Source organism: Typopeltis vanoorti, chromosome 13 (assembly GCF_054136105.1).
Source record: "Typopeltis vanoorti isolate ZY-2024b chromosome 13, IOZ_Tvanoo_1.0, whole genome shotgun sequence".
Taxonomy (NCBI): Eukaryota; Metazoa; Arthropoda; class Arachnida; order Uropygi; family Thelyphonidae; genus Typopeltis; species Typopeltis vanoorti.
The window spans coordinates 33,919,844-34,208,201 of record NC_143561.1 but is presented as its reverse complement, the minus strand read 5'-3'; the positions used below and the strand labels follow the sequence as shown (position 1 = coordinate 34,208,201).

The 288,358-nt window shown below is 36.4% G+C and overlaps 2 protein-coding genes across 2 annotated transcripts in view; one reads left to right on the top strand and one right to left on the bottom strand.

Moving 5' to 3' along the window:
• The window catches only part of LOC150100043 (ATP-dependent translocase ABCB1-like), a 181,493-nt gene extending 60,690 nt beyond the window's left edge, over positions 1-120,803 (top strand). The window contains exons 5-7 of the mRNA XM_090403202.1: positions 21,410-21,604; positions 66,720-66,926; positions 120,600-120,803. Of these exons, the coding sequence (XP_090259328.1) occupies positions 21,410-21,604; positions 66,720-66,926; positions 120,600-120,803 (606 nt within the window). The remainder of the gene's footprint in view (positions 1-21,409; positions 21,605-66,719; positions 66,927-120,599) is intronic.
• A 4,639-nt stretch (positions 120,804-125,442) lies between these two features.
• On the bottom strand, positions 125,443-273,501 carry LOC150100042 (uncharacterized). The gene is made up of 7 exons (XM_090402714.1): positions 273,083-273,501; positions 174,960-175,212; positions 166,484-166,554; positions 158,238-158,437; positions 143,284-143,391; positions 133,836-133,986; positions 125,443-127,369 (listed from the first exon to the last, which is right to left on the bottom strand). Exons 1-7 carry the CDS (start codon positions 273,372-273,374, stop codon positions 127,212-127,214), a joined length of 1,233 nt encoding a protein of 410 aa, XP_090258840.1. The 5' UTR covers positions 273,375-273,501; the 3' UTR covers positions 125,443-127,211.
• Positions 273,502-288,358: the final 14,857 nt, after the last annotated feature.

Sequence of the window (288,358 nt, the reverse complement as noted above, 5' to 3'; positions counted from 1 at the left end):
ATGATAGTACATTAGAGGCAGTCTGGTGTGAAATAGTAACCAACACAACCAAATATACAGTTGGATGCTGCTATAGGCCAGGGAGTACAGGGGATGATATTGAATTCATGCATCAGTAAATTAGTGCATGAGTGCAGGGTTAGTATTATTATGGGGGATTTTAATTATGGAGATATCAATTGGAAGGAGGAAATATCACGTGGCAAAAAGGAAATGGAATTCATACATCTACTACGAGATAATTACTTGAAACAGCACATAACTGAAGGGACACATGGTGTGTGTTGGACCTGGTTATTGGTTCCGAAGTTATATGCATAAATAAAGTGTCCTTGTTACCTCCAATTGGTGAAAGCGATCATGTGGTATTGACTTGGGAGGTTGCAAAATCTGTGGATTTTTCTGTTAATAGGGAGTATATATGGAACTACAGGTTAGGCAATTATAACAAGCTTCGGAGTGAGCTTGCAGCCATCCTATGGCAGAACATATTGCAGGGGAAAGATGTTAGCAGTGCATTGGATAAAATCAGCAGGCATCTGAGGAAAGCAATATCAGATTGTGTCCCCATGGTCAGGAAGTCAAACAAGGCAAGCGTTAGATGGATGAACAGTAGTATCAAGCTTGATCTGCAAAAAAAACAAAATGTTATGGAGAATTTAAAAGGAGAAAGGCGATCTACTAGTACACTCATGAGCAGTACAAGGCTCAAGCTAGGAAGATTACCAGCATAGTAAGAAAAGCTAAATCAGATTATGAGAAGACCTTAGCCAAGGAGATCAAGGGTAATCCCAAAGAGTTCTTCTGCTATGTGGCAAGTATTAGGAAGAATGACTTCAGAAGGATAACTTTAGTGAGTGGTGATGGTATTCAATTGACAAATTCAGATGTAATAGTAGAGTTACTGAGTGATAAATTTTCAAAAGTCTATCGCCCAAGTGAGGATATCTCTGTACCTGTAGCAATAACTAATGTGAGAATTGAAGTTAAGAAATCAGAGGTACTACGTATATTGCAAAAAAATAAATGCAAACACTGCTGTATGTTTGGATGGAATATCAGCTCGGTTGTTGCATGAATGTGCAAAGGAATTGTCAACACCTCTTACTTGGTTATTTAACTTAAATTTGAACTCTGGTATGGTCACTAAGGAGTAGAAGGAAGTCAAAGTTGTTTCTTTGCATAAAGGTGGCTCTAAAACTGCGGTAGTTAATTACAGACCAATCATCATCTCGGGAGTGGTGGTAAAAGTACTGGAAAAGTTGATAAAGACAAAATTCAAGAATGAGTGGATCAGGATATGATACTCTATAGGGGCCAACATGGTTTTGTTAAAGGTTGATCCTGCGTTAACAATTTATTAGCTTTTTATAATAGAATGACATCTGAGTTGGACAAAGGAAATGGCTACACAGTGGTACTTCTGGATTTTGCTAAGGCTTTTGACAGGATACCCCATTGAACACTGTTATGCAAATTGGAGCAGATGGGAATGGATATTAAATTGGTGATATGGATAGGAGAATGGCTCAGGGAGAGATACCAGAAAGGGGGTGTATGGAGGAGCAGAGTCCAGGATGAGTTAGGTGACCAGTGATGTGCCTTAGGGCTTTGTGCTTGGGCCATTGTTTAATTTGTACATAAATGATATAGGAAATGGATTAAAGGGAGATATTCATTTGTTTGCTGATGATGCAAAGCTGGGTAGCGCAATAAAAAATCTAGCTGGTGTTGACAGTTTGCAGGATGATTTAAATAAGCTGGTAAAATGTAATGGATGTCAGTTCAGTGTGGAAAAGTCTAAAGTTATGCATTTTGGAATTGGTGTGAGAATGTTGGACCTGGTTATTGGTTCAGAGGTTATATGCATAAGTAAGGTGTCCTCGTTACCTCCAGTTGGTGAAAGCGATCATGTGGTATTGACTTGGGAGGTTGCAAAATCTGTGGATTTTTCTATTAAGAAGGGGTATGTACGGAACTACAGGTTAGGCAATTATAACAAGCTTCGGAGTGAGCTTGCAGCCATCCCATGGCAGAACATATTGCAAGGGAAAGATGTTAGCAGTGCTTGGGATAAAATCAGCAGGTATCTGAGGAAAGCAATATCAGATTGTGTCCCCATGGTCAGGAGGTCAAACAAGGCAGGCATTAGATGGATGAGTAGTAGTATCAAGCTAGAACTGCAAAAAAAGAAAATGTTACAGAGAATTTACAAGGAGAAAGGCAATCAGGACACCCATGAGCAGTACAAGGCTCAAGCTAGGAAGGTTACCAGCATAGTAAGAAAAGCTAAATCAGATTATGAGAAGACCTTAGCCAAAGAGATCAAGGGTAATCCCAAAGAGTTCTTCCGCTATGTGGCAAGTAAGAGGAAGAATGACTTCGGAAGGATAACCTTAGTGGGTGCTGATGGTATTGAGGTGACAAAATCAGATGTAATAGTCGAGTTACTGAGTGATCACTTTTCAAAAGTCTATCACCCAAGTGAGGATATCTCTATACCTATAGCAATACCTAATGTAAGAATTGAAGCTAAAGAATCAGAGGTATTAAATATATTGCAAAACTTAAATGCAAACACTGCGGTAGGCTTAGATGGAATATCAGCTCGGGTGTTGCGTGAATGTGCAAATGAATTGTCAACCCCTCTTACCTGGATATTTAATTTAAGTTTGAACTCTGGTATGGTCCCTAGGGAGTGGAAGTTAGGCAAAGTGGTTCCTTTGCATAAGGGTGGCTCTAAAAGCGGTATTGAATTACAGACCAATCACCATCTCAAGAGTAGTGGTAAAAGTATTGGAAAAGTTGGTTAAAGACAAAATTCAAGAATGTGTGGATCAGGATATGATACTCTATAGAGGCCAACATGGTTTTGTTAAAGGTAGATCCTGCCTTAGCAATCTATTAATTATTCATAATAGGATAACATCCGAGTTGGACAAAGGAACTGCTACACAGTGGTACTTCTGGATTTTGCTAAGGCTTTTGACAGGATACCCCATAGAACACTGTTATGCAAATTGGAGCAGATGGGAATGGATATTAAATTGGTGATATGGATAGGAGAATGGCTCAGGGAGAGATACCATAAGGTGGTGTATGGAAGGGCCGAGTCCAGAATGAGGCAGGTGACCAGTGGTGTGCCTCAGGGCTCTGTGCTTGGGCCAATGTTGTTTAATTTGTATATAAATGATATAGGAAACGGCTTAAAGGGAGATATTCAGTTTGCTGATGATGCAAAGTTGTGTAGTGCAATAATAAATCAAGCTGATGTTGAAAGTTTGCAGGAGGATTTAAATAAGCTGGTAAAATGGGCAAAAGAAAATGGATGTCAGTTCAATGTGGAAAAGTGTAAAGTCATGCATTTTGGGATTAAAAGATTACCAGCTGTGCACTGCATCAATGGAAAGGTACTCCAAGAGATTGATGAGGCTAGGGACTTAGGGGTATTGGTAGATAGGGAGATGAAGTTCAGACGACACATTGCTAAGGTGTCCAAGATTGCACATAGGATTACTTGGTTGTTGAGGAACACACTGACATCCAAGATAAAGAGGTTATTATTCCCCTTTATAAAGCATTGATACTTCCACATTTGGATTACTGTGCTCAGGTCTGGTCACCTGGATTCCTTGGAGATGAGGAGGCTGTGGAGAGGGTTCAGAGAAGAGTGACCAAGTTGGTGAGTGATATAAAAAATGCTCCCTACATTGATAGATTGAGAGCTTGTGGATTGCAGAGATTGGTTGATAGGCGAAGAAGAGGGGATATGATAGAAACATTCAAATTACTAAAAGGTTTTTATAGGATTGATGCAGGGGAAATGTTTCAGCTGTGTGATGGTGATGGAAGAACAAGAGGTCATCTGTGGAAATTAAAGAAGAGTGTGGTTAACAAAGGTGTCAGAATAAGGTTTTTTGCCTGGAGGGTGGTGAATGAGTGGAATTCATTGCCTGACTTAGTTGTGAGCTCTTGGTCTGTAAATGAATTCAAGAAGAGATATGACAGATATTGTTTTGCTAGTTTGGATCTCCCACGATGAGTCTACTGACTCCATGGAGATACCCATAATAATAATAATAATAATAATTAAAAGATTACCAGCTGTGTACTACATTGATGGAACAGTACTCCAAGAGATTGATGAGGCTAATGACTTACGGGTGTTGGTAGATAGGGAGATGAAGTTCAGAGGACACATTGCTATGGTGTCCAAGATTCCACATAGGATTACTTGGTTGTTGAGGAACACACTGACATCCAGAGATAGAAAGGTTATTATTCCCCTTTATAAAGCATTGATACTTCCACATTTGGATTACTGTGCTCAAGTCTAGTCACCTGGATTCCTTGGAGATGAGGAGGTTGTGGAGAGGGTTCAGAGGAGAGTGACTAAGTTGTTGAGTGATGTAAAAATTGCACCCTACATTGATAGAGTGAGAGCTTGTGGATTGCAGAGGTTGGTTGGTAGGCAGAGAAGAGGGGTTATGATAGAAACATTTAAATTATTAAAAGATTTTTATAAGATTAATGCAGGGAAAATGTTTCAGCTGTGTGATAGAGATGGAAGAACAAGAGGTCATCCTTGGAAATTAAGGAAATGTGTGGTTAACAAGGGTGTGAGAATGAGGTGTTTCACCTGGTGGGTGGTGAATGAGTGGAATGCATTGCCTGACTCAGTTGTGAGTTCTTCGTCTGTAAATGAATTCAAGAAGAGAGATTTGATAGATATTGTTTTTCTAGTTTGGGTCTCCCACGATGAGTCTACTGACTCCATGGAGATTTTTTTTAAAAAATATTTATTGTTACTAAAATATTTATACATACAATAAACATCTTGTGTGACATTGCACCTTGTAATTTTACAGAGTTCAGCACTAAGTGCTGCAATTCCTACATTATATTTCAATTAAAAATTTTAATAATACTTTTTTGCTTTTATATTATGTATTTACTACACATGTTCTTCTAATATTAACAACGAAGATTATACAGAATTTTTTGTATAATTTTTAATTTATTTTATTTTATTTTATTTTATTTTTTTTAAAGTTTGAGAAAGAGTGATTATACATACAAATTTCTGCATTTGCTTATAAGGATTACTTGTAGATGAGTGAGGCAAATTAATCCCACCTACTTCGAAGATTGGGTTAGCTTTTATGAAGAGAGTGGGATTTAGCCTTCACTATTTGTGTTGTTGCTACTGTTTATGTATGGGATCTAGGCATTGGATGCTAGTGATTTGTGATGTGTATATTAGTGTTAATGGTTTCTTAACTTTGTTGGTATATTTTCCAGAGTTCGTTTTTTAATGTTCTGTAGTTATCGACATGTTTTAACTTTCTTGGTAGGTTGTTGAGTTGCGTGGATATCTGTTGTGATCTCACAAAAGAATCGCATGAGTTGTTGAAGGTTGTGGGGATGTACAGAGTTGTTGTAAGTCGTGTTATACGATATGTGTTTCTGTTGTTTCGATAGGAGATGTTGATGTAATTCCTTGTTAATGTCATGCAGTGTTTCAGGTTTTTAATGCTCAGAATTATGTGTATCGCCATGTGCTTGTCGGATATTGGTTGTTGCATGTAAGGTGTCCAGATCACTGTTGACACGATTTTCCTGTTTAATGTTTCTAATTTTGTTAGGTGGCTGTTTGATGTATTTGCATAGACTGTTATTCTGTATCTGAGTAGGGATTGCAGATACCGTGATACAGGAATTTTTTTATGTTGGGTGGAATAATGTCTTTAACTTTGAAGAGTTTTGCTGAGATGATCCGGAGTGTGTAGGTATTCTATATGTTTTGTCCATTTAAGGGGTGGGAATCTATATAGAGACCGAGGTATTTTGCATGTGTTACAGGTTTGATTTCGAAACATTGGCAGGTATTTTTGTTGTTAATGCAGCGGTATGTGTGACAATGTATCGATAGTGATGCAGGGCGTATGATTCTTGGGTTGTGTATTATCAACATCTGTGTTTTGGTGCCATTGATTAGAATTGCATTTTAATGGAAGTATGTTGTGATTTCGTTTAGGTCTTGTTGTGCTTTGCAGAGAGCTGTGTTAATGTCTGTGTGGATTGCTAGTAGTGCAGTGTCATCTGTGTATTGAAGTATTTGACTTCTTATGGATATGTTATGAACGTCGTTAATGTATATGTTGAATAGAGTGGGTGATAATATGGTACCTCGAGGTACACTGTGTTTTACTTGTATACTTCAACTGTGACATGTACCTATTTTTGTTACTTGGGTTCTGTTTGAGAGGTAGTTCTTGAACCATGTATGCAGTGTTCCTCTTATACCTATTGAGTATAGTTTGGTGAGTAGTATGTCATGTTCAAGTGTGTCAAATGCTTTGGTTAGATCAAGTATAAGGACGGTGTACTTGTTTTTGTCGAGAGCTTTGTTTATTGTGTCGGCGATGTCTTCTAATAAAGTAATGGTGCTTTTTTGTTTTCTGAAAGCCATATTGGTTTTGTGAGATGATGTTGTACTTCTGGTAGTGTAGCTATTGGTCTGTAGTTCTGAGTATCGTTTCTTTTGCCGTGTTTGTATATTGGCGTTATTACTGCACTTTTTAGTTGTTGTGGAATAATGACTGTGTCAAATATTATGTTCACGAGTTTCAAAAGTATTGGATTTATTTGTTCAAAGTGTGTTATAAGGTCTGTGAGTCTTATTTTGTCTATTCCTGGAGTGGTCTTTGGTTTTAGTTTTAGGATTGCTTCTTTCAGTTCCTGTTTTGTTATGGGTGGAAAATACATCGTTTGTTGTTGACTTTGTGTCGATAGTTTTTTGTTGATCGTTGGTAGTTTGTCTTTTTTGAGTTGTGTGATGTTGTTTGTGAAAGCATGGTTGAATATGTCTGCTAGTTCCTCTTGGTTTGTGTCCTGACCGAAGCTTTTTGCAATAAAATCTTGATGTAGATGGCATACATTGGCAAATTAGCACAATTACAGGTTTAATTATCTTAACTATGGGGAAATAGGTCAGGAAGAGGAATGGTTACAAGAAGGGAAGGAAATGGAATTTATGCAGCTGCTGAGAGATGATTACCTGAGGTAACATGTAATGGAGAGGAGACAAGCTTCAAGAGTGTTGGGTCTGGTCATAGCATCAGCAAACTTAACAGTAACCAAGATAGCTATGCAGCCTCTGTTTGGAGAAAGTGATCATGTGGTCTTAACCTGGGATATTTATTACCAGACATGCTGAATTTTGTGTTAACAGGTGATTTATGTGGAATTACAAAGCGGGCAAGGGAATATATGACAAATGTAATTTAATACAATTTCTCTAGATTAGAGAAAGGTTGTTGGAAGTTTTTTTCACTTGGTTATACTATAAATTTGTCCGCACGGTTAGCCTAGTGGCTTTGCGCTTCGCAACCATATGCCTGGGGAAGGAGTGTCCTAGGTTCGATTCCCGTCCACGACGTGAGGAGCTTAAGGATCTTCCTCAGCCATAGCCAAGTTAGCCGGTCTTGGGTGTGGGCCGCAGGGTTTTTTCCGCCAGTTTGTCTGAGGTTTTTCATCCTGCAAGCAGGCAAACCGGCCCCGTGAACACACAGGTTACAGTCATAAATACTTACGGCAAGGAAGGCAACGGGAAACCACCTTGCTCATAATCATCTCTCCCTAGAATGGTAGCATATAGCTACCCTCCCGCGGCCATATGGCAGATGGGAACCAGAAGAAGATACTATAAATTAACGATACCAAGAAATTATATGCTTGTTTTCATCCTTTATCATTTTGAACTCAATACAGGTCAAAACCGGTTTGGGTAGTAACTTTTCCCATAATGCATAGCATTATACATGTCCACAAAGAGATGTGCTTTGCATTATGGGATACTAAGGCAAGTGATGTGAAGTCATACCACCTTTACCACGAGTTGTCCCAGTCCTGAAAATACTTCAGGCTCAAACTTTGTTTGCTTACACTTGGATAAAGAATTAAACCAAGTATATAATTTCTTGGTATCTTTAATTTATAGTGTAACCAAGCGAAAAAACCTCCAACAACCTTTATGTAATCTAGAGTAATTTAATAATAAAGTGTGACACCTTTTGGCAACTGGTATAAGAAAATATGACTTCTGCATTACTTCAACCTTGGTATCACTTCTGGGTCTGACTCTCACTGAAGGGACCTCAGTAAGTGTCAAAACTGGTCTGGGTAGCGATCCTTCCCATAATGCACAGCATTATACATGTACAAAAGGAGATGTGCTTTGCATTATGGAATATTAAGGCCAGTGATGTGAAGTAATATCACCTTTACCACGAGTTTCCCCAGGTGCTTCAGGTGCAAACTTTGTTTGCTTGTACTTATGTAAAGAATTAAACCAAGTATATAATATCAGTTACAGAAGCTTACGTGGTAAAATGTGTTGGCCTATGCGAAAGTGTAACATACGATGATGATGATATAATTTCTTGGTATCTTTAATTTATTGTAATTTAATACGAAGTGGAACATTCATGACAATTACACACCAGAATCCAAACAGTGAACATAAATGTTTGTTCAGTGCCGAAGAAGACAAAGCCAGTTCCATCAGCAGGAAAGGTCATGGCACTGGTGTTTTGGGATGCTAAAGGCATTTTGTTTATTAATTATCTTGAAAAGAATAAAACAATAACCGGTGAATATATTCCAATCTTTTAACCAGACTAGACAAAAAAATTTGTGAGAAAAGACCCAGTTTGCAGAAGAAAAAAATCATCTCTCATTAGAACAATGCACCTGCCCACAAAGTTGTCTTGGCAACGAGAAAATTAAGGGATCTGCACTATGAATTGTTGGAACATCCCCTGATTTGGCTCCCTCTGACTTCTGTCTCTTCTCAAAACGAAAACTCTTACTCGTTGGTCAGCGTTTTTCTTCAAATCAAGAGATGATTGCAGCTATAGAGGGGTATTTTGTAGATCATGCTGAGAACCACTACAGGGATGGGATAATGGTGCTATAGCATCGCTGGAATAAATGTGTTAGTCTTAAGAGAGATTATGTTGAAAGATAAAAATAATTTTGAAATTATAAATTTGTTTCTTCATTGTTAGGCCAAGAACTTTTCAGACTACCCTCATATTTTAGACCAGAGCATATTGTGGTTTCTTTTTTGTTCCACATTTTTCAAGGGCCGATTTCTTGGATTTCCAACGATGATATATAACTGGTCTACTTTGTCTAAAATACGAAAGGTGACAGTCACAAGCAACTTACAGGGGGGAGATATTGAATTCATGCATCAGCAAATTAGTGCACTGTTAGTAATTATTATGGGGGATTTTAATTATGGAGATATCAATTGGAAGCAGGAAATATCACTTAGCAAAAAGGAAAGGGAGTTCATACATCTTCTGTGAGATAATTACTTGAAACAGCACATAACTGAAGGGACACATGGTGTGAGAGTGTTGGACCTGGTTATTGGTTCAGAAGTTATATGCATAAGTAAGGTGTCCTCGTTACCTCAAATTGGTGAAAGCAATCATGTGGTATTGACTTGGGAGGTTGAAAATCTGTGGATTTTTCTGTTAAGAGGGAGTATATACGGAACTACAGATTAGGCAATCATAACAAGCTTTGGAGTGAGTTTGCAACCATCCCATGGCAGAACATATTGCACGGGAAAGATGTTAGCAGTGCATGGGATAAAATCTGCAGGTATCGGAGGAAATAAATATCAGATTGTGTCAGGAAGTCAAACAAGTCAGGCGTTAGATGGATGAGCACTAGTACCAAGCTTGATCTGCAAATAAAGAAAATGTTATGGAGAATTTACATGGAGAAAAGCGATCAATACACCCATGACACCCATGAGCAGTACAAGGCTCAAGCTAGGAAGATTACCAGCATAGTAAGAAAAGCTAAATCAGATTATGAGAAGACCTTAGCCAAAGAGATCAAGGGTAATCCCAAAGAGTTCTTTTGCTATGTGGCAAGTAAAAGGAAGAATGACTTCGGAACGATAACTTTAGTGGATGCTGATGGTATTGAGGTGACAAAATCAGATGTAATAGTCGAGTTACTGAGTGATCATTTTTCAAAAGTCTATCACCCAAGTGAGGATATCTCTGTACCTGTAGCAATAACTAATGTGAGAATTGAAGCTAAGAAATCAGAGGTATTTAATATATTGCAAAATTTAAATGCAAACACTGCTGTAGGCTTAGATGGAATATCAGCTCGGGTGTTGCGTGAATGTGCAAATGAATTGTCAACCCCTCTTACTTGGATATTTAATTTAAGTTTGAACTCTGGTATGGACCCTAGAGAGTGGAAGTTAGGCAAAGTGGTTCCTTTGCATAAGGGTGGCTCTAAAACTGCGGTAGTTAATTACAGCCCAATCACCATCCCAGGAGTAGTGGTAAAAGTATTGAAAAAATTGGTTAACGACAAAATTCAAGAATGGGTGGATCAGGATACGATACTCTATAGAGGCCAACATGGTTTTGTTAAAGGTAGATCCTGCCTTAGCAGGCAAACTTTTCATAATAAAATGACATCTGAGTTGGACAAAGGAACTGGCTACACAGTGGTACTTCTGGATTTTGCTAAGGCTTTTGACAGGATACCCCATGGAACACTGTTAAACAAATTGGAGCAGATGGGAATGGATATTAAATTGGTGATATAGATAGGAGAATGGCTCAGGGAGAGATACCATAAGGTGGTGTATGGAAGGGCCGAGTCCAGAATGAGGCAGGTGACCAGTGGTGTGCCTCAGGGCTCTGTGCTTGGGCCAATGTTGTTTAATTTGTGTATAAATGATATAGGAAACAGCTTAAAGGGAGATATTCAGTTGTTTGCTGATGATGCAAAGTTGTGTAGTGCAATAAAAAATCAAGCGGATGTTGAAAGTTTGCAGGAGGATTTAAATAAGCTGGTAAAATGGGCAAAAGAAAATGGATGTCAGTTCAATGTGGAAAAGTGTAAAGTCATGCATTTTGGGATTAAAAGATTACCAGCTGTGTACTACATCGATGGAAAGGTACTCCAAGAGATTGATGAGGCTAGGGACTTAGGGGTATTGGTAGATAGGGAGATGAAGTTCAGAGGACACATTGCTAAGGTGTCCAAGATTGCATGTAGGATTACTTGGTTGTTGAGGAACACACTGACATCCAGAGATAAAGAGGTTATTATTCCCCTTTATAAAGCATTGATACTTCCACATTTGGATTACTGTGCTCAGGTCTGGTCACCTGGATTCCTTGGAGATGAGGAGGCTGTGGAGAGGGTTCAGAGAAGAGTGACCAAGTTGGTGAGTGATATAAAAAATGCTCCCTACATTGATAGATTGAGAGCTTGTGGATTGCAGAGATTGGTTGATAGGCGAAGAAGAGGGGATATGATAGAAACATTCAAATTACTAAAAGGTTTTTATAGGCTTGATGCAGGGGAAATGTTTCAGCTGTGTGATAGTGATGGAAGAACAAGAGGTCATCTCTGGAAATTAAAGAAGAGTGTGGTTAACAAGGGTATCAGAATTTTGCCTGTAGGGCAGTGAATGAGTGGAATTCATTGCCTGACTTAGTTGTGAGCTCTTCTTTTGTAAATGATTTCAAGAAGAGATATGACAGATATTGTTTTGCTAGTTTGGGTCTCCCGCGATGAGTCTACTGACTCCATGGAAATACCCGTAATAATAATAATAATAACTTGGCAGATACCAGGAAGAGCAAGGGGGAAACTTTTATCTTTAGAAGATGGGAACTATGATGGTAGCTTTTTTGATTGGAATAAATGTAACCACTAGATTGTATATGTAATGTGTATATTCCACTAGATTGTATATGTAATATGTATATTCCACTAGATTGTATATGTAATATGTATATTCCACTAGATTGTATATGTATATTCCACTAGATTGGAATAAATGAACCACTAATTATTTTTAACAATTATTTCTGAGATGCCATAAATGTATGGGATATGGACTCTACATTCTGTTTCCTTGTTATTTGAGCTAGAAATATAGGAATCCAAAAGATGCTGTGTGGTGAACTCTGAGAAGCCATTGGTTGCATATATTATTATTAGATAATTAAAGGTTCTTGCAGTAATTGTTGTGGCATAGAGCATATGATGTGAGCACATCATAATAAAGTTTTGATCATTCCAATCTTCTGAGAGGGATGGTGAGCTGATTGCTGTTTAATATAGCATTCAGTGAAGGTAAACAGAAGAAATTTCTTCATCTGACAGTGGGGTGGAGGAATAGAATGTCTAAGAAGGATAATCTGTTTTCTTTTTCTGTTTCAATAGTAAAATTAATTCATGGATGCAGATTGTTTATGCTTACTAGAATGGCAGGTAACATATCTTTGTTGTGGGGTTCAGATCGCAAAAATGTCATCTATATAATATACCCAAACTGAAGGCTGAGGGTATTTGGGTGACAAAAGGAAGTCTTCTAAATGTGTTTGACTAAATGTTGAAGTCAAACACATTTAGAAGACTTCCTTATCACAAGATATAATTTCACTATATCTTGTGAAAAGGCTTGTGAGTCTAGAAGTACGTAGTGAACAGTGATTCAGTATTGAAACTTACCATTAAATTGTTAGGCTGTATGGAAATATTTTTGTTTTATCCAGAAAATCAGCAGAATTTTTTATGAAAGCATGGAAATTACCAATATGAGCTTTTAATAAATGTGCAGAAAACTTTGTTATGTGATATGCTCAAGAATCCATACAGTTAGCAATTAGACAAAGAGGGATGCCTTCCTTGTGGATATTTGGAAGACCATAGAAATGAGGGTGTTCTAGCAAAGTAAGTTTTAAGTTTGTCAACAGTATTTCCATCAAGGCTCATGACTTCGTCTAACAATGAGTTTAAATTTCATTTGACTGTTGGTGTGTGTGTGGGGGGGGGGGGGTCATGATCCATTTCTTGGTATGTTCATCTGTTCGCATAGTAAAAGAGATATTTTTCATTTGTAATTTACAGTGTTCATAACTGCTGTGCTTTACCTTTGCCAGCTTTTGTAATAATGAGATGACTGTTTCACCTTAAATTATTATTATCATTATTATTATTATTAAGATTGTAAAGCTTTAATTTCTGCTAATGAGATGTTATAGGAAAAACCTTTGATTTCACTGCTACAGGGGCCAACCATAAAAATTGTGTAAGAGTGTAGTTAGCAAGGGTGTTAGGACTAGTTTCTTGTTTGGATAATGATGAATGGATTGTCCGAGGTGGTTGTGAATGCTTCATCAGTGAATCAGTTTAAGGAGAGGTATGATAGGTATGGTGTGGTATGAATAATTGGTCTTCTGCAAATTCCACATACAAACTTTGAGGGGAGGTAGAGAACATCAAATTCAACCATATTCACATAGGAAAGCATGACCGTAAACGCCACCCAAAAGTGATAGGTGGCGCTGTTTGCCAGCACTCCAGATGAGCAATGGGGCTTCCTCATTCAAGCTTTTGACGTCGTACAAAGAACAAGCATCATTTTACGAACACTGAGATGGTAGATATGCACTTCGTTTACCATATTATGTATCCAACTACTATTAAACAGTTATGCCTAATAAAGTTCTTTACACTACTTACTGCCTTGTGTTATTTCTGTATCTTTGTGTTCCCTGCTAGTACCTTCTGGTGGCTTTTCCAGTCATGCTTTCTTATGTGAATATGTTGATTTTGATGTTCTCTACCTCCCCTCAAAGTTTGTACGTGGAATTTTGAACCACCCTGTATATATATATATATATATATATATATACAGGGTGTTTGGGATAAATTTGACATATTTATAATTAATTATATTTTTCCGTAAGTTACATGTATTAACACACACTTCTCTTCATTTAAAAGTTTGGACCCTTCTTCATTCATATACAAGATGTCAGAAAGGATGGATAGCTGGAACCCACCTGAATCATGGAAGAGAATAACTTGTATCATGATGATTCGTGCCCGCCATCAAAATAAGGATATTACGACTGCTGCCCAATGCTCCCTGAATACAGTAAAAACAATCAGGCATGAACTAGAGACTTGCAATGGTGACTACGAGGATGTAGCAAGAAGAAAGATCCCTAGCAGACGATCTGATTGAGTTCGTACAGCAGATTTCCTCGCAAATCTGCAGGAACAGGTGTTGAAGAACCCTGGCATTGGAATTCGGGCTTTGTTCGTGGAGTTGCTAACTGTAGTCAAGCCCTGGATAACAAGGGTAGCCAATGGTAGGCCGTATGTATGGCAGCAGGATTCGGCCCCTTGCCACACCTCTGGGAAAAGTCAAAAATGGTTGTCTGAAAATTTCTACGACTTCACCAGTCCAAATGTTTGGCCTCCAAACTCCCCAGACCTTAACCCTATGGATTCTTTTGTATGGGGCGCAGTTGAAAAAGACACCAATCGCACTTCCAGTAATACAAAAGCCCAGTTAATGGATAAAATTAAAACAGTTTTTGCGGCCCTTCCCAGGGAGACTGTAGCATCAGCTTGTTCGAGGTTCCGAAGCAGAATTGAAGCTGTGATCGATGCTAATGGTGGTTATTTTGAGTAAATCTTGTTGATAGTATTGTAATTAACTCTGCCTGTAATGTTTTTTTGTCAATTCATTAAATTTAATAGATACAAAGAAGATTTTCTTTTTCCTTACGAAACTGTCAAATTTATCCCGAACACCCTGTATATATATCTGTATACTATGTTACAACAAATAGCAGCTTATTGTAGTAAGCTACATAAATTCTAAAAGTAATTAACCTCCCTAGCCTTATTAATTACTTTAACTAAAACTAATAATTAATTACACCAGCCAATCAGAATTTTTTATGCTTATTTTTGCAAACATCTAGTTTTTACACCTAATGTTAAGTCTTGATACTTTATATTGCTGTATTCATTCAATGATTTTACCTATGGTGTTATTATTATTAACTTCAGACCTCTATCAGGAATCAAAAAGACTCATTATGGGAGATCTACATTTCATACAAAGAAATAATTTAGCCATATCTTAAACCCATTCACAGTTTCTGAATTCACCACACTTTTAGACAGTGCATTCCATTCTGTATGCATACATTCCAATCCTCACTCCCGTGTCATCCATTTATATACTGCTTCCAGTGATGACCTCTCGTTCTACCCTTGTGTTTTTTTTATCTTTCTTTCTATGAAAGAAAATTCAAGAAGCATGTGAGACATTCATAAAACAACCAAATTTAAACAAAAATGGTCTAAAAATCTATCAGTTTTTTTAGACAATAAATTACAACTTAGGTATCAATGTATAGCCTTAGATTGCCTAGAGCACCGCACTGTACAGGTGACACTGATCTCTATAACAATATTAAGAAAAATTAACATTGGATAAATCCAATATAACAATAAAAATAACTTCAAAAAGAATAAAAGCCAACAGGAGATCCTAATGCCTTATTTTTAATATATATAAAAAGGAATTTATGCTAAATACCATTGGTCAAACCACTGAATGAATAGAGTAATATTTAGTATCATGACTCAATGTTAGGTGTAAGAACAAGATTTAGAAAAAAAGACTGTTCTGATTGGCTCATGTAATTAATTATTTATTACTTATTAAACTTAATTTGAAGTTTTTGGTAAATTTTATGTTATGAATTATTTTATTAAATCCTTTTTTCCCCTTACTCAACACCTGCTTAGTCTCGCCAAGAGGTGAGACCAGGCAGGTTAAGTAGTTTAGATTTGATATAGCTTACTTACTATGGTATTTTGCTAGTTGTTGTAATGTATATATTTCTGAAGTTGACAATAATGGGCTGACAATTATGGGGTGCTTCAGGGTCAAAGCTGTATAACTGAGAGGAGACCTCCACATAGCCTTTAAAGGAATGCGGAGAGCTAAACAGGGCTTCTGACCTAATGTCCAGTCCTCACCTTCTCGTGGTGCACCCTGTTAGGTATCTACCTGGATACTGAATGAACAAGGATGGGCTGGCAATTTGGGATTTAGCCGACCAAATTGTATTCATATTGGCTTAAACCAAAATATAAAATGATGGTACAACATGACAGAATTTCATGCCAGCTGGGGCATCACCCAGTCAAACAAGGTCAGGAAACCAAGGCAAACAGCGAAAAGTCAGCTGCTGGAACAAATCCTAAAACACATCCCCAACTCAACATCACCAGAATTCAAGATTGGTACTATCAACATAAGAAGCCTGAATGGCAAAGAAATGGCAGGTGAGGAACTGGATAAGTACCAGATCGACGTAATAGGGGTGACTGAAACAAAAAAGACAAAAACTGGTGAGATCTTTCTGAGCAATAAATACAAAATGTGATATTCAGGCAATGACAATCAAGGAAAAGAATGGCCATAGTATTCAATGCTAATTGCGAGGCTAATCTTCTTGAACGGCAGGTAGTCTCAAGTAGAGTGATGTGGGCAAATATCAGAATGGGGAACTGGACAGTGAGACTTATTTGTGCTTATGGTCCCACAGAAGGTTCAATTATAGTAGAAGTGGAGGAATTTTTTGAGGCTTTAGACAAAGCAACTGACAAAATGAAAAAGGAAAAGTTGGTCCTTGTTGGGGATCTAAATAGCAGAGTAGGAAATGATTGCCAGACATCCAAAAATATTTTGGGAAAATTTGGAGAAAAGGGCAAAGCTAATAATAATGGCAAATACCTGTTGGATTTCTGCTCAGGACATGGACTGGTTATTACCAACATAATGTTCCAACATAACCATCCCCATAACACCATCCCCTCAATGAGTTTTGATAGACTTTGTATTTCTTAGGAAGCACCTCCCATGATGAGTCTTTTGACTCCATGGAGGCCTGAATAATAAGAATAATAAAAATGTGCACAAATTCACATGAAGAAAAGAGGCAAGGAATAAGGTGAGACACCTTTTGGCAACTCGTATAGGTAAATATGACTTCTCCATTGCTTCCACCTTGGTATCACCACCTCTGGGTCTGACTCCCACTGACGAGACCTCAATAAAGGTCGAAACCAGTCCTTAATGCATAACATTATACATGTCTGCAAGGAAATGTGCTTTGCATTATGGGAGATACTAAGACAAGGAGTGATGAGAGAGCTTGGTCCACCTTTACCATCAGTTCCCTCAGTCCTGAAGATACTTCAGGTGCAAACTTTGTTTGCTTACACTTGGATAAAGGATTAAACTAGATTTACTATAAGAAAAGCCTCATTGTTATTGTTCATAGGGTGGTTTTCTCCCTCGTGCAGGATACCTGAATGTACAGAGGATTTGAAATTGGAAGTGGTCACTGTTTAGTTTTGAGCAGGACAAAATTGAATTTCATATTGAAACAAAGAACATGTAAGAAAGTTTTAAATTGTATAAAAGTTGAGCATCTCTCGGATGTGAACTGTAGACTAAAATACACAAACATTATTCAAGAAAAAATGAAAAAGTTTGAGAACAGGTACCAACCCTTGGAGATTGAGTGGCAAATCCTGAAGAAAACATTGATTGATTCAGCCAGAAAGGCATGTGGTGAGGTTGTCTGCAAGGATAGAAGAATCAAAACTCCATGGTGGACATAGGAAGTTAAAGACGGAGTGAAGGAAAAGAAGAAAGCATATCAAAAGTTCCTGGTGAATAAGTCAGCTAATCCTCTTAGAAAATACAGAGACAAATGTAAGAAAGCTAAACATTGTGCAGAACTAGCTAAACAAAAGTCATGGGAAGACTTTGGTAAGAAAATAAATATCAAGAAGGTGGCAATATATTGTGGTTGTTAAAGAAGCTCAGAAATGTAGAAAGAGTGCAGTAAAAACAGGAATTAGAGATGATAAAGATGACATGAAAATTGGAGAAAAAGATATCTTTGAAGTATGGAGTAATTACTATGAAAAACTTTCATTTAGCTATCACTGCTAAATGAAACAAGCAGTGATAGCACAGTGGTAAAAAACACTCAACAGGCATGCATTCAGGAATACATATCCATACTTGAAGTAGAAAGAGCCATGAAAAGCCTGAAATGTGAAAAGCCAGTAGGAGTAGATGATATTTGACCAGAAATGCTGAAGTATGGTGGTATAAAAGGCTTACAGTGGCTGCTGCACTGTATAGTTCAGAAAGCCTGGACAGAGGGACGATTCCCGATGATTGGAGTAGAGCTCTCATAGTACTCATATATAAACAGGGAAATAAAACTAAATGTGAGAATTACAATAGTATTTCCCCTACTGAGTGTTCCTGGTAAGATTTATACAAATATACTTGAGAAACAGTGCTGAAAAGGATTGTGGAAGAGAAGCTTGGTGAAGAACAAGCTGGATTCAGGATAAATAGAGGCTGTCAGGATCAGATCTTTACTTTATGACAAATAATTAAGAAATCATGGGAATATAACAGAGATCTGTATTTAAGTTTTGTAGATCTTGAAAAACCATATGACAAGGTGCAAGAGAGAAGTATTCAATATGCTACAGTTATATGGTGTAGATGGGGTGTTATATCAAGCAATACTTTGTCTTTATTCGAGTTTTAAGTCAGCAGTTAGAATTGAAGGAAGTACAGGAAGATGGTTTAATCTTAAATCTGGTGTGAGACATTATGTACATTATCCCCTCTGTTATTCATTATCTATATGGCCGACATTATGAAGGAAAGTGGTATTAAACCTGATATCAAAATTGGATATGTTAATGTCAGCTCTTTGCTTTATGCAAATGATGTTATACTTGTAAATAAATCCACTACAAGTCTGCAAGATTCCCTGACGAAATTGAGTAGCTGTTGTAATAGATATGGTATGAAGGTCAGCAATAACAAGACAAAGACAATGAAAATAGGCAGAAGCATCGAAAATGTCAACTGCGTTGTGAATTGGAGAACCTATAGAACAAGTGAAACATTTCAGCTACTTATGCATGATTTTTAGTGAAGATTGTAAATTAAATATGGAAATAGACAACAAAATCAACAAAGCTGGTTTGGTAGGAGTCAACTGAATAAATTTATATGGAATAAGAGAGAAATTAGTCAAAACACTAAATTAGCTGTATACAAGACAGTGTTCAAACCAGTCTTAACTTATGAATCTGAGAGCTGGGTTAGAAATAAAACACTTGACCAAAGACTAAAGACTGCAGTTGAAAGTTTATTTTTCACTAGGTTAGACTATAATAAATTTAGTTTAATCCTTTATCCCAGTGAGAGCAAACAAAGTTTGCACCTGAAAATATCTTCAGATATTTTCAGGTACAAACTTTGTTTGCTTTCACTGGGATAAAGGATTAAACTAAATTTACTAAAGACTGCAGATATGAGATTTCTGAAAAAGTTTAATATGATATTGTCAATGGCAATATCATATTAAAAATGAGGATATTAGGAAAGAAATTGGCATTGTTAGCATCCAGAAATGTACTAGCAGAGCTAATCTCAGGTAGTATAGTCACTTAAACAGAATGGGAGAGGAAAGATTAGCAAAACAACTGCCAGGTTGGCAGAAAAAAAGACCCAGAGGACCATTGAAGATATAGATGGATTGATACAGTAAAAAAGTGCCGTAGAAGATAGAAATATAAGATCTGATAATGTTGGAGTCTTGATAGTTAACAGACTGATTTGGAGGAAAATTGTAGATAGGAAGTTAGTATTGATGTAAATTTTTCATGTAGTACTATCATATCCTGTACACCCATTGAGGGTATATGTCAGTAATTTGATGATGTTGACATTAATGTAAAGGTTTAAACATAATAGAATTTTTATATTATTTAATTTCTTTTTATCCCATACAGAAGTTAACTTCATAAATCTAGTATAATGAGTGCTGTTCACCATTTAATTTCACTGAACATGTAACTTACTTCATGCAGTAAGTTACATGTTATAGTATGCCCACAGATACAAGACCCTTCGACACTTCTGCACATGTCAAAAGAAGGAGAATCCATCCCAATAATAGGATAATCAATCCGTATTGTGAGATAAGTGTTTATTATTACACGTCAGAAAATTAACTTCTAATTTATGATCATTGTAGTTTTTAAAGTGGTAACTATTTTGCTTGCATAACAGTTGGAAAATTTTATGTATAAAGCACAAGATTTCACGTGTTGGTAACCAATTCGTACATCGCCTTATTTCTTTCTCCCCTTCAACATGAATTATCTTTTCTTGGCAGCTCTCACTTCTGTGATTGGACTTTAATAGATAAGTTATTATTATTATTATTATTATTATTATCCCAAGACCTCATGGAGTCAAAGACTCATCTGGGAGGTCCATTTATTACACACACAGCTCATCATACCCTGCCTTGAACTCATTCAAACTCCTTGCAGACACCACACTCTCAGGCAAGCCATTCCAATCATTTACAACTCTGCATAGAAAAAACCTGCCTCTCACTCCCCTACTCACGCCATCTTTATACAGTTTCCACGAATGACCTCTGGTTCTCCCCCGATCTCCCACTATTTTCTGATTATTGTAATAGAACTTCTCCAGCATTGATCCTATAACAACCCCTTACCAACTTGTGGGTCTCTATCATATCTCCCCTATTTCTCCTATCCACTGGACTCTGCAAATTACATCTTCTCAATCTTTCATCATACTCGACATTCCAGAGGTCAGAAACTCCCTATGGCAATCGCCTTTGGACCCTTTCCAACATCTCTTCATCCTTCTGAAAACCAGGTGACAATTCTGGGCACAATAGTTCATGTGTGGCCTAATCAAAGCCTTATACAATGGAACAAAAATCTCCCTACTTCTACATGTCTGTGTCCTCCGCATCATTCCCAGAAGCCTTTGTGTTGTCTTCACAATTTTGGCTATGTGTCCCCTAAATTTCAGTATGTCAGATCCCTTATTTCCAGATCTCTTATTTCTTCCACCTCCAACAATATATCCTCACCAAGCATAAATTCTGCATCCCATCTTTGTTTACCAAATTTTAAAACCTTACATTTTGCAACATTGAACTCACATCCCCCATTTCTGTGCCCAATCACTCAATTTATTCAAGTCTTCTTGTAAGGCCACAACATCTTACTCTCCTGTCTAATTCAGCAACCAGTATGTGTAGAATGAAGTCCTATTTTGTTATCTTGAACCACTGTTAAAAGGAGAAAAAAATGTATTTTGGAAAATTGAATTTTTTTTGACTTATTTAATTCAAGATTATATATGCACACACACACACACACACACGTATCTAATATTCAAGTTTCCTTGCACCAGTTAAAGTAGGTAAACACTTTCATTTGTTAACTAGCCAGTCTTATTTATTAGTATATACCAGAAAATAACAGCAATGATGAGCCCACTAGTGATAAATAGCTTAATAGAGTATGTGTGTGTGTAATAAGGTGAGAATGACTTAGTTTTATCGTGGGAGATTACATATTGAAATTTCTCTTACAGACTATTAATGGAAGCATATCATTTCGTAAAGTTTATTTCAATTATCCAACTCGTCCTGAAGTCAGTATCCTAAAATGCTTGAATCTTTCTGTGAAGAGTGGTGAAAAAGTTGCCTTGGTAGGAAGTAGTGGATGTGGCAAGACTACATGTATACAAATATTGCAGAGATTTTATGATGTTCTTAATGGAGAAGTGGTAAGTTATTTATATCATGTGATTACTTTTTTGTAAGGATTGCCATTGAACAAACATGAATGAAAACAAAGTATTTTGTAACAAATCAGTTAGCAGTTTATGCTGTTTGGAGGAGTAGTTTATGAATAATCCCTCCAGTATCAATATGCAAAAATCTTCTCATCCACTTAATTAAATGTCTCTATCTTATCCCCTATCTTCTTCCTGTCTACCCTGCACTGCAGTTTATATTCCCTCTACCTCCAAACATTCCAAAGATAAATCCTTAGTTACTTGTGTCTTGATCACTTTACAGATTTTCCTCATTATCACAGAAACCAGGTTACCAAATATGTGCATCATAGTCAGAATGTTGTCCACTAAAGACCCTATATAGTACACTGATGATGCCTTACACACTTTTTTTGCATTTTCTTGTTAGTGTCCTCCTTATCAGCAATGCAATATTCTGTGATCTTTATGACTTGCAGTATAATCTCCTGAACTTCACGTCAGCATCAACTACCACTCCTCATATGCAAAATATCATCCTTCTCATGAAATGCAGCAGTACAGTATATTACATTTCAGTACTCCAGAATTAAAATCTCACATTTAGTCCTTTCCTATCCTACTTATCCATCCATCCTAGGACCGGTTGGGTCCCCCCCCCCCCAATGAAGAGGAATATGACTAATTAGTGCAGCAAGATCATCACTCCTTTCTGCATCCCCTAAGAGCAGTATTTCTGACTGTAATCCATGTGTGTGTGTTTATGGGGATGGTTTGCCTGTTCTGGGGGACAAAAAACCCAAGTTTTTGGGAGAAAAAACCCTTCTACTTCCGTATGAGACTATCTAACTCACCTTTATTGAAAGAGACCAGATAAAGATTCCTCATGTCTTAGACAGGAATCGAACCTGGGGTCTCTCACATTTAGGAGTAACCCTTAAAATAACAATACCACTGATCTGTCCAATTTACGGCCTATTTAAATCTTCCCAAGTCAGATGAAGTAAACTGCACTCCTCACAACTACTCCCATGCTATTTGCATCACCTGCAAACATTTGAAATATCCCCCCCATTTCTGACCATATGCAACAGCGATTGCCAAAGAACCAGACTCTGCTCTCCTCCATACATAACATCTCATTTAATCTGCCTTCCAGCTGTCTATCAAATGTCTACAAAAAAAAAAGTCCCAAAACTCTCCTTCAGAAACAAGCTGGATTCAGGCCAAATAGAGGCTGTCAGGATCATATCTTCACTTTACCACAAATAGTTGAGAAATCATGCAATATAACAAAGATCAATATTTAAGTTTTGTAGATCTGGAAAAGGCATATAACAAGGTGCCAAGAGAGAAGCTATTCAGTACGCTAGAGTTATATGGTGTCAATGGGGCATTGTATCATGCAATACTTAGTTTGCATGATACAATGCCCCATTGACACCATATTATTTACAGATTTAAAGGAGGTATAGGAAGGTGGTTTAATGTTAAATCTGGTGTTGTCTGACAAGGATGCACATTATCCCCTCTGTTATTCATTGTCTATATGGATCATATTATGAAGGAAAGTAGTATTAAACCTGATATCAAAATTGGAGATGTTAATATCAGCTCTTTGCTTTATGTGGATGATGTTATACTTCTAAATAAATCCACTACAAGTCTGCAAATTTCCTGACTAAATCGAGTAGCTGTTGTAATAGATATGGTATGAAGGTCAGCAATAAAACGACAAAGGCAATGAAAAAATCAACTGTATTGTGAATAGAGAACCTGTGGAACCAAGTAAACATTTCAACTACTTAGGCACGATTTTTAGTGAAGATGGTAAATTAAATATGGAAATAGACAACAGAATCAACAAAGCTGGTATGGTAGGAAGTCAATTGAATAAATTCATGTAGAATAAGAGAGATATTAGTCGGAACATGAAATTAGCTGTATACAAGACAGTGTTCAAACCAGTTTTAATTTATGGATCTGAGACCTGGGTCAGAACTAAAACACTTGATCAAAGACTGGAGACTGCAGATATGAGAGTCCTGAGAAAGATTAGGGGCACAAACAGATGGTATCAATGGCAATATCATATTAAAAAAAGAGGATATTAGGAAAGAACTTGATATTGTCAGCATCCAGGAATACATTAGTAGGGCTAATCTCAGGTGGTATGGTCACTTAAACAGAATGGGCAAGGAAAGATTAGCAAAACAAGTGTTTTCTGCCAGGTTGGCAGGAAAACGACCCAGAGGAAGACCAAGATATAGGTGGATTAATATGGTAAAAAGTGCCTTAGACATTTGAAATATGAGATCTGATAATGTTGGAATCTTGACAAGTAACAGACTGATTTGGAAGAAAATTGTAGATAGGAAGTTAGTAAGTTAGTAGTGATGTAAATTTTTCATGGTAGTACTCATATCCTGTACACCCCTTGAGGATACATGGCAGGAATTTGATGATGATGATGATGACTCTCCTTGATTCAGTATATTCATCATTTTATTATGGAACACAAGTAAATGATAAGGTGCATCATCTGAGTCTATGCTGACAACCATAGAGAACACTGCATCGGTCAGTTCAGTCGTGTTGCTTTTTTCATAATCTATTTTGCCGATATCTTAATCACATTTTTGTGTGCATATAAGATATTGGCAAAACAGATTATGATAAAAGCACAAGATGAACTGACTGATGCGGTGTCAGTTTTCACAGTGTGAATGCACAGCACTGAGGAATAAAATTACTCCTTTAATAATTCTATTATTTCATCTATCACAGGTACGTCATCATCAAAAGTACAATGCAAGACTGTAACATGTTGACAACAAAGAAAGCAAGAATACTTATAGCCCAGGATATTAGGGTGTTGTCCAGTAATTTTAATTCACTGGACATGACAGGCCATTTTAAATGGCCTAATGGCCAAGTAACTTACCTTGTTTGAAGCCTTATTAATGATCTGTAAGACAGACAATCCTTCTGCAAATGGCAAGTGTTCTTCTGGCCAGTTTGGCTGCTTTGTGGGAGGAAAACCCTGCCATCTTTGTATCAGACTGGCTAACTCATTTGAAAAGCCCTTATAGAGATTCTTTGCATCCTAGATGGGATTCAAACCAAGGTCTTTTTCATCCAAAGGATATCATTGAAAGTTTGGCTGCTTTGTGGGAGGAAAACCCTGCCATCTTTGTATCAGACTGGCTAACTCACCTTCATTTGAAAAGCCCTTATAGAGATTCTTTGCATCCTAGATGGGATTCAAACTAAGGTCTTTTTCATCCAAAGGATATCATTGAAACTCGCTGAACTATGATGCTCATACCACCCAAACTTTAATAAATTGTTGTTATTATTCTTATTGAGGTAAATCCATGGAGTCAGAAGACTCATTGTCTTGAGTCTACACTGATATTAAGGAGAGGTGTGACAAAATACATGTCACACCTCTCCTTAAACTCATTCACTCTTAGGATACTCATTTCAATCCATTCATCATTCACCACTCTCCAAATAAATAAAAAAATTTGTATATCCATATTAACTACACTTTTACACAATTTCTGGGGTGATCCCTAGTTCTCTCTGTATTGAAAATTTTCATTTGTATCAAATTTATAGAATTTCCTTAATAACTTATAAGTTTCTATCATGTTCCCTCTTTTCTGCCTGTCAACTAAATTTCCAACCTACACACCTTCAATACATCCTCATAGGGAGCATACCACAGACATATCCTTGGTCACTTGTTTCTAGATCCTCTTCACCACCACATCATGCTCAGGACACCGCCATGACCAAATCTGTGTACAGCAGTCACGATAAAGAAATATCATAGCCTTATGAAGACTTATAATAACTTCCCTATCTCTATTTGTCAATGTGCTCTTCAACATCCAAGGAATCCTTTGAGCTATTTGCCAGCTTTTACAATATGTCTTCTGAACTTCAGTTCTCTGTCCACCTTCACCACCCAGATCTTTAGCCTCATTAGTTTCCTGCAATCCAGTTCCATCATCATAATACACAGTTATGTAATCTTTTCATTCCAAAGTATACCTTACACCTTGCCACATTAAATTGATAATCTTCACCCACACTGGCAATTTATTAAAATCATATCTAGTCACCTTTTTTAACTGTTGCCTTTCCCAGTTTTGCAATATCAGAAAGCAGCTGAATATTTCCCCTCAAATCATTCCTTTATATTATTTTATCCTCTATATCATTTCCAATAAAGATGAGGACCTAAGAAAAGTGAATTCAAACCTTCTTGAGAGAGTGCTGATATAGAATTTACAATTAGTCCCTAACTAGGAATTCTGAACCCTAGATGTCAGAAACAACAACAAACTGATGTTTAAGCTACCATAGTGTGGATGGAAGTGTCATGAACCTCAGTTGGACTGCAGAATCTAATCCTCTGGCTACATATTAACATGTAGCTGAGATGTGTTGTTTGTAGCTTCTTGGAGAAAAAGTCCAAATCTGCTATTTCCAATTATAGATCAATCTATATTGGGCTGGAATAATATACAAGATTGGGTTGACAGACAAATAATTTTCTATGATGGCTAGTATGAGTTTCTGAAGTTACATCTTGCTTAAGCAATCTACTTACATTTTATTGTTATTATTATTACATTGACCTCCATGGAGTCAGAGACTATTGTGGGAGGTATACACTATCACACTCAAAGCTAATCGAACCATACATTAAACTGATTTAGTGGGTCTGCATTCATAACACACTCAGGCAAGGCGTTCCACTCACCAGCCACTCTTCATGCCTGCTCCTCGTGCCATTGCTCACATAGAGATGTGTGAGGAAGGAGGCTCACACATCTCTATGTGAGCAAGTCAAGATGCTATTCCAGGGATGGCTTCTTGTTCTACCTCCCCCCTCCATTCTATTAAAAATTTCTTCCATGTTAACCTGGTAACAGCTCTTGATCAACTTACAGGTCTCAATCATATCTCCTGCCTCCTTCTGTTCATGATGCTTTACAAATTACACTCTTCCGAAGACCAGTTACTAACTTTGTGAATTTTCTCTGGAACCTTTTTAACATTTCCTCATCACCATAAAAAGCTGGAGACCAAATCTGTGCACAATAATCCATATGAGGCCCGAGTTGGATCAAGGACTTACACAATAGAACCATAACCTCTATTGCTCCATGTGAAGTTCCCCTGCATCATTGCCATTTATCCAATGTGATGACTTCACAACTTGTGAAATGTGGTTCTTGTCCACTACCACTCCTAGATCTCTCATCTCGTCTACATTCTTTAAAGTTTTTCCACCAAGTGTGTACTTTTCATTTCATCGTTGCTTGCCAAATCTCAAAACCTTACACTTTGCAACATTGAACTTATAGTTCAACTTACCTGCCCAGTCATACAATATATTCAAATACTCCTGTATGGACATATAATATCTGCTTAACTGCTTTGTTCTCCCCAATTTTGCATCATCTGCAAAAAGTTGCATATCACCAGTTAAACCCATCCCAATATCATTAATATATAAATTGAACAAGAGTAGCCCCAATACAGATCCCTGCAAGTTGGATCAGTGACTGGCTGTCAGACTGCCAGTCGCTGATCCAACACAATAACCTCTTATCCAATCCCATCCATTTCGATTTAAAATCTCATCGTTTGGCAGTCAATCAAAAACTTTTTACAGAATCTAAGTATGACACTCTCTTTATTATTATTATTATTATTATTACCCCAAGACCTCATGGAGTCAAAGACTCATCTGGCTGGTCCTTTTATCACATGCACAGCTCATCATCATCATACTGTGTCTTAAACACACTCAAACTCCTTGCAGACACCACACTCTCAGGCAAGGCATTCCAATCATTTTCAACATTGCACGAAAAAACCTGCCTCTCACTCCCCTACTCACAGCCTCTTTATAGAGTTTCAGGGATGACCTCTGGTTCTCCCCTATCTCCCACTATTTTCTGTAGAACTTCTCCAGCATTGATCTTATAACAACCTCTTACCAACTTGTAAGGGGTTGTTATAGGATGTCTCTATCGTATCTCCCTCTTCCTCCTGTCCACCAGACTCTGCAAATTACATCTTCCCAATCTTTCCTCATACTCGACATTCCAGAGGTTAGAAACTACCTTAGTCAGTTGCCTTTGGACCCTTTCCAATATTTCTTTGTCCTACTGAAAACCAGGTGACCAAATCTGGGCACAATAGTCCATGTGTGGCCTAATCAAAGCCTTATACAACGGAACAAGAAACTCACTATTTCTACACGTCAGTGTCCTCTGCATCATTCCCAGACGCCTTTGTGTTGTCTTCACAATTTTGGCTATGTGTCACCTAAATTTCAGATCCTTATCAAGTATCACCCCCTGATCTTTTATTTACATCACCTCCAACAATATATCCTCACCAAGCATAAATTCAGAATCCCATCTTTGTTTTCCAAATTTTAAAACCTCACATTTTGCAACATCGAACTCGCAACCCCGTTTCTGTACCCAATAACTCAATTTATTCAAGTCTTCTTGTAAGGCCACAACATCTTCACTACTCTTCATGGTCCATCCCTACTTTGCATGATCTGCAAACAACTGAATATCTCCATCCAAATCTTCACCAATATCATTAACATACAAGTTAAACAGTAAAGGCCCTAAAACAGACCCCTTCAGCACTCCATTAGTGACTTAACTTTTCCTAGATATCGGTCCCCCATACACAACTTGTTGATACCTATCAGATAGCCAGTCTGTAATCCAATGCACTAATCTAATATCCAACCCCATCTGCTCTAGTTTGACTGTCAACTTATCATGAGGTACTCTATCAAAAGTCTTTCCAAAATCCAAGTATATTACTGAGTATCCTTCACCTCTATCCAAAGAAGTAGTCACTTTATTGTAATAAGTAAGTAGATTACTAAAACATGATCCCCCTTAGTAAAATCCATGCTATCCATCAAAGATAATACCATTGTTGTCAACCCAATTCTGGATCCTAGTTCTCACAAGCTTCTCAAACAACTTTACCACAACACCTGACACACAGATAGGCCTATAGTTTGATGCTTGAGTTCGGTCACCTCCTTTATGAAGTGGCACAATCTTGCTCTCCTTCCACTCCTTTGGAACTTGACTGAGTGCAAGACTCGTATTAAAAAAATATGTCAAGGCAGGTGTCAACACCTGACACACAGATAGGCCTATAGTTTGATGCTTGAGTTCGATCACCTCCTTTATGAAGTGGCACAATCTTGCTCTCCTTCCACTCCTTTGGAACTTGACCGAGTGCAAAACTCATATTAAAAAAATATGTCAAGGCAGGTGTCAACTACCTGACACATTCCTTCAGAATACACGGTAATATATTATCAATCCCACAGCCTTATTAACATCTAGTTTATTCAACTCCCCATACACCTCTTGCTCACTTAGAGTCAGTCTCTCCTTCCCATCATGAACTGCTCTCAATCTCTCCATGAAGTCACATTCACAAGATTGAAACTTTTATGAATAGGCCTATAGTTTGATGCTTGAGTTCGATCACCTCCTTTATGAAGTGGCACAATCTTGCTCTCCTTCCACTCCTTTGGAACTTGACCGAGTGCAAAACTCATATTAAAAAAATATGTCAAGGCAGGTGTCAACTACCTGACACATTCCTTCAGAATACACGGTAATATATTATCAATCCCACAGCCTTATTAACATCTAGTTTATTCAACTCCCCATACACCTCTTGCTCACTTAGAGTCAGTCTCTCCTTCCCATCATGAACTGCTCTCAATCTCTCCATGAAGTCACATTCACAAGATTGAAACTTTTATGAATTGCTCATTAAGTATCTCTACCACACATTCCGCAACAGCTTTATACCATTTTCTCCAATCAGTGTCATCCTTCCATAATCATTCTTTCTTTTGCTGGCTACATATCGAAAGAACTCCTTAGGATTCATTTTCGCTTCATTAGCTAACTGCTGCTCATACCTCTCTTTAGCTACCCTCACCAACCAAGTCACCATCCTTGCCTGGTCTTCGCAAACCTCATGTTACTGGTTATTTCCACTTCTCTTATGCTGCCTCCACAATGCCCTTTTTCTCTGTATCACATGCTTAATTTCTTTACTCATCCAACTCTCGCCTACCTTATTTAACCTTCTCACCTTTGGGATACATTTGGTCATTGCATCCACTAGATAGTTTTTGAAAATCCCCCAAGCTGCATTGATCTCTTTTCCAGCTAACTCCTCATCCCATGCTACACCCGCAAGCTATCTCCCGAAGTCTTCATAATCCCCCCCCCCCCCTTGTAGTTCCACATATACCTTTTTCTCACAGAGGTACTCACACTGCTGGCAACCACCCAGGTAATCACTTCATGGTCACTCTCACCAATTGGTGGATGATTTGACACCTCATTTATAATTACATCCTCTGATGAGATGACCAAATCCAAGACCCTCAATCCTTGTGTACCCTCTGTTACATACTGCCTGAGGTGGTTATCCCTCAAAAACTCAAGAACTCAATTTTCTTTACTTCGAGTTGCTGTCTCATCATTCCAGTCTATATTGCCATAATTAAAATTGCCCATAATGATCACCCTTTTCTTATTTGCTTGGCTAATTTGATTATACATTTCATTATCACCACCATCCACATTACCTAGTCTATAACAACTTCCAACCAAGTATTTGATTCCATTCACCTCTATCTCACACCATACTGCCTCAAAACCACTGGCACTACTTCCCTCTTGCATGTCTACTTTGTATGGACATAACTCTTTCTCTGTCATCAATAGCACTCCACCCTCCATTTTTATCCCTTCTATCCTCACGAAACACATCATACCCTTCCAACTGTATTCCTGTCAGGATGTCGTCCTCTTCCAACCATGTCTCACTTATTCCGACAATCTTTGGGTGAACAGAACAATTAATGCAACCATTTCATCTGCCTAGCATATGTATACAAACACAACAGCTCATTTCTGGATCTGCAGCTAGTTCCATTGATACCACTCACTCAATGTGATATCTCCATGCTCGATAGGGGCCATTTCCCTTTCTACTTATTAATTTTAGAACCCTTTTCAATTCCATCTGTTTTCTCTTGATCCCAGGTCATCCCATTTCTTTTCTGCCTACAAATGCTCTCACCTCCTCTGAGGAGCATCCACCTTTCTCATGCTGTGTACCCCTGTCCACCTTGGGCCTCCCCATTTCACTGCTCCTCTTGCACACCCATTCTCTCATTTTCTATACTCATACCACTCACTTCATCATTCATAACCACCTCTTCAATCTCTCCTGTCTTACTCTCCTGCAATTCCACATCACATCCCACTTGATCTGATTCATTCTCTCTACTCACTTCTCTATTTTCCAGCAGCAGTCTCTCCATGTGACTCACTTCCACATATTATTAAACTGTACTACCGTCTCCTCAATCATTTCTGCCAGCATATCATTCATAACCCTTGCTCTTTGCCTCATCTCACCACAGTCATACCTAGGCAACATGCTGACTACCCTTCCTGTCACACTATTCTCTTTTATCCTTCTAAGCAGCCTCCTGATATCCATTCTGAAGTCTCTTTGTTCTCTGTCAAATCATTCGTACCTATTAAAACCATCAACTCCTTTGCTTGCTCCCTCCTCATATCCAGTGCCTCAATCACTCTACTCATTTTTCTGCCTGGAAAACATACCTTGTGCATCCTATTATCCAGCACACCTTTAATAATGGAGTTGCTATACAATGCCACTCGCACATCTTTCATTAACTCTTTCATGCCATCATCATTTCTTTTAATAGTTTTTACCTGAATTTTCTAAATTTGATTTCACATCCATTTTAGCCCTTGCCTCATCCAATCCAATTCAACTTCCGAATCTCGCATCACATTCTCTCTGTCATTCAATCTTTCTAATTTTCTAACTCTCGACCCCCTCTTCTCACTTTCACTCTCATTCATCCTTCTGTGTTTCTGTACTTTCGGTCCAACATGTGTCCAACTTTCGCTATCATTCATTCTTTCGATTTTTTCCACTTTCGATTCCTGCATCACGCCATTTCTGGTTTCATTCGTTCTCTCAATTTCGTTTCCTTCTGCCACTCTCACCTCACTTTCATCCTTTTTAACATCCATTATGGTTTTTAAATCACTTGTTTTCTTTATTACTGCTTTTTTAACATTTTTTTGCCTCTCTTTCACACCGTCCTTCTCTTTCAAAAGTGCACTCATTTTCCCCGTGAAATTCTCACTACTAACACTTTCTGTCATCAGTTTCAAATTAGCATTCATCAATTCCTCATTCAGGTCACACTTCACCCACATCCTCCTTCCATCCACCCTAAACATCCACAAATCATTTATGTAATCGAAAGAATACATATAGCACTCCTCACACTTAATGAAACGACTGAAGTCTAAGTTATGTCATGGAATGACAAAGCCGTCCCCATGTTTCCTCTGCTGTCTAAAATAATGAATTCACAATTAAGTTTAGGCAAAATAAAATCCCCCAGACTAATAATAATGGTAGCACACAACTTTTACAGCAGCTCTTACTCAAACAAATACTCATATATACTTAATTATTCCAAGAATAACTTATCTCAATCCGGAGCTCTTCTTACACATGTCCACCACGCTTGACTAATGAGACTTATCCAAACATTTGTCACCTTGGTGATTGTGTAGACTTTCAACCAAAAAAATCAGTTATAAAGAGAAATACATTTGTTATTTTATATTTGTATTTTATATTTGTAATGACCAAATAAACCCAATGTATTTCTCTTTATAATTATATTTTCTCTTCACAAGAGTGGTGTGAAAAAGATTTTTTTTTTCCTAAGTTGGTACATCTTTCATAAGCATCCTTGTGAAATTGCAAATCATTCTATCACATAGTTTGTTTTATACAGCTGTCTGATATAAAAGTGTTGTCTGTATCCCTTGAAATGGATAAAATTGAATATCGTGCAGTTATAAAGTTCTTTGTAAAAGAAGGTTTAATGCCAAAAGAAATTCATTCAAAGTTCATAAAAGTTTATGGGCACTCTTCTACTTCATTTTCAACAATTAAGCAATGGGCTGCTCAGTTTAAATATGGATGTACCAGGCCTTGAAGATGATCCACCTCAAGGACGTCAAAAAAAGTATAACAACACCAGAAATCCATTATCGATCAAGTATACGATATGGTCTTGGATGACCAGCGAGTCAAAATGTGTGAAATTTCTGAGACTACAGGCATTTCAAAAGAACGTGTAGGATATATTTTGCATGAAGAATTATAAATGAAAAAGCTTTGCACAAGATGAGTGCCTTGCTTGCTCACAGCAGATCAATGGGTGCCTCGCATGAAAATCTCTGAACAGTGCTTGGAGCATTTTAACAAAATAAAACTGATTTTGTGCATCGATTTATTACTATGGATGAGACTTGGATTCACCATTACACACCAGAATCCAAACAGCAGTGAAAACAGTGGACAGAAGCCAGTTTTTCAGCACCAAAGAAGACAAAGTTGATTCCATCAGCAGGAAAGGTCATGGCATCAGTGTTTTTTGATGGTAAAGGCATTTTGTTTATTAATTATCTTGAACAGGGTAAAACAATAACCGGGGAATATTATTCCGATCTTTTAACCAGACTAGATGAAAAAATTTGCGAGAAAAGACCCAGTTTGCAGAAGAAAAAAATCATCTTTCATCAGGATAATGCACCTGCCCACAAAGATGTTTTGGCAATGGGAAAATTAAGAGATCTACACTATGAATTGTTGGAACATCCACCCAGTTTCTCAGATTTGGCTCCCTCTGACTTCTTTCTTTTCCCAAATCTAAAACTCTTCCTCGCTGGTCAGCGTTTTTTTTTCAAATCAAGAGGTGATTGCAGCTGTATAGGAGTATTTTGCAGATCTTACTGAGAACCACTACAGGGATAAGATAATGGTGCTGGAACATCGCTGGAATAAATGTATTAGTGTTATGGGAGATTATGTTGAAAAATAAAAATAATTTTGAAATTATAAATTCGTTTTTTCATTTTTAGACCAAGAAATTTTCAGACCCCTCTCTTATTATTAAGTAAGGTGGTAAAACATGATCTCCCTTTAACAAATCCATCCCAACAATCACATAGAATGCTGCTATCAATCCATTTCTGTACACTAATCTCTGTTATACCTTAACCACAACTTCAAATATACAGATTAACCTACAATTTGTAGCTACAGCCTTATCACCACTTTTATTCTGTGGAATGATTTTACCTCCTTCTTTCCACTCTCTTTGGAGCTGTGCTGTTGTAAGACTTATTAAACAAGCTACCAATGCTACTGCCAATTCTCTGGAACATTCCCTTAAGACAGGTAGTGATATATCATCAAATCCTATTGCCTTATTGACATCAAGTTTATTTATTTCCTCATATACCTCCTGTTTATTGACAGTTAAGCCATCCTCTCCTATTTCCTCTACACTTGAGTTTCTCGTGATTTCACCCTGATGAGAATAAAACTGTTTAATGAGGGAGTATTTATTAATTATTATCAATCTCATTTGTTATGAGATTTTCTCTATAACAATTATTTCTATTTCCAAGTATATGCACAAGGGTTCAATTCCGATTGGACTGACTGAAATTTTCAATTGAAATGACTTTTAACTGTTTCTTTCAGAATCCAAAAAAATCACTGACTCAAGACCAAATGCAAAATATACACATTTAATAAAACAATGTATGCACTTCAAATAAAATTACACAACTAACTACAAAATTAACTGGATCCAAGGCATTTTAAAATAAACTTCCACTTTAGAGATTACCCATTCTCTGACTCATTCTATTACTGGTTTGTTTAACATATACTTGTTACTAGACTAAACACCTTGTTTACACAATAACAAAATGTTCATAGTCAGTTTCTTTGTTAAAGCCTTTTTCCGAAGATATAAGATTCTCTTCTTCTTTTTACGAAAGGAAACTGTGAGCAAGAGGGTGAGGAGTGGTTTCTTTGCATGGAGGGTGGTTGAACCGTGGAATGCATTGCCTGATGGAGTGGTGAGAGCGAGAATGGTCAATGAGTTCAAGGAATGGTATGATAGACTTTGTGTTTCTTAGGGGGGAGACCTCCCCTCGATGAGTCTTGATAGACTTTGTGTTTTTTAGGAAGGGCCTCCTATGATGAGTCTTTTGACTCCACGGAGGCCTGAATAATAATAATAATAATAATTTTCCATAGGATCCTTTCTCATCACCCTTATGTAGCACACATTATTCCTCCTGACTCTGAAGTATACATATTCTGAATTCATCGAAGTATAAGTACTCTTACCTCATGCAGTTCAATTTTGTTAATTTTTGTACCAGCAAAAAAGGTTTCTTCTATTGCTTTATCTAAGTTGCTAAATTCCGTCTCCTTTTCCAGTAGAAATAATAGATAGATCTGGCATCCTCAAGACAGATGAAATTTTCAAATCAGCGTTTCCTCGAATATTCCTATAGAACATCAGTTGCAATATTTTCTTTTATTTACCAATACTTATTTACAGTCTTAACTCCTTCACTTTAAAGGCTCACAGTTCTATGATTCCTTTTTTTGGAATCTTCTATTAATATTCCTCCCACTGTCACATAACTAAATAAACTTTGTAAGAACAAAATTCCTCCATCTGCATTCTCGAACTTCCATTAGCTCTCCCTTGTTTTTCCACCTTTACTTCGACACTGAACATTCTCTCATTGTTTCATTACCTGGATACTGAACACGCTCTCTGTCAGTTGTCAATCACCCATCAAACTCCTTGGCAAGCATGTGCACTCCATGAAAGTGGCAAGCAAGAAATTAGGTATAATGGCTGATGTGTCATCTCCGTTAGCATTACAAGAATGTCTTTACAAAACACAGCACTTAATAATTTTAAACCACAATAAAATTTCTGAAAGTAATACAACTATCCAAATCCAGTAAGTACATAAAATGTTTTAAATGCTTGACATTTCATTTTGACAAAATAACATCAATAACAGGCACATCGCAAGTGCCAACAATATTTATTATGAAAGCAAAACTAATAATGTACTAACATAAACAATTTGTAAAAATATTCATAATTTTAAATTATGAATATTATGACTGTTTTTACAAAACAATCTTATAAATTTTCACTGTATAACTCAATTATGTCTTCTGGAGTAGTTACTATTTTACCATTTTCATCCATTAACATCATCTTACCATAATCATTCTTACTTCTACTTACCACATATCTAAAAAAACTTTCTAGAGCTTTTCTTTGTCTGATTTGCCAATTTCCGCTCATACTGCACTTTTGTTGTTCTTACTAAATGAGTCACAATCCCAGCTTATTCTTTATACTCTTCATGTAACTGATTATTACCATTATTCATCTTGTACTGCCTCCAAAGTGCCTTTTCTTCTTCTTCTTCTTCCAGATTTCATGCTTAAGCCCCCCCCCCCCTCATTCATCCATTTTACATCTACCTTATTCAACCTTTTATCTTATTTTATTTATTTGCCACATATCTGAAAACTCTCCAAGGTTTCTTTCCACCTGATTTGATAATGTTGGCTCATACTGTAGTTTTTCTGTTCTTACCAACTACCTGAGTCGCCTTCCTGGCTTGTTCTTTATACTCCTTATACAATTGATTGCTACCACTCATCTTGGTTGCTACTACTAATCTTGTGCTGCCTCCATAATATCCTCTTCTTCCAAATATCATGCTTTATCCTTTCAGTTTTTTGATAGCCTTCAATATTCAATCTTTTGACTTTCAGAATACAGTCACACATCGATGTTGTTAAATATCTTTTGGTTAAATATTCAAAATTAAGTGGATATTGAATGCCACCTCTTATTTCAGTAATTGCATTTGTGCACCTTTTGGCAAATCGTACAGTAAAGAAATAAGCTCTGACTACTGAAACTTTAGTATTACATCTAGGTCTATCTACTCACTGATGAGACCTCAAAAAAGGTCGAAACCGGTCTGGGTAGTGATCTTCTCTCATAATGTAGAACAGTAATACATCTCCTAGGAGCTGTGTTTTACATTATGGGAAAATACTAAAGACAGTGATTGGATCTTACTCCACCTTTACTACGAGTTGCCCTGGCATTGCACTACCAGGTGTTGGCTTACGCTTGGACTCACTGAACTTTATATAGTTTTCTATATTCGGCATAAAACTCTTAGTTTAGATTTCCTATCTTTGAGTTTCTTATTCGGTAAGAAATAATGTGGTATTCAGTATCCACTTAATTTTGAATATTTTACTTCGCTGAAGTGAAGCCTTATTTCTTATTTTAGTAATCTTTTGGTTAATTTTTAAAGGTACCTGTGGCATAACTATAAAATGAGAAAATTACACAATGACCACATTAATATACTTTAATGAAACTTTAGATATTTCATACTGAAATTAACAATATATCATCAATTTGGAAAAACAACAAGCAAATCAAAGAAAGGAATACAAGGAATGTACAATATTCAGTGCCAATTAAAAATGGTAAATATAATAACTATGGTAAAGCTGGCCTTTCTGATCATGCCCTGAACACTTGACATAGAATTGAATGAAAAAGCACCTGTTGTTTACATCACACCAAAATATGGTATAAATGTGAATTTAAGGAGGCCTGTGAGATTCTTATCAACCACCCTAATCTTAACAATAATGATGTTCCAAAAATCCCAAGAATATAGAATTCACATATTCTATCCACTTAACCTTTCTGTCTAAGAGTTAATTATAAATAGGACCATAGGTAACACAGGATCTTAAATCTAATATAACAATTGTCATGGTAAATTAGGACATCACTTTTACTGTAATAAAACTATCTGTATTAAAGATTGTTACTTTGATGTTGTCTTAAATAGAATATAGCTTTGATGTAGTTATTATTATTATTATTATTATTATTCAGGCCTCCATGGAGTCAAAAGACTCATCGTGGGAGGTCCTTCCTAAGAACATAAAGTCTGTCAAGACTCATCGAGGGGAGGTCCCCCCCCTAAGAAACATAAAGTCTATCATACCACTCCTTAAACTCATTGACCGTTCTCGCCCTCACCACTCTACCAGGCAATGCATTCCACGGCTCACCCACCCTCCATGCAAAGAAACCACTCCTCACCCTCTTGCTCACAGTTTCCTTTCATAACTTCCAGGGATGGCCTCTTGTCATCACTCCTTCCCGCTGTTCAACCAAGCGAAAGAACTCCCCAGTGTCAACCCTGTAACCACCTCTCAACAGTTTAAAAGTCTCAATCATATCACCACTCCTTCTTCTATCTGCCAAACTCTGCAGTCCACATTCCCTCAGCCGATTCTCATAACTATCCTTGTACAGTCCTGAAACCATCTTTGTCATCCATCTTTGTATCCTTTCCACAGTTAATTTATCCCCTTCAAATCCTGGGAACCAAATCTGAGAACAATAATCCAAGTGTGGTCTGATCAGAGACTTATACAACAGAATAATAACCCTCTTATCTCTGCAGGTCAGTGTCCTTCTCATAATAGCAGCAATCCTCTGTGTTACCTTCACCACCTTTGCAATATGTCCCCTAAACTTCAGGTTTCTATCAATCATCAACCCCAGATCTCTTGTTTCCCCTACTTCCTCCAGTATAACTCCTCCCATAGAGTATGCAGCATCCCATCGATGTTTCCCAAACCTCAAGACCTTACATTTTGCTGCATTAAACTGACACCCCATTCATTTGCCCATCTATCTAGCTTATTCAAATCCTCTTGCAGGGCTACCACATCTGCACTATTACTAATAATCCTTCCCAGCTTCGCATCATCCGCAAACAACTGAATATCCCCTTGCAATCCACTGGCAATGTCATTGATATAAAGGTTAAACAATATAAGTCTTAGTACTAAGCCCTGTGGGACCCCACTTGTAACCCTCTGTCTCCTGGAAACTGCTGCACCATACACAACTCTCTGATACCTATCAGACAGCCAATCCTGAATCCAGTTGACCAATCTGACATCCAGACCCATGTGCTGCAACTTAAATATCAGCTTATCATGTGGCACCCTGTCAAATGCCTTTGCCAAGTCTAAGAAAATTGCAGTATATGCCTTTCCCTCATCTAATGTTCTTGTAACTTTATTATAAAAGGCTAGCATATTGCTAAAACAAGAGCGTCCTTTCACAAATCCAAGTTGACTCTCACAGATAACATTACCCTCATCTGCCCAATGCTGTATACGGTCCCTCACCACTTTCTCCAAGATCTTAACAACTACTGACGACACACAGACTGGTCTATAATTAGACACTTCCAGTCTGTTACCACCCTTATGCAATTGCACTATCTTACCTTCCTTCCATTCCCTGGGCACCTTTGCCGAAGCCAGACTTTCATTGAAAAGCCAGGGTAAAGGCACTGTCAGTTCCCCAGCACATTCTCTCAAAACATGTGGTGAAATACCATCCAGTCCCAAAGCTTTATTGACATCCAGAGTTCTCAGTATCTGAAACACACTCTCCTCCTGTACCTCTAAACCTCGAACCAGTCCTATCCCTCTAGCATTAAAACTGACTCCTCCAGGATGAAATACTCCAATAAAGTGGTCATTGAACAATTCCACTATCTCCTCTGCATCAGCCACTCTATTCCCATTTTTATACCACAATATCATTCTTCCACAGTCATTTCTCCTCCTACTAGCCACATATCTAAAAAATTCCCTAGGATTTTCTTTGGATCTTAGAACCAATCTCCTCTCATATTCCAGTTTCGCTTTCCTTACCACACTAGTCACTCTTCTGGCCTGTGTCTTATATTCATCATGCATCCTCTCTTCATCTGTCTCCTTATATCTCTTCCATAGCCTCTTTTTCACATGCAATTCCTGTTTAATATTGTTTGTCATCCACTTTACTCCAAATTGTGTCCTCTTCTTCACTCGTGGTATACAACTTACCATTGCTGCTAACAAATATTCTTTCACAATTTCCCACACACCAACGATATCCCGGCCTTCCAATTCCTCCCTCCATGAAACTCCCCGAAGTTGACGTCTAAGACTATTATAATCACCTGCATTATAATTCCACATAAGTTCCCGTCTCTTTGATACTCCTGCATGTCTGTTCATTTTCCAAGTCAAAACAGGCCAGAGGAGTGACTAGTGTGGTAAGGAAAGCGAAACTGGAATATGAGAGGAGATTGGCCCTAAGATCCAAAGAAAATCCTAGGGAATTTTTTAGATATGTGGCCAGTAGGAGGAGAAATGACTGTGGAAGAATGATATTACAGGATAAAAATGGTCACTCTCTTTAACTGGTGGGAGAGATGTCATCTCAGTTGTTATCAACTCTTCTAATGCTGTAACCAAATCCAAAACTCTTGAACCTCTTGTTCCCTCTGTTACATGTTGCCTAAGACATTTGTCCCTCAAGAATTCTAGAAATTTCATTCCACTATTGCTACATGCATCTTCCTCTCTCCAATTTATATTACTGTAGTTAAAATCTCCCATAATAATCATTCTTCTTGCACTTGCCAAACTTAGCTGTCTAAACATCTCTTGGTCTCCATCCTCCGTGCTCCTAGTTCTGTAGCAACACCCCACTAAATATCCCGTCTTGCCTACCTCCACCTCACACCATATGCTCTCAAAATCATTTGTCTCACTTCCTTCCAAAGCCTCCACTCTTAGAGGACATAGGTCATCACTTATCGTAAGCAGTACCCCACCACCACGCTTTCCCCTCCTATCCTGACGAAAAATGCTATACCCTGTGACGTCTATTTGGCTGCTTCTGTCAACCGCTTCTGTCAACCATGTCTCAGTGATCCCAATAATTTTTATCCAGGCTGATGCTATCTGTGCCACCAATTCCTCTCCCTTACGATTTTAAAGAAAAAGCTATTAACTTCTTCCACCTTAAACCAAAATTCTGGTATTGCTATATTGATGATATTTTCCTCATCTGGGAAGATGGTGTCAACAACCTCAATTTGTTTTTAGACCACCTAAACAAGTGTCATGAAAAAATCTCTTTTACCTTCAAACTGGAATCAGATGACTGCCTCCTCTTTTTAGACCTGAAACTTACCAGATGTGCTGAGAGTATTAAAATCTCAATTTTTAGAAAGCCTACTCATACTGATAGATACCTTCATGCTTCCTCCCATCACTATCCCCCACAAAAATGTAGTATTATTTCCACCTTAGCTCACCGAGCCAAATCATTACTTACAGAAGAAACAGAAATTGAAAATGAACTCCTTTTTCTTAAAAAAACTTTTATTAATAATGGTTTCTCTCCTAAGAAAATTTGAATATTTCTTTCCCCCAGTCACTCAACTACTCCTGAAAATCCCTCTTCCCCCAGAGCCTTCATCTCTTTACATCAGCTCTCTTTCACCAAAACTGGCAAAAATTCTCAAGAGGTTTAAGTTCAAAACTTGCTTCACTACACTTCCAAAACTTCGTTCATTACTTAGCAAACATAAACAGAAACATCTTCCTACTCAGTTTCCAGGAGTGTACAAGATTTTGTGTGATTGTGGAAAGCCATACTATGGCCAGACTGCTAATCCATCCTTCTACGTTTGGAAGAACACCATAGAGATATCTCCTATAACAGGACTAGAGCCAGTGCTCTCTGTAGCCACGTTCACTTTTCAGTTAACTCAGACGAAGGCTGCCAACACATTGTGAACTGGACTCAAACTTCTAACATCCATGTGTGCTATGATGAACTCGAGAGAAAGATTGTTGAATCTAGAGAAATTTCTCTAGATTCCTCTCATATCAACAACAGCTTAAGTTTCAATCTCTCTGATGCACACATGTTGCCTCTGTTCAGTATTGGTGCACTCACGACAGCACGTAGTATATGTTTGTTTGGAACTCAAGCTCGCATTTTGTTTTCAAACATGCTACTGTCTTTTTGTACTTGTTCTGTTATTACAATTTTAAGTCTCTGTAATTCTTTATATATTTCTTTGATTGTGATACCTGAAGATGTTGATCAATTCAACGAAACTAGTGTACTAGTAGTATCTTTTTAAATATTTCATGTCATCTTTTTATCTCTTAGTATCAGTCATTAAAGCTTTCTTCATGTATATATATATATATATATATATATATATATATATATATATATATATATATATATATATATATATTGTTGAAATTAGGATTTACTCGGGATGTATACATTTATAAAAATAAATTTAACTGACTAGAACCCGAGAAAGTATAACAAAAACCTTTAATACATCACAACTAGTTTCATCGGTGATCCGACTTCTTCAGGTGAGAAATAAAAACATAAGACATAAAATAACACGGTAAAAAATGAACTTTACAGCTTAATAAAAAGCAGAATAATAACAGTCATATTTGAATAGGTGACCGCGTGCTACCGTTGGCATGAGTAGAATGTGTGCGACAGCTAATTTTTGAGCGCCAGTACTGGATTACTGCGCTATGGGAATCGGGTAAATTGTAGCTAAGATTATTGTTTAAATGTGAAGGGTCCAGAACTATTTCTTTTGATTCGATGATTCTTCTTTCGAATTCATCCTTGCAAATATATAAATTAGTAGTGCGTTCCCAATCAACTTGATGTGGCTGTTCTTCAAGGTTAGAGTTTGCCGAGAAAAGGACATGACTGGAAAGGGCGCTCGCTCGTGCTCTACTGTAGGAGATGTCACGTCTATGTTCCTCAAGACGAAGTGAAACAGATTTGTCTGTCTGGCCAAAATAAGGTCGACCACAGTTGCACAAAACTTTATAAACACCAGGAAAATGCAGATGGTTGTGTTTTGGTTTTGGTCGACTCAGAAAAGAACGAAGTTTTGGCAGCGTAGTATAGTCGGTCTTTATGTTGAATTTTTTCAGAATCTTAGCTAGTTTTGGGGTAAGAGTGCTGATAAAAGGCAACTGTATATGAGTGATTGGGTTGGAGTCATCTTCTTGTCGAGGATGTTGGCGTGGTCTCAAGCGTTTAGTGATGTTACGAGACGAATATCCATTATTTAAGAAGGTGTTTTTCAGGAAGTTAAGCTCTGTTTGAAGGTCTTCTTCTGTGGAAATGAGACATCTTGCTCGATGGGCGAGGGTGGAGATGATGCCCAGTTTCTGAGGTGGGAAGTGATGAGAAGAACCATGTAAATATCTATCAGTGTGGGTGGTTTTTCGAAAAATTGAAAATTTAAGACAGTCAGGAAATCTACTGATCTTTAGATCCAAGAAGGGGAGAAAAAGGGCCTTAACTTCGTTCCTTCTCCGACCTTCATTCCTAAAGAACTCTTTCTTACGAAAGTTGAGAAGGCAGCTGGACAATTACCAAAACAAACTGCGAATCTACTTAGGATCGAAGCCATCTTTACCATTAACAACAGTCGTCGTCCTACAGATAATCTATCGCCGACAGAAAGGAAAGCAATACACCAACTTCGTAACAACAATGACATTATTATCCTACCTGCTGATAAAGGGAATGCAACTGTAATCTTAGACAAAGCTGACTACCGTTGTAAGATGAACAACTTGTTAAGTTCTAATACGTATTCTATGCTAGAAAGTGATCCCACAAGAGAACTTCAAAACCGTACAAACAATCTTCTGAAATCAACTTCTGAACTTCCTAGACATACAAGACTATCTCTCCGCTCTCTCCATCCCCTCATTCCTCGGTTGTACGGCTTGCCTAAGATCCATAAGGTTGACACCCCTTTAAGACCTATTGTGGAAGGGATTGACTCACCTACATACAATCTGTCTAAATATCTTGCAGCTTCTTTAAAACATTTAGTTGGCAATTCTTCTTCCTTCATCAAAAACTCTGAAGATTTCATCTCAAAAATAAAAAATTTGAATCTTTTAGACTCGGACAGAATGGTGAGTTTTGACATCGTATCTTTGTTTACGAATGTTCCTACAGATGAAGTTCTGAGTCTTCTTAAGGACAAGGTTTCTAAAAAAGTGTTCGCTCTTCTAACTCACTGCATCAATTCCGGCTATTTCTGCTACGAAGAGAAAATATACAAACAAACTAGCGGTTTAGCTATGGGCAGCCCTCTATCTCCAGTCTTAGCTAATTTTTTTCTAGAAGATTTTGAAGAGAAAGCTATTTCCTCAGCTACTTTGAAACCTAAACTGTGGTTACGTTACATCGATGACGTCTTCCTTATTTGGGGACATAGTTTAGAGGAACTGCAAAACTTCCTAAACCATTTAAATAACCAACATCAAAACATTAAATTCACATCTGAACTAGAGGTTAACGGCGTTCTCCCCTTCTTGGATCTAAAGATCAGTAGATTTCCTGACTGTCTTAAATTTTCAATTTTTCGAAAAACCACCCACACTGATAGATATTTACATGGTTCTTCTCATCACTTCCCACCTCAGAAACTGGGCATCATCTCCACCCTCGCCCATCGAGCAAGATGTCTCATTTCCACAGAAGAAGACCTTCAAACAGAGCTTAACTTCCTGAAAAACACCTTCTTAAATAATGGATATTCGTCTCGTAACATCACTAAACGCTTGAGACCACGCCAACATCCTCGACAAGAAGATGACTCCAACCCAATCACTCATATACAGTTGCCTTTTATCAGCACTCTTACCCCAAAACTAGCTAAGATTCTGAAAAAATTCAACATAAAGACCGACTATACTACGCTGCCAAAACTTCGTTCTTTTCTGAGTCGACCAAAACCAAAACACAACCATCTGCATTTTCCTGGTGTTTATAAAGTTTTGTGCAACTGTGGTCGACCTTATTTTGGCCAGACAGACAAATCTGTTTCACTTCGTCTTGAGGAACATAGACGTGACATCTCCTACAGTAGAGCACGAGCGAGCGCCCTTTCCAGTCATGTCCTTTTCTCGGCAAACTCTAACCTTGAAGAACAGCCACATCAAGTTGATTGGGAACGCACTACTAATTTATATATTTGCAAGGATGAATTCGAAAGAAGAATCATCGAATCAAAAGAAATAGTTCTGGACCCTTCACATTTAAACAATAATCTTAGCTACAATTTACCCGATTCCCATAGCGCAGTAATCCAGTACTGGCGCTCAAAAATTAGCTGTCGCACACATTCTACTCATGCCAACGGTAGCACGCGGTCACCTATTCAAATATGACTGTTATTATTCTGCTTTTTATTAAGCTGTAAAGTTCATTTTTTACCGTGTTATTTTATGTCTTATGTTTTTATTTCTCACCTGAAGAAGTCGGATCACCGATGAAACTAGTTGTGATGTATTAAAGGTTTTTGTTATACTTTCTCGGGTTCTAGTCAGTTAAATTTATTTTTATAAATATATATATATATATATATATATGGTGTTGGAGGTGGGCGGTAGATGGCGTTGATTCGTAGTAGAGGTAAGGTGTAGAGACAGTTGAAGATGTCCTCCCGCGATGAGTCTTCAGACTCCTTGGAGGTATCAGGAATAATAATAATAATAATAATAATATGTATACTGCAGATGATGACCTTAGTATGAAGGTCGAAATGTCAGGAAATTAAAATAATTATTTCTAACATGGTTGTACAGTCCATAATTTGTCTAAAATGAAATAAAAAATAGTGTTAATATTATTTATTAATATTAATTTCTAACATGCAGCAACTTAATGTGTCGTTTATGTTCCTTTTTTCTGACAGAAATTGTGCATCCTGTTTCACCTATATAGGACAAATTACAGTTCTTGTGAAGAATTTTGTTGATAGTATTTTGGCTATAGCCATTTTTTACAAAGGTATTGCTGATAACTTTTAATTTATCTTTAAGTACTTGTTCATTGGAAGCAAATCTTCAAAGCCCTGTTTTTTAGTGTATTATTATTATTATTATTATTACGTGACACCTCCAGGGAGTCCAAAGACTCATCGAGGGAGAGCACCTACTTCACAACTCTCCGTCTCCACCACTCAAATCCACCAACAATAATGAACTGCAACTACTATCATCATCATCTACACCAATGCCAACGCAACAATAGAACATGAAAAATCATAACAAGTGAATCAAGATTTTCCAGAAAAGTTCTGTATGCTTATATGAGGAACAATCAAATCAACTTTGATAATTAGCTGGCCTGGATGGCCCATGTGATTAATATATCTGCTCTCCAACCAACAGGTCACAGGTTCAAACCTAGCCATGGATGTCTGTGATGGCTTTCAGTCGAGAGATTTCATTGCCTAATATGACACAGTTTTCTTGCTTACTGGAGACCTGAAGTGGCTCAAAAATTCTGTTTGATCTCTAGAACAGAGTTTCTAGGCCATATAAAAAATAAATACAATATATATAAAAAATAATTAAAATCCTTAGTCCACCCAAAGCATAAAAGCACATTAAGAATAAGAAGGCTAAAATAGCATGTTGTACTACCCACCAAGGGTACATTCTAGAAAGGATAAAGATAACAAATGCAGACAGGTAATCAATGTGATATTTACTTCATGATACAGTTTTTGCAACCCCCCCCCCCCCCAAGTAATTTCATGAATGCTATTTAAACCCTGAAAACTTTTAAATTTTCAGGGTTTATTTCAATGTATTTTAAAGTGAGTAAATGCCTCATCTAAATAGCTCACCCATGCTTTACAACTTTTTGTGGGTGGGAGTCACATTAAAAAATAAATAAATTTTGAAAATAAAAACTTTTTACCAGGATCTATTATATCCATACAAAGTAAGATGACTTTTGTTAGTTCTTTTTGCACATTTTGCTAAGATATCCTCTTCATATATTTACAAAAAATCATTCTCAAGTGATATATAAAATTTATACTTTTCAGATGATCAGTAATTATTTGGACTTTCCATCCCATGTCTCTGTTTGGATTATGTACTATATTAGCACACGCACACATATATCGGTTAATTCGTTTTTTTCTGCTACTGTATGAGCTTTCATTAGAGCAGATGCATTGATCTTATCAACACATTTGTGCTTTATTTTACACCAACTTTTTCTTCATCCCCTTGCCCTCAATTCACTTGTATTCAACTTGTGCTCGGCACACTCGCTCTGCTCACCATCCATCAGGTCCTTTACAATGATTGTAATTAAGATATTTCCAATTTGTAAGGACATAAACATGCTGCACCTCTGGATGCAGTAGGGACAAAAACTTCAATTTCCTGATTATTTTCCAGGATTGTCAAATTCCAATCACCATCTTGTTCAGCCCAACAATCAAGTAGCTCATGGCTCCAACTAAGATCATAGAAGTTGTCCATCTGACCTGTGTACACTGTAACACAAACAAAACGCTGACTAACCAAACACGATCTGACATGCCTCTCGTAATGATGACATGCCTCTCGTATTAATGACACCTAGTTTTTGTTTTGGGTGGTGGTAAGAGTTTCTGTGTGTATATTGACCAGTATGTGTTGGTTTCTGGTAAACAGTGAAAGAAAGACTGCCCGAAGGAAGATGTGTGTATCTAAAAACAAAGGTGCTTTCTGCTTTTCAATCTCAATTGTGAACTGTATGTGTGTGTGTTGTTTGTTTAGGTGTTGAGGAAAGTATCTAATGTCTGGCAGCCATGGGGTCAGATAGTGAAAACATTGTCAACATATCTAAGCCAGACTTTGGGTTTTAAAGAAAAGGAATCTAGAGCACATTGCTCAAAATATTCCATTTTTAAAAGTTAGCAATTGGGGTGGATAATGGTGAGCCCACTGCTGTGCTTTCTTTTTGTAGGTAGAAAGTGTTTTGCCACACAAAATAGCCAAACTGTAGTACATGTGCAAAGATCGCTGTGATATTGGGAGGGAATTTGTTCTTAATAGAAGAATTGTATCATTGGTTAGGACATTTGTGAAGAGGGCACAAACATCAAAACTGTCTAATAAATCATCTTTTTTTCCAGTGTGATGTCTTTGATTTTGTTTACAGTGTTATGTTTTTAAAAACACACAACACTTTGTAAATAATAAATAAAATAAAATAAAATAAAAGACAAGCTTCATTCCACAGCATACTGTATTAAGAGTAAATACTGTGCTGTGCCAGACCAGACTTTTGAGGTTTCATGTATTTGATGTAATATTGATGTTTATACATTCTTTTTTCCATGGAATGGCCTTGTTTGTCCAAAGTATGTTAGATTACATTCACACGGTATCTGGTAAACGCCAGCTAATGATAGAGGTGCCAGTTTATCTTTTTGTAGATGGCAACAGGTGAGAAATTTTGTTGATTGGAAAATATGGGGGAACGAGATGATACTTCTTCAAAATTCTACCAATCGATCCCGATATGCCAGAAATATAAGAGTTTGGAATCCTGTGGTCTGTTGAAGAATCCTGAGGTGTTGAAACATAGGAGTCAATTGTTGAAACATTCAAATCTGCTGGATTTGATTAGGGTTGAAATCATTAAATTCCATTAATCCTCAGGATTCTTCAATAGACCGCAGGGTTTGAATTCCTTATATTTCTGGCATCTCAGAACCGATTAGTAGAATTTTGAAGAAGCATCATCTCATTCCCACATATTTTCAAATCAACAAAATTTCTCACCTGTTGCAATCTACAAAAGACAAACTGGCACCTCTATCATTAGCTGGCTTTTATCAGATACCGTGTGAATGTAATCTAACATACTTTGGACAAACAAGGCCATTCCATGGAAAAAAGAATGTATAAACATCAATATTATATCGAATACATGAAACCTCAAAAGTCTGGTCTGGCACAACATAGTATTGACACTAAACACAACATCCAGTGGGATAAAGCTCATCTTCTCCATAGATGCAAGTTTAAATATCACTGCCTTTTCAAAGAAAGTTGCAAAGCTCTTTTACATCGGCCAAATCTGAATCACAACAATTGTCTCTCTCTCTCTCTCTCTCTCTCTCTCTCTCTCTCTCTCTCTCCCCCAAAAGTTGGGAGATTCTTATCTTATGTAACTATCAAAAAATAGTTTTTAAGAATAAATGTAATAATATTATTTATTAATATTAATTTCTAGCATGCAGCAACAGTTTTTAATTGGTAATCCACCGACTGTTATGTACTTTGAAATTGTTATGTACATTATTTGTTATGTACCTTCCTTTCAATTGCTTGTTGTCTACACTGATAATATACTGTTAATTTTAGTACGAAATATCTGTACTTTTATTTCATTACAGTTAATTACTGTGGTTATCATGTAATTTATTATTTATAGTTATGCCACAGGTACTTTTAAAGATTTAATATTATTTATTAATATTAATCAGTAGCACATGACAACTGTTTTTAATTGGTAAATCGATTGTTGTATGTACCTTGTATTCTTGTTCTTTGATTGTTGTTTTTGTATTATAATTTTCATTATGAAATTATTATTATTATTATTATTATTGTTATTAACATCTGACCTCCATGGAGTCAGAAACTCATCATGGGAGGTATACACTATTCAACAGTGCTCATCCAACCATGCTTTAAACTGATTCACTGTGTCTACTTTCACAACACACTTAGGCACACACATTCTTGGGGCAGCTCATGCACAGGCACTGCTGAACTGCATCACCCCGAATTTTTCTCAATATATAAATATATTTATTAATTTATTTATATTTGCTTGTAATATTTAATTTTATCATCAACAATCCTATAAAATTCTCTTATTTTTTATAAAAAATAATAAAAATCCATCTTGTAGCACTTAGGAGGGCGAAGGACACTAGCAGCACTGTGTTTATCACAGTGTCATGTTGTTATGCGTGCAAGCATATGCATGTCATATGCTTGCATGCGCGCTATTAGCGGAATGAGATGCGAGCTATTAGCGTGATGTGACGTTGTCTGTCGTGCAGTTCCACTGTTGTTTATATGCAGTTTGCGCAAGTAATAGAGTGTTCATAGTGCTTATTGTGTTTCCTCCGTCTCTTTAAATATTTGGACATTAAAGGATTTAATTGTAATGTCTAAAAATTGTAAAAATTTCTCAATCTGTCCTCGTTATTTTTAAGTAATTTTGAATTATACTAAACTGTATAATTTTATTGATAATAAATAATATTTTTTCATGTTTAATTTTTTTTTAATTTTTACCATAATTTTAATATTTTATTCAAACACGTATACACTGTACTTACAGTGTGTATGTATATTTCGAAAGTTGCAGCACCCCCATGATTTCAAGCCATGAGCTGAGTTGCCTGCATATTCTATTCATCCACCACTCTCCATGCAAAAACCCTTGTCCTCACTCCTCTGCCGACGCCCTCCTTATACAGTTTCCAGCGATGACCTCTTTGTTCTACCCCCCCTCCCCTCTCCCATTCTATGAAAAATCTCTTCCATGTCAACCTGATAAAACCCCTGACTGGCTCATATGTCTCAATCATATCCCTCTTCCTCCTATTCATGAGGCTTTGCAACTTACATTTTCTCAATCTGTCCTAGTATTCCACATTCCAAAGACCACTAACCACATAATAAATTTAGTTTAATCCTTTATCCAAGTGTAAGCAAATAAAGTTTGCACCTGACGTATCTTCAAGACTGAGGTAACTCATGGTAAAGGTGGACTAAGTGCTCATCACTTGTCTTAGTATCTGCTATAATGCAAAGCACATCTCCTTGCAGACATGTATAATGCTATGCATTAAGGGAAGAGCCACTACCCAGACTAGTTTCGACCTTTATTGAGGTCTCGTCAGTGGGAGCCAGACCCAGAGGTGGCAATACTAAGGTGGAAGTAATGGAGAAGTCATATTTACATATATGAGTTGCCAAAAGGTGCTCACCTTATTATTAAATAACTCTGGATTAGATAAAGATGTTGGAAGTTTTTTCCCACTTGGTTAGACTATAATAAATTTAGTTTAATCCTTTATCCGAGTGTAAGCAAGAGTTATCCAGAGTTATTTAATAATAAGGTCAGACACCTTTTGGCAACTCGTATAGGTAACTATGACTTCTCCATTTCTTCCACATTAGTATCACCAACCTCTGGGTCTGGCTCCCACTGTCGAGACCTCAATAAAGGTTGAAAGTGGTCAGGGTAGTGGCCCTTCCCTTAATGCATAGCATTATACATGTCTGCAAGGAGATGTACTTTGCATTATGGGAGATACTAAGACAAGTGATGAGATCTTAGTCCACCTTTACCATTAGTTGCCTCAGTCCTGAAGATACTTCAGGTGCAAACTTTGTTTGCTTACACTTGTATAAAGGATTAAACTAAATTTATTATAGTATAACCAAGTGGGAAAAAACTTCCAAACACTAACCACCTTTGTGAATCTTCTCTGGACTCTTTCAAACATATCCTTGTCACCATGAAAACCTGGTGACCAAATCTGTGCACAATAATCCATATGAGGCCTGATCAGGGCCTAATACAGTGGCATCATATCCTCACTACTTCTGCATGTCAGTGTCCTCCACATATTGTCATTATCCAATGTTATGTCTTCACAACATTTGCAATATTGCCCCTGAATTTCATGTCCTTGTCCACCACCACCACCACCATTCCCAGATCTCTCATTTCCTCTACCTCCTTTAAAGCTTCTCCACCAAGTGTATACTTTGCATCCCATTGTGGCTTACCAAATCTCAAAACTTTACACTTTGCAACATTGAACTGATAGTTCCACTTACCTACCCATTCATGTAATTTATTCAAGTCCTCTTGACTCAGCATTGCTCTCCCCAGTTTTGCATCATCTGCAAACAGCTGCATCCCACTAATTAAACCCATCCCACTATCATTAACATACAAATTAAACAACAATGGCCCCAAAACTAATCCCTGCAGCACACCATTAGTGACCTTTCTCTTTGAGGATACTGCACCCCATACAACTTCCTGATACTTATCCGACAGCCAGTCACTGATCCATCAGAAGTCTGTTATCCAATCCCATCTGTTTCAGTTATTTAAGAGTTTGTCGTGTGACAGTCTATCAAAAGCCTTTGCAAAATCCAAGTATACCACTTTATATGCATCTCCCCTGTCCAAGGTATTTGTCACCTTTTTATAGTACATAAATAAGTTAGTGATTCATGAACTCCCCCCCCCTTAACAAACTCATGCTCATATCCATATTGAATACTGCTATTATCAAATCATTTCTGTATCCTACCTCTTACCAATCTCTCCAGTATCTTCGCCACAACTCCAGATATATAGACCGATCTATAATTTGAAGCTACAGATTTATCACCACCTTTATGCAGTAGAACAATTTTATCCTCCTTCCACTCCCTTGGAACTTGTGATGTTGCAAGACTTTTATTAAACAGGCATGACACTGCTGCTGCCAATTCCCTGTAACATTCCCTTAAGATGCATGGTGATATGTCACCAAATCCTATCACCTTATTGACATCAAGTTTATTTATTTCCTCAAATACTTTCTCACTCACAGTTAAGCCATCCTCTACTATGTCCTCTACATTTAAGTTCCTCATGATTCCACCCTGATTGGGATGAAAGACTCTTATAAATTGATCACTGAATTCCTCAACAAAATCTTCTGCTGCAGTTACCATTCCATTACATTCATTCATTAACATCATCTTACCATAATCATTCTTTCTTCTACTTGCCACTTATCTAAAAAACTCTCTAGGGTCTTTTGCCTAATTTGCTAATTTCTGCTCATACTCTGCTTTTGTTTTCCTTACTAACTGAGTTACTCTCCTGGCTTATTCTTTGTACCCTTCATGTAACTGATTATTACCATTATCTGATTATTACTAGATCTTATACTTCCTCCAAAATACAGGTAACCCTCATATAATGCGGTACTTATACAACGCGGTTTCGATATAACGCATTCTACAAATTGTAGTAACCCTTTATCTTTTCATATGTTTTTCACTGAGTGACTTAAAAATCAAATTTTATCTTCGTTAAAGTTGTGTCTGCCTGTATCCCACATGTAATTATAAGTAGCAAATTTATATTAGGAGAAATACCCTTTAGCATGCATATATAGTGAAATGTATAGTCAAGTTAGCCAAGCAAATAAGAAAAGGGTGATCATTATGGGTGATTTTAATTATGGCAATATAGACTGGAATAAAGAGATAGCAACTGGAAGTAAAGAAAATGAGTATCTTGAGTTTTTGAGGGATAACTACCTCAGACAGTATGTAACAGAGGGCACACGAGGATTGAGGGTCTTGGATTTGGTCATCTCATCGGAGGATGTAATTATAAATGAGGTGTCAAATCATCCACCAATTGGTGAAAGTGACCATGAGGTGATTACCTAGGTGGTTGCCAGCAGTGCAAGGCCCCCTGTGAGGAAAGGGTATATGTGGAACTACAAGGGGGGGGGTGATTAGGAAGAGCTCAGGAGACAGCTTGCAGGTGTAACATGGAATGAGGAGTTAGCTGGAAAAGAGATCAATGCAGCTTGGTGGATTTTCAAAAACTATCTAGTAGCTGCAATGTCTAAATGTATTCCAAGGGTGAGAAGGTTAAATAAGGTAGGTGTGAGATGGATGAATAAAGAGATTAACCATACGATACAGAGAAAAGGGGCATTGTGGAGGCAGCATAAGAGAAGTGGAAGTAACCAATTTCACGAGGTCTACAAAGACCAGGCAAGAAGGGAGACTTGGTTTGTGAGAGTAGCTAAAGAGAGGTATGAACAGCAGTTAGCTAATGAAGCTAAAAAGAATCCTAGGGAGTTCTTTCGATATGTAGCCAGCAAAAGAAAGAATGATTATGGAAGGATGACATTGATTGGAGGAAATGGTATAAAGACAGATGTTGCAGGTGTGGTGGAGATGCTTAATGAGCAGTTCATAAAGGTCTTTCAGTCTTGTGAATGTGACTTTATGGAGAGATTGAGAGCAGTTGATGATGGGGAAGAGAGACAGACTGTAAGTGAGCAAGAGGTGTATGGGGAGTTGAGCAAACAAATTGTAAATAAGGCTGTGGGACTTGATAATATATCACCGCGTATTCTGAAGGTATGTGCCAGAGAGTTGACACCTGCCTTGACATATTTTTTTAATACGAGTTTTGCAGTTGGTCAAGTCCCTAAAGAGTGGAAGGAGGGCAAGATTGTGCCACTTCATAAAGGAGGTGATTGAACTCAAGCATCAAACTATAGGCCTATCTCTGTGTCAGGTGTTGTGGTTAAGTTGTTGGAGAAGCTTGTGAGAACTAGGATCCAGAGTTGGGTTGACAACAATGGTATAATCTTTGATGGACAGCATGGATTTGCTAAAGGGAGGTCATGTTTTAGTAATCTTCTTACTTATAACAATAAAGTGACTGCTTCCTTGGACAGAGGAGAAGTATACACTGTAATATACTTGGATTTCACAAAAGCTTTTGATAGAGTACCTCATGACAAGTTGACAGTCAAACTAGAGCAGATGGAGTTGGATATTAGATTAGTGCATTGGATTGGAGACTGGCTATCTGATAGGTATCAACAACTTGTGTATGGGGGGGTGCGATATCCAGAAAAAAAGTAAAGTGACTAGTGGAGTACCTCAGGGTCTGTTTTAGAGCCATTACTATTTAACTTATATATTAATGATATTGGCAAAGATTTGGATGGAGATATTCAGTTGTTTGCAGATGATGCAAAGTTGGGATGAACCATAAAGAGTAGTGAAGATGTTGTGGCTTTGCAAAAAGACTTGAATAAATTGAGTGATTGGGCACGGAAATGGGGATGTGAGTTCGATGTTGCAAAATGTAAGGTTTTAAAATTTGGAAATCAAAGATGGGATGCAGAATTTATGCTTGGTGAGAATATATTGTTGGAGGTAGAAGAAATAAGAGATCTGGGAGTGATAGTGGATAAGGATCTAAAATTTAGGGGATTCATCGCAAAAATTGTGAAGACAACACAAAGACTTCTGGGAATGATGCGGAGGACACTGACATGTAGAAGTAGGGAGATTCTTGTTCCATTGTATAAAGCTTTGATTATGCCACACATGGACTATTGTGCCCAGATTTGGTCACCGGGTTTTCAGAAGGATGAAGAGATGTTGGAAAGGGTCCAAAGGCGACTGACTAAGGTAGTTTCTGACCTCTGGAATGTTGAGTATGAGGAAAGATTGAGAAGATGTAATTTGCAGAGTCTGGTGAAGAGAAGGAAGAGGAGAGATATGATAGAGACCAACAAATTGGTAAGGGGTTGTTATAAGATCAATGGTGGAAAAGTTCTACAGAGAATAGTGGGAGATCAGGGGAGAACCAGAGGTCATCGCTGGAAACTGTATAAAGAGGGTGTGAGTTGGGGAGTGAGAGGCTGGTTTTTTTCGTGCAGAGTTGTGAATGATTGGAATGCCATGCCTGAGAGTGTATGGTGTCTGCAAGGAGTTTGAGTGTGTTTAAGACACGGTATGATGAGATGTGTGTGTGATAAAAGGACCTCCCAGATGAGTGTTTGACTCCATTAGGTCTTCGTTAATAATAATAATAATAATAATAATAATAATAATAAAACATTTAATGTTGAAAATTGTCCTTGTTTCTGCCAGGAAAGTGCATTAATAATCATAAGTGTGTTCATCTCAAGTTGAGCACTTTATTTTCTGGTGAGTTACATACAATATGTAATGCTTGCATTTTTGTGTAAAAAATGATTTTATAGTAATGGCCACAAACTGCAACGAAAGGGTAAAACCAACATTGAAAACGAAATTAATTTCTCTCGAAGAAAAATATTCAAAATCTTGGATCAGTTGAAAAATGGAGAAAAACCAGGAGTTTTTGCAGGGACTTTGAATTTAAATGAATCAACAATTCGAACAATCAAACAAAATGAACATAAAATCAGAGAAAGTGTTTATTGCTGGGTCAATGATAAGTGCAAAGTGCATTGTTCGTGTATGCGATATTCTAATGGAAAATGGAGAAATCTCTAATGATTTCGATAGAAGATTGCACCGCAAAAGAAAATTCCTATGAATGGAAATCTTATTAAACATAAAACTCTCAAAGTTTGTAAACATTTATAGTGCAGACCAGGTGTTCAATGCGGATGAATCCGGGTTATATTGGAAAAAAGTGCAAAAATGCACCTATATTTCGAAAAATGAAAGATCAGCTCCTGGATTTAAAGTTTCCAAAGATAGAATTATTCTACTGTTTTGTAGTAATGCATCAGGTGATTACATGACAAAACCAGTGTTTGTTAACCAACCCTCAAATCCTCGTGCCATGAAAGATTAAAATAGCACTATTTTATTTTGCCTAAAACATTTATGCATTATGTGCAATGAAGTTTAAGTACAATTTGTAATTTTTATACTTTTATACTATATGTTTGTTTCATGTTTATATGTTTTCTTAACTTACATGAATTACCTGAATTAAATAAAAATATTTTTTTTGTTGGATATGTCATTTGTTTATATAATTAGAAAAAAAACAATTTCGAAACATAACCTAGTTTTTCTATGTAATCTGAGACTCGCATAACGCGATTTATATAATGCAGCATTTCTGCGGAACCTAATATCTGCATTATACGAGGGTTACCTGTACTTTCTTTTTTTTTCCAGATTTCATGCTTATGCTCCATATTCCTTCATTTTACACCTAACTTATTCAGCCTTTGGAATATATTCACACATTGATGCTGTTATATATTTTTTGTCAGTCCCCATGCAGCATTTATTTCCTTACCACTCAACTTCTCATTCCGTGTTATGGATTCGAGCTGTCTCTGAAGTTTGTTATTATTTCACATATATCAATTCCTCACAAAGTTTGCATATGACTAGCCATTACGCAGGATCACTTCATGATCACTTTCACCAACTGGAGGAAGAAACCCCTCTCATTATTACTTCTTCTGATGAAATGATCAGATCTACAACTCTCGATCCTCACATGCCCTCCTTTATGTGCTGCCTGAGATAGTCATCTCTCAAGAACTAAAGAAATTCATTTTTTTTATTCCCAAATGCTATCTCTTCATTCCATCTATACTGCTATAAATAAAATCACCCATAATAATTACTCTTCCTTTGTTCACTAATCCAAGTTGCTTATATGTTTCTTCATTGCCACCCTCCATATTCCCAGGCAACATCTAACTAAATATGTCTTCCTCTCAACCTCCACGTTATACCACGCTGCCTCATAACCATTGCCACTATTTACCCCCTTTCATGTCTACCTTATTTGGAATCAATTTTCCTGCTATCATCACCCTTCATTTATTCACTAACCCAAGTTGCTTATACATTTCATCACCACCCTCCACATTTCCTGGTCTATATTAGCATCTGACTAAATATCTCTTCCTATCAATTACTTTCCACTGTACACCGTATTGACCCAAAACCATGCCAGTAATGTTGAAGTAGTTTTTCATAAAGTGGTATAAGATGGAGGCTGAACAAGAGGTCATCCCTGGAAGCTGTATAAGGAGAGTGTGAACAAGGAAGTGAGAAAAATGTTTTTTTTTTTTTTTGTTTTTTTTTGCATGGAGAGTTGTGAATGATTGGAATGCATTGCCTGATAGTGTGGTGTCTGCAGAGAATTTGAATGTATTTCAGGCACAGTGTAAACAAACAAAGTTTATTTATTAAGTATCTTCGTGACTAAGCTACTTTTTCATAGAAGCTAATGACTTTAATTAGCTTAACTAGGACATTAATTGTCCTAGTATCCTATAATGTAAAGCAGCATTTTCTAAACTGTGAGCTGTGCTCACAGTTTAGGAAGTGCTGCTTTACCCCCCCCCCCCAGAGCCATTAGTTTTGTTGAGGGGGGGGCCATGAAATAATGAAAATAAATTTAAATGTTTTTAGACTAAGTAGTTATTTTTTAAGGTGCTAAAATGCTTTTATTAGGTGCTAAAAATGTAATATTTCCATATTCGCTGTGTGTTTTGTATTGAATATAAATACAATAAACATTATAATAATATATGTCTGCATTATGTTTTTTTTTTCAATGGGGGCCGTGAAATATTTTAATTTTTCCAAAGGGGCCTTTACATCCATTCCATAACTTTGGGAAGCACTGATGTAAAGTATACATCTTTTCACACATGCATAATTCTATGATGTGAAAGCATATATACTTTACATCAGTGCTTCCCAAATTTATGGGCTTCAACCTACACTGGTTTCAACATTTTATTGAGATAAAGTGGAGGGCACTACTGAAGGGCCACAATGCCCAGATCAGTTTTTGGCCTTTCATTGATGAACCATAATAACAGGAATAGAAGTTGCTGGGTACAGCATTTTTCAGCAGGATAGGAAGGGAAAGCGTGGTGGTGGAGTACTGCTTATGATAAGTGACGACCTATGTCCTCTAAGAGTGAAGACTTTGGAAGGCAGTGACACTAATGATTTTGAAAGCATATGGTGTGAGGTAGAGGTGGGCACGACAGGATATTTAGTGGGGTGTTGCTACAGACCCAGGAGTACAGAGGGTGGGGACCAGGAAATGTTTAAACAGTTGAGTTTGGCAAGTGCAAGAAGAATGATTGTTATGGGAGATTTTAACTACAGTAGTATAAACTGGGGAGAGGAAGATGCATGTAGCAATAGGGGAATGGAAATTCTGGAATGGAAAGGGAGGCAATCGAATTTTGAGAATTCTTGAGGGACAAATGTCTTAGGCAACATGTAATAGAGGGAACAAGAGGTTCAAGAGTTTTGGATTTGGTTATAGCATCAGAAGAGTTGATAATAACTGAGATGACATCTCTCCCACCAGTTGGAGAGAGTGACCATATGGTTTTGACTTGGAAAATGAATAGACATGCAGGAGTATCAAAGAGATGGGAACGTATGTGGAATTATAAGGCAGGTGACTATAATAGTCTAAGACGTCAACTTGGGGAAGTTTCATGGAAGGAGGAATTGGAAGGCCGGAATATCATTAGTGCGTGGGAAATTATGAAAGAATATTTGTTAGCAGCAATGGTAAGTTATATACCACGAGTGAAGAAGAGGACACAATTTGAAGTAAAGTGGATGACAAACAATATTAAACAGGAATTGCATGTGAAAAAGAGGCTGTGGAAGAGATATAAGGAGACAGGAGAAGAGAAGATGCATGAAGAGTATAAGACACAGGCCAGAAGAGTGACTAGTATGGTAAGGAAGATGAAACTGGAATATGAGAGGAGATTGGCCCTAAGATCCAAAGAAAATCCTAGGGAATTTTTTAGATATGTTGCCAGTAGGAGGAGAAATGACTGTGAGAGCATGATATTGTGGGATAAAAATGGAAATAGAGCGACTGATGCAGAAGACATAGTGGAATTGTTTAATGAACACTTTATTGGAGTATTTCGTCCTGGAGTAGTCCATTTTAATGCTAGAGGGATAGGGCAGGTTCGAGGTTTAGAGGTAGAGGAGGAGAGTGTGTTTCAAATACTGAGTACTCTGGATTCAGGAAAGCTATGGGACTGAATGGTATTTCACCACTAGTTTTGAGAGAATGTGCTGGGGAACTGACAGTGCCTTTGACCTGGCATTTCAATGAAAGTCTGGCTGCTTGAAAGGTGCCCATTGAATGGAAGGAAGGTAAGATAGTGCCATTGCATAAGGGCAGTAGCAGACTGGAAGTGTCCAATTATAGACCAGTTTGTGTGTCATCAGTAGTTAGTAAGATCTTGGAGAAAGTAGTGAAGGACAGTATAGAGCATTGGGCAGATGAGAGTAATATTTGTGAGAGTCAGCATGGATTTGTGAAAGGGTGCTCTTGTTTTAGCTATATGCTAGCATTTTATGATAAAGTTACAAGAGCATTAAATGAGGGAAAGGCATATACTGCCATTTTCTTAGACTTAGGGTTAAAAGTGGGGTCTCACAGGGCTCAGTACTGGGGCCTATATTGTTTAACCTTTATATCAATGACATTGTCAGTGGATTGCAAGGGGATATTCAGTTGTTTGCAGATGATGTGAAGCTGGGAAGGATTATTAGTAATGGTGCAGCCCTGCAAGAGGATTTTGAATAAGCTAGATATGGGTAAATGAATGGGGGTATCAGTTTAATGCAGCAAAATGTAAGGTCTTGAGGTTTGGGAAACATCGATGGGATGCTGCATACTCTATGGGAGGAGTTATACTTGTGTAAGTAGGGAATACAAGAGAGATCTGGGGTCGATGATTGATAAAACCTGAAATTTAGGGGACATATTGCAAAGGTGGTGAAGGTAACACAGAGGATTCACTTCAACCTTGGTATCTCATTTGGTTATGGCTCCTAATGATGACATCTAATAATGTTCTTCCTTGGGCTTGATCTTGGGGAAGTAAAGCAGTTTCTGCTTGTGGTCTGTCACTGAGTAGTCAATGAGATTTAGTGATCTTAGATCATCCAGAGTTTTTTGAAAGGAACCCCCCCCCCCACCACAACTATTATTATTATTATTATTCAAGCCTCCATGGAGTTAAAAAGACTCATCGTGGGAGGTCCTTCCTAAGAAACACAAAGTCTATCAAGACTCATCGAGGGGAGGTCCCCCCCCCCCTAAGAAACACAAAGTCTGTCATACCACTCCTTAAACTCATTGACCGTTCTTGCTCTCACCACTCCATCAGGCAATGCATTCCATGGTTCAACCACCCTCCATGCAAAGAAACCACTCCTCGCCCTCTTGCTCACAGTTTCCTTTCGTAACTTCCAGGGATGGCCTCTTGTCATCACTCCTTCCCACTGTTCAACCAAGCGAAAGAACTCCCCATTGCCAATCCTGTAACCACCTCTCAACAGTTTAAAAGTCTCAATCATATCACCTCTCTTTCTTCTATCCATCAAACACTGCAGTCCACATTCCCTCAGCCGATCCTCATAACTATCCTTGTACAGTCCTGAAACCATCTTTGTCATCCATCTTTGTATCCTTTCCACAGTTAATTTATCCCCTTCAAATCCTGGGGACCAAATCTGAGAACAATAGTCCAAGTGTGGTCTGATCAGAGACTTATACAACGTTATGATAACCCTCTTATCTCTGCAGGTCGGTGTCCTTCTCATAATAGCAGCAATCCTCTGTGTTACCTTCACCACCTTTGCAATATGTCCCCTAAATTTCAGGTTTCTATCAAAATGTAAGGTCTTGAGGTTTGGGAAACATCGATGGGATGCTGCATACTCTATGGGAGGAGTTATACTTGTGTAAGTAGGGGAGACAAGAGAGATCTGGGGTCGATGATTGATAGAAACCTGAAATTTAGGGGACATATTGCAAAGGTGGTGAAGGTAACACAGAGGATTGCTGCAATAATGAGAACACTGACCTGCAGAGATAAAACAGTTTTCATTCCGTTGTATAAGACCCTGATCAGAACACACTTGGACTATTGTTCTCAGATTTGGTCCCCAGGATTTGAAGGGTATAAATTAACTGTGGAAAGGGTACAAAGGCAGATAACGAAGATCGTTTCAGAACTGTACAATGATAGTTATGAGGATCGGCTGAGGGAATGTGGACTGCAGTGTTTGATGGATAGAAGAAGGAGAGGTGATATGATTGAGACTTTTAAACTGTTGAGAGGTGGTTACAGGATTGGCAATGGGGAGTTCTTTCGCTTGGTTGAACAGTGGGAAGGAGTGATGACAAGAGGCCATCCCTGGAAGTTACGAAAGGAAACTGTGAGCAAGAGGGCGAGGAGTGGTTTCTTTGCATGGAGGGTGGTTGAACCATGGAATGCATTGCCTGATGGAGTGGTGAGAGCAAGAACGGTCAATGAGTTTAAGGAGTGGTATGACAGACTTTGTGTTTCTTAGGGGGGGGGAACCTCCCCTCGATGAGTCTTGATAGACTTTGTGTTTCATAGGAAGGACCTCCCACGATGAGTCTTTTTAACTCCATGGAGGCTTGAATAATAATAATAATAATAATAGTTGTGGTTGGGGGGGGGGGGTTCCTTTCAAAAAACTCTGGATGATCTAAGATCACTAAATCTCATTGACTACTCAGTGACAGACCACAAGCAGAAACTGCTTTACTTCCCCAAGATCAAGCCCAAGGAAGAACATTATTAGATGTCATCATTAGGAGCCATAACCAAATGAGATACCAAGGTTGAAGTGATTCTAAAATCATATATTTCATATGCACAAGTAGAAAAAATGTGCATCACCTTATTAAAATACTCTTTATTAGAGGTAATTGTAGAAAAGTTTTGCACTTGTTTATAAATTAAGGGGTTACCAAAAATTTATGTTTTGTTTAATTCTTTATTGAAGTGTAAGCAAGTGAAGCTTGCATGTGATGTATCTTTATAACTAGGCCACTTGTATATAGAAGCACACTTGGATAAAAGATTAAAGAAGAGCATACTTTTTTGGTAACATTAATTTAATCTATAATCAAGTGAAAAGATTTTCTATAGCTATCTGTAATAAATAGTATTTTAATAATAAAGTGATTCATGTTTTCTTTACTTGTACATGGGAAATATATGACTTCTGCATTATTTAACCTTGGTATCTCTTCTGGGTCTTCATCCTGGAAAGTAGAGCATTGCCTGTCACTGAGTGGAGCTGCCACTGAGTTTCTTATCCTATAAGAGTTTTTATCTTATCCTGGAAGAGTTTTTGGCCATGGTTGGCACTTCCAGACCACAGGTTATAGGTATTAGTGAAACATGGCTGACTGTAGATGGTATAACTAGTGGGATTGAATGTGATGGGTATAGTGTGTTCAGGAATGACAGAGAGAATAAAATGGGGGGAGGAGTATCGTTGATGATAGCTGATGAGCTCCAGCCAAGGAGAATAGAAGTTGAATTGCAGGATAGAGAAAAGAGCACATTTGAGGCCATTTGGTGTGAGATTGTGGCTAGCAGAACTAAATATACAATTGGGTGCTGCTATAGACCAGGTGATGGAAAAGATGGTGGTGACAGTATGCACAAGCAAATAGAAGAAATGGGTGGAAGGAGGGTGATTATTATGGGAGATTTCAACTATGGTCGCATTGATTGGAGTGAGGAGAGGACACACGGGAGGAAGGAACTGGATTTTATGCGGTTATTAAGGGATAACTATCTGCGACAGCATGTAATGGAAAATACTAGGGGTCAGAGAGTGCTTGACCTAGTAATTACATCTGAGGATTTGGTTGTAACAAATATGACCACATTGCCACCAATCGGTGAGAGTAATCATAGGGTCTTAACTTGGGAGGTGGCTAAAGGTGTAGAATTTTCAATTAAGACAGGGTACATGTGGAATTATCGGGCGGGAAAGTATGACAATCTTAGGAGTTTGATTGGTTCAGTGCCATGGCATGTACAACTGCAAGGACTAGAAGTTGATAGTGCATGGGAGGTAGTTAAGAAGTGCTTGCATGAAGCAATGGCTGACTGTATACCTAGAGTCCGAATAATAAATCAAGTAGGGGTTAAATGGATGAATAACACCATTAAGCTTGAGTTGCAAAAAAAGAAACAATTATGGAGGGAATTTAAGGAGAAGGGTGACCGGCAGGCACATGAACGGTATAAAGCGCAGGCCAGAAGGGTGACGAGTGTGGTAAGAAAAGCAAAAAAGGATTACGAAAGAACATTGGCCATGCAGGCTAAAGAGAATCCTAAACAGTTTTTTAGATATGTAGCAAGTAAAAGGAAAAATGTACATGGCAGATTGATTTTAAAGAATGCCGATGGTAGGGAGGTAACTGAATCAGTTGAGATAGTTGAGTTACTGAGTGAGCACTTTGCAAAAGTATATCATCCAGGTGGTGACATTGCAGAAACGAATAAACCAGTAGATTATACGGGAATTGTGGTTAATGAAGTGGAGGTGAGTAGTCTATTGCATAACCTCAATGTCAATACATCTGTGGGATTGGATGGTATACCAGCTCGTGTTGTACGAGAAGCAGCTAAAGAATTGTCAGTACCCTTGACCATTTTGTTTAATTTGAGTCTCGGGTCTGGGTTAGTCCCGAGCCGGTGGAAAGAGGGGAAAATAGTTCCACTGCATAAAGGTGGTTCCAAGACTGCTGTTGTAAATTACCAACCGATTAGCATATCAGGAATCATTGTCAAGGTCTTAGAGAAAATAGTCAAGAGGAAAATACAAGATTGGATAGAAGAAAATGGGATACTGTATCGGGGACAGCATGGTTTTGTGAAGGGTAGGTCATGCCTCAGTAACTTGCTCACGTATTATAACACAGTGACGGCTGAACTGGATAAGGGTAATGGGTTTACGGTGATTCTGCTGGACCTTGCCAAGGCCTTTGACAGGATTCCACATGGAATTCTAATCAGTAAATTGCAGCATATGGGAATGGACATGGGGTTGGTGAGATGGATAGGAGGGTGGTTGACGGAGAGATATCAGAGAGTGGTTTACTCGGGAGTGGAGTCCACAAGACGGCCTGTGACTAGTGGTGTGCCACAAGGATCTGTTCTTGGACCACTGATGTTTAATTTGTTCATAAATGATATAGGAAATGATCTGAGAGGAACAGTTCATTTGTTTGCGGATGATGCGAAGTTGGGTATGGCAATAGTGAATGCAGATGACGTCAAAATTTTGCAGGATGATTTGGATAGATTGGAGGTCTGGGCTAAGGAGAATGGATGTCAGTTTAATGTGGCAAAATGTAAGGTTATGCACTTTGGGGTGAAAAGATTGATGGCAGTTTACTGCATTGGTGGAACCGTGCTTCAGGAAATTGATGAGGCACGAGATTTAGGAGTGTTGGTAGATAAGGAATTGAAATTTAGGGGACACATTGCAAAAGTGACCAAAACAGCTCATCAAATCACTTGGTTGCTGAGGAATATGTTGACAAGCAGAGACAAGCAGGTTATTGTTCCTCTCTATCGAGCCTTGATAAGACCCCATCTAGACTACTGTGCTCAGATTTGGTCACCTAGGTTTCTTCTTGATGGGGAGGAGGTGGAGAGGATCCAGAGGCGAGTGACCAAGATGATAGCAGGTCTGTGGAATGAACCGTATGAGAACAGGTTGAGGATTTGTGGGTTGCAAAAATTGGTTGATAGGCGGAGGAGGGGAGATATGATTGAAACATTCAAATTACTGAAGGGTTTCTATAAAATTAATTCAGAAGATATTTTTGAGAACAGGGCTGGCTGTGGGAGGACTAGGGGACATCCATGGAAACTGGGCAAAAGTGTGGTTAGTAAAGGTGTTAGAGTTGGGTTCTTTACTTTTAGAGTAGTGAATGAGTGGAATGCGCTCCCTGAGTCTGTAGTGGATGCTGTGACAGTGAATGAGTTTAAGGCGAGGTATGATAGATACTGTATGAATGTCAAATAGTTGTGATGAATATGATTTGGGCCCTCCCTCGATAAGTCTAATGACTCCCTGGAGTTGCCCGTAATAATAGTAATAGTAATAATACTGATTCCAGTCAGGATTGATAAGTTTAGTAGCAACCCTTTGGAGAGAAAGAGAGAGAAGGTCTTACGTGAAGCGGCTAAAGAATTATCAGTGCCCTTGACCATCTTATTTATTCTGAGTCTCAAGTCTGGTTTAGTCCTGAAAGTGTGGAAAGAGGGGGAAAATAGTTCCACTGCATAAAGGAGGATCCAAGACTACTATTGCAAATTACTGACCGATCAGCATATCAGGAGTCGTTGTCAAAGGTCTTGGAGAAAGTAGTCGAGAGAAAAATACAGGAATGGATTGATGAAAATGAGGTACTGTATGGTGGACAGCATGGTTTTGTGAAGGGGTAGATCATGCCTCAGTAACCTGCTCAAGTTTTATAATACAGTGACGGCTGAACTGGATAAGGTTAATGGGTTTACAGTGATACTGCTGGACCTGGCTAAGGCCTTTGACAGGATACCACATGGAATTCTAATCCGTAAACTGCAACATATGGGAATGGATATAGGGTTAGTGAGATGGATAGGTGGGTCGTTGATGGAGAGATATCAGAGAGTAGTTTATTCAGGAGTAGAGTCCAAAAGACAGCCTCTGACTAGTGGTGTGCCACAGGGTTCTGTTCTTGGACCACTGCTGTTTAATTTGTTCATTAACGATATAGGGCAGGATCTAAGAGGAACAGTTCATTTGTTCACTGATGATGCAAAGTTGGGTAGGGCAATAGTGAATGCAGATATCAAAATCTTGCAGGATGATTTGGATAGATTGGAGGTCTGGGATAAGGAGAATGGATGTCAATTTAATCTGACAAAATGTAAGGTTATGCATTTTGGGATGAAAAGATTAGCAGCAGTATACCACATTGGTACTCCAGGAGATTTATGAGGCCAGGGACTTGGGAGTGTTGGTGGATAGGGAGATAAAGTTTATAGGGCACATCGCAAAAGTGGCTAAATCAGCTCATCGACTCACATGGTTGTTGAAAAATACTTTGACGAGCAGAGACAAGCAAGTTATTGTTCCTCTGTTCCTCCAAGCCTTGATAAGACCTCATCTCAACTACTGTGCCCAGATTTGGTCACCTAGGTTTCTTCTTGATGGGGAGGAGGTTGAGAGGATCCAGAGGTGAGTGACCAAGATGATAGCAGGTCTATGGAATGAACCCTATGAGAACAGGTTGAAGATTTGTGGGTTGCAGAAATTAGTTGGTAGGCAGAAAAGGGGAAATATGATTGAGACATTCAAATTGCTGAAGAGTTTCTATAGGATTAATTGAGAGGATATTTTTGAGATCAGGACTGGTAGTGGGAGAACTAGGGGACATCTATGGAAAATTTTAGAGTGGTAAATGAGTGGAATAAGCTGCCAGAGTCTATTGTGGGTGCTATGACAGTGAGTGAGTGAGTGAGTCAAAGGTAAGCTATGATAGATACTGTGAGAATGTCGAATAGTTGTGTGGACATGATGTTTAGGGCTTCCCTCGATGAGTCTAAGGACTCCCTGGAGTCGCCCACAATAATAATAATAATAATAAAGGATTAAGCAAGAATGTAATGTTGGCTACTTTGATTTATACTTTTACTTTTATAGTCTGTGGTTTAATAGACTGTAAAGACTTTTTAAACAAGTCCTTTATCAGTTTCATTATATTTCATGTTTTTTAGGATTACCATATAAAAATAAAGAAATAAATAAAACATTTTAGTTTAATAAATACTGAATTTTTTTCTCTCAATTTTAGCTTCTGGGCGATATAAATATTCAAGATATTACAACTTCCTGGCTGAGGTCCCATATTAGTATTGTATCTCAAGAGCCTGTGCTGTTTAACTGCAGTATAGCAGAAAATATAGCTTATGGAGATAACACCCGTGAGGTATCTATGACAGAAATCATTGAAGCTGCTCGTCTGGCCAATATACATGACTTTATCACTTCCCTCTCAGAAGTAACTAACTTTTTTCTTTTAGGAGTAAATATTTTATTCTGTATTTTAATTAAAAGTCTTCAAAACGTACTTGTTAAGAATGGCACATTTTTTTACAGAAAGTGTAGTATTAATTACTTCACATTACAGCAGCAGAATAACTTGGCATGAGGTTACTCAAAGGACACAATATTGATTATACATTCTTAACTTTGCATCTCCCTTAGTGAGTGCTCAGCCATCCCTTGCCTATTACTTGCCATATTGAATACTACAAATAATCCTCTTTCTCTCTCTCTCTCCCTCCCTGTATATATTTTATTTTTTTTTACCAGCTCTGAATCAGCATCATATCAGCAAAAATAACTATCTCAAAGTTTTGCAAGTTTGAACAGGTGCTGCTGTCATGCTCATTAATTCATATGCAGAATAGATTCTGACTTTTGAGGAGGATGCAAATGTGAAAGTAAATTGGATTAAGGCAAGTGACTGGCAAATATTACTTCTGGAATTCATATGTACTTATTGTACTGTCTACCTGTCTTGTTGGCTGAGTGATAACATCTTTCTTTTGCATTTTATTGGCCATGTGTATGTATATATATATATATATATGCGTGTGTGTGTGTGTGTGTGTGTGTGTGTGTGTGTGTGTGTGTGTGTGTGTGTGTGTGTGTGCGCGCGCCTTCAACCTCACTGTTGCATTATTTGGGAATATTCTTACATGGTAGATGGCCTTCATTGCCCAGTATGAAGCCACTATGCTGTATACCTAGGCAATTCCCAGCCTGGTTGGCTGAGTGGTTAGTAGGCTCACTCTCCAACCACCAGGCTATGGATTTTAATCCCACTGTGGGAATGAATGTTTGTGATTGGCTTTAAGTGAGAGATGAATTTCATTGCCTAGTATGAAAATCCTTGTCCTGTTTATTGGAGGCCTGAAGCAGCTTAAAAAAGTTCCATGTTTGGTGTCTGAAAAGCAGGGTTCAAGACTAAGTTAAAAAAATAAAAAATAACCCCCCCACACACATACACACACAATCTACCAATAATTGTCTGGACACTTTAGCAATTTACAACTGATACCAGTAGGAGAACCCTAATATTGGGTATGTACACCTTTGGCTTTGATCACCTCCTGCACCCTTTGAGAAAGGCTTTCCACCAATGTGTGGCAGTCCATGATGACACCTCGCTCGAAGTCATGGAGTTCACATCATGTTGTCATACCACCTGTATTCAACTGTTAAGATGAAATACTGCTTCCTACTATCTGTGCAAGAGTTTTTATGTTATTAACAAACCTGGAATGTTCTATAACTTCAAATAACAGGAGTGTTCTGGACAATTACTAGCAGAGAGTGTATATATATATATATATATATATACGTTGTATATGTATGTATAAAATTAATGAAAAAATCCTTGGCACACCTATGGTATGAATGAAGTAAAAGTTTTAAAAAAAAAAAACTTTCATGGGTGGAACCCACACAAAATCAGTTGAAGGCGAGTTAGCCAATCTCATATGGAGGTAGCAGGTTTTCACTCCCAGAAACTCGAGTTTTTCATCCTGCATGGAATCCACATAAAATCAGTTGAAGGTGAGTTAGCCAATCTCATATGGAGGTAGCAGGTTTTCACTCCCAGAAACTCGAGTTTTTCATCCTGTATACAGACAAGTCATCGAAAACATGACAAAAAAAAAAATACTAGTGGTGGAGGTGGGTAGTAGATTGCATTGACGTAGATGATAATTGTAGTGGTGGTTCAGCATGATTGGCAATCATGGTGGAGATAGAGAGTAGTAGAAGTAGGTGCCCTCCCTCGATGAGTCTTTGAACTCCTTGGAGATGTCACGTAATAATAATAATAATTATGAAGTCAATAACCTCTATGGTGACTGCAGAGTTTGATGAATAGAAGACAAAGGGAGGGAGGGATGTGATTGAGACATTTAAGCTGTTGAAGAGTTACTATCAGATTAACACTCAAGAGATTTTTTTGTATGTTTTATTTATTTATTTTTAACTAAGTAATTTAAGGAAATTACAATGTCAGTAAGATATACATTAAATTAAATTTTAATATACTTCAATATTTCAGCAACGTCACTTTGCCATTTTCAAGAAACTTAAGAACAAGACGCTGGCACAACAAACAGTAAATGAGGAAGAAGCAGGAAGCTATTATTATTATTATTATTATTATTAAACAAGACCTCATGGAGTCAAAGACTCATCTAGGAGGTCCTTTTATCTCACACACATCTCATCATACCGTGTCTTAAACATATTCAAACTCCTTGCAGACACCACACTCTCAGCAAGGCATTCCAATCACTCACAACTCTGCACGAAAAAAATCTGCCTCTCACTCCCCTACTCACATCCTCTTTATACAGTTTCCAGGGATGACCTCTAGTTCTCCCTTGATCTCCCACTATTCTCTGTAGAACTTCTCCACCATTGATCCTATAACAACCCCTTACCAACTTGTAGGTCTCTATCATATCTCCCCTCTTCCTTCTCTCCACTAGACTCTGCAAATTAGATCTTTTCAATCTTTCCTCATACTTGACATTCCAGAGGTCAGAAACTACCTTAGTCAGTCACTTTTGGACCCTTCAAAACATCTCTTCATCCTTCTGAAAACCAGGTGACCAAATCTGGGCACAATAGTCCATGTGTGGCCTAATCAAAGCCTTATACAATGGAACAAGAATCTCCCTGCTTCTACACATCAGTGTCCTCCACATCATTCCCAGCAAGTCTTTGTGTTGTCTTCACAATTTTGGCAATGTGTCCCCTAAATTTTAGATCCATATCCACTATCACCCCCAGATCTCTTATTTCCTCTACTTCCAACAATATATTCTCACCAAGCATAAATTCTGCATCCCATCTTTGTTTTCCAAATTTTAAAACCTTACATTTTGGAACATTGAATTCATATCTCCATTTGCTTGCCCACTCACTCAATTTATTCAAGTCTTCTTGCAAGGCCACAACATCTTCACTACTCTTTATGGTTCGTCCCAACTTTGCATCATCTGCAAACAACTGAATATCTCCATTCAAATCTTCGCCAATATCATTAATATACAAGTTAAATAGTAATGGCCCTAAAACAGACCCCTGAGGCACTCCACTAGTGACTTTCCTTTTCCTGGATATTGCACCCCCATACACAACTTGTTGATACCTATCAGATAGCCAGTCTCCAATCCAATGCACTAATTTAATATTCAACCCCATCTGCTCTAGTTCAACTGTCAACTTATCATGAGGTACTCTATCAAAAGCTTTTGCGAAATCCAAGTATATTACTGTGTATCCTTCTCCTCTGTCCAAGGAAGCAGTCACTTTATTGTAATAAGTAAGTAGATTACTAAAACACAACCTCCCTTTAGCAAATCCATGCTGTCCATTAAAGATTATACCATTGTTGTCAACCCAACTCTGGATCCTAGTTCTCACAAGCTTCTCCAACAACTTAACCACAGCACCTGACACACAGATAGGCCTATAGTTTGATGCTTGAGTTCGATCACCTCCTTTATGAAGTGGCACAATCTTGTCCTCCTTCCACTCTTTAGGGACTTGACCAAGTGCAAGACTCGTATTAAAAAAATATGTCAAGGCAGGTGTCAACTCTCTGGCACATTCCTTCAGAATATGCGGTGATATATTATCAAGTCACACAGCCTTATTTACATCTAGTTTATTCAACTCCCCAAACACCTCTTGCTCACTTACAGTCAGTCTCTCCTCCCCATCATCAACTGCCCTTAATCTCTCCATGAAGTCACATTCACAAGATTGAAAGATCTTTATGAACTGCTCATTAAGTATCTCCGCCACACATTCTGCAACAGGTGTCTTTATACCATTTCCTCCAATCAATGTTAATCATTAGCTAACTGCTGTTCATACCTCTCTATAGCTACTCTCTCACCAACCAGGTCACCCTCCTTGCATGGTCTTTGTAGACTTCATGAAATTGGTTACTTCCACTTCTCTTATGCTGCCTCCACAATGCCCTTTTTCTCTGTATTGCATGCTTAATCTCTTTATTCATCCATCTCACACCTACCTTATTTAACCTTCTCACCCATGGTATACATTTAGACATTGCATCTACAAAGTAGTTTTTGAAAATCCTCCAAGCTGCATTGATCTCTTTTCCAGCTAACTCCTCATTCCATGCTACACCTGCAAGCTGTCTCCTGAGCTCTTCATAATCACCTCCCAGTATAGTTCCACATATACCCTTTTTCACAGGGGTCCTTGCACTGCTGGAAACCACCCAGGTAATCACCTCATGGTCACTTTCACCAACTGGTGGATGATTTGACACCTCATTTATAATTACATCCTCCGATGAGATGACCAAATCCAAGACCCTTAATCCTCATGTGCCCTCTGTTACATACTGTCTGAGGTAGTTATCCCTCAAAAACTCAAGAAACTAATTTTCTTTATTTCCAGTTTCTATCTTCTCTTCATTCCAGTCTATATTGCCATAATTAAAATCACCCATAATGATCATCCTTTTCTTATTTGCTTGGCTTATTTGACTATACATTTCACTATCACCACCATCCAAATTACCAGGTCTATAACAACATCCCACCAAGTATTTGATTCTATTCACCTCTATCTCACACCATACTGCCTCAAAACCACTGACCCTATTTCCCTCTTGCATCTCTACCTTGTATGGACATAACTTTTTCTCTATCATCAACAGCACTCCCCCTCCCTTTTTACCCCTTCTATCCTCCCGAAACACATCATACCTTTCCATCTCTATTCCTGTTAGGATGTCGTCCTCATCTAACCATGTCTCACTTATTCCGACAATCTCTAGGTCCACAGACGCAATTAGTGCAGCCAATTCATCTGCCTTGTTTCTTATACTTCTAGCATTGGTATACAAACACAACAACTCATTTCTGGATCTACAGCTAGTTCCACTGATACCACTCACTCAATGTGATCTCCCCATGCTGGACTGGGGCCGTTTCCCTTTCTGCTTCTTCATTTTAGAACCCTTTGCAATTCCATCTGTTTCCTCTTGATCCCTGATCATCCCATTACTTTCCTGCCTACACATCTCACACATGCTCCAAGAGGAGCATCCACCTTTGAGCAGCCACCTTTCTCACGCTGTGTACCCCTGCCCACCCTAAGCCTCCCTGTTTCCCTGCTCCTCTTGCACACCCATTCTCTCATTTTCTATACTCATACCACTAACTTCCCCATTCATTTCCACTTCTTCAATCTCTTCTGTTTTACTCTCCTGCTCTTCCTCATCACTCCCCTCTCGATCTGATTTATTCTCTGTATTCACTTCTCTACTTTCCAGCAGCAGTCTCTCCAAGCGACTCACACCATAACCACTCAAATGCAGTCCATCGCTCCCATACAGCTTACTTCGTCCCTCAAACTCATTCCACACATTAACAAACTGTACTCCCATCTCCTGGCACATTTCAGCCCGAATATCATTCATAATCCTTGCTCTCCACCTCATTACACCACAATCATACCTAGGCAACACACTGACTACCCTTCCTGTCACACTATTCTCTTTTATCTTTCCAAGCAGTCTCCTGACATTCATTTTGACATGCTCTTTGTTCTCTCTGAAATCATTTGTACCAATTAATATAATTAACTCTTTTGCTCGCTTCCGCCTCATATTCAATGCCTCAATCACATGAAGTAATTTCATTACTGGGCAACTCGTATATAGATGCTGATGACTTTACATCACTTGCCATAGTATCCCACAATACAAAGCACATATCCTTATAGGCATGTATAATACTATGCATTATGGGAAGGGTCACTACCCAGACCGGTTTAGACCTTTATCGAGGTCTCATCAGTGAGAGCCAGACGCAGAAGCGATACCAAGGTTGAAGTAATGCAGAGGCTTGAAATTACTTCATGTGCAGACTTTGTTTGCTTACTTTCTTATATTCTTAGTTTAAACCTTTAAACTAAGAATATAATTTCTTGGCATCGTTAATTTATAGTAGAACCAAGTGAGAAACTTTCAACATCTATCTTTAATTTCTGCAAATGCTTCCTTGTCCTCTCCCAACTTTCCATATAAATGAAAAATTCCATCATTCAATATCTTATAACTCTCTTTCAAATGTTTATAGTTTACTATCATATTACCCTTCTTTCACCTTTCTGCAGTCCACACATTCTCATTCTGTCATAATAATTTACATTCCATAATTTACATTCCATAGCTTCTTTGTCCCCCATGAAATCCCATTGACCAAATCAGTGCATAGTCCAGGTTTAGTCATATTAAGCTTTGTAAAAAAGCTAAATGATTTCCTTATTATTATTTCTCCTAAAGTCCTGATGGTGTCCTCTAGCAGGCAATGTTGGTATTCTTGGGCAGAAGGTCTTCTGATGTAGGTTTCCCAAATTTGAGGAAATCTCATGCAGCCAAATTTGTTGAGGTTCGGATTGTTTCTTAGGGCAATTGGGAAACCTACATCAGAAGACCTTCAGCCCAATCGGCCAAGAATACCAACATTGCCCACTAGAGGGCACCATCAGGACTTTAGGAGAAACAATAGCTTCCTGCTTCTTCCTCATTTACTGTTTGTTGTGCCTGCGTGCACGTGTCTTGTTCTTAAGTTTCTTGAAAATGGCAACATGACATTGCCGAAATATTGAAGTATATTAAAATTTAATTTAATGTATATCTTAGTGATGTTGTTAATTTCCTTAAATTACTTAGTTAAAAATGCATAACCAATGCCTAAGCCTTTCCACGAGAATTTTTTGTATGGTAGTACAAGGGAAAGAAACAAGGACAAAGAACCATTCCTGAAAGTTGTAAAAGGGAGTAAGAAGTAAGATTTTTTCACGGAGTGGTAGGAGCATGGAATGCATTGTCTCAGAGTTGTGCACAGCGCATGAGTTTAATGAGTGGTTTGATAGACTTGGTATTGACTAGCTTTGAACTCCCACGATGGGTCCTGTGACTCCATGGAGGTCAAGAAAATAATAATATGTATGTATCGTGACGGTACTTCACACCCAAACTTTTTTCACTTACACTTGGGTAAAGAATTAAACAAGAACATAATTTCTTGGCAAGTGCAATTTACTTTCTACATATGCTTTGTACAGGTAGAAAGTAAATTTGCTGCATTAAACTGTATAACTCAGATTACTAATACAAAATTATACAAGTTTGAAACAAAATAATTATTTTAAGAAATTTCAGAATTTTAATAACTAGAAACGTTTATAAATTTTCTGCAGCCCCCTAGAGTACTGCGTCCCACCAGTTAAGAATCACTGCCTTAACACATTCACATCAGGAAGTGTTATGCACATTTATCATACCCACGGGACTTCTTGTTACTGTTTGTGTGTCACTTCTGCATTAGGTGGGTGGGCTCACTGACACAAAGTTTATATGGCATGTTATTGCAACTCCCACGTTAGAATTTTATTTGAAGTTAGCATTTATGATTTGTCTTAATGACATTGAAAATTTCAAATGCAATCAAACAAACACTTATTTCATATAATTGAAAATGTGGGCAAATATTTTTAGTTAGATACTATGTTTAGCTATACAACAAATGGTTTTGCTCGAGTCTGTGCAGCACAGTTTCTGTGGGAGGGGATGTGTTTCATTAGTTAGTGCTGCTTTTATCCCAGTTGTCTCTAATTGAACTATTTATTGACGAATATATTACACATATTGCAGATGTCTCTGTATTTTATTCAGTGATACAATAAAACTATTTGTTTTCTTGCATCTGCAGTATAGTGGCTGTTGGTGAAGGCATGTTGTTCACTGTATAGGGACAGCTGCTTCTAGTCTTCAGACAGTATACATGTAGGGAATAAAAATTTATCTATTCCTAACTGAAAATGAATCCTTCTATATTCTATAAGAAGCATGCATCTGATGAAAGCCAACAAACTAGAAACATATATGGGAAATCTAGTGATGAGTTTCCCGAGCCGTTGTCAAAAAGAAAACAAAAATGCATCTGATGAAGTTTGAATTTTTGAAGATGTAGTGAATAATTTAGATGATGATTTCAATTGGGTATTGTTTTTACAGAGCAGTTCCTCATTTTACAAGGAAGATATTTTGCAAAGTATGGTTCCTGAATTTTCAGTTTCAAACGAATCGAATCTGGTGAGTAACATGGCAATACCGTTTCAGGAGTATCGTAGAGAAGATTAGCTACCACTTGATGTGGAAAATCCATTTGCAGTGTACTCTGTATTTCTAACTGATGAACTAATAGAATTTATGGTAAGAGAAACTAACAGATTTGCAGATCAGCGCTTCTCTATGATTCAAGGTTGTGAAACTACAGTTAGACAAGTACATTCCAAGAATTAAATTTATTAAGAACAAAATTTTATGTGTATATTATACTGCCTTGTAAAATAAACACTAATCATTAGTAAATAAAAGTATTATCAAAAAATAAAGTGAAATATATCTCATCCAAGGACTCATCCCTTGATGAGTCCTTAGACTCCTTGGAGGTGTCACATAATAATAATAATATGATTACATTTTCATATATAAAAAAAGAAAGACACACATAATAAGCACAATAAATTGTACAAGATGAATTTTTCCTCCATCAACCTACATATATTCTTGCCAATCCTGCAAATCACCTGATCAGCATTATTATATCATAGGATAAGCCCTCCCTTTAGTTATTTACTGAGCTAGAACTATATACAGTTGATGTTTCTTATTGGTTAGTGAGATTTATATTTCGCAAACAAATTCCTTTCCATCTATTCATAAGTTGTTTTTTTTAAACTATGCCCATCATAAATGCAAATATGAAAATCTAGAGTTTATAGGATCACATATTCTTCACTCTACCTACAGATACTTATAACACAAACACGCATATGATATCACAGATGTAAATTATTAATAATCCATTTTACAGTACTGAAAGTATTTTTTATTTATGCCTATTCTTTCTCTTTCTTATATTTACTATTCTTTATATCTTTTATTAAATCAAGTATAGTAACTAATAATCAAATATATCATTCCCTTTAATTATTGTTTTTTAATATATTCTGAAAAGAACATTCCTTTTCACCTATCCCCCCCCCCCCCCACTCTCACTCCTTGCTATGCGGTCAAAGACAATCAAAGAAATCATCATGAAAAGCGACACGTCCAGTGACATGTAGGAACAAAATTATTATTATTATTATTATTATTCGTGACACCTCCAAAGAGTCTGAAGACTCATCGCAGGAGGACACCTACAACTGTCTCAACCACTACACTGAACCTCTACTACGAATCATCTCCGTCAACACCATCTACCGCCCACCTCTACCACTACCACAACTAGTATTTTTTGTCTGTAAATTGCGTGTGTTCTGAAGGGCCGATTTGTCTGTATGTGGGATGAAAAACCTGAGTTTCTGGGAGGAAAAACCCTGCTAGCTTCGTATGAGATCGGCTAACTCACCTTCAATTAAAATCGTCCAGATAAAGATTCCTCCCGCCGTGACGAGAATCGAACTTAGGCCTATTCCAACCGAAGGGCACAATGTACCGCTGTTCTTCCAGTTGCTACGGAGTCGCAAATTGCACGTAATTCTGCTGGTTAGATGGTTAGGGTCATTGTGAGAGTGACAATCGCCCTGACATGAACTTGTTACACTCATTCACTGTCTTAGCGCGTGCACACACACACACACACACACACACACACACTCTCAGGCAATGCATTCCAAACATCCAATCATCCATCATTCTTCATGCAAAAACATGCTCCATTTCCTCATCTCATTCTATGAAAAACCTCTTCTACATTAATCTGGAAATACCTCTGACCAACTTATATGTCTCAATCATATCCCACTCCACTTCTATACTGCTAGATTCTGCAAATTACATTTTCTCAATCTCTCTTCATAACCAAGGGGGTATACCCTTTATCCCATGTGTAACCTTTTCGATATACTTTGTGCTTTTGAAATCCACGTGACCAAATCTGTGCACACTGATCAAGGCCTTATGTAAAGGAGCCATTACCTCCTTACTTTTACATATCTGTGTCCTCCACATTATTGGCCAGATCAATTTGAAAGTACCAATTCTTGTGTGATCAGTTAGGTTAAGAAAAACTGAGCCTAATTAGTGCTTGGGAAGATCATCACCTAGGAATGTTGGATGCTGCTGATATAACAATTTCTGTTTAAGTGTCTCCATGGTACAAGTGGAAGAATGATGGAACATTACAAGCTTCGTTGGAAAAGACCCAAATTGAATTATCATCGTGATTAGAGAAATCTTTATATGAGTTTTTCAGTTCAAGGTGAGATAGCTGATCTCCATACAGAAACAGCAGGGTTTTGTTCCTTTAAACTCAGGTTTTGTACCCTGAGTGATGGTGGTAAGAAACTTGGAGTTTAGGGATCATATTGCTAAACTTATAAGAAAATCACAACGGATTATGGCAATGATGATGAGGAGGACTTTGACATATAAGAGACAAAGCAAGTATGGTTCCCTAATATAAGGCGTTGATTAGGCTGCATATGGACTACTGCGCACAGATTTGGTTGTCTGATTTTCAAGGGGATGAAGAGAAGGTTCAGAAAGTTGGTTTCTGGTTTAGGAAACATGAGGACAGATTGAGGGAATGCAACTCGCAGAGGCTTGTGAATAGATAGAGAGAGGATGTGACTGAAACGCATATGTTGGTGAAGGGTTGTTACCAGATTAATGTGAAGAAGATTTTTTCATAGAGTAGACAGAGGCAATGGAAGAGCAAGAGACCATCCCTGGAAGCTGTATAAGGAGGGAGTGAAGAGCAAGTTCTTTGCATGCAGAGTGGTTAGTGAGTACAATACATTTCCTGAAAGCATGGTAGAGTGCAGCATGTGTGAATAAGTTTAAGCCATGTTTTGATGCTCTTTGTACATGAGAGTGTAGACCTCCCACATTGAATCTTTAGAGCCATGGAAGTCTGATATTAATAGTAACAATAATAATATTGCTCACCACACAACAACCCAGTGATACCTATCAAACATACTCATACATAACAATAATCCAGTGTGCTAATATATTATCCAATCCCATTCATTTCAGTTTAATTGCCAGCTTGCCCTGTGGCAGTCTATCAAAGTTCTTTGCAAATTGTAAATATATCACTGTGTATGGATATCCCTTGTCTGATGCATTCGTCACCTATTATTATTATTATTATTATTATTATTCAGGCCTCCAAGGAGTCAAAAGACTCATCGAGGGAGGTCCTTTCTAAGACATAAAGTCTGTCAAGACTCATTGAGGGGAGGTCCCCCCCCTGAGAAACACAAAGTTTATCATACCACTCCTTAAACCCACTGACCGTTCTCGCTCCCACCACTCCATCAGGCAATGCATTCCACGGCTCAACCACCCTCCACACAAAGAAACCACTCCTTACCCTCTTGCTCACAGTTTCCTTTCGTAACTTCCAGGGATGGCCTCTTGTCATCACTCCTTCCCGCTGATCAACCAAGCAAAAGAGTTAGCCAGTGTCAACCCTGTAACCACCTCTCAACAGTTTAAAAGTCTCAATCATATCACCTCTCCTTCTTCTATCCACCAAACTCTGCAGTCCACATTCTCTCAGCCGATCCTCATAACTATCCTTGTACAGTCCTGAAACCATCTTTGTCATCCGTCTTTGTATCCTTTCCACAGTTAATTTATCCCCTTCAAATCCTGGGGACCAAATCTGAGAACAATAGTCCAAGTGTGGTCTGATCAGAGACTTATACAACGGAATGATAACCCTCTTATCTCTGCAGGTCAGTGTCCTTCTCATAATAGCAGCAATCCTCTGTGTTACCTTCACCACCTTTGCAATATGTCCCCTAAACTTCAGGTTTCTATCAATCATCAACCCCAGATCTCTTGTCTCCCCTACTTCCTCCAGTATAACTCCTCCCATAGAGTATGCAGCATCCCATCGATGTTTCCCAAACCTCAAGACCTTACATTTTGCTGCATTAAACTGACCCCCCATTCATTTGCCCATCTATCTAGCTTATTTAAATCCTCTTGCAGGGCTACCACATCTGCACTATTACTAATAATCCTTCCAAGCTTCGCATCATTCGCAAACAACTGAATATCCCCCTGCAATCCACTGGCTATGTCATTGATATAAAGGTTAAACAATATAGGTCCTAGTACTGAGCCCTGTGGGACCCCACTTGTAACCCTCTGCCTCCTGGAAACTGCTCCACCATACACAACTCTCTGATACCTATCAGACAGCCAATCCTGAATCCAGTTGACCAATCTGACATCCAGACCCATGTGCTGCAACTTAAATATCAGCTTATCATGTGGTACCCTGTCAAATGCCTTTGCCAAGTCTAAGAAAATTGCAGTATATGCCTTTCCCTCATCTAATGCTCTTGTAACTTTATTATAAAAGGCTAGCATATTGCTAAAACAAGAGCGTCCTTTCACAAATCCATGTTGATTCTCACAGATAACATTACCCTCATCTGCCCAATGCTGTACACGGTCCGTCACTACTTTCTCCAAGATCTTAACAACTACTGATGACACACAGACTGGCCTATAATTAGACACTTCCAGTCTGTTACCACCCTTATGCAATGGCACTATCTTACCTTCCTTCCATTCCCTGGGCACCTTTGCCAAGGCCAGACTTTCATTGAAAAGCCACGTTAAAGGTATTGTCAATTCCCTAGCACATTCTCTCAAAACTCGTGGTGAAATACCATCCAGTCCCACAGCTTTACTGACATCCAGAGTACTCAGTATCTGAAACACACTCTCCTCCTGTACCTCCAGACCTCGTACCAGTCCTATCCATCTAGCATTAAAACTGACTCCTCTAGGATGAAATACTCCAATAAAGTGTTCATTGAACAATTCCACTATGTCCTCTGCATCAGTCACTCTATTCCCATTTTTATCCCACAATATCATTCTTCCACAGTCATTTCTCCTCCTACTGGCCACATAGCTAAAAAATTCCCTAGGATTTTCTTTGGATCTTAGAGCCAATCTCCTCTCATATTCCAGTTTCGCTTTCCTTACCACACGAGTCACTCTTCTGGCCTGTGTCTTATATTCCTCATGCATCTCTTCACCTGTCTCCTTATATCTCTTCCATAGCCTCTTTTTCGCATGCAATTCCTGTTTAATATTGCTTGTCATCCACTTTACTCCAAATTGCGCCCTCTTCTTCACTCGTGGTATACAACTTACCATTGCTGATAACAAATATTCTTTCACAATTTCCCACGCACTGGTGATATCTCTGCCTTCCAATTCCTCCCTCCATGAAGGATTATTGTAACTAGGTGACAAATCCATGCTTGTACACGAAAGAGGAAGCTGCTGCTATCAACTCAATTCTGTGTCCTCACTAATGGTTCTCAGTTCTGAATCTGGGCCCTCAGTGTTTTATTCACAACTCTTTGATTGGCCTGTAATTCAGAGCCTCATTCTTATCGCTTCCTTCATGAATCAGAAAAAAATTGTCCTCTTTCTGATCCCCCACCCCTTGGAATTTGGCCTATTGTATGCTTCATGCTACATAAGTACATCAAGGCAGTTATTTCACTGCAACTCTCTCAAAACACATGATAATATATCATCACTCTACTTGTTTTATCAACATCAAGTTTACTCAGTTTCCCCATATTTTTTTATCTCACTCGTTATCATAAGTTTCTGTTTCTACTTTCCCTCTACACTCAAGCTGTACATGATGCCACATCATGAGGATGAAATACCTTTATGAACTGTTCATTTAATCTCTCAACTACATCCTCCTCAGGGGTTATCCTTCTACTAATTTTTCTGACCAATATTATCCTTCTATAATCATTCTTTCTTCTGCTGTCCAAATATCAAAAGAACTGTTTATCTGTTGTTTTTTTTTCCCTTGCTCACTGATTTCTGTTCATACTGTTATCCTTACCAATTAAATCACCTTCCTGACTTGCTCTTTGCACTCATGTGACTGATTATTATCTTTCATCTTATGCTGTCTCCATAATGCATTCTTCTTCTTCTTCCAGATAACCTCTTCATTCCTCTATTTTCATCTTATTTGTCTTCTTGAGCCTTGAAATTCATTTAGACATTGTTTCTGTTAAATACCCTATGTGGAAAAAAGTGGACACCAGTGCTGTTTAGGCAATACTGCATTTATTGCAAAATCAATAATTTGGCCACAATTACATTGTACACTCTTTTTGGCACACTTCCATTGAGATGCTGGTAATTAGTCGCAGGTATATTTTTCCATTCCTTCTGCAAAGCAGTGGTCAGTTCAAACACAGACTCATTCTAACCCAAATACAACATTCAAGTTCATCCCAAAGGACCTCTATAGAATTGAGGTTGGGGCATTGAGCTGGCCACTCCATATTCTGTGCACCCATATCCTCGAACCATGTCAAAATGGAGCATGCTTTATGGCACAGCATGTTATCATGCTGAAACAAGAATGGGCTGTCTCCATAAGACTGGTAAAGTGTAAGCAATGTGGCATTGTCTAGAATGTTCCAGTACTTTGTAACATTCATCACATTCACAGGCAATGCATTCCATTCACAAACCACTACATGTAAAGAACATGCTCCTCATTCCTGTGCTCATACCCTGCTTATATAGTTTCCAGGGATGGCTTCTAGTTTTACCATTATATGAAAACGTTTTCCCACATTAACCTGGTAACAACCTCTTAGCAAGTTATATCTCTCATATTCCCTCTATCTCTGCTGTTCATGAGACTTTGCAAATTGCATTCCCTGAATCTGTCTTCATTCCCCACATTCCAGACCAGATACCATCAAGACCGGAGTCAAGCTTTATCCTTTTTAATATATTCTTATTCTCCATGAAAACCTGGTGATTAAATCTGTGTATGGTATATTATCCATGTGGTGCCTTATGAAGACTGTATAAGTGGAACTATAATCGTTTCATGTCAAGGTCCTCTGCATAATAAATTTAGTTTAATCCTTTATCCAAGTGTGAGCAAACAAAGTTTGCGCCTGAAAGTATCTTCAGGACTGGGGTAAGGTGGTACAACACCAGAGCAACTCGTTGCAAAGGTGGAGCAAGCTACCAACATTTCTGTCTCAGTATCTCCTATATAATGCAAAACACATCTCCTTGCGGATATGTCTAATGTTATGCATTAAGGGAAGCGCCACTACCCAGACTAGTTTCGACCTTTATTGAGGTCTCTTCAGTGGGAGCCAGGCAGAAGCACTCGCAGGTCATCTCTACCTATAGGAGTTGCCAAATGGTGTGCCACCTTTTTTTATAAATTACTCTGGATTTAGAGAAAGATGTTGAAAGTTTATTTTTCACTTGGTTAGAGTATATAGCAGTTACCAAATGGTGTGCCACCCTTTTTTAATAAATTACTCTGGATTTAGAGAAAGATGTTGAAAGTTTATTTTTCACTTGGTTAGAGTATAATAAATTTAGTTTAATCCTTTATCCAAGTGTGAGCAAACAAAGTTTGCGCCTGAAAGTATCTTCAGGACTGGGGTAAGGTGGTACACACCAGGGCAACTCGTTGCAAAGGTGGAGCAAGCTACCAACATTTCTGTCTCAGTATCTCCTATAATGCAAAATACATCTCCTTGCGGATATGTCTAATGTTATGCATTAAGGGAAGGGCCACTACCCAGACTTGTTTCGACCTTTATTGAGGTGGGTGAGAGTAAAGAATAAACCCATCATCGGCCTATTGAAAAATAAAGGGGTCAGAGTGCCCCTGAAGAGAAGTAAAAGAGGGGTAAGGAAGTGACAGAGAGGTCAAGGTGGGGTGCTGGGGGGGGAAGAGGAGAGGAAGCGGAATAGGATGGAAAGGATGGGTGTGGAGGTGGGGGTAGAGAAAAAGAAGAAAAATAGGCCTCAGCTCATTATCCTCATCTTGCTAGCTTAAAGCTATCAAGTGATATTTCCTCACCCTCCTCAGAGATCTGCCTCAAGGAATCAAAAGGACCACGAAGGTAGCCCGTGCCCAGGTGACCCACCCCTTCAGGGCAGCCCGCCTCGAGTTGGCCTGCGCTGCCTGGGTTTTTCCTCTGAACTACCTCCGTGGGAGACCAGGAAACAAAACGGACCTCGGGGGGGGGGGGGGTGCAGAGATCAAGAAGATGACTCGGAGTGGAGCTGCTGCTGCAGATGGAGATCTTAAAGCAGCAGCAGGCAGAACTTGATGGTGTTGTTTCTGACAGTACACAGGATTGGAGGTGAACACCACTTGTTAAATTTGGTGTCACCCAGAGCCTCTCTCTCGAGATGTAAAAATCTCCTTAAGGAGCCATAGAACATGTAGAGGACGATCCGAGAGAGATCCAACAGACTGGGAGGATTAGCATAGTTGGAAAATTTTTTCCTAACCTTCCAGATGTGATATTTAAATTCATTGATGATAAATACTAGTAACTTCTGCCTGTTGTTGGCTGGTGGAGCGAACTGCAGGAAGATCACTTGCTCCTGCAGTAGGAGGGGGATGCAGAGCACGTCGCTTAGCCTCCTCCAGATGAAGATGGAAATGGGACACCCGTAGAAAGCGTGCTCTACAGTGTCCGGGCTCCGGCAGAAGCTACATAATTGGTTCCAGTTGTTGTTGAACCACCACTTATCCACATTGACTGGAAGGTGTCCATAGGCTATCCTCCAGGCCAGGTCCTTTCTCGACGGGTAGCCTCGATATTTAGAGAGGTGGCCGAAGAGGATGTTATTGTTGTTGATTCCTAGATCCGGAACTTCAGTATGAAGGATGTTAAGGAGATGATCATACCACATCTTGCTATTCCGGATCCCGGCAGTGTTGACACCCGACGAGTGGAGTTGTTGTACTAGCTGGCAAAGTCTATTGTAATCCTCTGGAACAATATCCACCTTGGGACCCTGGTGGGCTGGGATCCCAAAAAGGGGAAGCGTAAAGCCTAAGAAATACCGCACAGGATAGCTGCAGGGATGGTTGGTCTATAGTATCCTGCTAAGATGGAAGGCAGTATTGCTCAGGTATTTGATGTTAAGGACAGGGAGGCCAAAGCCCCCCAGCTTCTCCGGAAGTTGAAGGATCTTCATGTCAACCTCCTGGCGTAGACTGCCCCAGAAGAACTTCAAGGGTTTCCTGTAAAGCCGAAGTTCTTGATCTTCGCTGATGTTTGTTATATTCACGACGTGCAGGTACATAGGGCACAAGATGGTCTTGATGACAGTAGCCCTAGAGGAGAGCGACAGCTGTCCGTTTGTCCAGTCCTTGAGATGCTCGACTGTGGTGTTGATAAGTTGTTGAATGTCGAGCACGGGCTCCGCTGCAAATAGGACCCCCAGGATGGTGAGGGGGTCTCCTGTAGGGATGAGACCCGTGGGGATGTTGTTTAGGTCCCAGACTCCATACGTCTTGATCTTAGTTTTGTCGGGGTTGAGTGTTAACTCCGCATTTTTGAACCTCTCTAAGATGTTGAAGAAGCTTTGTATGGAGTCGTCCCTGAGGGTGCCCACCACGTCATCTGCATATGCAATTACTTTGGAGTCATCCGTGGTGAGTGGTAGTGGAATCCCTCTCACAGCACGTGAGCTGTTGACTGCCCATAGAAATGGCTCAAGGGCTAGTGCAAAGAGCAGCGAACTGAGGGGACACCCTTGTTTGACCCCTTTCTGGATGTTAATGGGGTCCGACAGGTGTCCATTGACGAGGAGGCAGGTGGAGCTGTTCATGTAGCTTCCTCTGATGATGGAAAGCAGTCCGCTGCTGACCTCGACTTTCTGCAGGATGTTAAACAGAAAGGAGTGCTGGACGCTGTCGAACGCCCGGTTGAGATCGATGGTCAACAGTGCCATTGAGTACATCTTAAGGTTGACCAGACGTAGCAGTTCTCGGATGAGGATGAGATTAAACTCCATTGATCGGCCAGGAACACCATACACTTGTGTGCTGTTGATGACATATCTCATCCCCAGCTTCAGTCTGTCATTGAGAACACGGGCGAGGATCTTGTAGTCCGTGTTCAACAGACTGATGGGCCTCCAGTTTTTGATGTTGGATGGATCCCTGTTGGCTTTGAGGATGAACACTGTATGGCATTCCACGAATTCTCGCGGCACGTTCCCTGTGTTGAGAAAGTTGTTGAATAGTGCCCACGAGAATGGGAAGGATGTAGTCCCAGGCTTCTCGATAGAGTTCTGTGCTTAGTCCGTCTGGCCCAGGCGCTTTCTTCGTACGGCACTGCTTGAAGGCTGATGTTATTTCGGCCACTGTAATTGGTGCATCGAATCCTGCTTGGATGTGCACAGGGAAGGGGTCAATATTCCAACAGGAGTAATCTTGGGGGGTACTGTTGTCCTGGTAGAGGGTGTTGTAGTACCCCCAGAAGGCCTTCAGGATGTCGGGTGTTGTGGTGTAAGTACACCCGCCTTCAGTGATGGTGGTGATGGTTCTCTCTTGTTGAAAATTGACATAGCGCCTGTTGTAGAAAGCAGCCGATTGCCTGTCTTCCAAGCAGAGGTGGAGTCGGATCTTGGTGTTCTTGTCTTCCACTTGCTTCTGTCTCTCCACTTCAATGTCGAGATTAATGTCACAGATGGCATTGTGACATGGAAAGCCTTGGCGTTGGCTGGCCACGAACCAGCTTCTTTCCTTGTATAGATCACGAAGCCATGATCTTCTGAGGAAGGCACGTTCTAGGCCCCATTTTATCATGTTTTCTTTGATGTTAAATTTTATTTGTGCCCACGCGTCCCAGTCCCAGCCAGCGGTGCTCCAAGTGGAGCACAGTTGGTTAAGCTTAGCCGAGAACAAGGACGGTAAGTCTGGTGGTAACTTCCAGGGGTCCGGACCAACTTCTACTGCTTCTAGTGGATGATACGTGAGCACAACCATTTTGTGGTCCGAGATGGTATAATTAATTTGAACGTGCCTTATGGCTTCGGATCTGGAGAGAAGGGAGGGTGACAGGTAGAACCGGTCGAGCCATGTGCCAATACCGTGGCCTGTCCATGTATAATCCCGACAGTAGGGGTCGTGAGCCCTCCAGATATCCGTCAGCTCTTGAGGTGAATTCCCAGTTGCCTGTAGCCAGAAGTGCCTGTATTGGGATTACCCCCCACTTTATCGTAGGCTGGGTCCGCCACGCAGTTAAAGTCCCCCATCAGAATGACGTGATGGGCGCCATATAAGTAAGTGTAAAGTGACTGGAAGAAAGTCAATCTTGATGTTGGACCTGCCGGGGCGTAGATGTTAATGTACCTGGTGGTACAGCCCCGGTACTTCCAGTCAATGGCGAGAACTCTCCCTTCTGTTATAGAAGGGTGAGTTTTATAGAAGGCTCCGAAAGTTTTTATAGAAGAAGTTTTTATAGAAGGGAGAGATGTTATAGAAGGCTCCGAGGAGGGGGGATAGCATAAGTACCCCGACCCCGGCGCTGTTTCTGTTGCCGAAGCTCCAAAACGATGTTACGGGGTACTTATGGCTTAGTTCCTGCATGTCCTTGTAATGGAAAAAGTGTGTTTCCTGCAGGAACAAAAGCCGGATGTTGAACGCTAGCATGAGCTTCCACACCTCCTCTTGTTTTGATGGTGAGCGGAGCCCTCTGATGTTGAGCGAGGCAACGCAAAAAGGGGGTGGCGGCATTATGATGTTTTATTGTTATACCCGGGCTAGGTCCTTGATTTGCAATTGCTTGACATATTTTATTAAGGCTTCAATTTGTGGGGGGGAGGTAGTATATCCTGCACCCTGCAGACCGGCTGCCAGTTCTGCATATGAGCTCGAGAGGACCTCGAACTCATGACGACTGTGCTTAATCTTGAAACTTGCTAATTTATTGTTCACTATTTGATGGTCTGGGTGGGGGGGGGGGGGGGTGGGGGGGGGGGGGGGTGGGGGGGGGGGGGGGTGGGGGGGGGGGGGGGTGGGGGGGGGGGGGGGTGGGGGGGGGGGGGGGTGGGGGGGGGGGGGGGTGGGGGGGGGGGGGGGTGGGGGGGGGGGGGGGTGGGGGGGGGGGGGGGTGGGGGGGGGGGGGGGTGGGGGGGGGGGGGGGTGGGGGGGGGGGGGGGTGGGGGGGGGGGGGGGTGGGGGGGGGGGGGGGTGGGGGGGGGGGGGGGTGGGGGGGGGGGGGGGTGGGGGGGGGGGGGGGTGGGGGGGGGGGGGGGTGGGGGGGGGGGGGGGTGGGGGGGGGGGGGGGTGGGGGGGGGGGGGGGTGGGGGGGGGGGGGGGTGGGGGGGGGGGGGGGTGGGGGGGGGGGGGGGTGGGGGGGGGGGGGGGTGGGGGGGGGGGGGGGTGGGGGGGGGGGGGGGTGGGGGGGGGGGGGGGTGGGGGGGGGGGGGGGTGGGGGGGGGGGGGGGTCTCACAGATAACATTACCCTCATCTGCCCAATGCTGTATACGGTCCGTCACTACTTTCTCCAAGATTTTAACAACTACTGATGACACACAGACTGGCCTATAATTAGACACTTCCAGTCTGTTACCACCCTTATGCAATGGCACTATCTTACCTTCCTTCCATTCCTTGGGTACCTTTGCCAAAGCCAGACTTTCATTTAAAAGCCACGTTAAAGGCACTGTCAATTCCCTAGCACATTCTCTCAAAACTCGTGGTGAAATACCATCCAGAGTACTCAGTATCTGAAACACACTCTCCTCCTGTACCTCCAGACCTCGAACTAGTCCTATCCCTCCAGCATTAAAACTGACTCTTGTAGGATGAAATACTCCAATAAAGTGTTCACTGAACAATTCCACTATGTCCTCTGCATCAATCGCTCTATTCCCATTTTTATCCCACAATATCATTCTTCCACAGTCATTTCTCCTCCTACTGGCCACATAGCTAAAAAATTCCCTAGGATTTTCTTTGGATCTTAGGGCCAATCTCCTCTCATATTCCAGTTTCGCTTTCCTTACCACACTAGTCACTCTTCTGGCCTGTGTCTTATATTCCTCATGCATCTCTTCACCTGTCTCCTTATATTTCTTCCATAGCCTCTTTTTCACATGCAATTCCTGTTTAATATTGTTTATCATCCACTTTACTCCAAATTGCGTCCTCTTCTTCACGCGTGGTATACAACTTACCATTGCTGATAACAAATATTCTTTCACAATTTCCCACGCACTAGTGATATCCCGGCCTTCCAATTCCTCCCTCCATGAAACTTCCTGAAGTTGACGTCTAAGACTATTATGATCACCTGCCTTATAATTTCACATAAGTTCCCGTCTCTTGGATACTCCTGCATGTCTATTCATTTTCCAAGTCAACGCCATATGGTCACTCTCTCCAACTGGTGGAGAGACGTCAACTCAGTTATTATCAACTCTTCTGATGCTATAACCAAATCTAAAACTCTTGAACCTCTTGTTCCCTCTGTTACATGTTGCCTAAGACATTTGTCCCTCAAGAATTCTAGAAATTCCATTCCCCTATTGCTACATGCATCTTCCTTTCTCCAATTTATACTACTGAAGTTAAAATCTCCCATAACAATCATTCTTCTTGCACTTGCCAAACTTAGCTGACTAAACATCTCCTGGTCCCCATCCTCTGTGCTCCTGGGTCTGTAGTAACACCCTACTAAATATCCCGTCTTGCCTACCTCCACCTCACACCATATGCTCTCAAAATCATTTGTCTCACTTCCTTCCAAAGCCTCCACTCTTAGAGGACATAGGTCATCACTTATCATAAGCAGTACCCCACCTCCACGTTTTCCCCTCCTATCCTGATGAAAAATGCTATACCCATCGACTTCTATTTCTGTTGTTATATCCCCTTCTGTCAACCACGTCTCAGTGATAGCAGCACCCAATTGTATATTTTGTTCTGCTAGCCACAATCTAACACCAAATGGCCTCAGATGTGCTCTTTTCTCTATCCTGCAATTCAACTTCTATTCACCTTGGCTGCAGCTCATCAGCTATCATCAACAATCCTCCTTCCCCCCCCCCCCCATTTTATTCTCCATATCATTCCTGAACACACTATACCCATCACATTCAATCCCACTAGCTATATCATCTACAGTCAGCTATGATTCACTAATACCAATAACCTGTGGTCTGGAAGTGCCAACCTTGGCCAAAAATTCCTCCTTCTTGTTCCTAATACTCCTAGCATTGGTGTACATGAATTTAAGACCCCCATTAGCCCAACCCTACCTTGATGCCTTATATTAACTATCCCATTCTGATTTGTTGTCCTTATTCTCTCGGGCATATTATATTCATTCATACATTCAACTGTCTCCCTAAGGTCAGTATATCTACTCCCCCCCCCCCTTAATAAATCTAGTTTCCCTGATTTTGCACATCCACTACATTCAGCAACACTTTCTCAAGTCTCCTTACACCGTAACCATTCAAATGCAAGCCATCCATCTTATATAGATCCTTTCGCCCATTGAACTCACTCCATACGTCCACAAATTCCACACCACTCGTCATACTTAAACCACGCATAAAGTCATTTGCAATTATGGCCTCCTTTTAAACATTTCACTGTCATACCGTGGCAAAAGACTAATCATTCTAACTCTCTCACTCTTTTCTTTTGCTACCTCAAACAATTCATTCAGGTCCTCTATCATTTCCATTTTATCTCCTTTCAAATCATTTGTACCTGCCACAACAATCATTTCTTTCACCCTTTCCTTTTGCTCTTTAATAGACTCAGTTACATCCTTTATGGTTGCACCAGGTTGGTACAATTTTGTCAAATCCTCTACTAACACACCTCGTACTAATGCGTCTCCATAAAGCACTCTATCCTTCATTTTGTTCATGTTCACATCATACGCCTATTTTTCCTGTCATACTTTTTATTATTGGCTGGTTCATTCAGTCGACTTTTGCTCATACGCCCTAGCTGCCGTTTTGCCCTTTGTATTGCACCACTCAACAACGCGATCTCACTCATTGCATCTATCTTATCTTTTTTATTCTCTGTAAAACTATTAATATGTTCTGAATTAATACTATCATTCACACTCTCACAGTTCTCTGGTACAACCTCGCCGTTTCTTGTCATATCACTATTTTCTTCATTCTGAAGTTTGACAAAAATATCACACTCACAACCCGAAATACACTTTAATTCCTCATTCTCCGTACATTTTCTACACACATTCACTGCTTTATTTTCATCTAACCACACTCCAACAGCACTTCACAAAGCGTACAATTTGCCGATAGTACACTGAATCATCTCCTTTATATTACCGTTCTTGAATAAAGATGGCAAACCATCATTACTGGCCGATCTAATATATCAATTATCATGTTAAATTAGGACATCACTTTTACTGTAATAAAACTATCTATATGAAAGAATGTTTCTCTAATGTTGTCGTAAATAGAATATAGCTCTAATGTAGTTAATTTATTTGATTTCATTTATTTATTGCAATTTTATTTATTTTCACTAGAAGTCAGGCCAGTAGAATAACCATTACTCAACTCATTGTCCCTTTTGCATACTATGTGAAATGTAATATAGCTTGTCTCTGTATATACATATACAGGGTGTTCAGGATAAATTTGACAGTTTCGTAAGGAAAAAGAAAATTTTCTTTGTATCTATTAAATTTAATGAATTGACAAAAAAACATTACAGGCAGAGTTAATTACAATACTATCAACAAGATTTACTCAAAATAACCACCATTAGCATCGATCACAGCTTCAATTCTGCTTCGGAACCTCGAACAAGCTGATGCTACAGTCTCCCTGGGAAGGGCCGCAAAAACTGTTTTAATTTTATCCATTAACTGGGCTTTTGTATTACTGGAAGTGCGATTGGTGTCTTTTTCAACTGCGCCCCATACAAAATAATCCATGGGGTTAAGGTCTGGGGAGTTTGGAGGCCAAACATTTGGACTGGTGAAGTCGTAGAAATTTTCAGACAACCATTTTTGACTTTTCCCAGAGGTGTGGCAAGGGGCCGAATCCTGCTGCCATACATACGGCCTACCATTGGCTACCCTTGTTATCCAGGGCTTGACTACAGTTAGCAACTCCACGAACAAAGCCCGAATTCCAATGCCAGGGTTCTTCAACACCTGTTCCTGCAGATTTGCGAGGAATTCTGCTGTACGAACGCAATCAGATCGTCTGCTAGGGATCTTTCTTCTTGCTACATCCTCGTAGTCACCATTGCAAGTCTCTAGTTCATGCCTGATTGTTTTTACTGTATTCAGGGAGCATTGGGCAGCAGTCGTAATATCCTTATTTTGATGGCGGGCACGAATCATCATGATACAAGTTATTCTCTTCCATGATTCAGGTGGGTTCCAGCTATCCATCCTTTCTGACATCTTGTATATGAATGAAGAAGGGTCCAAACTTTTAAATGAAGAGAAGTGTGTGTTAATACATGTAACTTACGGAAAAATATAATTAATTATAAATATGTCAAATTTATCCCGAACACCCTGTATGTGTACACTCCAGATGATGATGACCTAATATGAAGGTTGAAATGTTGGGAAATTAAAATAATTATTTATAACACGGTTGTAGAGTCCATAATTTGTGTAAAATGAACAATTCATAGCAAAAGCAATTTATTATTATTATTATACAGCGAACCGCCACTACCATAATCAACGCCAACAAAATCTACTGCCCACAACCAGTACTTTTTTGTCTGTAAATTGCATGTGTCCTCAAGGACGATTTGTCTGTATGCAGGATGAAATATGCTACCCACCCGAGTTTCCAGGAGAAAAAACAATGTTACCACCATACAAGATCCGCTAACTCACCTTCAATTGAAAAAAAAATTAATATAAAAAGTCTTCTTGTCATGACGAGAATCGAACTTAGGCCTTTTCCAATCGAAGAGCGATGTGCAACGGAACAATTTTAAAAAAAATTCACATTTGATGTCCGTAGATGCCGTATGGTCATTCCTGTACCTCACCAGGATTTGGGAGTGATGCCTTCTGTTAGAAGAAGAGGTAGGGTTGCAGATACTCTTTCCATACAAAGTTAGTAGGACAATCACAAATATCCATGCCCATGGCAAGATTTGAACCAGCAGCCTCTTGGATGGAGAGCAGATATGCTAGCCCAGGGTTTCTCAAACTTTTTCTACAACGGAACACTTCATAAATCCTGAGATGTTCACAGAACACCTTAGTTATTTTGTATTGTATTAATTAATAATTAATTGGTAATTTAGCTTATTTTCTTGTTAATTAATAATTGATAACTAATTATTAATTAACTATTAATTAAACATCACTTAAACCATCATTAAATTAATTTGTGCTAATTTTCATGGACATATCCCATTCTGATCACCAAAAATTTATAATATTATTATAAGTACTTACGAGTGAATGCAGACTTTTTCTCCTGTGTGCTTGTTTTGTAGGGTAGATAAATATAAATAAAATAAATGAATAAATCTAAGCATTAAGAAAAAACAATAATTTATTGTCAAATGTTAATTAGTAAAAATAAAACACATAAAAATAGTAAAACGAATATTGCAAATTAAGTTCTTAATGACTCTGATGTTTTGGGGTCTTTAAATTACAAATTGTTTTGATATCAGGCACAATATTAGAAAGTTGAATTCTCATATTTGGTGTAGCATTGAGTCTGTTCCTGGGCTTTGATTTGGTTGCAGCATAATAAGAAAATCCTGCCTCGCATAAATATATCATTGTAAAAGGAAGTAAAACAAGAATAGCTAGTTTTGACACACTGGGGTACTCTTCTGTTAAATTTGTTCAGAAATCATTTATTGGCAGTTCCTTGTATTTTTGTTTTAAATCAGAGTCACTAATTAAGTCAATTAGATTTTCATAGTCACTTTCCCTGAAGCCTGCTGGCTTAGCTGTCACTGTAAATGGATTCAGAACCCAAGAATTGTCCTCACTGGATTTCGGAAAATATTGCAAAAGGTTTGATTGCAAGTCATGCAAGTGTTCTAAAATTATGTTAGATACTTCTTCATTTACTTTAGAATTTATTTCAGTCAAAAATTCATGCAAGGTGGGAAAACAATCAAAATTATTCTGTTCGACTGTAGAAATCCAGAATGGCAACTTCCTATCAAAAGATGCAATTTTATCTCTTGTATTAAAAATTGTAATATTCTTTATTAGATATATGAAGAGCCAAAGGCTTCAAATAATTTATTAGGACACCTCATGGCAAAACTCGTTGAAGGGTTGTAAGTTCTGTTCGCTACAAACTTGATATTAACTAGGTCTGCCTACTCACTGATGAGACCTCAATAAAGGTTGAAACCGGTCTGGGTAGTGACCTCTCACAATGTCGAACAATAATACAGCTCCTAGGAGCTAAGTTCACATTATGGGTAAATATCAAGAATAGTGATTGGAGCTTGCTCCACCTTCGACACGAGTTGCCTCAGCTTGCACTACCTTTAGGGTCAGTTGCTGCAGTATCCAGGTATTTGCTTACGCTTGGAATCGCCGAACTTTATATAGTTTCTACTATATTCGGCATGAAACTCTTTGAGTTTCTTATTCGGCTAAGAAACTATATGGGATGTAATATCCCTTAACTTAAACTTGTAATATTCTTTCCTTGTAATGATAAGTGAATTTCATTGCACTTTGTAAAAATATCTGCCAGATAAGCAAGACTCATCAACCATGAAGAATTCCTTAATAATTCAATAAAATTTTGTCCTAAATTATGTGACATCAAGAAGACCATTAACTCACTACGAAGTTCAAAAAGCCTCAATAATGCTTTTCCTCTGGATAGCCATCTCACTTCAGTATGTAATAAAAGTGCATTATGTGCACTACCCATTTCATCTCACAAAATTTTAAATAATCTGGATTGAAGTGGTCGAGATTGTACATAGTTAATCATTTTTACGGCTTCATCCAAAATAGTTTTTAAATATGTAGGAATTCTTTTTGTTACTAGTGCTTGTCTATGCAAAACACAATGACTTTTGTGGCTCTTGTAGTTACTTGCAGGATAAGTGTTACAACTCTCTTCATCTTTCCTACCATTGCTTGAGCACCATCTGTACAAATATCAATACACTTCTCCCAACCGATTTCCTGTTTTGTAATATAATTATTAATACAGTTGAATATATCTTCTCCTGTAATTTTTTCTTGTAGATATTCGCACATGAGTAAATCTTCTTCAATACTTTTATCAAATATGTAACGAACACACACTAGTAATACAGCGAGTCCTGCGACATCTGTAGATTCACCCATTTGCAATGAGTATTCACTGCAAAGTCTAAGTCGATGAATTAGCTCTTTTTCTATGTCAGCAGAAAGATCTTTGATGCGGCGTGAAACAGTATCATTTGATAATTGTACTGCATCTATTTTTTTAGCAACCTGCTCGTTTAACACGCATGATACAATGTCTTTCACACAAGGCTTAATGAGCGTCTCACCAATTGTATGAGCTTCACCATGAAGTGCAATGCGGTAACTCACGCGAATAGACACCTCTGTTGCATCTTCAGTAGTAGCAATTGTAGCCATTTGAAGTTTAGATTTTTCTAGTGAGTCACGTCGTCTCTTAAAAAAATGTATATCTTTTCCTTTGTAATCAGTGTGTTTCGTTTCGAAGTGCCTACGAAGTTTAGCTGGAGCCAAAGAACTGTTTACTAGTATTTTATTACATAAAACACACATTGCATCAGGAGCATGTGTATTGCCAATACACGTAAATCCATAATTTAAATAACTTTCATTACTTCCGTTTTGGTGTGTTCTTAGATGACTCTTGTTCTTTAATATTAGCTTTTGAAGAAACCACAGTTTGCAATTCCATATCTTCTCCAATCATACGAGTAGACATGTCAGCAGAAGTACTTGCTCCTCCTTGTGTTAAAGTTCCTGTCTTTAAACAAGGATCCATGGGTATTTTTTCAATAATATTCAAATTCCAATATTTGTCAGAGCTATAATAAAACAAATAGAATTGTGTTGTAAAAGTAACTTTAGTATGAAAAACAATAAGATTATAAATAAGAAATGTCGAATAATATAAAAGTAAATTAATAATGCAAAATAGTAAAAAAAAGACTGCAACACACAAAAGTAAATATGAATTCTAACAATACTTGTAAGAAAAGTACTAAACCATATCAAATAATGTAAAAGCAATTGTAATAAGAATGATTTGATAAAATGTTCAGTAACAAAAATTAAACAGTTCGAAATAAATCAGATATTAATTATAAAATTAGTTAAAAGAGTAAGAAGAATTCTTTTTTTGAAAGCTGCCTTGCCTAGTTCCTATATATGGGAATAAAAAGGCGTTAGCTGATTTCTTTTTTTCTGAGGGTCCGGTCAAAACAAATTTACTCATAAATACTTTCAAAATTTTTTGAAGTTCATACATTAACATAAGTATTAATAATTAATTTTGGCATAATCGTAAATAGTATTAGTACACTTATGTATAGGGTGTGGCATGTTGACAAATATAAATTACATTTAAATTAGTTATCAATCACTAGACTAATGAAATCTTGTAGCATGTCGTAGTTTCTTCAGGCAAACATCATTAAATTAATTTGTGCTGATTTTCATTGACATATCCCATTCTGATCACCAAATATATTTATAATATTATTGTAAGTACTTACGAGTGAATGCAGATGTGTTTCTCCTGTGTGCTGGTAGTTTTCCCCTCCTTTTGTACATCCTGGAGATCTTCGTAGGCTTGAAGTGGATGACTCACTATCTGCTCCATCATAAACACCTTCAATAAGAGATTTCTTAATACCAAAATTAAACAAAGTGCCTTGTCTCTTATTCATATTAAAATTTAAATCTGTAGGTCTATTACTTTTAAAAATTCACGGCACTACGGTTTCGAAACTTTCACTCTACAATACAAACTTGTGAAGAAAGTATTCAGTATTACTAGATTGGAGAACCGGATACAGACTACCTTGGTCTTCAATTTCAGCGGAAAAATTTTCTTTATACTTCGTTGCTGATTGGTCACTAACATTTGCAGCACAGATGTTATTTCGTTCAGTTTTGAGAACACGGCGCCAATTGTTGTAATCGGCTTGCAGGCAATTTTTTATGATCGGTTCATAAATGGCGGTATTCTCTTTCCCGATTGTTGAAAGATTTCAATGTGTGAAAATTAATGATAATTCATGAATATTTCCATGTTTAAAAATATGCTGCTTGGTCACTAACATTTGCTACACAGATGTCATTTCCTTCAGTTTTGAGAACGGATATGACACCAATTGTTGTAATGGGCTTGCAGGCCATTTTTATGACCCGTCATAAACAGCGGCATTCCCTTTCCCAAACGTTGAAAGGTTTCGATGTGCGAAAATTAACGATACACAGATATTATTAGGTGTTTCTGGGTCTGAGTTTTTCGACATATTCACAAATATTATTCTCCTCAGAATATTTTTACTATAAAATATTTATTCATGAAAAATGCTTAGAAAACTAAAATGTCAAATTCCAGAACTTCTTGTGGAACACCTATTCACCTTCCGCGGAACACGGTTTGAGAAACCCTGTGCTAGCCACTCAGCCAACCAGGCCTTTATCAAATAAACCATTTCACATTTGACATCCATACATGCTGTATGGTCATTCCTGTACCTCACTGGGTTCTGGGAGTGATGCCTTCTGTTAGAATAAGAGGTAGGGTAACAGATGCCCTTTCCACACAATATTAGTAGGACAATCACAGGCATCTATGCCCATGGCTCGATTCAAACCGACAGCTTCTTGGCTGGAAAGAAGAAAACCCACTCGGCCAACCAGGATTTTATCACATAAACCATTTGTCGAATGAACAATTCACTGATAATTTTTTAATGAATTCTTTCGTAATTCATCAAAAGATGAATTTTATTGAAAATTGTTATATTATTATTATTATTATTATTATTATTATTAAACAAGACCTCATGGAGTCAAAGACTCATCTAGGAGGTCCTTTTATCTCACATACATCTCATCATACCGGGTCTTAAACACATTCAAACTCCTTGCAGACACCACACTCTCAGGCAAGGCATTCCAATCATTCACAACTCTACACGAAAAAAACCTGCCTCTCACTCCCCTACTCACACCCTCTTTATACTGTTTCCAGGGATGACCTCTGGTTCTCCCCTGATCTCTCACTATTCTCTGTAGAACTTCTCCACCATTGATCCTATAACAACCCTTTAATAACTTATAGGTCTCTATCATATCTCCCCTCTTCCTCCTGCCCACCAGACTCTGCAAGTTGCATCTTCTCAATCTTTCCTCATACTCGACATTCCAGAGGTCAGAAACTACCTTAGTCAGTCGCCTTTGGACCCTTTCCACCATCTCTTCATCCTTCTGAAAACCAGGTGACCAAATCTGGGCACAAAAGTCCATGTGTGGCTAATCAAAGCCTTATACAATGGAACAAGAATCTCCCAACTTCTACACGTCAGTGTCCTCCTCATCATTCCCAGAAGTCTTTGTGTTGTCTTCACAATTTTTGCGATGAATCTCCTAAATTTTAGATCCTTATCCACTATCACTCCCAGATCTCTTATTTCCTCTACCACCAACAATATATTCTCACCAAGCATAAATTCTGCATCCCATCTTTGATTTCCAAATTTTAAAACCTTACATTTTGCAACAATGAACTCACATCCCCATTTCCGTGCCCAATCACTCAATTTATTCAAGTCTTCTTGCAAGGCCACAACATCTTCACTACTCTTTACGGTTCATCCCAACTTTGCATCATCTGCAAACAACTGAATATCTCCATCCAAATCTTCGCCAATATCATTAATATACAAGTTAAATAGTAATGGCCCTAAAACCGATCCCTGAGGCACTCCACTAGTGACTTTCCTTTTCCTGGATATTGCACCCCCATACACAACTTGTTGATACCTATCAGATAGCCAGTCTCCAATCCAATGCACTAATCTAGTATCCAACCCCATCTGCTCTAGTTTGACTGTCAACTTATCATGAGGTACTCTATCAAAAGCTTTTGCGAAATCCAAGTATATTACTGTGTATCCTTCTCCTCTGTCCAAGGAAGCAGTCACTTTATTGTAATAAGTAAGTAGATTACTAAAACACAACCTCCCTTTAGCAAATCCATGCTGTCCATCAAAGATTATAACATTATTGTCAACCCAACTCTGGATCCTAGTTCTCACAAGCTTCTCCAACAACTTAACCACAACACCTGACACACAGATAGGCCTATAGTTTGATGCTTGAGTTCGATCACCTCCTTTATGAAGTGGCACAATCTTGCCCTCCTTCCACTCTTTAGGGACTTGACCAAGTGCAAGACTCGTATTAAAAAAATATGTCAAGGCTGGTGTCAACTCTCTGGCACATTCCTTCAGAATACGTGGTGATATATTATCAAGTCCCACAGCCTTATTTATATCTAGTTTACTCAACTCCCCAAACACCTCTTGCTCACTTACAGTCAGTCTCTCCTCCCCATCATCAACTGCTCTTAATCTCTCCATGAAGTCACATTCACAAGATTGAAAGATCTTTATGAACTGCTCATTAAGTATCTCCACCACACATTCTGCAACAGCTGTCTTTATACCATTTCCTCCAATCAGTGTCATCCTTCCATAATCATTCTTTCTTTTGCTGGCTACATATCGAAAGAACTCCTTAGGATTCTTTTTAGCTTCATTAGCTAACTGCTTTTCATACCTCTCTTTAGCTACTCTCACCAACCAAGTCACCCTCCTTGACTGGTCTTTGTAGACCTCATGAAATTGGTTACTTCCACTTCTCTTATGCTGCCTGCACAATGCCCTTTTTCTCTGTATTGCATGCTTAATCTCTTTATTCATCCATCTCACAACTACTTTATTTAACCTTCTCACCCGTGGTATACATTTAGACATTGCATCTACAAAGTAGTTTTTGAAAATCCTCCAAGCTTCATTGATCTCTTTTCCAGCTAACTCCTCATTCCATGCTACACCTGCAAGCTGTCTCCTGAGCTCTTCATAATCACCCCCCTTGTAGTTCCACATATACCCTTTTTTCACAGGGGTCCTTGCACTGCTGGCAACCACCCAAGTAATCACCTCATGGTCACTTTCACCAATTGGTGGATGATTTGATACCTCATTGATAATTACATCATCTGATGAGATGACCAAATCCAAGACCCTTAATCCTCTTGTGCCCTCTGTTACATACTTTCTGAGGTAGTTATCCCTCAAAAACTCAAGAAACTCATTTTCTTTACTTCCAGTTGCTATCTCTTCATTCCAGTCTATATTGCCATAATTAAAATCACCCATAATGATCACCCTTTCTTATTTGCTTGGCTTATTTGACTATACATTTCACTATCACCACCATCCACATTACCAGGTCTATAACAACATCCCACCAAGTATTTGATTCTATTCACCTCTATCTCACACCATACTGCCTCAAAACCACTGGCCCCATTTCCCTCTTGCACCTCTGCCTTGTATGGACATAACTCTTTCTCTATCATCAATAGCACTACCCCTTCTATCCTCACGAAACACATCATACCTTTCCATCTCTATTCCTGTCAGGATGTCATCCTCATCTAACCATGTCTCTTATTCCGACAATCTCTGGGTGCACAGATGCAATTAGTGCAACCATTTCATCTGCCTTGTTTCTTATACTTCTAGCATTGATATACAAACACAACAACTCATTTCTGGATCTACAGCTAGTTCCACTGATACCACTCACTCGATGTGATCTCTCCATGCTCGACTGGGGCCATTTCCCTTTCTGCTTCTTCATTTTAGATCCCTTTGCAATTCCATCTGTTTCCTTTTGATCCCTGATCATCCCATTACTTTCCTGCCTACACATGCTCTCACCTCCTCTTGGAGCATCCACCTTTCTCACGCTGTGTATCCCTGTCCACCCTGAGCCTCCCCGTTTCCCTGCTCCTCTTGCACACCCATTCTCTCATTTTCTATACTCATACCACTCACTTCCCTATTCATTTCCACTCCTTCAATCTCTCCAGTCTTACTCTCCTGCTCTTCCACATCACTCCCCTCTCGATCTGATTCATTCTCTCTATTCACTTCTCCACTTTCCAGCAGCAGTCTCTCCAAGCGACTCACACCATAACCACTCAAATGCAGTCCATCGCTCCCATACAGCTCACTTCGTCCCTCAAACTCATTCCACACATTAACAAACTGTACTCCCATCTCCTCACACATTTCAGCCAGAATATCATTCATAATCCTTGCTCTCTGCCTCATTACACCACAATCATACCTAGGCAACACACTGACTACCCTTCCTGTCACACTATTCTCTTTTATCTTTCCAAGCAGTCTCCTGACATTAATTTTGACATGCTCTTTGTTCTCTCTCAAATCATTTGTACCAATTAATACAATTAACTCTTTTGCTCGTTACCACCTCATATTCAATGCCTCAATCACTCTACTCATTTTACCACCTGGAAAACATACCTTGTGCATTTTATCCTCTAGCACACCTTTAATAATGGAGTCACCATACAACGCCACTCGCTCATCTTTTGTTAACTCTTTCATGCCATCATGATTTATTTTAATAGTTTTGACCTGAATTCTCTTAATTTCATTCCGCATCCATTTCATTTCTTGCTTCATCCAATCCAATTCACCTTCTGAACCTTGCGACTCATTCACTCTATCATTAAATCTTTCTAACTTTCTAACTCTCGACCCCCTCTTCTCACTTTTCCTCTCATTCATCCTTCTTTGTTTCCGTACTTTCGGTCCAACATATGTCCAACTTTCACTATCATTCTTCTCACTTTCACTCTCACATATCTTTCACTTTTACTGTCATTCATCTTTCTTTGGTTCAGTACTTTCGTTCCAACATGCATCCAACTTTCGTCATCAGTCATTCTTTTTTCGCTATAATTCATTCTTTCGATTTTTTTTACTTGCGATTTATGCATCACGCCATTTCTACTTTCATTCATTCTCTCAATTTCGTTTCTTTCTGCCTCACTTTCGTCCCTTTTAACATCTGTTACGGTTGTCAAATCTCTCTTTTTCTTTTTTCCTGATTTTTTAACATTTTTTCTCCTGTCTTCTCACCATCCTTCTCTTTCAAACGTGCACTCGCGACACAATCGGTACTAGCACTTTCTGTCATCAACTTCATATTCGCATTCATCAATTTCTCGTTCAGGTCACATTTCGCACACACCCTTCTTCCATCCACACTAAACATCCACAAATCATTTATGTAATCGAAGGAATACATATAACAGACCTCACACTTAACGAACCGACTGAAATCCAAATTAAAATCATGGAATGACAAATCCGCCGCCATTTTTTTTTTTTCTCTGCAGGTTACTAGGTCTAATATTAACGTTTTCGTATTTAGTTGAAGCAAGAAAAAAACCCCACACTAATAATATCGGTAGCGTACAACGTTTACAGCCGCTCTTACTTAAACAATTATGCATATATACTTAATTATTCCTAGTAAAACTTATCTGAATCAGGAGCTCTTCAAAACACGTCCGTAGCCAAGTGTTGTTTTCAATAAAATTATATACACAGAATTCTTTCGTAACTCATCAAAAGATGAATTCTATTGAAAACTGTTGTTTTTAAGTGTTCAGTAAGATACATATGTAATGTCTCCCAAGATGTAGAAAACATATGCAGGTTGTCATTGAGATGTTATAATTATTATTTTATTTTATTTATTTATCTTTCTTTCTTTCTTCATCCTCCTCTTCTACATTTTATGGTGTCAAATTTTTTTTTTTTTTTTCAACCACAACCTTCTCAGGTATAAGGTGGTTAGTCCAATGCCCCCCCCCCCCCCCAGCGTTTTCTTGGGGATGAAAAACCAAAGTTTCTGGGTGTAAAAAAACCCTACCTTCATGTGAGACTGAGTAACTCATCTTTCATTGAAAAGAGACCTGGGTTTGATTGACATCACATCACTGACGGCAATCAAACCCAGGTCTTTCCAACCAAAGGGCTTCGTCTATAATGACTGAGCTACAGAAGCGCTTATTTTTGTTTTTTACAATATTCTATAAACATGCCTACTACTTCATTGTGTAGAATAGTTTTTTTCTAGACAAAAGTTCATTCTACCTAATTGTTTTCAACAGCAACAATTATTAGATTGAAATCAAAACTGAGAAATTTTAATATAGATTTTAACTATAAAATTTCATCCAGCTAGAGTGAAATTATTAAATGTCATTTTGGAACTAAAACTAAATCACACAGACTTCTTGTGTGCTTTATAAATTCTGATATTTTCACGTATTCCACTTGGAGTGTTATTGCATGCTCTAACTGGAATATGTGAAAATTGGAACAGTTTGACAAATTTTTGTAAAAGGTTCAAATATCAAATCATCATCATATATAACTGGTGCATGTGTCTGTGGATGTCACATATTAATACTACTAGTACTACTAATAATAATGGAGCTTCTTTAATTCAGTTGGTATTAACAAAGCTCTTTAGTCAGAAACACCTGAGTTCGAATCCTATGTATGACACGAAGAATTTTTAGCAGTCCTCTTCAACTGATGGTGGATTATCCAGTCTCATATGGAGATGGTTGGGTTTTACTCCCATAAACTCAGGCATTTCATTCTGCAAACCAGTCCCCATGAACACCCATATCTATAGATATAAAACACTTACCACACATCTACATAACATATATTAAGGGAATATCATGCTATGCTTCAATTATATCACAAGTTCACAAGTTAAACTGCAAATCTTTTTGATAAATACACTTCACATGTCTTGTAATTCATTTTATGATGAACTGTTCATTCAATGATTTGTAGTTTTGGCAAATTGTGATTTTTCAATGAATTGTTGGTTTTCAACAAATAGCCTTTCGATAATTTGTATTTTTGATTAATTTCCATTCAATGAATTGCTTTTCTGAGAAACTCCTTTCTATTAATTGCTTTTTCGATTAACTGTTGTTCAAGTAATTGTTTTTTCAATAAATTGCCTTTCAGTAAATTGTCTTTTGATCAATTGTTTTCGGTGAATTTTCTGGATACCCAAGACAGTAATGACAAAAGTATGATTTTTAATTACAGTACATGAAATTGTTTAAATGAGGATACTATACAGATGAGAATTGAAATGGATGGAGGGATATAGACTTTCAAGAAGGATGGAAATGAACAAAACAGGTTGAAAAATACTGGTAACAGATGAATTATGCTTACTAAGGTTAGAGGTGAAATATAATAATATGTAGCTTTTAGCTATATGGCATCAATTAAAATACGATAAGATACCTAATAGGAAGTTATTATAAGCCTAGAACTGTAGAGGACAATAACTGTGATATGTTTAGTCAAATTGGGCAGGTAAGTCAAACTATCAGTTCGATGTGGAAAGGCTGTATTTGTTCGTCGCACATGTTGATTGGATTTTAACGGTACAGATGCGAACACAGATTGATAAGAAAATAATTATTTATTAACTTAAATGCTAATATTTCGCTGGTATTATATCTAGCATCTTCAGAGAATACAAACAAAGTTTGTTACTGTTATACCACAATCCGGTGTAACAGTGGGACTAGTATGAGTAATTGTAGTTTGCAACACAAAGACTAAAGTTCTAATTAGGCACCATCTAAGTTAAAAAAAAAAAAAGATATTAATTTGGGCTTAAAATGGTTGTCTCCCAAATCTTTGGTAGAACCTCAAGTATGGCTGTATAAATCTACCAAAGATTTGGGAGACAGTCATCCTAAGCCCAAATTAATATCTTTTTTTTTTTTTTTTTTTTTAACTTAGATGGCATCTAATTAGGACCTTAGTCTTTGTGTTGCACGCTACAATTACTCATACTAGTCCCACTGTTACACCGGATTGTGGTTATCTCGCTACTGTAACAAACTTTGTTTGTATGCTCTGAAGATGCTGGATATAATACCAGTGAAATATTAGCATTGAAGTTAATAAATAGTTATTTTCTTATCAATCTGTGTTTGCATCTATACCCTTAAAATCCAATCAACATATCAGTTCAATGTCACAGAGTGTAAGGTTTTGAAATTTGGTAAGTAACAATGGGTTGCAAAGTTTACACTTGGTGGAGAAACTTTAAAGGAGGTAGAGGAAATGAGAGATTTGGGAGTGATGGTGGACTAGGACCTGAAATTCAGGGGCCACATTGCGAAAGTTGTAAAGACATCACATTGGATAATGGCAATGATGTGGAGGACCATGATATGCAGAAATAAAGAGGTTACAGTGCCATGTATAAGGCCTTGATCAGGCCTGATATGAATTATTGTGCATAGATCTGTTCATCAGGTTTTCATGGTGACGAGGATATGTTGAAAAGGGACCAGAGAAGATTCACAAAGGTTGTCAGCAGTCTTTGGAATGTGGAGTATGAGGACAGATGGAGGGAATGTAAATTGCAAAGCTTCGTGAATAGGATTAAGAGGGGAGGGGATATGATTGAGACATATAAGATAGTCAAGGGTTGTTATCAGGTTGACATAGAAGAGATTTTTCATAGAATGAGAAGGTGTCGGATAGAACAAGAGGTCATTGCTGGACACTATATAAAAAGTGTGTGAGCAGAGGAGTGAGGAGAAGGTTCTTTGCATGGAGAGTGGCTGGTGAGTGGAATTACCTGAGTGTGTTGTGAATATAGACACATTGAATCATTTAAGGCATGTTGGATGAGCATTGTATACAATAATGTGTACCTCCCATGATGAGTCTCTGACTCCATGGAGGTTGGATGTTAATAATAATAATAATAATAATTGACCAGGCAATTTTGATAATGAAAATATGGATTGGAAGGAGAAAATAGTTTGAAGAAATTTCATACATCTTTCACAGTAAGATGTATGAAATATCTACATTTCTTTCAGGATAACTACCTTAACATGCAATTGAAGCAACACAAGATTTTATAGCACTGGATCTGGTTGTTTACTTTCTATCATCTGCTAAGATCAATCATAATGTACTAACCTGGGAGGCAAGCAATGCAAGAGAAGGTTTTAGTTCTTTAGGAATCTTTGTAGAACTGTAAGGTGGGTTATTATGGAAAGCTTACTAGTCACATCAACCTCCAGGATGATGAACTACAAGAACTTATAGAATGACCAGGTGCATAGAATGCATAAAATGCAGGCTAGATAGTGTGGCCATCATGATAAAGAAGGGGGGGGGGGGGGAGACTGCAATAGGAAAGTAGACTGACCAGTCAGGATAAAGAAAATCTAAGCGAGAAATTCTACTGTGTGGCAAGTAAAAGAAAGAATGATGACTCTGTGTGGATGACAGGTAGCAGAGGCATAGCTGGGGGGGTCCACCCCAGGTGGACCCCCCCAGCTATGCCTCTTTTATTTCCCTCGTTTATTTCCCTCGAGAGTGTATTTTAGAATTAACTTTTGCAGTTAATTCTAAAATACACTCTCGAGAACTCAGTTCCAAATATTGTAATACTATTGCGAATTTTCCTCACAATTGCTGAAGTGTCGCTAGTTGTGAGAGGAGGTTTTTCTAAATAAAACTGATTAACCATCTTACCGGCTATCCATCATAAATTTCAATGTAATATCAATGGTATTACAATTTTAATATGCACTTCACATCCATGGAAATGTGGACGTATATATACATCCTGGCAGGTAGCATGGCTAAGAATTACCCCTACATTACTATGAAATAGACTTTGCCAATGTCATCAACAATTTTGCTAAAAGAAAAGCAAGAAAAATGACATTTTAGAATGTTGAAATTAAAATTTTACTTCAAAAATAAACATAGTGTTTTCATTTATTTCCCTATACATCATTTTGACTCTCTGTAGTCTCTTTGGTGTGTATTGAGAGGAGTGGCAAACTCAGGGACTGCCCTGAGCAGCAAAAGCTCTAGCTACACCACTGAGTGGTGGCAACATAATCCCTATAAAGAATATAGTAGGGTTATTTAATAAGGTCCTTAGTGTTAGCGAGAGTGATATTGTGTAGAGCTCAAAAGTAAGGGGAATCTTAGAGGGACTAGAAGTGAATGACTGAAAATATATGAAGTTTTGAGTATTCTATTGTTAAGAAAGCCATGGAATTGGGTAATATGTTGCTGCACATTTACAGGAATTATGCAAAAAGTGAACCGTACACTTGATCTGGTAGTTTAATGAGAATTTTGCATTATGCAATGTCTCAAAGGAGTGGAAGGAAAGCAAAGTAGTGTCACTTCACAAGACTGGTGCTAAGACAATGGGTACCATTTAAGAACAGGATGCACAGTGCCGGCGCTAGGGGTCTTTGCCGCCCGCATGCAATTTCTATTTAAGCGCCCCTGTAACGATCTGGGCATGTGTGATTCTTTTACGATAATAAAAATTTAACTTATTTCAAATTTCTTAAATAAATGTTGACAGAACAGCCACACGTTGGTTTACTAAATGTAATGAACTGGGGTTGTTGACTAGGCAGGATAATCATTAAAAACCCGAATATCCAAAAAATTCTCAAAAGTTAAAGCAAATCTTGATAAAGCCACTTCACTTTAATCGTTGAATATAATGATACAGGGATTATAGCCTTCTCACCGACCCAAATCGCTAACAAAATTAAAATAAATTTTAATTAAAGTTAAAATTTATTTGAACTAAAGTTTAAATGTGAATATGTGAAGAAACTCAAGATAGATGAGAAAAAAAGAAAAGAATTCAGAAATAATTAGAACATTTACTATATAAGTATTCAAAAAAATACAATCTTTACAGAATAACAGAAAATAAATTAATTTACATAAATATGCTTGAAATTTTTTTAATTAAAATTTTAAGGTTCTTGATTTCATACTCACAAAATTAGAAATAATGGTCTTAACGTCTAATTCCGCACATATATTATTTTCAATAGCTATTAATGCCAAACTAACAAGCCTTTTTTGTGACATACTTGTTCTTAAGTAGGTTTTAATCAATTTTAACTTGGTAAAGGAACGTTCACCGCTCGCTACAATAATAGGTGATGTTAATAGTATTCTTAAAGCAATTGAAAAGTTAGGGAAAGATAAATTATTGGACACAATAAAATTAAGAAAGATAAATTATTGGATACAATAAAATAAAGAATATCGAAAGGGTTTTGAATGTTTAAATTATCCTTCCGAAAAATATCCCGGAAAGCACATAACTCATCATATAGTTCTATTGCATTTACGTCTTTATTGTCACCGTCCTTCAAAAGAATCTCAAAATCGTCACAATTTTTTCGTAAATCTACGTTATTAATTTGTAGTAATCTATACAAGAAATTGAAATTATCATAATGTTTTTAGTTGTTCAAAACTTTCTATTAACGAACGCATTGCAACGTCTAGAAGTGTATAAAACACATTCACACTTCACTCAGTTCTTTTGCGTTTTTAGAACTTTTTTAAAATTTGTATCTGATCGATACTCTTGTAAGAATATTTTTAAGTTTTCGATAGATTCTAAAGCAAGTGTAATGTTCATATTTTTGTCTTGAAGCATTTTACTCACAGGGTTTATTCTGTTAAGTAAATCATTATTATTATTATTATTATTATTATTATTCAGGTCTCTGTGGAGTCAAAAGACTTATCGTGGGAGGTCCTTCCTAAGAAACACAAAGTCTATCATACCACTCCTTAAATTCATTGACTGTTTTCGCTCTCACCACGCCATCAGGCAATGCACGGCTCACCCACCCTCCATGCAAAGAAATCACTCCTCACCCTCTTGCTCACAGTTTCCTTTCGTAACTTCCAGGGATGGCCTCTTGTCATCACTCCTTCCCACTGTTCAACCAAGCAAAAGAGTTAGCCAGTGTCAACCCTGTAACCACCTCTCAACAGTTTAAAAGACTCAATCATATCACCTCTCCTTCTTCAATCCACCAAACTCTGCAGTCCACATTCCCTCAGCCGATTCTCATAACTATCCATGTACAGTCCTGAAACTATCTTTGTCATCCGTCTTTGTATCCTTTCCACAGTTAATTTATCCCCTTCCAATCCTGGGGAACAAATCTGAGAACAATAGTCCAAGTGTGGTCTGATCAGAGACTTATACAACGGAATGATAACCCTCTTATCTCTGCAGGTCAGTATCCTTCTCATAATTGCAGCAATCCTCTGTGTTACCTTCACCACCTTGGCAATATGTCCCCTAAACTTCAGGTTTCTATCAATCATCAACCCCAGATCTCTTGTCTCCCCTACTTCCTCCAGTATAACTCCTCCCATAGAGTATGCAGCATCCCATCGATGTTTCCCAAACCTCAAGACCTTACATTTTGCTGCATTAAACTGACACCTCCATTCATTTGCCCATCTATCTAGCTTATTTAAATCCTCTTGCAGGGCTACCATATCTGCACTATTACTAATAATCCTTCCCAGGTTCGCATCATCCGCAAACAACTAAATATCCCCCTGCAATCCACTGGCTATGTCATTGATATAAAGGTTAAACAATATAGGTCCTAGTACTGAGCCCTGTGGGACCCCACTTGTAACCCTCTGCCTCCTGGAAACTGCTCCACCATACACAACTCTCTCTGATACCTATCAAACAGCCAATCCTGAATCCAGTTGACCAATCTGACATCCATACCCATGTGCTGCAACTTAAATATCATCTTATCATGTGGCACCCTGTCAAATGCCTTTGCTAAGTCTAAGAAAATTGCAGTATATGCCTTTCCCTCATCTAATGTTCTTGTAACTTTATTATAAAAGGCTACCATATTGCTAAAACAAGAGCGCCCTTTCACAAATCCATGTTGACTCTCACAGATAACATTACCCTCATCTGCCCAATGTTGTATACGGTCCCTCACTACTTTCTCCAAGATCTTAACAACTACTGGTGACACACACAGACTGGCCTATAATTAGACACTTCCAGTCTGTCCACCCTTATGCAATGGCACTATCTTACCTTCCTTCCATTCCCTGGGCACCTTTGCTGAAGCCAGAATTTCATTGAAAAGCCAGGTTAAAGGCACTGTCAGTTCCCTAGCACATTCTCTCAAAACTCGTGGTGGAATACCATTCAGTCCCACAGCTTTACTGACATCCAGAGTACTCAGTATCTGAAACATACTCTCCCCCTGTACCTCTAAACCTCGAACCAGTCCTATCCCTCTAGCATTAAAACTGACTCCTCTAGGATGAAATACTCCAATAAAGTGTTCATTGTAATAGATTTAGTTTAATCCTTTATCCCAGTGAGAGCAAACAAAGTTTGCGCCTGAAAATATCTTCTGAAATATATCGCCTGAAAATATCCACATAGGAAATGTGTTTTGCATTATGGGAGATACTGGGTTAGAAGTGCTTGGTAGCTTGCTCCACCTTTGCCACGAGTTGCCTTGGTGTTGCACTACTTACTGGATAAGATAGTACAACACTATATTTAGTCCTGAAGATATTTTCAGGCGCAAACTTTGTTTGCTCTCACTGGGATAAAGGATTAAACTAAATCTATTATAGTCTAACCTAGTGATAAATAAATTTTCAACATCTTTCTCTAAATCCAGAGTAATTTTTAAAAAAGGTGATAAACCTTTTGGCAACTCCCATAGGCACAGATGACTTGCTACTGCTTCTGCCTGGTATCTCCAGCTCTGGGCCTGGCTCCCACTGAAGAGACCTCAATAAAGGTCGAAACTAGTCTGGGTAGATGGCCAATCCCTTTAATGCATAACAGTATACATATCCACATAGGAAATGTGTTTTGCATTATGGGAGATACTGGGTTAGAAGTGCCTGGTAGCTTGCTCCACCTTTGCCACGAGTTGCCTTGGTGTTGCACTACTTACTGGATAAGATAGTACAACACTATATTTAGTCCTGAAGATATTTTCAGGCGCAAACTTTGTTTGCTCTCACTGGGATAAAGGATTAAACTAAATCTATTATATTATAGTCTAACCTAGTGATAAATAAATAAATTTTCAACATCTTTCTCTAAATCCAGAGTAATTTTTAAAAAAGGTGATAAACCTTTTGGCAACTCCCATAGGCACAGATGACTTGCTACTGCTTCTGCCTGGTATCTCCAGCTCTGGGCCTGGCTCCCACTGAAGAGACCTCAATAAAGGTCGAAACTAGTCTGGGTAGATGGCCAATCCCTTTAATGCATAACAGTATACATATCCACATAGGAAATGTGTTTTGCATTATGGGAGATACTGGGTTAGAAGTGCCTGGTAGCTTGCTCCACCTTTGCCACGAGTTGCCTTGGTGTTGCACTACTTACTGGATAAGATAGTACAACACTATATTTAGTCCTGAAGATATTTTCAGGCGCAAACTTTGTTTGCTCTCACTGGGATAAAGGATTAAACTAAATCTATTATAGTCTAACCTAGTGATAAATAAATTTTCAAAGTGTTCATTGAACAATTCCACTATGTCCTCTGCATCAGTCACTCTATTCCCATTTTTTATCCCACAATATCATTCTTCCACAGTCATTTCTCCTCCTACTGGCCATATATCTAAAAAATTCCCTAGGATTTTCTTTGGATCTTAGGGCCAATCTCCTCTCATATTCCAGTTTCACTTTCCTTACCACACTAGTCACTCTTCTGGCCTGTGTCTTATATTCTTCATGCATCTTCTCTTCACCTGTCTCCTTATATCTCTTCCATAAGACATGTTGCCTAATACATTTGTCCCTCAGGAATTCTAGAAATTCCATTCCCCTATTGCTACATGCATCTTCCTCTCTCTAATTTATACTACTGTAGTTAAAATCTCCCATAATAATCATTCTTCTTGCACTTGCCAAACTTAGCTGTCTAAACATCTCCTCTCCCCATCCTCTGTGCTCCTGGGTTTGTAGCAACACCCCACTAAATATCCTGTCTTGCCTACCTGTACCTCACATCATACGCTCTCAAAATCATTTGTCTCACTTCCTTCCAAGCCTCCACTCCTAGAGGACATAGGTCATCACTTATCATAAGCAGTACCCCAACACCATGCTTTCCCCTCCTATCCTGACGAAAAATGCTATACCCACCGACTTCTATTTCTGTTATTATATCGCCTTCTGTCAACCACGTCTCAGTGATCCCAATAATTTTTGGCCAGGCTGATGCTATCTGCACCACCAATTCCTCTCCCTTATTCCGGATACTCCTGGCATTAGTATAAAGCATATAAATGCTATTGTTTCTATACCCAGCATTATACCTTCTAGACTCCACTGGGCTCAGTGTTACCTGACATCGTCTCCCTTCTCCCAAGTATCCATTCCCACAAGAGGCCACCCCTGCTATCATCTTCCCTGGGACACACTGACTCGTTCAGAACAGCAATCTCTCCAGATGCCTACGTCCTTCCTCATTCAAATGTAAGCAGTCTCTTTCATACAATTCCTCTCTTTCCTCAAACACACTCCAAGCATCCACATATACCAGGCCTCTCTTGTCACACATTCTCGCTATTATGCCATTCAATATCACTGCTCTTCTGCTCAGCTCATCATTATCATACCTAGGCAACACGCACACTATTTTTCCTCTCTCTGTCTTCTTCCGTACAGCCTCAAGCAAAACTCTCATATCTCTTGCGGCCCATACATTACCACTCAAGTCATTTGTTCCTAGCATCACAATCATCTCCATCCTTTCACCTCTCTTAATTGCCATAGCCACCCTTTCTATTGTTCCTCCTGGCAAACACTCCTCACGCATCCTATCTTGAACACCATGGATCATTGAGTCGCCATACATTATACCTCTTACCATTCCCTCTCTCCTATTGTTTCCATTCTCTCCTCTTCTTTCAATCATGTCAAGTTATAAGAGAGCAAATAAATCTGTAGTCCTTTATTTTAGCACATAATGTTTGTGCTTCATGCTGAGTTAATTTATTAAAATTTTCATTATTTAAAATTTCAAAAAGTGCAAATTTCTACTAACCGATATTGTAGAGGGCGGATTGCATTAATTTTACTTTCCCATCGTGTTACTGATGGCGGTTTCAATGGTACATTTTTTACGATCTTTAAAAGGATTATACACATTTTTTTAAATGTTTATTTGGTGTATCCGGCCTTGTTTATTTTAATATTGATCATTTTAAGAATTGTTTGTTTTTATGATAAAAATTTTGTTTCTTAAAAATGAGCTTATAAACCATGCCCCAGTGGCGATGCCCCCTTCGTAGCAGCGCCCGCATGCACCGCATGCTCTGAATGCCTACTTCCGCCGGCCCTGAGGATGCATATCTGAAGTTGTGGTTAAGGTGTTGAAGAGACTCGTTAGGTTTATTATTCGATTCATAAGCATGGGAATCCATATGATAATCAGTATATACACATGTATCATGCTTTAGCAGTCCATTTGTATTTTATTAAAACATGATAAATGTTTTTTCATAAGGGAGAATCAAATATGGTGTGTTTTTGGAACACTTGAAAAGACAGATTGCTGCATATCAAGTTAAGGTGATGGATAATAAATTAATTGTTTGAAAGATTGAAGGAGGAGTAATGTCCCAGATAAAATAGAAAACTACTAATAGGTCTATTTGTTAATGATATTTAATGTAGGTTTAATTAGAAGATATTCGGATGTTTGTTGTGATACAGATTCTGGGACTGTTATAAAAAGTTATGTTCATATAAAGAGCAATGTGGCCCATTCCCTTCAGGAAATTTTAAATTGACTTGTTTTTTCTCAGGCAGATAAGTGAGGGGAGGGATCTGTCTTAAAACAGCTAAGATTTGTTATTTGAAGAGCAGAAGTCTAACACCGTGCATTCATCAACGGAACTGTTCTTTCTTACATGGATGAAATTCAGGATCTGTAGATGATTCTAACAGATATCTGAAGTTCAAAGGATACAATGCAGAAGATGTAACATAAAGACCATACAACATGTTGTAGTGATAAGGAAGACTCACAAACAGAACTGACCCATTGTATTACTGTAAAGGCTTTGATCAGATTACACCTGAAATATTGTGCACAAATTTAGTTAAATGGTTTAAATTGTGATCAAAAAAAAAAAAATCAGCTAACGCCTTTTTTATTCCCGTATTGGGGGTAGGCAAGGCCATTTAGCCCTATCTAACTTAAATTGTGATGAGAAACTGAAAATGAGAAATTACATATGCAGAGTGTGATAAGGAATCAATGTGCATTTTTAATAGGTAAAGGCGAGTAGAGACCAAGGAGCATACAGCAAGTACTTGTGTACTGAATGAAATTTGAATGAGAATTAAGGTATGCAAGCTGTGAATGCTGTGAATAGCACATATAGTTAGTACCATCCATTAGATTACCAGCAGCCAAGAAGCCTTGTGGGTTTTAGATAACTTTGTACTTTTATTTTATCCTTTATTTATCCTTTTTATGCTGTTTATTTATCCTTCAGTGCTGTTTTCCATTGTAGTGAGAAACACCACAATGAGAAACAGCATTAAAGATATTTTATTATTATTATTATTATTATTATTATTCCTGATACCTCCAAGGAGTCCGAAGACTCATCGCAGGAGGACACCAACAACTATCTCTACACCTAACCTCTACTACGAATCATCTCCATCATCTCCATCAACGCCATCTACCGCCCACCTCCAACACCACCACAACTAGTAATTTTTGTCTGTAAATTGCGTGTGTGCACTTTTGTGTGCACTTTTTTTCAAACTAAGAATACAAAGTCTAGTTAAAAATTATGTGTATTTGGGCTGTAAACCATGCCTGCCTCTTCTCAATATATGTAGGGTTTACAAAGACAAAACAAAGTGGAAAAAATATATGTATATATATTATATATATAACATTTTATACTTCAAGATATGAAGCGGTGGAATCAATGACAGACTATGTAATTAAGTCAACTCTTCCATTGGGCATGACTGACTCTTGTTCAACAGAGAGGCCGGTGTGTGCGGAATAAATACATATTTGCTGATTGCAACCAACACAGCAGCAACTTAAGAGATCTCAGTCCCATATTCATTTCTCTAAAAATGTTTGGTAAACAAAAAAGATACATAAATGCAAAGTTGATGTAAGCAAATATAATGAGGTTGACTTGATATATTTTTATACAGATCTAATGTTTTTTAATAATGTTACCTTCCTATATTATACTGCTTTCAATATCCACTGCATGCCACTGTAATATTTATCTTAGTAATATAAAGCATGAAACCCTAGTGGACTTCTAAAAATTTAAATCATAACTTTATTTACAAAATTCCATCAACCTGCTTCATGTCAATATTCTATGTATTATAAAGTCTTACCCTCCAGGCCTATCTCCACAACATTAGGGAACATAATATTATTACCAGCTCTATATGGATTCCAAGGATTCATCATGAGACTTCCCACTGTCACACACACACACACACACACACACACTGATCATCATACTGAGCCTTAAATGCATTCTGTCTCTACACTCACCACACTCTCAAAAAACCTACTCCTCACATTGCTCAAGCCTTTCTTATACAGCTTACCGGGATGGTCTCTTGTTCCACCCTTCCATGAAAAAAAACTCATTCACAGTGATTTAGTAATCTGTTTATATGTATCAATCATATCCCTTCTCTTCCTCCTCCTGCCTACTAGCAACTACCTTAGTCAATTGTCTATCTTGATCATTTGGTAAGCCAGGTAACCATGTCTATACACAATAGTTCATATGTGGCCTGATCGAAGCCTTACACAACAATTATTATTATTATTATTACATCAATTTATATGTCTCAGTCATATCCTCTTCCTATCCACCAGGCTCTGCATATTGCATTGCTTCAATCTGTCCTCATAATCAACATTCCTGAGACCAACAACCACCTTAGTCAATCATCTCCAGTCCTTTCCAGTATCTCTTTATCCTTTTATAAACCAGGTGACCAAATCTGTACAAAATAATCCATATATGGCCTCATCAAAGCCTTATATATGAGGGTGGTCTGAAAGGTTCTCGGCCTCGACCATAGATGGCAACACTATCGGCAAGATTTTTTTTTCTAAGTTGGTACATCTGTCATAAGCATCCATTTGAAATTACAAGTCATTCTATCAAGTAGTTTGTTTTATACAGCTGTCTAAAGCAAAAGTGTTGTCTGTATCCCTCGAAATGGATAAATTTGAGTATTGTGTGATTATAAAATTCTTTGTAAAAGAAGGTTTAATGCCAAAAGAAATTCATTCGAAGTTCATAAAAGTTTATGGGCACTCTTCTCCTTTGTTTTCGACAATTAAGAAATGGCCTGCTGAGTTTAAACGTGGCTGTACCAGCCTTGAAGATGATCCACCTGAATGACATCCAAAAAGTGTAACAACACCAGAAATCATTGATCAAGTGCACAATATGGTCTTGATCAATATTGTGCACTCGCCGGTCATATGACAATATGACCGGTGAGTCAAAGTGCGTGAAATTGCTGAGACTATAGGCATTTCAAAAGAATGTGTAGGATATATTTTGCATGAAGAATTGCATATGAAAAAGCTTTGCATAGGTGCCTTGCTTGCTCACAGCAGTTCAAAAACGCACTCGCATGAAAATCTTTGAACAGTGCTTGGAGCGTTTTAACAAGAATAAAACTGATTTTGTGTGTCGATTTATTATTATGGATGAGCAGTCAAAACAGTGGAGAGAAGCTTGTTGTTCAGAGCCAAAGAAGAAAAAGTCGGTTCCATCAGCAGGAAAGATCATAGCATCGGTGTTTTGGGATGCTAAAGGCATTTTGTTTATTAATTATCTTGAAAAGGGTAAAACAATTAATTACCCGAGAATATTATTCCAATCTTTTAACCAGACTAGATGAAAAAATCATCTTTCATCAGGACAGTGCACTTGCCCACAAAAGTGTTTTGGCAATGGGAAAATTAAGGGATCTGCACTATGACTTGTTGGAATATCCACCCTGTTCCCCAGGTTTGGCTCCCTCTGACTTCTATATCTTCCCAAAACTAACACTCTTCCTCGCTGGTCAGTGTTTTTCTTCAAATCAAAAGATGATTGCAGCTGTAGAGGGGTATTTTGCAGATCTTACTGAGAACCACTACAGGGATGGGATAATGGCGCTTGAGCATCGCTGGAATAAATGTATTAGTCTTAAGGGAGATTATGTTGAAAAATAAAAATCATTTTGAAATTATAAATTCATTTTTTCATTGTTAGGCTGAGAACGTTTCACACACCCTCATAAGTATTATTATTATTACATGGTCCTCTAATGGGCAGGTGATGTGCAATATACAGCCTCTCTCTATCAAGTCAACCTCACCTTCTTGTGGTGCGGCCTGTATACCTTACCTGGAATAACTTGCCAGAGTCCCTTCCACAGAAGGGACTCTGGCAAGTTATTCCTACTATAAAGGGATACCTTCCTAGTTGGAAGAAATGTCAACTAGACCACTAGGTGGTAGATGACTCTCATCACCTAGGGAAATACCACCATCCAACTTATTGGAGCACTGTTGAGGCCATGTGTTGGCAAGAACATTGGTCATTCTCTGTATGGATGTTATGTCCAAGAGTTTATCTGCACATCCTCACACTATCTTTTCATCCAACCATGAACAAACTAAGATGAATCTTAAAAACAATGGCAGTGACATTGTGAGAGAAAGAATACTCCCTCATTAACTAATTCCAATAAAAAATAGACAATGCAACCAATCACTATATACAAACTATGCCAGAATCTCCTTATTAAAAACTCCCTTTCACATCTACTTTACTAGCATCCATGATATTAACACCAACATAAATGACATTCACCATCACTTACAGTGTTGGTGAATGTTACTTGTTAGAGGTCTGGTCATCCAGACCAGACCTCTAACTCTCGACAGAAACTCAAATAGCACTACAACCACTACTTCCTCCTCCAGCGTCCATATTGCACACTTTGCAATTGCTCTCACTTCAAGGGTGGCACCTGTGCCTTTGTGAAATCAGATATTGTATGAAATAGAAAGTGGCTAATTTGGAATATCCTGCTTTTGGCCTTCTCTAGCTCAAGGGTTTCTTGCCTCATCTGTAATATTCATCTGCTGCATTTACCATTCTCAAAACTCCAATAACGACTCAGACTTCTACACATAACTCTCCATGAAAAACTCAAACATCTGCAATCCAACCATCCAAATAGTGGGATAATCTTCCTAGGCAACATCAACATCCATAATTCCAGTTGACTCCCCTTTTCTAACACTATCAACCAATCTGGATGAAAGGTGGAAATCGTTGCTGTAAGCAGTGACCTAACACAAATTGTACATCTACCTACACGAATTCCTGATAACTCCCTTCACTCTCCCAATATTCTGGATCTGTTTTTCACAAGTTTCCCTTCAGGATACACCATAGAAGTTACCTCTCTTCTTGGAAAGTCAGACCACAAGTGCAAGTCTTCTCTCTCACTGAAGCCATTCCTCCATCAACTCTTAATCTCATGTTCTTTGGTACCACAAAGGTGGCAAGTGAGACAATCTTCAGAATTTATACTCCTCCTTTTGTCTGATTATTGATTCTGCTCTTCCAACCTTAGCTACTCCAAACAAGTCACAGAAATTATCCTCACCAACATGAAGGCCTTGATCCCCCATTCCATCCCAAATCCTCATCCATATGCTTTCCAAGCCCTGGTTTAAGAGAAAGTGTATCAAAGTAGTTGAAGGAAAAAAAATCAGCTTATTACAGGTGGCTCCATCAAGAACTCTATCTATACTAAAGCACACAATAAATGCAAACAGTCATCAGGAGACTTAATCTGATTTTATAAAGACCAACAGCAGAAAACTTGTGTCCTATCTAAATGGAAGTTGTGCCTTCTGATCCCTTGCAAAGGCCAGTGGATACAGCTTCTGCTCACCTGCACTTCCACCTGTCTCTCATTTTAATAGTAGCATTGTTACTTTACCTAGGTCAGATCAAACTCCTGCATTGATGACCAAGAGAAATCACCTCTTACCATACCAGAATCTGAGCACCATATGCAGTGGTGTACCCAGAGTTTTTGCCGCCTGGGGCAGTCCCTGAATTTGCCGCTACTCTCAATACACACCAAAAATACTACAAAAAGTCAAAACGACGTATAGGAAAATAAATTAAAACAGTATGTTTATTTTTGAAGTAAAACTTTAATTTCAACATTCTAAAATGTTATTTTTCTTGCTTTTCTGTTAGGAAAATCGTTGATGACATTGTTGAAGTCTATTTCATAGTAATGTAGGTAATTCTTAACCAATTTTATTTAGAAAAACTCCTCTCATAACTAGCAACACTTACAGTAATTGTGAGGAAAATTCGCTGTAGTATTACAATAGTTGGAACTGAGTTCTCAAGACTGTATTTTAGGATTAACTGCAAAAGTTCAAAAAATGTTCAAAGTGCCCCCTCCCGCTAGCTACGCCTCTGACCATATGCCTCCTGTAGTTTTTTGACAAAAAAGTCATCAGAAAATTAGTAAATAACTTGAACACTAAAAAGTCTCCTGATCCTAATGGCATCTTTCTGATTGTTGTGAAACATTGTGCTCCAGAGCACAATGTTTCACAACAATTAGAAAGATGTGTATCTGTGTTATCTCTATAATCTATTATACATGTGGAAGCAATCACATATCCAGCCTGATTCAAAAAAAAAAAAAAAAAAAAAAAAAAAAAAAAATGGAAGATAGATGTCTACTGTCAAACTACTGACCAATCACCATCACCTCAGTGCTTTCCAAACTAATGGAGAAAGTCATCAACAGCTATCCATTATATAGACACCCACCAATTAATCAGTGACTAATTGGTGGGCTTCTATATAATAGAATGTTATATAGAATGGATTTTGCCATTCAAAATCCACAGTAGAGCTCTTAGTTTACATCATTCATCACTGGATATATATGCTATGGAAAGGTTCGGAGAAATTTGTGCTGTCCCTCTTTACATTTCCTGAGGTTTTGATTGTGTCTGGCATCGAGGCCGGATAAACAAACTGTGATCTTTTGGTCTACCTGTCATCTGCTGTAATTAGTTTGCCAGCTTCTCTCTTTTCTGGCCATTCACTGCTTGTCATGGTTGATAGCTTCTCTTTGAGCTACCAATGCAGGAGTAACTCAGAGCTCTATTCTATCACTCTCTTTTTCATGTACATAAATGTCCTATTCTCAGACTCTCACCTCTAATTCTATACATAGCTTGGAAGATTATTTGACATTGTCCAGATGAAAGCAGATCAGCTCATAGATAATCCTTCTCTTACAGATTCACTTCTACATCTGTCTCATAAACACAGTGTTTTGAGTGCTGGGTAGCTGCTCATTTGACAAACAATGCAGTGCCCAAACATCAAGAACGTCTACAGCTAGTGCCTTGATCTATGTACTATCCTTTAATAGCTCAAGGACAATCTGGTCACATTCAGTGCCACCAAAGCACAGTCTTGTCTCTTTTCTTGCAAAAGAGATCTCAGCTCACATTCCCTTATTCCCAGTGATACACAAATCACCAGACAAGATCAGATCTCTCTCTCTCTCTGTGTTTGGACTAACATTCTCTGCTTAGATTAACTCTCCCGACACAAATATATCACATCTCCCACATCCAAAAAACTAAGCATTCTCTTTCATTCACCATGTTATTTTACACCCAATCAACTCTTAACTATTTGTATTCAGGATTTGTGTATAGATACAAATCCTAAATACATCCTGTACAAGTCTGTTTGGGGTGTACATCTAAAATTTCTCTAAAAATTCTTGATGTCCAGAGGAGAGCAATTTGCCTTTTAGGTGATCCCTATCTTACAGATTCACTTCCAGCTCATCTTATAGATGTAATGTTTCAGCTCTCTGTCTATTCTATAGGTACTTCAATGGTCATTGCTCCACTGAGCTGGTAACCATCATTCTTCCATTTTCTGTTGTGCCTGTTAATACAAGAGTAGCAGCAGCTGCCCAGCACCCATTTACTATGCAATTTCAAACACACTCAACCTGCTTTTCCACTTCTTTTATTCCATCTACCTCTGTCCTCTGGAATAACTTTCCACAAGAATTATTTCCAAAAAAAATACAACCTGCAACTCTTCAAAAAATGTCAACGAACTTCTGAGTCCTCACCAAGTCCCTAGACACAGCAGTGGTATGCTTATAGATCCTTAGACCTCTTGTGTATAGGATCAATATAAAAATAAAAAAAAGTTCCATGGAGTCCATAAGGCTCATTGAAGGAGGCTCTAAACATCATGCCAAGCGCTATCCAGTATTCACACAATAATAATTGAGAAATCACTGTGTGTGTGTGTGTGTGTGTGTGTGTGTGTGTGTGTGTGTGTGTGTGTGTGTGTGTGTGTGTGTGTGTGTGAATAACTTATCGTTTTTGAGAGTTTATAATTATAAAGTGTCATTAATCAATTCTGAGGATATTTTATTATTTTCTTTTTAAAGACATTGGTTTACTCTTTTTGTCACAATCACTATGAAACCCTATCAATTGCTTCCCGAGTAAGAAGTATATTACTTCTCTCTCTCTCTCTCTGTACTATGATTACTAATTGCTGAGAAATGGACTGTTCAACTTCTTTTTTTCTATTTTTTCAGCATGTTCAAGAAGCATTAGAGAAAGCATGTGAAGGCAGAACATGCATCATTATTGCTCATAAGCTGTCTACAATCCAAAATGTAGCAAATATTATTGTCATCAAGAATGGAATTGTGGCAGAAAAAGGTTCCCATCAAGAGTTGTTAATTAAGAAAGGATATTACTATAAGCTGTATAACACTCAGTTTGCTCCAAAGGAGTGAGCAATATTGAAACTATTTTTACTATACTCAGAAATAAATATCAACTGAAAAGATATAGCAATAAGATAAAAATAAGATTTATATTTTACTTTCTTTATTATTTATTTACTACTATGTTGTTAAGAATAATAACTTTAATTTCCTGGCATTCAAACCTTCATATTGAGGTCACTGTCTGGGGCACACACACACACAAACATACACACACACACACACACACACACACACACACACACACACACACACACACACACACACACACACACACACACACACACACACACACAAGGGAGGGGGGTCTGGAAAGTTCTAATTACCTAGAACAAAAATGATATTAAAGCAACTGATTTAACCATAAGAAAGAAAAAGAACAAATTATTACAAATACAAATTTAATATTATTATTATTATTATTATTACATAACACCTCCAGGAAGTCCAAAGACTCATCGAGGGAGAGCACCTACTCTATAACTCTCCCTAACAGATAAGCTTAGGTGTTGATGGTTATTCGTGACTTATTTTTCACGGTATTAACAACACTTTTATCACAAAGATGTTTTATTAACGCTTATATTTCACTGATTTTCAACTCAGCATCATCAGATGTTCTTGTAAAAGTCTTCCTATGCATTTTGTTTAGCTAATTTTACACAGTGTTTAGCTTTCTTATATTTGTCTCTGTATTCTCTAAAAGGATTAGCTGACTTATTCACCAGGAACTTTTGATTTGCTTTCTTCTTTTCCTTTATTGCTGCTTTAACTTCCTGTTTCCACCATGGTGTACTGATTTTTCTATCCTTGCAGACAGCCTCACGACATGCCTTTCTGGCTGAATCGGTCAATATGTTCTTCTTTTCAGTATGAAATTCAATTTTATTGCTCAAGACGAAATGATCACTTCTAATTTCAAATTCTCTGTACACTCAAGTGTCCTGCACCAGTGAGAATATATCACTATCAACAATAACATTGTCAATGAGACAATGTCAATGTTATTGTTGATAGCCCTGAGCAGAAATCCAACAGGTATTTGCCATTGTTATTTGCTATTTAGATCTAAAATAAGGACCAACTTTTCATTGGGTACAAAATTATTAACAGGAAACTCACGTACAAAGATTGTTTAATAGTATAATTTTTGCCTGTGTGTCACAGGCATCTTCAGTACATATTAAGCTCAAATTAAACAATAACTGACAATACCAAAAAGCACCACCTAAGTAGCTGGTGTAAGATAACTAAAAAGGTCAATAAATTTCGTAACAAAAAAAAAAAAATGTATACAATAAAAAGTTAGGAAATATTAGCTGATTTATAAAGTACTATCTCCCATAAAGGGGATAGATGTAAGCCGTCAGATCTGTTTAAGTTAGGAGAATGAAGTAAAGTTTCACGTTTCTTTATAAAGGCGTTCCATGAGGAACCAACTTTTGTGAAGGACTCTTGTCTTTCTCCAATGAACTCTATGTCTAGTAAAGATGGCATGTTCTGCAAGTCCAGACTTTTCAGGTTTAAAGTATTCAATATAAGATTGGTGTTCTTCTAGCCGAATAGAAGCAGATCTTCCTGTTTGTCCGAAATAAGATAATCTACAAGAGCACGGAATCTGGTAGACACCTGGATAATTAAGATGTAGAAGCTTGTCCACATCGTTCTACTTGATATTGTCTGCCATTCAAGAAGATTTGTTATCTTACACCAGCTACTTAGGTGGCGCTTTTTGGAATTGTCAGTTATTGTTTAATTTGAGCTTAAAATGTACTGAAGATGCCTGTGACACACAGGCGAAAATTATACTATTAAATAATCTTTGTACGTGAGTTTTCCGTTAATAATTTTGTATCTATATGTCTACTCACGGTATACCTCTTTTAAAACTTACAGCTTTTCATTTTTCATTGTGTCAGTTACTTTCTCTAAAGCATCAAAAAATTCCTCCACTTTTACCTTAGTAGAACCTTCTGTGAGACCATAGACACAAATAATCTCATTGTCCAGTTTCATATTCTGATATTTGCCCACATCGTTCTACTTGATATTGTCTGCCATTCAAGAAGATTAGCCTCATAGTTAGTGCTGAATACTATAGCTACAGAACCTCCTTAGCTTAGTCAATGTGCCAGGGTCATATTGTGAATGTGCCTGAATCAAACTTTGGGTTATAGATTTGGCATTAGTGGTGGTATAATCAGCATTTAAAATAAGACTGGAGGTTTTTTAGTAACAAATTAAAACTAAGATCCTGGAGTGCTATAGTGATAATTATCATGACCTGTTAAAACAAAAAAATTATTAGAAACTTCTGAAATTTTAAATAATGCTCAAGTAATAACTATCTACCTGTGTGTTCTTTATGGGGGGGGGGGGATGACCTACCAACTGCTTGAGTGTCAACACTAATTTCTTGGCTACATGATAAATTAGGGCTGTCAATATAGGCCAAAGTAGCACATTGTGTTTGTGTATTTTAGGAGCCTGTACATTCTTATTGATTAAGCATAGTGTGGATGTAATTTATTAACAGTTTAAAAAAAAAATTTAATTTCACATTCGATGTCCGTAGACACTGTATTGTCACTCCCGTACCTCACTGGGTCTTCTGCGGGTCTTCTGCTAGAATAAGTGGTAGGGTTGCAGATGCCCTTTCCACACAAAGTTAATAGGACAATCACAAACATCCATGCCCATGACAGGATTCAAACCAAGAACCTCTTGGCTGGAGAGCAGACACGCTAACCACTTGGCCAACCAGGCCAGCTCTCTCTCAAACACAGTGACCAACTTAGAACAATGGTTTTATTTATCCAGTTGGATTATATTTAACAAGTTGATTTAACAGTTACATTACCTATATCTGCTTTAGTAATCACAGTATCCTGATTTGTTTTTAATGATTTTGCATGCTAATTTTGTTTTGATGAGATAGGTAATAGTTATTTCTTGATTATTTAAAATGTTAGAAGCTTCTAATATCTAAATAAATCCGCTACAAGTCTGCAAGATGCTCTGACTAAATTGAATAGCTGTTGTAATAGATATGGTATGAAGGTCAGCAATAAAAAGACAAAGACAATGAAAATAGGCAGAATCATTGAAAATGTCAACTGTGTTGTGAATGGAGAACCTGTGGAACAAGTAAAACATTTCAGCTACTTAGGCACAATTTTTACTGAAGATGGTAAACTAAATATAGAAATAGACAACAGAATCAGCAAAGCTGGTATCGTGGGAAGTCAATTGAATAAATTCATATGGAATAAGAAAGAAATTAGTCGGAACACTAAATTAGCTGTATACAAGACTGTGTTCAAACCAATTTTAACTTATGGATCTGAGAGCTGGGTCAGAAGTAAAACACTTGACCAAAGACTAGACACCACAGATATGAGAGCTGTGAGAAAGATTAGAGGAGTGAACAGATGGCATCAATGGCAATATCATATTAAAAATGAGGATATTAGGAAAGAACTTGACATTGTCAGCATCCAGGAATGCGTTAGCAGAGCTAATCTCAGATGGTATGGTCACTTAAATAGAATGGGAGAGGAAAGATTAGAAAAACAAGTGTTCTCTGCCAGGTTGGCAGGAAAACGACCCAGAGGAAGACCAAGATATAGGTGGATTGATACGGTACAAAGTGCCTTAGACGATAGAAATATAAGATCTGATAATGTTGGAGTCTTGACAAGTAACAGACTGATTTTGAGGAAAATTGTAGATAGGAAGTTAGTAATGATGTAATTTTTTCATGTAGTACTGTCATATCCTGTACACCCCTTGAGGGTACATGGCAGGAATTTGATGATGATGATGAAGCTTCTAATAATTTTTTTTTGTTCTAACAGGCCATGATTATTAGGACCATAGTACTCCAAGACCTTATCTTAATTTGTTAATAACAAACCTTAACTCTTATTTTAAATGCTGATTAGACCACCACTAATGTTGTATCTTTAAAAGTTAATAAGAATTTGTTCTTTGCCCATATAAAAACAAAACTGTAGCATTGTTTTTTTTTTTTCCCCTCTCTCCAGAGGTAAGTCAGGTCAGGAGAGTAACTGTTGGCCAAATTATTAATACTTTGACATATTTCAATTGTAATTTAAGTTGTTTCTCAGTATACATACATGAGTGTCTGGAGCACACACATATGACCTTAATATGAAGGTTGAAATATTGGGAAATGAAAGTTATTTTTCTTAACACGGTAGTGGTCACTATCTGATCTTGATAGTATTTAGCCTGCTGTTTGCAGGTAGCTATATATGCCACCATCTAGGGAAATGATTATGAGAAGGTGGTTTCCCGTTGCCTTCCTTGCCATACTCTATCCTATGACTGCAGCTTGTGTGTTCATGGATCCGGTTTGCCTGCTTGTAGGATGAAAAATCCCAGATAAACTGGTGGAAAAAACCCTGCTGTCCACGCCCAAGACCGGCCAACTTGGCTATGGCTGAGGAAGATCCTTAAGCTCCTCACGTCATCGGCAGGAATCGAACCTAGGACACTCCTTCCCCAGGCATATGGTTGCAAAGCCACTAGGCTAACCACATGGACAGTGGTCACTATAATTTTACCATAATTGAATACTGGATCACCGTGTAATATTAAGGTGGAAAAAGAAAGGACTGACACATAAAAGCAAATTTTAAGTGCTTTATTTAATTCATTGGGCATCATACATCTTTTCAAATGAAGGAATATTATACAATTCAAAGCATACAAAGGTTTCTACTGCTTGCAGTAGATATTCAAATGTTTGTATATTCAGGAATTATTTTAAAGAAAGTTTTTTATTTTATTTATTTGTTATTTTTTTTGCAAAAAAAAAAAAAAATAGTGTAAAATTTAACAATTATGTTCTTGTTAATTTATTAAAATAACACAAATACAATACTACAATAAATTAAAAAAACAAAAAAAAAAAAACACACCAAAACTTGGACTAGGCAATTCATTTAAAACATATATTAAATGATTTATGAACACGTCTTCCATGGGAAGAATGAAAATGTGAGTTTATATTTTTTCAAAAAAAAAAAAAAAATCATACATAACACATTTTGTATGTAATACATAGATGAAGTAAAATAAAGTAACTTAACAAAAAGATACAACATAGACAAAGCTTGCTGTTTAATTACAAGTGAATAGATTATATGGAAAAAAAAGCAAATATTTTTGGAACTTTGCAACCTTTCTATGCAGTTATGTTGTGTGTAAATAGCAAGCCAATTATTACAATCATCTACAAAGCACATCCAGAAACAACTAGGTACCAATTGTGCATGCCAACAACCCAACTTCCAGGGGGGTGGGGATGCACCTGCACAATGATGTTGCAGGAGTCAAGAAGTATATGATGGACATATTGTCTGTATCTATAAGTTTGCCATCATGTTATGAAATAAATAAGCAATATTCGCCTGGCAGAAATTTATTAAAAGGCTACTGAAGTGTATAGAAAAGATCATGAGTGAGGGAATAATGAAAAGATAGTGTAAGGATGTTGAGTGAAGGATGAATGTGCATGGAACTACATGGAACAATGCAAGCAAAGACAGGTGTTTACCGTGAGACCCTAAAAAAGTTGCTGCTATCTATTTGTTTTATGTTCTATGGATTTGTTTTAATTCATTACAATGCAAGACTGCTGAAATATGCCAAATGCTTTATAAAATTCAACTGGAAGGCCTTCAAACACCCACCTTCCATCTTTTTCTCCAACTTCATAAGTGATTTTAGCTGTTCAACAATCCTGTGGAGAATTGGGTAAAAACACTATCAGCAGACTATTTGACAAAGAGATACAAAAACTTGTGCCCTGATATGACAAATTCCTCAATATCAATGGTGGAAATGTAGCTGGACAGCATGTGCAAACTTGTGACAATAAAGTAATATTGAAAATATTATTTCATTCATTTACAACCAATTTTGAACTTAATTTCTGGATGTGCTTCATAATATGTAAGCAAAATATTCAATGTAATTGTTTAAAATAAATGCTAAGTATTCTAATGAATATTTAAATATATTTTTTGACAAGGGCACCCTTTTTTTTTTTTTTTTTTTTTTCAAAAGAGATACAAAAATAATGTTCAGAACTATCTAGTAAGCTTATTTCACTACTAAAAATATTCACTTTTATGCAAAATTACACAAGCAGTGATAAATAAAAGCCTTTAATTCTTCCAAGATGATCAATCTAATCATTTCTATTTTGTACAATCATTTGTTCTGTTTAAATTGGTGTAAAAATATAATTTGGTTTAAATTACCTAGTGAAGGCATTGATAGGTAGAGCCAATAAAATATGGCAGTAACTAGTTATAAAACATAATAACCAGAATTGTGGTAATATTTGGTACAGCTTGCATATATGTGTAGGAAGGGGATAGGTGATCATAACCATAATGAGAATAATCCTAAAATGAGTAATGCAGTATTAATAATAAGTGCAGATGCTCCACCTGGCATGTCTTGCATTTCTTGAATTATTCCAATAAACACTTGCTGTTTGGATGCAGCAAATTCTTCTACTGGAGGGAGGATAGGATCATCTATTGCAAAATAAGAATATTAAATATAACTGAATATCTTTTAAATTAATTCAACAGTTTTCTTGATTCTAGAAAAATTTTGATATTTAATGTACAGAAGCAGAATTTGCAATATTTGTTTTTATTTTGTAGATTATTATTATTTCCCAGACATGGAGTCAAAGACTCATCATGGGAAATCCCTCTATAACCACACAATACTTATCATACCTTTTTCTTCAACTATTCACCAACAATGCACTTGCCAGCAATCCATTCTACCCACTGATTGTGCTCCAAGCAAAAAAATCTAGTCCTAATACCCTTGCTAACATACTTTATACAATTTCCAGGTAGTGCCCTGGTGATTCTTTGTTTTCTCCTTTTCTGCTGTCTATTGAAAAAAAGTGTTTAGTGTCAATCCTATAAAACCATTTCAATAACTTAATTGTTTATATTATGCATCCTCTTTTTTCCTATTAATGAGTCTAAATCCTACAGACCTTCAATCTTTCTTCATAGGGAGAAATTCATAGACTTGCCACAATCCTCTTCACTTTTCTCTGGATTCTCTCCATTAATTCCTCATGGAATCCAGGCAACCAGATCTGCATGCAGTAGTTGAGATGTGGCCTTATTAAAGCTTTATAAAGGGGAATAATAACCTTCCTACTCCTGCTTGTTAGCATTATTCAACAACCACATAATCTGATGTGCTGTTTTGGCCACCTTTCAATATATCCTCTAAAACTTCAACTCCACTCCCTGTCCACAATCATCCTGCAGCTCATTTCGATCAATGTTGAACACAGCTTGTGATCTCTTCATTCCAAAGTGCATGGCCATGTTAAACTGGCAGCATTGTTCTCTGTTCATACTATCAGTTTATTTACAGTAGTGAACAAATTAATCCGAATGAGCTACATTTTCATCAAGTTTTTGATGTTTGTTTCAGTTCACAGTAATTTTGGTTTGGGCTTTGGTTCACTATTTTGTTGCATGTGTTGCAACAAAATTGTTGTTGCAGCCATGCAACAAAAGTTTTGTATGTTTTAACTGTCTCTACAATGTTTATTACTAGTTTTATGCATTTTTAATAGTGTAAACAAGTTGATATTCGTAGCGTTTTATTCATTCATTCATTCGATATAGATGAAGCCCTTTGGTCAGAAAGACCTGGGTTCGTTTCCTGTCCATGATGCGAGAAACCTTTATCTGGTCTCTTTCAACTAAAGGTGAGTTAGCTGGTCTCATATGGAAGTGGAGGGTTTTTTCACCTGGAAACTCGGGTTTTTTTGTCTCTCAGAACAGGCAAAAGAACCGGCCTTGTGACATACAGATCTACAGCCATAAAATACATACTTAATCCCTCATTAGGAGGGCTCAACCCATCCTAAGGGAAGGGGGAAACTTCATACAAAATAAATAAATGAATTTATTACTTCATTTCACTTGTTTTGAGTAATTCATTTATTAAAATGAATTACCCAAAACAACACCAATGAATGTGGTGTTGTTTTGGGTAATGTTAATGATTTTAAAGAGGTTTAGAGAGACAGGTAACATTTCTCCTGACAGAAAAAAAAAATGCAGGCAAAAAAAGATAAACTGCACTTACTCAAGATAGATCATTTATTAGTTGGGAAAAGCAAAATGGATCCAAGATTGCTTGCTGTAGACTAAATGAAGACTCTGTAGCTAATGGGATTAATGTTTCTGTCCACGAAGATTGTTGGAAGCAGGAAAGACTGTCCATGACTGATGAAAGCTATGTAGAAAAAGAGGCTCCAGTGGGCAAAAGTTTACAAAGATTGCCCACTCAACAAGCTCCTGTAAATGCCCAGCTAAAATGATGTTCTAGAGTTGTTTTATACATGATTATCCAGAATCACTTGTGCCTTTTGATAGTATGATGAAAAGTGACCAATATATAAAAATATTGGAGAAAAGAGTGGTACCATAGATCCAGAAAGACAAAGAACTCATCTTCTAACAGGAATTTGCTCCATGCCACACTTCAAAAAAGTGAAAGAGTTCCTCAAAATCACAACAATCAATTGCTTCAGTGACCAGGTTATTCTCCTGACATTAATCCAATAGAAAATTTGTGGACCATAGTGAAAAAAGTCTTGGAAAATTAAATTGTGATACAAAGGGTAACTTAGTACAATCCATTATAAAAGTATGATTTCAAATGCAGAAATAAGAAAAATGTGCTCTACATTGGTAAAGTCCTCTAATCGAATCAATGAACTTATTAGGAACAGATGAGCACATATAAATTATTAGGTAAAGTTGAAGTTTAATTTTTGTACTTATTTTCTTGCTAAATTTAAATTTTTCTTTAAAATGTAAGGGTTTGGATTAATTTGTTCACTACTATAAGTCATCCTGCAGGATCTCTACATCATCTTCATTGTCTATCACTCTTCCTTGCACTTTCAGCAGACAACTGAATATTTACTCTTAAATAATTAAATCCTTTTCAATATCCTTGATGTACAAATAAAAGAGCAACAGACCAAGTACCGAGCCCTGCAGTACATCATTTGTCATTACCAGGTATTGTCCACCTTGATTCTATTTGTGAAGACAGTTTCATCTTGTACAGACAGACGCAGAACATCCTTCATAGCAGAGAGATGTCACTAGTTCACAATGAACACTAGCCGAATTCTTCTATTATTGCAGAGAACAGATTCTGATTCAAGGTATTGTGTAAAATCTGGTATGCAAAGTCATTCAGCTCAGTTTATATTTAACAGTATAATTCACAACACAGTATAATAATAAAATAATATTTATTATATTTTTCTGTTTATAGAAAACCTACACATACAAGGAAATATTTGCACAAACAATCATGCCATTATCCAGCTCAACAATATGGTATCTTAAAAATACTAACTCACAGAGCCAGAACTATCTGTTCCAGTGACAAGGCTCTTACCATTGAACTCACTTGTGTCACACACTTTTTTAGCCAATGGCTATAACTCCTAAAGAATAGAAAAATACTAAATACTCCCTAAAAATCCCCTCTAACTGCCTAATACACAAGACTATAGCAAAATTGTTACCATTCCATATATTCAAGGCACATCTGAAAAGATATATTACATGCTTAATAAATATCAGCTCCACACCACATTTAAACCGTATGTCAAATTGGCAACTCTCATCCATGCACTTAAGGACAAGATCTCTCCTTTATCACATCCAGGAGTATATGATGTGCCCTGTTCTTATGACCTAGCTTACTATGACAGACAGGAAGAACTGTTGACATCTACCTCAGAGAATATAAAAAATAAATTCAGCACTATCGTTATGGCAAGTCAGAACTGGCAGACCATGCTTTGGATACCCTTCACACAGGATTAAATGGAAGAAAACAAAAGTGTTACACAGAAGTCATAACAGAGAAATTGTTTTTAGAATCAGCAGCAGTTTTAAAACATTCTCCAAACCTCAACAAGTATGATTGTTTAATTTATCAAAAATCTGGGAGACAGTCATTTTAAGATCAAATTAATACTTGTTTTCTCTCTCTCTCTCTCTCTCTTTATCCAACAATAGATGGTGCCATTAGGACTTTAGTTTCTTATGTTGTCCATTACAATTTGTTTAAATTAGTTCCACTGTTATACCAAACTGTTGCTGCTCATGTGCTGTAGCACTGTTTTTGTGCTCTGAAGATGCTGGATAAAATAATAATAACGATTATTATTATTATATATATTAATAATAATAATTATTATTATTATTTAGGCCTCCAAGGAGTCAAAAGACTTATCACGGGAGGTCCTTCCTACGAAACACAAGTCTATCAAGACTCATTGTGGGAGGTCCATCCTAGGAAACACAAAGTCCATTATTCCACTCCTTAAACTCATTGACTGTTCTTGCTCTCACCACTCTATCAGGCAATGCAAAGAAACCACTCCTCACTCTCGTGCTCACAGTTTCCTTTTGTAACTTCCAGGGATGGTCCCTTGTCATCACTCCTTCCCACTGTTCAACCAAGCAAACGAACTCCTCAGTGTCAACCCTGTAACCACCTCTCAACAGTTTAAAAGTCTCAATCATATCACCTCTCCTTCTTCTATCTACCAAACTCTGTCCGCATTCCCTCAGCTGATCCTCATAACTAACATTGTACAGTCCTGAAACCATCTTTGTTATCTGAAAGTTTATTTTTCACTTGGTTAGACTATAATAAATTTAGTTTAATCCTTTATCAAAGTGTGAGCAAACAAAGTTTGTGCCTGAAAGTATCTTCAGGACTGGGGTAAGGTGGTACAACACTGGGAAACTCGTTGCAAAGGTGGAGCAAGCTAACATCACTCCTATCTCAGTATCTTCCATAATGCAAAACACATCTCCTTGCGGATATATATGATCTTATGCATTAAGGGAATGATGCATTAAGGGGGATAGGAGTGATGTTAGTTTGCTCCACCTTTGCAACGAGTGGCCCGGTGTTGTACCACGTTATCCCAGTCCTGAAGATACTTTCAGGCGCAAACTTTGTTTGCTCACACTTGGATAAAGGATTAAACTAAATTTATTGTAGTCTAACCAAGTGAAAAATAAACTTTCAACATCTTTCTCTAAATCCAGAGTAATTTAATAAAAAGGTGGGACACCGTGGGGCAACTTCTATAGGTAGAGATGACCTTGCTAATGCTTCTGCCTGGTATCTCCACTTGGGCCTGGCTCCCACTGAAGAGACCTCAATAAAAGTTGAAACTAGTCTGGGTAATGGCCCTTCCCTTAATGCCTAACATCATACATATCCGCAAGGAGATGTGTTTTGCATTATGGGAGATACTGAGATAGGAGTAATGTTAGCTTGCTCCACCTTTGCAACGAGTTGCCCGGTGTTGTGCCACCTTACCCCAGTCGTGAAGATATTTTCAGGCGCAAACTTTGTTTGCTCATACTTAGATAAAGGATTAAACTAAATTTATTATCATCTTTGTTATCTGCCTTTGTACTCTTTCCACAGTTAATTTATCCCATTCAAATCCTGGGAGCCAAATCAGAGAACAATAGTCTAAGTGTGGTTTGATCAGGGTCTTATACAATGGAATGATAACTCTTTTATCTCCGCAGCTCAGCGTCCTCATTATTGCAGCAATCCTCTGTGTTACCTTCACCACCTTTGCAATATGTCCCCTGAATTTCAGGTTTCTATCAATCATCAATCCCAGATTTCTTGTCTTCTCCCCTACTTCCTCTAGTATAGCTCCTCCAATAGAGTATGCAGCATCCCATCGATGTGTCCCAAACTTCAAGACCTTACATTTTGCTGCATTAAACCGATACCCCATTCATTTGTCCATCTGGCTAGCTTATTCAAATCCTCTTGCAGGACTACCACATCTGCATCTATTACTAATAACCCTTCCCAGCTTCACATCATCTGCAAACAATTGAATATTCCCCTGTAATCCACTGATAATGTCATTGATATAAAGGTTAAACAATATAGGTCCCAGTACTGAGCTCTTTGTGACCCCACTTGTAACCCTCTGCCTCCTAGAAACTGCCCCACCATACACAACTCTCTGATACCTATCAGATAGCCAATCCTGAATCCAGTTGACCAACCTGACATTCAAACCCATGTGCTGCAACTTAAATATCAGCTTATCATGTGGCACCTGTCAAATACCTTCGCTAAATCCAAAAAATGACAGTATATGCTTTTCCCTCATCTACTGCTCTTGTAACTTATTATAAAAGGCTAGCATATTACTAAAACAAGAGTGCCCCTTCACAAATCCATGTTGACTCTCACAGATAACATTACCCTCATCTGCCCAATGTTGTATACAGTCACTAACTAATTTCTCCAAGATCTTAACAACTACTGATGACACATAAACTGGCCTATAATTAGACACTTCCAGTCTGCTGCTACCCTTATGCAATGGCACTATCTTACCCTCCTTCCATTCCCTGGGCACCTTTCCTGTAGCCAGACTTTCATTGAAAAGCCAGGTCAAAGAAGCTGTCCATTCTTTAGCACATTCTCTCAAAAAACTCGTGGTGAAATAATACCAGCAAAATATAAGCAAATAAGTTAAATACATATTAATTATTTTTCTATTATACTGTATTGTAAAGCATACCATTAGAATAGAAGCTATGAACTGACAACACAAGTCTTTCTACTCGTTTAATGTTATTTTCAGCATTGTTTAGGTCCTGAAATTAATTACTTTTCTTTAAAATGCAATACAATCTATGTACTTCTCATAATCAAATGGGAAGACAAAGCAAAATTTGGAGATCCAATTGTACACATCCATATATACAGTAAATGGTGATTTAAAAGCACCAGTTAAAAAGCATTTAAGTTGATGGGAATTAAAACTTAACATTAATTTATTATCATAATGTTAAAAATAGTATTGCAAATATTTAAAATTATATCAATGAATTTTCAACTTTTAAATAATAGAAGTGATAAATATACCATTTCCGGTGGCATTTGTACGTCCTGACAAATAAATGTGATAGAAAGGACCGTTCAAGTCCAGACCAAATTCTCCAGGAACTTTTAATGGAATTGTACATTTGCACCAAATTCTTTCTCCATCAACATCTGACTTGACATCTTCAAATGGCTGAAAGTGTTAAAACATTTTAATTTAACTTTTATTACACAATGGGCATATCATAAAACCTGGCTTTCATAATGTGATTTATGGAAGTTGGATTTCATATCATAAAGTCTTATCTTCAGAGTCAGATTAATAAGATCTCAATCAGTAATGTTGTTTGGGAAATAAGAGAAGGACAGCCAAAACTAGCTTTTGCATTTACTAAGTTAACTGTTATGAATCCAGGAAGACAGATCATTTGTTACCAAACTATTGTACTTAATTTGTAATATATAATAAATATGCTCATGTCATGCCTGCTTTAACAGATTCCATTCAATATGATTATGGTATATTCTGTCAGTAGCTTCATTGAGGAATAGCCAACCTTACATCTGCATTTTTGTCATAACAAATGAGATCCCCCACAGTTTACTGTATTACCTTGAAAGTATACAAGATAAGATAATGGACTAAAAAGTGCATCTGATTAGTCTTTTAAGATGCATTTTTGAATGGTTGCTGATCATTAAAGTGGCTTTTGGTTAACAGTTTGTAAGCATCTTTATAATGGTAATTTATTGGAATAACTATCTCTATTTTAACAACATTTTCTCTCTCTTTTTTTTATAGTGTAATGTGATCATTAATATAGTAATTAAATTTGGCAGAATAAATGCTGTAGCATATTTATTTCTACATTAATTAGATTTAAGGTTTTCAGGCTGCAAGTGTTTATTACATTACATTATTTTGAGGTGAATGCCTTTTAAAATCCAGTTACATTTGTCAAAGAGTAACAACCTTTGGATATGAAAATCAGATATGAAAAACAACTTTGAAACTACATAACAAAAACATGTTCAAAATCATAAACTTTAAAGCTCTTTCTCATTTCGTAAAATATAAAAGCTATATAATAACAGTAAAACTTAAAAATTAAAATAAAATCCAGGCTGCAAACTTCACATTTCCAGATAAGAAAGTAATTGTGTCTAGTATATAGGATATTAGCATAAAAGCCAAGACAAATACCTCTGAGCTATTTGCAAGCTCATTTAAGAAAGACAGGAACTCTGCCATAACTTGAATGGAGAATGAGAATTACTGTCTATAAAGATAGAAGATTATGACTCATCAGTTTCAGAAACAGCTGAAGAGCAAGTATGGAAGCCACAAGAAAGCAGCCTCCTCCCTTACATGCACACACATAACTCTCAGTCTTTAAGCCAATTCCTTGCACTAAGAAATATAAACAAGGAGTAGAGTACAGTAGGTGCACACTATAACAAATTCATAGAGACTACAGGAACCTTTTTCGTTATAGTGGCTGGTTTGCCATAGTGAATTTCATTTCACACAACATTTGAAGCTCTGGACAGGGATTTTCAGCACTTTGTTATAGTAAGTCAATTTGCTATATTGATAGTCAATTGTAGTTGATAGATCGAAGTATCATACAATAAATTGGCATGGGAAACAGACAATGAAGTTAATGTGGGGAACATCAGAAATTTAAATTAAAAAAAAATGGAGTTGGTAAAACGAACAAGGTATTAAGAGAAAACAAAAGTTTCCAAAGATCTTATGATTATCATGTTTTGATTAATGACTGGAAGTTCACTAGTGAAGTTATGAGCAGATGCTTAAGAGTCAAGCCTGAATAACTAGGAAGAGACCTCCACATGACCTTTGGAGAAATGCAGAGAACTGACCAGGGCTTCTGACCTGATGTCCAAACCTCACCTTCTCATGCTGTATCCTGTTGGGTACCTACCTGGATCCTGAATGAATGAATTTGTGCCGACATGAGATTTAGCCAGCCAAATTTTATTCTTATTGACTTAAACTATAATTCAAAATGATGGTACAACATGATGGAATTTTATACCAAGTGGAGCATCACCTGGTTAAACAAGACCCAGTTGTTGGCATCGGGGAACTAGGACAAACAGCAAAAAGTGAGCTACTGGAACCAACTCCACTCAATATCACCAGAGATCAAGATTGGCACCATCAACATAAGTAGCATCAATGGAAAAGAAATGGAACTGGATAAGTACCAGATCAACATAATGAGTGTAAGTTTTTTTACTTGATTATACTATAAAGATACCAAGAAATTATATGCTTGGTTTAATCCTTTATCCAAATGTAAGCTTGGATAAAGGATTAAACAAACAAGTTTGCACCTGAACTATTTTCAGGACTGGGGAACTGAAAATATAACTTCTGCATTACTTCAACCTTGGTATCACCTCTGGGTCTGCTCCCCCTGACAAGACCTCAATAAAGGTTGAAACCGGTCTGGGTAGTAACCCTTCCCATAGCATTATACATACATACCTGTAAAGATATGTGCTTTGCATTATGGGATATTAAGGCAAATGATCTAAAGTCATAAGCTTCTATATACGAGTTGTCCCAGTCTTGAAAATAGTTCAGGTGCAAACTTGTTTGCTTACACTTGGATAAAGGATTAAACCAAGTATATAATTTCTTGGTATCTTTAATTTATAATGGGTATTACTAAAACAAGGGAGACATAAACAGGTGAGATCTTTCTAAGCAACAAATACAAGATGTTATATTCAGGAAATAACAATCAGAGAAAAGGAGTAGCTATAATATTAAATACTAAGTAAAAGGATAATCTATTTGAATAGCAGACAATATCAAGTAGAGTGATGTGGGCTAATATCAAAATGGAGAACTGAACAATGAGACTTATTTGTGCTTACAATCCTATAGAAGATTTTATTAAATAAGAAATGGAGGAATTAGAGAAGGCAGCTGACACAACAAAAAAAGGAAAAGTTGGTCCTTGTTGGAGATCTAAACAGCAGAGTAGGAAAGGATTACCAGACATATAAGAATGTTTTGGGAAAATTTGGAGAAAAGAGCAATGTTAATAATAACAGTAAGCACCTGCTAGATTTCAGCTCAAGATATGGACTAGTTATTACTAACACCATGTTCTAACATAAAAATGTGCACAGATTCACATGGAAAGAAGAAGCAAGGAATAAGAACAGTCTTATTGACTAATGTTATTGTCGACAGTGATGTTTTCCCACTGGTTCAGGATGCAAGAGTATACAGAGGATTTAAAATAGGAAGTGATTACCATTTAGTGTTGAGCAGGATAAAATTAAACTTCATATTCAAAAGAAGGGTGTGTAAAAAAGTTTTGAAATGAATCCAAGTTGAACAGCTATCAGATGTGAACTGTAGCCTCAAATACACAGACATTGTCCAAGAAAAACTGAGAGTTTGAAAACACAAACCAAACCTTCGAGATTCAGGGGCAAACCCTAAAGAAAACTTTTATTGATTGATTCAGCAGGGAGGTAATCTGCAAGGATAGAAAAATCAATACTCCATGGTGGACTCAGGAAAAAGGAGAAAGTATATAAGAAAGTTCCTGGCAAAGCATTGTGTAAAATTAGCTAAACAAAAGGCATGGGAAGACGTTGGTAAGAACATAGAAATAAATATCAGGAAGGCTATTTCCAGCAGTTTATCAGCTATTGGTTTAAAAGTGGCAAAGATTATATTTCTGAAGTGATTTAAAAATCAAGACATGAGACATTATAATAATAAAGAATTGTGGAAGTCACGTAAATGTATTATTTATTTATTTATTTATTTCTGCAGAATTTTTGGCTATATTTCATAGTCAATTTTGATATGCTATAGTAAGATGAGATAAACATAAAAAACAGAACAAAAATTAAATTGAAAGTGCATATTATATGTGCTATTGACTGCAAGAGGATAATTCATTTTACATTAATAGATATCAAGGAATAAATTTTAAAAAATAAAATATTTTAAACATCATCATTATCATCAAATTCCTGCTATGTACCCTCAAGGGGTGTACAGGATATGACAGTAGTACATGAAAAAATTACATCATTACTAACTTCCTATCTACAATTTTCCTCAAAATCAGTCTGTTACTTGTCAAGACTCCAACATTATCAGATCTTATATTTCTATCGTCTAAGGCACTTTGTACCGTATCAATCCACCTATATCTTGGTCTTCCTCTGGGTCGTTTTCCTGCCAACCTGGCAGAGAACACTTGTTTTGCTAATCTTTCCTCTCCCATTCTATTTAAGTGACCATACCACCTGAGATTAGCTCTGCTAACTCATTCCTGGATGCTGACAATGTCAAGTTCTTTCCTAATATCCTCATTTTTAATATGATATTGCCATTGATGCCATCTGTTCACGCCTCTAATCTTTCTCAGGACTCTCATACCTGCGGTCTCTAGTCTTTGGTCAAGTGTTTTACTTCTGACCCAGCTCTCAGATCCATAAGTTAAAACTGGTTTGAACACTGTCTTGTACACAGCTAATTTAGTGTTCCAACTAATTTCTCTCTTATTCCATATGAATTTATTCAATTGACTTCCCACTATACCAGCTTTGCTGATTCTGTTGTCTATTTCTATATTTAATTTACCATCTTCAGTAAAAATTATGCCTAAGTAGCTGAAATGTTTTACTTGTTCCACAGGTTCTCCATTCACAACACAGTTGACATTTTCAATGATTCTGCCTATTTTCATTGTCTTTGTCTTTTTATTGCTGACCTTCATACCATATCTATTAGAACAGCTATTCAATTTAGTCAGAGAATCTTGCAGACTTGTAGCGGATTTATTTAGAAGTATAACATCATCTGCATAAAGCAAAGAGCTGACATTAACATCTCCAATTTTGATATCAGGTTTAATACCACTTTCCTTCATAATGTGATCCATATAGATAATGAATAACAGAGGGGATAATGTACATCCTTGTCTCACACCAGATTTAACATTAAACCATCTTCCTGTACTTCCTTCAATTCTAACTGCTGACTTACAACTCAAATAAAGATTAAGTATTGCTTGATATAATGCCCCATTGACAGCATATAACTGCAGCGTATTGAATAGCTTCTCTCTTGGCACCTTGTCATATGCCTTTTCCAAATCAACAAAACTTAAATACAGATCTTTGTTATATTCCCATGCTTTCTGCTTTCTCGACTATTTGTCGTAAAGTGAAGATCTGATCCTGACAGCCTCTATTTGGCCTGAATCCAGCTTGTTCTTCACCAAGCTTTCTTCCACAATTCTTCTCAACCGTTTCTCAAGTATACTGGCATAGATCTTGCCAGGAACACTTAGTAGGGAAATACCTCTGTAATTCTCACATTCAGTTTTATTTCCCTTTTTATATATGGGTACTATGAGAGCTCTACTCCAATCATCGGGAATTCGTCCCTCTGTCCAGGCTTTCTGATCTATGTAGTGCAGCCACTGTAAGTTTTATACCACCATACTTCAGCATTTCTGGTTGAATATCATCTACTCCTGCTGCCTTTCCACATTTCAAGCCTTTGATGGCTTTTTCTACTTCAAGTATGGATATGTATTCTTGACTGCATGCCTGGTCAGTGTTTTTTATCACTGTGCTGTCATCACTGCTTGTTTCATTTAGCAGTTTTTCAAAGTAATTACTCCATACTTCAAGGATATCTTTTTCTCCTGTTTTCATGTCACCTTTATCATCTCTAACTCCTTTTACAGCACTCTTTCCTCCATTCCTAAGCTTCTTCAACAACCTCCAGAATATTTTGCCACCTTCTTGATATTTATTTTCTATATTCTTGCCAAAGTCCTCCCATGACTTTTGTTTAGCTAGTTTTACACACTGTTTAGCTTTCTTACATTTGTCCCTGTATTCTGTAAGAGTAAAAGCTGACTTATTTGCCAGGAACTTTTGATATGCTTTCTTCTTTTCCTTCACTGCCTCTTTAACTTCCTGTGTCCACCAGGGAGTTCTGATTTTTTTATCCTTGCACACAACCTCACCACATGCCTCTCTGGCAGAATCAATCAATGTTTTCTTCAGAGTTTGCCACTGAATCTCCAAGGTTTGATTCCTGTTCTCAAACTCTTTCATTTTCTTTTTAATAATCTTTCTGTATTTTAGTCTACAGTTCACATCTGAGAGCTGCTCAACTTTTATTCGCTTTAAAACTTTCTTACATGTTATTCTTTTCAATATGAAATTCAATTTTATCCTGCTCAAGACTAAATAGTGATCACTTCCAATTTCAAATCCTCTGTACACTCTGGTGTCCTGCACCCAAAGAGAAGACATCACTATCAACAATAACATAGTCAATGAGACTTTTCTTATTCCTAGCCTCTTCTCTCCATGTGAATTTGTGCACATTTTTATGTTGGAACATGGTGTTAGTAATAACCAGTCCATGTCCTGAGCAGAAATCCAACAGATATTTGCCTTTATTATTAGCTTTGCTCTTTTCTCCAAATTTTCCCAAAATATTTTTGTATGTCTCACAATCATTTCCTACTCTGCTATTTAGATCCTCAACAAGGACCAACTTTTCCTTTTTCATTGTGTCAGTTGCTTTTTCTAGAGCGTCAAAAAATTCCTCCACTTTTACCTTAGTAGAACCTTCTGCGGGACCATAGGCACAAATAAGTTTCATTGTCCAGTTCCCCATTCTCATATATGCCCACATTACTCTACTTGAGACTGACTGCCATTCAAGAAGATTAGCCTCGTATTTTGTGTTGAATACTATGGCTACTCCTTCTTTTCCTTGATTGTCATTGCCTGAATATAACATTTTGTATTTATTGCTTAGAAAGATCTCACCAGTTTTGGTCTTTTTTGTTTCAGTCACCCCTATTATGTCGATCTGGTACTTATCTAATTCCTCAGCTAGCTCCATTTCTTTGCCATTCAGGCTTCTTACGTTGATAGTACCGATCTTTAACTCTGGTGATGTTGAGTTGGGGTTTGTTTTCAGATTTGTTCCAGTAGCTGACTTTTCGCTGTTCACCCTGGTTCCCTGGCGAAAACAACGGGGGCCTTGTTTAACCGGGCGACGCCCCAGCCGGCATGAAATTTTGTCATGTTGTACCATCATTTTTTATTTTGGTTTAACCAATAAGAATACAATTTGGTCGGCTAAATCCCAAATTACCAGCCCATCCTCGTTCGTTCAGTATCAAAGTAGATACCCAATAGGGTGCACCACGAGAAGGTAAGGATTGGACAATAGAATATTTTAAACTTAAATAATTAATTAATTAAAATTTTTATGACTCTTATGAATGGTGAGTATTGGTTAAGTTAACTTCCCAAACTTCTTCCTTATCAAGGAGTTTACAGAATCTCTTGTTCTTGCAGCCTATGTTATTACGAACAGACTGGCCATTCCACAAAAATTTGCCTTGGAAAACATCAAGAATATACTTAATGTTTTCCAAGGCTCATCAGGTTCTTCACAAAAGAAAATAACTTTTGTGAAGAACCTGATAAATCTGATTTAGAGAGCCATTCTTTATCTACAAAACATAGAATTCAGTGGAATAATACTCAAGTTCTACACAAAAGTTATTTTCTTCTGGAAAGATTGTATAAACAAAGCTGCAAAAGCACATTCACCATCCTAATCTTAACAAAAACAATTGCACTATTCGAACTAATACTCACCATGTTTCGTAAAAATTGTAATTAATTAATAAAATTTTTTAATTTAAATTTATTCCTTGATATCTATTAATATAGATGGAGGTTATCCTCCTGCAGTCAATAGTGCATATAATATCATGCACACTCTCAACTGTTGCACATTTTATGTTTATCTCTTTTTACTGCAGTGTATTGAAAACGACTATAAAACATAGCCAAAAATTCTACACAAATAAATAATATATTTACATAAGTGAGTCAAAGTAATTATTTATTATTATAATATATTTTTGAAGCAAGTCAGTGTGATGGATACATAAAAAAAATAAATAAAAAACCTCTTGTTTATTATTTATTTAAATTTTATGATCTTTATTATAATAAAGGTCATAATTTTTTGACCTTAACCACCCAGAGTTAGTTTTCTGCACTCAGATTTCACAAAAATTTACAGGCTCAGTGTAAGTTTGAAATTCATAACCATTTATACTATATTTCTCAAAGGTGGTTTGTGTCTTCTGTGGAATAAAAAAAATCCAAGAAGAGAGAAGAAAGATGTTTAAACAGTTTAGATGTGGAGAATTACACAGTGCAAGGTGACCTAATATATATATGGATTTGGAAAGAAAGAAAGAAAGAAAATGAGAGTGAAACTAGTTGAACTAAGAGGAATTCGATCTAAAAATCTAAAATAAAAAATATTACATGGAGCAAAGACTGAAGTTCCAAAGTGGTTCTCTGAAGCAATAATGAAATGGGATTGAGATGCTTTAGAAGAGAATAAATTAGAACTTAAATTAGCTTAGAACAGAATAAATAAATATCAAGAAAGCCATTGCAAAAATCAGAATTTGTAAGCAGACAAAATAAGCAAAATTATTACAGAAAAATAATAAATTTATTAAGATATAACTGACAGTGTGACAGTTGCATCTTACATTAATTTCATTCACTGTCAGAGTATGCCCCCCCCTCTTACTATACATTTCACTCAACATGTAAACATATTCTTCACTCCATCAATTAATGGTGTGAACCATTGTTCAATGGAGTGAGGAATATGTTCACTGCATTGCTGTGATCAATGGAGTGAACATATTCTTCACTCCATTGATTACAGCACCTATTATTAGAACCTTTCAACTTTTTTATTCTTTTCTCTTTCCACTCCTTCTGCTGCTCTGAAAAAAATCTTTGTATCTAGAAAGCTTTTTTTCACCAAATTATGTCTCCACTTGTTTTTCCATTTTTAAGTTCTTCTAGCATGCTTTAGTTCTGATACCGCCATAGTGACTCACCTCATCAATATTTCTTCGTTCACCCCATCCCAACCCTCAGAATATTAAATCTGTGCAAAACATTCCAGATGTGACTTAATCAATAATTTATACAGCAATACAACCATTTCATCTTATCACTGTGGCAGTTCTCTGTATTATTTTCATTGCACTTGCTATGTGACTCTAGAACTTCAATCCTCACATCTGATTTTTTTTTCCCTCAGGATCTCTTTACTTCTTTACAGTGATATAATGTGTAATGCTTTTCATCTCTTCAGGTGATAGTATGAAACATTACACCTGGAATATTTCAGAAATGAACAGGCTTATCACAGCAAAGTCACTAAATAATAATGTATTTAATGATGTAAGTAGCATTTTCTGTTAAAGGAAAAGAAAAAAAGATCTGTAGTAAACACAATATGAATTTTGTAAACATTAAAAGCATTAAATTTGACATCCTAGTTTCCAACCAGTGAACTAACTATTATAACGTTCTAAAATATGACTTGCATTTCAAAACTTACCATTGATTGTTCTATGGGTCCCTGATGTAGATCCTTTAACATATAGTATTTCACTTCTGTCTCATCACCAGTAGATCTTGTACATGCTATCATACTCATATTATGTGCCTAAAAAAAAAATTAATAAAAAATTAAAATTAATAGTATTAGCACTATTTGACTACCAGTCTACTAGTTTCAAATTTGCTTTTATTATTATTTTTTCTTTACTCACCTATCTCTTACCCATGTCATTTCAATGGAATCTCAATGGTATTCAATTTTAATGGTACACACTGCATCCATGTTTCAAGTGAGTGACAGAAGTATACATCATAGCCAATTATATAATTAAATTATCGAAATAATTTAATTTCAAGCCTGAAGTGGCTTGAAAAAGTTTTATGTTTGGTCTTTAAAGTAGGGTTTCCAGGAATAAAAAAAAAAAAAAAAAATTAAAAAAATCAATAGCCCATCCTTGGCACCAATGTACTATAGATTTACAACCTTTCTAGGTGAGAGTTACATTATTTTAAACAATATAGTGCATCTCAGATCTGGTAGCAACATGACATAACTGCTTTCCATCTTTTATATGAATCCCACCCATTAAAAGTTGTAGACCTGTTGTACATTTGAATTGCATGGTTAATCTGGAAACTCTGCTCTACAGACTGAACATGGACCTTTTTTTTTTCAAGCGATTCAGGTCTCCAGTCAGCAGAATGGTTGTCTCACTAGGCAGTGAAATTTATCTACCACTTAAAGACTGAAACATCTATGCCACAGTGATTTGAACACACGACCTGCTGACTGGTGAGCAGACAGTATTACATGAGACTATTCACTTGCTCAACCAGGACAGCAAACTTGTATGCAATATCGCAGCAATGCCGACGTTTTTCAGTCATAATTTGCCAAGAAATTTAGAGAAAATTTAACGGCAGAAATTTATCATTGTTCACAACAACCGCGACAACAATTGGAAAGTTTAAATTTAAATGAGGAACACAGCTGTGATCGTCGATGACAGCGCATGCGCATCCACTGAACTTTACGTAACTCAAATGCTCTCACACACCACAAAGATGAAATCACATAACTCGGAACAGAGAAAATTTCCAGAAATGAAAGTAATAAAAAACTGAGTATCAGCGTATAAGATGCACTCTGTTTTTCAGACCTATTTTCAAAGAAAAAAAGTGCGTCTTATACGACAGCAAATATGGTAATTAAATTTTTTGGTATTCCATTAAAAATCATTAATCTTGTTAAGAAAAATGTACTGAGACTATACATATAAACAAACAATGAAATAAAATTGTCACAACCAATAACAATAAAAACAGGAGTATAACAAAAGTGTTTGCTAATGATCGTAGCCTCTTGTCACATAATTTAAAATATGTGGATTCCAAATTAAAGGATTTGCATATGAGCAGCACTAAAAATTAATGAAAGCAAAACAAAAAACTGAGAATTTAAAAATTAAAAATACTAAAACTTACTCTTTGTACAAGTTTGTTCTTTGGTTTTATAGTAACCATGTTTTTTATAGCCATTATGAGTGAGACCACCCATGATGGCTACACAGACAAGGATGTTATAAACAGAATTAAGAAAAAAAAAAAAAAAAAAATATATATATATATATATATAAATATATATATATAATTTTGTTTCTCATATTAAAGATATTCCCATCGATGAAAATGACATTCTAGTTAGTTTTGACATTATATGTTTATTTACTAACGTTCCTACGGACGAGGTACTTACATTACTACAGGACAAATTATCCAAAAAAATGTTCACTTTATTAAAGCATTGCATTCATTCTGGTTACTTCAGATATCAGGACTCCATTTACCAACAAAAACAAGGCCTGGCAATGGGCAACCCTTTGTCCCCAGTGCTAGCTAACATCTTCCTTGAAGATTTTGAAAAGAAAGCCATATCTTCCTTCTCGTTTAAACCAAAAGTTTGGAAAAGATATGTTGATGATATATTCATTATTTGGAATCACGGGCACACATCTCTCACAGATTTTCTTCGTCATCTAAACATCCAACATCCTAATATAAAATTTACTGCTGATATAGAAAATAATAACTCCTTACCTTTCTTGGATGTTATGCTTACACGATGCTCTGAAAGATTAAAAATCTCTATGTACAGAAAACCTACGCATACCAATAGATATCTGCATAATCTTTCTCATCATTTTCCACCACAAAAACTTGGAATTATATCTACCTTAGGACACAGAGCATGTTCTCTCTTAAATGAACAAGATGAACTACAAAAAGAACTGAATCACCTCACTCTTATTTTTAAACAAAATGGATACTCTGAAAAAACAATTAAGAAATTTCTTCTGAATCCTCCTAGGCAGTGCACAACAGAGACTATTAATTTTAAAGGTAGCATCTCCATTCCATACATTAGCACAGTCTCTAAGAAAATAGCTAAAGTCCTTAAAAAATATAATATCAGGACCTTCTTAACCACACTTCCAAAAATCCGTTCTCTAATCAGCCATCCAAAACCTACTCATCACAACCTTAAGTACCCTGGAGTATATAAATTGTGGTGCGATTGCAATATCCCATACTTTGGTCAAACTAACAAATCTATTGAACAACAAATAGAAGAGCATAAGAGAGACATCTCTTACAAAAGATCTCATGCAACTGCGTTATCCAGTCATGTTCTTTTTTCAAATAATCCTAATGATGACCAACGAAGCCACTCTGTCTGCTGGAATAGATCAGAAAATATCTTTCGCTGTGATGATGAGTTTGAAAGGAAAATCGTAGAATCAAGTGAAATCCTACTGAACCCGGTCCACTTAAACAACAATTTAAGTTATAACATCCAGATAGCCATGCTGCAGTTATTCAATATTGGCATTCACGTGAACCTGCATGCACAATTGCAACAAACAATGGCACGCCAGTTGGAACAACTTGAAAAAATACAATGTTTTTATGTATCGATTATGTGAGGCAATCTGTACCTGTAATTTCCAGTTTGTTTAAATAATTCAATGTTTATTAGTATTCTTTTCCTTTATAAATACCTGAAGAAGGCTGCTATATGCCGAAACTAGTAGTATTTATCATTAAAATCTTTATATGTTATCTCAGTCTTATAGTCATTAAATCTATATTTTTTTCAAATGTATAACAACCGAGTAAAAGCTGATCATCACATATATAATTATATATATATATGTGTGTGTGTATTCTTGATCTTCTACTCGGTTGTAATAATACATTTTAGAGAATAAATTTTAAATGACTTTAAACCGAGATAAAATATTAAATTTTAATGATACAACTGGTTTCAGCCTTTTACAGCCTTCTTCAGGTATCCACTAAAGGTAGAACACAGTAATAAAAAATTGAAGTTACAAAAAACTGAGAATTACAGGCAAAAAAACCCAATACAAAATTGACACAAAAACGTTGTATTTTTCAAGTCGTTCTATCTAACCTGCTATTGTTTGTTGTATGCGTGCTTGCAGGTTTTCGTGAGCACCAGTATTGAACAACTGCAGTATGGCTATCAAGGATGTTATAACTCAAATTGCTGTTCAAATGTTCAGGATTAAGGAGGATTTCTCTGGATTCCACGATTTTTCTTTCAAACTCATCACTACAGTGAAAAATAAAAATGTTTTCGGATTTATCCCAGCAAACTGAGTGACTCTGTAGATTGTCATGAGGGTTATTAGAGAAAAGAACATGACTGGATAGCGCAGATGCATGTGATCTTTTATAGGAGATGTCTTTCTTATGCTCCTCAATATGCAGTTCAACAGATTTGGTAGTCTGTCCAAAATAAGGAATATTACAGTCGCACCATAACTTGTAAACACCTGGATATTTCAGGTTATGATGAATAGGCTTTGGATGGCTTATAAGAGAATGGACTTTAGGGAATATAGTGAAAAATGTCCTGATGTTGTATTTTTTAAGGACTTTAGCCAATTTATTAGAGACTGAACTAATGTAAGGTATTGAGATGCTACCTTTAAAATCAATAGTTTCCGTAGCACGCTGCCTAGGTGGATTCAGAAGAAATTTCTTAATTGTTTTTTTCAGAATATCCATTTTGTTTAAAGATAAGAGAAAGTTGTTCAACTTCTTTTTGGAGTTCATCTGGTTCACTTCAAAGAAATCGTGCTCTGTGTCCTAAGGTAGAAATAGTTCTGAGCTTTTGTGGTGGAAAGTGATAAGATTGACAGTGCAGATATCTGTTAGTATGAGTTGGTTTTCGGTATATAGAGATTTTAAATCTATCAGAGCATCATGTAAGAATTACATCCAGGAAAGGAAGGCAGTTATTTCGTTCTAGTTCGGCAATGAATTTTATATTAGGATGCTGGTTGTTAAGATGTTGAAGAAAATCCATGAGAGATGTGTGTCTGTGACGCCATATAATGAAAATGTCGTCAATATAACGTCTCCAAAGTTTCGGCTTAAATGAGAAGGATGATATGGCTTTTGTTTCAAAATCTTCCAGGAAAATGTTTGCTAGAACTGGGGATAAAGAGTTGCCCATTGCTAGGCCTTGGTTTTGCTTGTAAATGGAGTCCCTATATCTGAAGTAGCCAGATTGAATACAATGCTTTAGTAAAGCAAATATCTTTTTAGACAATTTGTCCTTAAGTAATGTTAATACCTCCTCAGTAGGGACGTTAGTAAATAATGAGATAATGTCAAAACTTGCTATGATATCATTTTCACTGATTGAAATTTGAACTTCCTCGCAATATGCACCTTTCTTTACGTTCTCTTCACCCCCCTTATTACACGCATTTATGGAGTTCCGAAGATACACAAAGAAAACACCCCTCTTCACCCAATTGTGGAAGGAATTGATGGTTCTACTTATAAGCTTTCGAAACATCTTGCAGAATACCTCAAGTGTTTCTCCAATAACTCTTCATCGTTCATCAAAAACACCACAGACTTCGTTTCTCATATCAAAAATATTTCAATCAGTGAAAATGATATCATAGCAAGTTTTGACATTATCTCATTATTTACTAACATCTACTGAGGAGGTATTAACATTACTTAAGGACAAATTGTCTAAAAAGATATTTGCTTTACTAAAGCATTGTATTCAATCTGGCTACTTCAAATATAGGGATTCCATTTACAAACGAAACCAAGGCCTAGAAATGGGCAACCCTTTATCCCCAGTTCTAGCAAACATTTTCCTGGAAGATTTTGAAACAAAAGTCATATCGTCCTTTTCATTTAAGCCGAAACTTTGGAGACATTATGTTGACGACATTTTCATTATATGGAGTCACGGACACACATCTCTCATGGATTTTCTTCAACATCTTAACAACCATCATCCTAATATAAAATTCACTGCCAAACTAGAACAAAATAACTGCCTTCCTTTCCTGGATGTAATTCTTACACGATGCTCTGATAGATTTAAAATCTCTATATACCGAAAACCAACTCATACTAACAGATATCTGCACTGTCAATCTCATCACTTTCCACCACAAAAGCTCAGAACTATTTCTACCTTAGGACACAGAGCACGATTTCTTTGAAATGAACCAGATGAACTCCAAAAAGAAGTTGAACAACTTTCTCTTATCTTTAAACAAAATGGATATTCTGAAAAAACAATTAAGAAATTTCTTCTGGATCCTCCTAGGCAGTGTACTACGGCAACTATTGATTTTAAAGGTAGCATCTCAATACCTTACATTAGTTCAGTCTCCAATAAATTGGCTAAAGTCCTTAAAAAATACAACATCAGGACGTTTTTCACTACACTCCCTAAAGTCTGTTCTCTTATAAGCCATCCAAAGCCTAGTCATCATAATCTGAAATATCCAGGTGTTTACAAGTTATGGTGCGACTGTAATATTCCTTTTTTTGGACAGACTAACAAATCTGTTGAACTGCGTATTGATAAGAGAGATAAGAGAGACATCTCCTATAAAAGATCACATGCATCTGTGCTATCCAGTCATGTTCTTTTCTCTAATAACCCTCATGACGATCTACAGAGTCACTCAGTTTGCTGAAATAAATCCGAAAACATTTTTCGCTATAGTGATGAGTTTGAAAGAAAAATTGTGGAGTCCAGAGAAATCCTCCTTAATCCTGAACATTTGAACAGCAATTTAAGTTATAACATCCCTGATAGCCATACTGCAGTTGTTCAATACTGGCACTCACGAAAACCTGCAAGCACGCATACAACAAACAATAGCAGGTTAGATAGAACAACTTGAAAAATACAACGTTTTTGTGTCAATTATATATTGGGTTTTTTTGCCTGTAATTCTCAGTTTTTTGTAACTTCAATTTTTTATTACTGTGTTCTACCTTTAGTGGATACCTGAAGAAGGCTGAAACTAGTTGTATCATTATCATTAAAATTTAAAATTTTATCTCAGTTTCAAGTCATTTAAAATTTATTCTCTAATATATATATATATATATATATATATATATATCATCATCAACCATTGTCAATCCACTGCTGGATGAAGGTCTTTCCAAGATTACTCCAAAACTGTCTGTCCATGACTCTCCTTTCCCATGTCACTCCTGCAAATCTGATGATATCATCAATCTACCGTGATTTAGGTTGGCATCGTGGTCATTTTTCCTCTCGACGAAGAAGTACTGGAATCCATTCCAGTACTTCTTCGTCCATTGTTAATCATATAAAAATCATAGTCCAACAAAATATAAATAGGTCCAGAAAATTATTAAATGCAAGATCAAAGAAGCAAAAGAAATCTGGATGAATGAAAAATGTAAAGAAATAGAAATTCTACGGGAAAAGCATGACAATTTTAATCTACACAAAAAGCTGAAAGAGATCTCAGGTATATTTAAGAAAAAACAACTATGTATCCTTCGAAACAAAAAAAAGGGAGAAACAATATCCGAAAAGGATGACAAAATACAAGAATGGGTGAAATATATAGAAGAACTCTTTACTGATAACAGACATAACCCAGAAAATACATATACTGGCCTGGTTGGCCGAGTGGATAGCATATCCGCTCTCCAGCCAAAAGGCTGCAGGTTTGAATCCCGCGTGGGCATGGATGTTTGTGATTGTCTGTGGAAATACCAGTGGTGGTGGTTGGCAGTATATGGCATTGGTGTAGTTGTGGTCAGTTGGTGATTGAATGGTGGAGACGGAGTTGTAGAGCAGGTGCCCTCCCTCGATGAGTCCTTGGACTCCCTTTAGGTGTCAGTAATAATAATAATAACAGATGGAAGGTCCATGCATTCTAAGATCAGAGGTAGAATGTGCACTGAACTCAGCTAAAAATGGCAAAACCTTAGGCCCAGATAGAATACCAGTAGAAATAGTAAAGTTATTAGAAGGTGACAACATTAATATATTAGTAAAGTTATTTAATAAGATCTACAATACAGGCATAATTCCTCAAGACTGGTTACAGTCGACCTTCATCATGCTATCTGAAAAAGTAAATGTGTAAACTTGTAATGACTATAGAATGATCAGCCTAATGAGTCATATTCTCAAAATGTTTCTGAAAATAATTCAAAAAAGAATATACAGAAAATGTGAAGACACCATCAGTGATACCTAATTCTGCTTTAGAAATGGTTTGGGAACAAGAGAGGCTCTTTTCTGTTCTCAAATTTTATTCCAAAAATGTATTGACCAAAACAAAGAAGCAATCGACTTCGAGAAAGCATTTGACAAAGTCCAACATGCTAAAATGATTGCACTATTAAAAAGAAAGGCATCTGTTCAAGTTGATGACATTATTACAGACTCCATTAACATCAAACAAGGAGTAAGGCAAGGATGTGTGCTGTCACCTCTTCTTTTTAACATATACTCAGAAGCCATATTTCAAACAATCTTAAAAGGAAGAAAGGAAGGGATTAATGTAAATGGAGAAATCATCAGTAACATCTGATATGCTGATGACACAGCTCTCCTGGCTGACAATATTCAGGATCTTCAAAATCTTCTGGAACTAGTGAATAAAGAGAGTGAAAAAATGGGATTAAAAATAAATATCACCAAAACTAAATTCATGGTCATTAGCAAGAAACCAATTCTTAATTCAGCACTTTCTTTAAATGGGAAACAAACAGAAAGAGTGGCAAAGTTTAAATATCTTGGATGCTGGTTAAATGAAGATTGCAATCCAGAAATGGAAATAAAAGTTAGAATTGAAATGGCAAGAAAACATTTTCTCTTGATGAAATCAACACTGTGTAACCGCAGTTTAAATTTAGAGCTTAGAGTATGCATGGTTAAATGCGTACTCTAAGTACTCTAAATGCATATGGTCTGTCTGCTGTACGGTGCAGAAACTTTGACCTCGAAGATAACATCAATAAAAAGACGTGAAGCCTTTGAGATGTGGTTATACAGACGAATGTTAAAAATCCCATGGACAGCAAAAATGTCCAATCAGGAAGTACTGGAACAAATGGGGAAATCACATGAACTTTTAGATATCATAAAAAGAAGGAAAACTGAAATCTTTGTCATCTACTTTGTAATAATATAAGATACTTCAGTTGATTATAAAAGGGAAGATAAATGGAATAAGAGGACAAGGAAGACGAAGAAAATCTTGGCTGGCAGACATCAGACAGTGGACTGGCATGAGCTCTGAGAGACTGAGGATCACTATAAATTTGCCAAGGTGGTTGCCGAGCTCCTATCGGAGACACATTGCCACTTTAGATGTTTCAGTCTTCCTATGTCGTCAGAGACTTTGATTTGATTTCTTATCCATGTATGCCTGATCCAGCCTTGTGATACCAAACATACTTCTCATCATCATCATCAAATTCCTGACATGTCATGAAAAACTTACATCATTACTAACCTCCTACCTACAATTTTCCTCCAAATCAATCTGTTACCTGTCAAGACTCCAACATTATCAGATCTTATATTTCTGTCTTCTAAGGCACTTTTTACTGAATCAATCCATCTATATCTTGGTCTTCCTCTGGGTTTTTTTCCTGCCAACCTGACAGAGAACACTTGTTTTTCTAATAATATTAAGTGACAATACCACCTGAGATTAGCTCTGCTAACACATTCCTGGATGTCAACAATGTTAATTTCTTTCCTAATATCCTCTTTTTTAATATGATATTGCCACTGATGCCATCTGTTCACACCTCTAATCTTTCTCACAACTCTCATATCTGTGGTCTCTAGTCTTTGGTCAAGTGTTTTATTTCTCACCCAGCTCTCAGATCCATAAGTTAAAATTGGTTTGAACACTGTCTTATATACAGCTAACTTAGTGTTTTGACTAATTTCTCTCTTATTACATATAAATTTATTCAGTTGACTTCCTACCACCACCTTTATTGATTCTGTTGTCTATTTCCATATTTAATTTCCCATCTTTACTAAAAGTCGTGCCTAAGTAACTGAAATGTTTTACTTGTTCTATAGGTTTACCATTCACAATGCAGTTGATATTTTCAACATTTCTGCCTATTTTCATTGTCTTCGTCTTGTTATTGCTGACCTTCATACCATATCTATTACAGCAGTTATTCAATTTAGTCAGGGAATCTTGCAGACTTGTAGTAGATTTATTTAGAAATATAACATAATCTGCATAAAGCAAAGAGCTGAGATTAACATCTCTAATTTTGATATCATGTTTAATACAACTTTCCTTCATAATGCGATCCATATAGATAATGAATAACAGAGGGGGATAATGTATATCCTTGTCTGACACCAGATTTAATATTAAACCACCTTCCTGTACTTCTTTCAATTCTAACTGCTGACTTACAACTCAAATAAAGACTAAATAGTGCATGATATAATACCCCACTGACACCATATAATCTCTTGGCACCTTGTCATATGCCTTTTCCAGATCTACAAAACTTAAATACAGATCTTTGTTATATTCCCATGATTTCTCAACTATTTGTCTTAAAGTGAAATTCTGATCCTCACAGCCTCTATTTGGCCTGAATCCAGCTTGTCCATTACCAATCTTCCCTTCCACAATCCTTCTCAACCATTTCTCAAGTATACTTGCATAGATCTTGCCAGGAACACTCAGTAGGGAAATACCTCTGTAATTCTCACATTCAGTTTTATTTCCCTTTTTATATATGGGTACTACGAGAGCTTCACTACAATCATCTGGAATTCATCCCTTTGTCCAGGCCTACTTCACTATGCTGTACAGCCACTATAAGGCTTTTATACCTCCATACTTGAGCATTTCTGGTCGAATAGCATCTACTCCAGCTGCCTTTCCCCATTTCTGGGTTTTTCTACTTCAAGCATGGATTCTCTCCATGTGAATTTGTGCACATTTTTATTTTGTAACATTGTGTTAGTAATAACCAGGCCATATCCTGAGCAGAAATCCAACAGGAATTTTCTATTATTATTAGCTTTGCTCTTATCTCCAAATTTTCCCAAAATATTTTTGTATGTCTGACAATCATTTCCTACTCTGCTATTTAGATCCCCAACAAGGACCAATTTTTCATTGTGTCAATTGCTTTCTGTAAAGCCTTAAAAAATTCCTCCACTTCTACCTTAGTAGAAACTTCTGTGGGACCATAGGTACAAAGAAGTCTCATTGTTCAGGTCTTCATTCTGATATTTGTCCACATCACTCTACTTGATATCGCCTACCATTCAAGAAGATCGGCCTCGTATTTAGTCTTGAATACTATGGCTACTTCTTCTTTTCCTTGATTTCCTGAATATAACCTTTTGTATTTATTGCTCAGAAAGATTTCACCAGTTTGTATCTTTTTTGTTTCAGTAATCCCTATTATGGCAATCTGGTACTTTACCGATCTTGAGCTCTCGTGATGTTCAGGTGGAGTATGAAGCATACTTTTTTCCATAGTAAATTGCGTTGTTCTTAATTTTTGAATTTTCTTTGCATTTAGTGCCCATGTTTCACATTTTTCACTGAAGAATATGTTGGTATAAAAAACTTTTCTCTTCAGGCATATTGAATGTAATTTTCCAAATGCTTTCCATCCAAATGTTATGCATCTTTTAATTTCATCTGTGATAATTTGTTTAATTGATACCTGTTGTCCTAAGTATATGTAATGATCTACTTATTTAATTTCATCATTATTGATTTTTATTATTTTTGGTTGGACATAGCTATTGAACATAACTTGGGTCTTCTTTAGGTTTATCTTTAGGCCAGTTGTTTTGCTAGCAATTTGGAATTCATGGATACAAGTCTGTAATTCATGCACAGTTGAAGTGAAGATAACTATGTCACCTGCAAAACGTAAATGGCTTAAATATCTTCGATTTATCTTCAGACCTTTCCCTTCCCAATCAAGAAATTTGAATGTTTTTTTTAGGTATGCTGTGAATAATTTTGGAGATATTGTGTCACTCTGTCTTATACCTCTCATACTGGTGTATGCTGATTTGATAGTCCTGACATATGGCTCCTCCACTCATTCGTTTTGTAATGCTTTAAGTATTGCACAAGTTTTTAATGAATCAAAGGCTTTCTAATAATCAATAAAACCAAGACATAGTGGTAATTGATATTCATTGCACCGTTCAATAATCTGTTGTACAACTTGAATATGGTCCATTGTACTAAAGCCGCTTTGAAAGCCATCCTGTTCTTTTAGTTGTGCTAGGTCTAGAGTTGTACAAAGCCTATGAGCTAAGACTTTTGTAAACACTTTGTAAACTACCAATAGTAGACTGATGGATTGGTAATTCATCGAGTCTTCTACTTTACTTTTTTTATGTATCAGAATTAGGGTAGCCTTCTTCCATGTTCTTGGTACGTTATTTTTCTTCAAACATAAGGTAAATAGTTTTGCTAAGATTTTGTAGATCATTTCTCCACCTGCTTTTAGAAGTTCAGCTATAACTCCATCCTCACTTGCAGCTTTTCCATTTTGCAAGCTTTGAATGCTCTGCATAACTTCTTCTAGTAGAAGCTGTGGTACTTTAACTATTTCACATATTAAATGAAGAAGTTATCTTCTTCATTTTAATTCACCATCCTGATATAATATTGAGTGAAATTCTTCAATTCTTTTTGCTATCGCATATCTATCTATTTCTGGTAATGGTCCCATCTTGTAGTTTGACTGCAACCATCTATTTATTGCTGTTCTTCAATTGCTGTTTGGCTTTTTTGAGACTACGGTTGTTGTCAATTGTTTATTGTATGAATTTTCTTATTTCTTCTGTGATACGTTTTCTGATTGTTTTGCACAATTCAGTGTACTCAATTTTATTCTGTAGGTTATTTGATTGTGTCATTTTTCCTTGTTTCTTGAGAAATTTTGTCTTATTTCTGTTCTGTGGTACCAGCTATTTCAAGTGAGCATTGTAAAAGGTTTTGAGTAATAATGTCATTACTTTCTGATTGATCAGCATTGTCATCTATAATAAGATTTTTAAATCTGTTGTTTAGTTCGTGTTGGAATATATCTTTTTTAATATTGAGTTTGTGTACATCTATGTTTTGCATTGATCTTCGAAACATTTTTCTTCTTTCTTTTTGGCAGTTAATTTGAATCTTACTGCATACCATACGATGGTCACTTCCTATATCGAAGGTGTTTATAACAGAGCACCACATACAACAGAAACAAAATGAAGAAAAAGAGCTAAGCCAAAATACTAAACCTAGAATATTTAATACAGTATTTGTTTTAGAAACAGAATTACGGGAAAGAACTGGACATAGTCTCCTTTCATAATATGGATAAAGGAAAGAAAATGGAAGTGACTGGACATATGCCTAGGAAACAAAGAGGAGATATAGAAATAGAGAGTTTATTGCTGGGTTACAAAGTATAGTTCACTTCACAATAAATTATATTCTTGTTTTAATTCTTTATTCAAGGATTAAGAGACAAGCAAAGAAAATTTGTGCATGAAGTATCTTCACAACCAGTTCTACTTATATATAGATGCTGTTGACTTTACATCAATTGCCTTTGCATCCCATAATACAAAATCATTATAGGTCGAAAATGATGCTACCCACAGCAGCTAGACCCAGGAAGATACCAAGGTTAAATCAATGCAAAAGTTATATATTTTCTGTATCCATGTAATAAAACTGTGTATCATCATATTAAAAAATATTCCGGATTAGAGATAGTTGAAAGTTTTACTGCTGGGTTACAAAGAATATTATACTTGACAATAATTTATTCTTGACAATTTTTTACCTCATTATTAATATTTTAATAATCAAGTAGAAACTATGCTTTTATTTCAACTAGTTTCATGAAATACTTTGTTTCACTTCATCAGGAAATAACATGAATAAACTAAAAACTAGAAAGCAAGTAATAACAGTTAACATTTGTATGAAAAATATTTGAAAACGTTTAAACAATAAAAAGTGTGTGTTCGCTATTATGCTAGCTGCTGGTTCTTGGATTACTGTAGCATACTACTGGTAGATACAAGTGTATCATGATGGATTAAGGAAGATCAGACAATGTAAAATCAGCCATTGTTTTTTGTTACACTGCAATGGATGCATCAGCATTTCAGCTGATTCTTTGAATGCTCGAGTAAAAATGGTAATCAGTGTGCAGCATTTCAGTTTGTTGTCATTCTAACTTGGTGTTTTGTTTCTGTTGCATGTGCTTTCCAGCTCTGATTTCCTGATTTGTGCTTTCTTTCATTCTCAACATCCTTGAAGTGTTCCATCTTGTTATTAATAACTTTATTATTGACAATTCTTGTTTAATCCTTTACTCAAGCATCTATATACAAGTAAACTAGTCATGAAGATATTTCACACAAACTTTATTTGCTTACACTTGATAAAGGATAAAAACAATACAATTTCTTGTCAAGTATAATATACTTTGTAACCAAGCTGTAAAACTTTCTATGACTATCCCTGATCTGGAGTATTTAATATCATGATACACCATTATTCAAATTAATTTGAATTATGTTTATATCGCCGAAATGAAGCCTATTGGCTCTTTATATTTAAATGATATACCATTTTACTAATAGCAGATAGAAAATATATGACTTCTGCATTGATTTAACCTTGGTATCTTCCTGAGTCTAGTCCCCACTGATGAGATCTCAAAAAATTGGTCTGGATAATGTCTCATAATGTTCTTGCATTATGGAATGAGGCAGCTAATGTAAAGTTAAAGCCTCTATATACAAATAGACCAGCCATGAAGATACTTCATGCATAAACTATGTTTGCTTTCATTTTGGTAAAGGATTAAAACAAGAATATAACTTCTTGTCAGGTATGAGGAGGGAATATAACAAAAGATGCGTTAGATTGGAACTTACAAGGAGGAATAGAAGATGTCCAAAAATGATGTGGGAAAGGGGCTAAAATAGAAGGAAAGAGCAAATAGGGCTGAGAGAGACCTGGAGTGAGATCAACAAAAGTTGAAAATGCAGCCTCTTCAAAGATCACATCTTTTAAGTAATGCACACTGAATTATACACTTGCTAGCTATCACTTTCACCTTACTTTTTACTACAAAGAGTAGTTTGCTTTCTTATTTGAAAATAGAGTTTTATCCTTTTTATTAAATCTTTCTGACAAGTAATATAATGGTTGAATTTGCAATTCAATCTCTGCACAGAAATAAAATTTCATTTCAAGAATTTACAAGCATTGCTTAAATTATCAGAAATTAGTGCTGATCCAATTAGAATCTTGATTTCTGATATTTTTAATTTGTGTAAAGTAAAATAAAATAAAGATCCTCAAAATGCAGTAAAGTGGCATTCTAAGAATCATTTTTTTTTACCTGATGATTGTATATTTCTAATATATGTCTAATTTTAATCATGAAAATTAAATTACTGCTATTTGAAACAGGAGCAAAAATACAGACCTGTAGAATTAAAGACCCAATGAATATCATAAATTAAGTAAAGAATCACTTAGTTTCTTCTCAACATTGTAATTTTACCTTTGTGTCACTTGCAAATCCAACAGCCAAGTAAGAATGATCTTCTTTAGCAGTTCCTCCTAATACAAATTCCACTGATCGGTTGTGATTCTTTAACTGATAAGTAAGAATGTAATCACATGTATCAGCATGACATGAAAGCAGCTTATCTGAATGGATATAGCAACTCTTTTCCTTTCCACATGTTGACAGACTAACAGCTGAAAAAAAAATTATAAAATAATATGAACTAGTTCATAAAATTAAAGAATCAGCACAATTTCCAGTTGTTTTTCTATAGGAAATAATCATTCAGTTTTTTTCCTCTTTTCTATACTAAATTTAATAAACAGGGTTGTACATGAAAATGTTATCATACTTTGATGCAAGCTCATAAAGAAAAACTTACCACCAACCTTGAAATGCTTTGAAAGTAAGTTTAATACCATCAGCATTCATATGCGAGTTGCAATGTATCACCCTTCATTGAGATGTATGACAACTAATATTGTGATATGTTATGCTGTAAGGTTTGTTGTAATATTATGATAATGAACATATAGAAGCAGAGCCAGCATGTGCATCAGTGCACCACATTGCAAGAGCGACCTGGGTCTCAATCTCATCTAGGACAATGAAAAAAATTTGAAAAATCTTGATAAGGACTTCTCAACTAAACATGAGTTAGCCAGGGCCTATGGGAATAGTTTGTTATAGTAAATAATTTGTTATGGTGAATTTCTTTTAGAATAGTAATTGTGCCTTCAAGATTTTTTAATACTTTCTTATCATCGCACGTGAGGCAACAGTAGTGGTGGTGTGTAAGAAGAGCTCCAGATTCAGATAAGTTATTCTTGAAATAATTAATTGTATATGAGCAGGGCTGTCGTCAGATTAGATCGCGCTCTGAGGCAAACAATTAAATATCGCCCTGGATGGATTATAATACAAAAATATAAGAAAATCTCCAATTGCTATTTTGTTTTTATTACAAGAGAAACATTAATGCAAAATGATTACATAATAATATTAATTAAATGTTTACTCTACAGGAATATCACACAATAAAACTATATAAGCTCTTCTAAATTTAAATTATAAGCTATGTCCGCCTCTATCGATATAGTTGCAAGACCAACCAATCTTTCGTGGGTCATTGCTGTCCACAAATAATTTTTAATCAGTTTAAGCTTGGAAAAACTTCTTTCTGCTTGTTCAGCCATGTTACTGTAGGCACTGTCGCTACGCTAACAATTCCTGTTAGCATAGCGATGGTGCCTACAGTAGCATGGCCGAACAAGCACCCTTATTAAGCCGCGACATGAGGCAGGCTACCTCTATGCTACACCCTGTCGACGGTACTGTATATGAGTGATTGTTTGAGTAAAAGCTGCTATAAAAGTTGGCCGCTACTAGTATTATTACTGTGTGGGATATTTTGCTTAAATTTCATTACAAATTCGTTGTTTTTGGCCCTTAGAGTAGTAACCGGTAGAGGAAAGATGACAGCAGCTTTGTCAGTGCATGACTTTAACTTAGACTTCAGTCGTTTTATGAATTGCAAGGTGTGCTACATGTATTCTTTTGATTACATAGATGGTTTCTGGACATTTAGGGCTGATGGAAGGAGGGTATGTGCGAAGTGGCAGCTAAATGAGGATTTGATGAGTGCTAATATGAATTTAATGACAGAAAGTGTTAGAAGCGAGAATGTCGTGGGAAGAATGAGTGCTCGTTGAAAAGAGAAGCATGGTGTGAAAGAAAGGCAAAAAATTGTTAAGAAAGCATTGAAAAAGAAAACGAGTGATTTTGAAAACCATAATGGATGGTAAAAAGAACGAAAGCGAGGCGAATGTGGCAGAAGGAAACAAAATTGAGAGAATGAAAGAAACCGGAAATAGCATGACGAAAGGATCAAAAGTGGGAAAAATGGAAAGAATGAATGAAAGCGAAAGTTGAACGCATGGACCGAAAGTACAGAAACTCAAAAGGATGAATGAGAGTGAAAGTGTGAAATGGGAGTCAAGAGTTCGAAAATGAGAAAGATTGAATGATAGAGAGAATGTGATGTGAGATTCGAAAGTGGAATTGGGTTGGATGAGGCAAGAGTCACTGAAGATGGTTCAGTTCAGATGGTTCATTTCCATCTGAACCATGGCAGGAGAGATCACATCGAATGAGTGTTATCAGTGGAACGAGCTGTAGATCCAGGAAAGGAATAGGATGACCTAGGATCAAGAGGAAAGAGTTGGAAATGGATGTGGAGTGAAATTAAGAAAATTCGGGTGAAAATGATTAAAACAAATCAAGTGGGTATGAAAGAGTTAATGAAAGACGGCGAGTGGCATTGTATGGTGACTCTATTATTAAATGTGTGCTGGAGGAGAAGATGCACAAGGTATGTTTTCCAGGCAGTAAAATGAGTAGAGTGATTGAGGCATTGGATATGAGGAGGGAGCAAGCAAAGGAGTTGATGGTTTTAATAGGTACGAATGACTTGACAGAGGACAAAGAGCACGTCAGAATGGATATAAGGAGGCTGCTTAGACGGATAAAAGAGAATAATGTGACAGGAAGGGTAGTAAGCATGTTGCCTAGGTATGACTGTAGTGAGATGAGGTGGAGAGTAAGGATTATGAATGGTATGTTGGCTGAAATGTGTAAGGAGAGGGGAGTACAATTTGTTAATGTGTGGAATGAGTTTGAAGGACGAAGTGAACTGCATGGGAGAGATGGACTGCATTTGAGTGGTTATGGTGTGACTCACTTGGCGAGACTGTTGCTGGAAGGTAGAGAAGTGAGTATAGAGAATGAATCAGATCAAGTGGGAAGTGATGTGGAAGAGCAGGAAAGTACGACAGGAGAGATTGAAAAGGTTGTTATGAATGAGGAAGTAAGTGGCATGAGTATGAAAAATGAGAGAATAGGTGTGCAAGAAGAACAGGGGTACACAGCTTGAGAAAGGTGGATGCTCCAAGAGGATGTGGATGCTCCAAGAGCATGTGTAAACAGGAAAGGAATAGGATGACCTGGGATCAAGAGGAAACAGTTGGAATTGAAGAGGGTTCTAAAATGAATAAGCAGAAAGGGAAATGGCCCTAGTCGAGCATGGAGAGATCACATCGAACGAGCGGTATCAGTGGAACTAGCTGTAGATCCAGGAATGAACTGTTGTGTTTATATATAAATACTAGAAGTGTAAAAAACAAGGCAGATGAAATGGTTGCACTAATTGAGTCTGTTCACCCAAAAATTGTTGGAATAAGTGAGACATGGTTATATGAGGACGACATCCTGCCAGGAATAGAGATTGAAGGATATGATGTGTTTCGTGATGATAGAAGGGGTAAAAAGGGAGGGTAAAAAAAGCGCTATTGATGATAGAGAAAGAGTCATGTCCATACAAAGTAGAGATGCAAGAGGGAAATAGTGCCAGTGGTTTTGAGGCAGTTTGTGGAATGAAATACTTGGTTGGATGTTGTTATAGACCAGGAAATGTGGATGGTAGTGACTATGAAATGTATAATCAAATTGACCAAGCAAATAAAAAAAGAGTCATAATAATGGGCGATTTTAATTATGGCAATATAGACTGGAATGATGAGATAGCAACTGGAAGTAAAGAAAATGAGTTTCTTGAGTTTTTGAGGGATAACTACCTCAGACAGTATATAACAGAGGGTACGTGAGGATTGAAGATCTTGGATTTGGTCATCTCATCAGAGGATGTAATTATAAATGAAGTGTCAAATCACCGACCAGTTGGAGAGAGTGACCATGAGGTGATTACCTGGGTGGTTTCCACACTGCTAGCAACCACCCAGGTAATCACCTCATGGTCACTCTCACCAATTGTGTTTATATATACAAGGGGGGGGGAGTGATTATGAAGAGCTCAGGAGACAGCTTGCAGGTGTAGCATGGAATGAGGAGTTAGCTGGAAAAGAGATCAATGCAGCTTGGAGGATTTTCGAAAACTATCTAGCAGATGCAAATTTTTGTTTAAATGTATTTCAAGGGTGAGAAGGTTAAATAAGGTAGGTGTGAAATGGATGAATAAAGAGATTAAGCATGCAATACAGAGAAAAAGGGCATTATGGAGGCAGCATAAGAGAAGTGGAAATAACCAATTCCATGAAGACTACACAAACCAGGCTGGGAGGGTGACTTGGTTGGTGAGGGTAGCTAAAGAGAGGTATGAACAGCAGTTAGCTAATGAAGCCAAAAAGAATCCTAAGGAGTTCTTCAGATATGTAGCCAGCAAAAGAAAGATTATAGAAGGATGACATTGATTGGAGAAATGGTATAAAGACAGCTGTTGCAGGTGTGGTGGAGATGCTTAATGAGCAGTTCATAAAGGTCTTTCCATAAAGTCACATTCACAAGAATGTGACTTTATGGAGCGATTGAGAGCAGTTGATGATGAGACTGACTGTAAGTGAGCAAGAGGTGTATGGGGAGTTGAGCAAACAAGATGTAAATAACGCTCTGGGACTTGATAATATATCACCATTTATTCTGAAGGAATGTGCCAAGGAGTTGATGCCAGTCTTCACATTTTTTTAATACAAGTCTTGCACTGGATCAAGTTCCTAAGGAATGAAAGGGCAAGATTGTGCCACTTCATAAAGGAGGTGATCGAACTTAAGCATCAAACTATAGGCCTATCTGTGTGTCAGGTGTTGTAGTTAAGTTGTTGGAGAAGCTTGTGAGAGCTAGGATTCAGAATTGGGTTGACAACAATGGTATTATCTTTATGGACAGCATGGATTTACTAAAGGAAGGTCATGTTTTAGTAATCTACTTACTTATTACAATAAGGTGACTGCTTCCATGGACAGAGAAGAAGGATACACAGTAATATACTTAGATTTTTCAAAGGCTTTTGATTTATGTGACCAGATGCACAGTATTATGCTTTATTGTACAGTATTTAAAATATTTTATTCACCTTAAGAGAAAGAGTAAACTACGAACATACTTACATTAGTTGTTTATTCTGAGGTACTTTTTCATGTAAATTTTTTTTTGATTATATGCCAAACTTTTATTTTAACAAAATTATCATCGTCAATCGATGTAATGTAAATTTATGTAAACCAACGTTTTATGTTTTGTTTTTACTACTATAATTTACATAGTGTATGTTTAATGCATGTAATTTGTATTCTGTTTTGTAAAAATATTACCTATTTTTACTGTGCAATTCACAACCATCTGTAACAAATTGTAATTGGGCTAATGCCCATAATAAACATTACTATTATTATTATCATAAAACAAAGTTTAGATATGATATCTGTTGCTTTTAAATTTCATTCATAAAATAAACAATTACGTGTGACAGCAAAAGCTGCATTTTCCCTTTTTTTTATAATAAAGGTAATTTAAGTTATTGTTAGTTTGAGGTAATTCAGTACCTCATTCATGTCAATACAAAATCGGTACAAAAAGCTTTAATGCCTGTGATTGAGAGGATTCTGAAATTATACGGTCCATTGATGTCATATTTCTTATCCCTTGATAAGTGTCCAAGAATAATTGAACTCTTTTTCAATGATAATATCTCTCAGTTGTGGTTAACATTTCTTCATAGTCAGGCATCAGTCTTTGAGGCAGTAGTCAGAAACATTGAAGGAAATGATTGTACAATAATGGAGGTCTCAGAGGAACTTGATATGCTAAAAGCCAAATACAGAGAACGTCTCAAATCAAACTATGTTCCTATTTGCATAAGAAGAAATTTAAGAATTTTAGAAGATGATGGAAGCATAAAAAAAAATTTCTTTATTTCTCATGTTAAAACTTTTTACAATAACTGTTTAGAATATTTGAACATGTGGTCATCCCAGTTCCTGGAAATTAAAACATTTAAATGCGTGAACAGTGAACCTTAAAAATGGGATATCATGGCATGATTTTGAGGCATCGTTGGAGTATATAGATTCTAATTTTGGAAAAAATCATGAAATATATAAAAATAACCTTCTTGATGAGGTTTCTTGTTTAAAGAAGTATATAAGGCCTCACCCTCTTGCTCACAGCTTCCTTTTGTAACTTCCAGAGATGGCTCCTTGTCCTCACTCCTTCCCCCTGTTCCACCACCAAGCGAAAGAACTCCCCTGTGTCAACCCTGTAACTACCTCTCAACAGTTTACCTCTCCTTCTTCTATCTACCAAACTCTACAGTTTACATTCCCACAGCTAATTCTCATAACTAACATTGTACAGTCCTGAAACCATCTTTGTTATCTGCCTCTGAGCCCTTTCCACAGTTAATTTATCCCCTTCAATTTCTGGAGACCAAATTTGAGAACAATAGTCGAAGTGTGGTCTGATCATGACTTTAAAAATTGGAATGACAACTCTTTTATCTCTGCAGATCATCCTTCTCAATATTGCAGCAATCCTCTGGGCTACCTTCACCACCTTTGCAATGTGTTCCCTGAATTTCAGGTTTCTATCAATTATTACCCCCAGATCTCTTGTCTCCCTACTTCCTCCAGTACAGCTCCTCCAACAGAGTATGCTGTCTCTCATTGATGTTTCCCAAACTTCAAGGCTTTACATTTTGCTGCATTAAATGACACCCATTCATTTGCCCATCTGTCCAGTTTATTCAAATCCTCTTGCAGGGCTGCCACATCTGCACTATTACTAATAACCCTTCCTAGCTTCACATCATCTGTAAACAACTGAATCCCCTGGAATCCACTAACAATATCATCGATATAAAGGTTAAACAATGCAGGTCCTAGTACTGAAGCCCTGTGGGACACCACCTGTTTTTTATATATATGTATATAATATTCATCAAAGCATGATTTGCTTCCTCAGTCTTAAAAAAAGGCTGGTTATATTCCACTAATTCGGGCCCTACCCAAGGGCCTATGAGTTGTGGAGATACTTTCTGAAAATGAAAGCTGTGCCGAACAAAGCGGCCTTTTGCAACTGCCCAATTTTTAATCCATCTAACTCGAGTGCTTCTAGATGTTTTTTCAATGTTTTAGGGATGATGCCTAAAGCACCTATTATTATGGGAACAACTTTCGTTTTCTTTTGCCAGATTCGTTCAACTTCGATTTGCAAATCATGATATTTTGTAATTTTTTCATTTTCTTTGTTGTCAATCCGACTATCTCCTGGTACTGATATTTCGATAAACGTAACACCCTTACTTAAATTAAATTAAGGGGATATTAAATCCCGCATAGTTTTAAAACCGAATAAGAAACTCAAAGATCGGAATCAGAGAGTTTCTTGCCAAATATAGTAAACTATAAAGTATCGGCGACACTAGCATTAGCCAATGCAAGTGATCCTAGTATGTAGTACAATACCGGCACAACTCGTTGCAAAGGTGGAGGAAGTTCAGATCTCTTAGGTATTTTCCATAATGTAAAAACACATTTCCTAGGAAATGTATGCTGTTATTACATTATGGAGGGAGGTCACTACCCAGACCGGTTTCAGCCTTTTTTTGAGGCTTCATCAGTGAGTAGCTAGACCTAATACCAAAGTGTATAGCGAAAAGAACTTATGTACTCTGCGAACGAGTTTTCCAAACAGGTGCAACCATTAAGTTACTTAAGTATAAAGAGCTAATAAGCTTCATTTCAGCAATGAAAACATAACTTAAATTAAGGGGATATTAAATCCCGCATAGTTTTAAAACCGAATAAGAAACTCAAAGATCGGAATCAGAGAGTTTCTTGCCGAATATAGTAAACTATAAAGTATCGGCGACACTAGCATTAGCCAATGCAAGTGATCCTAGTATGAAGCTTATTAGCTCTTTATACTTAAGTAACACCCTTGTTTTCACTTTTTTCAACCACTGTGATATCGGGTGTGTTATATATATATATAGATAGATAGATATCTGACCCAAACATGAAAGGTCACAAGACCTATAGCAGATTAGTACTGCATGTGGGCAAGAGGATAAAAAGAATGGAGGGATGTGTTCACATTTGATTTGAACAGCTAAAGGTTGTATTCTTTAGGGAAGGCAGAGTTGGGAAGGCTGTTCCAAAGAAAAGAAATAAACGGAATGAAAGACATGTCAGTGGAAAGGAATTTTTTTTGGATGGCAATTGGTGAATACACAAAATGCATTGCCAGAGTGGATGGTGTGCATGCCATTGCTGAAATAAGACAAATTTTATTTCAAAAATCACATAACAAATATCTTATGTGACAAAACCAATATATTGGAATACAGATTCAAGAAAATATTACATTGTGAACATTCGTTAGTTACTTACGAAATTCATCACGAATCAAAATTGGACCTTTAACCATATGCCAGTATTCATCTCCCTGAACAAAAGTTGCACTGCAAAAGAGAAAGATAATTACCAAGAATTCTAAATTATTTATTAATATCTTTACACAGATCATTATACTTTCAAAGAATGATTGATTTTGGACGTCATGTGAGTTGTCAATGTAAATGAGGTATATAAAAAACAAAACAGAACTGGTAATATAAAATAAACTAATATCCCCACTATCCCCAGTTATATGGTTAAAAAATAAAACGTGGATTTAGTTCTTCATAATATAATTTCTGCCATATATAACCGAACACTCTGGTATATGTTTTTATCTTTTTATTAATTATTATCATTATTATTATTACGTGACACCTCCAGAGAGCCAAAGACTCATCAAGGGAGGGCACCTACTCTACAACTCTGTCTCCACCACTCGATCCACCAACAACTACGAACCACAACTACACCAATGCCATCTACCACCCACCACCACTAGTATCTTTATTATTATTATTATTATTATTATTATTCAGGCCTCTATGGAGTCAAAAGACTCATTGCGGGAGGTCCTTCCTAGGAAACGCAAAGTCTATCAAGACTCATCATGGGAAGTCCCTCCTAGGAAACACAAAGTCTATCATACCACTCCTTAAACTCATTGACTGTTTTTGCTCTCACCACTCTATCAGGCAATGAATTCCATGGTTCAACTACCCTCATGTAAAGAAACCACTCCTCACCCTCTTGTTCACAGTTTCCTTTTGAAACTTCCAGGGATGGCCCCTTGTCATCACTCCTTCCCACTGTTCAACCAAGCAAAAGAACTCCCCCAGTGTCAACCCTGTAACCACCTCTCAAAAATTTAGAAGTCACAATCATATCACCTCTCCTTCTATCCACCAAACTCTGCAGTCCACATTCCCTCAGCCAATCCTCATACCTAACATTGTACTGAAACCATCTTTGTTATCAGCCTTTGTGCCGTTTCCACAGTTAATTTATTCCTTTCAAATCCTGTGGATGAAATTTGAGTACAATAATCTAAGTGTGGTCTGATCAGGATCTTATACAACGGAATGATAACTCTTTTATCTCTGCAGATCAGCGTCCCTCTCATTATTGCAGCAATCCTCTGTGTTACCTTCACCACCTTTGCAATATATCCACTAAATTTCAGGTTTCTATCAATTATCAACCCCAGATCTCTTGTCTCCCCTACTTCCTCCAGTATAGCTCCTCCAATAGGGCATGCAGCATCCCATCGATGTGTTCCAAATCTCAAGACCTTACATTTTGCTGCATTAAACTGACACCCCCCTATTCATTTTCCCATCTGTCTAGCTTATTAAAATCCTCTTGCAGGGCTACCACATTTGCACTATTATAATAACCCTTCCCAGCTTCACATCATCTGCAAACAATTGAATATCCGCCTACAATCCACTGACAATGTCATTGATATAAAGGTTAAACAATATAAATCTTAGTACTGAGTCCTGTGGGACCCCACTTGTAACCCTCTGCCTCCTTGAAACTTTATTTAGATCAGCTTGTTCTCAAAACAAACATTTTAACATCTGGTAAAGAATATAAACAATGCTGAGACTTTGGAAATGCTTAAAGATGCACTAATGACTGACTAACCAGTAACAAAAGTTTTAGACTTCTGTATGACATGCTTTTGGATCTTTTAAGAATTTTTGCAGAGCTGCTTTTAATTTCCTATAACTTCTATATAATGTTGTACCATCATTTTTTATTTTGGTTTAAACAATAAGAATACAATTTGGTCGGATAAATCCCAAATTGCCAGCCCATCCTCGTTCGTTCAGTATCCAAATAGATACCCAAAAGGGTGCACCACGAGAAGTTGAGGATTGGACATTAGGTCAGAAGCCCTGATCGGTTCTCCGCATTCCTTTAAAGGCTATGTGGTGGTCTCCTCTAAGTTATCTCTTGAGAAAAATAGAGAAAAATGCAACAATGCTAAACACTGTGTAAAACTAGCTAAACAAAAGTCATGGGAGGACTTTGGCATGAATATAGAAAATAAATATCAAGAAGGTGACAAAATATTCTGAAGGTTGTTGAAGAAGCTTAGGAATGGAGGAAAGAGTGCTGTAAAAGGAGTTAGAGATGATAAAGGTGACATGAAAACTGGAGAAAAAGATATCCTTGAAGTATGGAGTAATTACTTTGAAAAACTGCTAAATGAAACAAGCAGTGATGAAAGCACAGTGGTAAAAAACACTAACCAGGCATGCAGGCAGGAATACATATCCATACTTGAAGTAGAAAAAGCCATCAAAGGCTTGAAATGTGGAAAGGCAGCTGGAGTAGATGATATTCGACCAGAAATGCTGAAGTATGGTGGTATAAGAGTCTTACAGTGGCTGCACTGCATAGTTCAGAAAGCCTGGACAGAGGGACGAATTCCCGAGGATTGGAGTAGAGCTCTCATAGTACCCATATATAAAAAGGGAAATAAAACTAAATGTGAGAATTACAGAGGTATTTCGTTACTGAGTGTTCCTGGCAAGATCTATGCAAGTATACTTGAGAAACGGTTGAGAAGAATTGTGGAAGAAAAGCTTGGTGAAGAACAAGCTGGATTCAGGCCAAACAGAGGCTGTCAGGATAACATATTCACTTTACGACAAATAGTCGAGAAAGCATGGGAATATAACAAAGATCTGTATTTAAGTTTTGTCGATTTGGAAAAGGCATATGATAAGGTGCCAAGAGAGAAGCTATTCAATATGCTGCAGTTATATGGTGTCAATGGGGTATTATATCAAGCAATACTTAGTCTTTATTTGAGTTGTAAGTCAGCAGTTAGAATTGAAGGAAATACAGGAAGATGGTTTAATGTTAAATCTGGTGTGAGACAAGGATGTACATTATCCCCTCTGTTATTCATTATCTATATGGATCACATTATGAAGGAAAGTGGTATTAAACCTGATATCAAAATTGGAGATGTTAATGTCAGCTCTTTGCTTTATGCAGATGATGTTATACTTCTAAATAAATCCGCTACAAGTCTGCAAGATTCTCTGACTAAATTGAATAGCTGTTCTAATAGATATGGTATGAAGGTCAGCAATAAAAAGACAAAGACAATGAATATAGGCAGAATCATTTAAAATGTCAACTGTCTTGTGAATGGAGAACAAGTGGAACAAGTAAAACATTTCAGCTACTTAGGCACAATTTTTACTGAAGATGGTAAATTAAATATAGAAATAGACAACAGAATTAGCAAAGCTGATATGGTGGGAAGTCAACTGAATAAATTCATATGGAATAAGAGAGAAATTAATCAGAACACTAAATTAGCTGTATACAAGACAGTGTTCAAACCAGTTTTAACTTATGGATCTGAGAGCTGGGTCAGAAGTAAAACACTTGACCAAAGACTAGAGTCCGCAGATATGAGAGTCCTGAGAAAGATTAGAGGCGTGAACAGATGGCATCAATGGCAATATCATATTAAAAATGAGGATATTAGGAAAGAACTTGACATTGTCAGCATCCAGGAATGCGTCAGCAGAGCTAATCTCAGGTGGTATGGTCACCTAAACAGAATGGGCGAGGAAAGATTAACAAAACAAGTGTTCTCTGCCAGGTTGGCAGCAAAACGACCCAAAGGAAGACCAAGATATAGGTGGATTGATATGGTACAAAGTGCCTTAAATGACAGAAATATAAGATCTGATAATGTTGGAGTCTTGACAAGTAACCGACTGATTTGGAGGAAAATTGTAAATAGGAAGTTAGTAATGATATAATTTTTTCATGTAGTACTATTATATCCTGTACACTCCTTGTGGGTACATGGCAGGAATTTGATGATGATGATGATGATGATTTCTATATAATATTAATATTTTCTTCAATATAATCCTAGTTAAAGGAGTATCCAGAGCAAGGTTTGTCAATGCTGTACTAACTTGCCGTACAGATGATTGAAAATATAATTTTTGTGTTCTTCAAAGCTGATGTTAACTGATCTACCTGTCTGTCCCAAGTATGCTAAACTGCAAGCACAAGGAACCTTATACCCTGTATGATTTGCAAGAGGATGAAGTTGATCTTTAGGAGAATGGATGAAGTTAGCTACCTATTTGCAGAGAACTTTTGCTATTTTTTGTGATGTGTGCTTTCATATATAGGATAGGAATAGTTTTGGTGTGATCTTGTGTGCTGGTTGCAAGGGAGAGAGAGAGAGAGATGGAGGAAGGGGGGGGGTGCATGCAGTATTTTATCTATTTTATACAGGTTGTAGCCATTAGCCAAAAAGGTGTTGCAAAGGTCGGTGAACTCAGTGAGTAAGTGTTTTTGAGAATGACATAGTGTTGGGAAGGATGGTGTGATTGCTCATCTAAATACCTTCCTGTATGAGCTGTTTTTTTTTTTTTTTAATTAGAATCAGCATCAGATATGAAGCACTCTCTCAACCTCAACAAATATGGTTGCATTAATTTGCCAACGACATGGGAGACAGTCATTTTGAGACTGTACAGCCTGATTTCTCCAAATTAACTTGATGGTTATCCTGCCCATGGAGAGTGCAATGTAAGGACATTAGTTTTGTTTCAGTTACAATTTGAATTGTTTTCCACAATCATTTAGTTCAATGCTGTGTGCTTATTTCTATAATTTATGCTCTGAAGATGCTGGGTAGAAATATTGGTAAGCTCAAAATTATTATTATTATTATTATTATTATCAACATTTGACCTCCATGGAGTCAGAGACTCATCGTGGGAAGCACTCACTATTGCATACAATGCTCATCCAACCATGTCTTAAACTAATTCAATGTGTTCACATTCACAACACACTCAGGCAATGCATTCCACTCACCAACCATCCTCCATGCAAAGAACCTGCTTCTCACTCCTTTGCTCACCCTCCTTATATAGTTTCCAACAATGGCCTCTTGTTCTACTCCCCTCTCCCATTCTATGAAAAATCTCTTCCACGTCTACCTGACAACAACCCCTGACCAGCTTATATATCTCAATCATATCCCTCCCCTCTTCCTCCTATTCACGAAGCTCTGCAACTTACATTCTCTTAATCTGTCCTCGTACTCCACATTCCAAAGACCACCTTTGTATCTTCTCTGTACCCTTTCCATCATATCCTCATTGCCATGAAAACCTGGTGACTAAATCTGTGCGCAATAATCCATATGAGACCTGATCAAGGCCTTATACGGTGGAAATCATAACCTCTCTATTTCTGCATGTCAGGGTTCTCTACATCATTGTCATTATTCGATGTGATGTGTTCACAACTTGTGCAATGTGGCCCCTGAATTTCAGGTCCTTGTCCACCATCACTCCTAGATCTTCTCATCTCCTCTACTTCTGTTAAAGTTTTCCCACCAAGTGTATACTTTGCATCTCATCTTTGCTTAACAAATCTCAAAACCTTACACTTGGCAACATTGAACTGACATTATATTTTTCCTTTCTTGGTATTGTTTATACTGTGCAATGCTATTATGAATAATCAGTTGCATCTAAACCTTTTCATACTTAAAACTCCAAAATCTAAGATGAACAACTGCCAACACCCTTAGCTTTTTTTACATGCCCAAATATTCATTATATGGGATTATTTGGCATGAAGTGAGATAAACAACAGTACAATATTTTTTTTATTATTATGTGACACCTCCAGGGAGTCCAAAGCCTCATCAAGGGGAGGGCACGTACTGTACAGCTCTCTGTCTCCACCACTCAATCCACCAACTACAATGAACCATAACCACACCATCGCCATCTACTGCCCATCACAACCACCACCACCACTAGTATTTTCACAGACAATCACAAACATCCATGCCCACGTCAGGATTTGTACCTGCAGCCTTTTGACTGGAGAGCAGATGCGCTAACCACTCGGCCAACCAGGCTGGCATCCTCAGGGGCTCCTTAGCTGAGCCTGACATTGCTTCCACTTACTTGTGTCAGGTTCCTTCTATATGGCCTCACTTGGCTTACTTTTGCTTACTTTGACCCGAAGGGAATTAGAGTACTCAAGGCCCAAGGGTGTCTCTCCTTTTTCCAACTTCTACTCTAGCTGGTAGAGGGCAGCAGCTCTACTAGTACTTGCTGGAGCAGTGCAGTGGAGAAGGCAATGGGACCACTCCACTAATATCCCTAGAAAATATTAGTAGCAATGGATAGAACTTATAAGGAGGCAGCTACCAGCCTGGCAAATCAGGGTGGCATCTCTTGGCACAGAGAGGAAAATGAGGTGCACATTGGAATGGATACAATATTGGGAAATAAGGATGCTTGAAGTGCTGATGTTTTTCCTGATCAAACCTCTAAAAATGACTTAAAACAAGCTATAAACAAACTGAAAATGAAAGATTGCCAGAGAATCAAAATTGCAACATGGAATGTGAGAACAATGAACAGATGTGGAAAATTAAAAAATCTCAAACAAGAAATAGACAAAGGAAAAATTGATATCATAGGGCTCTGTGAAGTCAGATGGGAAGGACTAGGTGACTTTTATAGTGACAAAGTAAGAGTAATTTACTCGGGTGGAGATAAAAAGGAGTTGCACTTGTTTTTAATAAAAGCACAGCATTATTAGCATAAAATATCTGAATGACAGGATTATGGTGGTAAAATTGAAGGCTGATCCAGTGGACATAACAATGATACAGGTATATATGCCAACAAGTGACCATTCAGATGAGGAAATAGAGGAAATGTACAAACAACTACAAGAACTAATTGAGGAAGAAAAAAGCAAAGACTATATGATTATAATGGGAGACTGGAATGTAGTTGTGGGAGAAGGAGAGGATGGGAGTGTAGTAGGAATGAGAGAGGGGAAAAGGTTAGTGGAATTCTGTAAAGAAAATAAGCTAATAATTACGAATACTTGGTTTAAAAAATCTAAGACTATACACATGGAAAAAACCAGTAGATACAGAAAGATATCAAATTGATTACTTTATAGTAAAGCAAAGACACAAGAATAGTGTAAAATAAATAAATAAACGGGAGGAGCAAAGGAAGATATAAATTCTAAAATATAGAGAGCAGAAATAAATTTTTTGCATGCTAATGAAAATATGAAGATCAAAGCAAATATGTTTAAAAAAATAAAATCAGGTTATTTAATACAAATATCAAATCATTTCTATTCTATGCATCAGAAACATGGACAACAACAAAAGCAATTATGAAAAAAACTGCAAAGCTTTGTAAATAAATGTTTAAGAATTCTACAAATAAAATGTCCAGAAAAAATATCCAATAAAGAGTTATGGCAAAAAACTAAACAAAAACCAATAATGTATTACATGAATCAGAGAAAATGGAGATGGATAGGGCATGTACTAAAACCTGAAAAGGCAAAATCAAACAAGCATTAGAGTCGAATTCACAAGGAAAGAGGTAAACTAAAGATGAGCTAGTGAAGAGGAGTAGAAGAAGCCTCAGAGAGATTAGAGAGATCTGGACATAGATGAAGAGAAAAGCATAAAGCAGAGTCAGATGGAAGTCTGTGGTCAAGGCACTATGCTTCCAGTGGAGTAAAGAGAAATAAGTAACATGACTGATGACTGGAGGAAGAAAATGTGTGTACAAAGAATGTAAATTTCATAAATTAGAGATCCTCAATTTATAGAACATGACAGAACACGATGATTCATGCATTTGACAATAGCATGAAGGAGTGAAATGCTATCATAGAATATGATGCTGAATGTCTATACTTTCTCCAGTTAAGAATAACATGAACTATTGCTAAACAGGTGCATCTTTCAGTGAAGCCTGGAGACATATGGAACTACAGAGCAGAAGACTAAGACACACACATGCACATATATATACAGGGCTGGCACTACCATTTAGGCAAACAAGGCAACCACCTAGGGCGCAAGCCATGAAGGGGTGCAAAACTTCAAGCTATGCTTTATTCATACTTTACTAAAATATCAAAATTAAATAGTAATATATGATTTAGGTATTGATTCTTTTTCCTTATCCCTCACACATCATACTATTTCACTATTTAACTCTTGGTTCTTTTTTGTTCCTTATCTAAATGATTTGAACTTACCGCTATTTAAAATTCAGTTAAGATAAATATTTTAAAACGTTAACATTTTAAAATATTAAATTTCGGTATTTTATAACTTTTTTTTGTAAATGAATTATAACAGAGAATTTTCAAATTAATTCAAAAAGGAAATAAAAAAAAGCCCTATTAGTTTACCTATTAATTTAACCTGAAAGACAATTTTATTTTGTTTAATGTCAATTAGAAACATTTTAGTTTATGAAATAAGGGACGCAGCGCACTTGTAAACTTTGCCTAGGGTGCAGAATAACCTGGCACCGACAGTGTATATATATATATATGTGTGTGTGTGTGTGTGTGTGTGTGTGTGTGTGTATATATGAAAGAGTATATATATACTTACACAAATTCAACTTCTCCAACCTCATCTCTTGAAGTTTGCCAGGACACTGTAAGATTACTTTTAGGTGCTAAGTCTACATTTGTTAGAGATGTTTCCTTGTTTTCACCACCACCACCACACTGGAGTGGTTTCAGTGAGTCTGGCCATTCTTTAAATTCTCCAACAAGGATTGGACTTCCATCTTGAGCAGTAGCAGGAGGTGATTGCCGAATCTGAATTAGCAGGGCAGATAATGGTGGGCCATAAATTGTAACTGCACGAAGGAACAGTATATTAATATTTGTTCACACTCATATTAACATAACTTAACAGTCGTTTATATTATTAAATCATACTCTCATAATTTATAACATAAATATAATTTAAAACTATGTTTCGGCAACCCACAAGCTGTATACATCCTTAAGTCCACTTTCAGTGGCCTTTAAAATATTTTCCTAACATCCAAAATGTTGCCCATCTAACATTAAAGTTAGAATAACTTAAGAGTTTTATTTTATAATTATTATTATTATTGCATGACACCTCCAAGGACTCTTCACTCTGCAGTACTCTGCTACACACATCTCTCTGTCTATCCTACTACTTAACACTCTACTCACACATGACACCACTACAATCAACACTATCTACCACTCATTATCACCACCAGCAACAACAACAGTATTTATTGCATGTGTCCTCATGGCTGATTTGCTTGTACGCAGGATGAAAAATCCAAGTTTCTGAGAGAAAAACCCTGCTACCTCTGTATGAGATTGGCTAACTCACCTTCAATTGAAAAAGCACATATAAGGATCCTCTCATGTGGACAAGAATCGAACCCAGATCTTTTCTAATCAAAGGGCACAATGTTCCGCTGTTCTCCCAATTGTGCTATAGAGGTGCTATTTCGATTACTGTTAGATGAAGTGCAAATTAAAACTAATGATTTGTGATTTTAGGATTTAAGAAACTTAAATAATGCTGAATAAATGTACATTTTTTTAAAATTGAACCATACATTACAGATAAAAAAAAAAAAAAACCTATAGCACATCAGTGCCATGTGTTGTGTTGCAACATTTTCTGAATAGTTGGAGATTATAGCTGTTGGAAAACACTTAATGAGGAAGGCTGTTCTAGAGAACACAGGTAGATAGAATAAAAGAGAAAAAGAAGCAGGTTCAGTGTTTACAGCTATACTGAAAAGGGAGATACAAGAACAGCAGTGCTAGAGCACTGCTGTTCTAGTATTAACAGACCCAAAAAAATTCTGTTTACCAGTTCAGCAGAGCAGTGTCCACAGAAATACCAGTAGAAAATACACAGAGCCGAAAATGTGCATCTGTGAATTTTGTTGTTTTTTCTTATCTTATATATATATATATATATATATATATGAAACGTACTATTAACTCGGGGTTGGGATATGTTCATTTTTCTAAATTAACTGATTTAATTTAGAAAAATTAAATTCGGGTTTAAGTCAGTTAATTTAGAAAAATGAATATATATATATATAATTTATTATTATCAGTGGCGCACTCAGAGGGATGAAGGTGCCCTCCCCCCCCACAAAAAAAAATAAAAGGGAAAAAAACACTAGAAAATTTTCCAAAAATCTTTTCCTAATTAAAATTCATTTTTTTTATTTATGTTGTATTGTGTCTTCTATTTCTATACTACTTATGAATTAGCGATCATTACAGATGCTCAGTCATAGGTCGTATGCGATGCATAGTGGCATAGTGTGTATTCTCAAATTGTCTACTCAACTCACCCCCCCCTGCCAAGATTAAATCCTGAGTGCGCTACTGATTATTATTATTTTAAAGCATCTCCATGGAGTCTTGAGACTCATTGTACACAAATCCTATCATATCTCTCCTTGAATCCATTTGCTATCAGAAACTCACAACCAATTCTGGCAATCAATTCCACTCACACACCACTCTCTGTGCAAAAAAATCTGGTCCACACATCCCTAATAACCACACTCTTACACTACTTCCACATTCCATGGATGGCCCCTAGTTCTCTATTTGTCATAAATTGAAAAATTTCACTTGCATCTTGCATCAATTTTATAAAACCCCTTTAATATCTTCAAAGTTTCTATCATCTCCTCTTTTCTGCATATCAAATAAAATTTGTAACCCATAAACCTTCAACCTATCATTGTAGGGAGTTATGGCATATTCCATATTCCTGTCACCATTTTTGTCACCTGTCTGAATCTTTTCGACCACCTCCTGTTCCCCAAGAATCCCAGGTGACCAAATTTGTGCATGATAGTCAAGATGTGGCCAAATCATAACCTTATAAAGAGGGATAATAACTTCCTTATTTTTACTTGTTGGCATGTTTTTCAACATCCAAGTAATTCATTGAGCTATTTTACTAACTTTTGCAATATGCCCTCTGAACTTTAACTCTTTGTCCACCATTATTCCCAAGTCCCTAGTCTCATCAATTACCTGCAAACCCATACCATCAATATGATACACCATATGCAACCTTTTCAACCCAAAATGCATAACCCTACATTTTGCAAAATTAAATTGACAATCATTATTGCTCTCCCAGTTTTGCATCATCAGCAAACAACTGAATATCCCCTCCACTAGTCACCATCATTCTCCTAGACTCCACTCTTCCATATACACTACTGTCTTGTGTCTGTCCATCAGCGATCCATCTATCCATAGTACAAGCTTCATATCTATTCCCTATCCTCTCCAGTTTTTGTAATAGTTTACCATGTGGTAATCTATCAAATGCCTTGGCAAAGTTGAGCACTATCATAATGTAGCCATTATCTTTATCCACTTCTGCTGTTCACTTTATTATAAAATATGAATAAGTGACTAAGACAGGACTACCCTTTTATAAAGCCATGCTGCCCACTATAAAGTATCCACCCACTGTTGTATATTACCTTTCACCAACTTTTCTAATACTTTAACAATCATTCCCAATATACTAAATGTCTGTAGTTTGCTACCTCTGTCTTGGAGCCACCTTTATGCAATGCTACTATTATATTTATATATATATATGTTGTATTTTTCCTTTCACCAACTTTTCCAATACTTTAACCACTCCCAATATATTAATTGGTCTGTAGTTTGCTACCTCTGTCTTGGAGCCACCTTTACGCAATGCTACTATCTTATATATATATACAGGGTGTTCGGGATAAATTTGACAGTTTCGTAAGGAAAAAGAAAATCTTCTTTGTATCTATTAAATTTAATGAATTGACAAAAAAACATTACAGGCAGAGTTAATTACAATACTATCAACAAGATTTACTCAAAATAACCACCATTAGCATCGATCACAGCTTCAATTCTGCTTCGGAACCTCGAACAAGCTGATGCTACAGTCTCCCTGGGAAGGGCCGCAAAAACTGTTTTAATTTTATCCATTAACTGGGCTTTTGTATTACTGGAAGTGCGATTGGTGTCTTTTTCAACTGCGCCCCATACAAAATAATCCATGGGGTTAAGGTCTGGGGAGTTTGGAGGCCAAACATTTGGACTGGTGAAGTCGTAGAAATTTTCAGACAACCATTTTTGACTTTTCCCAGAGGTGTGGCAAGGGGCCGAATCCTGCTGCCATACATACTGGCTACCCTTGTTATCCAGGGCTTGACTACAGTTAGCAACTCCACGAACAAAGCCCGAATTCCAATGCCAGGGTTCTTCAACACCTGTTCCTGCAGATTTGCGAGGAATTCTGCTGTACGAACGCAATCAGATCGTCTGCTAGGGATCTTTCTTCTTGCTACATCCTCGTAGTCACCATTGCAAGTCTCTAGTTCATGCCTGATTGTTTTTACTGTATTCAGGGAGCATTGGGCAGCAGTCGTAATATCCTTATTTTGATGGCGGGCATGAATCATCATGATACAAGTTATTCTCTTCCATGATTCAGGTGGGTTCCAGCTATCCATCCTTTCTGACATCTTGTATATGAATGAAGAAGGGTCCAAACTTTTAAATGAAGAGAAGTGTGTGTTAATACATGTAACTTATGGAAAAATATAATTAATTATAAATATGTCAAATTTATCCCGAACACCCTGTATATATATATATATTATTAAGTGTATTTACTTGAATTGTAGACATTTTATATTGGAATTTTACTGACCAGAAACACAGAGATAAGACAAAAACTTTAATTAGATTAGAACATAACTAGTTTCGTCGGAATGCCAACTTATTCAGGTGTACATACTATCGCAAAAAAATTGAAAAATTAGGAAGATAAAAAAGTAAGCTTCTTACATAAACAAGTTAGGAACAACAACAGTCAAGTTTGAACTAGCGTCCACATGGCAGGTCTAGCATGAGGCGTTAGTGAGTGGGAACTATCTCGAGAACGCCAAAATTGAATAACTGCACTGTGTGAATCAGGTAAGCTATAACTTAAATTACTGTTCATGTGTGAGGGGCCCAGAACTATTTCTTTCGATTCTAAGATGCGTCTTTCTAGTTCATCAGGGCATTTATGGATATATGTAGTAAGATTCCAGTCTATCTATCTTCTAAATTAGAGTTGGCAGAGAAAAGGACATGACTAGAGAGAGGGCGCTTGCATGGGTTCTGTACGAGATATCACGTTGATGCTCTTTGAGTTGTAGTGAGATAGACTTATTGGTTTGCCCATAATATGGCTTCCCGCAATTACAGATGATTTTATATACTCCTGGGAACTGAAGTTGTAATTTTTTGGCTTGGGTTGACTCAGGAAAGAACAAAGTTTTGGTAGGGTAGTGAAGTAAGTTAAAGTTAAATATTAAATTTCTTCATAATTTTCGCCAATTTGGGTGATAGAGAACTCACATACAGTAATAGAATGTGTGCAATAGGGTTAGAGTTATCTTCTTGTCGAGGTTGAAGATGAGGGAGACGGTTATAAATGCTTCGAGGTGAATAGTCGTTGTTTAAGAAAGTACTTTTGAGGTGGTTGAGTCTGATTTGAAGATTTTCTTCTGAAATTGGAGATCTCACACGATGAGTCAGAGTGGTAATAATTCCGAGTTTCTGCAGAGGGACGTGATGAGAGGAGGCATGTAAGTATCTGTCTGTATGAGTTGTTTTTCGAAAAACAGAAAATTTGAGATAATTAGGTATCCTGGTAATCTTTAAATGTAAAAAGGAGAGGACGCCGTTCACTTCAAGTTCCAATGTGAATTTGATATTTTGGTGGCGATTCCAATATAATAAAATTCCAATCCAATATAATATAATATAATATAATATAATATAATATAATATATATATATATATATATATGGAGAGAGAGAGAGAAATAGTGCTGTGGGGGAGGGGCTTTTTTTTGCTTTTTTTTTGTATCTTCTAATACTTAAAGTCCATCATTCAGTCCTTATGATGAGGATGGATGCAAATATCACATGCAAGTACAAAAAACGACTGTCAACACTACTGCAACTTTATGACCTGAAGTGGTCTAAAAACTGGTTTGATCTTCAGCACAGCTTATCTAACTCTCAGCTGGCCCACCCAAAAAATATACTAATGATCAATAGGTTTTAGCAACTCATATACTTGGAAACAATAAAGAATAATTACAATTTATAATTAAAGATGCCAAGAAATTATAATCTTGTTTAATCCAAGAAAGTTTGCACATGAAGTATCTTCATGACTATGCTACTTGTATATAGAGGCTAGTGATCTCACATTAATTGCCTTACTATCCCATGATGCAAATCACACATTCTTTCAGGTGTGTACAATTATATGCATTATGTGAAGGGCAACTACTCAGACCAGTTTGGACTTTTGAGGTATTGTTAAGGTGGAGGGGGGGTTCCCTCTCCAAAAACTCTGAGTGATCTATAAGATTACTCTTAATTCTCAATGAGTGACTCAAAACTATCCTCGTAACCTCATCAAAATATCATTGGTTGCTGTACTTAGTGACAGGCAAAAACTTACCAGCAAGCAGAAATGCTCTATTCTACAGAATCAAAGATGAATATTATTAAAATATCACAATGGGAGCCAGACCCAGAAGAGATACCAAGGTTGAAGTAATACAGAAGTCATGTATTTGCCATATACAAGTAGTAAAAAGGTGTAACACCTTAATATTGAAATACTCATCATCATCATCAAATTCCTGACATGTACCCTCAAGGGGGTGTACAGGATATGACAAACTCACATCATTACTAACTTCCTATCTACAATTTTCCTCCAAATCAGTCTGTTACTTGTCAAGACCCTAACATTATCAGATCTTATATTTCAATTGTCTAAGGCACTTTGTACCATATCAATCTACCTATATCTTGGTCTACTTCTGGGTCGTTTTCCTGCCAACCTGGCAGAGAACACTTGTTTTGCTAATCTTTCCTCGCCCATTCTGTTTAAGTGACGATACCACCAGAGATTAGCTCTGCTAACACATTCCTGGATGCTGACAATGTCTAGTTATTTCCTAATATCCTCATTTTAAATATGATATTGTCATTGATGCCATCTGTTCAGGCCTCTAATCTTTCTCAGGACTCTCATGTCTGCAGTCTCTAGTCTTTGGTCAAGTATTTTACTTCTGACCCAGCTCTCAGATCCATAAGTTAAAACTGATTTGAACACTGTCTTGTATACAGCTAATTTAGTGTTCCAACTAATTTCTCTCTTATTCCATATGAATTTATTCAATTGACTTCCTACCATACTAGCTTTGTTGATTCTGTTGTCTATTTTCATATTTAATTTACAATCTTCACTAAAAATCGTGCCCAAGTAGCTGAAATGTTTTATATGTTCCACAGGTTCTCCATTCACAAGACAGTTAACATTTTCAACGATTCTACCTATTTTCATTGTCTTTGTCTTTTTATTGCTGACCTTCATACCATATCTATTTCAAAAGCCATTCAATTTAGTCAAAGAATCTTGCAGACTTGTAGCGGATTTATTTAGAAGTATAACATCATCCGCATAAAGCAAAGAGCATACATTAACATCTCCAATTCTGATATCATGTTTAATACCACTATTCTTCATAAAGTGATCCATATAGATAATGAATAACAGAGGGGATAACGTACATCCTTATCTCACACCAGATTTAACATTAAACCATCCTTCCTTCTGTACTTCCTTCAATTCTAACCGCTGACTTGCAACTCAAATAAAGACTAAGTATTGCTTGATATAATGCCCCATTGACACCATATAACTGTAGCATATTGAATAGCTTCTCTCTTGGCACCTTATCATATGCCTTTTCCAGATCGACAAAACTTAAATACAGATCTTTGTTATATTCCCATGATTTCTCCACTATTTGTCGTAAAGTGAAGATTTGAACCTGTCAGCCATTATATGGCCTGAATCCAGCTTGTTCTTCACCAGGCTTTTTCTTTCACAATTTTTCTCGACCCTTTCTCAAGTACACTCGCATAAATCTTACCAGGAACACTCAGTACGGAAATACCTCTGTAATTCTCACATTCAGTTTTATTTCCCTTTTTATATATGGATACTATTAGAGCTCTACTCCAATCATCAGGAATTCATCCCTCTGTCCAGGCCTTCTGAACTATGCATTGCAGCCACTATAAGTTTTATACCACCATACTTCAGCATTTCGGTCGAATATCATCTACTCCTGCTGCCTTTCCACATTTCAAACCTTTGATGGTTTTTTCTACTTCAAGTATGGGTATGTATTCCTGACTGTATGCCTGTTGAGTGTTTTTTACTACTGTGCTATCACTGCTTGTTTCATTTAGCACTTTTTCGAAGTAATTACTCCATACTTCAAGAATATCTTTTTCTCCCATTTTCATGTCACCTTTATCATCTCTAACTCCTTTTACAGCACTCTTTCCTCCATTTCTAAGCTTCTTCAACAACCTCCAGAATATCTTACCACATTCTTGATATTTATTTTCTATGTTCTTGCCAAAGTCCTCACATGACTTTTGTTTAGCTAGTTTTACAGTGTTTAGCTTTCTTACATTTGTCTCTGTATTCTCTTAGAGCACAATCTGACTTATTTGCCAACAACTTTTGATATGCTTTCTTCTTTTTCTTCACTGCCTCTTAAACTTCCTGTGTCCACCATGAAGTTCTGATTTTTCTATCCTTGCAGACAACCTCCCCACATTCCTCTCTGGCTGAATCAATCAGGGTTTTTTTCAAGGCTTGCCACTGAATCTCCAAGATTGGTTCCTGTTCTCAAACTCTTTCATTTTTTTTTCAATCATCTTTGTGTATTTTAGTCTACATACTCTGGATTAGCAAACAACAAAATCAGACAATAACCACAGTAATAAACCTTTATGAGTGTACAAATATTTCATACTAAAAATAATGGTAAATCACCAGTGTGTAAATAACAAGCAAATCAAAGAACAGGAATACAAGGCACTTATAACAATCTGTTATATTTAAGAATGGTTGCTGCATGATAGAAATTAATATTAATAAATAATATTAAAACTATTTCTGAGATTACTTAAAATGATAATTTCCCAAACTTTTGAGGGAGAGAGAGAGACAATCATTCCAATTCAGGTTTGGCTGATGTAAAAGGCTTTACAACTTTCTTTGAAAAGGCATTCATATTTAAATAACTACTTATTAACTTAGAAGCTACTATTTCGCTGGTATTATATCCAGCTTCTTCAGAGCACACAACACAAAGTTATTTACAAAAGCAAGACAACCACAATCCGGTGTAACATTGGGGCTAGTATAAGTTACAATTGCAGCATGCAACTTAAGACTAAAGTCCTAATATGGCGCCATCTAGGTTAAAAAAAAAAAAAATCAAAGTTTTGAAATAGTACTCCAAATGATAGTCTTAGAAAGTTTGAAAAATAAAATAAAATAAAAGTAATAAATATTAATTTGGTCTTAGGATGACTGTCTCCTAAATCTTTGGTAGATTTATACAGCCATACTTGTTAAGGTTTGGAGTACGTTTTAAGGCTTTTGTTGATTCCAGGAACAACCTCTCTGACTTGTAGAAGCTTCTGTGCATTACTTTTGTTTCTTTCCAATTGATCCTGTGTGCAGGGGTATCCAAAGCATGATCTGCCAGACCCGACTTGCCATAGTGAAAGTGTCGGATATATTTTTTGTGCTCACTGAGGCGGATGTCCACAGTTCTTCCTGTCTGTCTGTAGTAGGCTTGATGGCAAGAACAGGGCACTTCATAGACTCCTGGATGTGATAAAGGAGTGCATTTGTCCTTAGGTGAACAGATGAGAGTTGCTAATTTTACATAAGGTTTGAATACTGTGCATAGTTGGTGTTTGTTAAGCATCCTAGATATCTCTTCAGATGTGCCTTTAATGTATGGGATGGTGATAGTTTTGTTGTAGTCTTCTGTGGTAGATAGAGGGGATTTCCGGGTAGCATTTAGTATGTTATCTATCTTATGGGGATTATAACCATTGGTTAAGAAGGTGTGATGTAGGTGGGAAAGTTCAGCAGTAAGAGCGTCATTTGAACAGATTGCTCTAGCTCTATGGGTTAGTGTTTTTAAGATACCACATTGTTGAGAAGGGTGATGGTGTGATTGTTTGTGTAAGTATCTCCCTGTATGTATGGGTTTTCTATAAACTGAAAATGATAAGGAACCTTCTGGAAGACGTGTGATCAGTGTGTGCTGGAAGGGCAGGCAGTCATTGGCTTCTAGTTCCATTGTAAAGTGGATTTTAGGATGCTGGCTATTTAGATGCACTAAAAATGTATTCAATGTGTCTGGGCCATGTGGCCAAATAGCAAACACATCATCAACATAGGTTTGAGAATGGCTGTGTCGATAGCTAATTTTTCCAGATGTTCTATGTACAAGTTGGCTAAGGGGGAAGAGAAAGGGGCGAACCCATAGTTGTCCCATCTAATTGTTTGTATATTTTCCCTTTCCATGTCAAATAACCTGCCTGTACTGTGAATTTAAATAGCTGAAATATATCTGTGGGAAATTGTGAATTTAGTAAATTAACTGTTTCAATCAATATTACATTAGTGAATAATGAGGTGATATCAAAACTCACCATTAGGTCTGAACTATTTAAGGTGTGGTTTTCTAAATTAGGAACAAGTTTCACTCAGCCAAAGCCCAACGTATTTATAAAAGAGCGAGTTTAGCACTATTACGAGAACAGGTATACGCTACTCGCTGAGAAATTTCAAAAATAAATTCCTCCATCAGTGTACTACGTGATATATTATCTGACATTTTGAACCCGGAGCTATGGGATATCTTGGATAAAATCTGTGACTCGACAGCCAATAAAGAATTTGCTAAAGTTAAAAAATGACACCGGAAAAAATTTGAAATCCTCCAGCAACGCAATGTTACGCAGCAGCCACAATTTCATCAAGATGGCGTCATTGTGAACCTATCATCGACAACCTTATCCAAAGAGGCCACGAGTGCATTAAGTCCTGGACACAATTTTGCCGTTACTCCTAAAGATGTGCCTAAAACCAAAATAATGGCTTCCATTGAATGCGGAATTTACCACTTGCCTCCAGCTATAGCCAATAATATTAGGTTAGATGTGGTCAATATCCTTATCCATTCTAAGCCTCCCAAAAATAATATCGCACATAAAGAAATAATAGCTCTAAAAGAACTACGCAATAATAACCACATTACAATAACCAAATCAGATAAAGGAAATGCCACTGTAGTAATGGATATAACAGAATATGAAAGCAAAATTCATGCACTGTTCCAAGACTGGTCTACACATCAAATCATAGATCGAGATCCCACCAACTCACAAAAGAATAAGGTGTACAAGTTGCTGAACAAAGTCACTTCCTGGCCAAAAGAAATTGTCAAAAAACTCGAACCCTTGCATGTTAAAACACCCAGAATATTTGGTGCTCCTAAAATACACAAACAAGGTACACCTTTGCATCCTATTGTACATAGTATAAACAGTCGTACATATAAATTATAAACATTTAGCCAAATTACTAACCACTTATGCAAACAATTCTCCCTCTTTTCCTAAAAATTCTACCCACCTAAGAAGTATTTTAGAAAACCACACCTTCAGACCTAATGGTGAGTTTGATATCACCTCATTATTCACTAATGTACCACTGATTGAAACACTTAACTTACTAAATTCACAATTTCCCCCAGATATATTTCAGCTATTTAAATTCAAAGTACAGGCAGGTTATTTTACATGGAAAGAGAAAATATACAAACAATTAGATGGGACAGCTACGGGTTCGCCCCTTTCTCCCCCCTTAGCCAACTTGTACATAGAACATCTGGAAAAATTAGCTATCAACACAGCCACTCTCAAACCTAGTCTCTGGCTACGCTATGTTGATGATGCTATTTGGCCACATGGCCCAGACACATTGAATACATTTTTAGTGCATCTAAATAGCCAGCACCCTAAAATCCACTTTACAATGGAACTAGAAGCCAATGACTGCCTGCCCTTCCTGGACACACTGATCACACATCTTCCAGAAGGTTTTCCTTATCATTTTCAGTTTATAGAAAACCCATACATACAGGGAGATACTTGCACAAACAATCACACCATCACCCTTCTCAACAATATGGTATCTTAAAAACACTAACCCATAGAGCTAGAGCAATCTGTTCCAATGACATTGCTCTCACTGCTGAACTTTCTCACCTACTTCACACCTTCTTAACCAATGGTTATAATCCCCATAAGAAAGATAACATACTAAATGCTACCCAGAAATCCCCTCTATCTACCACAGAAGACTACAACAAAACTATCACCATCCCATACATTAAAGGCAACATCTGAAAAGATATCTAGGGTGCTTAACAAACACCAACTACGCACAGTATTCAAACCTTATGTAAAATTAGCAACTCTCATCTGTTCACCTAAGGACAAATGCACTCCTTTATCACATCCAGGAGTCTATGAAGTGCCCTGTTCTTGCCATCAAGCCTACTACGGACAGACAGGAAGAACTGTGGACATCCGCCTCGGTGAACACAAAAAATATATCCGACACTTTCACTATGGCAAGTCGGGTCTGGCAGATCATGCTTTGGATACCCCTGCACACAGGATCAATTGGAAAGAAACAAAAGTAATGCACAGAAGCTTCTACAAGTCAGAGAGGTTGTTCCTGGAATCAACAGAAGCCTGAAAACATACTCCAAACCTTAACAAGTATGGCTGTATAAATCTACCAAAGATTTGGGAGACAGTCATCCTAAGACCAAATTAATATTTATTACTTTTATTTTATTTTACAAACTTTCTAAGACTATCATTTGGAGTACTATTTCAAAACTTTGATTTTTTTTTTAACCTAGATGGCGCCATATTAGGACTTTAGTCTTGTGTTGCACGCTGCAGTTGTAACTTATACTAGCCCACTGTTACACCGGATTGTCGTTGTCTTGCTTTTGTAACAAACTTTGTGTTGCGTGCTCTGAAGATGCTGGATATAATACCAGCGAAATATTAGCTTCTAAGTTAATAAATAGTTATTTTCTTATCCATCTGTGTTCATATCATACCGTGAAATCTATTACAACATGTTTGACGAATACATAAGCCTATCCACGCGTATTCATATTTAAAATTGCTTCTATAGAGAAGATGAGCCTCATCTCACAGGATACTGTGTTTAGTGTCAACACTATGCTGTGCCAGACCAGACTTTTCAGTTTCACATATTCCATGTAGTATTGGCATTCATTAATTCTATTTTCTACAGAACAGCCTGTCTGCCCAAAGTATGTCACGTTACATTCACAAGGGATCTGGTAAGCACCAGCTAAAAACAGAGGAAAAAGTTCGTCTTTTGTAGATGGTAACAGATGACAAATTTTGTTGATAGGAAAATACATGAGATTAAGGTGATACTTCTTCAAAATTTTACAATAGATTTGAGATACCAGAAATCTAAGGTATTGGAACTCTGCAATCTGTTGAAGAATCCTAAGGTACTGGAACGTAGGAGTCAAATTATCTGTCAGATTTGAGTTGTGTTTTAACCATTGAATTCAATTAAAATTTTGATAATGAGAAGTTCTTGTTGCAAGTTTGAGGGAGAGGAGCACACATTATGCGCTGTTAATTAATGACTTTGATAACACCAATTTTTGGGAGGTATGATGAGCAGACTTTTGATGAATATATCTGTTTTTGATAAACACTGTTCATAAAGAACCAGAGGCAGTGCAAGTATGTCAAAAAATGGTTAATCTACAAAATACATATCACCTCTATCTTTAGCTGTCCGCGCGGTTAGCCTAGTGGCTTTGCGCTTCGCAACCATATGCCTGGGGAAGGAGTGTCCTAGGTTCGATTCCCGTCGGAGACGTGAGGAGCTGAAGGATCTTCCTCAGCCATAGCCAAGTTAGCCGGTCTTGGGCACGGGCAGTAGGGTTTTTCCGCCAGTTTATCTGGTGTTTTTCATCCCGCAAGCAGGCAAACCGGCCCCTTGAACACACAGGGATACAGCCAAGAATACCTTGAGGCATAGGAGTGACCATTCTATCCTCGTATTTCGGTTACGAAATCCAAGCATGCTTGGAAGGTTGTGGGCCTTAAAGGCCTGTTAAAACCATTGGGATAGATAGATCTATCTTTAGCTGTTTATCAGATCCCTTGTGAATGTAATTTGACATACTTTGGGCAGACAGCTATCTGTCTGCCCAAAAATGGAAAAAAGAATTACTGAATGCCAATACTACAATGAATACGTGAAACCTCAAAAGTCTAGTCTAGCATAGCATAGTGTTGACACTAAACACAGTATCCTGTGGAATGAAGCTCATCTTCTCTATGGAAGCAGTTTTAAATATGAACACCTTTTCAAAAACAGTTGTGAAGCCCTTTTACTTTGGCCAAACCTGAATCGAAATGATTGTCTCCCTTTCTTTCTCTCCCAAAAGTTTGGAAAATTCTCATTTTAAGTAAACATCAAAAATATCATTTAATATTCATGGCAACTGTTTTTTATTGATAAACCAATTGTAGAGCTTTGTATTCCTGTTCTTTGATTTTCTTGTTGATTATACACACTGATGATGTACTGTTATTTTTAGTACAAAATATATGTACTTTCATTAAAATTTATTAGTGCAATTATCATGTAATTTTGTTGTTTTATAGTTATATCATAGGTAACTTTAAAGATTATACTCTGGATTCGAGATGGTTGTTTAAAGTTTTTTCACTTGATTATAAACTAAATTAAAGATGCCAAGAAATTATATTCTTGTTTAATTCTCTGTCCAATTGTTTAAACAAAGTCGTGAAGATACTTCATGAGCAAACTTTGTGAGATCCACCTTGCCTTTGGCTTCTTTTTCTGGGATGCTTTGTTCCACTGCTGCTCTCTTGATTGCAGACACTAAATTTGTTTCCATCCTCCAATTGCTATTTTGTAATGGATTTAAGTTTTTCCTCACCACTTTCTGATTTCTTCGCTTGGTGTCCTTATATCTCTGTGACTCAGAAACTGTGCCTTCACTTGAGTTGTAGTTTGAGTAGTTGATAATGAATTTTTGAGACAAGCACTTACAGTGAAAGAATGTTATTCCGATATAGCGGATAGGAATAACATCCTTTCACTGTAAGTGATTAAAATGCAATGACCTTAGAATAACTGACAGGTATTGGGATAATAAAGAAAGAAGGCAACCGATCTAGAGTTAGTTTTTTTTTTTTTTTTTTGTGGTGGGGGGGGATGATTAAGACTGCAAATATATGGTTATCACTGGCTACCATGTTTTATTAATCATTTAACATTTTTAATTTGTATTATAATTTCAAACAATTTATAGTTTTTGAGACAAGCACATCAGATAGATACAAGTACAAGGGTGTTATTAGGTAATTGGGGGTTCATTAATTTGAAAGTCAAATAATTGAGAGAACACACACATGTACATACAGTAGAATTAGAATGACTATTAACCAAGAATTACTTACTAGCGAAGTTTTTATTGACATAACTTATAAAGAGTTTTGGTGGTGATGATTATCCTGCAATCACATCCCAGCACCCTTGAAAATTGCTGAGATACTTAAAAAGTGAATGGTTCTACAAAGTTAATGGCAAAAATCAACAAGAAGCTGTATTATTGAAAGAAATAGCTCAACAGAGATAAGAAACCTCATAGTCGCTGATCTATTAAGATAATCAGGAGGTATCAAGGCCTTGGCATATTTTGAGGGAATCACATACTGAGAAAATAAATACAGGCAGATCACAAGTTACATAACACTTCTTCAACAAATGCAAATTTTATATAAACTAGAATACCCCCACTCCCACCTGTTATTACACTCTATTGCTTATGTATTTACAATACAGCTTACCTTTAAAACAAGTACAGTAGTACATTAACATGTTATTGGTTATTTCTATTAGTTTCATTCACAAGATGCACATACAAATTAGATTTCAAATGTCAGATAAAAAGAAGGGTGCAATTTACAAGCATTTTTTATAATGCCTATAATTGTAGTTTCTTCAGATTTAGCAAAAGAAACTGCTTTGGCTAAATCTAAAGCAGGAATAGTATTTTTTTTTTTTTTAATTTTTAGTGTGAAATTATTCAGTGATTAATGCACCAGAAGAATTATTATGTATTTATTACTACAAAAGAATAGCTGACAGAGTAGTCTCTTTTTTCTTTTCACCTTTGTATCATTATTACTACTACGTGGAGTCTCCTGGAGCTCATAATAGGAGACTACTATGCTATTTGTAAACTCCACGTTATTCATAATTAATTTATATATTCTTAGTGTCTTAAAATCAACTTTAAAATAATGTTTTCTTATTCTTATACAGACATCTTCAGGGAACCTGAAATCACAGGAAGCCCACCTATTATTCACATAATGTCTGCCATATCTCTCTCCCTAAACTCATTCACTGACAAAGTATGCACAACTAGCTCTGGTAATATATTCTACTAATTCACTACCCTCCATGCAAAAAATCTAGTCTCGCCTCCCTGTTAAACATACTTTTACTGAACTTCCAGGGATAATCCCCTTGTTTGCTTCCCTCTTCTCATACTGAAAATCTGCTCTTCATCAATCTTATAAAACTCTTTTCAGTAGCAATTTCTACCTATCAACTTAACTCTGCCAACAAACCTTCTTCATATGAAACATTTTATAGACCCAACATCACTTGGTCATCCACTTCTAAATCCTCTCTGCCGCTTCATCTCCATTCGATGACAATTTTTAATTTTAATCATTTAAAATTATTTATGTATATTTTTGTTAAACTGAAAATAAACAGAAACTGAGATGAAAAACTGTTTTAACAAATTATTTATTGAACTGCTTCAAATTAAAATTCCACAAAGAATACAGTTTGTTATTAAGGAATGAGCAATAATTTGACTAAAGGAAAAGGAAAGAGCAGTGAGAACATGGTAATATGGCAGATTAGGATGGTTACAAGTCCATGTGAAAATTGTCACTTAATGATCAGGGTGATTCATTTCTTTTTTTAAGATCCATATGGATCTTATTCTAAACAAATAGTAGCATCTTAGTACAACTGTGTACTAAGTTCAAAAATTCAAGTATCAAATAATTCCATATAATCCAGAGATTAATTACACAGAATACAAGGCAACTAAAAGGATAAATGCTAAATAAAATTTGAGATAATAAGTACAAGTTAAGATTTGCATAAACAATGCTCTGAGGAACTTAATATTGGAACACGACTAAGTCCCATACAAATATACAGAATACAGGCAGAGAAAAAAAAAATTATAAGTTATTAACTGCATTCTAAATAATATCATAAAAAGTTAGGAACCAAGATTTAATTGTATCGTTTTGCCGTCATCATCAAACCCTTCATAAAAACTATGATCGGTTCTAATTTTATTTGCTATCCAAGCTTCGTTGATTTTGTCAAAAAACTCTTTTCGAGTTGGAGAAGTTAAATTAATCGAGATATTATGTTTCAACCAGTAAGTAATAAAAACTTTTCTGGGGCCTTGAAAAACCACTTCTTCAAACCAAGCGGGATCAACAAGGGGAATTATTTCATCATCATAATGTACATTTACCTTTCCTGGAAAACTAACGGAAACAGTTTGTTCACACTCTGACGGTCCTTCTGTAACCCACTGATACCAGAAAAAAGAAATCACACGTTTAGATCGTTCAGGATCATCATAAAGAGTTATGTCGCCCATAGATTGCTGAGTAAATAACATAATTTTGTTATATATTTCTTTCCAATTTTGAGAATCATTAAAGGGAACGAGGACATTCTCATCTTCAAAATAGTTTCTTTCTTCTTTGGAACGGTCTTCATCTTCAGAACAGTTTTCTTTTTTGGTATATGCTTCCACTAATTCTTTCATCTTACCATAATAGTAGCGCTGTTCTTCATCTCTAGACATACTTGCAGCCATGGAACTTATGCGGAGGTTATTTTAGCACCACTTCTGAATTCACAACAGCAGTTAAATTTATATCTCCATGGACTAATATATCAACAGCTATAACCAGATAACGTACCCAAATAAATGTATTACAATGACAGCTGAACTCTTCCCAAGTTTTAAGTCATACATCTACGTAAAATATCTACCATTACAACTCGAACACAGTTAGTATAACAACGCTAGAGGCACACGTGACTCACGTGTTGTTCGCTGAGCCGTATTCTGTACTTTGTCACACAAAGAGATTTTAAACAGAAGCGGGAAACTTTTACTTAAAGAAAAAAAAAAAAAAAACTCAGCCATTACTCACAAATCACTTAATATCGTAACGTATACTTCTATTTCGTTACTCAATGTGACGTCCAAAAATAATTTTTAAAGGGTGTCACGTAGTAATATAATAATAACAGCAAGATTTCTTTTTATTTTGGAATTTTTTAAAATAAATAAACTTTTTCTTTAAAATAAATAAACTGCACAGGGTGGAGAAGGAATTCATAAAAATAAAACGAACTTTCATAATAATAGACTGACTATCTTGAACTCATTGTATAATACTAGTATAACTACTAGGGAAGTAAGATTTCTAGAGGAAAGAGTATTATTGGGAAGAATGTTGTTATTATTATTATTATTATTATTATTATTATTATTATTATTATTATTATTATTATTATTATTAAGAGAGAACTCCAGGGAATCAGGAACTCATCGAGGGAGGCCCACACTATTCGCACCAGCCTGTTCATGAATTCATTCACGCTATATACACACAACATCCAACGTCAAACGATTCCAATTACGCACTGCTCCATAAGAGAAATATATAATCCTAACCAACTTCTTGATAGCATTCATTCTCAACTTTTATGGATGCCCTCGCGTCCTTTCCCCACCCTCCATAAAATGAAAAATTCAATCTGCTCAAATTCTGCATAACTCTTTCAGAAGTTTGTAAGTCTCAATCATATCACCCGGCTTTTTCCTGTTTTGGTAGTGTCTGCAGCCTACAAATTCCCAATCCTCCATAATCTGTATTCCACATTCCTAATTTTATTTTGACACTCTCTACACTGTATCAGAAGCAACACAGAAACCATGAGACCAGACATGCACACAGTAGTCCAAGTGAGGTCTTATCGAGGCATTATAAAGAGGCAAAATGATTTCCTTATCTTTTACATGTCAAGGTTCGTTTTAGCATTGTCATTATTCTCTGAGTTTTATTTACAGTTTTTGCTATATGACACTTGTACTCCAACTTCGTGTCTACTAAAGCACCAAGATCCCTAGACTCATCTGTTTGTTCAAGCATAATTCTGCCAATATAATATGACGATGGATATCTAATCACACCAAAGTGCATGACTTTACATTTACAAACATTGAAATGACAGCCATTTTTACATGCCCACAATTCCAGATATTCAAAACATTCTGCAAGTAGTGAATATCAGCAGCACTCCTGATTACCCTAAATATCTTTGCATCATCATCAGTAAATAGCTGTATGTCAAATCCCTTCCAATATCATTAATGCACAGAATGAATAAAAATGGATCAAGGACTGATCCTTGAGGCACACCACTGGGTACTTTGAATCTTGCAGATTCACACATCTCATATACCACTTTTTGATATCTGTTAGTCAGTCATCCTCTTATCGATGCCAATAGTTTATAATCCAATCCATATCTATCCACATACTATCTGCCTTCGGTAGAGTTTTTCTTTCAAATTCACTTTTTTTAACTTGCAGCACAACGACAGAATTCTTTGGGGTTGTCTTCAGCTTGCAGTTTCTTTTCATACTCAGACTAAGCTTTCATTTCAATAGTCACACGATGGATATCTAATCACACCAAAGTGCATGACTTTACATTTACTAACATTGAAATGACAGCCATTTTTACATGCCCACAATTCCAGATATTCAAAACATTCTGCCCTGCTACTTATAATTATCTTAACTGACATAATCTTTTTTCCCGAATCTCTTGCTTAATTAGATTACACATCCATTTCACTCCTACTCTATTTATACTTCATACTTTAGGGACACATTCTGATATCGCATCATTTAAGTGCTTCATAAGTGCTCCAGTATTTTTTCCCCCAATGTATTTGGAATCTCTACTTCCTACGCATTATCGCTATCCTTCCCATTCAATAATCAAGTAGAGATTCCAAATACATTGGGGAAAAAAATACTGGAGCACTTATGACTGAGGATGACAGTTTAGTATGCTCATCCATCACATATGCCAGTCTTACAAAAAGATTCGAACTTTCCGAATGTGTGCGTGGTAAGGTGTACTATGCACACACACTTTACTAAGTATAAGTAAACAAATAGAAAATCCAATTGTTATCAAGATTCTTTCCCCTTCCCCCCATCTCTTTCTTGGTAAAGAAATCACTGACTTTGCACTTATATAATACTAGCTCGAGATGCAGATTTATGTCTTTTCGTAGCATTGTGCTGGGTAAATGTCGGACTTTCCGCCATAATCGACGTTACCAAGCCACCACAAACCGTACACTCCACTTTATCTGTCTCGCTCAATTTAGTAGATTTTTTTAAAAAACGGAAATTGGGTTTTTCAAGCGTCTGTATAATCGCACTTCCTTTTCGGCATTTTCAACGTTCAATAGGACCACAGGAGAATTGAAAACCATACATTTTAACAGCAGCTGTACAGTAAGTAATGCTCTGCAAGCACCAACCTGTTTCTCTCGGAGCAAGCTTCTAAAATGGTGTGGGCCAAGCGGACCATTCCGTGCTCTTTAAAGCTGAGCCAATATCACGGCACACGCCAAAATGTCAATGCACATGCGCACTGTTCTAACGAACTTATCATTGTTGCAATGTTGCCATCACTCACCTTGAGAAAATAACGTATCTACAGTTCCCTGTAATGACGGAGAGCGATGTTTGTAATAGAATAGAAATTGTAGCTCATCAATTATTCAGTCTCAAACTCTAAAATACAGGACAAAAAGCTGTCCTGAAGAGATTTCTCGGGACAACGGGACGCATTAGACAAAAACGGGACGATCCCGTATTTTACAGGACGTCTGGGTTCCTTATATTTAACTTGAGTGTCAACACCATTACGATTCTTGATGAGTGGGAGGAGTTAAAGATAATTGAACTATATAAGGGAGGAGATAAAACTGATACAATTGATTATAGATCAGCCTGTGTCTCTGGAGTATTTATTAAGGTATTAGAAAAGACGGCGAGGAATCACATCCTGGGTGATTAGGTAATATTTTGATATTTTATAGTGGATGGTATAGCTTTGTGAAAGTAAGGTGTTGTTTTACCAATTTACTTACATTTTATAACAGTTCAATAGAGTTGAACAAGGTTAATGTCTTCACAAATTCTAAAATAATCATTTTGTATCCATGACAGAAGTGCACATGGGAGATTATAATGCAAACTAAAAAGCATTGAGTCCAGGAGAAAGCAGGTGGCTAGTTGAGTACCACTGCACTAAGTAGTTGGTCTTCTATTGTTAATTTCTGCAACAATGTTATAGGAAATGATTTGACAGAAAATAATCAGTTTTTTTGCTGATGATGCAGAACTGGGAAGAGCGATAGGAAATTAAGTGGGTGTACAGCCCTTACAGGAAGACTTAAATAGACTAGCAGTATGGGAAGGTAAATGCTTCAAATTTAATGGTGCCAACTGTAAGGTCATGTACAACCGATGACGCCATGGACTTCGCGATGATTGTCAACAGGGAGTTGAAGTTTACAAGATACATTGTGGAGAGAGCAAAAACAGCACATCAGATTACGTGATTGTTGAAGAACACACTAACAAGCTAGACTAAAGAATTTATTATTCCCCTTTGTGAGGCTTTAATAAGGTTACATGTAGACTACTGCACACAGATCTGAACTCACAGATTCTGTGGGGATGAAGAAGTGGCGGGAAGGATTCAGAGCTGAGTGACAAAGATTGTAACAGGTCTAAGGAATGCTCCCTGTGAGAATTGATTGATGGTCTGCGGGATTCAAAAACTAGCTGAGAGCAGAAAAATAGGAGACATGGTAGAAGCTTATAAGTTATTAAAAATCAGCTAAATCAGCTAACGCCTTTTTTATTCCCGTATACGGAAGTAGGCGAGGCCATTTAGCCCTATCTAACTTTTGGAGACTGAGTGGGCAGTTCAATCTCCACTGGTACCCAATCAGAGACAGATGGCCCAAGGCTATCACTAATTAAGCGGTACGCAGTGAAGAGAGACGGCTCAAATGTGCCGCCATCTCGTGGTCTCTAACCCTAACACAATATATTTAATGTCTGAAATAATGTGGGTTCTACGGTCGATTTTCTTGAGTTTACAGGACGAAAAACCCGAGTTTCCGGGAGGAAAAACCTGCTTGCCCGTGCCAGAGATCGACTAACTCGGGAACCGGTCGAAAAAAGGCTTAGAAAAATTTCCTCTAGTCGCCGACTAGACTCGAAACCAAGACTTCCTTCGTGCGGCCTAGCGCGGTGGTGTGCAAACGCCACATCCACTGAGCTACACAGGCTCTCTAAGTTATTAAAAGGTTTTATAATATTGACTGAAGACATAAAAACTAGGTGGATATTCCAGCATTATTTCCAAGCCGAATACAGAAACTATAAAAGTTTCGTATGAAATTTGGCCAGAGAGCTTACGGGAATACACTCGCCAGCATTTACGAGTTGCTCTAGCTGGATATTATAGGACAGCTTAATCGCTATGCCTAAGCGTCCATATATTCGCCTCCTATTGGTCCATTTTGATAAGGTGTCACTGGCCTGACAGCTGTTTCAAATTGGTTGCTTTTCGTCATAAATCAGTAGATACTTAAGTAAAGCCCTCTCTAAAAATTAGGCAATACTCTGGACCACTCCCAACGAGTGACCCAAAGATCGTCCAACTCAGCGTTGGTTACACTCAGTGAGAGGCTCACCACAACACTGAGCAAAACCGCTCATTTTCCAGGGAAAAGCATACACCGACAAACCCTACACAGGACACGCCAGAAACATTTTCCCCGGCGATTGAAGTTGCTCTCTCTCTCTCTCTCTCTCTCTCTCTCTCTAGACTCGGAAGCCAGTTTATGTCCTACCTCTCCAAAAACTCGTTCGATTCCAACAGCAACCTTAAGGATCTTTTAACTTAGTGGTGTCCCTGCTCATTGACAGATCCACCCTACTAATAAGCAGAACCGCTCATATTCCAGGGAAAACCATCCACAGGTCTCACATGGGCCATTCCGGAAAACATCTTCCCGGAGACTCAAATTGCTCTCTCAAGGCAAACCTCCGAAATCTTAAACTCCCTCACTACTAGACTCGGAAGAAACCTTAAGAGAACAAAAACACTCTTTCAATACAATTTTAAGCGAGCACTCGGTCGGTGGGTAGAAGTATTTACTATATTAAAGAGCCAAAAGGCTTAATTTTTGAACCCAACTAAAGCCTTTGGACTCTGTATTTTAGTAAATAATTTTACGCACCCATCGAGAGTTCGCTTACGAAAAATACACCTCTTCGACGTTTCAAGTTCCTTAGTATTAAAAAAGAGTTTTTCCTCCCTTAAGGTTTCTTCCAGAATTTTCGCTCCGGGTGGTGGAGGGACTTAGTTTTTGGGGTATTTGCCTTGAGAGAGCGATTTGAGTCTCCAGGGAAAGTGTTTTCATGCTGGCCCATGTGGGGCTTTGTCGGTAGCTGCTTTACCCTGGAATATGAAAGGTTCTGCTCAGTGGTGGGGTGAATGTGTCATTGAGTGGAACCACCGTTGAGTTGGACGTTCTTTCGGTCACTGGTGACGAGTGGTCCGCAGGATTGCCTAATTTTTAGAGAGGGCTTTACTTAAGTATCTGCCTGGTCCATGACGAAAACCAACCAGTTTGAAGCAGCTATCAGGCCAGTGAAACCCTATCAAAATGGATCAATAGGAGGCGAATATATGGAAGCTTGGGCATAGCGATCATGTTCTCCTATAAGATCCGGCTAGGGCAACTCAAATGCCAACTAGTGTATTCCTGTAAGCCAGGGGTATTCAACGCTTGGGCTGCGGGCCACAGGTGACTCACGGAGCTCTTTGCTGTGGCCATCCGGCCATTTTGAAAAAATTACTACTTAATATTAAAACGCGATTAAATAAAAAATAATTTCAATGAAACCCATGAGCCACTAAGTTTCTCGACACTTCGCTATTTTCATATAAATACAAGAGGTTCTAACCCTCAGTCAGTCGTGAACGGTGTGATATGCATGTGTAAGCACAATCGGGTTCGTCGTGTCAGCCATACCCTATTGTGGTTTTATATTGCCAGACTTTTTTCGTTAGTGCGAGAGATATTCCATGGATAACAACCGTTACACGGCTATTTTGGATCATTTTTTGGGTTCACCTTCCATCGCTATGGCTACGAGTAAAACGCGTAAATCAAGTGATTCTTGTTGGATTTTTAATAAAAAGTGGAGCAATTTGTACTCTTTTGTGCCGATTGATGATAAGCCAGTATGTTTAATTTGTCGTGAATCAGTATCAAAAGAATACAATATAAATCGACACTATGAGACAAAGCATGCATCCAGTTTCGATCACCTTCAAGGGCAGCTTCGTGTGGACAAAGTAAACCGTCTCCAAATTGATTTAAAATGCCAAAAGGGTACGTTTAAAAGGTAGAGGGGAGAGAGAGCGAAGCGTGCGTCAAAAAAAGTTATGTAATTGCTGAAAAAATTGCTAAAAATCAAAAGCCTTCTTGGACGGCGAGTTTATGAAAGAGGCTATTCGTTGCTGGGGAAATTCTGTGCCCACATAATAAGGAAGTGTTTAATAAACCGACACTATGAGACAAAAAGGTTTGTCTGGGGTAACCATACTACGACGTATCGCAGAACTTGCCAATGACATTGCAAGTTTTTCGACATTTACGGCATATTCACTTGCTTTAGATGAGAGCACAGATGTAAAGAATACAGCACAACTGGCTCTTTGGCATTGATCAACAATTCACTGTGACAGAAGAGCTACTAGTTCATACCTATGAAGGGAACGACGAAAGGCACTGATATAATGAAGCCACAAAGAAAACGCTCCAGCTTTCCGACCTCAGCTTAACCAACCTCGAGGGTGTGGTAACTGATGGTGCCCCTGCTATGGTGGGAAAGAAAGAAGGGTTTGTTGCGCTTCTAGGAAAGAACCGGAAGTAGAAGGAAAAAAATTCATCCATTACCACTGTTTAATCCACCAGGAGAATTTGTGCGCGAAAACTATTGGATTTGAGAATGTCATGAAAGTTATTGTGACTGTCGTCAACATTATTAGGGCAAGAGGATTGAAACATCATCAATTCCAAGAGTTTTTGACCCAAGAGTGCGAAGCGGATCACGGTGATGTGGTTTATTATAGTGATGTGCATTGGTTGAGCAGTTCTTAAAAGAGTGTTTGACTTAAGGAGCTAAATACAGCAGTTCATGCAAAACAAGGGGAATCCGATTGCGGAATTCAACGATCTGAAGTGAATGTCAGACTTTGCCTTTGTGCCCGACATCTCGTTGCGCATGAAGGACCTAAATACGCGGCTACAATCCAAAGATCAACTGGTGCGCACTCTGTTTGATCACATCAAAGCTTTTGTGGCCAAGCTCAAACTTTGGGAAGCACAACTCGCAAAAAAATACTTAATTCATTTTCAGCTTCTCGCCGAGTCCAACTGTTCGTCACTTGATGAATGAGCTACAAAATTAGCCGTGTTGCGAAGTGAGTTCGAAGAGAGATTTAGTGATTTTCGTAACCAATGGTCTTCTTTAGATTTATTTTCAATGCCATTCAATGCCGAAATGCCAGGCTTAGTACAAATGGAGCCTGTGAAGGAAAGAACTCAGATTACGGACCAACATCTCGAGAATACTCTACGCATAGCGTTTTCCAACATTGATGCCGACATCGACGAGCTGATCAAGGAAAAGCATTGCCAAGTTTCCCATTGACATCGTAAAAACTGAATCCTTTCTTCATTAAACTATCTTTTTTCAAGTATAGAATTTTCCCCCACTGTAGAAGTATTCAAAGTTATCCTGCAATTAATTGCATTGGACCAATTAAGATGAGCCAATTATGATATGCATTCTCAAAACTTTCATACATCGATAAAAATGCAATCATACGGTCATGTGCGTCCCCAGAGGGGGAATACGGGCACTCCAACCGCGATCGAGTAAAAAATTGCGCAAATTATAATCGTAAAAGTGATGGAGATATGTAACTTTACACCCTCGACCATGGAATGCTTTTTCTGTCTTAAACTTTTATTATGGGTTGGCCTGTATCGGCCCATGGCGGGGTAGCCATAGAACACGTGTTTTCTTGCAGCAATAATGCACGTTCCTGATTTTGGTTCATCTTTTTCTGATTTGTGAAAAAAATGTTCATTACTGTTGTGAAGAGCGACCAGTTCGTTTGCCCTTTGTGTATAGTGAATCACTGAGTGAAGTGTGAATTGCAAATTTATAGTGAAACAAATTTAAACAGAAAAATACATTTTTAAAAGGTAAGTGTATATAATTTAATATCATTTTACTTGTTAGATGTTGATTTTTAATAAAATATGCCGGTCAATTTTTTTATGTATGAAATTTTGCTATAAACTGTTTTAATTCCAAATACTTTTTTCCCCAAGAATTAAAGATCATTAAAATCGATGTAAAATGAAAATAATGTATTTATGGTTTACTTCGACAAATAATTATATATGCTAAAATACGTTTATTGATGTAATTATTTAATTACATCAAGCACTATAAAAATATTGATTTAATTATTTGTCTTCAAGCTTTGCCTCCCACCCCCCTTGGAAAATTTCCTGCAGACGCCCATGCATACGATCAAATTGACGGTAAATTTGATATGTGTGTGTGTGTGTGTGTGTGTGTGTGTGTGTGTGTGTGTGTGTGTGTGTGTGTGTGTGTGTGTGTGTGTGTGTGTGTGTGTGTGTGTGTGTGTGGAGTGTTTTTTACCTTGGGTGCATTATACATTAAAGATACCAAGAAATTTTATACTTTGTTTTAATCCTTATCCCAAGTAAGCAAAACAATGTTTACATCTACGGTACTTGTATATAGAAGCACACTAAGGCAAATGATTTGCCTTAGTGTGTATCCCATGATGCAAAGATCTCCCCCCCCCCCTTTCGGGCATGTATAATGCAATGCATAATGGGAAGGGCCACTACCCAGACCAGTTTCGACCTCTTATTGAGGTCTCATTAGTGGGAGATAGACCCAGGAGAGATGCAAGGTTGAAGTAATGCAGAAGTCATATATATCTCAAATATAAGTAGACAAAAGGTGCTTGACCTTCTTAATAAAAATCTCCAGATTTTTATTAAGAAATGCATTATAAGTTAAAGATACGAAGAAATTTTATACTTGGTTTTAATGCTTTTCCCAAGTAAACAAAACAACGTCTTGCACATGAAATATATTCTCTCCAGGGTCTGGCTCTCACTGATGAGACCTCAATAAAGGTCGAAACCAGTCTGGGTAGTGGCCCCTTCCCATTGTGCATTGCATTACACCGCCCGAAAGGGGGGGGGGGTGCTTTGCATTATGGGATACATACTAAGGCAAGTGATACGAAGTCATTAGCTTCTATATACAAATAGCTTAGACATGAATATATTTCATGCGCAAAACATTGTTTTGCTTACTTGGGATAAGGATTAAAACCAAGTATAAACTTTTTTGATATTTTTAACATTAAAGAAGGATATATATATAAAAGAAGGATGATTTCCCATATGTTAAATGCAAGAGCTTGAAGAGAAATTGCATACTAATATGTGTCCCTTTCTTCTTCTTCAGCCAGTGTTACAAATTTCAAGATAACAATGCATATAGAAAACAAGTGGAAGGAAGGAAAAACAGAATTCTCAAGTAATGTCTTTAGCAAAGTAATCAGAAAAAATAAACTACTAAATAATGTTGATTCAATACCCATGGGTAACAAACCAAAACAAACTATTCCATTCTGTAGTTCAATAGCTTATACAGTGCAGTAAAAATATGTTGCAATATTTCTCCGAAATTGCAGTGATTTTTATTCCAGTCTTCCATAGCTTGATTGGTATGCCAGTCTTCACTCCATCGGTGAATGTGATACGTCCTTCAGAAAAAGTGTACATTGATATTGATGCGTCACATGCATTTAATGGTTGTATCTTTATTCTACATGTACTGTGTTAAAGTGATCGAGTTGACCGTTATAAACTAGGACAATTCGGACCGACGATAATTGTCAATGCAAAGCTGTTGAAGTTAGCGGAATTATCTTCTCATTTAAATTTAAAAAAATAAAAGTTAATCTAGTAGCGACCTCACTGACAAGAAATCAGCATTAATTTTTCATCATAAATATTTTTTCTGTTCAATTTTTTTTTTAAAGTGTCTTATATTCTCTTTTCACAGTAAAAGGAGAAAAGATGGGCTTCTTTGATAGTAATTCATAAATGTAACTTATCTAAGATCATCAGTGTAGAAGAGAAAAGCTAGTATGCATAACTTAAAACTTGCAAACTCTAGTAAATTGATAATATGGTGGAGGCTGCGAACAGCTAAATGAAGTTCTTCGGGTATTTTTTGAATAAGTAAAGATTTTATTTTCCAAGGATTCCAATATTCACTTCTCAAGAATAATTTCGATATCATGAAAACAGAGAGCAATAACAGAGAAATTATTTGTCCAAAAAAAAACAAAACAAAAGGTCACCAAAGATTATAGAATAGGGATTCAATTAGGAAGATCAGCTAGAAAAAAGAGAGGCCAGTTTAGCCCTATTTAAATTTTTTGGAGTCTGAGCGGCAGTCAATTTTGCATAGTTAATCAGAGACAGCTGGCCAATCTATCAATGCATCCAGTAAAAAGAATACAGCAAAACAGTTGCTGCCATCTCGTGAACCCCCCCCCCAATTCTTATGCAGTATGTTATATTAGTCTACTGGAAACGCGAATTTCTGAAAAAAAAACCCTATATGCCGGTGGTAGAGTCGCGAACCGGTTGAAGAAAGGTCAAGAAAATGTTCCTCTAGTTGGAGACTATAATCAAATTTCAAACGCTCTTTCTTTGGGAAGCCTGGCGCTATGGATGCAAACGTCATTTTTGCATGACCATACAGACCTTAAGAGCTTATGATGTATTCCTTTACTATAAATTTTCAAGGGTGGCTCAGTGTTGAGGTTTCCAGTGGTAAATATCTAGAGCAGGCAATGTAAGGAAGATTAATTGGAATTATTCATTCCAATTAATCTTAAAATTGATTACAATTAATAACATAGTGATCACTGATTGGATGATATATTGACTATTGATGAATTTCTTTAAAATTAATCAATAGTCAATATATCATCCAATCAGTGATAGTAATAATTTAATTTCTATTAAATTATTTTTTAAAAGACTCGAAAGCGCATCGTTGACTGATTGATAATTAATGCTGAAACAATGAAGGCTAGGGAAAGCGAAATTATATTATTCCCATAAATTGCAAGTGTTATCGATCCTACAAATCATGCCCAAGTTTCGATCCAAGGTTTATGTTAATCGAAGTCCTCAGAACTGCGAATAAGCTACGAGAATATGAAAATATAGTTCCATGGTAAAGATGTAGATGTCTTTTTTCTTACTAACTATTATAATACCGGAATTAACTCACGTAAATTATTCTTTATTCGTAAAATTTTCACCTGAGTATCACAGGCATCATCAGTACAGGTACAAGGCTAATTAAACAATAACTGTTATATTCACAAAGCGCCACCTAAGTAGCTAAGGTTAAATTTCCTAAATTTATTTAATTATTATTATTATTATTATTAATTAATTTATTTTATTTATATTTAATAATTTAAATTTAATTATTTAGTTTCATGGAGCATTTCAAACAGCGTATCTTTGACAACATTACACCCAGACCTAGCATTTGGTTCAGATATGTGGACGACATATTTGCCATATGGAAGGGCACCTCAGAAGAACTACAGCAGTTTCTCTCAAAAATTAATGCGCTTCATCCAAGGATCCGGTTCACCCTAGAAGTAGAAGTAAATAAGCAGTTAGCCTTTCTAGACCTCTTGATTCTTCGCCAACAAGATGGTTATCTACAATTCACAGTCTATAGGAAAGAGACTCATACAGGCCAGTACATCCACGTTGAATCACATCACCATCCCAGCCAAAAGGCAGGTACTATAAAAACACTAGTTCATAGAGCCAACTCCTTTTGTTCTTCAGAACTTTTACAAAAAGAATTGCAGTATATTAATTTCTCCTTCATATCCAATGGCTATGAGAAGTCCTTCACAAAAAGAGCTTTAAGTAGTTGTGCTCCAGCATCCTCTTCAAGTACAGAAGACCCTACATGTATACCTATCCCCTATGTACACGGGGTTAGTGAACGCATAACTAAGGTGCTAAAACCACTAAATATCTGTGTGGATTTTTGACCCATCAGAGAAATCTCTACATTCCTAATGTCTCCAAAGGACAAGCTCCCACATCTCAACTATCCAGGTGTCTACCAGATTCATTGCTCGTATGGATTATCATATTTCGGACAAACAAGAAGATCTGCTCAGGTCCGGTTAGAAGAACACCAGTCATACATCCAGTACCTTGAACCCAAACAGTCTGGAATTGCAGAACATGCCATCAATACCAGACATAGAGTTAAGTGGAACAAGACAAAAGTCATTCACAAAAGTCAGTTCCTAATGGAACGGCTATACAAAGAAACATGCGAAACATTACTTCACTTTCCATAACCTAAACAGATTCGATGGTCTACGTCTTTCTCCCCTTGTGGGAAATAGTATTTTATAAAGCAGCAAATCTTTCCTAACATATAATTGTATACACATATATATATATTTATTAAAAAAAAATAATAAATAATAATTTTTTAATTATTATAATTGAATAATTAAATAATTACTATTTCATAATTAAATAACTAAATAATTAAATTTAAATTATTAAAAAATAAATAAAGAAATAATAATTAAATAAATTTAGGAAATTTAACCTTAGCTACTTAGGTGGCGCTTTGTGAATATAACAGTTATTGTTTAATTAGCCTTGTACCTGTATTGATGATGCCTCTGATACTCAGTTGAAAATTCTACGAATAAAGAATAATTTACGTGAGTTAATTCCGTTATTATAATAGTTAGTAATATGTCTACTCACGGTATTTCTTTACTGAGTCGTTTTTCTTATAACATCATAAGTATAAACTTCCAAAAACTGCAAAGTAATGAGATTTAACATGACCAGTGCAAAATGAGAGCTAAAAATTATCAGAATATTTTTGGTATTCACGCTGATTTAAACAGCGTGAGTGGGCCTGGTTCCCACTGACGAGACCTCAATAAAGGTCGACACCGGTATGGGTAGTGGCCCTTGCCTTAATGCATAGCATTACACATATCCGCAAGGAGATGTGCTTTGCATTATGGGCGATACTGAGATAGGAGAGATGAGATCTTTCTCCACCTTTGCAACGAGTTGCCTGGTGTTTGCACTACCTTACCCCAGTCTTGAAGATACTTTCAGGCGCAAACTTTGTTTGCTCACACTTGGATAAAGGATTAAACTAAACTTATTATTAGAATCCTAAACAGTTTTTTCGATATGTTGCAAGTAAAAGGAAAAATGTATATGGCAGAATGATTTTAAAGAATGCCGATGGTAGGGAGGTAACTGAATCAGTTGAGATAGCTGAGTTACTGAGTGAGCACCTTGCAAGAATATATCATCCAGGTGGTGACATTTCAGAAACGAATAAACCAGTAGATTATACGGGAATTGTGGTGAATGAAGTGGAGGTGAGTAGTCTATTGCATAACCTCAATGTCAATACATCTGTGGGATTGGATGGTATACCAGCTCGTGTAGTACGAGAAGCAGCTAAAGAATTGTCAGTACCCTTGACCATTTTGTTTAATTTGAGTCTCGGGTCTGGGTTAGTCCCGAGCGGGTGGAAGGAGGGAGAAATAGTTCCACTGCATAAAGGTGGTTCCAAGACTGCTGTTGTAAATTACCGACCGATTAGCATATCAGGAATCATTGTCAAGGTCTTAGAGAAATTAGTCAAGAAAAGAATACAGGATTGGATAGATGAAAATGGGATATTGTATGGGGGACAACATGGTTTTGTGAAGGGTAGATCATGCTTCAGTAACTTGCTCACGTTTCATAACACAGTGACGGCTGAACTGGATAGGGGTAATGGGTTTACAGTGATACTACTGGACCTTGCCAAGGCCTTTGACAGGATACCACATGGAACCCTAATCAGTAAACTGGAGCAGATGGGGATAGATATAGTGTTGGTAAGATGGATAGGAGGGTGGTTGAAGGAGAGATACCAGAGAGTGGTTTATTCAGGAGTGGAGTCAAAAAGACGTCTTGTGACTAGTGGAGTGCTGCAGGGCTCTGTTCTTGGACCACTGCTTTTCAATTTGTTCATCAATGATATTGGAAAGGATTTGAGAGGAAGTGTTCACTTGTTTGCTGATGATGCAAAGTTGGGTAGAGCAATTGTGAGTGCACAGGATGTCAACATTTTACAGGATGATTTGGATAGTTTGGAGAACTGGGCTAGGAAAAATGGATGTCAGTTTAATGTGGCAAAGTGTAAGGTTATGCACTTTGGGATGAAAAGAATAGCAGCAGTATATCGCATTGGTGGAACCGTACTCCAGGAGATTGATGAGGCCAGGGATTTGGGAGTGCTGGTGGATAGGGAGTTGAAGTTTTGGGGGCACATTGCAAAAGTGACTAAAACAGCTCACCAAATCACTTGGCTTATGAAAAATACTTTAACATGCAGAGACAAACAAGTTGTTGTTCCTCTGTATCGAGCCTTGATAAGACCCCATCTGGACTTCTGTGCCCAGTTATGGGCACCAGGGTTTCTTCGTGATGGGTAGGAAGTGGAGAGGGTCCAGAGACGAGTGACCAAGATGATAGCAGGTCTGTGGAATGAACCTTATGAGAATAGGTTGAAGATTTGTGGGTTGCAGAAATTGGACGATAGGCGAAGGTGGGGTGATATGATTGAGACATTCAAATTACTGAAGGGTTTTTATAAGATTGATCCAGAAGATATTTTTGAAAATATGACTGGTGGTGGGAGGACTAGGGGCCATGCATGGAAGCTGGGCAAGAGCGTGGTTGACAAGGGTGTTAGAGCTAAGTTTTTTACTTGGAGAGTGGTGAATGAGTGGAATAAGCTTTCAGAGTCTGTTGTGGGTGCTACGACCGTGAATGAGTTCAAGGCAAGATATGATTGATACTGTGTGAATGTTGAATAGTTGTTCCAGACATGATGTTAGGGCCTCCCTCGATGAGTCTGTCGACTCCTTGGAGTTTCCCGGAACAATAATAATAATAATAATAATAGTTCGAGTCAAGTCGCCGACTGGAGGAACTTTTTCTAAGCCTTTCTTCGACTTTAGATATACTCAGGTTCCCGAGTTAATCGATCTCTGGCACGCGAAAGTGGGTTTTTTCTTCCCGAAACTCGGATTTTTCATCCCATAAACACAAGAAAATCGACCATAGAACCCATATTATTTCATATCACAGTAACATCCTTTTAGGGTTAGGTACCAAGAGATGGCAGTACTTGTTTGCCGGTCTCTTCGTCGGTGACTGCCTATAATTAGCGATTGACATGGACCAGCTATCTCTGATCGGCTACCGGTGGGGATTGAACTGCCCACTCAGTCTCCAAAAGCTAGGTTTTAAAGGCCTCGTCTACTCCCTATACAGAAATAAAAAGGCGTTAGCATATTATTATTATTATTATTATTAAAAGTAAATAAATAACAGCTCAAGCAAAACTGACCGCTGTGCATAACAATAATATTCGTTAGGATTAGGAACGGCGCTTCTTATCTAACACGGTTTGGTGGCACAACCTCAGTGAGATAAGAGGTGGAGTTTGGCTACCTACAGACGTCCAAAAAGTTTAGGCTGGAATAGTGGTTTCTACTTCCTTTATGGGATGAAAAGGCATTAACGGATTTCTCTCCAACAATAATTTGGTTCCACTGTAAACTGATAAACATTTTCGATGCTGCACTTAAGTCAATTTGAGTTCTTCCATGGCGTAGTAGAAAAAAAAAAAAAAAAAACGTCTGTGTTTGTGCATTAGAAAGAATTTTATTGGAACTCCTCCACTTCAAGGACAAGCCAGGCATTTTTATAAACGATTATCAAATTCGTGTTAGCTTCATAAAGGATATTATTATTATTAATTCTAGAAAGTTTTTTCTTTTCTGCAAAAAAAGAATAACCGAAAATGCACACACAATTCATTGAGGTTTCATTCACAATTCATTCTTCTCAAAAATCCCAGTTTTGAGAAGAATTATTAATAATTTCTGTTCTTACAGAGCATAATCTAAGATTTTCTACAGACGGCAAAATAACAAGAAAACAACAATCAAAGTCCTTATAAAGACTGGCTTAAAGGGGCGAAGCAAGAATGCTTTTCATCTTCCCCGTTATCTGTAGAGGACAGTGTAGGGATAAGGTGTGATTGAGCTATTAAAGCTCTGATCATGGCAAGAGGGTAACAGCAATAGCCGAGCCTCAGTTAGAACTTCATTGGCTACAGCACTGTCATTCATTACCCTCCAAGGGTATTAATCACCGCACTCACGGTCGACGATCTTCAAGAACTCCCTCGGAAAAAAAAAAAAAAAAAAAAAAAAAAACAATCATTCCAGATATCTGAGAATAGTTTTAGATTATTGAGGTTGCTGTTTGGAGTGTTAGGTAATAATAGGTTTTGAAGTTTTAAGTTTAACAAGCATTATTAATTTTTTTTAAAAAAAATTAATAATGCCTGTTAATTTCTAATTCTCATTTCTGAAGATTAATTTCTCCTAATAAAAAAAATCTTTTTGTCTATTAAATGTACTAGTTAAAAATAAAACACGGCACATCAAATGAAAGATGATAAACAACCAATCAAAAAAAAAATTAAAAAAATAAAAGAAAATTGAAAATATAATTAAGCATGCGATTTTATTTTTAATTAAAAAAAAAACAGAACATATGCCTAAATACAGCTGATAAGTTCCCCAAACTTCTCATATTTTGGAAAATTAATTCAAGTTTGCATTCACCGAAAAAAAAAACAACAAAAAAAACTTGCGCCCTTCAACAAAATAGTTGAATAATTTTCTGAAAGACGTTGTCTATACTTGTGTTTTTCAAGTATTTGCTTTTCCGTTGATATTATCCTGAATACATTTTTCTATATTCTATAACCTATCTATCGCTATTCTCTATTTACTGCACTTTTCTAGAGAAACACTCGACGTTATGGAGGGTTTGGCCCTACCGCTCTCCAACTAACAGGTTTCGGAGCCTGCTGTGGGCATAGATGTTTGTGATTGGTGAGAGATCCCACTTGTTCGACGCTTTAAGTGGCTTTGAGAAAGTTTCATGCTTGATTCTCTACGCTGTAGAGTCGACAGTAAAGTTTCCGGATTATGTAAAAAATAAGTAAATACAAATATATATATATTAATTTAAATATAATAATAATTAAATATAATAATTTAATAATTTATATTAATTTAAATAAATAGGTATATATATATATATATATATATATATATATATATATATATTAATATATATATATATATATATATATATATATATATATATATATATATATATATATATATATATATATATATATATATATATATATATATATATATATATATATATATATATATATATATATATATATATATATATATATATATATATATATATTAATATATGTATATTAATTTTAAAAAATTGGAAAAAAAAAAAGGTCCGCACGGGGAGAAGTGCACATAAAAAAGCCTTGAACTGATTTGTCGAATAACATGAAAACAATGGAAAGATTAATTTTTTTTTTTTTTTGCTAGATGAGCGAAGCAAGAATGCTTTTCATATTATCCGTTATCTGTAGAAAAAAAAATGGATGGATGGGGTATTATTGAGCTATAAGCTCTGAGCATGACAGGAGGGTAACAGCAATAGCCGAGCCTTAGTTAAAACTTCATTCTCTACAGCATTGCCATCCATTACCCTCCCTGGGTACCCATTTTAGTCGCCTCGTACGACATGCATGAAGACGTACTGATGCTTCAGAGTGATATGAATAAAATGGCTATGTGTGGGAAGACAAGTGGGGATGTGAATTTAATACCAGTAAATGTAAGGTTTTGCACTTTGAATCTCAAAAAAAGTAGAGCTGCGTATCATATTGGAGACGTTGTATTACAGGAGGTAGAGGAAGTGTGATCTTGGTGGATAAAGAATTGAAGTTCAAGGGACATATTGCAAAAATAATAAAAACAGCACAAAAAAGAAATGCCAGTATACTAAAAAGAATACTGACAAGTAGAGATAAGGATATGGTCATTCCGCTGTAATTGTTTGATTAGACTAAATCTGGACTACAGCACATCGATTTGGTCACCGAGTTGGTGAGAAGCAAGCTGTGGAAAAAGTTCAGAGGCGAATAACAAAAGCAATATCAGGGTTGTGGAATACTGACTATGAAGACAGGCTGAGAGAATGACAGGCGGAAGAGTGGCGATATGATTGAGACATATAAATTGTTAAGGGGTGCTTATCAAATATATACCGAGGATATTTTTCAAAGGGTTGAAGGAGTGAAGAGGATAGAGACAAGAGGTCATTCTCGGAAGTTGTATAAAGGTGTGGTGCATAAGAGAGTGCGGCATGACTTTTTCATGGGGAGTGGTTGGTGAGTGGTGAGTGCGCCAACCTTGAACCAGTTTAAGATGAGGTATGATAAACATTATCTCTGTTAGAATGCATCTTACTATAGTCTCCCTTGATGAGTCTTGACTCCAGGAGGTGTTTGTATAATGATAATAATAATAATAAATAGCGCGCAACAGATATAATCAGTTTATAACCTCGTTCCCAAGGACTATGAGCATTTTCTTCAATTTTTGTCAAGAGCACATCATTTTGACTAAATTTATTTTATTATTATTATTATTATTATTATTATTATTATTATTATTATTATTATTATTATAAAAACCTCCATGGAGTCAAAGACTCATCGTGGGAGGTCCACTGTTATACACACAGTTTATCATACTGTGCCTTAAATATATTCACTGTCTCTGCACACACCACACTCTCGGGCAAAGCATTCCAATCACCCACCACTCTCCATGCAAAAAACCTGCTCCTCACTCCCTTGCTCACACCCTCCTTATACAGCTTCCAGGAATGACCTCTTGTTCTCCTGCTATCCTCACCCATTCTGTGCAAAACCTCCCCGACGTTAATCTGGTAATAACCACTCAACAGCTTATATGTCTCAATCATATCCCCCCCTCCTCCTTCTATCCACCAATTTATGCAAATTGCATTTTGTCAATCTGTCTTAATACTCTACATTCCAGAGACCAGAAACCACCTTAGTCAATCGCCTCTGAACTTTTTCCAACGCAATTTCATCTTTTTGAAAACCAGGTGACCAGATCTGTGCACAGTAATCCATATGTGGCCTGATCAAAGCTTTATACAAAGGAACCATAACATCCTTACTTCTACAAGTCAATGTCCTCCGCATCATTCCCATTATCCGCTGTGTTGTCTTCACTATTTTAGTAACATGTCCCCGAAATTTTAGGTCCTTGTCTACAATCACTCCCAGATCTCTCATTTCCTCTACCTCTTCCAAGACATATGCACCGATTGTGTACTTTACATCCCATCTCTGCTTCCCAAATTTCAAAACCTTACACTTTGAGACATTGAATTGACATCTCCACTTATTTACCCATTCAGACAGTGTATTCAAGTTCTCTTGCAAAGCTACAGCATCCACACTACTCCTGATAGCTCTGCCCAACTTTGCATCATCTGCAAACAACTGCACATCACCATTCAGACCTCTCCAGATATCATTTACATACAAATTAAACAGCAATGGACCCAAAACAGACCCTTCAGGTACACCACTAGTAACTTTCCTCTTCTGGGATATCGCTCCTCCATAGACAACTCGCTGATACCTATCAGACAACCAATCTCCAATCCAGTGAATCAATCTACTGTTCAGTGGATTGGAGATTGGTTGTCTGTTCCAATTTAATTACCAGCTTGTCATGTGGCAATTTATCAAACGCCTTTGCAAAATCTAAATATACCACTGTATATGCAATACCCTTATCCAACGCATTTGTCACTTTATTATAAAAAGTAAGCAGGTTGCTAAAGCATGATTTTCCTTTAGTAAATCCATGCTGGCCACCAAAGAGTATTTTTCTGTTGTCAACCCAATTCTGAACTTTATTCCTAACTAACTTCTCTAATACCTTGACCACAACTCCAGACACACAGACTGGTCTATAATTCAAAGCCTTACTCTTATCACCTCCCTTATGAATTGGAACAATTTTACCTTCTTTCCACTCTTTTGGAACTTGACCCAGTGAGAGACTCATGTTGAAAAGATATACAAAAGCTGTTGTTAACTCTCTGGCACATTCCCTCAAGACACGTGGTGAAATAGCATCAAGTCCCACAGCCTTATTTACATCAAGTCTATTCAATTCCTCATATACCTCCTGTTCACTTACTAACAGTTCCTCCTCCTCCTCTTCTCCCACTACTTTCAAGTTCTGCATGATGTCACATTCGCAAGAGTGAAATACCTTTAGAAATTGCTCATTAAATATCTCAACTATATCCTCCGCAGCGGTTATCATTCCTCCGTTTTCACCAATCAATCCCATTCTACCATAATCATTCTTTCTTCTACTGGCGACATATCGAAAAAACTCCTTAGGATTTTTTTTGGCCGCTTTAGCTAACTGCTGCTCATACTGCATTTTTGCTATCCTTATCAAGCTAGTCACCTTCCTCGCCTGCTCTTTGTACTTCTCATGCAACTGGTTGTTATATATACTCATTTTGTGTTTCTTCCATAATACCTTCTTCTTCCATATTGCATACCTTATCTCTTGATTCATCCATTTTACACCCACTCTGTTTACTTTACCCTCTTGACCCTCAGAATACACTCTGATATTGCCTCCACCAAATAGTTCTTGAGTATGGCCCAAGCAGCATTGATATCCTTTCCATCCAGTTCTTCTTTCCAATTTATTATCGCAAGCTGTTTCCTGAGCTTTTCGTAATTACCAGTCTTATAATTCCACATATATCCCTTTCTAACAGACGTCCTCGAATGACTGGTCACCCTGCAAGTGTTCACCTCGTGGTCACTCTCACCAACTGATGGAAGATTTGTCACCTCATTTATAATAACATCATCTGATGAGATGATCAAATCCAATACTCTTGATCCTCGTGTACCCTCCGTTACGTACTGCCTAAGGTAATTATCTTTCAAAAACTCCAAAAATTCATTTTCTTTACCCCCAGATGCAGTCTCTTGCTTCCAATCTATATCACCATAATTAAAGTCGCCCATTAATTCGTTAATGCGAATAATTGAATAACTGATTGTCGACAAAGTCTGATTTTTCGTAAAGTTATATTTATATTTAAATTTCTATTTTACATTTTATTTATTTTTTACATTTATTATTTTTTAATTTAGTTTTTATATTTTATATTTAAATTAAAATTTTACATTTATATTTCAATTATAAATAAATCCATTTACCTTACATAACATGAGAAAACTTTTCTCGATACATTTAACACTGAAAGTTCGTTTTATTTTATTTTATTTTTATTTTTTTCACATCGAGCACTAACTTTAAATATGAAGTATAAATTTTTACTAACCTAGATATATTAACTGCAATTAACAACTTAATGAAGGCAAAATAGGACAGAATAAAAGTATCTCATACTCACGAGACAAAATGATAATTGACTATCCTAAGGCCTTTTTTATTATCCTCCCATGAGTTATTAACAGCTATTAATAAATCAAAATAGCTTAAACCACGCGAAAAAAGTTAATGGATGACACTTGACACGCCCTCTGATCTCTGTAGGTTGTAACTTGTATATTTTGGGCGTAACTGTGTTATGGGGTTATTAATTTCGTAAAAAGCTCCAAAGACAATGTCTTGTGATATGACTTAATGGCATATTTGTTTTGCGTCACAAGACAATAGTAGGGCGTGTAACGAAATCCCTACAAGCTGTTCACTTGCCTGTTCTCCATTTCTTGCATCATGGCAAGTCAAATAAAAACGGGGTTAATTTAATTTCCTTGCATGTGGGGAAAAAACAAAAAAGAATTTTTCTGTAGAAATCGAGAACACAACAGATAAAGCAACAGTAAATAGGCTTCTAACTTTATCTCAATTTCTCACGCATGCGCCCGCGAGAATTGTAAATATTTATAGCGGAGATTCAAAGAGGCGACAAATTGTTATTATTAATATATATTATTATATATATTATTATTATAAATATATAATAAATGTTGATGATTCAAAATACAACTGCTTAGTCTTGTAAATTTTCGGTTTTTACAATATCTCCGCTAGGTGGTAGAACCATAAATAAATAAATGGTTATATTAACACATTTCTATTATAATCAGTCCATTAAAGTTAAAATATGTATCTTTTTGAGACCTTAAGTTTACAGTACGATGTGCTGTTGAATGCTGCATGCATTACTATACTTTTCTGAGTCAATTTACATTTAAAAGAAGGCAAAATTATTGAACAATAAAACATTGTGTGGAGGTGTATATCGTGCACTTCCACAATAAAGATATATTATCTCTTAAAACAATGTATATAAAGAGCCTATGTAGCTCAGTGGATGTGACGTTTGCAGATCACTGCGCATGACTGCACGAAGGGAAACTCGGTTCCGAGTCTAGTCGGTGACTAGAGGAAGTTTTTCTAAGGTTAACTCGGGAACTGTGGCACGGGCAAGCGGGTTTTTTTTTTTTTTTTTTCTCCCGGGAACTCAAGAAAATCAACCGCAGAACCCATACTATTTCAGTCGTTAAATATATTGTGTTAGGGTTAGGGACCAGGAGATGGCGGCACGTTGAGCCATTCGCTTCACTGCGTGCCGCATAATTAGTGATAGCCTTAGGCCCAGCTATCTCTGATTGGGTACCAGTGGAGATTGAACTGTCCGCTCAGTCTCCAAAAGTTAGGACTGAAACGGGCCGTCTACTCCTATACGTGAATAAAAAGACGTTAGCTGATTTTTTTTAAGCAGTGTATATAATAATGTAGTTTATATATAATATACATCGCAAAGGCTTCTGTCAAAATTTGGCACTATGGTTTATAAACTTATTATTACTAACATATCACTGAAGATGATTTGTTTAATCAGATTATATCTCCACTGGTATTTTGAGATCATCTCTCAAAATAAATGGAACAAGCTCAACCAACGTAGAATTTTAGCTGAAGTTTCAAAAGGATCCTTACTGGGCCCTGATATTGTTTGCAATCTGCATGGCAGATATCCCGTAGAACCCTATGGCGTCCATCATGGCCTATATGCAGATCACACGGCAGTATTAGCTAGATCACTCCGTCCTCACCTTGTAACCAAAAAACTACAAATAACATTTTCACGCTAGAAAAATCGTTCTCAGGCTGGGGACTGCAAGTAAATCCTCAAAAAAAGTGTGGCCATGCTCTTCGCTAGAAGATTTCTCCCAAAGAGTACATCGTTCTATTTGATACCAAAATTCCATAGCAAATAGAAACTAAATACCTTGGGATACTACTAGACAAAATATTGTGCTTCAGCAACCATATCAGGAACATCAGTGTGAAAGAATCCAAAAGCTATTGCTCAACTTGATTATCCCTTGATTAAGCGATACAGCAAATTAAACACAAGGAACAAACTGTTACCCTATCAGATGGTGATTCGTCCTATAAATACCCACGCCTCTCCAGCTTGAAGCCATACTTCCAATGTCAATATACTAATATTGCAACGAGTGCAAAACAAATGCTTGCGAATGATACTAAATGCCTTGTATTTCTTTAAAAATGACGACATTCACCAGGATACAAATACTCCATACATCTCCTCATTCCTTCGCTCTCTGGCAGTAAACTTTTTTTTCGAAAGCGGTTATGCATCCTAATCAACTGGTAAAACAAGCTGCATACTACAGCGAAAAGATTTCTACAAACACAGAAGACCTAAAGTCATTCTACTACCCAATGATGCCGCTTAACTCCTCTGCCCCAATTATGTTTTAGTTTCAGTCCATATTTTTCAAAGCCTATGATAAGCAAGTTTTGTGTGTTTCTGGCAATGTAAAAGTTTTTTTTTTTTTTTATCATTTAAGATTTTCTATTGTAAATATGATCTTTGATTTCATTTATGAATAATGACCATTTTATTAATTTAATTTTAAATCGTTGGAAACATTTCATTTAAGTTTTTAGTGTTCAAAATGGATGCCCAATTAGTAGAATCACAAGAACAAAGAAGTATGAGTTTAGATTTCGAGCCAGATAAATTCTCATTGATAGAAGACGTTCGAATATCAATCAGCGACTTGAATGACGTCATTGTGATCCTATTTATCGTTTGCATCTTCTGATCTTTGAATTTCAAACGAACAAATGAATAGAGAAAAATAAAATAAAATAAAAGTACAGGCATAAAAATTAAAAAATTAAAAGATTAAGAAACAGCTTAATTTTAAAAAAATACATCGCATAAGAGCTGTTTCATTTTGCAGTTCTGTTTCAGTATTATATAAGTTATATTTTCAGTTGTAACTCTAACAGTTGATGCATTGTTTATATTATGAAAAGAATAATAAAAACGGATCGGATGTATATTAAAAATATCGGCTATACATGAAAAGGGATAAACTGTAATTACGTTGGCAAAAAATAACACCATCTTGAAAGCAAATATTTCGAACGTTTGGAATTTGACTCTAAACACTATTGTACTGATGTAATTAATAGTTGTGATAAATTAATAGGTGTAAAACAAAGTATTTCATATATGTGTTTAGCAGCAGTTCAAGGTTACCATTTTCCATAATTTTGAAATATTTAAACTATGATTGTGGTTCAAATTAGGTTGATGACAAATTGCTTCAATACATTGTCAGCAGATAACACACTTCCATTCTTGTTTTATGCAGGATGAAATAATTCCACTAGAAAATTATTACAGGTTACTGAGTCGTTAAAAAAAAAAAAGAGTCAGAAACAGTGTCTGTTTATTAGGGGAGTTTTGGGATTCATCTCATGACTAATCATTGTTCGCGTTTCTCCAACAAGATCAAAAGTAATGTGCGCGATATCCGTATTCTGACTTTTTTGGGGGGTTGAAAACATTCGGGAGCCAATCGTGATACTTTTTAAAATTAAATCTCCTTAAGGTTATACCAAATATATTAATAGTTTAACGTGTAAAAATTAATATTGGTTAGTTCGTATATGCCTTGCAACTTGCAACGTCATCTTGGGAGATACAAGAATGAATGAATAAATAAATATCAATTTAGCTTGTTAAAATATACACAAATGAATTCAAACAAAAATAGGATTATAAGAGCATGAAATAGGACATAATAGAATGATTATTAATAATAAAAGAACGCGTCTATTTTGGAACACAGAAACAGTACAGTTCAGGATTACTTTAAGCTATGTGTAGTACACTGTCTTCTCCAATCCAGAAAAGGGTACCAGTTGGGCTCCACACTTCGTTAAATTTTGCTACAGTATTTCTTTCCTTGTATTAGTGATATTTAGTGGGGAGCTTAGTTTTCTATGTCAGTTTCCCATGACTTCTGTTGTTGCTTCAATTCGGCGAGTGATGGGTGTTGGTTATCTTTGTGGGTTTAAGATAGCAGTAGATGACGACCATTGTTCACCTGAAGAGAAAGTCACGTATTCTGGAGAAGATAGCAGTAGTATTCTTGACTGTGCAGATGCTAGAAGCACTGTTTAGGGTATTGGTGGTAATCGCTTTATTTGAAAGACATGTTAGATACACTATCTACCAATAATTGTCCGGACACCCCTGTTATTTGAAGTAATGGAATATTCCAGGTTTGCTAATAACATAAAAACTGGTGTACAGATATAGGAAGCAGTGTTTCATCGTAGCAGTTGAATACAGGTGGTATGGCAACACAACGTGAACTCAGTGACTTCGAGAGAGGTATCATCGTGGGCTGGGACGTTGGTGGCATGTCCATACGTGCCACTGCCTCTCAACTGGAGTGTTCAAAATCAACGGTTGACGATGTCATCAACAAATGGAGACGTTCTGTCATCACTAGTGTAGAAAAATATCCAGGGCGACCGCCGAAAATGACCGACAGGGACAAGAGAGTGTAAAAAGGGGTGGCACGCAAAAACTGGCCACAATCGGCACAGACCATCCGTAATGAGTTCCAGAACGACAATAACACCATGGTGAGCACTAAAACTGTACGAAAAGAATTCCGTTTACTGGGTTCCCCTCGGAAGAGTAGTGGCACACAAGCCAAACATCGCAACGAACAAGGCAGTTCGTCTGGCCTGGTGCAAAGAGCGTGTGAACTGGATAATTGACCAGTGGAAAACGGTACTCTGGAGCGATGAATCAAGGTTCACCTGTTTCCAGTCTGATGGCAGGGTATAGACGTGGAGGCAGGCTGGTGAACGTTTATTACCACAGTGTGTTGTACTCAGAGTAAAGTTTGGTGGTGAAGATTAATGGTGTGGGATGCATTCAACTGGTTTGGGATGGGACCACTGGTCGTTGTCGGTGGTTTCATGAAGGCGCCTTGATATTCTGGATAATCAGTCGCTGCCTACACTGTGAAGTTTTTATGGAACGGATCCGTGTTACTATCAAGAGGAGAATTCCCCATACTACAAAGCTGCAGCATGGGACATTGGTATGAAGACATGAGTGTTAAACGACTGCTCTGACCTGCGCACAGTCCTGACTCCAACCCGCTCGAACACCTGTGGGACGAATTCGAGCGGCGAGTGAGATACAGAACAGCATCCCGATCTGTCGCTGAACTCAGTGCTGCTTTGATGGGGACAAATTCCACCTGATATCTACCGCACATTGGTGGAAAGCCTCCCTCAAAGGGTGAAGGAGGCAATCAAAGCCAAAGGTAGACATACCCGATATTAGGGTTCGCCTGCTGGTATCAATTGTAAATCGCTAAAGTGTGCTCACAATTATTGGTAGATAGTGTATATGTTCCAAGATACGAGACATATTGCAGAAGAGAAAAAAAAACCGATTCTTCAAATTGGAATTTGTAGAGCCTAGTTGGTGTAGACAAGAGGTTGTGCCATAGCTTCTACTACATGTCCACCTGGTCTTGTACGCTTAGTTTAGTTCCAGAGATTCCATTGAAAACTGAGTGACATACAGGTTTGCAAGAAAGAGAGAAAGGGAGAGAGAGAGAGTGCATGTGTGTGTGTGTGTGTGTGTGTGTGTGTGTGTGTGTGTGTGTGTGTGTGTGTGTGTGTGTGTGTGTGTGTGTGTGCGCGCTTCCGCATGACATGCAATATATTCCTGCAGGTTTCGAAGCATTTGGATCACTGCGTGGCGCTTCACAAGGCCTAAAAAAGAAGTTACAAAATTCACTACTAGGAGCACTGTATGATGTACCGAATGTAGATGTAGTAATTTGTGTGTGTGTGTGTGTGTGTGTGTGTGTGTGTGTGTGTGTGTGTGTGTGTGTGTGTGTGTGTGTGTGTGTGTGTGTGTGTGTGTGTGTGTGTGTGTGTGTGTGTGTGTGTGTGTGTGTGTGTGTGTAAGAAGGATAAAAGCGACACAAGCATAAATAACACATTTTTATTCACTCCCGTTATGCATTCACGGGCTGTACTGTGCAATGTATTGCCCTTCACGGAATGCCACAAACTTCATTCATTCTTTACACTGTGTATTCAATGGCAGAATGCAGTTGGTCAAGTATGATGCTAGGCACAAGCTGCGTTATGCTGTCTTTCAGCGCTGACTAGTTATCAGGATAATCCCGATAAACCTTGTCTTTCAGAAATCCCAGAGCCAGAAACCACGCGCGGGGGAGGGGGTTAAATCAGTTGAACGACACAGCCATGCAGTAGGAAATGTACAACTCATCACTCTGCCTTCCGTGAAATGTTCTCGAAGAACTCCTATACAGATCGACTGATGTGTGGAGGGACTCCATCCTGCATGAAAATGACCGAATCCATGCACGGGCGCTGCTGTAGCTGTGGCACAACAGAAATTGTTTATCATATCCTCAGCGTCTAATAAACTAGGATTTCTTCCTGGTTCACCCCTTAACAACTATTAACCTTGTACGAATCACAAATCCGACCAGCTATTGAATATTGCTCTCACATATGGGGTGGAATCCCCAAAAGCACCCTCAAAATGCTTGACTCATTGACAACAGTGCAGATCAATACAGAGGAGAGCAATTGGATTGATAAATGACCCATCTCTTACCAACTCTCCCCCCACTTTCGCACAGACGATTGGTCTCTGCAATATATGTATTCTACAAATATTTCCATGGGAAATGTTCTTAAAGGAAGACTAAGGGTTTGTCAGATAAGTGTCTATGTGCTGACAGTAAAAAGAAATCGATTGAAATCTGATGCCAAAGTACAAGAAAAAAGATTCATGCCGGTTCGGACGTCGCCCGGTCATACAAGGTCCGCGTCCCCAATCGAGTAATCAGGGTTGGATCAAAAAATCAGTTACTGAAAACAATGACAAAAAAATCAAACTCAGGCCTGTAAAGGATGGAATATCATTTGGCACATGGAATGTCCGTACACTCTGGGCAACTGGAAAATTGCAGTTGCTTCAAGAAGAAATACAGATGTGATATATTGGGTATTTCAGAAATCAGATGAACATTGTCAGGAGAATCAAATGGTGGAAGAGTTCTCTGGTCAGGAAATGAAAGTAAGCATGAAGCAGGCGTAGGTTTCCTGCTAAGTAACAAGGCCTGTCAGGCAATGATAAGATACAAACCAGTTAGTGAAAGAATAATGGTTGCAAGATTCAGTGCCCAACCATTTACTATCACAACCATTCAAATATACGCTCCCACTGCAGAGAGTGCAGATGAAAACACTGAGAGATTTTACACGGATCTACAACTAGTAATTGATGAGGTACCGAAGCAGGATATACTCATCATTTGAGGAGACTGGAATGCAAAGATTGGCAAAAATAACACAGAATGGAAAAATGTTATGGGAAAATTCAGATATTGAGAAAGAAACGAATGAACGTGGAAAGATGCTTCTGGAATTTGCCACGGATAACAACCTGATGATTTGTAATACCAAATTCCAACAAAAAGATTGACGTAAATTGACGTGGCGTTCTTCCGATGGCAAATACAGGAATATGATCGACCTGATATTAATAGACCAGAAATGGAGAACCTCAGTCAACAGTGCAGATCATTCCAAGGAGCTAATATTGATTCAGACCACAGCTTACTGATTGCGAATATAAGACTAAAACTGAAAAAGAAGTACAAAGGAAAGTTCAAAAAAGCTAGAGACATCTCAAAACTAAATGAAGACAGGCTAAGAACAGCATATCAGATCATATTGGAAACTAAGCTTAAGACCCCAAGTGGAAAACAAAATATAAATACAAGAGCATAACGACTGACTACAGTGCTAAAAAAGCAGTAGAGGAAGTAAATCCTGAAAGAGAAAAGATCAACAAAAATGGATAACTCAGGAAACCCTAAAATTGATACAGGAGAAAAGAGAACTGAAACTTAAAAGAGATAATTCAGAGGCAGCAGATGAGTTATACCATCAAAAATGCAATGAAGTACGGAGAGCAGCAAGATCTGATAAAGCCAAATGGTTTGAGGACCAGTGCAAAGACATTGAACAGCACCATAGAGAACACAAAACTAGAGAGGTCTACAAACTTATAAGAAATGTCAACAGGAAGTGGCAAAGAAGATCAGTAGCAGTCAAAGATGAAAATGGTAAATTATTGATGGACAAGACAGAAATCATACACAGATGGACAAGATATTGCAGCGAACTATATAAAAATCAACTAAATGATACTGCAACAGAAGTAATCAAAGAACTAAAAGCAATCTCTCCACCAGCAGAGATCTTTAAAAATGACATCTTGGAAGAGGAGGTGAATAAGGCTATAAATCATCTCAAGAACAACAAGAGTCCAGGAAATGACAACATAATAGGTGAGATGCTAAAATATGGGGGAGAATCAGTTACAGAAGAAATACATACGTTATGTAATGAAATATGGAGATCAGGGTATGCCCCCGAAGAGTGGAAAAAATCGGTCTTGGTTGTTCTTCATAAGAAAGGCAGTGCTTTAGAATGCACCAATTACAGAACTATTGTATTAATGAGTCATCTAACAGAGCGCCTGAAGGGGCATATGGAGGTACATCTTCCCGATGAGCAAGCCGGATTTCGACAAGATCGAAGTACCGTGCAACAAATACTCGCACTAAGACTAATAGCAGTGAAAGCTCGAAGAAAGAACAAAAAGATATATTGCTGTTTCGTGGACTTCCAAAAAGCATTTGATAATATTGACCAAAATATAACATGGGCTGTCTTGGAATCCTATGGTGTGGACAATAAATTGATATGCCTGCTGAAGGACATAAATAGCCAAGCACAAGCAAAAATCAGAATAGCAGATGAGACTGGAGATTGATTTGCCACTAGTCAAGGCACAAGACAAGGGGACCCAATATCACCAATCACACATCTAGGAAGAACACTAGATAAGATTAAAGAAGGTGGAGGCATTTTAATAAATTCTTCTTCTTCTTCTGCAGCTTCTCCCACTTAAGGGGGGGGGGTCACTGTTGATGATGAGTTTCCTCCACGTCCTCCTGTCTTGGGCTGTCACCACATCCAAGTTCTTCATCCTCAAGCCCTCTTCTGCTAGCTCCCTCCATCTCTTCTTTGGCCTCCCACGCTTCCTCCTTCCTTGCAAATCCATCTGCATGACCCTTCTTCCCACATATTCGTCCTCCCTCCTCATCACATGACCAAACCATCTCAACCTTGCCTCCTGTATCTTCACTCCTAAGTTCGTAACTTTCACTGTTCCCCTTACATAGTCATTTCACAGACGATCCTTTCTGGTCACACTGCACGTCCACCTAAGCATTTTCAATAAATGGCATGAGAATAAACTACTTCTGCTTTGCAGATGACATCATCGTGATTGAAGAAGACGCAGCAAGGCTGGAACAGACATTGCAAACACTATACACAGAAGGAAAAAGATATGGACTAAATGTCAACTTTGAAAAAACTAAAACAATGATATTCGAAAAACAGGAGTTACTGAACAGAGTTACGATAGGCAGGTTTCAACTGGAAAATATGGAATACTTCACATATCTTGAATGCCACATGACGCATCACTTGAACCCCGAAAAAGAGATAAAAATTAGAATAGCCAGAGCAACAACTATTTTAAAGGCCAATGACAAAATATGGAAGAGCCAAGCTATAAAGATGCAAACTAAGCTGCGCATTGTAGAAACCTGTATCTTCAGCAGGATGCTCTATGAATGTGAGGCCTGGGTACTCCTGAGAGAATCTGAAAGGAGGATATTGGGATTTGAGAGGAAGTGCTATAGAAAGATCGTGAGAATAAGCTGGATACAGAAAGTGAAATCTACAGACGAATATGTCTGTAGATTTCACTTACAGTCAATGAGGAAATCTACAGACGAATACAACCAAAAGAAAACCTGATCCAGAAAATAATCAAAAGGAAACTACGTCTATTTGGCCATATATGTAGAATGAATGATGAGAGAAAATTAAAAACGTTGCTGTTTGGAATGATTGAAGGAAAGAACAAAAGAGAAAGACCAAACAGAGAATGGGGCAATGACATCTCGTCAAATGGTGCAGAAACTCTATACGTAAATTGAGTCATCTTGCACAAAACAGAATGCAATGGAAGAATCATATCAAGATGGCAGCAGTCACCTACAGGCATTGGACCCATGGTTGTTGATGATGATGAAATGTTCATCTGAAATAGCACCAATAATTCCCCCATTTAGTACTTATTCATTGGAACACATAAAACTTCTGTTCAACATCCCTTCACAGTGCATCTTGGAACTCACAGATCAAGTTTCTTTTCCTCCTCCACCTTCATCCCTGCAACTGTTGTACTGTGGAACAGTTGTCTTTCTGTTGCATTTCCCAAGGAATATAATATACTCGTACAGTAATTAAATCAAATTGGAACAAGATCCTCCTTTCCCAACCCACTACCCATACATGGTACTAACCTACTCTAGGTTGATCAACCAACCACTCATGTATGGGCTCAGTAGTATGGGTGGCACTAGTGACAAGATCAATATCAAGATAAGATAAGGAATCGTGACGTGATTGGTTGTTCAGATGATGACGTCATTGTGTGTGACGTTGCAGGGGTTTCGCTCACTTCTTGCAGTATTCCAGAGGCAGCTCTCTTTCAAAAGCATTTGACTCCAGAATACCAAATCACTAATTTTTTCAGCAGATTCTGATTTTTCTGTGGTGTTTTGAGCGTCCAACCGAACGTGAGAAAAAGTTCCTAAACTTGATAAACGCTGAATGATCTCATTAAGCATATCTCAAAACATTTAAAAAAACGATTCCGGTGGGAGGAGTTCAAGGTCAAGAAATCTAATTTGGTACTCCATTTGACGAATTTGATAGAGAAACGTGACCGGCCCATCGAAACAGTATAAAAATCCCTTTAGAGTGAGGGGTCGGTAGTGTTAGAAGAGCTTTTAGTTTCACATTCAGAATGTAATAATTGTGTGTGGGGGGGATCACGGCTACTTCCAGCCACACCAGCAAGAGAAACACGTGGATTAACGCCATGACCTGTGTGTTGTTCATTTTCACCTACAGATGAATCTGTCAAATCAACTTCGACAATAACTGGTGTATGATTATGCACAATGCCGCCACTAACAAACCGAATGACTGCTGATTGCTATAAAAAATTACTTTCTAGATTCAGAAATCTATTTTATTAATAAATGTTAATCATCAAAAAGTGATTTTGCAATTGCGACACTACGTGATTCTTTCACTAACACAATGTTACTAAACATCAGCCCTCAAAATCTTTCCCAAAAACCCCAACAAGCAAAAAAAAAAAAAAAAATATATATATATATATATATATATACATATATATAATGACTTATGGGATTTCACTTAACACAAAACAGATTGAAAATCATGAACATGATTTTTAATTTTCCATTGCAAAAACCACCTTATAACCTTATAGACAAAATTCGCTAATGTAGTCACTAAAAAGAAAAATTCAACTAATGTTAATATATTTAGATTTTCTCCAGAGAAACTCATTTTGGAACTACGAACTTCTAAATGCATATAGATATTCCAAATACTTAAAAGACAACGGGAAGCACCGAGCCCATTAGTCTATTTATAAAAAATCAGAACCAATGGAAAACCAATAAAGACAACACGTGACATCGAATAATTTAGTTCTCATCGATCGCATGAGGTCAAATTGCAAACCTTTGGTACCCAACACTAGTGTAAACAATTCCTGTATCACATCGAAAACATTTAGTCACATCAGAAATCATGAGTAATGCACAACCCTAGGAAAAATTTACCTTTGAAGAAACCACGATACGTCTATGAAAGGAAGTGATTATTTATTTACAAATGTCTAAAATATCTGTGAAATAAAATGTGTAAACTTAACTGAAGAAACGGTTTCGTTGATGTGTTATGCATATTTAAGTAAGATCTCTTTTGAAATCACAGTGAATTCACACACAATTTATTTATTTATTGAACTTTAAGATCTTAAATTTAGACAAATCAAAATATTCGGATGAATTATGAATAAAATATGAATTCGAATATGAATATAGAATAAAATATGTATGAGCTATGGGGGAAAAAGTGTGTGTTTGAGGGACACCAGCATATAATTATTCAGAAATGTCTAAACGCTGCCGCCACTAGACTCTATTATACTCTAAGAATTCCCATGGTCTTTTAACAGGAAAGAAATACCTCGAACTGTATTGGAAAATTAGTACAGCCATCTATAGACAACCAAAAAAAAAAACCTGACGATAATGACGGATGTTTGTCACCCTGGGAAAATTTCAAGATATCTTATCTCAAAACATCACCCACAATTCCATAGGCAAACCAAAACATCACGTGATATCACAGAGAGACATATGTTTCCCCAGAAATTTCCAAACACATAGCGTCGCGACTCCTTATCTCAAAAATCACCCACAATGCTATACGCGGACCCGAACACACCACGTGATGTCCCTGACAGAACGTAGGGGGGGACACAGCGAAATTCCAAACATTCCAAACTTTATCTTATCACTATGCATCACCCATAATGCCATACGCAAATCATTTACTTATCTCCAACTCATAACAATTCACATCCAAGACACTGACGTCGCTTTCCCCATTCACCCTACCCCTATTTTGTTCATAGTATCTCACCAATCACGACATGAATCCTTATCCACTAATATCTTCCTTTTCCATTCAAAACAATAACGTCACTTATTTAGAACTAACAAATTATGTCATTTATCTACATCTGATAATGACACACATCCACGTCACGAATCCTTATCTTATCTTGAGCTAGTTACAAGTGTCCCATCAGTCAAAACGAATCCTTATCCACTAATATATCCTACTTTTCCATTCAAAACAATAATGTCACTTATTTACAACTAACAAATTACGTCACTTATCTACATCTGATAATAACACCCACCCACGACACGATTCCTTATCTTATCTTGATCTTGTTCAAACTGCTCCACCAATCACGACACGAATCCTTATCTCTAATCATCGCCACCCATAATTCCATACGCGAACAAAACACAAGAACTGAAGCCATTGACACATATGCTCCCCCCCAGGGAAATTCCAAACATTCCAAACCCATGATGTCACACACAATGACGTCATCATATGAACAACCAATCACGTCACGATTCCTTATCTTATCTTGATCTTGTCACTAGTGCCACCCATACTACTGGGCTCAACATAAAAAAAATAAAAATATCGCGATACCTCTCAGCAGTAACTGAGCAGGTCGCAGGACCCAATAAACGAAACTGTAAACCCACACCAGATAGTAACTTTGAGTTAATGCACAGGAATTTGTTGGATTATATGAGGGGTTTTGCGTAGTCCATACCTGACAATTGTGGCATCCTAAAAGAAGAAAGTCTGGTTTGGATGTCTGAGAGTTGTGATAAACGTCGTGTATGTTAGAATTTATGCAACAGATGCTTGTAAACTGGATGTGAAAATGATTTTCTTTTTTGGTAAGGATTCTGGAATGTTTGCGATATCGTGTTTGATTTGTTTGGATAAATTGGTTGTCGGGGAAGATTTATTTTGATCGCAGTGTTACCGTCATCGTTTGTCTATTTTATTAATGAAAGAGTAGGAACATGCAGTGGGAGAAGATATACTCGTGAACATGGTGGCACTTGTACAGAGTGCGATTAGTCTCCTTATCATTCTGCAGACTTGACACAGACATTGACTGACACAGTGACATTGACACAACACATACCACTACTCAAACTCCTCTCTAGATACGACCCGGTGGAGTATGTAGCAGTGGGATTATGCGCCAGTTGACTGGGAAGCCTCCTAACAGGTTCGAGCCCTAGTATCTGGCCCGAACCTGTTACATCGTTTTAACTGTACCCTCGAAATGAAGGAGGTTCTGGGTCTCTAAGTATGTTTGGCATAAAAGGTATCACTCAGAAATGGAGGGACAGAGACCAAAATTACTGATCTGGAGGGAAACATAGATTTCGTAAACTGAAAAACTACAGAAATAGGCAGCAGGAGTCGATCGACTAATGGAAAAATCCACTTCCATATGTTGGTATGGTACTCGAATATTTTGGGATCCGTTTCTGGTAAGACTGCTTATAACACTGTAATTTAAATCACCAATGCTTTACATCGAATATCTAAGATTCTTCTTTGTAATCCAGCTGACCGCTTTTTTTTTTTTTTGTATTATATGATATTTCTAAGATAGTTTAAAATTTTCTTTTGAAGAGTGAAAAAAAACTTCTTTCCGTTTAAATTTAAGAGTCACTTTTGTATACTAAAATAGCGTTTGACTACAAACTTTCTTGTCGATTCTTTTCAAATGATTACTTCACCTAGTTATATATCCTGTAGATTATCTTCTGTCATTTGTTATCTATGGTGTAATTCTCGCTGTCCAAATATAAGCATTATTTACATCAGTGGTATAATTCTTTTTGGATGTTTTGCATTTAATAAATCCGTTATGTATGATTTATGGTTTGTCCTTATTTATTTTTAGATCTTTTTTATCTCGTTTTCTCGGCTTTATCATGAATAAAATCTAGGTTGTATCCTTTATGATGGAATAAAATCGAGTATTATTAGGACTTAGCGATTTATGTCCAATATCCCACAGTAATGTTTAAGAGCAAAATTCTTTTTGTGGTGGCGCTGTAGTAGCCGACTTCCCTGTTTATCCCATTTGCGTCTGCTATTAAAAATGAAGATAGTGAGTTTCGTTTTCCGTGTCTAGAGTATTTTTACTCACTGCACGCAATCAAATGTAGCTAAACGGAAATATACCTTATTCTTACAAAAGCTGAATGTCTTACAAAACACTCGCTAAGGATAACGCGAGTAGGAAGAGGAAGTAAGCAGGAAGAGTGGGCTTTCTGCGTCTGGGAACATCGATCCTATTAATGCAAGAATATCTGAAGGGCTATGTTTTTTCCACGTTTTTCTCTGTTGTATCCATAACTTTCTCCAACTAATCGTAGACCTCATCCACACTTTTGCTGATTGTAGTAAAAATGTCTTTCGCTCATTTCACACACCGTCCACTATAAAATAAATTATTTTAAACACACCCAACTTGTCATCTCCCACTTTATTTCAGACACTTTTGTACCCCTTTATTGAAGTATTCGGTTGTCTTACTTCATCAAATTCAGCATTATTATCGTCTATTTTATTTTATTTTTTATGGCTAATATGAAATCTTAAACATTTTTCAACTTCTAGTCTAATGAACATTTTCTGAAGAAGAATAAAATCTTTCTAAAACCTGTAGATTGTCAAATTATATTCGTCCTCAATATCAAGCAATAATGACGTCAACGAAACAAGCGGACGAAGAACACAAAAAAGAGAATCACGTGTTCTCCATTCTTCATTTCAGAATAAAAGATGAAAAACACACAATTATTTTCTCAAATAATTAAATAAATATAAATTAAACAAAAAGTGAGAGAATGAAATGGGAAAAATAATCAAATTAATTAAAGATAATTAATTAATAAAATAAAGTTGGTTTTCTCAGGATATTTTAGTTTTTTCTGTACAAACATAAAACCGATCTTGAACGCATTTAGTAGTAATTACGTATATTATAAGTCATATTTATTTCATTGGAGTAAACATGAATTTAAGTAATTATTGGAGTTCATGGCATTCTTGCCTTAGATGTACTTGTGTCTTCTATTAATAATAATAATAATAATAAACCTTAGAACAGCATCTATTTTACACTTCAAAATAACAGACTTTAAAGAAAGATTGAAGCAAGCCGAATAATAACTATCTGTGAATATTTCATAATATTTATATATTATAGAAGAATAAAGAAGAATTTTGTATAAAACAAAATGACATTTAATAGGATAGTGTATAATTTATTTAAGATATTTATAATTAAGAGTTTGTACTAGTAAATTTTAAGTTTCTTTTATTAACTTCCGTTTTAATTTCAGAAAAATTGCTGGCGGGAGTACCGCAGGGGCTCCATTGATGTTCTCTATCTATATACATGTCAGACATTCCGCACATCCAATGTCATCCATCATGGCCCATATGCGGATAATACAGCATTATTAGTCAAATCTCTTCGGCCCCACCTCATTACTAAAAAGTTCAAGTAAACCTTCTAAAGTTAGAGAAATGGTTCTTCAAATGGAGACTACAAGTAAATCCCCAAAAGAATTCAGCCATTCTCTTCACGAAAAGATCGACATCTCCTGCAGGAGAGGCCTTACTATTCAATACTAAAATTCCGTGGCAGACAGAAACAAAATACCGTCAAAAAATTAACTTTTAACCAGCACATCAAGACTACGTGTGCATTTGCATCTAAAGCCATTGCCCAGATCTACCCCCTAATTAACAGGAACAGCAAGCTAAACATCATAATCAAATTGCTTTTATACCAGCTGACGATTCGTCCCATAGTCACTGATGCTTCTCCAGTCTGGAGCCACACCTCCAATACTAACATTCTCAAACTGCAACGTGTACCAAACAAGTGCTTGCGAATGATTCTAAACGCCCCATGGTTCGTCAGAAACAATCAACTTCATCGAGATGCAAATATTCCTTATATCTTCTTTTCCCTACAATCTTTAGCAACAAAGTTTTTCCTAAAAACGTCCATACACCCAAACGATCTAGTTCAGCAAGATGTGGCCTACGAGGCGACAGATATATTCAAACATAAAAGACAAAAAGCCATTTTAACTTCTTGTAGCGATACATGATCTCCATGCCCATTCAGGGCGAGAAAACTGCTCATAAAATTTTTCCTCACTGTAACTGTAACAGATAGCGGGGAATATGAAAAGCATCTTGCTTCACCCCTAAAGCCATTAATGTCAATTGTCAATAGAAAAATTGCAAATTGAAAAGGAAAAAAAAAATGTTTTCATAGTTTTCGGAAGTTAGATTAGATTATATTTCCGGGTCTTCGAAACAAAGATGAACTACGTCTAGGAGAGGAAATTTTATACAGTTGTATTAATATAATATTATTATATTATATATTAAATTAATCATAACCAAAATTAATCACATTGGTTATGATTAATTTTAATGACTAATAACTGTATTTGTCAGTGAAGCTGTACGTAAATCGCTCACTTACAACAATTTAGTGAATTTTGTTGTAAGTTTGTAGTTTTCTTGTACTCAGGCACTTCATCAGGAGAACAAAATATACTATTAAAGTTTGCCGTTAGCGTGAAGTAGAATGACATCATTTGCCATGTTGCCTATGGCTTTCGTAAGCTATTATCGTTTCTAATTATACTGGGAACAAGTCAGTCAGTATATTGTTTTCTCATATTGTATTGTGACTACCGCCATAACAACATACCATAAGGGCTGCGTGCGCTACATTAAATATAGGTCGATGTAGGTTCTTTCTTTGTGTTTCCCCCGGGAAATATATTCTAGGTAATAGTATTTACGATTATGGTTTTTCTCATTTCTGAACATCGTCGACAGGTGTAAGTGAATTTGCTTCAACGTGGGCGCTATTATGACCCTCATTAAAAAAGTTACATCACGGAAAAAAAAAAAAAACGCAATTATTTGTCTGTTACCTAGGAAAAAAAAGATCTAACCTGGTTTTCAAATCAGCTGTTTATGTTCCTTTCATTCTCCACTTTTATTACACAAACACTCCTATAAAGTGAAGTTAGTGGTTCAAGAAAGTCGCATTCAATTTTCGAGGGGGGGGGAATGGGAGGAGGGAAAAAGTTCAAAGTGCCTAAAACAACTAATATGAATTTAAAAGCCCAGTAAGTAAGTGAGAATACATAATGAATACAAAAACTATCAGGAGTGTGCAGATTCCATTTGACCTACAACATGACAATATTTAGGTGATTTTTGTCATTCTTTTTAGACATACGTCGTAAAACACGTTGTAAGCATCTATTAGATTCATTTTTATCTATTCACATGTAAAGCAAGTTTTTCTGAACTCTGATTGAACGAATTAATGTTAACGAAATTCCATGTTTGGAATCTTATCAATTATAATATAATTTTATTATATTATAATCTTATTTATTATAGGTCTACCCATGGTATTAACGTACAATATGTTTACAACCAATAGGGATTGGGATTCAGATAAAAAGAAGTAGGAAATTACGTCAGAGTAATGTCATGTGATTTAATTTTTGGCTTCCATCAGATCTTGGCAAAAATTGACAAAAATGATCCAAACTGATTTCCATATTTGTCTGGTATACGTTTTCATTGAATTTATCAATTTCAGTTTCAATCACATAGTGAAAGTTTGCATATTTTTTTATTAACATTTATCCATTTTAATTTCAGTTCAGATCGAGCTATTTGTAGTGACAAAATTAGAACAAACTTATATGTTTACAATAATTCGATGTTTCATAACCTTCACTCTAACTTATGGATATTTACAAAAGTATCACTAGATGGAGCTTTACGAAAACTGCAAATTCTATGACAGACGTCATAATCGTTACAAAAATGGAAACATCGACAAATAAAAATTCAACTACAGTTTCAAATGAATTGTATATTATTATTATTATTATTATTATTATTATTATTATTATTATTATTATTATTATTATTATTATTAAGAGAGGCCTGAAGAGAGTCAGAAACTCAACACGAGAGGCCATACTATTCGTACTAGCTGTCATAATTGTTCTTGAATTTATTCATCGTACTTACACACACACACACACCATCCAAAGGCAATCCATTCCAATCACGCACCACCCTATGAGAGAAAAATCTAGCCATAACCTTCGTAGATCTTCCTTCACAGTATTCATTCTCAACTTCCATTGATGTCCTTGCGTACTTTCCCCGCCCTCCATAAAATGAAAAAGTCCATCATCATCATCATCATTATCATTGGCTCAACAGCCCCGTGTGAGCCCTGGACTTCTTCAGAAACTTCTGCCAGCATTCCTTATTCAATGCCAAACTCTTCCAATTTTTGACTCCTAAAACCTTAATATCTTGCATCACTCCATCTTCCCATTTTAATTTAGGTGTTCCAATTTTTCTTTTCAATTCTGGCTTAGCATTAAACATCTTAACTATTCTATTACTATCCATGCGTATAATGTGTCCAGCCCAAATAAATCTCTTTATTTTTATGTACTTAATAATGTCTGGCTAATTAAATAATCTGTATAGTTCATGGTTATATCTTTTCCTCCACACATCATTCTCTTGTACTGCTCTAAAAAAACATCTGAGAATTTTTCTTTCAGACCTGGCAATCTTTCATCTGCCATTGATAATACCCAGTTTTCAGAGGAATACGTTAACACTGGTCTTACAAGTACTTTGTACATCATTATCTTTGTTTTTCTTGAGATCACATGTGACTCTAGGTGTTTCCTGCGTCCACAGAAGCATCTATTTGCGGAAAGAATACATATTGATATCATTTTAACAATTAACTTCCGATCCCAAGTACAAATAATTATGTACAGTTTCAAATTTATAGGAACTAATTTCAATTTGAGAAGGATTATCATCACAAATCTTTCTAGTTACTGGCATATACTTTATTTTTTCTAGGTTAATCTGCAAATTCATCTTTGCTGCCTTTTCTAAACTGATGAAAGTTTCTTCCATTGCTTTTTGTGTCCTTCCTATAATATCGATTGTATGCATATGCCATAATTTGTACTGATTTGTAGAAAATAGTTCCCCTTGTATTAATGCCAGTATCTCTGAAAACCTTTTCAAGTACTATATGTCAAACAGTTAGCAAGCTAAGCCATCCTCTTGTCGAATACCATTTTTTATATATAATGGATCACACAACATGTTCTTAATTCTGATCTGACAGTATTTCTCATTGTAGCTTTAACTAAAGGAATAAGTTTTCATGGAATCTGTAGTTCCTTCATTGCAATAAATAAGTTAGATCTATCAATGCTATCACATGAGGTTCTAAAATCTATGAAAAGTTGGTGTGTTTCAATTCTAAATTCATTACATTTTTCAAGTAATTGGCCTATATTAAAAATCTGATCATTGGTAGATCTTCCTTGATAGAATCAACACTGATAATCGCCAATAATATTCTATACATACGGATAAAGTCTATTAAATAGAATGTTAGAGAAAATTTTATAAGTTGTGCATAGTAAATTAATTCCTCTGTAGATAGAACATATCATTACATCACCTTTCTTGTGGATGGGGCATAGGACACTCAGATTCCATTCGTCTGGAATTGTTTTATTAATCCAGATTTTTTGATAAGTTGACAGAACTGCTTAAAGTATTCTGTACCTGCACTTTTAATTAATTCTGCTTGTATCCTATCAATTTCTGGGACTTTATTGTTCTTGAGTTTTTTTTAATAGCTGCCTCCACTTCTGCATCTGTTGGTTCTCTTGGCTCTCTTCTATATTGAATCCAAATATGGATATATTTGGATTCAATATTTATATTACGACTACTATTTAACTTTTGATAGAAAGATCTACTTTCATTCATAGTTTTGAGATGTTCCAATTCCCTTAAGTTCATCTTCATAGTATTTCTTCTTTCTGTTGTTATGCATTCCCCCCCCCCCATTCTTTTCTATCCAAACGACATTCCTCCACAGCTTTACGAGTGTTGTTTCTTTGCAGCATTTGTTTGTATGTCTCATTTTTTAATACAGTCGCAAGTTCACATTCTGCATCAAACCATTGGTTATACTTAACTCTACTGACACCCTCTGTCCAAAAAGAAACCGAACCTCTGAAAGAAAATAAAGCACGAGCCAATTATAATTATTCAAATCATTTATTTCAATCAATGTACTCTCCCTCAGTTTTGATAGCGTTTGGCATAGTCAATTAATTCGTTAAATTTGTTTTTATATCGGTTTTTGGGATACTGTTGAGAGTCGTGGTTACTGACGCTTGAACGTTTTCAATGGTGCGTATCGCTTTCCTTTCATCGGCAAATGAAATCGGGGAAGAGAAAGAAGGAAGTCACAGGGTGCTAATGTAGGTGTATACGGCGAGTGATCCAACACACAAACTTGGTTTTTACTCAAAAACTGCCTCACAATGTTCGAACGATGATGGTGCATTATCGTGCAAAAGTGACCAGCTGCCTGCTCTTTTTTTCGGATGCTCCTCTTCTGGTGGTCTCCACTCAGCACTCTGGCGCTTTGTTTCAGACTTATACTCAAAACACCACGTTTCGTCACCAGTAAAGATCGTTTCAAGAAAGTTTGAGTCCTTATGAGCGGTTTGAATGAGGTCCTTGCGGTGTTCAATTCGATACATTTTTTGGTCGTCGGTCAACTTGTGAGGAACAAATCGCGAATTCAATTTACGAAGGCCCAAACTCTCGGTCAAAATGTTGTGCACAGTTGATTTTGGAATCCCCCAATTCATCTTCAATCAATCTCATGGACGATTTCGGTTTTTTTTTTTTTTTTGATGAAATCACGCACTTTTTTGGATGTTAACTTCGCTCAGTCCAGTTTTTGGATGGCCCGGCTTTTCGTCGTCCTCAAGCGTCTCAGAACCACTTTGAAATCGCTTAAACCACTCGTAAACTTGTGATGAATGTTTATCCCATACTGAGTACGGGAATAAGCATTCATCACCGTATGCTTTTTGAAGCATTTTGATGCGTTTCGGTAAAACTTTTACCAAGTTTAACACAAAAGTCAATCGCAGCTCTCGGTTTGAAACTCATTTTCCGACCGTTCGTCGAAACACACTCTCATTCACTCTTGATACCGTCCGCGCGGTTAGCCTAATGGCTGTGCGCTTTGCAACCACATGACTCGGGAAGGAGTGTCCCAGGTTCGATTCCCGTCGAAGACGTGAGGAATTTGAGGAGCTTCCTCAGCCATAGCCAAGTTACCCGGTCCAAGTCACCGCGCGGGCAGTGGGGTTTTTTCCGTCAGTTTATCCGGCCTTTTTCATCCCGCAAGCAGGCAAACCGGCCCCGTGAACACACACGGATCTACAGCCATAAATATTTAACCCCCATGAGGGGGCTCAACTCGTCCCAATAGGGACGAGGGGGGAGGGAGGAAACTCCATACGAATAAATAAATAAATAAACTCTTGGCACTATAACTCGGCTTCTTCTAATGAAACAAATGTCATAAACAGTTGACACAACACTAATGAAGGTTATCACTTTCGACAGCAAAAAGTTACAACAGGTGGCACCACTAGTTTCTTCTATTTTCGAAAAGTTCGGTTTCTTTTTGGACAGAGGGTATATGTCTTCTGTAGTCACAATGACATCACAAGTCGCATTAACACTCTCTTTAATAAATTTTAGACCAGACACGTTTTCACTGATTCTTTCACCATATTTGGCTTTAACTCCTAATTCCTCCAATCTTTCCTCATTAAACTTTTTAGCATGGGACCCATATATCTTCCTTGCATTAGATATTCTTCTTCTTCTAATATTTGATATCATCAAATAGTGATCAGAATCAATATATGCTCCTCTATAGATTCTAGCAACCATCAAATTGGATAGGTGTCTTGCATTTTTAAAAGATGATCAATTTGGTTAAAGATGTCTCCATCAGGACTTCCAGGTCATTTTATAGATATCTTTATGATTAAACATTGCACTACCAATAACCATATTTCTTGAAGAAGCAAAGTTGATCAATCTAGTTCCATTATAATTAGTCTCATTATATAAACTATATTTCAAAATGGTTGGCTCGTGTGTATCCTCTTTGCCTATCTCGGCATTTAAATCACCTATAATAATTTTTACACCCCTATTTGGACATTCCCCATATATCTTGTCTAATTCACCATAAAACAACTCTTTTTCAGCATCATTCTTTTCTTCAGTTGGAGCATGTACACAGATAAAACTGTAGTTAAAAAAACTGTCCTTTAATTCGTAACCAACACATTCGAGGTGAGTTTGCTTCGAAGTCGATGATAAGATGTTTTATCCTCTTGTTTACAAAGAAACCTGTTCCAAAATGTGATCTTTCTTTTGGCAGCTATAAAAAAAATAATATGATTTTTTCCCCATAATCCCCTCTCCTGTCCATCTCATTTCTTGTATAGCCGTAACAAGTATCCTGTATTGCTCCAGCAGCATTTTTAAAGCTCCAGATCGGTACAGAGAAAGTACGTTACATGATCCAATTTTCATATTCTTAAGACATTTGCCATTTTGTTTCCATTTAGTCCATCCAGCAGTTTCTTTAGATTTCGTAACAACTTCTGTTAATCAGGGTGGGGGTTGTCAGCCCCATGCTTAACTCCCAACCTGGAGGACCAGGCCTCCGTATTTATGACTTCCGGAGACAGGGCGACCCAGCTATACCCCCCAGGCAATGGGTACCTATTTTAGTCGCCTCGCACGACATTCATGGGGTACAGTGGGGCTATTCTTATTCCCCGGCCGCTACACGGGGAAAATTAAAATTCCATCAATTGAAATCCATGACCCTTTCAGAAGTTTTTAAGTCTCAATCATATCACCCCTCTTTCTCCTGTTTGCTAGTGTCTGCAGTCTACAAATTATCAATCTGTATTCCACAATCCTGACAGTTTGATACTCTCCTTTGCACTCCCTCCAATATATCAGAATCATCAAGGAAACCAGACCTGTACGTAATAGTCCAAGTGAGATCTTATCAAGGCCTTATAAATAGGCAAAATAATTTTATCTTTACATGACAAGGTTCGTTTCAGCATTGTCATTATTTTCTAAGTTGTATTTACAATTTTTGCTATATGACCCCTCAACTTTAACTTCCTGTCTGCTAAAACTCCAAGATCCCCAGCCTCATCAATTTCTTCTAGCATAATCCCACCAATATAATACGACATTTCATATCTAATCACACCAAAGTGCATGCTTTTTCATTTATTAGCATTGAAATAACAGTCATTTGCTCATGCTCACAACTTCAGACTACTCAAATCATTCTGCAAGAACTGCACATCAGCAGCATTTCTGATTACCCTTCCTATCTTTGCATCATCAGCAAATAGCTGTATGTCACATGTCAAATACTTCCCGATGTCTTTATTGTAGAGATTGAATAACAATGAACCAAGGACTTATCCTTGAGGCACACCACTAGTTACCATGAATTTTGCAGATTCACATCCCCCATATACCACTTTTTGATATCTATTAGTCAGTCATCCTTTTATCCATACCAGTAATCTATAATCCAATTTCTAATTTATTCTCCAATTTATGCAACAGCATTCCATGATGTATTCTGTCAAAAGCCTTAGCAAAATCCAAAATATCATGGTGTATCCATTCCCCTTGTCTAGTTCAATTGTAACATTATTATAGAATGTGAGCAAGTTGCTAAAACATAACCTTCCTTTAGTAGACCTATGCTGTTCATTGCAAAGTAGAGATTCTCTGTCAACCCATTTCTGAATGCAAGCCCTGACCAACTTACTTTTCCAAAATCTTCATCACAACTGCTCATATGCTGATTGGCCAATAGTTGGATACAACAGTCTTTGCATAACCCTTGTGCAAAGAAGGTTTACCATACATTCTTTTTACTCCTGTGGAATCTTCCCTGTTCTGAGAATCAAATGATATAGTCTGGTCAAGGGAATAGCCAGTTCAGCTGAACACTCGTTTAGCATCCATGCTGATATCCCATCAGTTCCTACTGCAGAATTCTTATTCAGTTTGTGCGACAGCTCTCGTACTTTCTCCTCATCCACATGAGTTTCTTCATTTGGTGAAGAGGTAGCGGCGAGTTCAATGTTGCACACACACCAGGTTGATAGCATTTAGCAAAATAGGCACTCATTAGTTGAGCAACCTCTTCTGCATCTATTACCCTCACACCATCTGCATTCAGAAGAGTAATTCTTTCATATTCATTCTTTCTTTTAGTTAGAACATATCGACGAAATTCTTATGGGTTGTCTTTAACTTGCAGAAACAGTTTCTTTTCATACTCAGACAGCTTTCCGTACAGCACTTGTGACTCTTCTGGCTTGTTGCTTATAATTATCATAACTGACATCACCCTAATGCACACAGTATTCCTTATGATATGGCATCATGTAAGTATTTTATGGCCGCCACAAGTGGGGGGTTGACAGGGGTCTAGCCTGGGGGCCCCATCTTGTAGAGTCGGCCAGTTAAGTGAGACTAACAAAAGACAAAAAGAAACTATAAAATATGAATGAATATGTGCCGAGAGGGACTACTAGATTTTGCAATCGTTTCCAACCCATTATCCATCTTAACACAGCAAGTACATCCCGGTGTACTTGCTGGGTTAGATATCATTCTCGGAGAGATGGACACAGAATTAACTCCTTCAACACTGAACACAATTAAGGGGGGGGGGGAAATATTTCAGATCTTATAAAGGTAGGCTAATGACAATGTTTTAGCACAAAATATTAGCAAATATTGACAATAAGAACATTATTATACAAAGTAAAGGAATATCTCTTGAGGTCGAGTCCGCACTTATAAGAGAATTAATGCAAGAGATACAATACTTATGTGACTCGTGGGGAAAGTGTTGTCCAAGCAAAAGTACTTGCTGAAGCAATCAGTGTGCAACTTCAATTTTGCGAAAATCGAGAAACTACTGTAGAACCTGGACAAGATTTTCAAAATTTTCGTAATTTATCCAGTATTGGATTTCATTCTGAATGATTAAAAAACAAGGTTTGAAGCAGCAGATAATATATGTGAATTATTCTCACCTATTTTAAATTTCCACAACCTGGACGATGGTCAACTTATCGCAAAAGCAGCCAAACTTGTGAATATGTATGAAAACATTCTGTCAGAAGAGTTATTGAATGAAATTCTTCACCTTAAAAGTATTCATAAGACAGTTTTTGGCACAGAAACAAGTCCGGTGAGACTTCTGAACGCAATTTATGACAAAAACCTGCAAGGTATGTTTACCAATATCTGCCTCGTCATCAAACTATTTTGAATAACACCGGTTACTGTTTCTTCAGCTCAGAGATCATTCAGAAGACTGGCCAATTCATTGAAAACATGGCAAAGAAGCACAGTATCTAAGAACGACTTAATCACCTTGTAATTTTGTGCATTGAAAATGATTTGGCTAAGCGAGTTGATTTTACTGATATTATCGATAAATTTGCGTCGACAACAGCTAGAAAATATACTTTGAAGTAATTTTGAATATTATTATTAGTTTGTATTATGTAGATGTTGATAGTTTTCTAAATAAATATTATTTTTGCGTTATCATTTAAACTAATTGATCCTGAACCCTGTAGACTGTATAGCAATGCATTGTCCTTAACCTGGGCGACAGGTAGGGGCCCGCTTCAGGATGTGGGGATCATGAAGTATTTTGTAAACACTTCCACGCACTGCCCATATCCTTCCCATCCAATAACTGATACCATGTCACAGAATCCAGCATATCCATCAAGTGCTCATAATTTCCTTCATTGTAGTTTCGGTACACAATAAATAACGGAAAAAACTCACGTAGAAAGATTATTTATTAGTATAATTTTCGCCTGTGTGTCACAGGCATCTTCAGTACATTAAGCTCAAAATTAAACACTAACTGACAATTCCAAAAAGCGCCACCTAAGTAGCTGGTGTAAGATAACTAAAAAGGTCAATAAATTTCGTAACAAAAAAAAAAAATTAATACAATAAAAAGTTAGGAAAGATTAGCTGATTTGTAAAGTACTATCTCCCATAAAGGGGATAGACGTAAGCCGTCGGATCTGTTTAAGTTAGGAGAATGAAGTAGAGTTTCACATGTTTCTTTATAAAGGCGTTCCATGAGAAACTGACTTTTGTGAAGAACTCTTGTCTTTCTCCAATGAACTCTGTGTCTAGTGAAGATGGCATGTTCAGAAAGTCCAGACTTTTCAGGTTTAGTATTCAATATAAGATTAGTGTTCTTCTAGCCGAATAGAGGCGGATCTTCCCGTTTGTCCGAAATAAAATAATCCACAAGAGCACGGAATCTGGTAGACACTTGGATGATTAAGATGTGGAAGCTTGTCCTTAGGAGAAGTGAGAAAGGTGGAGATTTTTCTAAACGGTCGAAAGGCAACAAAAATATTCAGTGGTTTTAAAACTTTTGCTATACGTTCACTGATGCCTTGTACATAAGGGATAGTAATGCGCGTATTTTTATTGTATTAATTTTTTTTTTTTTTAGGAAAGTTATTGACCTTTTTAGTTATCTTACACCAGCTACTTAGGCGGCGCTTTTTGGAATTGTCAGTTAGTGTTTAATTTTGAACTTAATGTACTGAAGATGCCCGTGACACACAGGCGAAAATTATACTAATAAATAATCTTTCTACCTGAGATTTTTCCCGTTATTTATTGTGTACTGATATGTCTACTCACGGTTTACCTCTTTTAAAACTTATTCTTTGTAGTTTAGCGTGTAGCCTTTTCTCAATGGAACATTCATAAACTTATTCACTTCTGAGTACCGCATGATCCCTGTCACCAACCGGAGGCAGAATAGTTACGTCTTTAACTGAAACCCCCCCCCGTGACATTATAATCAGATCTAACCCTCTTTGACCTCGAGTTCCTTCTGTCACATGCTGCTTGACAAAGTTGTCTCACAATAACTCAGTAAATTCAGTTTCATTCTTTTCGTGCGTTTTCCTAGCTATCCAATCAATGTTCTGATAATTAAAATCTCCCATTCGGATTACTCTTTTCGCACACACCGTATTTATTTGTTGATGCATTTCTTCGTCAGTAGCAACCGATCCACCAGATCGGTAACGACACTCCACTTATGTTTAATCTTGTTAGACTCCAGCTCACACCAGATGTCTTCAAACTCACTGCTACATAAAAAATTGCCGCTAGTATTGCAGTCACAAGTCTGAACTCTACCTGGATTTAAGACATTTGATATCAGTAGCTACACGTCCCCCTTCTTTCCTATCCTGTCTATCCTTCCTGAAAATACTGTACTCTTTACACTCGATACTAGTTAGTACGTCTGCTTCTGATAGCCAAGTTCCTTATTTATGCAGACATTGTCACACATACTTGATAGGTCCAAACTGGACGAACACAGAATCGTTCTTTCTTCATTGCCATCATTAACACAGTTACCTAACATTGTCGGCCTTAAATACATTCTCGCGATTCCTCCCATCAGAATTCAATTTCCATGACTCTCTGTGTTAGGTCTTATATCAATTCCTTCATCCATTCCTTCCACGCAGCCTACGCATTGAATCGTTTGCCATCATAGCTCTTCTCAATTTATTTTTATCCTATTGAGGTAATATACTTACTATTACATTTCGTTTCTTCTGCGTTTTTGACGCCATTTTGTACCTGTATTTAATATTAAAATATTACAATAAAATATGTTATAAAGATTACTAAAAAACACGAAAATCTACTCCAATATACTATAAAACTAATTTTTTAAGGGAAAAAAAAAGCAAATAAAACAGATAAAAATCACCAATTTTACACCAGCGCTAAATTACATCGATCACTCACAATATAATCTCGAACCCAATTATAAGCGCCTGCAATATTTATGTGGTGTCCTTTGTAAACATTGTTGTATAATAATTTTCATTCGTAAGTCAAGCCTGGTTGATGAAGGATTTTTATTTTATTATTTTTTTTCATACAATTTTATGTGATGAATTTCATGAAACTTTGGTATGTAAGATCTGTATTAAAATTTACTTGATATTAGGCAAATTAAAATTATATATGCACTACAATTCTTATTGCTGTACAAAAATACTCTTGTAAGTAAATAAATTCAAAGTTTTATGATTATCTATGATCGACCGAATCGTGGTTTGTTTATCTGATCTGTTTTCTGTGCTTATTCAATTCATTTTACTGTCATGTAATTAAACTAGTAGATCTGTGAATTAGATTCCCACGTAGCATATGTAAATAGCTATAATAGGAAGTTAAACATAACGGTAAAGAAAGTTTGATATTAAAATTGTTAATTCCAAGCAAAATTATCCTTTTAATATCATGAACAATATCACCAGCATAGCTGGCTAAATGAGTTATAGCCATTATAGAGTTATAATGGGATTTACATTTAAAAAATAATAAATAGATATCACTGTAAGCGCTAGATAGTGGAAGACTAATAAATAAAATTATCTTGTGATCATTAAGTGTACAGAAATATTCTTGAATATTTTTGAATAAAAAAAAAGTTTAAGCGTTTATGTATGCAAGTAATTGCATCAATTTGTATTTTGAAGTGCGTTATCTTTCTATCGGAAAAGTGAGGAATACAAAGTTAATCAGGTAAAGCTCTGTGTAACTGGAAACTTTTTTTTTTCTTTTCATTCCTAGTCGCCGCGGAAAGCATCCACAATACAAGAATTAGAATGACAGAGAGGTCTACCTTTCAAGACAACAGCTAAGACAGGTTTTCCTGTAGTGGAAATCGTTGACCCGTAACAAAGAATGATATTTTGGAAGTTTATTTAACTGCACTTCGATTTATAAAAGAGCAAAAGTGAGTGAGAGGTTGCTGAACCAAAGTTAAACAAGCTGGAGAAGCAAAGAGATTGTAAACTGGATAAACGGTTGGTGACTGCTTACGTTGCAAGAGCAGAAACTCTTATAACTGACTGGATATATTAGTAAGAAGACGCATGTAACTGTATTTACTAAATAGCCAAGCAAGAGTATCTTATCTAATATTGTAGGTAATGCCGAAGGTTTATAACTTTTATGTTTCTTTCATTTGGCTATAAAATGATGATGGATGGCTAATATCCTCATTAAATATCGTAAAATGTAATTGCCTATTTAGTAAGCGAGTGGTTATCATACCCACTCTCCAATCAGCAAGCTGGAGGTTGCAATCCCGTCATTGGCATGGATGTTTGTGAGTGTCATTAGATAAAATATAAATTTCATCGTCTGGCGTGAGACCATCGTTCAGCTTACAGGAGACCTGAAGTGGCATGAAAAAACTCCATGTTTGGTTACTAGGGAGGAATTTCCGGATTATGTAAATAATTTAAAAAATTTAAAGTTATTTTAAAAATAATTTTAAAAAATGCTTAGCCTACCCCAGGTATACTGTAGGTTTACAACTGTTCGTGACCTAATAAGTTATGGTATTCCTAATTAATCTTTCTTTAATTTAGTAAGAACTTGAATTTTCAATTTTTCGAGTATTTGGACAAAAATAAAATAAAATCCTCTTTCTCATATCAAAATTCTGAACTAAAGGGGCACGGCATAGAGACGTAAACAACAACAATAATAATAATCATAATGATTTTACTTCAAAGAGCCACTTATTTAAAATTGTTTGCATTTATAAAAGTTCCGATAAACACCAAGAACAAAATGATATTAAAACAATTGATATGACCACAAGAAAGAACATACTAGTAGCAGAGTTATGAGGGTGACTTATATTGTTATATCATCGTCTGTTCTTTCTTGTGGTTATATAAGATGCTTTAAGATCATTTTTTCTAGACCCCCCCCTTGTATACTTTTTATTGTGTTGTCAAGGTTACCTTTAGTTGAATTTTTCTACTTATAGCAACAGCAGAGTTTGATTCGTTTTCATTCCAATTTGCAACAGGTTGCTATTGACACAAACGTACATGCATGGAATCCTAGGAAAACTCTTAATATTCCATACATATCTCATGCATGGAATCCTAGGAAAACAGCGATGTTGGAATACGTATTTGTTTTTGTTCAACCAACCATAAACTCGAAACTCTGGTAACTATCAAGTATTACTTTCTTAGTGTGTATTAATGTATGCCTGATAAAGTTAGAAATCGCAGCTATTGCCCACTTTCATATTTAGTAATGATAACCTTAAGACGTGCAATGTTTCTAACAAGGAATTCTGCTTCGTATTTATATTCTGATAACATATCTACACTGTACGCAACCAATCTAATGCAAAAAAAAAAAAAAACAGATTAGAGTCAACCCCCACATTCTTATGTGATAAGTAGGAGACAGATTTCACAGACGTAGGTAAATAAAATATCATCTTTATTTATTGCTTCGGGGTCTTTCCATGCAAATCATGAAAAACGTCGTAAACCCATAGAACATTTAGTAGCGTGTTGTGGGCCTAAACGTTAGAAAATGTACATTATCAGTTCAAAGTCTACAATAAGCAAGATGGTGGTGTTAATGGTTCATATTGCTGGATAAACATCATCTACCATCTAATGTCACTCACAAACATCTATCTCACACTGATATTCGTGGAAGAAACCCAGTAAATGGAGTTCTTTTCGTACATTATTAGTGCCTCAGCTGGTGCTCTGAAACTCTACGGGTAGTCTGTGTCGATTGTATCCAGTTTTTGCGTGACACCCGTTTTAACATCCTCCTGTCCCTGTCAGTCATTTTCGTCGGTCGCCCTGGGTGTTTTCCTGCACTAGTGATGCCAGAACGTCTCCATTTGTTGATCATATCGCCAGCCATTGGTTTTGGATCCTCCAGTTCAGCGGCAATGGCACATATGGATATGACACTAATGTGAGAGCCACGATGACACCTCTCTCGAAGTCAATGAGTTCACGTCGTGTTGCCATACCACCTCTATTCAACTGCTACGATGAAATACTGCTTCCTACTATCTGTACACCGATTTTTATGTTAAAATACTTCCTATTATAGAAAATCAAACTCGTTAATAATTATTTCCATTCATTAATTTTTAAAAAAATCTAAAAAATTATTGGAAAAGTAAAATCTATGACCCTGGGCAGATGACATTTATGGCAGCAAGTGTTATCCTGTGGACATATTTTTAATACACATGGCCAAATAACACACGATGTTATTATACAATAATTGCATGTCGTCATCCTGGATAATTATTCTTCTTTGTTACTTTTATTTAAATTTTAAAGTTCTCTAGGTTTTGAAAGGACCTTGTATTTTATTTCGAAAAGTTTTTTGCTTTTAGAATCTTTTACGTTGTAATCTACAGAACAACTGTTACAATTACAATAACACTGCTTAAAATGAGCTACGTAAGTGAATTTGATCACTCCGATAGAACTGAATATAAATTAATATACCTAGATCTTTGAATACTAAATTTCAGGTTCTCCCCAGTCCACATGTCGGTTCAGAAGTACAGTATTTAATTTACAACAAAGTTTGACTCAAAAACAGAATGTTTGGAAGTAGCTGCAGACGATAAACCTTTTTTGTAAACACGTAAGCAGAACTAACCGTTGCTATAGCAAACATATCACTGTTTTCGTCTTAACAGGTAAACAAAATAGTTTTATTATAAAGAATATTCATCGTAAATTAAGAACCAATAGTAATGAGTGAATTTTAAAAAAAAAATATTCGTGTTTTGAAAATATAGAATTACAGTTTAGAACATTACTATACTCAAGTTTAATCGTTATATACCGACAATAAACCTGTTCGTAGGACTTATAAGCAAGAAAAAATCAACTACAAAATTCAGTTTATTTACTATTTTTTTTTTTTTTCGTCTGCGCACCACATTGCAGTAATTTATCGAGGTTTAAAACTAGAGCTGTAATGTTGATGAATACCAAAACATCCTTACTTTTAGATAAAAGGAAAGTATGCATACTGGATTTGTGTCTTACCAAATTTTAAAGGAAGTTAAACCTTCATAAAAAGACAGCAAGGACGTCATACAACCTTCTTGGGTCTAGCTGGTTATGGCTTATATTACCCAAGTCTTAGGTCAACCCTACGCCTACTCATTTTCCCTATAATCAGATCATTTGTCTCTTAAAATAAAGTAATAAAGTTTGCCGGAAACTTTCAAGCAGGGTATTGTAATAATAAAACTTTGAAAGTATATTTTATGTGAATTTTTCAAAGTAATTTATCTGCAATAAAATGTAGTGCATATGATCTAAGTACATCAAGTCGATTTTTTCGTGGCGTACGCTTGTCTCCCGGGTATCGAAACTATGTAGAAATAGTACTACTAGGTATAATTCCATGATAGAAAGGATAGTTCTTATCTCTCTATATCTGCACCGGACGCAGCAGTACCTCAACATAAACAAATATTAAAAAAGATCTCGGAGAAAACTTTGCCTCGCTATCTAATCTGATAATTCGTTTTTTTTTTTGTTTTTAAATTATATCTTCCAAGTATTACAAAAATTCTAGATCTATATACTTTTGGGCTGCGTGTATTTTAAATGTAGCTAAATTAGAACTACACCTTTCTAAAACCAAAGCTACAGTTATTTTTTTATGCAGCTTAATCTGTAAATAGCAGGGTTTAATGGGTGATTTGTAAGCACATATTATTGGTATTATCATGCCTACAAATCAAATCCAAATCGTGACTCTTGATAATTGATAATTGAGTGATTCTTGAGAATTGATAATTCCCTCCTTCTCCACCGTGAATTTTCACGGTGGAGAAGGAGGGAATTATAAGGCAACTCATGAGCAATGGAAACGCCTTTAAAAGTAAAAGGAAATATCTAGAAGTGGTGAATATATTACTCTAAATTTTAAGTCCTTGACCTATAGAAAATACCCTATTGAATTTCACCTCTATGGTTCAAACGGAAGTGATTATATCTGAAATGATTATATCTAAAGCCCCTATTTGCTCCATTCCTTACCCAACGGAAGTATTTATGTCTGTAGATATGTATTTATGAGATCGGTTTGCCTGTTTGTGGAATGAAATAACGGAGTTTCCTGGCGAAAAAACTTTCTACCTCCGGATATGGGCAAACTCGCCTTCAGTCGAAAAGATCTTAGGATTCTTTACGTCCTAGACGGGATTCTAACCGGAGTCTTTCCAACCTAAAAGCTTCCTCTATGCCGAATGAGCTGCAAGGGCTCTCAATATATAATATTGCAATCATATTAGCATATTATTATATACCGAGGTGGAACTTATGACAGCAATATATAATACTGCTATCATAATACATCTCACTAACTACCTTGCTATCTGTCCAAACAGTACCTTTTATGATTTTTTGTCAGTTAGTGTTACAGAGGAATAACCTGGATAAGAAATTCCATCTATTTTTAAACATTTTCAAGAGAAATTTAGTAAATTTCAGAAAATAAACTGCTTGTGAAAAATTGCCTGAAATTAGCCTTTCTGATCTATAAGAGTGACTCTTTATGGATCACTACTAAGTGAACAGAAAATTCAACGGTAGCTCCATTCAGTGACAAGCGTGGAATAATAAAATATTTATATTTATATATATATATATTTATTTTTATTAGTCATTAGCATAACGTATAATGTTACTGGCTGGATAGGTGAAGCAAATAGTCCTTATAAGGACTGGCTTAAAGGGGCGAAGCAAGTATGCTTTTCATCTTCCCCGTTATCTGTAGAGGACAGTGTAGGGATAAGGTGTTTCTGAGCAATTAAAGCTCTGATCATGGCAGGAGGGTAACAGCAATATAGCCGAGCCTCAGTTAGAACTTCATTGGCTACAGCACTGCCATCCATTACCATCCAAGGGTATTGGATTCACCTTTACTTATATAAGTAAAGGTGAAATCTCAAAAAATCGGACGATCTCTAGGCCACTCCATAGTGGGCGAAAGACCGTCCATATCTCAGCGTTGGTTCCACTCAGTGACGGGCTCCCCGACCACTGAGCAGAACCGCTCAAAATTCCGAGGAAAATATAATTCACCGACAAAGCCCCTCAGCGGGCCGTGCCGGAGAACACCTTCCCCCGGAGACTCAAATTGCTCCCTTAAGGCAAAAACCTTTAGAGAACGAACTCAAAAACTCATCGCCCAAGGGGATAACAGCAACAGCCGAACCTCAGTTAAACTTCATTGGTACAGCATTGCATTGCCATCCATTACCTCCAAGGGCATTAATGAATCAATCGACTATGTAAGTAAAGGTTCTATCTCAAAAATATGGACGATCTCTAGGCCACTCATTCGTGGGCGAAAGACCGTCCAAATCTCAGCGTTGGTTCTACTCAGTGAAACTCGATTACCGAGCAGAACCGCTCAAATTCCGAGGAAAATAATTCACCGACAAAGCCCCTCAGCGGGCCGTGCCGGAGAACACCTTCCCCGGAGACTCAAAGTGCTCCCTTAAGGCAAAAACCTTAAGAGAGCGAACTCAAAAACTCGTCGCCCAAGGGGGTAAGAGCAACAGCCGAACCTCAGTTAAACTTCATTGGTACAGCTTTGTGTTGCTATCCATTACCCCCAAGGGCATTAATGAATTAATCACCGACTATGTAAGTAAAGGTGAAATCTCAAAAATACGGACGATCTCTAGGCCACTCCATAGTGGGCGAAAGACCGTCCTAATCTCAGCATTGGTTCCACTCAGTGACGGGCTCCCCGACCACTGAGCAGAACCGCTCAAATTCCGAGGAAAATAATTCACCGACAAATCCCCTCAGCGGGCCGTGCCGGAGAACACTCTCCCCGGAGACTCAAAGTGCTCCCTTAAGGCAAAAACCTTAAGAGAGCGAACTCAAAAACTCATCGCCCAAGTGGGTAAGAGCAACAGCCGAACCTCAGTTAAACTTCATTGGTACAGCTTTGCGTTGCTATCCATCACCCCCAAGGGCATTAATGAATCAATCACCGACTATGTAAGTAAAGGTGAAATCTCAAAAATACGGACGATCTCTAGGCCACTCCATAGTGGGCGAAAGACCGTCCTAATCTCAGCGTTGGTTCCACTCAGTGACGGGCTCCCCGACCACTGAGCAGAACCGCTCAAATTCCGAGGAAAATAATTCACCGACAAAGCCCCTCAGCGGGCCGTGCCGGAGAACACCTTCCCCGGAGACTCAAAGTGCTCCCTTAAGGCAAAAACCCTAAGAGAGCGAACTCAAAAACTCATCGCCCAAGTGGGTAAGAGCAACAGTTAAACTTCATTGGTACAGCTTTGCGTTGCTATCCATCACCCCCAAGGGCATTAATGAATCAATCACCGCATCTCACGGTCGATTAATTCATCAATTCGGTGAAGCAAATGTGGAAGATTTCTTCTTTTCTATAGATAATATATAAACTTAATTATGGTTTACGAAGATCATTTAAAATTGTTACTGATATCTAAAAGTTTTTTCTTAAGTAAAATTCGAATAATTTCATTAAAATATTTCTTATTTTTAAATTGTCTCAATAATTTTAATTATATTAAAATATTATGATTATTTTTCTTGTAAACAGAAAGTTCTTTGAAACAAACGCAAATTCGCTATACTAAATAGAGGAACATGCTCTTTTTTGTTTACCAAATTATTTTTCTGATTTCAAAAACATAACAAAATACATAAAAAAAAAAAATTAACAAGTATAAATCACACTACCGTTCCACAACTTGAATAAAAATTGATAAAACAAAACGCACATACCTTTATGAATATTCTTTAAGTGCAAGTCACAGAAACATTATTTATTTAGTAAACGCCATGGTTCGCGCAAGCTTATACGCATGCGCAAAAGATTACGAACCAAATAATCATATTATACATACTGTATATTATTATATATCAATGTTTTTCATAAATTCGAGTCTTATTAAATCGAAGTTAGTACGTTTAGTGTACTGTAAGAGCTTATATCGGAAATACTTCCGATTAAAGTATCGCATATTTAGAAATTTGAATATGATCAATTTTTTTCTGCAATTAAGAACTCATTAGGGATTTAAATTGTCAATTTGCATTTGAAGAGGAGGAAAATAAGCACTTTTGCTTTTCCTTTACCTTAAAAGTTTAAAAACGTATGTTTTCGAGTAGTTCCACAAAAACAGCTGCTTTTTAGAGGAAGTGGAACGTGATGTAAGAGCAGGTGGATGTTAAACATATGGGAAGGAAATGATGTCATAGAAACCAACTGACGTGAGGCAAAACTGGGCTTTAAATCAGCAGATATTTAAACGATATCTAGTTTAATCTTTTACGAGCATAGACTTTTTTTTTTTAACTTTTTTTTTTTTTGCAATCCTCCCCTTTATTTTCCACAAAATAGAACTGATTGTTGAACAGTGTCACAATAATAATGATTATTATTGCCCCAAAAGTCTACTCTGATATTGCGGCTTAAACTTGGCATTGAAGTTTCAATATGTTTGAGGGAATATTGTAATTTTAATGAAAAGCCGCTTCTGAAATACTTCCAGATATCATTTACTGTAAATAATTTGCTTGGGGAAAAAAAAAAAAAAAAAAATCAGGTTGACCCTGTGCAGAGGAAAAGATTTAAAATATATATATAAATAAAAAGTGGGCATCCGTGTAAAGAAAGATAAGATTAAATATATATTTATAAAGAGAAGATTAAATTATATATTTAATCTTCTCTTCCTATGTACACAAAAGTCTACTTTTTTTTTTTTTTTTTTAATTGAGCAATGAAAAGACTACGCAGGGCATGGAAAGCTTATCTATTCATGGTCAACCACTTTAACAACGTACCGCAGAAAAATCAAGCCTGTACTGCGCATGACAATACATTCCTCTTGGTATTTCTTTTTATAGCATTATATTTCAAGTATGTTGCAGAGCGGAAGTAAATTCATGAAGTCATTTCCGACTAACAAAAGCTTTTGATGAAGTACAGTATTTTAATTAAGGTTGTTGACTTTCCTTTATTGAAAGACAAATGGATCCTTTGTTCTTAAGTGAACGGTAATTATTTCCGTTAGCCATTATTCCTTATATCGAAAACAAATGTCAGCTGTCCCCTTTAATTCCTTATAAACTTTATTCGACATGATTTTCTTTATAGAAAAAATTTAATTTGAAAATTAAAGAATAATTTAGCTGTCGATACGAACTTATAAGTCACAGAAACATTAGTTTATTTATTTAGTAAATGGCGAGGTGCGCGCATGCGTGATAGATTACTAACCAAACGATCAGATTGAATAATATTTTGTATATCTTCTGAGCGACAACTGTGAGTGTTACGTTAATAATATTTTTTTGAAATTTTCATTGTGCACTATATGATTTATAGAAAAAAAAACTGTAAAAGGGAGCAGTTTTTAATAAGAAAAATAAAATCTGACAATGAACACGACGAAGTGATTTGCAGATTTTATTTATTTATTTTTTTTTTTATTTTTTCATTTCACTGCTCTGCAATTTTATTCCAATTTGTCTTTCTAAACATCTGATCACCTTAGAATAATAGTTGTTGGAATTTAGAACTTTTATCATTAACATTTTCTCTCCGTATTTTTTAATTACAAATGTTTCTAAAAACAAACTCTAAAGTACTAGAAATTGAAGCACATGAAACTTTTTTTTTTCGCGAGAAAATGCGATCATTTACTGACATCTGCAGTCGCAGCGATGCTTTTATATTCCTTGAAATGGAAATAAGTCAGTGAAATACAATTAGCCAATAACGTGATCTTCGCAGATGCGTGACTTGGTCTCATTGAACAGTTAGGCTAAATATGAGACTTACATTGACATAGTTTAGGTTGATTACTGCTTGTATCATTCGATTAAACGAAATCTAACACAGAAAGTAAATATCCTATTTAAAATCACGAACTAAGCAATGTTACATATATATACTGTGATGAAAGAAAGGTTGTCATTGAGGAGGAATATATCCTTTCTCTGCAATGAATTAGCCCAGCCTCACACAGTTAAAAGAACTCTCTCTAAATAAATAAATAAATAAATAATTCACTGAAATAAAGAGTCAACAGGCTTCACTTCGGCGATGCAAAATTATTTAAATTAAGTGGATATCGAATCCCACATTATTTCTTAGCCGAATAAGAAACTCTAGGATAGGAAATCTAAGAGTTTCATGCCGAATATAGAAATTATATAAAGTTTGCGAATCCAAGTATAAGCCAATACCTGGTAGTACATGCTGGGGCAACTCGTAGTAAAGGTGGAGTAAGGTCCGATCACTGTCCTTAGTATTTTCCCATAATGTAAAACACATCTCCTAGGAGATGTGTGCTGTTATACTAAAGATCGTGATCGGAGCTTACTGCACCTTTACGACGAATTGCCCCAACATGTACTACCAGGTGTATAAAGTTCGGTATTAGGAACTATATAAAGTTCCTAATACCGAAACGTTATATAGTTTCTATATTCGACATGAAACTCTTAGATTTCCTATCCTAGAGTTTCTTATTCGGCTAAGAAATAATCTGGGATTCAATATCCACTTAATTTGAATAAATAAATAATGGAAAACAGGCGAAGGCAAAATTAAGAGTAAAGATTTTTATTAATTATATAAAAAAAAATAATAAAAATCTGCTAACGCCTTTTATTTACCTATAGGGAGATTTTTTATTTCCCTAAAATCATAATAAATAAAATTTATTATTATTATTATCATCATCATCATTATTAATTAGCCATTTTCATCTATTACTAGATACTTATTTTTTATAATATATATATATATATATATATAGGTTCGATTCCCGTACATGAGAAGCTGAAGGATCTTCCTTAGCCATAGCCAAGTTAGCCAGTCTTGAGCGTGGACAGTAGGGTTTTTTGCACCAGTTTATCTGGGGGTTTTCATCTCGCAAACCAGGCAAACCGGCTCTGAGAACTCAACACTACTGTGGACATAGGATAAACCCGGGCGTAGGGCTGACCACCTTATCCTGTGAACGGTTTGAGGTCCGATGATTAATAAACCATCGACACCGCAAGGTAAAAGAGGGGGAAAGGAAAATGAGATGAGATATATTAATAGATAGTTTTCCAGTTATATATAAAATATTTTGTGGCTTAATTACTAGCGTTATTAAGTCACCGAAATATTTTATATAAAAGTAAATATCTTCAAAACGATAACTATGTTAAAACTCGAATATTTTAATATAATATAATATAATGGTTTGTAGAACAGAAAAGCAACCTTGTTTGTAGTTCCTAATACTGTATATTCATAACAATATCACGTCACATTCTATCAATTACCAACTTGTCAAATTTCTACGTATAATCGTTTGCTAAATCCCATTACTTCAATTACTATTGCTTTTCCTTATTCTAGGGATTTCCCCCCAAATGTTGTGAAGTATATTTAGTACTATACTGTGCTAGGAACCTGAACAAATTACCAATGACGCTCCTAGTGTAATGAGACATCTCACGCACTCATACACAGCCAGTCAACCAACCAACCAACCAACCGACAGCTAATTTCAATACCTTTAGTGTCACGCCAATTACTGTGATGCAGCTCACCAACAGAAATCCCCCCCCCCCAGCTTTAACAGACGTTATCATTATCTTATATTTCCGAACCGATAAATTAATGAAATCGACAAATGGCGCATATCAAAATAAGGTTTATTAGCCGCAGGCTTGAAAAAGGTCAACAATTCTGCATGGTAGAACACCAGTTTTTTGACGTAACAGTAATGAATGAAAGAAAGCTCGTTCACTGTGCATTTAATCTATCAACGAACAAGTGATTGGAACCGATGGGTTCCGATGCTCTTTTGAAAATGCTTTTATGATAGTATAAAAATAACCTTTCCATTATCCATAAACCGTTTAGTACTGATAAATGATTTATTTCATTAATAGGTGATTTGTCATGTCCATAATTAAATAGACAATTCCAGCAGCTCGGTACCAAGAAACTATCATCAAAATTCGATATTCCAACTATAGTCCATTCAGTCGAGAGAAAAAAAAACAAAAAACGAACTGGACTGGTGTTACCTATAATTGAATAGTGTAGATTTTCCTTCTTCAATTATAATTTATTAATCTTTAATAGTATTAATATTATGCATGAACCAGCATAGAGGACTTTCACCCCTTGTAATTCGACTGATTATTTTGAGAAGTAAAGGAGCGTTTAACTTTTATGGGATTTAGTCATTGGCGATACTGTGGTAGAAATGATCACTGCTACAGTGAAACGTTTCAAACGTATACAAGATTCCAAAAATTAGGTGCTTATGTTTAGGTGTCACAATACTTGAAAGAAGTGCAGGGGTATAGTGGGAATATAGAGATTTTATGTGCCCTAAACAAACACACATGGGGATATAATTTGCTATCATATTTGTGGTACGAAAATCATAAATAAATTTAAAGACTCTCGATAATAAAAATTAAGATTTCCCATGATCTTTTATTAATATAAATTTTTATGATTATTTATTATTGCAACTTATATTTTACTTAAAATTTATGAATGCGTTTTTTTAAAAAAAGAATTTTTCTAAAATTAAAAAACATATAATACACCTTTAATGTTTTTAGATCATTATATTACAATAATTTCATGAGAGATATATCGATATTCTTAATTTAAGAATCTGATAATTATCTTTGTCTTTGTATTTAATTTAATATAATTATCTTTATTTTTATATATATATATTTTTTAATTAAAATATTTAATGACTTCAAAAAGAAATTAATTACCTCTCTCATGTCTTTAAACAAAATGGATATTCTGATAAAACCATTAAAAAATTTCTTCTAAATTCTCCTAGCTACCGCACTGAAGAAATAACTAACTTTCAGGGTAACATCTCCATTCCATACATCAGTTCAGTTTCCAAAAAAATTAGCTAAAGTTCTTAAAAAGTATAACATCAGGACCTCATTTACCAAAAATCCGCTCGCTAGTAAGCCATCCAAAGCCTCGTCATCATAATCTGAAGTATTCCTGGCGTATATAAGATATGGTGTGATTGTAATATCCCTTATTTTGGTCAAACAAATAAATCTATTGAATTACGTATGGAGGAACACAAGAGAGACATCTCTTACAAAAGAACACATGCCAGTGCCTTGTCTAGTCATGTTCTTTTCTCGAACAATCCTGATGATGAACACCAGGGTCATTCAGTCTGCTGGGATAAATCCGAAAACATCTTTTGTTGCCATGAGTGGTTTGAGAGAAAAATTGTGGAGTCCAGAGAAATCATCCTTAATTGTGAACATTTAAATAATAATTTGAGCTACAACATCCCTGATAGTCACCGAGTCAATGTTCCTGAAAGCATTATATATATATATATATATATATAATGCGTTGAATTGATCGACATCTTCAGGTATCACAATCAAAGAAATATATAAAGAATTACAGAGACTTAAATTGCATTAACAGAACAAGTACAAAAAGACAGTAGCGTCTTTGAAAACAAAATGCGAGCTTGAGTTCCAAATAAACGTATACTACGCGCTGTCCAAGTGCGCCAATACTGAACAGAGGCAACATGTGCGTCAGAGAGATTGAAACTTCGGCTGTTGTTCATATGGGAAGAATCTAGAGAAATTTCTCTAGATTCGACAATCTTTCTCTCGAGCTCATCATAGCACACATGGATGTTAGAAGTTTGAGTCCAGTTCACAATGTGTTAACGGCCTTCGTCTGAGTTAGCTGAAAAGAGATCGTGGCTAGAGAGAACGCTGGCTCTAGTCCTGTTGTAGGAGATATCTCTACGGTGTTCTTCCAAACGTAGAAGGATGGATTTAGCAGTCTGATCATAGTATGGCTTTCCACAATCACATAAAATATTGTACACTCCAGGAAACCGAGTAGGAGGATGTTTCTCTTTAGGTTTACTAAGTATTGGACGAAGTTTTAGGAGCGTAATGAAGCAAGTTCTGAAGTTAAACTTCTTGAGAATTTTTACCAGTTTTGGTGAAAGAGAGTTGATGTAAGGCAAAGAGATGAAGGCTCTGAGGGAAGAGGGATCTTCAACGATTTTGAAGAAAAAAGCTATTAACTTCTTTCCCCCTTAAACCAAAATTTTGTTATCGCTATATTGATGATATTTTCCTCATCTGGGAAGATGGTGTCAACAACCTCAATTTATTTTTAGACCACCTAAACATCGTCATGAAAAAATCTCTTTTACCTTCGAACTGGAATCCGATGACTGCCTCCCCTTTCTAGACCTGAAACTTATCAGATGTGCTGAGAGTATTAAAATCTCAATTTTTAGAAAGCCTACTCATACTGATAGATACCTTCATGCTTCCTCCCATCACTATCCCCCTCCCCACAAAAATTTGGTATTATTTCCACCTTAGCTCACCGAGCCAAATCTTTGCTTACAGAAGAAGCAGAAATTGAAAATGAACCCCTTTTTCTTAAAAAAAAACTTTTATTAATAAAAGTTTCTCTCCTAAGAAAATTGACAAATTTCTTTCCCCCAGTCGCTCAACTACTTCTGAAGATTCCTCTTCCCCTAGAGCCTTCATCTCTTTGCCTAACATCAGCTCTCTTTCACCAAAACTGGTAAAAATACGTGAGTTTTCCGTTATTAATTTTGTATCCACATGTTAGGACAGGAAGTATGCACTGGTCGAAAGCTTTCGCTACACCATAATCCAATTCTGCAAGATCTTTTTATAAGACAACTCCCTAATTATCTTTATTAAAGATAATTCTTTTGTTTGTTCACAGCTTCAAAAACTAGAATTTGTAAAAGAAACAGATGAAATATTCAACATTTACGTTATTCTAGACGTGTTTATTTCTGTATATTTTATTTTACTTTGGCTAATATACAGGGTGTTCTCAACTATCATAGTTCAATTTCATCTCAAGAGCGTGCTATTGAAGTTTTGTAATCGCATCTTTAGTGAGGCGTCTCAGTGGCATCCTTTTATTCAAATAATAGCTGTCGGTGTCATTAGAAGAACCCGTGACTAACATTTTTTATCACATATTTTTTATAAATACAAATATCACATATTTTTTATAAACATGTATCACTTTATAAAAATATATAATATAATCAATTATTAACATTATATACCATAAACAAATATCAAATTTTTTTATAAACATAAATATGTATCGCTTTATAAAAATATAAATAAATGCTCTCCTTGTAGTTATAAAAAAGTATATATCACATGAAATAAATATTAAGGTGTACTAATTTATTTCTATTATATTATTTTTATTCTTTAAAATGTGTATTTAGTTTCTAAATTTTAATAATAATATTACTTTTGACATTAATTTTCATAAAATAAGTATGCAAATAAAGTCAACTGTTTCGTCACCGGTTAGTAATTTCATATACACCTGCAATTGGTGCCACTGCAATACATTTGTCAACACATTCGTAACCTACAAAACCAGTTTTCTTATTATTTGTATAAATTTTCAATAAAAACAGAACAAACTTGATTTATAAATTCTGCGTCATTTAACAAACATTTTTATAATTGCATTTCTTAATAACGGGTGTTGTTATTATTAACAACAACAATATTGTTTTAGGTAAAATTTCGGCGAGAATAGTTAGCAGAATCAGTTCTGTATTTCATTTTTGTAGATTTGTAAAAGACAAATCTACAAAATGTTTAGTTAAGGTGACAAGAGAAAGCTGTTCAAAAGGCTACAATTATATGGTTTAAAGGACACAGGAAGATGATTGGTGCAAAATTAGTTGTAAAACAAGAATGCACACAATCTATTATTATATCATTTATCTCATTTATATCATTTATACAGATCGTATTATGAAAGTGACATTAAACCTTATCTCATAATCGGAGATACTGTATTTAATTCAGCTGTTTACTTTATGTAGATGATCTTATACTATTAAATAAACTCACTACAATCTCCTTTAGGATTCATTCAACAGTGAATAATTGTTATTACAAATTAGTGTTAGTATTAGCAACAAAATAATATTATTATTCAAGAATGAGTGATATGGTCACGTGACTAGAATGGGAGATGTAAGTTTTATTATGCATAATATTATATTAAGATTAAACGAATTATGTAAAAGAGCATTTTTAATTAGTAGGATTTTTAACATATCATATTCTGAACTATACCAAAAAATTTAAAAACTAAAGATTAAAATATATATTTATTTATTTAATTACTAATAAAATTCTCTCGCTACCAGGGAAACCACGGGGTTCACTAGTGATGGCACACAACGTATTAGAGAAGGGCTGCCTTAGAAGACAGAAATATAAGGACTATTGCTTATTTGGTGATTTGACAAAACACTAGACCAATCTTTATTTTAAAAAAATGTCGATAGGAAACAAACTAATAATAAACTCTTAATGATTTAGTTATCATAATATTCTGCGCATTCCCTTGAAGGTTACAAACAAAGAAATAATATGCTCATGATGGTAAGTCATGTGTGATACCCTATTAACCTGGGATGAGTCAGGATAGCAGGTTTAGTTTATAAGTGTTTGTAATTTGCACTGAGACAAAGAAAGCTTTTGGAAATTGAAAAGGTCGGGCTTCTAGCAGTATAGAAATGAAATACTGAAACACTAAAAAAAAAAAAAAAAAACATTTCAAAAATTGTTCTTCTTACATAGACGATGAGTTAATGTGTCCCTGAGAATCTCGTACAGCTTAATTTTTATCTTCGCAAATTAAATAAATAAATAATAATAAATAAAATAAAATATTCAAATTTAGCTTAATTAACGGTTAGAATAAAGATAAATAAAAGATTATTCTCTATTAAGTTTTTTTTTTTTTTCTAGATAGTCTAACTACAATAATTATCTAGAAATTCTAATAAGAATATTACTCCGTGTGATGGCCGGGATAAGAATAGCCCCACTGTAGCCTATGCATGTCGTACGAGGTGACAAATGGGTACCCAGGAAGGGTAATGGATGTCAATGCTGTAGTCAATAAAGTTTTAACTGAGGCTCGGCTATTGCTGTTACCCTCCTGCCATGATCAGAGTTTATAACTCTATATTACCCCCCCCAATCATACATTTTCTTCTACAGATAACGGGGAATATGAAAAGCATTCTTGCTTCACACATCTAGCCAAAATAATAATAATATGTTAGGTTCTCGGTTAACCCTGGGTAACGGATGGCAATGCTGTAGTCAATGAAATTTTAACTGAGGCTCGGCTATTGCCGTTACCCAGCCATGACTAGAGCTTTTAGCTCAATAACACACCATCCACACATTTTATTCAATCAAATGAAGTGATAAAGTGTCAAGGAGTCGGTCCATCTTAAAAAAAAAAAAAAGAATATGTTAGTAATTTTCCCCGATCACTATAAATAAATCTTTAATTCCAATTTTGAGGAGTTTTAAATGTACGTAAAAATTATAACGAAGTTTCTCAACTTCTTAGATCAAAATTATAAGCAGAAAGAGAGCAAGTAAGTCTTTATAACGGGTATAAATTATGCAGTCAACTCGTTCTCTTTTACCTTTTTTGCTCGCTTGTCACGAAAACGCCCTACAAAACGGCAAGATGCATATTTATCATAAACGAAGGGGATTGGTGAATCACAAGTGTACTTTCCCCTTCTACACGTTTTACTTCCTTCTCGAGTTTCATTTATTGCTATTCGTAGAAGAAAATACGAAAGTTTTAGCTAAACCCCTTTATTCCAATGTCTGACGTGATTCCACTACAGGATAGTCAAATGTTGTAACTTGTAGTCAAGGCAAGTACTTTGCAAATTACAGCATAATTTCGAACTTGCATAATTTCTTGCTAAGAAATTATCCACAGGAAGATATAAAATTTTATCACTTCAGTACTCCTTAAAATTCCTAAAACAGGAATTTTTATTATAAATATTAAAAAGAAACAGTAGAAAAGATAATTTAAAATACAAAGATATAATTTTAATATAAAAATATAATATTAATAAATATAATAGTAAAATTTAAATACGATAAAATTAAAATCGCATTAATTTAACCTTAAAAATAAATAAGAAAAAATGTAAATAAACTTTACGTTAAAATTAAAATATAAAATTTTATTAATGTTGGCAGAACAGTTTTTTAATAATAGAATAACATTTATACAGAAAAATTTTATATCATAAAAATATCAGATTATATTTTTAATTTTTTATTCCTTCCCTCCTCTTTTAAGTTGCGGTGTCGAGGATTTTTTAAACGCTACTGTATCCAGGATAAGGTGGTCGACCTATGTTTGTAGATGCATGTGTTCACAGGACGAGTTTGCCTGTTTTGGGGGGACGAAAAGTTTCCGGATGAAAAACCCGCCTACCTCCGCACGAGACCTGCTAACTCACCTTTTAGTCGAAAGAGACCTGATGAAAGTTCCTCACGTCATGGACGGGAATCGAACCCAGGTCTTTCCGACCAAAGGGCTTCGTCTATACCGATTGAGCTACGGAGGCTCACATTTTAATTTATAGAGAATAATGTACAGTCATCCCTCGATTTACGTCCGTTCGAGTTACGTCCTTTCGAAGATACGTCGTAATCCCATTTGGGAATAAATAACATTTTCAACGATGCTTTCGAACAAGACGCAAGCGAGCGTAAGGTAAAAGCATGCACAGTGGCAACAGTTCTTTCAGCAGCAACCTCCCTCGGCAGTCGGCACGTGTCTTCAGCAGTTCCTCTGTTGATTTTGTGTTTGAAAAATTGGTTATTTGTGTATTAATCGTTAAATATTTCGTGATGTTTTGTGCAACATGGCCCCCCCTACACGCATAATCAAAAAAACCTAGTGAAGAATCAAAGAAAAAGACGCGAGCAATTGATCTTGAAACGAACTTGCAAGTTACAAAGCAACATGAAGCTAGTAATCTCTTCAATGTGATCGCACATGACTTCGGATGGTCTCAGTCTACAGTGATGACCATTTTGAAAAATAAGGATAAAATCGTAGAGGCTGTGGAAAGGATCTGCTTCCATTAAATCGACCACAAGTTCTTATCAGTGGTATGGAAAAGCTACTTGCATCATGGATAGAGGACCTGAACCAAAACCACATTCCCCTTAGCACTATGACCATAACCGCTAAGGCACTAAGTCTCTTCAACATGTTGAAGAAGAAGAAAGTAGAACCCGATTACGACTACAAATTCAACGCTTCTTCCGGTTGGTTCATGAGATTCCAGCAGCGTTTTGCCCTGCATAATGTGAAAATGTATGGGAATCTGCAAGTGCTGAGAAGGCAGCCAAGGAATTGGTGGAGAAATTGGATAAAATTATTACGGAGGAAAATTATTTGCCACAGCAAATATTTAATATGGATGAGACGTCCTTCTTTCTCAAAAAAATGCCCGAGCGGATATTCATCCACAAAAAGCTAAAATCTATACCTAGTTTCAAAGCTTTTAATGCCTGTAGTACGATTCTGTTAGGGATAATGTGGGTGGATATAAACTGAAACCATTTGTGATATGGCGCAGTGAGAATCCACGAATCTTCAAAAACATTAGGAAGCATACTCCCAGTTCATTATCGGAGCAATAAGAAGTCGTGGATGACTCAAAAATTGTTTCAGGATGCCTTAATCAACTGTTGATTGCGAGTGAAATAAAAAACTATTGTGGGAAATATAATGTAGAATTTAAAACTTTATTAATTCTAGATAATGCTCCAGGTCATCTGTCTTATAGCGGTGATCATCACCAAGTTCATGGTCATGTTTCTCCCTCCAAACACTACTTCATTGATCCCCGATGGATCAGGGAGTTTTTGCACTGTTTAAGGCTTATTATCTACGGAGAACTTTTTCACAAGCCATTTCTGCTACTGATGGAAATGACCAGACTCTCATTCAATTCTGGAAAACATTCGATATTTATCATGCTATTAAAAATATTGCTGTGGCCTGGGACGAAGTGACCTCTCAATGTATGAGTGGCATATGGAAAAAGACATTAAAAAGGTTTGTGCATGATTTTGGAAGTTTGTAATAGTGGGTCCAGCAAACAATCTGAATCCCGAAGTGAATGATGACCACATAATTCAACTCAGAAAGTTCCCCTGAAGGGTTGACTAACAAAGAATTGGTCGAACTGAAACCATTCTATTTTAGTTCAACAAAAAAAAAAAAAAAAAAAAAAAAAAACTGTTACACACGAGGAAAAACGAGAAAAGGAAGAGGGAGAGAGGACAATGGAAGAGGTAGTTAAATAATTTACAGTGAAGGTCTTGCAGAAATGTTTCTTTGCAGTTAGCGATGTTCTCAAAATGGCTTAAGACATGGATCCCAATATTGAACGCTACTTAATAATAGAAACGAAAGTACATGATGCGTTTGCTTGTATGAACAAACTTATGATGAAAACAAGAAGAGGAATAAACAAAGCATATTGGACATATTCATTAAAAAAAAAAAAAGGTTACATCAGAAGAGCCACAGCCTGATTGTCACACAGGTAAGGTAATGAAGATGTGATTGTGGAGGAAGATTTAGGTGATTATTCTCTTGTTTTATAGTGACAGTAACACACAGCACAGTTTTATAATAAGATTTAAAAATTAAAATAACAGTATAATTATTACAGTTAAGTCTCTAGCCCCTATAACTCTGTTGATTTAATGTATCGACTTACGTCCTGCTGGATGGAACGGAACCCGGATGTAAGTTGAGGGATGACTGCATATTGAATATATACATTTCGGATGATAAAAATATAAAATGTCTGATTATAAACATTAAGAAGAAACAGTAGAAAATATCGTCAGAAATATTTTATTTACTTCCAGTGTAATTAACTAGGGGTAAACATAATTAAGTATATACTTAATTATATGATACCATTAATAATAAATTACTATTTTAGTACACTATTATGGTAAATGATATGTTTTAGCTACAAGAAGGTACGGTAATTAAACCGAAGAGTGTGTAAATAAAAACAAGAAAAAATTCCTCACACCCATTTTTTGTCTACTGACTAACCACAGAGCATCATATATCAACTTAAATGAACATCTTAAAGGAAATGGTATGCTTGTTTGCAAACAGACATGACGTGATTTATGATATCAGGAAGGAAAGTAACCAGTAGCCTGGCGGACAGTACAGTACGAACCGACTTAGGAAACTCGTAAAGGAAAGAATGAACAGACATATGAGGGAGCATAAAACAAAAATAGAATTGCCCAAAGTACAGCACACCAAAATGGAATACGGAAATAATCGCGTCAAAACTTGTAAAAAAATAAAGGGAAAATAAGCATTTGCAGTCACACATTGACAAGAAAGCAAACGAAAATTCAAATGGCTAAATTAGCAACAAGAAATAACGCCAAACATTTCACGAGGTCAAATGCAATACCAATTTATACATTTTAAATTTTTAAAAATTTTTAAATTTTAATATTTAAAATTTTAGTATACCATTATGCTTTATTATTATTATTATTATTAGTCAATGGATATACAAATATTTAAGGACACCAGTCTTCAGTAAAGATGTCACGCCTGCTATTTTAACAAGCCATCAACCAGTACCTTGGGGCAAGGGAAGGTTGCTGGCCTCACTGATAGGCGTATCCACTCGACTTGTTATAGATGGCATTCTATTCACATGGATAGAAAGAAAGCATAATAAACACCTAAAGGATGCAAGTATGTGTCATCGCATGTGACAGTCAACGTACTTGCATTGACTTTAAAAACAAAACGTATGTAGTTGATTAGCTCGGGTGTTCATTTTACAAAGTGCGATGAATCCGTATTGACGTTTTGAATTCATGTGTGTCTACAATACATCCGTTCACGTTTCGACTACTAAAATCTTCCTTCGCGCGCATTTTTTTTTTAAATTCAATCTGTAAATATTAAGATTTTTATCTAATCAAAGACAAGATTTGAACGTTGGTCTTTTTTACAACCAACAGACCCGTGGAGAGACATCACGGTGTTAGGAATCTTTCCCTAATTTGACAATCATACTGACACAGGCAATCAAGTCACAAAAAATACGTACAGAAGCTCTTGTTTAAACGAAAAAGTATCTCTTCCTTTTGGTTTATAATTTAACATTCTTTTTTGGTAGTTTATGCGGAGTGTGCTTTTAAGAACAGTCAATAGCATTTTAGTAACGCTACAGTGTTCAAACTTATAGTCTATTAATCATTTTAAAGAGAAAAAATATATTATTCGTTTATAGAGTATACAGTAGCGAACAAATTAATCCGAACAAGCTAAATTTTCGTCTTGTTTTTGGCCTGGTTTTTGTTTCAGTTCACAATAATTTTGGTTTTGATTTACTATTTTCAGTTTTAGTTTTTAGTTCACTATTTTGGTTGAGTGTTGCATGTTTTAACGATGTTTATTAATATGATAGATTTTATGATAGATAATTTATGATACATCTCCAAGAAAGCATTCAAAAATATGTACCCTTTCTCACCACACACCCAAAGACAAATTGCCAATGAGTGTGTGGTGAGAAAAGGGTACATATTTTTGAAGGCTTTCTTGGAGATCATTTACTAGTTAGGAAAATTAATTATTTAGGAAAAATTAATGTTTCTGACATGGCAGTCCGTCGAAGATTGTTAGAAGCAGCGAGTACTGCCCACAGACCAAAACAGAAACAACTGTTGATGAAGGTTATGCAGAAAAAAAAAGAGGCTCTAGTGGGCAAAAGTGTACAAAGTTCGGATTGTTGAAAAGTGAAAGGTCATTCTCAGATGAGAGCCATTTCTTTGTACCAGGAGAGCGAGTACCCTATGTTCGCAAATCAGCGGCTGAGAAGACTTCTCCCGCCCACCTTCAACAAGCTCCTTAATCATGGTAGAGTCATGGTATGATTTAATCATGGTATGATTAAGCAAATTGATGAACTTATTAGGAACAGAGGAGCACATATAAATTATTAAAATTGGAGTTTAATTTTTGTACTGATTTTCTTGAGAAAATTAAAATTTTTCTTTAAAATATGAGTGTTCAGATTAATTTGTTCGCTATTGCACTGTATTATATTGGTCATTGCTCCCAGATACATATGTTCATTACATTTTGTGTATATCAATTTTCAGAAAAGCTGAAACGTTTCTACTTCGTAAAATTTTAACCCCCCCCCCGACTATTGTGACAGGGATAACTCCTTTCCCCAAACATGTACAAAAATAAAAGTTACAAAAAAAAAAAAAAAAAAGGCTTAATGGCATATTTAAAAAGAATCGACTAGGAACTGATATATAAATGATCTTTTGAATAAACAAACATTATTTATCTATCAATTGCGCATTTATTTCAACATATGTGCACCATCCATTTCAAAATTTCACAAAGGCCATTAGAAATCAACACTATACTTACGTCCATTAGTCATATTTATGATACCACTAGATAGATTTATTTCTAAATAAATCGAAACAGTTGAGAATTACATCAAAAATATACTGACATCCGTATCAACGTTCTCACTTGCTAGAAACATCTGCTCGACCCTCCCACACGCTACCTTTTTTTTTTGCTGCTGATTTTGCAAGAGAATTACAAACACATCAGACATAGATTCATTGCGTCACAAGGTGCTACTACCATTACAAGGACCTGAAAAGTGTACATACTAGACTGATGGACATTAAGTGATCTGAACAGACTTAAAGCTTTTTTTTTTCCTTCATTAATTCTATCCCTTTATTAAAGACGAGCCCTTTGGTTGGAAAAACCCAGGTTCGAATCTCATTCGTCTATGACGTGTTGAAACTTTATCAGGTCTTTTCGAATTTTGAGTTAACAGGTCTAATAGGGAGGTGACGGGTTTTCTCACAGAAACTCCGGTTATTCATTCCTCGAAATAGTCAAACCGGCTAGGAGAATATACGCAATTTACAGACAGATATACAGTCAAAAGCGTAATATTCAATTCATGAGATGGTGCCTTATCTCTTCGTTAGGGACCCCACGGTAGTTGTACATCATACGCTAATTAATTAATTTTATTCCACATTCCGAATAAAAATTATTTATATTAATTTAATTTTTTTCAAAATTTTTTGAAATTAATGATAAAAATAAATTTCGTGTGATGGCGTTCCGCCCTTTTTTTTACGGGAGTTCGCGGTATCATCTAGTCCTCCCAAATTTTATCTGGGCTCCGGAACAGGCTGACGAATCAGACCTGCGGCTGGGTCAGTATTCCTGACTGTAATCCGTGTGTGTGTTCACTGGACCGGTTTGCCTGCTTGCGGGATGAAAAAACACCGGATAAACTGGCGGGAAAAAACCCTACTGTCCACGCCCGGCTAACTTGGCTATGGCTGAGGAAGATCCTTCAGCTCCTCACGTCGTTGACAGGAATCGAACTTAGGACACTCCTTCTCCAGGACTATGGTTGCGAAGCACATAACCACTAGGCTAACCGCGCGGACGAAATTAATGATATATATAATATATCATTCAATAATATTCATAAAGGAATTCTTTGTATTTTTAAAGATCTATACGATTCGTATGGTCCATATGATTTTCATTTCACGGAATCATACTTGGGATTTGACCTGCCTCCATTTTCCCATTGCATCAAACCTATTCGGTGTCTAAATTGAAAATGCCTCAATTTTTATAAATTTTTATTTACAATTTTTAAATACTTTTTAAATCAAATTATATTCAAAAATGTTCTCCTCTGCTTTGCATTATTTTTAATTTAATTTCTGAAATGAAATTTTAAATCTTCAAATTTTTATTGCAAGTTTAAATAAACATTTGAAGAAGAAAAAAAAAACATGTTAAAAATTAAAATAGAATTCATTTTCTTAATATGGTTTTTATTGGTTGTCATAGGGAGATAAGTCATTTTAAGCATAATTCACATTCAAAATACAATTAAAATTTTAATTTTGCAAATGAAAGCAGTATGAAATTAGTTTTATGAAAATGTGGATATGATCTTTTACTAAAAAAAAAATGTTGTGGTATACAAGTGTCCACTTATGAGAAAAATATATTCATTTATATTAAAAGTAGCATAAAAGCTACATTACTGTCTCAAACTATGTCCGTAATTACAAGAAATATAATTAAAAAAAAAAGATTCAGCCCTTTGTAAATACGTTCAAAGTGTGTATTTACCAGTTTTACAAACTGACAACTTGCTCATCCGACCCGTTTATCACGAAAAAAAAAAAAAAAAAAATTTACGAACTGTTTTAAAACATCCACATTGCTGACCTCATGCGTTGTCAACCCTATTTGTATTTCGATTAGAATTTCTCATTCAAATATTGATGAAAATAGTAGTTTAAGGTAATATTTACAATGTTATAACAGCAATCTTGGTAAAATATAGAATCGTATTTCATTAAGCTAATCTATTTCACTGAGATTTTATTTAGTTGTTTCAAAGTCCCAATAAAATGGTGTTACTTTGGTTTCAATAACACATAAGGGTAAAAAATCGGTCGCGCTCGCTGTTTTACAGTATAACGATTTAGGTTTTATCAGTTTATTTTTCTGAATAAAGACTAGAAACGATTTTTGTGCACAGCGATATCAGCTCATATCAAAATTTTTACTAAAACTCATTTCACAACGGAAAAGTTTCATACTGAATCCCATGGAAACCATGCGACAAGTGTAGGTTGCTATGACAACGAAGCACACATGCAACTTTTAAGACAGTAAGACACGGGTAGTGTTCATAAATGTTAATTCGAGAAATTAGGACTGTATTGTTAAGAATAACCCAGATATTTTCTAACTGGTTGAAATGTTTAAGAAGAAAATAAAAGAAAACATAAGAAATCAATAAGTTATTCTAAATTTATACAACTTATTTATTTTATTTATTTTTATTTGTGATATTTCTCAGAGATTTAAGTAACACCTTTTCTTTTTTTAAAAAAAAAATCTATATATAAATTTATTATTAAAATCTAAAATAATTGGAAGACTGAATCAATCGACCGTGAGATGCGGTGAATGATTCATTCAATCCAATACCCTTGGAGGGTAACGGATGGCAATGCTGTAGCCAATGAAGTTCTAACTGAGGCTCGGCTATTGCTGTTACCCTCCTGCCATGATCAGAGCTTTAATTTAATAATTTAATAGCTCAATAACACCTTATCCCTACACTGTCCTCTACAGATAACGGGGAAGATGAAAAGCATTCTTGCTTCGCCCCTTCAAGCCAGTCCTTATAAGGACTATAAGGATCTAAAATAATTGAAACCGAAATTATTAAAAATTTCGTATTCAAAACAGAAATCTTAATTTTTTTATTGTTAATATTTATTTAGAAAAAAAAATGCTATTTATGCCAATACAAAATAATATAATAACAAAATAAACTTTAAAAGATAGGGAAAAGAGTAGGTAAAATAACCACTGCCTCTTACTTAGCCTTGGAACCGTTTACCTCCAGGCAACAAAACTTATCAGTTATTTACATAAATTATTGCTATCTAGCATGTCTTCTGCCATTAGTTAACAAAGTTTTTACTATGAGCACTTCTCTCTATCAGCCGTTTTAAGGAAAATGCTTGCAAAGATCTTAAACATGCGTCATGTTTCCTATTTATTCATCTGTGACAGCATAATTGGACATCTTATATCACTCTTTCAGAGAAAACTTTAGACTCAAATGTACAATTAATGGTTAATTAAAGACAACCCGCAATACTATTACCGATAACCTTGGGTCACACTTAAGGAGGTATTAATAAGTTAAACGTTCCATTTGGAAACAGTCACATAGGATAACCTGTTTTTTCTCTATTACATGCCATCTTTTGGGTGTAGGCGGAGCAAGAGGTAGCTTCTAAGAGCGAACACGAACATTGCACTTTAACCAGGTAGTCAACTGTTCAAATTACTTTATTTTCTCCCCAAGTTATGATTAAATACAGGTAGCAGTGAGCTCTGTATTTTCATTGTGTATTTTCAAAGTACAAGAATTTAAAACGACAAATACGGGATAGATGGACGGTCACTAATTATTGAAATATTTCATGTTACTTTTGCAAATGTTGCTAATTCTGTACATGGAAGGTATAAGATTTAAACTCTAAATGAAAATTAGACCTTTAACAATCAATTTTTAGAACGCTTGAACTAGGCTAAGCCTAACTACAGGTAATATGCACAAACAGCTTACGAAAAAAATAAAATTCACTTCCTGATGCCAAACTGTCTAGTAAATGTGAGATGTTTCTTCTGTACTTTTTTTTTGGAATTGGTACACCTGCATAATAATATAGATTTTCAATAACATTCAGCAGGGGTGAAAAAAATCCATTTCCTCTACTAGGAAGAAGCATTCTCTAGCTTAGGCTTGCCCACTAACATGCCGACAATTTTTCTAACGTCTTTTTTACTCGGAGAATTTCCCATATGCTTATTTCTTTTTCTCTTCTGCCCTATATTTGTCGGAAATGGAATAAAAGATCTCTCTCTCTCTCTCTCTCTCTCTCTCTCTCTCTCTCTCTCTCTCTCTCTCTCTCTCTCTCTCTCTCTCTCTCTCTCTCTCTCTCTCCCCCCTGGTGAAAGAGGACTCCAATAACAGATGTGTATTCCTGGTATGTTGCTAAGGCAAAAATAAATAGAGAACCTCGTAGATGATAAATCCCCTCCTTCATATCTTACTTTCGTTTAACTGAGGTTAAGGAAAAGGTTTGTTGACTGAGGACTCAAAAAGAATCTTTTCACTTGCAGCCTGTTTCTTTTTCGATAAGACTGTATGCAGACTCAACAACATCCTCTTTTTGACTCAAGACAAAATTTAAGAATATTCGAAACATTACACGGAATATTAAAAATACAGTATGTCCCATAAATACCTAGGGAAATAAACAACTAATTTTATCACGGAGCATAACCCACTATTTTTATTTATTTATTTATTTTGTTGTTGTTAAATGTTTAACTAAAAGTTTGACATTAGTTTAATGTATGTATACTATACCCTAAAATTCCAATAAATTCATAAAAATAAATTATAAATAAATTGAATAATCAGATATTAAACAGCATCTCAATCTGATTTATATTTTTTTAATCATAAATCAATGCGCATGTGTGTAAACTTCATAAGCATGTGTTCGTAATGTCTGGTGCAAGGCTTTAGTGAACGCATAGCGAAAGTTTTAAAATAGTTTTGTTGCCTTTTGCCCCGTCAGAAAAATCTCTACCTTTCTCGCTTCTCCTAAAGACAAGCTTCCACATCTCAATTATTCAGGCGTCTACCAGATTCCTTGCTCTTGTGGGTTATCTTATTTCAGACAAACAGGAAGAACTGCTTTTATTCGGCTAGAAGAACACAAATGTTATATTCAACACCTTGAGCCTGAACAGTCTGGGCTTGCGAAGCATGCTATCAACACTAGACATAGTGTTGATAGCATACTTCGCATGGAAGAAAACAAGAGTTCTTCATAAAAGTCGTTTCCTCATGGAACAGCTTTATAAAGAATCATCTTAAACAGATCCGATGGTCTATGTTTTTCTCCTTTGTGGGAGATAGTACTTTTTAAATCAGCAGCTAATCTTTCCTAATTTTATTTTGTCTATATATAGACAAAATAATATTTCAATTTTGAAACTAAGAATTTCAAGTAAAGGGGACAAGGTTTTTCCCAGAAACTGATAAACTGACCAAAAAACAAACATAGAGACACCGCCTCATTGCATTAGTCGTAATGCCGAAGTGTGATACGAAATAACTGTCGAAAGAGTGCAAAGTAGTACCATTATTGCCCCTTGTCATTTTTAGAATGTTTCCTATTCCAGTTTTGTTCAATGTATATGTAGCACTCTAAATGGTAACAATCAGGCTTGGTAATAATCACATTTGTTTTCCATTTTTTTTAAATACAAAACTACTTCATTCCAATAAAATACCCTGCTTGTGTATATTTATATTTTAAAAATCAGAAGAGTAAATTGAAAAATGCATCAATTACATTTAAAATTAATTGTGATGCATGATATATTTAATTTTTCTACACATTCGTTTTAATTAAACTAAGATGTATATTTTTATAAAAATAAAACTAGCATTTAGTTAAAATTTTATTTTATTTATTTATTTATATTATTTATTTCTTAATTTTTGAACAGATATTTATACAAATATTTGATAGTGTTTAAATTATTTTTCTTTGTCGGATTTCCTTATCTTGAAAATGTAGATAGATTAAAATAATCGATGCGAGACATCTGGCGGCAAGAAAAATCTTTCATTTACCTATATTACTTTTTTTTTTTTGCTATTCTTTGGAATAATGAAACCACTGAGGATGCAATGTAGGTCACAACACAACATTGGTCAACTCGAATGAAAACTTCCAAGAGATTATAAAAATAAAAGACGTTATTTGAACACTGATTTCGTAACAGGAGAAACGCGAAGAATTTCAATTCGAAGTTAAGTTGCTGGTGGCACCATTTAGATGATACTTATTTGTTTCAAGAATGCTTTCATTTCATGCTTTATAAGTTGTTTAAATGATGCTAAAAATTACCTGAAATTCTCAAAATTCAAAATGAAATTATATTATTTGAAAAAAAAAAAATAAATAAAGGAATTATTTATACAAATAAGAAATTATCAGTGAATATACACTGACATATTCCATTTCTGTTACAACAGTATTTGGTCGCTATAGCAACGCTAATCGTGCAGAGAGGTTTAAATTTCTTTTCCAACAAATTTTATTATATTTATTGATCAGTTAATATTTACCTTTTGATTTATTAAATTTATTATCGTACATCTGAAGGATGGTTACCTACAAATAGTTTTTGTCTATTGTTCTTTTTCTTTATTTTTTATATATATATGAAAATTCTTTGAGATGTCGCTTACTGCGTTTTGTTTGGCAGACGACAAAATGTAAATTGCTCTGAATAATACAAGCTTATGTGTTCCAATTAGTCTGAAGGATTCTGCGTTGTAATTATTTTGTACTAAAATTAAATTAATTTTTATTAAAAAAACAAAGCGTTTCATAAAAATTAATTGAATTTATAATATATTTTGATTTTCAAATCTTAACTTACATTCAACTGGTCTTCTGAGTTTAAACTTAGATGAACTGGGTTCGATCTCATATGGACTTTCCTCCATAGAAGGATACAGTTCTGATCCCGTCTGTTCTGTAGTGGTTTCAAGGATCGTACCATTAAGTTCTTCTCCAGAATTAAATTTGTCCCCATTAACGATAGGAGTGTCAGGTTCTATAGGATGCATATCGTTACACTTGTCCTTAGAAAATCCCTCCTTGTATCCCCAGGTCGTGGTTAAAGAAGAGATGACTACAAAAATTGTAAATGAGACTTTAGGATGAAACATGATAACTTTTCTCAGAGCAACACAACTTACTATGGGGAGTGACTAGCGCACAGTGTGAATAGGATGCCACTAGCACAACTGGCTTCACACGGCGGATACTCCAGCACCTGCACGCACGTGTGCTGTTGTCGTCTACAGCGAACGGCAGACGAGATTTTGCGAGAAGGAAAGAGCGAACTAGTGACTCATTCAAATATTACCAGCCGCCCGTTAGAAATTTCTCTACGCCTCTTTTCCCGTGTAAACAAAAGGAGTATCGAAGGGGAAAGACGCGGGAGGATAGGGACTTGATTCTTTCGTTTGGTAACAGACACCAAAAGAACGTCACCAAGTTATTCAAGTATGTAACGATTCTAACTTGTCTGAATAGTTGAAGGGATGACCTCGACTTACCGTCCGTTGTAAACAACTTTTTGGTTGTCTGCCACCTTCAATTTTTACCCTGCGGGCTCAGGGTTGGGACGATAGAGATCTAAGGGTCATAGGTACACAGGTCGTTGTTTAAATTGGTTCCGTTTGAGTAGTAGTTACCGTACAGGATAATTGCTGAAAGTATTTTATATGCAACTTTTTTTTTTTTTTTTTTGCATGGTATCAGAAGAGAAAAACTTCAAAATATATTGAAAAAAATATTGAATTTTAAAAAAATCATTAAAATTGACTGTTATCAGCGATTGTTTTTTTTAATAATGAAATAATTTTATTTTTCATATTTTAAAATTAAAAATTTTAAAAATAAATTAAAAATATTTAAATTAAAAAAGTTTAAATTAAAAATATTTCAAAGTTTAAAATCATTAGAACATTTCGTGATTTTAATTTTTTGAAATTATTATTATTTACGATTTTCTATTTTTGCCATTTTTTATTTAAACCAATATCCTTTTTAATGCTTTGTTTTATTATTTTACTCTATAGACCAAATATAGAACTTTTTTCAAGTCACTTCAAGCCTCCCATAAGCAGGATAATGGTCTCACTCAAACTGAACGATGATATTCATCTCCCACCGAAGACATCCACCAAATATATCTATAGTGAAATTCGAATCCACAACCTATTGGTTGAGGACGGATACGCTAATCACTCGGCCAACTAACCGACATATTTGATATATTTGCATATCTGCTTCTGAGCCCTTAAGAATAGTTTGCGAGAAGTAGTGTTTATAAGTTCATTTTTCAGTTGTATGGAGACCTACCCAAATCTCACATAATTTCTGTGTAGGACGATGCAGTGTATCCTATTCTATTTTTAATTTGTTCGTATTTGCACTGATGCGAGAGTATGCTTCCATGGCAACAATATGGTCTGCTTTTCTCTATCTGGTTGTCTCAATAATAAAACGTTACGCAATTAGGAGCTATTTTAGTGAGTCATGTGCACCGAGGTTCTAGTTTAAAATAATTAAATAATCAGGTATCTTTGTAATGCCTTTTGCTTTTCCATTTTAAAATTTTCGTTTGAATTATTATTTGTTGAAGTGAACTATGTCTATCCTCCATTCTAATCGGGTAGGGGGAAAAGAACGATTCTCGTGCTACATGTTATCGGCTTCATCAGACTTCTGTGATTTAAATTCGTATATGGCGTGCACTTCTGTTGATTTTTTTTAAAAATAGTAACGTTTCATTACCATGCAGTAGGAATGGCCACCATCTGTTTTCGCTATAGATAGACTTATACTTCTTGATAGAAAATTGAAAAAAAATTAATAATAGTGAGTAAAAATCTGAATAGAGAGAAACTTTTCAACCATTACGTCATCCCATTTGAAACAGAGATCAGAAACATGGCCAATAACCAAATACCGGACAGAATGAGAAAAACTAAGCGTAGAAAGAAGAGAAGCACTTTAAACATCAGACTGCAAGACAAAATCAGGAATGAAGATATAAGAAAAGAAACAAAACTGTTGGATATAAGGGAAGAAATTTTAAAATTAAGATGGGCAGGACATATTGCACGGTGAACAGCGATAGATGGTCAAAGATAATCACCCAATGGCATTCATATGAAAGAAGACAAATGCCTGGATGACAAGAGAGAAGATGGTTGGAGAATTTTGGCATCGGGAAGTCTTCACTGGAGAAAGATGGAGATAAATGGGGAGGCCTATAAACAAAAATTGTTATAAAATGGGCTAGAAAAAGAATAGAATAAAACATGAGAAAATTCCTAGCAGCAGTTATGGCTAAGTGGAAAACTATGTGGTCATAACTGGTGACCACAAAGAGAGAGGAGGTCATCGTGTCTATTGTTAATAATACCATTGATTCCTCTAACATTAATTCTAAAGAAAGCTAGTTTCAGATAGGAAACAACGAAGAAAGCAAGAAAAATATTACATTTGCTGTACTTTGATTATCTTAAGCTAGGTGGAAAATCATTCAGAGAAATTGAGTCCCTGCTTATTTCACTGCGAATTTTCAGTGGAATTTGGCTTTGATGAATATGCAACACTGTCTATAGTACGAAGCAAAATGTTAGACAAAAATCGACTCATATTTGCATACGGAAGGAAAATTAAAAACTTGTTCAAGAATGAATTCTACAAATACCTAGAAATTCTTGAGGCAGACCATATTTTGCATTCAGAAATTTTAATTTTTTATTTTTTTAATTTTTTTTAAGGATTCCAAATATAAGAAACAATTCTGAGGTTGAAAAATGTATTTACGACTCATAAAAAATAATTTTTGTGTTTTACGAGCAAAGGCATGTAAAATCGGCTTATGTCCAGTCAATTATCCATAATGTGTATGTGATTACAGGAATGATTTTTACAAGTCAAGCAAACAGCAGAAGAAGAAAAGCGAGCATTTAATGATTGCATCGAGGTATGCACAGAAGAAAGCAGACCATGGACGTCCGTAGAAAATTTTCCAGGGAGGACAAAGCTTGGAGGCAAATAATTACATCAATAAATTTTTATTTAATTTTTTTTTTCGCAGGTGGATCCCAAGGGGGGGGGGGAAGTGCCTCGTTTGCCCCCTTCGGTGGACGCCTATGCAGCAGACTATCTAATTAGCTCTTGCAGCAAGATTGCTCATGCAGCTTATAAACAAAGGCATGATCCAGTTGCGAAAGCTATATACTGAAGCTCTTGTGTAGGAAATATGGTTTCCCAAATTAGACCCTTTGGAAATATTAATCTATCATACCAATAGATACCCAGAACACAACAAGCGTGCCATTAATGTAGTTGAACAACAACGTGTACAATTTCTTCTAATCTGTTCTAGATAATATGAAATTTCCATGTCGTTAACAGACGCTGTAGCGATGTTAATTAAAACAAGACCATAGTGCATACATTTTGTTATTATACATTGTTAATATTAAGATATATACATATGATTATAGTCTTATTTATGTAAATAAATATTTTATTGTATTATGATAGTAAATATAAATAAATTAATTTGCAAATAATTAATCCAAGTTGGCCAAATGACAGTTCTTTTGTTGCTTTATTTTCTTACTAAAAGGTATTTCGTTTGACCCTTTTTTAAAGCTCTAAAATATTTGAAGACAAAGATATTTCATTTCCTGTTACCCCCACACATTCATATCAGGATATAAACCACTCTCTGTCAAATGATAACTCGTTTATTATTGCCGCACACACACGAGTTTCGTCACAACATATCACTTTGCAGATACGAAAGCAGCAAATAAGGTCATAAATGACATAAATGCTAACAAACAGGTGTGTGCTTAAAGCGACCACCTCCTGTCCTATTTTAGAGGATAAATTGCGCTATTTAGACAAGAATGGAGTTAAAAAAACTGAAGCTATTATTTTATAGCCTGCAGATAAAGATTTTATTACCCGTGGACATCATTTATTTATTGGGAAACTTCTTCCTTAAAAGTCAAAAATGGAGACTTAAAAATATACACAACAGGTTATATAACAGTCTTAAAGATACAAGCCCTTGCTTTTTTTATTTCCCGATAAAAACAATTAAGCAATGTTAGAGCTTTTTTCATTGAATTTGTTTACAGCAATTTCACGAAGAATCATTTATTTTCTAATTAATGCGTGGTGATAATAATAGTTAAGTAATTGTTAATTAATTAAATTTAATTATTTGTTTGTTTTCGCTTATTATTACTATTTATCCCCAAATTAATAAGAGGAAGCGCGTTTGGGCATATTATGAACATTTGGTGTATAATTTCAAAATTATACTGATAAATTTGAAGCATAACAATGAACTAGTTGCAATAAAAAGATTCTCGACTGAAGCTAGATGGCACTACTGTAGTTAGTAAGCTCCGCCTCTAGCTGCATATTAAATATAATATGCTGTCATTCATCGTTTATTTCAAAACTGTATTTTAAAATACACATAAATTACACCGAGATTATGCCAAAATATTTTGAAAACTTATCTGAATATATGCTAGAATTTTTTTTTTTTTTTCAAAAAAAAAAAAAAAAAAAGTTGCTGCTGTTGTCTCGCTCCAGATTTGGGACGTTATGAATTTCATCTTTTCACAGGTTCTTTCTGTCTATAATTTTTACAAATATTTTCATAGATGGCGTGAACAGCTTGCTCTATCAAATTGCGAAAGATATAAGTAAATGTCTATGGGAAGCTTTTCCGTTTGGTTATATGTATATTATACTTCACAAGAAATTATTTTGCTTTAAATTCTTTACCTAAGTGTAATCATAGGTGTGAATAATTTTGAGTAGTATACTTGTATATAGAGGCTGCAGACTACACATCGATTGCATTAGTATCCTATATCATGGTATAGGATTAAACTTATAATTTCTTGTCAAGTATAATATATATTATAACTAACTATTGAAAACTTTCTAAAACTGAATTTTTTCCAAAAATTTAACAATAATCGTGAGTGGGAACAACGTATAATAATATACTAAATTTACGTTGATTTAAACTTGACGTTAGGTCTGGGTTAGGCTCCGACTGTTAGCGTATTGGTTTTCTGTCTGGAAGTTGATTAGGTTCTTTTCAATGGTATTTTCTTGTCTGTTTGTCACTGAGTATACTGTCCTGGAATGAATCAAATTACTCTTGATCTGATTTATAAGTGATTCTTTTGGTTTACTTCGTAAGATTGAAAATAATTTTGTAGTTCAGTTAAATTTTAAGAATTTTGGGAAAATGGGCTTACACTTTAACATTACTTAAAGGTCGAAACCGGTCTGGGTAGTGACCCCTTCCCAGGCAACTGATGTGAAGTCAATAGCCTCTATGGAGAAATAAACTAGTCGTGAAGTTACTTCACGCCTGAGTCTATGATTAAGCAATAATCTAATTTCTTGACGATATCAGGTAGATGACATTATTACTGAGAGATAGATAGAAAGATAGATAGATTGATAGATAGATAGATAGATAGAGAGAGAGAGAGAGAGAGAGAGAGAGAGAGAGAGAGGAGTTATTTGATCGCACTTCGTAAACAACTGCTCTTGAAGAACTTAAAAAATATATAAAAAAATTAAATAAATAACTTGAATTTTTTTTTTATTTTATTTCGTAAAAACCGACTATAAAGCGCGCTTTTGGTGTCATGGAATTACAGACAAGACAAGCTGTAAAAGCAAAGTTCTGAAGGTTTTTAACAGCACTTTTTCTCCCTTTAGGGCGGGTTCCAGGGAACAAACATGAGCTTGTCACCAGAAGTGATGGATTGAGCTGTTGTAGCCTTGCATAAATATAACTCGTTTGAAATTGTATTCCTTCACAGGTTAGGGAAGTACCATTACTCTCTTACTGAAAAGACAAAAACACAAATACACATTTTGGAATAACAATTCATTGCTATTTTGTATGAGGAACGGGAATAAGTGTATTTATATCAGAAAAACAAACAAAAAAAAAACTGACATTTTTATGAAGCTTGAAACACACTGAAAAAATGAATCGATTTTGATGCTGCTAACTGATTGCGTTTTAAAAATACCCAGTTAATTTTTTTTTATTCTTTTTTCATTTTTTTCCTCATTCGAGGATTGCAATATCCTATTACAGTCCATTGTTAACCAACTCAGAACCAACTATTCCTTGTCATTGTGCATTTTTGAATTCTGTTTTGAATTTCTGTTGATTGTAGAGAGGATAATACGACAACTACCGGCCAAACTATGCAGAATTATCTAATATTTAGCTTATATATATATTTTTTTTATTATTATTTTTTATTATTTTTATTATTTTTATTTATTTATTTTATTTTAATTAATTAATTAATTTTTTATTTTTATATTAATAAGAGGAAGCGCGTTTGGGCATATTATGAACATTTGGTGTATAATTTCAAAATTATGCTGATAAGTTTGAAGCATAACAATGGACTAGGTATATAAATTATAAATATAATGAACTATATATACTCTCTCTCTCTCTCTCTCTTTCTCACACACACACACACACACGCACACACAAATAGGCAATATAAATCACATTAGTTTAAAATATACATTTCCAAGTGTATACAAGCAATTATTAAAATTATTTTTCTGAATTCTTTTTTCATATGCAAATGATGGAAAACCTTTATTTATTTTATCAAGATAACAATCATCGCTGGAAGAATGTAATTGAATATTAAATAAATTAATAACTACTTATTGGGCAGAAAAATTGCCAATGTAATAAACCAGACATAATCTGATCATGCTCAGTCAACCCACCATCCCAGTCAAAATAATCTCATCTTAGTTAATTTTTTAAATATATTTTATCTTTTAAATATAAAAGAAAAAAAAAATTTTAATGTCGTTAGGAATTAAGAGAGATGTGGAAGTTTTTTTTTTTTTTTTTTTTTTTTTTTCACCTGTGACTGACACGTTTTCATTGTTGATTCATCCTTAATGTTACTTGTGTCACGTGTAATTTTTAAAATCCACACTAAAGATAAGCTTGATATTTGATAGAAAATTTGAGATTTAAAAAAAAAAAAATGCAAGGGAGTGTGGAGTCTACCCTGTATAATATTAATGTCTAACTCCTGGATGCCACAGCTTTTACCATTAATGCATGCAAATATTTTAAAATCTCTTCCAGTACGAAGATAGGTTGAAGTTTCATTGATAATAAGCACTTACTGCATGTGAATATTTTACAAGAGGAAGTCTCTGTTGTCAATCTTCATTACATTGATCTTGCCTCATCTACTGCCTTAGGCCATTTTTTCCCCATTACGCAATTCTGAACTACATTAGACAAGCAGCATCTCTATCGTTGTCCTTGCCGATGTCACAATGGAGGACGCCGAACCATTAAAAAGAGCATGGGAGAATTGCGTGACGAAGTGTAGCTTCCTAATGACCCTAAACCCCGTCCAGTTGCACATTAAGTTATATTCCATATTCTCCCGTGCTTAGAACATCGTTGGAAGTGGTGGTCATTTTCTTGGAAATAACTACAGCTACCATTGAAGATATCGCTTTACCACTACTACCCCGATTTCTGATGATCGAAGTAGAAAATGTTTTTGGATCTGTTTTGTATTAGTTTCCCGATGAAATTTCGCAATGTTTGATTATTAGAAATTCGTTGATCCTGAAATAGCATATTTAGATAGACACAAATCAAAAATATGACTTTTATTTAAATATATAATTTAACTATCATATTTATTATTTAATAACTAAAGGGATTGAAGCTGTATTTAAATACTACATGCTCATAACGTTTAGGAATTTCCTAGTTCACATTTTTCACCCCTATTGGAATCTTACTCGAACCTTAGACTGAACTAAAAGTAATATTATTAACATCTTGGTAATCTTTACAAAATTGAATCTTTAAAAAAAGTGATTGAACCACTTTTTTAAATATTTATAATTTTTTTAATGTATCATATTTTATTTCCAAAAAGTAGGTGAAGCTTTTTTTTTAGTCCTAATGTTTTGAAGATCGGTTGGCAGCCAGTCTCCACCCTTTATTTATAAGTAACAACTGAGCTCCAGGCTATCAGTGAATCGAGACTTTCAGGAGAGAAGGTATGGATGACAAGTGTCCCTATCTCCGGACACTAATCCTTAACACGTATATATTATGTTAAAATAGTGTGAATTCTAAGGTCGATTTTGTTTTAGCTATGTAGTTTAAAACTCGAGTTTCCAAGAAAGAAGGGAACCTTACTTACTTGAGCCAAATAATGACGAGCACCAGATCATTTATCCATATTTAACACAGCTAATTATCAGTATTATCTCTATTTAAATTTATGGAAACGGAAACAGTGTAGAAAACTCTCTGTGTAGGTTATCATAGTAGTTATCGCGTGGTAATTTTATTTTTTTGAGTACATGATATTGCTTTTCACATGCAATTTCTTGTCTAAAAATGTTTAATGAGGGCGCTAGTTGCAAATCCCTAGTTTTTATGTTAAATCGATATGAACAATTTCATATTCGTTATAAATAAATATATTTCAGAATAAAAATATAAATTACAATATAATATATAATTATATACTTATATTTTATGTATTTGATTTGAAATTATTCAGATTTATACATTCAATTTCCTTAAACTATAAAACATCTTTATAAATATTTCATATAGATATTTAACCTGGTATTTAACTCATGTTTCGAATTCGAATGACGGACTAGATTACAGAGGGGGGGTGGCATTGCCATCTTTATCAAATACAACATTAAACACAATTCATTAACCAGTCCTCCAGTTACTAACCTAGAGATTACAGGCATTAAAGTTCACACCAACACAGATGGTAAACTTAAAATCTATGCTGCCTACAACTCACCGGCAAGAACTTTGCTATTTTCTGATTTGGATGCCATTCTTGGCGTTAGGTAGTCCATTCATCGCTGGGGATCTGAACTCCAAACATCCATCCTGGAATTGCAAATCTACCAATAAGAACGGTCGTATCCTTTTCAGTTACACCGGATTTAACTACGCTGTTGTGACAGGCCCCACCGAGCCAACTCCAAATTCTTACTGCCACAGCTGACATCCTAGATATTGCCATTCTACAGAATATTAAATATCAGTACAGCCTCAGAACATTAAATGAACTGCTGTGAGACTATAATCCCATTCTACTTCATCTAAGAAAACAAGAACAACTGTCTCCCCCCCCCTCCCCCCACACTCTTTCATAGCTTGGGGAAAATTATCTAAAGTACTTCCTGAATATATCGGTCCTGTTCCCTGTATAAGGTCAAAGAAAGAAGTTGACTTAGCAATACAAAATCTCCCAAATCAAACCAAAACGCACTAGCAGCAGTCAACAAAACTACAGCTGCCCTCAAGCTCAGTCGTCTTTCAGAAGATATCATGAATAAAATTAGAGAGAAAACCAAAGCAAAGAAGAGATATTCATAACACACGCGCTCTTCAAGACAAAAAAAAATCTTAATAAATGAATGGCTCAGTAAGAGAAGCTCTCAAAAATCACAGAAATCAACAATGGGAAAATAAGTTAACATCTATCATCCCTGCTGATCACTCCAGCTGGAAACTCTTAAAAAACCTCAGAAACAAGAATAAATCTCTTTCCCCTTTCCAAGATCTGTGCTTTGCACACACGGATGCTGAAAAAGCAGAAACCATAGCAAGGGATTTGGAAAAGCGGTGTAAACCAGCATATGAAAACTTAAACATCAACTATATATACACAATTCATCGCCATGTCAGATGAACACTAAAACAATCTGACAATAATTCCAGCCTGATCACGCTTACTTCACCAGCGGAAATAATTATCATCATAAAAAAAAAAAAAAGCTTAAGAATAAAACGCTCCAGGTCCTGATCACAAACAAAGTTATCAAATTATTAACCCGTAACGCTATCCTACATCTTACTAACATTAAAAATGCAATTTTCAGAATACAATATTTTCCTCCTTCTTGGAAAACTGCTGACATAGTCTCAGTACACAAACGGACAAAGATCCACATCTACCTCAAAATTATCGATTAATAAGCTTGCATTCAAATCTAGGAAAAAATTTGCTGGAAAAAAAAATCATCCTCTTCAGACTTCAAGAATCAGTTGACAATCTAAAAATCATCCCGCAAGAACAATTTGGCTTTCGTCGATATCATAGCACAGCTCAACAGATCCACAGGCTAATCGAATACATCACCACAGGATACAACTGGAGACAACACACCGATGCCGTATTCCTAGACATCGCAAAAGCTTTTGACAAAATTTGGCACTATGGACTGCTGTATAAACCCATTATCCTTAACATTCCATTGAAGTTGATACAATTAATGAAATCATACAATGAAATTAATGAACAGAACAATGCAGGTCAAGATAAATGGAACAGTCTCAACACAACGTCTTATTTTGGTTGGGGTACCACAAGGATCCTTACTGGCCCCGATTCTATTTTCATTCTATATGGCAGATATCCCGCATAATCCTATGTCATGGCCCTTTATTCAGATGACATAGCTGTCTTAGCCAGATTACTTCATCCACACCTTGTAACCAAAAACCTTAAGATAACATTCTAAAACTAAAACGACGGTTCTCTTAATGGAGATTGCAAGTTAACCCTCAGAAAAGTATAGCTATACTATTCACTAAAAGATTAGCATCTCCCAAAGGTGACATCTTTCTGTTTAATACCAAAATTCCCTGGTAAATTGAAATCAAATATCTCGGAATACTACTAGACAAAAGATTAAGCTTCAACAACCATATTAGAAACGCATGTGCAAAGGTATCTAAAGCCATCGCTCAACTCTACATCCCCTGATTAACAAAAACAGCAAATTAAACAAACTACTACTCTAGCAGATGGTGATTCGTCCTATAATTACTTATGCCTCACCAGCTTGAAACCATACCTCCAATACTAATATTATTAAACTGCAACGAGTGCAAAACAAATGTTTACGAATGATTCTAAATGCTCCATGGTTTGCCAGGAACGTTCAGATTCATCAGGACACAAATATCCCATATATCTCCTCTTTCTTGCACTCTCTAGCAGCAAAGTTCTTGAAAACGACTACACGCCATAACGAACTGGTACAACAAACTGCATACTACAATGAAAAAGACCTCTACAAACATAAAACATCTAAAGCCATCTTAATATCAAGTGAAGATACGTAACCCCCATGCCCTCACAGGGCGAGCTAAAAGCTCATAAATGTTTTCCCGTCATTGTATCCTAGATATCAGACAATGCGGAGTATTGTCTGATATCAACCTATGAAACAGTAATGTTCTGCCTTCTGCGTTCTCTCAAATTCACTTCTCAAAGATACTGAAAAATATTTTGTGATTCTTCTAATAAAAGTGTCCAAGATGTTCAGTTAATTTTCGTAAAAATCAAAATATAGTTAGTCTTTTAAAGAAGCACAGAATGCTCCAACAGTACATTATATCCAAAGAGCTACAATAAAATCAAATAGCAACAATTCTGTTGGAAAGATCTGAGTTCTACTTCCACCGTAATTTAAGCATATGGAGATAGCAGAGGTTTTTCCCTGCTTGGAAGCTTAAGTTTCTTTTTCCGCAAGACAGACAAACTAGCCTTAGAAAACACGCAATTGATTTCAGATAGGATTACTGCCCTATCACAGTATTAATTATGTTTCTAAAAAACTGAATTATTTGACTGTGACAAGCCATTGAGCTTAGCACGTAACAGGAACATAAACAGGAAGGAGTCTTTTTCATATATATATATATATATAAGCCGTTATGTAATGCAGAATAACATTCACAAAGAATATTGGTGAAAATATAATTAGCTTCTGTAACAAAGCACAAGGAGATATGAAGGATTTTGTAGGAAACTCTTCACGCAACACTACAAAATAGCCAATTCTACGGGAACAGGGAAAAGCATTTAAAGATGGAATGAAAGAAAAGAGGTGGACATTTGAAGAATGTGAGCAAACTCTACGTAAAATTAATACGTACGTAAAACCTTGATAATAATTTTTGTGCCTCTACAATTTCATTTATTACAACTAAAAAAAGGTGTTGGAAATTAATTTTGAAAAAAGTTTAAAAATTTTTTTAAATCCTTTTATTTTTAATAAATTTTATTAACTTATTTTAGTCAATATTATTTGTTTAAGATAAAAGTAAAAATTTCTTCATATATTACATATTATACTATGTAACATATGAATTCCAGTTGTTTGTCAAAGATAGAACCTGATCACAGCAGCTGCCGTTGGGCATAAAACTTGCCTGTTCAATAAGTATTCGATCCATGATGACGATAATGATGATGATGATGGAGACTGGAACACGTAGTTGCGCACGCAGGCACGCACACACACACACACACACACACACACACACACACACACACACACACACACACACACACACACACAGTAGTATACAACAAAGTAAAATTATAATATTTTTCTTTAAATTTTATGATTTTTTTTTTCAATATCATGTTAAAGCGTTGTGTCCTTTAGTGTCAGGTTATACTTTTGGTCGAGTTTCTTAAAAATATTTTTTAACCTATAAATTGTAAACTTTGATCCTAACATTGTCGAAATTGCAAGGCTATACATTACGGCATCATTATTATAAGACAACTGGGTTCTTTTTTAATTAGCTTACAAGTTCACTGTTTGCGAAGTGAACCTTGGGGCATTTTTACCTACTGAAGACTCAAACGCCTATCATATTACTGTCATTGTCATTAAAACTATCTGCAATTAAAATGTAATGACTTCCTGTAACGATAGAAGTCTCTTTGTTCCTAGACCATTTGACTCCATAATTATATATAGTACAATCCTACTCCGAGAAACCAAGTTCAGATTCCTACATTTGCTTATTGAGACGAGTATACACTGCGTTCTACATATATTTGTTTATTTACATTCATATTTACATTTCATTTATGTATATTTTTTCCCGTTAAACCTTTATTCTCCTGTAAATACGAGACTAAATATATGCTGCAATTTTACTTACTTATTTTATAACATAATGCATTATTTGATGTTCAACACAACCACGCATGTCTGCCGCGGTGAATGTTGGGCTATTTTCCAAACATTACGTCATACCATGATTCCTATGTCATTTTCTTTTTAAATTTTAAAATATTCTTAAAGCTTTCATTGCTCCCAATTCTTCAGGAGGATCGGATAGTGTCTCCAATGATCTGGTAATCTCTCATAAATATTCTGAAACAAGACAACGTTGTTTTATTTATTTATATTATCATTTCTTATTGGCTTCGACGCGTATGAAGAATATGAAGTTGGAATTATATTTTTATTGTGATTTAGTAGGCGCATCACGAATTAAACCTTGTATTTATTGGGATTTGGCACTCAACCAAGATGAACTGTGTCCTGTTTTATTTCTAGATTTCGATGCTCTTAGAACTAAAACTGTGAAAAGGAATATATTGTGTAAGAAGCTCGTTAGAAAATTATGTAATACGATTTCAAAAAACTAAACAGGTCTATCAAGATATGATAGATTTATCCGATTTATTTTAATAAGTCATTTATATTTCATTTGCTACATATAAATTATATATAAAAATTAGGCATAATAAATTATAAACTAAAATTATGAATGAAATTTAAAATCAATTTATTTTCTTATTAATTTTTTAAATAGAGTTGTTTAGTATCCATTTTTTCCAAATTTAATCCTAGATACAGAAATTTAAAAGTGATATTTTTGTGTTTTTTTTTTGTTTTTTTTTGTAATAGATGTGTGAAGCATTTTTACTGCAAACAGATCAAAATATACTTTATAATCATTTGGATACAATAAATAATATAATAAAGGGAGAAATCACGATGAATATAGAAGAGAGATGCATAGTACGTAAATACTACTCGGAGTTGTAGGATAGGGAGATATTGAGATTCGAAAAAGGTTAATTGATGAATTGATGGAAATATCACCACCAAGCAGCGAACGAGAGACATATACTAAGTGATAAGGAAGTCAAACATCTGAAGAACCGTAAAAGAGTCCCGGGAATGATGAAATTACTGGAGAGATGTTGAAACATGATGCTTAGGGTATGATGGACAAACTACCCCGGTTGTGTAACATTGAATGGGAACGAAAAGAAACACCAGAAAATGGCAAGATCAATTTTAAAAAAATAATAATAAATGGAAGCAAAAAGGATTGTAAAACTACAGAACAACTTTTCTTATTATTTCTGTTAATATGATGATATTAACAGAAAGAATAAGGAAACTAATGGAAGAAAATCTAGAATATGAGCACCAAGTATTAATGTTAAGATTAATTGTGGAAGCTCTACGTAAAAATATTCATACATAATTGCTTTGTTAACTTCTATAAAGCATTTGACTGTAGAGATCAGAAAATAGCATGGACTGTACTCGAATCTTTTGGAGTGGACAGGAATCTGATATGTTCGTTGCAGAATACAATGATATTATGAAGATGTTGTTGTGAGAATTTGTGGCGAAATTCGAAGAGACAAGGAGACCCAATATCTCAGATCATTTTTATCATGATGTGAATGATAGCAGATTTGCAGATGATATCATTATTGATGTAGAAGAATCAGAAAGTATAATGTTCAAGTTAAGTGAAGAACGAACGAGATATGGATTGATAATTCAATCGATAAAACTAAAACACTAACATTTCGAAAGAAGAGGATGAAAAATCAAGTAGAAATCAAAGGACAGGAGCTGGAAGAGGTTAGCCGCTTCATACTTAAGGAGCAACAGACCCACTTCTCACAGTATTTTGACCATTACATGTGTAGAATATTGACATTTGAAATAAGATGAAAAAGTTAACAAATGAAAAAGGTATATTGAAAGTAAAGCCCAAAGAGAATTTCATGTAGAATTCGAAGGAAACTTAAGCTGTTTGGGCATATCTGCAGGAAGAATGACAGCAGAAAGTTAAAACCTTGATGCTTAGTAGAATAGATGGGATAAAGAGAAGATGATAGTGAGTAAACGATGTGAACGAGTGGTATGGAAAGCTTTAGTAGGATTT

Coding starts and splice junctions, on each gene's coding strand:
- LOC150100042 (XM_090402714.1), bottom strand. CDS start 273,374: ATGTTTCATCCTAAAGTCTCATTTACAATTTTTGTAGTCATCTCTTCT. Junction 143,392..158,237: donor GATTTGCAAGTGACACAAAG/GTAAAATTACAA, acceptor TTTTTTTTTTAG/GCACATAATATGAGTATGAT. Junction 133,987..143,283: donor GACCCATAGAACAATCAATG/GTAAGTTTTGAA, acceptor TAACACTTTCAG/CCATTTGAAGATGTCAAGTC.